Source organism: Vicugna pacos, chromosome 14 (assembly GCF_048564905.1).
Source record: "Vicugna pacos chromosome 14, VicPac4, whole genome shotgun sequence".
In the NCBI taxonomy this organism is placed as follows: Eukaryota; Metazoa; Chordata; class Mammalia; order Artiodactyla; family Camelidae; genus Vicugna; species Vicugna pacos.
In genome coordinates, this window is record NC_133000.1 from 61,140,328 (window position 1) to 61,409,204 (window position 268,877).

At 42.3% G+C, this 268,877-nt stretch overlaps 1 protein-coding gene and 1 non-coding gene across 2 annotated transcripts; one reads left to right on the top strand and one right to left on the bottom strand.

Moving 5' to 3' along the window:
• Positions 1-46,288: 46,288 nt before the first annotated feature.
• Positions 46,289-236,085, bottom strand: ABCC4 (ATP binding cassette subfamily C member 4 (PEL blood group)). Its single transcript, XM_006211005.4, has 31 exons — positions 235,343-236,085; positions 197,539-197,649; positions 196,890-197,010; positions 187,374-187,598; positions 168,793-168,882; positions 167,598-167,761; positions 166,299-166,424; positions 164,939-165,188; positions 161,573-161,674; positions 158,432-158,521; positions 157,453-157,644; positions 153,838-153,932; positions 153,518-153,604; positions 148,466-148,562; positions 145,128-145,337; positions 143,678-143,818; positions 142,838-142,875; positions 142,358-142,452; positions 140,528-140,674; positions 106,509-106,588; positions 89,917-90,067; positions 88,178-88,297; positions 86,856-86,966; positions 85,848-85,948; positions 84,591-84,782; positions 76,677-76,832; positions 67,364-67,453; positions 65,540-65,712; positions 65,053-65,158; positions 56,957-57,091; positions 46,289-48,019 (listed from the first exon to the last, which is right to left on the bottom strand). The coding sequence occupies exons 1-31, from the start codon at positions 235,414-235,416 to the stop codon at positions 47,912-47,914; spliced, it is 3,978 nt and encodes a 1,325-aa protein (XP_006211067.1). The 5' UTR covers positions 235,417-236,085; the 3' UTR covers positions 46,289-47,911.
• TRNAF-AAA (transfer RNA phenylalanine (anticodon AAA)) lies at positions 126,146-126,219 on the top strand. The gene has a single exon. It is a non-coding gene; the product is annotated as a tRNA-Phe (tRNA).
• Positions 236,086-268,877: the final 32,792 nt, after the last annotated feature.

Below are 268,877 nucleotides of genomic sequence, written 5' to 3' on the forward strand. Positions count from 1 at the left end.
TATTAATTTAGATTCCACAGTTTAGACTACTTAGACTCACATCTACTAAGGCAGGCAGAGAAGGTTCATTGAATACAAAAAGGATTCCTAAAGATAAGCAATTGGCACCACATGATGCTGAAGTAAAGCCCATGACACCTGTATTTTGATGCCTGGTCTTGTGTAACTAATTACACTAAAACTTAGCAGCTTAAAACAATGAGCATTTGATTCCACAATTTCAGTGGGCAGAATTCTGGGAGCAGCTTAGCTGGAAGATCCCAGCTCAAGAATCACTTCTGTTGGTACAAGCTATCAACCAGGGCAACTGTCTCATCTGAAGGCTTCACTGGGAGAAGATCCACTTCCAAGCTCACTCATGGACTTCTTGGTGGACCTCTAGTCCTCACCAGCTGTTACAAAGATTTTAGTTTTCCTCTTTGTGGGCGTCTCCAAAGGACAGCTTACAATATGTCAATTGGCTTCCCCCACAGTAAGTGAAAAGAGAGAAAGAAAGATTGAGAATGAGCCCAGCTCTGAAGCCACTGTCTTTCAAAACCTAATCCAGGAGATGACATGTCACCACTTCTCCATATCCTATTGGCCACACAGACAATTCTGGTACCGTGTGGGTGGAGATGACACAAAGAGCCCATCTTACTCAGGGGAGAAGGAGGAATAATGTGAAGGGTCATGTCAAGACAATAGGGGGAGTGAGGGGAGCCCAAGCATTTGGCTGGCAGCATTTTGAACTAACTGCGTCTAGAAGGTGATCTGTGGGCTAGGGGAGGGTATAGCTCAACTGGAAGGTGATCAGTTGTGGTTTATTGAGTATCTGAAGCTGAGTCTCAATAAGGCTGTTTCATTTCCTAGGCTATTGCTTCTGTCTTCCAAGCAATTTGCTAGAGTAATGAACTTGTAGATAGAGCATATTTAGGGCATGCTTTGAACCCTGAGAAGATTGGCCTTTCATAACTTAAACATTTGAGGTCTGGATTATTAAATGAAACTTGAAATCAAATCTGACTGTCCTCAAACTTTCGCTATATCTATATATTCACTCATTAGGAAGCTAATTAATACTGACCATGTGCCAGGCACTGTGCTAGAGGCTGCTGATGGCAAATAAATAAAGCAGATGTGTCCCCAAGCAGATTTTATGAAGCCCATAGTTAATTCCTCACCTCTACTCCACAAAAATTGTCTCTCCACTTTTTGCATCATTTGGTAACTTTATTTTCTGCTTCTTGCTATCAAGACTGTGCCTCAATGCTACAAGGAAGTATAGACTTCAAAAGTTAACCAAAAAACCCCTGTCTTCTAGACATGAAAGAAAACGCGTAATAGTATTTGGTGCTTTCATGCTGGGTCCAACAGAGCCACCATTCCTTGGAGAAACCCCTTTGGGTCTGTTTTCCTAATACACAACGTATAGGAGACATTAGTCAACCTGGCGATGCCTCAGAATGGACTTTCATTTCCAGAGTCTGTGATAAGTATGTTTTCTTTCCTCCCTGGTCACGAGAAACAGGCATTGGAAGGAAAATTTCGGTCACTGATAGGAAGTCATAGCTCCTGGCTTGTGGTATGGTTCACCAGAACATTTAGGTTTTCCCAGGACTGGCTTGTTAATGGTTGAATGGACGAAACGCCTGTCAGGAGAAAACCACTTTGTTTTCCATGAATACTTCCACTTTTGTGACCTAGAGCCCTCCCTCAAATCCTGTCTATTTAGGAAGAATTCGGGGACAATGGATTAATGGCATTAATATTTCCCTCTTCACCTCCTGGAGGGCTGGCATTTTTCAGGAGAAGGTGACATCAGTGTGAAACTCACCCTTCTTAAGCTTTCAGAAACATGTCTTCTTATTTAAAGATTAGATTATCCTTCTTCCATTGTTTTCCATTAGATTTTGTTTCCTTTCTCTTTTTTGGGGAAGGCCAGCTCACTATTTTTAAAAGGTGATGGACCATGTCAGGATTTAGAGAGTGAAAGGAAAGAGATTGGTTTGGATTTTCTCACTCTCTTTGTGTGCTCTCAAGCTCAATAAACTTCGAATGGTGACTGCAGGTATAGGGGCAAAGGAAAGCTTTTGTATCCTTAGAAAACCTAGGTTTCAGTTGGATTATGGAGGTAGTCAAGAGATAGGGGAAAAAGTTCAAATAGCATTTTGACTACTTTCCATGTCAATGACTATGTATCAACCATATTCCATGGCTATAAGGATCAGCATGTTTAAATATTGATATAAAAAATTTTAAGGACACAATCTAAGTTATCAAAAAATTGAATGAGTTTGTTGTAATGAGGACAGGACTGTATGTAGTTTATATTCAAGTTTATGAATTTTTCTGAATACTGAATAACTTGTCAGAATGGTACTAAAACTCCATGTGAAAGAATCAGTCCAAACTGTTAATCTGCCTGATACATCTTTTTGTGATTTTTTTTTTAAAGACTCTAAGCAAAAAATTTTAAGCTCATTTCAGCACAACTATTTAGATTCATTCAGACTTGGCTGTATTCATTTATTGTGTAGAGCTAATGTCACCTTTCTTTAGAGAAATTTACAAACTAACAGTGTATCTAAAGCAAGCGGTAAGAGACATGCAATTTTCATTGCAGGTTTGTATAACAAGAGGGAATTTCTTTGGTCTATGCTTAAAGTACAAAATTAAGTCACAGTCATCGGTCAGTATTTATCAGCATATATGCCTCCCCAGTTTCTTTCCCAATAAATACATGTTACAAGAGTAGAATTGCCTGTAGCCACTGGAGGGTTAAATATTCATTTACTAAAACTTTCTCATTTCAACCACTTGACTTTCAGAGAAGTGGAGGATTTTTGTGAGGGAGTCAAATCAGGGAATTAATAGCCTTGAATTCACAGCCAATCACGAAGCTGGTTCACCTTTTTCACAGTTATTTTGCATTCTTCACTTCCAAGTATTTAGCCTAGCACTCTCTTTCCTCTACCAGACAATGGAGCGTAACAGAAATGACTGAGAAAAAAATAGATATTCTGTGCTTTAGGAACTGAAGACAACACATCTAGCACAAATTAAGGAATGACTGGATGAGGTATGGTACTATCACCTTTTAGGTGTGATGACTCTCCAAGTTGGAGAAATAAATGCTGTGTAGTAATCTCTCAGCAGATAGCCAGCGCTACCCATCCCTCTTCCACTTCATGTCTTTTTGTTTGTGTCCACATATGGATAATGGGAGTATAAATAAATTAACTATGCATAATTACTGAATTCTCCAAACACACTGCGGACTTTACCCAGTGGAAGCAAAAGTAGGCTATACATTGCAGGTTGTCGGTGTAGATGGTAGATAGGCATCATCTATCGTAAATCTATTCCCACAGTAGGATTAAGTAAATTCAAATTCAAATGATGCATCTGTAATATGTCGTCTAATGTGAAGCATTGTAAATTTCTTCAGTGCAAAAATGGAACAATGCTTTAAATATAGGATATTTGTCAGAATTATACGAACCACAAGGTGCATGTAGGTATCAAAAGATAATGAATTTAGAGAATATGGGATTTATATAACTTTAAAATTTTGTGATTGGGTATTTTTGTTATTTGGATAGAGGTATTAATTTAATTAAAGGTACGAGAGGACTTTCTCCCAATACCCAGAGAGGACTGTTTGCACTTTAGAAAATTATCACAGCTTGTTATATAATTGCAGCCACTGGGGCTGGATGCCTTCAACAATGCCCTAAGTTTTCTTCTCTCTACTGCTTCTCTAATGGTAGTACACTTCCTTTCACAGCTTCCCAGCATATTGCTTCCTATAACTCACATCTTCCCATAAGAAGCAAGTCTGTGGACTCATTAATAGCAAACTTACAGAGAGAGTTCACTACATATTGATCTAATTAAATATTTTTGAGTCGGGACAACAATAATAATGGGATTAATTATTGTAATTTGTGCAGCTGAAGTATATACATAAATAGGTAATCTTTATTTTTCAAAATTGCCAGTGGAAAATGAATTTCAGACATTAGGACCTGGGAGAGCCAGAGCTACAGCTGCTGAGTGAGTGCCCCTCCCATGGTTCTGGCCAGCAGCCCTGACATCCTTGCACAAAGTAATCACAGATCACAGCATTTAATCACTGAAAACAAGCACTCCAGAGGACAGCAGTGTCAATATCCCACTCTCTCATTATCTGTTTGGATTGCACATCCACACTGTCAGATAAACAGAGTGGAAAATTAAGATTAAAAATATGGTAATTTCATTTCAGGCAGCAGGCACCACTCACTGCCCCTATTATGCTATTGATTACCTCTGAATTCAATTTTTCTTTCAATGCAAACTTTAATCTGTTTGCTACCCAGCAATTCAACTCCCCAAGGGCTATTTGAGAGTAAGTAACCATTTAATCTGATGCTAACTGAAAAATCACCGTCCTTAATGAATTGTGTAAATCATTCAGCTCTAAAGCACCTTTGACTTCTATTTCATTTTTTATTTTCTACTCAATATAGGAAAGGATCGGCGTGTGAATAATTACAAAGTAGCAAGTATTTTTACATAGAGCAAATATGATAAAAACCCTATTATAGTGGGGCATGTGTAATGAACAGTACTTTTTAATTTCAAAATAGCTATTCATTAAAAAAGAATGGAAGATTAAAAAGAGAGGCTCAAAGCTCAAGGTAAAAGTTGATAGACATTGTAATTACATGGTTAATTTCGAAGATTTATATGCTGTTATGATTTAAAAGGAATTTTTATGACCTGACATTTTCATTTGAGAAGATTTTTTATTTAAAATTAATCTTCGAGCTCCTATTCTTAATTATTTCTTGGCAAGCGATAAATGGGAATACCAAAAAATGCCCTATATCAAATTTTAAGCAGAATAAATGCATGCGAATTTTCGAACAGCAATAAAGTGGTTTTTACTTCTTTGAATTGCTTTACATTGAAATCCCCAGTCGGAGGAATTTGTGGGGGAGAGCTGGAAATTATTGGCCCATTTAAGGGCGCAGCAGTCTTAATTGCAATGCAGCGTTTATGACATTTCAAAATACCAAATTGGAGAGGGGTTTTTTTTTCTTGCTCCGGCGATTTGATTGTCTTTCAAGTCAGTGTTAGGAGTTTTCAACAGGTCTTTTTCCCTGATCGTCCCAGACCCCGAGGGCTCTCTCGGAGCGAGGGTGGGGGGGTTGAGAGAGAGCTCGGAGCGGGAGCGGGAGCGGGAGCCGGAGCCCGCAATCGCCCGCGCCTGGTGGCAGCTCCGCCGAGACCCGGGCGCCGGGGCGGCCCAGCGCTCTGTCATTTAGCCGCTCCCTGCAGACTGATGACACTGCGCTTCCCAATGGCGAGCCCCACAAAGTGCAGGGCCGCGGGGACAACGCGGTGGGGTCCTAATTACCCAGCCTAAGGGGCACCCGCGGAGGGTGGCGCCCGGGGCGGAGCGCGGGCTGGGGTCTCTGCAGCCCACTTCCCCACCCCTGCCTCCACGGGGTCCCAGCCAGGGCGCTCCTCACACCCGCGGCCTCGCTGAGGGCCATCCCGGCTGCCAGCTGGCCGCTCCGGAAGTTAGCGGGTGAGGGCATCCCCCTCTCCTTTCGGCGTTTCCACGTCCACCAGGGCAGGGGGACTTGTAGGCCCTGCTTCCCCATCGTCACCTTCACTCCCGTTCCTCCGCAGATGTGGGGAACGGTCCCTGGCTCCCCCTTCTGCCGTCGCCCCAGCACTGCGCGGTCTCTCTCGCGGGTGGGGGTCCCGGGCCCTTGAGGTGGTACCTTGAAGGAAAGCAGGGCAGGGTGCCTAGCGGGGGACCGCCGTTGGAGAGCAGAAGGAAGCTAGGAGCGGGCAGCGATTGCATCCTCGAGTCCCAAGACGAGCGAGGATGTCCCCTCCCCAGGCGAAAGGGGGACCCCGCGGGGACGCCGGTACGCGGACCCCGCAACTCCCCCGGGCGCGGGGAGAGGTAGGGGCGGCGCGGGGTGCGCGCAGCTCCCTCCGGTCCTAGCCCGCGGGCAGGGGCTGCGGTTATAATCCGCCTCTGCCGCCCCATTGGCCTTCCGCGCGGAGCTCGGGCTGCGGCGGCCGCCGTGCGCCCCAGGGCGGCTCTGTGGCCGGTCTCCGGACGCTGCCGAGGTTTCCCTCCCTGCGCTCCGCGGCCTGCAGGCAGGCGTCTTCCAGCCCCGGCTCTGCGGGTCTGCGTTCAGGGGCCCGCATCTTCACCGTGGCACTGCCTTCTCTGCATTTCACTTCCCCGGGGGAGGATGGGAGAGAGGGAGGAATGAAAGAGCAGAGCGAGCGCCTAAACCAGGAAGTCATTTCAGCTCAGGCTGAGATGCCCTTTGGCTCTGACGCCGGGTAACTTCAGACAAGCCTGCCCAAAGCTCGGGGCCCGGGAGGAGTGCTGGGGTGGAATGCACAAAAGTCAGTTGTGCCGGCCGAAAACGGAGGGTGAAACTCTATCCTGCGCCCTGCCCTTGCTCTGAAATCCTGAACTCGAGCTGGTGGGTGTTATTTCAGGTCAGCCAGGGTTCTGACAAGGCAGGAGGGTAAACTTCTCGCTTCGTGCGTCTCACGTCTTCAACCTTGAAGTACAAACCATTTTAGCCCACAGGATGGTCCGGGCCCCAGATCAAAACCCTGTCATTTGCTCCATGGATTTCCACTTGCTGGGAGGTGTAACAACTCTGTAGGCTTGGTTTTAATTTTATATTTTGAATCAACATTAGCAAAGACTTATTTCATTCATTAGGTATTTATTGCACATCAGACACCGTGCTAGGCAGAACCCAGTCACGGTTCAGGCAGTTTTAAAAAGCATTTTATTTTGTTGAAGGCAATGAGTAGCTGCATAACAATATTTAATGTATTTTAAATGCATGCATTACTTCTCCAACAGGCTATAATAGCTTCCTCAGAACTCATCTGAACTGAACTGTCAATGATGGTTTAAAGATTGTGGATCCTACGAATGATCAACTGCTAGGCACTGCCCTGAGGATGCGCTCAGCTTGGAACTTGGAGCTATGACCTTTTAACTGTGTTTAAAACTGTAACCCTTAATAGATCATAATGCTGGAAATTCTGAAAGGTTTTGCTGTAGAGTAATATATTTTGACTACACATTCATTCCTATCTTGCACACCTACATTTGAAGAAAAAGTTTTACTCGCTTTTTCCAAAATTTCCAAAGGCCAGAATGTTCTTTGGAAAAGCAGCACATTTTTTAATTTTGAAGTATTGAGTTATATGCAAACCTCAAAGGAAAAAGGAAAAGAAAATGCAACATTTGTTCTGCTCTTTGCTCTAAACATGCTTGAGCCAATTTATTTTTTAGCTGTTGACTTTTAAAGGAGCCCTTTCCCCCCCAGAGTGTCAAGGGGCTAGGCCCGGAGGTTTGAGTTTTCTCCATCTGAAAATACATGAAAGCAGCAACCTCTGTCAAATCAGCACTGTGACGGTATATGTAAATGGAATACTTAATAAAGGCAAACCCTCTTTAAAATAGTAACAGTCTGACATATGTCATTTCTGTCATATGACAGAAATGCAGGTTCATGTTTTCAGTCTCTGTCCTCTGACGTCAAGTGAACTGTAATGAAATCTTGTAATACTGAAGGTCCACTGTTAGCCCTGAAAAAGTGAAGATTTTCTACCATTACCCTAATTTTCTTGATTTTTTTGAAATTATATTTTGTTGTTTAAATGGTCATTTCTTCTGGTCTGCAGAGTGGGTGGCAGAAATCAGGGACCAGGTTGTTCAGAACACAGGCCTCCCTCGTTTTACTGTGCTTCACTGTACCGTGTTCCGCAGATACTGTTTTTTACAAATTGAAGGCTTGTGGCAACCCTGTGCCAAGCATTTTGGCAATTCTCCCAATATTTCAAAGTCTTCCATTACATTATATGTGTTATGGTGATCGGTGATTGGTGATCTTGGATGCTACTACTGTGACTCACTAAAGGCTTAGATGATGGTTAGTATTTTTTAGCAACAAGGTATTTTTTAATTAAGGCATGTAAATTGGCCTTCTAGACATAATGCTCTGTACACTCAACAGACTACAGTATGGGGTAGACATACCTTTTATATGCCCTGAGAAACCAAGACAGTCATGTGACTTTCTTTATTGCTGTATTTGCTTTATTTCAGGGTCTGGAACTGAACCCCCAATATCCCCAAAGTACACTTGTATTAAAACAGTCAGTAAATAGGTTGTTTCTCTCAGTGTAAGGCTTAGTTCCTTTACTAGTGGAGTTTTTTTCCTCCCCTGGCCCTCACATACATTTTTAAAACAGGCATGTGCATGATTATACTTGACATACAAATATCACGTTCCCTTGATTTTAAAAATCTAACATTGGGAAATAGGAAGTGGTGTGACAGGCGCTGTCACTCCCAGTATAACTGGGAGAGTTAATTCGGAAAACAGGCCCTGATGGTTCTCCTGATAAAACATTTCAGAATCATAAGCTGATCTGACCATCAACCGCCAGGAGCAGGAAGCACGTAGGGTCTCCAGCAGGGAAGGACTGTGTGAGTGACACTGACCAGAAAGGAAGGGAGGAGTCCATCCGGGGGGAGATGAGAATCATGCCAGAAACTCTGCAGAGGGAACCCCGCATATCAGTGCTCCCAAGGATGGGGGACCAGGCGGCTTCCTGAATACTCCTCCATAGAGAGTAGTTGTTCCACCCTGAGAACATCCACAGAAAATAAATGACAAACCTGTTCATTGTTAGTCTAGATGAGGGAGTTCTCTCAACCTTTTGCAAGGAGGTAGGAAAATCCATGAAAAAAATGTATTTTAAAGGTGTGGGTATAAATTATAGGAATGCTCAAAACAGGATGAACAAGGAAGGAAGAAAAAAATATCAGGGGTTGGGCGTCCTTTATTCATTCGTTCGTTCAATTACTGTTTATTGAGCACCTACTAGCTCCAGGTGCTGATCAAGGTTTGGGGATACCCGCCCTTCCTGAACGGAGCTTACATTGCATTCATTAAAAGCAATGCCTCTCATTGCTTGCTTTGTGCAGAGAGAGGAAAAGCAATTTATAAGTTATTGTTCGGTGCTGACTCTGTCTTTGTCCCTCAAGTCAACAGAACCAGAGAAATTCCAAATGGAGTTTTGCCTATCGACTCGTTCAAATTCAGTTCCCAAAGGCTGTCCGGAGTCATTGACTTTCATATAGAGAAAATTCTGCATTTCAAGCCCCTACTTGAGCATGAGAAGCATTAGCTCATTTAATCCACAAATGACACCCTGAGGCCGTTTTATTATCACCTTCTGGAAGCTGAGGAAACTAAGGCTCCAAGATGTTGAATTTCTTATTCAGGCTGTTTAGTGGGAGAAGTATACTTTGAATCTAAGTCAGAGTTCCCAAAGTCTGTCCTCCTCTAGGATGAGAATTCGTGGAGCTGTGTGGAGTCACCTTATAAACTGCAAGGTGTTGTAGAAATATAAGTAAGTTACTTCTGTTAGCCATTAACTCTGAGTTTACTTTTAAATATCAATTCTTCCAGTGATGAAGCAACAAGACCATCATTTTGTTATTGTTAGTGAAATGATTCCTAAGCATCTTCCTCTCGTGATTTTTTTCACTTGAATTTTTGATAAAGAAATGGATCAAAAATAATAACGTATCTTTTTATCCATAGGTAACTCTCATAGCGTGGTTCTTGTCCCAAGATGGCTCGTTCCAAGGAATTTGTGTTCTCAAGCTAATAGCTCTGATCTAAGCTCTGTGCATGTTATTCTACTATGTTAAAGACTGGATTTCTTCTAATTAAGGCACTCCTCCAAAACGAACTCAATTAAAATGAAAACATCAGAATCATTTCCAGCTACTTACTGATTGTAATTTTTATACAACCCCACAGCTACTAACTAAATTTTCTTTATAATCACCTTCTGTAATTCTCAGAATAATTAAGCATTATCTGAATGTCAAGGAGCATCCTTGGGACAGAAGGGATCTTTGCAATTTAATTACCATACTCTAGAAAAATACAAATGAATCTTTGAAACTTGGGCAAATGATACTGACGCGGCTAGTTACTCTGCGCATTGATTGATGGAGCAGGCAGTGATGCCACAGCCTCAATTGAATAAATGTTGAGCCCTGTAAAACTTATTCCATTGTTTCCTTTTACTGAGGAGGCTGGAATCAACCAAGTTGAAAAGATCAACAGTAGAGATTTTCAGTTATTTGGAAGGAACAGTTTGCTAAGGAGAATCCAGTACTTCATAGGTAACTTGAAAGTAAGGCAGATGCAATATTGAATGATTCACAGAAGTTTCTAAGGCTTTAAAGACATAAAAATAAATGTTAAAATGTATATTTTTCTTCTCTACAATTGTCTTGCCAGTTACACTTCCTCCCTGCGTACCTGCTGAAAGCTGTTGTGTCCGCAGTGAAAGTTACTTTGTAGGTTGGTTCTTTGTCACTGTGGCTGAGCTCCACTCTGTGCATGCTTTCAAAACCACTGTGTTTCTTTCTCACCATCCATCTGAAGCTGAGTTTACCTAATAGCTAATAACTAATTAGCTGAGATACCTAATAGCATCCTTTCATGAAAGCCCTTCATTGGTACAGTGTTTTGCAATTTACAAAGGGCTTCCACAAATGTTCTCTCGTTTTAGTCTTCATCACAAGATAGGAAAGGCTGCTGATGTTTCATTTGGTTTGCAAATGGAGACGGAAGTCACCTGAGATGCAGAGCGATGCCCTAACCATTCCACCACAAGACAGCCAGGAGTGCCCCCCGCCAGTGCCCCTCCTTCCAACACCTGTAATCTTTCCATGAACCACGCTACCTCTGCGGGAAACCAGTTTGGGTTCCCCCACTGAGCTGTCAAATTTCCTGTTTAAAAGTTCCAAGATCTACATGGACATATAAATGATAGCATTATCCAGCTTTATTAACAGGAAGAGAGAAAGTTCAACTCTCTGTTTCCCATGAGACCTTTTAAAGCGACCTTTAATTCTTCAAGTCATTTCTTATTTCTGACCGGATGGCATAATATACAATCTGCGCTTGACGGAACCATGCTTATTTTCAGTCAGCTTAAATTCCTGCTTCTACTCTGTAGGATATTTCAGGTTCATGTTCAAAAGCTGCTTAACTGTCCAGCTATTGGTCTCTTGGTCAGTGGGGGTGAATGAATTATGCTAAAATAGTGCCAACTTAGCTGAATTTTAAGGAGCTATTCACAGGAACAGAACGTTTGGAGCTTGCATTCTACCAAGCATGTGTATCTGATGCTAGGTGTGGATTTTTTTTTTTTTTGAAGTTACTTAAGGAGATTCTCTTTTTTTCTCCCCTGAAATATGCATCTTTAGCTGGTCTGTCTCCATCAATTTAACACTTTTGAAGGATATTGCACATCCCTGCCATAAGATGATGGACACTGCTGATCCTGTACCCAGCCGCATCTGTAGCATCTCGGCCTCCACCCGGGGTGTTAACCAGATTATTTTTCTATCATTCTCGCCCATACTGAATATGCTGGATACTGTATCTCTAAACTGGCCAGCCCACTCTCGCAGCCTGAGTCTCTATTATCGGCAGCCACAGCATGCATATTTTTATTTAGTTTCTAGTCCTTAGGGAATCCTCTCTCTGTACCCTTCCCTAAGTAACAAAATCTTTGGGTTTTCCCTTTTCTGTTACATCTCCTGAAATACTCATCTTTTAATGTGTATTCGGGCTGGTTACAGAAAGCTTTCCCACAAGAGTAACATGCCCCTGCCTGCTTCGAATTCTGGCACACGATGACAATATGATTATTTTATGCATGCCTGCCTTGTGTCTTCTGGCTGGTTTTAGTCCCGGTGCATCTCTTGCTGCAGTTTCCACAAGCACAGCAGCTCGCAAGCTGTTCTAAAATGTGCACCCTTCTTTATTCCAAATCCTTGCCTGTTTGCCCTGGATGTGCATTTCTGAACCAATCTCCTGGCCAAGGCACAAGTTAACTATTCCTAAACTGCCAATATCGGGACAGTTCTGTAAACCATCCCACACAAAGTAGCAGATTTATATGGGCAGGCTGAGCACTTTAGTACAGACAATAACAGAGGTGCTAAAATGCCATTGAGAACAATGGCTTGGGTGTTGCAGCTGTGCAGTAAACAGGCTGGTCTCCCTCTAAACAGCACTCTTCATTGCAGAGGCACATTCAGGATTTGGAAGGAAGGGCAGGAGTGGGGTGGGTCCCTGCTTTCAGCCCGAAATGCCCCAAGACTGGCACATCCTTTCTTTCTGATTGAAGCTGTGAGATGACAAAATTATTCCAGTGTTGTTCAAAACGAACTATTAATTATTCCTACTGATGTTTTTCACACTATTGTAAACTTGCTAAAGGAGTAGGTGTAATCCACTTTATCTACCCTGATGATTTTGATCCTTTGAAAGAGAGCAGTTGATGAGGTTGGGGTCTAAGAAACGATTTTGTTTACTTTCTAGATAAAGTTTTTGGGGAACAAATTAGCCTTTGCCAGCTATTTGTACCCCAGAGAAAGTGTAACTAAAAGCGTTTTAAGCGCAAGAAGCTTTCTCTGACAGAACAGGGGACAACGGCTCGCCTTTCTCCAGGGAGGGGGTGGGGGCAGTGCTCACTCGAGTGGCTCCGCTTATCATTACTCTTAATTAGGGGTGATTTGCACTTAGACTTGGTAAAGAAGGATGTCAAAGCCTTTGATGAATCACTATCAAGGTTCCCACTTTAGAGGCAGAGCAAAGGAGGCCCAAGAAGGTGAGTGATTGGTCCCCGGTCATGGGGGGTAGCATATTTTCCCATCAGAAGGTTTCCATGGTGCCTGGAGATGCAGGGACAAGGATGTGTTCCCACCCAGCTATGAGCAGAAGGAGAGGTACAAGGAAGAGGCAAGCCTTATGATACAGAGAAACAGCCAGGGCAGCTTGGGACCAGAAGAAAGAGGGCCAGGTAGAGCCTGCCTTTAAGTGGATGATGAAAATGACTGGTAACCAACTCTCCATGCTTACTCACAGAAAAGGAGTAACAGAAATACTCATCTAATTATCGAATACATTTTTACCAAGGAGCTGCTTTGCCAATGGCATTGTCCCAGACATCCTGTGGAAAAAGTATGAAGAAATATTAAATTGGTCTTCCAGGAGCTTTCCATAGACGCATATGGCTTGTATGCATATTACATATGACTGAATACGTGCATAGCACTCTACCAGGAAGTCCCAGTACCTAGTGTAAGCAATGGAGCTTAGTAGGTGCTCAATAAATGTTTGTCAAACTAACAGTTATTCACTCAATTCTAAGCCTGAATTTACACTTTGCCAAGGTGGTGGTATGTGTGATTTGGCTGCCTGCAGTTTATATAGCAGGTTTGGGGGAGGTGAGACTTAAATTGGTTTTGGAAGTAAGCTTTAACACAATTTTTAAACTTTAATTTTCAAACTGACTTTTTAAAAAAGTTGCAGATACAGTAAGAGAATTCCTGTATACCCCTCACACTCATCTTCTTCAAATGTTAACATCTTACATAACCACAGAACAATGATCAGATTAACATTGTTGCAGGACTATTAACTGGTCCATAGGCCTTATTCAGATGTCACCAGTGGTCCCACTAAGGGTCATGATCTGATCTAGGAGCCAGGAGCCCGTCCAGGGTCACACATCGCGTTCAGCTGTCAGGTTTCCTTACTCACTTCTAATCTGAAGCAGTTCCTTCCCCAGTCTTCTTCTGCCTTTCATGATCTTGACACTTTTGGAGAGACTTGGCCAGTTATTTTGCAGAATGTCCCTCCATGTGAATTTGGCTGATGTATCCTCTAGATTAATTTAGATGATGTCTTTTTGGCAAGAATGCCATGAATCACTGTTGTGTCCTCGTCAGGCACATGATGTCACTGTGTCTCGTTACGGGTGGTATGCACTTTGGCCATTTGGTTATGGTGGTATCTGACCAGTTTCTCCACCAAAAGGTTACTCTTTTCCCTTCATAATTAGCATGTTTCTTACAGGAAGATACTTTGAGACTGTGTGATACCCTGTTTCTCATTATAGTTTTGCCCACTAATTTTATTGTCCACCCACGATTCTTGCCTACAACAATAATTACTGTGCTGTTGGCCAAATGGTAATTTTCTATTTCTATCATTCCTCCTACATTTATTAATCAGGATTCTGCTGTAAAGAAGAGCTTTATCTTATCCCATTTATTTATTGAGCTGTTTTTTATTATACTTTTAAATTAAATTAATTTTTTTCCATTTTTTAATTGAAGCACAGTCAGTTTACAATGTTATGTCAATTTCTGGTGTACAGCATCATGTTTCAGTCATACATATATGTACATAGACTCCTTTTTGTATTCTTTTCCATTATAGATTACGACAAGATATTGAATATAGTTTCCTGTGCTATACAGTAGGTCCTTGTTGTTTATCTATTTTGTATAGTATCTGCAAATCCCAAGCTCCCAATTTATCCCTTCCTACCCCCTGCTCCTCGCTGGTAACCATAAGTTTGTTTTCTGTGTCTGTGAAATCTGTTTCTGTTTTGTAAATAAGTTCATTTGTATCTTATTTTTTTAGATTCCACATATAAGTGATATCATATGGTATTTTTCTTTCTCTTCCTAGTTTAATTCACTTAGAATGACGATCTCCAGGTCCATCCATGTTGCTGAAAATGTCATTATTTTAGTCTTTTTTATGGCTGAGTAGTATTCCATTATATATATACCACAATTTCTTTATCCAGTCATCTGTCAGTGAATATTTAGGTTGTTCCCATGTCTTGGATGATGTAAATAGAGTATTGAGCTATTTTTAAAGTAAAGAATAGGATTTCATGAAGGCAGGGTGCTAGGCACTAACTCACAGGGAGGAAAGAGTGGGGATTGGGTGAGAAATCATGACCAGGTTGAGTCAGACAAAGAACAGATGGTGGGCCCACAAATCAGAAGTGTCATTTGCTGAGAGCAGAAAATAAAATTCTTCTTACAGGTTCTGAGAAGGCAGAACCACAACCAAAGGGATAGTCAGAGGCACACACCGTGGGTATAACTGATGGCAGAAGGATGGGAATGAGGTTCACAGTATTTAAGGACAGATGGGAATGGCAAAGGATGAGTCAATTCCTAAAAGGAAAAAAAGATGATTCTGCAGATCTTAATGACAAATTGGTATAAGAAGAACAGTAAGCACTCCTGACGGTGCCTGAACAGGTGGGACGTGTGGAGGATTCTGTAGGAAAACACAAAGAACCCCTTTGAGTTAAGATTAGCCTCAACTCTAAAGCAACCATAACATGTCCTGGAATCTGAGAAATGAAGAAGTGAAAGCAACCAATTTCAGAGGGCCAGGCATTCCCAAAATCCACCAGAGGAGACACAGACGCTTTATTTCTTCATGCCACCTCAGCCAGAGTGAGTCTGGGCCTCTCAACCAGGTAGTGCTGGGCAGAGCCAAACCGCTCCTGAGAGTAATTAGGTATTTCCCTAACTTTCTGCATTTCTTTAAAAGAAAAGAAGTAACATCCAGGGTCTATGGTAACACCCCACCCCCGCCTCCACACCCCTAATGAGCCCAGCTCATGGGGATCTGCTTTGCCTTGCAACCCTCCCCAGCAGTGGGCAGAGAACTCAGTGAGTTCCAGGGAACCTGGAAGTTTCTTCTCATTCCATCTTCTCTGCCAGCCTCTCCCGAGAGAAATCTGATTTGAGTACCACCTCAGGCTTTGAGTCTCTCTCCTCGTATCTTGATAGTATCTAGTATCTGTCCTGGTCTCCCATGTAAACAGTTTTGAAATGTAGCTTTGGGGACAGTGGGAACCTGAGCAAACTAAAACTACTTTCGTTTCTTTCTTTGGCTGATGAGTGCGATGATCACTTCTCTAAACCCATCCCGAGCCTTGCAATGGCATCAAAATATTAGCCCATTTCCACCTTGAGCTCCTGGAGGGTGGCTCAGCCTGTCCGACAGGAAGTAGTGGCCCAAAGTGGCATCTCTCTCTCTTTCGCCTTAATTGAGAGTGGTCCCTAACCAAAGGTCAGAGGAAAACCCATCTTTGCAAGTTGGCATGGCAACAGCAGAGAGATACTCCAGGAAAAACTATGAGAAAACCTGCCAAATTCCCACGTGAGGACATGGAGCTTTGACTCACTGGCTGCACTTCTGTGTGGCAAGGAGGGTCAGGGCGTCGGCCTGAGACCTGCAGCAGAAGACAGAGAGAGCACCACCGCCACTGTGCGGCGTCCCCCGCGCGAGGTCCAGAGACGGAATCTCCATTTTCCTACTAAGGGAGGGGACAGTGCTGTTAGTTACCTGCAAAACTGTTGCAGACCTGTCTGTGCTCACAGCTCAGCTCCACCAATTACTGTGTGACCTCAGACATCACCCATCCTATACCTCTGTTTCTTCAATGACAACATGGCACTTGGGTAGCACTCAGTGAATGGCAGCCGTGATTAATATTCGTGGGAAAACTGGAGGTCCTGTGGCCATGTTCCTATGCCCCTTGGCTCATATTCCAGTCATCTCTTTTTCTTCTCATGGTTACTCAGACGGCTCTAATGCACCACTGCCACCCGCTTTAATTCTGTTGTTCTCAGGAAATTGGATAATGTCTATTAGCAAGAATGTTATGCATATGGGTTCAGATTATTAAGATACTATCTACTAAAATGTCATGATATTATTTTTAAGTATCAGCAAGTAAAAACCAAAGCAGGGGGTGGGTAGAGCTCAGTGGTAGAGCGCCCGCTTAGCATGCAGAAAGTCCTGGGTTCAATCCCCATTTTTTTTTTACTGCCATTTAAAAAAATGAAAAAAAAAAAAAGTCCAACAAAGCAAAACGACTTCTTGCACCAGGTGAGCGACTGGGAGCTGGAAGGACCGTCCAGCACGGCCAGCCTACCACATGCACCTTGTTCCTTTATTTTGACAAGTGTAGTTCAGTTTCAATTAGTTGTGATAATTCTTAACAGCCTATAGGATCCAAATAGTGATGACCTGGTATTATGAGACCTTACTGATCAGGGTTATTAAGTCTTGCTGAGAAGTGGGTCACGGCGGCCAAACGTTTTAGAGGGATTACAGGGTTACGGGGCTCAAAGCAAGGTACAGCAGGGCCCGGCAGTTCCAGACAGACACATCAGCCTGTGAGAGCCAGGGGAGGCCTGGGGCAGGTCTACGGAAGCTAGCAGACCGAAGGGATTGTTAAGAGGCCGGGTACCAAAAATCTCATAGAGTTTCTACAAAAGAAGCACTTGCATTAATTATGAACCATGATTCCCTTAAACTAAGGGCAAGAAGTGTTTGCCTAATCCAAATATTTGCCGAGACTGAATGAATGAATAAATGAGTCTGTGTGTGTGTGTGTGTGTGTGTGTGTGTGTGTGTGTTTCCTCTAATCACACACGGAAGGAGGGTTAGAACAAAGACAGAAGGTCCAAGCCATTGCGCCAGAGAACCTTCACCAACCAGTGGTACTTTTAAAAGCCCAACCATGTGTGGAGTTTGGAATCTTGCCCTGAATATTTTTCCAGATTCTGTGGAAATATCCTCCTTGTCAGTGAGTTTCTCTTACAGCCTCGAGAAGGAATTTAGAGGCATGGGTTTTAAGCCAGTTAATATCCAGAATGGCTAGGGGTGAAAAATGCCATGTGCTCATGTCTTTAGTTTCTCCCTAAAAAAGTAATTTGTGGTGTGCTCACGCCACGCTTCTGACCACGTGCCCACTGAGCCCTTGGAGAGTAATAGCTTATGTCAGGCAGGGCGAAGACAATAAAGGTTTCGTTATTTTATTATACATGAACCGCCTAGTGGCTGGCAGGGTGATTAAAACTTACGGTGGCCTAATTTATTTTTGTGCTGATTTTCCAGGCTGCCTTAGCATTGCCATATTACTTATAATTTGGGCATTTATTACATAGTTTACAAGGCCCTTGTGTAATATGATATCAAACTTAAAAGTGGTATTGTACACACAGAAACTCTATTAATAAGAATTACTAGGTAGCGTTATTTGTTTACAGTAAAAGGGGACTGGCTTATAAACAAGTTGGTATATTTCTCTACGCATAATGACTTAATTAGCAACCTGGAGGTTAGTCTTTCTTGTTTAGCTATCTAAGTGACTGATTTCTGCAAAACTTCTTGGACAAACTTATCTCAATTTTTAATTTGTCTCTCCCAAATCAAGGTGTTTTTGATTTGGAAACATGAAAGAGTCTCTGTGAATTTTACAAACTTGCATCCAGATGTGGTTTAAAATCATTGTCCTACAGAATGCTGACCAGGTCAGTGCAAGTGTTGTGTTGATTATGGAACCAGATTACAACTGTATCTCTCACCCCATTAATAAACCACATGGATTAAGCTGAGCCCCAATTCTCTCTAGCAGTGCACCCCTCCCAAAGCCTCCTGTTCCTTAAGAGTTTTTAACATCCCTCCCAGACCCCAAATTCCAAGAAATAACTGGAAACAAGTGATCTCCTCATTTGACTCTATCCACAAGCAATCCAAATTGCCACCCTTACCTTTACCCCTTTTGCACTGCAGAAATTAAATTAGCTAGAAATGCTGAGTGCGCCCGACTACAGCCAGTGGAGTGACCAGGAAGATGTACCACCTGGGTGTGACATCCAGAAACATTTATTCAGTGTACAGTTTCTCATTATCACCTTCATTAAGTCCTCTTTGCAAAGAAGGATCTAAAACACTGGTTCCCCCTCCTACATTGTTGGTGGGAATGTAGTTTGATGCAGCCATTATGGAAAACACTATGGAGATTCCTTAAAAAACTAAAAATAGACTTATCATATGATCTAGCAATACTCACTCCTGGGCATATATCTGAGGAATCTCCAATTTGAAAAGACACATGCACCCCAATGTTCATAGCAGCACTATTTACAATAGCTAAGACATGGAAACAACCTAAATGTCCATCAATAGATGACTGGATAAAGAAGCTGTGGTATATTTATATAATGGAATACTACTCAGCCATAAAAAGAATAAAATAATGCCATTTATAGCAACATGGATAGACCTGGAGAATGTCATTCTAAGTAAAGTAAGCCAGAAAGAGAAAGAAAAATACCATATGAGATCACTTATACGTGGAATTTAAGAAAAAGACACAAGTGTACTTATTTACAAAACAGAAACAGACTCACAGACATAGAAAATAAACTTATGGTTATGAGGGGGGGAAAGGAGGTGGGGGGGATAAATTGGGAGCTCGAGATTTGCAGATATTAGCTACTATATATAAAATAGGTAAACAACAAGGTCCTGCTGTGTAGCCCAGGGAACTATATTCAATATCTTGAAATAACCTCTAATGAAAAAGAATATGAAAAGGAATATATGTGTGTATATGCATGACTGAAACATTATGTTGTACACCAGAAATTAACACAACATAGTAAACTAACTATACTTCAATTAATTAATTAATTAATTAAAATAAAAGTCATTTGGAAAAATAAAAAAATAAAAATAAAACACTGGTTTCTGAAGTTTAGTCCTCAGAACAGCAGCATCAGCACCACGTGCTAGAAATGCAAGTTCTCAGGTCCCACGTCAGACCTACGGTGTCAGAATCCCTGTGGTTGGGAATTCGGATTCTCACTACAGTTGAAAACTGCTGACTAAGAGAAACACTCTCACATATGGTAGCCAGAAACAAGTCTATCAACTTGCTGCTCCTTTTCTGATGGCTTCTCTTTCTAGGGGATGTTTTTACCACCAAAATTTCTTTTTAACTGCATACAAACCCTGTGTCCAAAAGCTAAGATCCTATGATTTTTGAAAACTTCGTATGAGATTTTGCTCATTTGTACATACATTTTTTTGATACTTGGCTATTCATGTCTAATTCAAATCTGGAGGGAATTCAGCTTGGCCACTGCCTTTTTTTTTTTTCAGTTTAAATTCCAGAGAAATCATTACCTTTTATTCCTTCCCAATTAAACATCCACCAGACTAATCCAACTTATTTTCCATGCTCGAAGGAAATCAAAAACAATCAAAAACACAAGACACAGAATTTGAAAAACACAGGAAAACATCGAAGACCACACACACGCTGTACAGCACCTAGTCCCAGTTTCTGCTGCGTTTATCTGTGCTGCTCCATGAAGCTCTTTTCTTCCTGCCAGTTGTTTTACATGCTTAGGAATAACGTATTGTCAAAAGTTCAGGAAGAGCTGAAGTAAAACCAGTGAATCACCAAAGCAGTAATTAGTAAAAGTTTACTGTGCACACACCAGAAAGATAGTTTGCAAACCGGGAACATCCCATCCAAAACATGGAATGAGGCTCGGGGGTGTGTTGCTATAAAGCAGCTTACACAGTGAGAAATCAGTGACTTGTTTATTCTTCAATATGATTTGTTATAATATTAGAATTTTCAGCGATGACCTCATATCAACCTTGGGAAACGGTTCAAGTTTTGCTTATAATTTCCAGAGGCATAAGCAAGAAATGAGCCAGGTCAAGTTGTTAGTCTTGCAAAATAAGCTAAATTAAGCTTTATTTATATGACTAAACTGGTTTTGTCTGCTCAGGTAAATTTCAAGGCTAGTCCCGGTTTTGTTTTTCATTGTAATGGTCTAAAAATCAAGTATTTTGTCATGATATGGTTCAGCCTTGATAAAAGCATTAGGGTTATTTGAAGAAACAAAGAATCTGATAAAGAATTATCATAATCCCATTTCTCATCTGAGTTAATTGAGGCACCGAAAAGTTGATTGGCTATAAACATTAACCAATGTAGCTTCAAATGCAAATCCCTCTACATCATATTCTCAACTCAAATACATTTTAATCAAATAAACTATAGTAGAGAATCTACCTCTTGTATTTCTGAATATAATTCAGATGATTCATGTGTACAGTTTGAGATTTGAAGGTAACCTTTATTATCATCAGCATTTGTCAAGCAGCTGGATAGAGCACTTACCTTTACTCAGTGGTTGTGACAAAGGATGTAAGAGTTTTGATCTACAGCGTGGGAAAAGCTAGAGGAAATGTGGCCAAATGAAAGTTACACACACACACACACACACACACACACACAAGATATGCAAATAAACACAGACCTGAGTGGCAAGGGCGTGGTGCTCACCAAATACTCCACGTCCTTCCCCAAATGCCCAGCCTCCCTGGCAGGTAGATTGATTACATGATTAGTCCTCACTGACTGAGTGCAAGGCCAAGGCAGCGAAGACCCAGGGGACTCCTCCATCCCTTTCCTCCTTTGCTACAGCCACCGTGGAGCCTCTGAATTCCAAAAGGTGTAACAACAGAGTCGGGGGAGGATGGCCCAACCCACACAAGTGCTGACCTGGAGAAAATAAAACATCATCGTATTAAGCCTTTGAGATGCAAGGACTTTTCTACTGAAGCACCTTATGTCAATTATCTCGACTAACTCCACCTGGAAATGTCCCCTTTAGTCACACTTCCCTCGTCAGCAACGCCCCCACCTCCCCCCTCGTCCCTGGGACCAAATCCTAAGTGTTAATCATCTAAATCATATGCCAAGTTCATTCATTAGACAAATATTTTTGCGCACCTAGTATGTGTCAGGTACACATTCGTTCTTGAGGATTCAGCTAAGACGGACACAGCGGCCTTGCCCTCATTTCACAGAGCTTACACTGCAGCAGGAAAGAAAGAAAACCTAACAAGTAGTTATGATCCAGCCCCCAAACAGCAGTAATGACGTCTTCCTCCTCTGAGCTTTGGCAGGCCCTGTGCACACTTAGCTCTTCGACACCCAGGACTGTTGGCGGTAACCTTGGATGGTAGGGAATTTACCGTGTTTATCTCTGAATCGTCCACAGCTTTTTGTGCATCGGAGACTCCCTGTCAACAGTGATTGATGATATATATGGAGGGATATGTCACATGTGTGAAAGCAGTCACTGCACTTACTTCTAAGAATCCAAACTTTAGGATGTGGTGTGTCCGGGAAGGCTTTATGGTGATTTTCAGGAGCATCTGATTGTGAGCTAAGGCTTCAGAATTATAAGTGTATGTGTCACCACATAGGGAGCACTCCGCAGTGTGCTGGATGAATGAGCAGAACGGACGGAGTTCCCACTTCTTCACTGATCAATGGCTCTCCCGACTGAATGAATTTTGACACTAAGATACCTGCAGTAATTGAGTGAGACAGGTCATGCATTTTTGTGGCAAATAAAGACATCTGCAAATCCATGGAGCAGCAGGAAAATTTCATTTTTTTCTTAGCTTCTTGAAAAATCAATAGACATATTGTTTCTGGTCATTTCAATCAACTCAAATGGAATTTGTAAGTTAGAACTCAGTTGGCAAAATTAAGAAGGCTCTTGTTTAAAGTTTAGTGAACTTATATAAAATATGAATTGGTAATCATCATAAGATTCTGCTAACTTAAAAATTATTTTCCAGGCTGGAAAGAAAGTGTATAGACTTTCATAGCAATTTAAAGAGTTCAATTACCCAAAGCTTCTACCATTCATGAAAAACAAGCTGAAGACTAAAAGAAAATGAGGTGATTGTATTTTTATCCTAGTTTTAGGAAAACAGTTTGCTATGCTAAAGTGTTTTATTAAGAATTATAAGACATTTAGGGAAAATGTATTTTTACTTTGTTTCCCCCCTCTCTCATTTTTCCTGTTGAGGAACACCAAAGACACACCATCATTTTATACTTGTTATATTTTCTTATATTCTTCTCTGTTGTTATTGTTCTAGCCGTGATGTGACACTCTGGGTGAAGTTAAAAACCACTGCATGGAAAATCATTTGGGAGAATTGCTTAAATAGCCATTTGTATGTGCTGATTTTATATTTCTAGATACTAATGTTTTTGCTTTTGAAGCATTTACTATGCATCTTTAATTTCTCTAAGGAGTGGTTAAATTCTTAATGTTGGATTTGTTCTCATACAGAAATAGATTACCTTTACTCATGATAATACGATTTAGTAAACATAAAATAAAAACTGCTGGTTCAAAAAAGCAAGAAAAAGAAAGCTCAGAAAAAGCAGAGAGTTTAACCTGGCATAATGAAGCAAATGTAAATTACATTAAAGTATAGATTAATAGTAGTAACATATGCTAATGACTTGCACCTTTTAATTAATGGAGTTGTTTATCGGGCTCCAGACAGCCAGGCAGGAGTCTCTCCTATTATTTTTGGAGGCGTACAATCTTGCAAATTTAGAGTTGTTACGTATGGAACAAATCCAGTGATCTCCGTGTAATTCAGAGGAGCCTTTCCAAGCCTGAAGATTTATTTTAATTACAGATGTTAATAAGATGTGTACTTTGCCTATGTCCTTGTCCGCCTGGTCTCTTCTGTTGCCTGATTCCTGTGGCACTGTTGAAACTGAGACTTGTGTTGACTTTGGTCTTTCTCAACAATGTGACATGAAGTGAATTAGGACTATCCTGAGCGAATGAATGTACAGGAAACAAGTCAGATCTTTCCAAACACTCATTTCTGTAAATGAAGGAATTAAAGTAAATTGTTTCTCCTCCTACTGAGGTCTATTGAAGTAAGATCTATTGAAAGTTTATTGAATTCAAATCAATTCAATTCAATTCAATTCACTATAAAATATTCACTTCAGTTCAACTCAACATAAAATAACCCATCAGATGCCTTCTATCTTTCAGGTGTATGAAGAATGAATAGATTGGTAAGGAGTCTGGATGCCCAAAATCAGGCATTTTGGTTTAGTAGAGTAAATCATAGAATCCCAGAATCTTAAAACTGGAAGGAACCTTAAACAGCTACATGGACATGATTTGTGGATAAGCAAGTAAGAGGCCATAGTGAGGTAATGACACATGTTCAAGGTCACCAGCTAACTCAGTCTGAACCAAAGTCTGACACCTACTCCAGGCCAGGGATCATTCACCCCTCGGGCCTCCTCCTTTTACATCTTGAGTGAAATCTGACTGTCTTGTGTGAAATCACCATCTAACCGTCTGTCTCAAACTCTCTGCTAGAAGGGCCCTGGCTAACAATGGCATATCCACTCAATGAAATATCACGCAGCCATTAAAGATGATATCTATGAAGTCTGTGTAATAACACAGAAAAGTGGTCAGGAGGTAACGGTAAAGAAGCAGGAAGCAAAGCTCTGTGTGTAGTATAATGACAATTGCTTTTTTAAAAGCCTTTAAGTAGAAAAAAATGGGGGGAAAATGAAAGTTATTTGTGTGTCTATTTGAAAGGTGGGACTGGCAAGAAATGTTGCCCTTTATTCCCACTTTCCAATATTTTGCAACTTTCTTTATAAGCATTTTATCCCATTTTAAAGTGAAAACAACGCTTCCGCCATGTTCAAAGAGAGAGAAGGCTTTTTGCGATGCATCTAAAGATGCTTCTGCAGCGGAATACATCTCAGACACAGAGAGGAACAAGCCGTCCACTCAAGGAGTCAGAGTGGGGGTGCTAGTAGTTCTTCTGGGCACTTTCTTTCACTGGGAAGCCAGACCAGAGGGTCAGGCGAGCTCTGCCCGCCCTGCACTCAGCCTGAGCCTGGAGGAGAGGAGTAATCACCAGCAGGACTGGAGGGAACGTCTCCCTGATTACACAAGCTAACAACAAGGATCTTCTTCAGGCAGCAGGGAGTGGACTCGAGCAACACCCAGGAAGTCTCCTGCCCTCGAGAAAGGAGAGCCGAACTGAGATGGGGAAACCCTGTGTCTCACTGCATTGCTCACTCACCCACTTAAACCATTATTGCACAACTGCGAAAAGTGTCAACTTTCACTACTCCTCTGATTACACTGATCCAGAGCCTCTTCCCTTCCATCACTCCTTTCGGTTGGTTCTAAATGCTCTCAAGTTTTGGATTCCCAATGGCCCTCCAGTTGGCCTACATGCTCTTCTAGAGGTGGGGGCTGAAATTTCTTTTTTGACCACTTTCCTGAGGCATAATTTACAAGAAATGAACTGCACATTTTTTAAATATGAATTTTGAACCATTTCAACAGATTTATACACCCAGGAAATCACAACCACTAATGAGACACCACAGTCGCATCACTCCCAATGCTTCCCTGTGCCTCTTGGCCTGGGAGCCCTCCCGGCTCCCTTTGTACCCCGCCCCATATCCCCAGGCAACCGCCCATCTGATTTCTGTCATTAGAGACTAGTTTTCATTTTCTAAAAATTTATATAAGTGGAATAATACAGTGTAGACTCTTTTGTATCTGATCTGTTTAACCCAGCAAAATGGCTGTGATGTTCATTCAAGTTGTTAAGGCTATCAGTAGACGGTTCCTTTTTATTGATAATCAGGATTTCATTGTATGAATGCACAACAATTTTGTTGATCTTTCCACCTGTTGAGGGACATTGGGGCTGTTTCCATTTGAGGAGGATTACAATTAAGCTGCTATGAAAAATTAGCACAAATCTTTGTGTGAATATATATTTTCATTTCTTTGGGGTAAATGCCTGAGAGTGGAATAGCTGGGTAACATGTTGAGGTAAGTTTATCTTTTTAAGAAAGTACTTTTTTCCATTTTACACACCCACAGTAGTGCCAGGCATTCCACGTCCTTGCCACCCCTTGGCATAGTCCGTCTTCAGCCACTCCGATGGGTGTGTGTAGATATGTCACTATGGATCACGTCTGTAATCACATCCCAGTCTCCCTGTGAAAGAAAGCCTGGAGGGGGGACTTCTAGCGCCCTCTACTTGGACTTGTTGAGTGGATGGTCTGTTCTCTGTGTCTGTGTTCATTCTGCTCCAGAAGCATCTTTAGACCCACCATCAATGGGCTTGGCTTCTGCCTGAAGGTGAACACCACCACTGCCTCTCCAGAGCCTGCTGGTCCATGCTGGTCACGAAGTAACCCGGCATTTGCTGAATTCTTATTGCATTCGTTTGCTGGGGCTGCTGGAAAAAAAATTGGTGGCTTAAAATGACAGAAATGAATCCTCTCCTGCTTCAGGAGGTCAGAGTCCAGAAGGAAGGTGCTGGCAGGGTCGGCTGTTTCTGGAGGCTCTGGGGTGGGGAGCAGCTCCCTGCCACCTCTGGCTCCGGTGTTCCTGGGCCTGCAGCCGCGTCCTCCATCCCTGTCCCATCTTCATGTGGCCTCCTCCTCTGTGTGTCCCCTCTCAGTTCCCCTCTGCCTCTCTTATAAGGACACTTGTCATAGGAGTAAGGGCCCACCTGGCTAATCCAGGATCTTATCATCTCAAGACCCTGAATCACATCAGCAAAGACCCTTTTTCTAGATGAGGTAACATTCACAGATCCTAGGGATTTGACTTCATATATTTGGGGGGGGTCATTTTTCAACCTCCCCCATTGATGGGAACTCGGCACAATGCTAGACACCGTCTGACTATCTGATTTCCTTATAAAAGCCCTGTGACGTTTTGTTCCTATTTCGGGGGCAATACAGGCTTAAAGAAATATCTTGTCAGAGTCCGGTGCCAGTTAGAGGTGGAATCCGTGATCGGACGCAGCTCTTCCTGCCTCCCGTGCTGCCCTCTGCTTCTCTGTCACAGAGGTTTTGAAACCTGCAAAATGTTTCACCTGAAACATGTTTACTAAGCAGATTCTTAAAATTAGATCTACCAGTTTCTCTTCGTTATGGAATGTTCTCCATGGCCTTTGGGGCAGTGATTCTTAGCCCCGCCTACACATCAGATTTGCTTGGAGAGCTTTAAAAAATGACTGATGTCCAGTTCACCTCTGAACCTACAAGCAGGATTTGAGGGGTGGTGTCTAGCTTTTTTAAAAGCTTCTCAGGCAATCTTTCTGTCCAGCTGGGACTGGGGAACCCTGGGGTTCTCAGTGGAACCCCTAGCTTCTGTGCTGTATTCCACTTTCCTTGGAAGTCCTCTGAAGTAGGTTAATTCCGTTCAATGATCAGAAATGACCCTCAGTCTTCCACTGTGAAAGCCAGGTCCCATTTTATACTCCCCCACCAAGTCTCTGGAAACTGCAAGAGGGTGGCAGATCATTAGCTCATTTGCTCACCTATTAAGTGCTATATATGGGAACGGATGAATGAGTGAGTGAATGAATGCATAAGCTTAGTCCACAGCTCTGCCCGCCTTCTCTGGTTCTTTTGGTCAACCATCACCCAGGAGCTTACTGAAGAAAGAGATCTTCTAGACCTTTCCCTGTAGAAAGTTACATCTCAAAAATACATCACCGGGGCGGGGGGGGGAGGGTGTAGCTCAGTCGTAGAGTACTTGCCTTGGGTGAGTGAGGTCCTGGGTCCAATCCCCATTACCTCCATTTAAAAAAAATATATAAAAAAAAAACCTAATTACCTCCCCCCTAAAACAAAACAAAACACAGAACAAACAAAAACACATCACCAAAAATTTCACACACAGAGACAAAATGAAAGGCATCATGTTCATCAAAGGAACGTGAAGTCAGTTGTAATTTTTCTTCTTTGTATTAAGAAAGGCATATTATTTCCTTCCTTTGCATAATTAGACGTGGCTGGAAGGATTTCATCTGACTTTTTTCTCTCTGAAAACTGCCTAAGGATTAAAAGCGAGCATGCTGAGGTTCCTCCTTAAAGTAAATATTTGGGAGACAGTTATGGCACCTTCATATCTGCTCCTTTGAACACAGTAATTAAGGAATTTAGATATACATGCTGATATACTTCAAATATTCCTTTAGAATATCTCCTTTAGCGCTCTGTATTGGTCGGTGCCTTTCCCACAAGCCACGTGCTTCTGAATGTGAGTCTGTTGGCATTTCTTGTACTTGGATGTTTCACTGCGACCTCTCCCACCTGACACAATTTGACCGAGAAATTCCCGGTTTTCAGGTTTGTCTATGAAAACCATTTTGTGCAACATTTATTGTTTTGCTCTCTTGTATCCTATTAGAGTCTGTTTGCATATTTTCCAAAGAGGACTAGGGGCTACTCAAGCCTATTCTTGGATTTCCTTTTTTTCTGTATAATCTACACTTTTTAGGAAGATATAGGAAGAGAAATTTGGTGTGGTTGCCAAGGAATCTCTGAGTTTCTTCCAAACTCAAGTCTCTCTTGCTGATCATAAGTCATAATAAAATCAAAATGCCTGAGTTTGGGTCTGGCCAAATGGAAGAAAGGGTCCCTGAGAGGGTCCTTCTGTGGAATATAAAAAGTCCCCAAGTTAAGAATGTGTCGTGGAACTGTTCTCTGCCCAGATGCACGGGAAAAGGGGTGGCGGGACCCTGCATGGTATCATACAAACTCATTGCCTGGTGCAATTCAAGGGAATATGAGCAGGTTCCTGAAGATAACAGCTCCCTAGGGAACTATTTTATGAAAGAATTTTGCAACTTCATATTTTCCAGAAAGAACTCAGAAGGGAAATTTTTTAAATTTTCCTTTCTGGGTGTGCTGAGAGAGTAGTCCTCACCTGTCTGAATGGTTACAGAAATGAGCTCCAGGAAATTCGAATGGAGGTTTGATGAGAGAGCCTTCATTGCATCTCTGTCCTCAAATGCCCAGTGGGTAGAGTGTGTGGGGACTGGAACAGGAATCTGCATGGTAACCAGCCTCTTCCCCAGGAGACTATGACACCTGCTAAAGTTTGAATTCGACTTATCTAGAGCTTAAATAATTAGTATGAATCTGCCTGGTACAGAAATTCTCAGAATGGTCCATGACCTTAATAGGTAATTCTTAAAAAAAAAAATTCTATGCAAGAATGTATCTTCTTAAATAGACGTGTTAAATATATATAAGACCAATGTTAAATATATTTATACAGAGATTATTATTAAAATAGGACATCTCCCTTTTGCAATGGTACAACAACCTGGGGAGAGTAGGAAGCAGGGACACCTGGTGTGTCCATGTAAGATGCCCACGGACAGGTACGCAGCGTGCTGTCTGCTCAACAATTACCAGCCTGTTGTGAGTCCTATAATATCAGCACATATTTGTGAGAGTGTCAATATTCATTATGTATTAAAACATTTATTCTACTTGACTTCTCTCATGGATAGATCTGAAAGATGGCAGTTTTAAACAAAAAGCCAGTCTTGTGGCTCTGAACAAACAAAAAGTTGAACAATTCAGAATGAAGATGAAGAAGTTCAGTCTTCAGATCCTGAAAAACTGGAAGGTGAGCTATCCAAGATGAAATAATTAATGATTTTTGGAGCAGCCCATTGAAAAGATACCCAAATATTGCAAAACACACACTTTGTGTTCTCCTCCCCTTTGCCACAACACCCTCTGTGCTCCAACAAAAACAAAATAAATGAAGAGACTTGATGTTGAACCTGATATGAAGTTCTGACTCAGCCCCATTGTTCTAAATGATAGCACCTGACAAAGGGAGGGACATGAAATAGAGCTCGTTAAAAATCTACTCAGTATGTATCTGCTAATCCCAGACTCCTAATTTATCCCTCCCTACCACCCCTTTTGGTAGCTATAAGTTTGTTTTCTTTGTCTGTGAGTCTGTTTCTGTTTCATAAATAAATTCATTTGTATTATTTTTTAGATTTCAATCATAAGTGATATAATATTTGTCTTTCTCTGACTTACTTCACTTAGTATGATAACCTCCAGGACTATCCATGTTGCTGCAGATGGCAATATTTCATTCTTTTTATGGCTGAGTAGTATTCCATTGTATATATATAAAGTACACCTGAAACTAACACAATATTGTAACTCAACTCTATTTCAATTCAAAAAACCTATTTGGCATGTTGTGTTTTACAATATAAAGTGTAAACTGAAAGATGCTTTATTTTATACTTCATATAATTTACAGTTTGTCCTCAATAAAATATAGTTAAATTTGTATAAGTTATTGTCAGTTATAGTGTATGTTAAAAGCATCTACATTATCTATAACAAAAAGACAATTCAATGAAAACTGAGCAAAGTATTTGAACAAAGCTCTCACTAAAGAAAATCTACATGGGAAATAAACAGATGCAAAGATGTTCAACATCACTAGTCATTAAGGACATGCAAATTAAAACCAATTGAGATTCCACCACATACACATTAGAATGGCTAAAATTAAAAAGACTGACAATACCAAGTGTTGGTGAGGGTATGGAGAAGATGGAATTCTCATTTATTGCTTAATATAAAAGAAATATATTTTCTTACAGTTCTGGAGGACAGAAGTCCAAAATCAAGGTTCCAGCAGGGCCACACTCACTCTGGAGGCTCTAGTGGAGAATTCTTCCTCTTCCAGCTTCTGGTGGCTGATGGCATTCCTTGGCTCAGGGCTGCATCTCTCTCTGCTCCATCATCACATCACCTGTCCTCCACGTACCTATCTCTAAACTCTCTCAGCCTCTCTCTCATGAGAATACATGTGATGGTACTTAGGACCCACCTGGAGAATCCAGGATAAATCCCTCCTCTGGAGATCCTTAACTTAATCACATCTTTTGCCACATACTGTCATTTTCACAGGTTCCGGGGATTAGGAAGAAAATGTATCTTCAGTCCACTTCACAACCAAAATGTCCATCAACTAGTGAATGGATAAACAAATTGTGATACATCCATACAGTGGAATATAACACAGCCATAAGAAAGAACTAGCTACTGGTAAATCCAACAACATGGATGCATTTCAAAAGCACTTTGCTAAGTGAAAGAAGCCAGATTCAAAAGGCTACAAACCATATGATTATTTGTATGATATACTAGAAAAGGCAACACTATAGAAATAGAAACCTTATCAGTGGTGGCCAAGGGCTGGGGGTACAAGAAAGGGATTGAACTCAAAGGGACATAAGGGATTTGGATATGTTATATATATTGATTATGGGGTTGGTTACATGACTATATACAGTTCAAAACTCATCAAATTATACATTTAAAATTGGTGAATTTCCTTTTATATAAAATATACCTCAATAAACCCACCTTTAAACAAGCACATCAATCAAATTTTGACAATTTCATGCATTTAATCTGAGACATTTTTGAGCTCCTGATAATGTTATGCCAATACGGTATATTTTTTCATTATTCTGTGGTTTAAGAAAAGTTTGGAAACTTTCCTTCCCTCCTTCTGTCTCTCCTCCTTAGAATACCGTGAAGAAGATAAGACGAATTCTATACCAAGACCACATTCATCCGAGTGACATGGACGTCCTCTAAGTTTCCAGAATGTCTTGTAACTCCCCAGCTCTGTAGAATTTCCTCCCCAGCTCACTGCATCCACCTCCCAATCAGTGTCTGGCCTTCATCTCTCTCCATTTAGATCCATCCCTTCTCCACAGTGACACCAAAATTACCTTCCGAAAACCCAAATCTAATCATGTAAATTTTAAGTTTAAAAATTAATTTTTAACCCCCCCCCCGCCCTTTTAAGATAAAATTTATATGCTGTGCCTGTTAGCACTCATAATACACACTTAAACCTATCTTCCAGCCTCACCGTCAACCACCTTCCCTAACGTACACTGTGTTTCTGGGTTCAGAACGTGCTACTGCTTCTTACAGTCGGTGCATTTCATACTTGTGTGTTTTTTATTATATTCTGTCTGGTTTTCCCCTGTGCCCTCCCTGCCACTCACCCTATCATATGCGGATGGTTTAGGCCTCAGGTCACTGCTCATTTCTGAAAGAAGCACTGTGGCCAGAGGATGAGAGTCCTCGGATGGGCTGTCCACTGGATGGGAAGCCCCACATTCACACGCCAGCTGCCAGCTTTCCTCTCCCTCCAGTAGAGAGGGCAGCGGTCTGGATGGTCATGGTGGGTATGGGGCCATCCATGGAGGTGAAGGGTGCTGGGCACTCCTGCTTCCTTGAGGCGCCCAGAGTCTCACAAGTTTACGTGTGTGTGTGTGTGTGTGTGTGTGTGTGTGTGTGTGTGTGTGTGTGTGTGTGTGTGTGTGTGTGTGTGTGTGTGTGTGTGTGTGTTACCTGCAGGCTGCGTGCCTGCAGTTAATACACAAGGGAAGGCAGCTCAGGAGCCCACCTACAGCGCGCAGATGAGGATGGCGGCCAGGTGAGAGCTCGCTGGGCATCAGCACACGCACGTCTGTGGGCAGGATGGGATCGCTTCAAACTACATCCAAGCCGCCCTTGCCTATTCCCCGCGCACTTCATTTTCTCTTTTCTTGCGATCAGGGAACTAAGAGTGCAGGCTCCCTCAAAAAACATTCGAGAAATGCCCATCCTCAGCGCGCCCCCGATTAGGAGTCCACACTCGGTGGCTACCGCGTGGCCTCGACTGCGGTGTCTACACAGCCCCTCCGGGGGCCGCTTAGCAGGGGCCTCCGTTTGGCCCCAGCGCTGGCAAGCTCGCCGCCCTTGCCCGCGCCGCCTCCCCACCGGAGGAGGACACGCTGCGGGCAGGCGGGAGAGGCCGTCGCCCAGCCCTGGACGTCCCCGTGGGAAGGCGCCCGCGCTCGCCGTCCCCCGCGGCCCGCGCGCGCCGCTCCCCGCCCCCGGGGCCCGGAGGCCCGGCCTGTGATCGCGTTCCAGCGGGCGGGCAGGCGGGCTCCCGGGCCGGCCCGCGGAGGCCGGGCGCCTGTGATGTGCGGCCAGGGAGCGCGCGCGGCGCGTCCCGGGGCGGCCGCCTGTGATCGCCCGCCAAGCGCAGCTCCCGGCCCGCGCCCCTCGCTCCCGACGAGGGCGGCGGGGGCCGCGGGATGGGAAACAGGGCGTGGTCTGCTGCGGCCCCCGGAGGCTGGCGCGCCCCCCTGCACCGGCCACTGGCCAAATCCCGCGACGATCCCCCCGCGCCGCCGCAGGACGGAGCCCCTGGGCTGCTTGTCACGTGAGCCAGAAAAGAGGAAACGGCGGATTCCTACTTCCACCGTCCGCAGGGCCTCTGCCTTATGAGCACGTGTCCAGTTAGGGGAAGCCCTCTCTGGAAGGGTATTTTAGTTGCACGCAGGTGATTATCAGAACAGGTGTGAATAGTTTGGCAAGATAGAAACATCTCCCTCAAATGCCTCCCTAGGCAGTCTCAAAGCAGACAAAAGCCTCCCATGAACACCGTAGTGCAAAGCCACCTGTTCAAATAACTCAAGCAAACAGTGAAAAGCAGCCTTGGAAAGAAGAAAAGAACTCAAAACCAGTGCAAATACTTGAACACAAGTCGAAGGATTAAGCGTCCTTGCAGTAACAGGTAAGGAGCCTGGAGATGTGACTCCCGTCCCTAACACAGACTTGCAGGGATTATTTTTAGAAGCCTGTTTGATTCCACGAGATAGTGAGATAGCAGCTTTTTTTAGCCCTGTCAAAATAAAAAATACAGGAGAAAAATCTAGTCAGCTCTACTCCGGTGAACATTTATGTTTGGAAATCCTGATTTCAGGTAATGGGTGAGCAGATAGGATTCTGTTCATGAAAACAGCCAGGCACTGGACTGGGGAGGCTGTATCTCTGATTGTTGCGACTGCCTGCTTACATCCCAAGAAAACAAAAACCTGATTTCCTCAGCATTAATTTTCAGTACTTTTCAAGTATTATTTTTACATTTGTTTCCTGGAGGAAGAGAAAAGCAGGGGAGGAGCCAACAGAGAACCCAGCAGAGAAAGGAGCCAAGAGGAACTTGACTAGGGGGAGCAGGTGGGAGCTGAAAGGGCGGTGGCAGAGTTGGGAGGGGAGGACCCAGGTGGTAGTGTGCCCGGAACTGAGCCCGCTGATGCAAAGGGAATGTGAGCAAAGAAGCCAGACCAGAGCAAGAGGCCTGTGCCCTGAGCCTCACATTTCAGAGGACCCCAGTCTACCCGTCTGCCGACCCAGCCAGTCCCTATGGGGTGAAGCATCTGAGAGCCAAGGGGCCACGTCTACCCAGAGCCCATTCCTTCAGGGGTGCTCGTTTGGCCAAGTGTGGTCCTCAAATCAGCAGTATCAATTTCACCTGGATGCTGGTTAGCAATGCAGGCTCTCAGCCCTGCCCTCTGACCCTTAGCCCATTAACAAGAGTCTGCATTTTTAACAAGATCCCCAGCTGGATTATATGTACCGTAAAGATCCAGAAGCACTGACCTAGTGGATTATATGTACCGTAAAGATCCAGAAGCATTGACCTAGACCCCATAGGTACCCAGGATCCCGGAATGGGCTGTCCAAATGGCCCAGCCCACAGCAAGAACCCGCACGGGCCTGTTGCCTGAGTCTCTCCTGCCAAGGGTGATTGCACCAGGCCACACCGACACCACAGGCGTGAGTAGTCCTGGGCATGGGAGATCCCATTGCGAGTGTAGAGAGGTGGACGGAACGTGCCTGTGCCGTCTGGGGTGTCTTTACTTGTGTAAATGAGATCCTTTTAGGTGTGAGCTGGGGACATGGGCCCGCTCTCCCCACACCTCTGCGTTTCAGCAAGAACTCTGAGAATCCAAGAACTCTAAATTCAAATCAGGCCTTTCAGGTAGTTCAGAAGGATTATCAAGATGGGAGGATAACACCTATTTTATTGAACACTTCGTGAGTGTGATTTATAGCTTTTCATACTGAGACATGTGATCTGCAGGTCTCCATTTGTGCTCTTGCTCTGGGCCAGAAATACTAGGGATGAGCCCGGCTGCTGGTAGATACTGCCTGCACTGAAGCAGAGGAAAAGGAACAGAGACAGAATTGGTGTAACTCAGCACACTCAACACATGAATGCACTGCCTCCAATCAGCTGTCTAAAAGTTACAGCTACAACTGAATTTTTTGATGTTGAGATGTAGATGATAGTTTTTTGCCTGAAATAAGGATCAATCTGTTCAAAAAATACTCAGTATGAAAGCCATTCATTCTTTCCACCAACACTGATTATTCTTCTGCTGTGCCATGTCTGGAAGCCGTGTTTAGCCAGACCCGAGTGAGAGAGACCTGGCTGCCCTCAGAAACTGCCTTGGTCCCTGAAGTAGGGTGGCCGTCTCCTCCTCTTCAACTTCCTTCTCCCCAGAATGATGAACCAGTCTGGAAGATCCTTTAACCAGTTCTGATCCAGAGTGGATTTGAGTGTTAATTTGGCCTAATAGGTGAGACTGGCAGGTAGGTGGTACTCAGATTTGTCTATCTGGCTGCACAGATTGAAGCCAAGTTCAATTGCCTGTGTGTTATCCAGGACATTGGCAATTTTCTTACTGTGATTCAATATTATTGTGCAACCTGGTTGTTGAAATATCTTTACTGAAGTTTCTGTCATGTTTACTGAGGAGGAATTCTTCCCTTCCAGATGAGTCAAAACACCCACTCTCCCAAATTATGCGTGATATCTTCTATTAGAGAGAAAGCAAAATGGCAAACTCAGAGTTAAAGTGTTAGTGACTTAATGTTTTACACCTTCATAAGATTACAGGATCTTAGTTTTAAAAGGACCTCAAGGAAAGAGCACAAGTTGAATCACCAATGATGGCCTTTGAATCTTCAGTGAGGAACATTGTGTAGAGGATTTTCCCCTGGGCTCCTTAAAGCACAATACACGGTTGGCTACCTGGTCTACCTACTCCTAGCGCTGATGAAATCAATATACTGATATATTTGTCAGACAGGAATGACTACTGCTGACTCCAGTATAGAACTGATTCTCAAAAAGACTATCCATCTCCATCCTAAAGACTAATAGTCAGGAAATCCTTTAAGCTGGAGTCATGTTCTAACTAGGGGGAGAGGGTAGAAAGATGAGAAAGTAAAAACAGGAACTAAAAGCTACCTATCTACAGACAGCTAACCTGTTCTCCTCTGAGGACTGGACATGTGGACATCAGAGCTGGGCTGGCTTGTTGATACAGTCTACCCACCAGTCCTCACCTCCAGCTGCTTAAGAAAGACCTGAGAGTCCAAATTCCACCCAGACGAGTGATTGTCTCAGGTTCCCAATTGTCCTCGGCATTTTCACCCCCACACATGTAAATCAGAAGCTGGATCATTGTTACAATGTGGAAAAACACCAAGTTGCTCAGGGAAATTTGCCTAGCATTCCTCTTTGCCTTAAGACTGATTTTAGGTGCCTCCCCCAGAAGACATGTGGCAGCATATCTAGACTCATTGTGTAATTTCAAAGCCAAAATTTCAGTAAAAACTAGATCTGACATAGGGTAGAACATTATCGTAGCTCTTTGGGAAGTTGCATTGACAATGTAGGATGTCTTCATCACTGTTAACTTGGTTTTCTTAGCTCTTTCACAGTGATATTTATGTATTTATAACAAATTTTTTTCCAAAATTTGAGAAATGAATGATTATCTGTCCTAAAAGTGTCCTCACAGTGTGGGGAAGCTCGTCAATAATTATATAATAACTTTGTATGGTGACAGATGTTCATTAGATTTATGACGGTGATTTGGACTGTGTAGAAATATGGAATCACTATGTTGTGTAACAGGAGCTAACATAGTGCTGTAGGTCAGTTATACAAAAGCAAACAAACTCAGTCATTGAAAAAGAGATCAGATTTGTGGTTACCAGAAGCCAGGGGTGGAGGGGTGGGGCTGGAGACAGATGAAAGTAGTCAGTCAGTCACACAGTACAAACTTCCAGTTATAAATAAGTACTAGGGATGTAATGTACAACGTGGTAAGTGCAGTTAACACGGCTGTGTGCTATGTATGGAGGTTTTTAATAGTAAATCTTAAAAGTTCTCATCACAGGGAAAAATACATTTTTTTTATCTCTTTAATTTTGTATCTGTATGAGATGATGGATGTTTATGTAATGTATTGTAATCATTGCATGATGTACGTAAGTCAAATCATTATGGCGTACACCTTAAACTTATACAGTGCTGTATATAGCCTATAACTCTAAAACTGAAAGGAAAAAATAATTTTAAAAACAAGTACAGCAGGGAGGAGAGAGAAAATTATAAAAAGTGGACCCAAGGACTCAAAAAGTTATTAGATGATACAACATTATAAAATGATTATAAATCAATAAAAAAATATTTTTTAAAAAGTTATGAGAAAACTTTCAAGTGTGTCTGAAATAACTTGAGTATGTGAATTTACTTTTACAACTGTAAGTTTTAGGAGACTAAATACTGACCAAGTATTTCTGAGGAAAATCTGACATCTGAATTGACCTGCTCTAAGTGTAAAATACATACCGGAGTTTAAAGACATAGGATTTTTCTAAATGTAAAATATCCCATTAATAATTTTAATATCATTACATATTGAAATGATGATATTTGGTACATGTTGGGTTAAAGGAAATATAATATGAAAAAAATTTTTAAGTGTCATTCAAAATTATTTTTAAATGCAGTCTTAATAAGTCCAGTATTCATATGGCCTATATTTTTAATGGGAATACATGGGAATTTTCAAACTGGCCAGATATTGCTAAAGAAAAGGGACACTGGAAAGGCATGCAGACCATGACACAAAACTTTTCTGAAGAATCATGCAACTTAGGAGTTAATGGGAGTATCTGATGTAAAGATATTGAAGCTAGGAGCTTCTGTGTGGACAGGTGAGATATTGTTCATAACTAAAATACAAACTCCTCACTTTATCCTAACTGAAAGGAAGCACTGTGACTTCTCTTTACATATTTTCTGAACTTTAAGATTAACCCGGGTTCATTGTAGGTAATTTGGAGAATTCAGAAAACCTATGAAAATAAAAATCAGTGATACTCAAGCCAGTCAGAAATAACTATTGTTAACTTTTGATTATTTAATTTTAAAGTTATCAAAGATATAAGTGTGTTTTACAAAATGTTAAAAATTTAGATAATTTTTCTTACTTAATGTTATAAAATGAGTATTTACCCTGCATCATTAAAGTATCTTTGCCAAGAATATTTTATTGGCTGTTTAATATTTTATTGCATGAGTGTACCAAATGTGGACTCTTTTTGGAAGTTAGCTTATTTCCATTTTTGATATAAGTAAAATAGCAACAAATATCTTTGAATGTATTTTTTGTTGTTGCTGGAATTTATAAATATATCCTTTGGATAGTTTCCTAGAAGAGAAATTTTTGAGCCAAAATATTGAAACATTTCAAGGACCTTGACTTGTGTTACCATGTGACACTTTAGAAAGTGTGTACAATTCACATTTCTACCAGCTTGTCTGAAAGAGCTCAGTTGGCTGTTTCCGTGCCAACAGCGCACATTGCCTGTTTTAATCCCTGTGAATTGGAGAACACATTGTATCTTCATTACTTTCACTGTGTTCGCCATAAAACAAGAAGGGCAAAACTGGAATATTTAGTGTAAGATGTCTGCAAATTGCAGTATAACTTTAAAGTGACCAGAGGTATGAAATCAGACATCCCTGTTTCTCAGCATTATCTCACATTGCCAAGGTGAACTTTCTTGAAAATGGCTTCCCACTTGGAGGAAAGGGATTCTAGAATCATTAACCTTCTCACGTGTGCTTGCGTGTTGGCTCGGTCACTACATATACAAGTAGCATCAGAAGAGCAATGATGCTTCCTTGTAAAGTCCACTAGTGGCAGAGTCGCATCGGTTACACCAGGTCTTTAAGAAAACTAATGAAAAGGAGCTGGTTTATTGTCATCAAAAATAGGCATAGCGGAATAAACTTAGTCGGCACAACTCCAGGTAGAAATATCTATGTATCGTGGGAAAAAAGAGAGCCTTCTAGAGAAGATGAATTTACACTGGAACACACACTCTGGGGGAGTCTGCAGCGCTTCCGCTGAGCAGCAGTGAGCAGGGATTTGTTTCAACTTCCCGCAGGGGCCCCGGGCATCACTCCTCACTGCAGCTCTGCCGTTGGCAGACCCCCCAGCCCGCCCTGCTCAGAGCACAGGGCGCCCCGCAGGGGCCACTCCCTCTAACAACAGTGGAGTGAAAGGCACAGTCCTGGGAATGTGGCTCATAGGTGATTCTGCACTTGGCATTATTATAGCCTTAGAAAAAAATCCCCTAATGCTGTATCCTGCCTCTGTGAGCAGTAGTTTGTCAGCAGAAGCATCTCGACTCCACCTGCCCCCCGCAAGGCTGTGCACATTTCGGAGATTTCACCCCAGTCTAGACTCGGGGAGCTGTGCTAATGATATTCACAAAACCAGGCCTTGTCTGGTGACTTTTATGGGCCACATAGTCAACCCTTGCTCATCTGGCTGTCGATTCTTCTCTCTGTGGTTGAGCTGTGAGAAGTTTTTCTCTACTTTTTATCTTGAAAAAAATTTAAATGTACAGAAAAGTTGCAGTAATAGTACGTTGAATTGTGCAATCATTCCTCTAGGTTCGCTCACTTACCGTTTTTTCCCACATTTGCTCTCTCCTGATGAACAGATACACATGTGGTTTCGGATCCAGGATCACATATGTAATGAAAATTATTATGTGTATATGGTACATATTATACATGTTACAATGTACACATCTATCACATGTTATAACATTTAATACATTATATAACACATATACAATCATTTTTTTGCTGAACCTTTCAAGAGTAAGTGCAGACATAATTCTTTACCACTAAATACGTCAGCATTTACAGACGTTGTTACATAACCATGGTATAATGAGTAAATTCAGGAAATTTAACATCGGGACAACTCTATTATCTAACATACAGTCGTTATGTTTTACAATTGTCTCAGTCCTGTCCTTATTGCATTTTTTTACATCCAGGATCACACAATGAATTTCATTGTTACGTCTTTTCAGTTTCCATTTAATCTGAAACACTTTCTCAACCTTTGTTGCTGACATTTTTAAAGCATGCAGACCAGTTGTTTTATAGAAGTTTCTCAATTTGGGTTTGTCTGATTGTTGATTTGTTTTAGGCTTTGCTTTTTTTCTTCTTTTGGGGGGCAGGGCAAGAATACCATAGAAATAATTTTGTCATTACCTCACACACCAGGAGGAAAGGGTGTCAGCTGCTCCATTATTGGTAATGTTAAATCTGCTCACTTGGTTAGGGTGGTGTTTGCCAGATTTTTGCACTTTAAAGAAACAATTCTTCCCTTAAAAAGTAATCTGGGAGGATACTTCCAGCCTATAAAAATCCCCTATTTCCCCCAACCTTCCAGACATCCCCCCTATACTCATTTACCAGCCAATATTGAATTTTGTCTGAATTATTTATGACAGTGCTGCCATATGGTAATTTTTGCCAATCCTTCTACATTTGTTAGTCAACATTCTACTGCAGGAAAGAGCTTTCCTTTCCTTCTATCATATATCTTATTAGAATCAGTATAAACTCATGGATTTTTTAAAAAATTCATTGTTATAAAATGTAATATTTTAAAATCCTCAATCCTCTGTTGACTGTTCCTTTCTTACAACACTTCTAATGTGGGCAAAACTCTGTCTTGGAGACTCATTTTAATTTTTGTCTAGGTAGTCTGCAAAATTTAATTTTAAAAATGTTTTTCATGTAATGTCCTCCAAAATTGAATATGATTAGCTTTTGTATCAAACACTGTTTTGGAATACCCGAAGCTTCCACCTGTTGGGATGGATAATTGTGAGTTGGCTTGTTTTACGAGCAGGGGTGTGGAGTGAAAGGGTGAAACTAGTCAGAACTGCCCAGTTTAAGCTTTGTGTAAAACATCCTGAGTGTATCCGTCTTTTTTTTTTTTTAATGCAAGTCTTGATCTTAGTTCCTCTTGAAAAATCATACAACCCCAATGTTGACCCCCAAGGCAAGTCAGATGGGCCTGGAGTGTAGACGGAGGTCTCACAGAGCTGGGCATCTTATTCCTTCCATTAGTGTGATTTTTTTAGCTCTAAATTCAAAGAAACGTTTCTCTCAGATTTTCAACACATACACTGCTGTTTTGGTTTTTTAAAAAATGAGCTGAATTTCCTTAGAACATTAGATGTAAAAAGCAAAAGTTCAGTTAATCCATATTCTGTTATTTTTTTTAATCAATAGCTTACACATAAAACCTGGTGTCCTCAGAGGAGGTTTTAAAGTGGCCTGATGTGTTTCCAGGTAACTTCTTCAACATCAAGACCATGCTGTTGATTAAGAATCTAGTGTAAACATGTGCACAGTAGTTTTTAGACTTAAAAACTTCTACCATTGAGCAGAATTTAATTATTTTTAACTTTTTAATGCTATTAAAAATATTGCTAATGTATAATAGGGTCTTCTGAAAGCCTATATGGTCTAATTTTAAACATAAATATGGCAACAGTAAAGGGGACACTGTTGATTGAGAGCTAATCACATACCTGGCAGTGGTTCTCAGCTGTCTGCAATTAAGTATCAGTTTTATTTAATTATTTAAAATTTTCAGCCCACTGCAAGCTAACAAATGATTCTACTGTGCATGGATTGTGTGCAGCTCAACCACGTGCGCCTCACCATGAAAGTTCATGCTCAGACTGGTCTCTGGCCCGTTCGGGATTCCGCCCATCCTGAGTCTGGATGTCACAGCACTGTCAGATGGCTACACATTTCTAGCTTTCTTGAAATTTCTGTATTATATATATGTAAGGCTGAATCACTCTGCTGTACACCAAGAACACTGTAAATCAAATATACTTCAATAAAAATGTATTTTATAAAAAAAAAAGCAGAAATTCCTGTACTTATTTCAACCCAAGTTACGAACAGTTCACAAACTGGCACTAGCCCACAGCCCATACTGTGAGTGTCACTGTCATGTTTAATTTTTGCAACAGCCCTCTGAGAAATGTATTATCCCCGCCTCAGCTTTACAAAGGAACTGAAGCAGTGTGCTTCCAACCTTAAGAGCCCACGATTAGCAGGTGGCAGAACTCGAGTCCAAACCCAGCTGGCCGGGGCCCAGAGAAGCCAGTATTTGGCCCCAGAAGGCTGACCCCTGAGCTGGGGCTCCTCCCTCCCTGTGTGCTCGCTACATTTTCTCTCTCTGTGAAGGAAACAGTTTGGTTTAGGCCGCCAGGTGAGGACCTCCTCAAATACACCTTCCACAGTCTACAAACCTACCTTCATCCACAGCTGTCTTGCGCTCCTCTCCTGGGGATTAAGAATCACCAAGGTCGGTGCGTCCGTACTTTGTTTCATTGGATGCACTTTGTCCATCAGTCATTCCGACCAAAGCCAGTGTGCAAGGGCAGGAAATGTATTCATTTTCCAGATGAAGAAGCTGCGATTCAAAGAGGTTGAGACACCTACGCAAGCATGTGACTAAGGCTGTGTAGCTGTAGGGTGACCACAGCCCACTCTGTCGGGGTGGTGCCAGCTTATTGCCCTGGCTGGTTATCACTGTTCCTTCTCTTTCAAGTGTCTCACTTTGGATAACTCACTCTTTGGGCACCCACCTTGCTATCAAGCGGTAAAGAAAGAACTGGCATGCAGAGATGTGTGATGGACTCCAAAGCCAGGCCTATTATCCCCAGCTACCCCTTAACATTACAAAATTATAAAGTTTAGAAGGAAGGTTTGTTCTTAGTCATCACTTATTCATTCAGCAAACGTTTACTGAGCACCTCCTTTGTGACAGACACTGTGCTGGAAGATGCAATGCAAGAGTGAACAGTTCACAGTTCTTTAGACACTCCTGGTATAGCGAGAAAACAGACCAGCTGTAAATACTCATAGTCAGGGAAGGCTACATAATTTATAGGGCCCAGTGCAAAATGGAAAAAACAGGGTCTCTTGTTTAAAAATTAACTGTTTCAAGATGTGACATGTAAAAGGCTTAGAACAATGCCTGGTCATAGTAAGCACTACGGCTGTTTCCATAATTGCCATCTTGCAAATTAGGGGTTCAAGATATATATTTTTTAAGTGGGTGAAAAGAAATAGAACAAAGGTAACCAGCTGAAAAAACAAAACGAACGTAGGGAAGAGGAGGTGTTTAGTTTAAATGAGCAACAGCCTCCTTGTTCATGGACAGTCAGTAGAGATCTAGACTGGACTGTAGACTTGAAATCTGCTGAGAGCAGATCGCATCACACACACAGACAGTAACTGGTAACCGTGTGAGGTGATGGATGCTTATTGTGATAATCGCATACTAAATAATCGTGTTGTGTACTTTAAATCATATGAAACCTAAATATAATTTTTGTCAATCGTAACTTCAATAAAGCTGGAAAATTTTTGAAAATAAAATTGTTAAGTTGGAAGTTAAAAAAAAAAAGACATTAACCCAAATATGGTTCAGTTTAACAAATGACAGGTGGTTCAAGGTATTAACGGAAAAACTAAAAGAGGTGGAAACTAGGCTGACGCTAGAGAATGAGGGATCTGCCCACATGGACCTTCTCTATTTTTTAGACCACAGGTATTGAGGACACTCGCTTAATCAGACATTTTGAACTAAACACCAGTCACCAAGTTTCCCATCACGGTACATCCTAGTCATCCAGCTCTGGAGCTGTGACACACACCGTGGGGGGCATGGAGACGTGCTGCACAGACCTCCCTTCAAGGACCCGTTGCTCCAGCTGCTGGGAGTGGTGCCAGTGGGCAGTTTTAAGCCACCAGCCCCTCTGGGGGCCGCCTACATGCAATGACTGACCAAAGTGGAGGTACAGAGACCTGGCCATCAGACAGGTCAGGACACCCCTGAGGGGCCATCTTCACTCTGGAGCCCTGATGGAGTCACCTAAGGTTGTCTGGCCAGCGTTGGACCTTGACTTTTCCCTCTGCCTGTCCTATCTCTCCCCTCTTGGTTCCACAGGTGTTGATCCCAAGGGCACCCCTGGTAAAAATCCCAACGCTAAATTCCACCCAAGTTTGTATCTCAGAGACCCAAAAATGCAACATGTATCAAAAAGACTCCACTACTCGGGGAGGATATTTATTTGAAAATTGCTGGCTATACACATAATAAGTTTAAAACCCAAAAACAGAATACAAAATGATGGAAACAGGGATGTGTGTGAGTGGTTACCCTCCGGTTTAAAATCTTCAGTTTGATACGGATTTAAATGCATATGCCACAAATCTTGTGGCAATTAATCCATAAATGCTGCAATTCTTGAGGAAACCCGTATGTTATTTTTTAATCTATACTTGTGTGATGATGTACTCTGTACTTTTATTATGGAGAATTTCCTTTAGTGACAGATGCTTATTCAATTTTCAATAAATGAACTTCGGAGAATTAGGTCATTTGGCGACTAAATTGGGTTGATCATAAACACAGCTCTTAGGATTTTTTGTTTTTAATTTGAACTTTCTCAGTTTTTTTTATTCCAAGTGAAAGATATCTTTCTTTTTAATCAAATGTAAGTTCACCCATTCCCTGAACTACATAAGTGAAATTACAAGAAGCTTTTTCTTGAGATGTGGTGTCCTAAATGTCAGCTTTCTAAGTCGAGATGTGTCTTGAAAACACTCCAAAACAGAATCAGTTGTGGATAGTAACTTACACATTCAGGTGATAAATCTAACACACTTCAGGGTGTAAAGTTCTGAACAGCATTAAACTTTTCAGAATTAGATATCAAACAAGTACTCGGGTTTGAGCAGAAGGGCTTCTAATGTTTCTGGTCAAACTTTCGTTAAGAAAAACACCGATTTTCATCAGTCAAACTTAATCAACCAATTAACAGTTAAAACCAAATTGTCACAATACTTAGTCTAAATCACTGCCTCACGGAATTGACTTGTTTCTTTACAAGACACTAACCATTTGTGGTGTTATCAAAAGCATTTAGCACTAAACTGATTTATTTGTATCTCTTTCCTACTAATGAAGATTGAAAAGTTAAGAAGGTGGAAGGAAATGTTGGAGGTGATGAGTATTTTTATGGCATAGATTGTGGGGCTGATTTCATGAGTATATACTTATCTCCAAACTCATCTAGTTGTATTCCATGAAATATGTACAAGCTTTTGGTACATCAATCACAACTCAATAAAGGGATTTTTTAAAAAAATCAGAACCATTTGGAGAGAGGAAATAGGATTCATTTTATTCTAGAAAATACAGACATCAATGTCTCTTGTACCAAGAAATTCAAATGAGGCCACTCGCTGAGCTGTAAGACAGCCCTTGAACAGTACCAGATTTTTAAAACTTAGCAGAAGTAACTCCCTGCACGCAGATGATTCACTTTTGGATGACTGAGCCACTGAATGTGAATCCGATTCTAAAATAAAAGCAAGGCTGAGAATTTTTTTTTTCTTAGTTCACTCCATTGTGAAGTATGACATGCAACAAAGAAGTGTGGAAAATAACTGAAGAGCCCAACGAACCCCAGTCTAACCGCCACCCCAACAAGAGAACATTTCAAGCACCTCAGAAGCTACCTTTCTATTTCTCCCAATTACCAACACCTTCCACCTCCCCATGGTGTGAAGCACTCATTTGAACACTAAGGTTTGGCCTTAACCAAGTTTGAACTTCGTACAAATGAAATCATAAATACCCTTTAAGGCTCAGGCTTAAGTCTGTGATTCACCTGCACTGCTGGTGTTTAACTGCTTTCACTGCAGTGGGATGTTCTATTACATCACAGTCCGTTTTCCTTCCATGGTTTATGAGCATTTCGATTATGCCCACCTTGAGGCTATTAGGAATTAGGTTTCTAGAAACATCCTTGAACACATATATATGTTTGGAGCAGAATTAATAGACCACAGGGTGTGCAGCTTGAATACATGCTGTCAAACTGTTTTCCTAAGTTTATTTTCCAATATACACTTTTTCATGTGAACAGCAGTGCAGGAGTTTCCACTGCTCCATTGGCGCTCAATTTGTATTCTCAACCTTTTAAATGTTGCTGTTCCACTGGGCTTTTAGTGGTGTTTCATTGTAGTTTTAATTTGCATTCCCCTGGTAACTAATGAGACTGAGCACTTCTCCAGTTATTGGCCATTTGGATATTCGCTTTTGTGAAATGCCTATTTGAATCTCTCATCCATTTCTCTAATTGGGCTGAGTTTTTTTTTAATGAGTTTTAGGAGCTCTTTATGTTCTATGGTACTGCTGTTCAGACTTCCATCTGCATCAGGACCACCTTTAGGGCTTGTTAAGACACAGACTACTGGTCTCTACCACCAGTGTTTCCGATTCAGTAGATACTGGGTGAGACATAAGAATGTGCATTTCTAACAGGTTCCCAGGTAATGCTGATGCGCGTAGCCTTGTGACCACACCCTGAGAACCAATGTCCTATAGGTGTTTTAAATGCAGCAGCAATAGAGACTTCTTACAAGTTTAAGGCAAAGTCACTTTTCAAAAAAATAAAAACTTCAACAATTTTAATATTTGGTTCAAGCCTGGGGCATAAGCTAATACTTTCACTTCTTGGAAGAGGTACAACTGGGCTTACTTCAACAGCAACTGTGTAAATCTACCTGAAGCCCACCTCTCTGCTTAGAGCATCTGGTGCACCCACATGGCCAAGGGAACTGGCTGATAACAGAAGATATTTTTGGAACTCACTGGCTTTCAACAGCAAGGACATGAGTTAGTTACACCTCAAATAACAAAAATACAGATCTATGGAGATGTCATTTATTTCCATTGAACTTTGTTTTATTAAAAAATTCTATAATGACATTAAAACAGAAATAAAGCAGAAACATATTTAACTGCCTTTAACCACTAAAGACAAAATGAACACATTTTCATTTCAAATATTTCCAGTTTTAACAAACCTCATCATTATCCTTGTAGCCATTTCAGTCATCTGAAATAGGAACCATGACAACCACACAACTTTAAACATTAACCATATTATTTTTAACACAAAGGGTCAAACTGCTACTGCACCCAATGTATTTTGGTGGTTTGATGTGTGTGTGCATTTTAAGGCTTGATTCTATAAAACATCCTTTTCTCTGTTACAGACCAAAAACCCGCTATCAGAAGGCATATGTATTAACATATGCAATTTGAAGGCAGTTAAACCTCATTGTGAGACGTCACGAAGGTCCACTTAAAACCACGACGGTAAAACCTTGAGTAACTTGAACTCAACACAAAACAGCCATGACCATCGAGAAAAACTAAGGGGCCGTGGTTCAAATAAAGCACAGGAGGCGCGAGGAAGTCTTGTGGTTTGCTGAACTAGTGATTAGAAAGATCTAAACAGAGTCCTATTAGTGGTCAGAAGTAAACTGTCCTGGGCTCACGGAAGTGACTCTTCTTGACGCATCCTGAGAACACGCTGTGTAATCACAGCCACCGTCTGCAGTGATTTTCTCTCTTTCTCACCAAGTCAGGAGAGCCTGAGCATGTGATTTAGAAAGGATTTCAATGAATGCTAACCCAAAAGGCAGCAGAGGGTCAACCATCAGGGAAACAGAAATCCAAATAAAACCACCACGATACAGTCAGCAACTACAGTTAGTGGCTTGGCCTTTTTTGAAAATTATCCCCAAGCCGAGTCTGAAACTGTCAACGGTTAGCCTGTCAAAGCCATGAAATCTAGAAGACGGTCAATGATCACACGTTTGTTCTTCACGATCAAATCCCCTGGAAGGGCTCCTATGTTAAGAAAGCATTATTTTCTCATCCATCTCTTTTAAACATAATTAAATATTGTCCTCCTGTATTTTAACCGTTTATCTTTTCTGAGGGGGTGGGGAGGGGCGGCTCTCGCTACTATAATGCCACGTAAACTGCAGTGTATTTTTTGTTTTTTCTGTACTGTTTTAACCAGGCCTTTGGCAGGGAATAGTGTCCTAGTTATGTTCAAGAAAGTAGTGAGAGACAATGGCAGCTTCACACAGTCTTCAAGTAAATAGAATCCCTGATATAATTGGAAAGGAATATGTGACTTAAGGGGCAGTAAAAAACATCTTTGACAAAGCTGTCTTACACCTTAGAAAATAAACTTTGGCTCTAGAGTCTTTAAGGCACAAAACCTGGTAAGATTTTACTGGTGGCCTGCACCTGTGATGTAGATAACGGAAAAAAAAAAGTAGAACATATAAATAAAAGTAATAAATCATCTTGTTAGAGTATGAAATCATTGGGTGAAGTTGGAGGAAAAAAATTCAAATAACTGAACATCTTGTATGTGTAAATATTTGTTGCTTGTGTAAAAAAAAAAGTAAAATGCAGTTTACACAGTGCAAAAACTATTGGGAAAAAAATGCCTTTGGAACAGACTTGACATCATGGTAGAATCACAGTGCTGTCTCAAAAATTGTTAAGGCTGAGGGCTGTCCATTGGAGGTGTTCATAACCACAGGGCCATTGTGAGTAATATCCGGATAATTCCTTCTGAAGTACACCTGGGGGGGAAAAACACAGAGGTATAAAAACATGTTTAAAAGTTACAAAGTCCTCCTCCCTAAGGCAATGCACTTCTATGTCCACTTCTTCATGTGACGCGAATGATTATCACTAGGGGAGGCACAATTAAAAAACCAGGGATGTATTTGTTCCACGGAGGAGGGAGCCCCACTAAAACCCTCAGTGGGGCTGGGCTTCATGGCAAACAACCTGTAGCTCCACTTCAGTTCTGATCATCCTGATTCACAGATGTTTTATCACTACATTAAAATGATAAGCAAAATCATCTCACGGACTCAAAACCTGGAGATAAATTAAAAACAGGGTGACAAAGAGGCTGGGAAATCGGGCGTCTGCACGAAGGTTTCTCATTTTCACACACAAGATGAGCACAATGGATGTGGATGTTAATATCAGATTGTAACACCTGTATTTTATAAACTCTGACTGACAAGCATTCAAACGCTGGCGTATATGTATGAAATATCCTGGCGTTTAATTTGTGCGGCAGAGCAGTTACAGGGCCTATAGAAATGTGATCTGTGGATACTGGGTCACAAGAATGAAAAGAGAATCAAAAGCTTTAACAATGACTCAACCAAGCAACTTCTCTAAAATGTAAGATGATACCAAATAATAGGACAGTCCTTTGCCGAGCCTTTGAGTTCCTGAATTCTACCAATTTCTAGCTGAACTGGAAAAGATACAGGTTTTCTGATAAATGTATAATCAGAATATAAAGGAAATGAAATGCTGTCAAGTTTCTCTGTTCCACAATCGTCAGTTTTTAGTAGCTGTATCGTATCTCGGTTCCCTGACAGATACGCAGAACAAAATGAAATAATGTCAAGACTTGTGAGCTCTTATCTCTAAATGTGTTTGGGTGAAAAAGGACTTCAAATGTAAGTTTTTTTTTTCCCCAAAGAAAAATGTGAAAAGTTTTGTTTGAGTCTTTAAAACAGAAAATGTACCATCTATCTGAGGCTGACTGGTGTCACAAGCTGGGTCAATTAGTCATATGATTCTGGGTCTATTTTATAAAACCTGGCTCCAAATACATTCGGGGGTGCTGTCAACAAAGTTATCATGGGAGATGATGGACTTCACATATGAAACGGAAAAGCGCTGGGACACCTACTTTCATATTAAGTGAATTTTTTTTCTCTTGTTTGTATACTTGCTACCTCCAAAATAGCACTATATATGAAATGCTATATATAAAAATGTTAACTAAGGAGAAAAATAAATTCTCCAAGAATGCTTGGACCCCAATGTGAAATATGAGGCTATTTCCATTATAATGCAAGGATTTAAAAAAATAAGGTTTTTAGTTGGGAGGGAGGGTGGAGCGAATTGCATACCATCTCCTTCCTCCGTTTATTTAAGCTAGCCATACTTTGTATGGCTAAGTATTTAGGAACTCTCTTGGTGAAACTAAAAACTGCCGAAAGAACAAAAGTAAATATATTTCACTTTCTACTTCTTGACAGTCCTCGCAAAATTAGCTGGTTCCTTTCCTAACAGCCCTTCTCAATGTAATTTTTACGAAGAAAATGTTATATTATTAGCAACTTTTCATCAAAATGGTCTTTGCTTCATGGTCTGAAGTACCTGAAACTGAATAGTAAAAATGAGTTTTCTGTGTATAAAATCCTTGATTTGACCTGTCTCTTTCCCATATGTTGCCATGGTATAGACCACACTGGCTGACAGCGGAAGTCAGAGAAGGCATCCTTGTCACAGCACGGGTTATGAAGAGAGTTGTGACAACTGAACACTTGAGCAGAGTCCTCATGGATGGGCTGAGCCTGGGATGGAGAAGCCCAGTCTCACCTCTCTCTCCTGGGACCACTGCTGATCCTGTAAAAATCACTTAAGCTTTCTCCACAGGGGCTGCCTCATTTGTGAAAGGAGACAATGGCTGACCTCATAGGAACTAATTGACGGCTACAAACTGCAGGTTGAAAACACGCTGAGCTAAGTGCTGGGTGTGATTATGTTGCTGCTCAGAGACGTGGCCCCTTAGTCCACGGACAGTAGCAGCATCACCGGCTTGAAGGATGAAAACAAAACACTGCGAGGCCCTTCTGTGAATCTTCTGATTTTATCTTTACAGAAGCCCAGAGTCAAAGTCGAGAGTGAACGTGATTAACCCGGGAGGCAGAAAGGCAGTGAAAAGGTTATTAACACTTTCTAACCTCTGACTCTGAGGAGTTACTGTCTGTCCCTTCTGTCTCAGTTTCTCCATCTAAGGGATAATAATGCCAGCTCAGAATGGGTGTGAGGATTAAAAGAGACAGAACCAGAAAGGAGCCAACTCAGGGCAAGCGGTACATGAGAGCAGTGAGCGCGGGGCTTCGCGGCCCTCTCCCTGTCCTTCTCTTGGGTTTGGTTCATTGAGGTTCCTCCAATGTAGGTTGAAACTGAGCTGCGTACTTAAACTCCAGCTAGTAAATAAAGCCACCATCATGGAATTAGATCTTATTAAAAGCAAACAGAGAAATAAAAGCTGCATGGATAAAGGCCAGCAATAGATGGTTCAATATATGTAGAATTCAGGCTGAAGACTGTCAGTTCATTCTCACCGAACTGTGTGACCCTATTTCAACCCCAGTAACCCTCAAACTCCTCATCTCTAAAGCAGGTCGAACTTTGGTGTACATGCTGGCAGGTGTATTACCAAGGAGCCCTGGAGAGTTAGAGAGGATTTCTGCTTTTATGTTAGTGGAATAATGAATTTTCCTTCCCCTCAACCTCTCTGAAACCACCCTAAACAACAAGGACATTGGGAAATAAAAAAATAAGTCCCCCCAAATTATTTAAAAATAAGCCCAGTGTTTGTTGAAATCAGGAGTCTTTTGAAATCCCAAATGACAGAATACCTGAATGGGCTGCCTTATGCAACTGGATCCAATGGGCTGCGGCAGGACAGAGAGAGGTACCCAAGGGGAACAGATCTCAGCAATCACGGGAGAGCGCAGTTCCCCAACTAACTGACTTAGAGCAAAAATATAACACACTAGGTGAGAGGAAGGGTCACTCAAGAATTTTATAACCAGAAAACTCAAATTAGAAAGCAGGAGGAAAACACTTCATACACTTGACCTTGAGCAACAAAGGGGTTAGGGATGCTGACCCCCAACGTCGCTGAAACCCCGAGGATAACTTCACAGGCGGCCTCTCATATCCGCAGTTCCGCATCACGGATTCAACCAATGACAGATCATGTGGTACAGCAGCACGTATTTACTGAAAAATGCTCCCATAAGTGCACAACTGAAGTGCAAACCCCAGTTGTTCAAGGGTGAACTATGTAGTCAGTAAGCAGGGCGTTCTAACTCCAAAGGACCTTCCTTTAAGATGTTATAAAGCCTTGTTTTCACATTTCTTTTGTAAAGCCACCTACAATAGTAAGTACATTTAACTCTACATTGAGTCTTGGTATAGACTATCTATCTATATATACATTTATCTATCCTGAAAGGAGTCTCATGAAGTATTTACTATGACTATGAAAGACACATTTGCTACTTTTCTTCTATTCTGCTCTTTTCTATTTCTTAAAACATGCTGGTCGTAACTGACCAAAGGGATTTCACAGTCGCACTAATGAATAATCACAACCCAAAGCTTTAAAAACACTTTAACAGAGGACAAACCATAGCCAACTAAGAGATGGGAAAGTATCATTTAATACAAGTAACTCAAATAATAGAGGTTTAAGTGTTTTCAAAGATGTGAAGATAAACATCAGAAGAAAAACTATTTAAATTACTAAAATGTGGCATTAGAATGGAGAGAAGTATGTTGTCCTGTTTATAGTGGGAAGCCAATAATAAGAAACAAAGTATTCCTAGAGGAAATGAAAGGTACATAAAACGAGTAAAGAAATGCAAATTACAGGACAAAAAAAATCTTTTTTAAAACAACACTAAAAACTTGACAGTATAACATAATCAAACTAACATAAAACATACCTATAACTCAATGAATGTAAATGGACAAAACTCATCTATTAAAAAAGACTAAGATTAAATCTCAGTGCTAAACCTACCTACTCACTATTGCAAGAGACACATCTATAAATAACTCAATATTAAAAGACAATGAAAGACACAGCAGGCAAATGAAAACAAAATGAAAGCAGGGGACTCAATTTCAGTTTTGAACCACCTTGGATTCAGGGCCAGGAACATTAAATAATGAAAGAAGGAACTTTAAAAAAGTAGAAAATATAATTTATACTGATAAAACAAGTTATGAATACATGTGTGCATTGAAAAAAAATCATGGAAAGAAAAACAAACAAACCCAAACAAAACAAAAACCAACACTAAGAACTACAGTGAAACTTGGAACAATATGAGACTAATTCGCCTCTGTACATCCAAGTGACATCAAATGGACCAAAATAAATAAGGATAGAGAAAATCTAAATAATGCAATTAATTAAATAATCTAATTAAAAATTAAACTCTATAACTTAAAGACAATAGCTTATCTTTTTAAATGCCCAAAGAACATTCACAAAAACTGCATATATACTAGAACACATACAAAAAATTGACAAATACTGTTTCTTGGTGGAAAGAGTACAGACACTATTTTTTGATCACAAGATAATAAAGTCCACACCAAAAAGTAATAGAAAACAAATGAACATTAAAAAAAAATCCCACCCCCAGGAAGTTTTAAAGATCTTGGTCTCAAATAATTCTTGGACTAAAGAGGAACTAGGAACTGAAAACCAAAATTGCAGAATCTAGAAATAAAAGCAGTAAGTATGATGAAAGCCACACACCAGGACCTATAGGGTACAGCTCGAACAGTATTCAAAGTTCACAGCCTTAAAGTATTCATAAATAAACAAGAAAAGAATAAAAACAAATGCATTCAAGAAGAAGCAACAATAAAATAAATGAAAAGAAGGCATTAATAAAGATAAAAGCAGAAAGATAAAAGAGAACACAAGCAGTAAGTGAAATTGAGAGCTCCTCCTTTGGGAGGAAAAAAACATAAAGCTGTAAGAATTAATTGGAAGGAAAATGAGGATTAGCAGAAAGGAGGATATGGAGAAAGCAAAAGTACTATATAGCCATTAAGAAGAATGAGGTAATTATACACAGTGATATAATCTGAGATATAATATCAACTGAAAACAGCAAGAACAACTATCATTTGTGCTTAAAAACAGGAAGGCCACCTATGCACAGGTTCTTACTGATGCGCAGAACATAACAGAACAGTCAGAGATGGAGCCGGGCTCCACCCTGGGGAAGGAGTGACCGCAGGAGCGGCAAGAGTGACTGACTTCTTGTTTATAAAATTTTAAAACCTATTTTAAAAAGAAAAGGTTTAGGATTTTGTAGAGTTAGATGTATCATTTGTTTAAAAACTGATGATTAAAAATGCATTTTAATTACTTAGAATCTCTAGAGCTTCTTAGAAGAATTGAGGGGACACCTGGTTATTATTGGGAGATAAGGGTTCAAGCTATAGCCATTTTAAAAAAGGATCCAACTTTTATACTAAAAAATGCTCTGTTCTTCAAAGCACTTAATCAAATGCTCTCTCATCTGCTCCCTGTAATAACAGCGTGAAGACGTAGGGCAGGTGAAGATGCGGTGCAGGGCTGTGATCCCTGCACCACATACAGGTGAGGACCCTGAGGCTCAGAGACCTTGGGTGATGTAAGGCCACAAAGCTGCTGGGTACCCCTTCCACAGGTCCTACTTGGCCCAGGCTCCTAGTTCTAGGATACTGGGGTCCAATAACTTTTGGGTTGTATCTGGTTGATTTCAGAAACAGATAAAATGACATCACTGTTACACACTGCGAACAAACTTCCAAAAGCCTCAATCAGATCTGCTTCATCACAGAAGACAATGAATGACAGACATGAATCCTTCATTATGGGATGAAATATATCCCCTCAAATTGTGTATGTTGGAGCTTAAAACTCCCCAGTGCCTCGGAATGTGAGTGTATTTAGAGATAAGGTCTTTAAAGAGGCAGCTAAGTTCAAACAAAGTGATATGGGTGGGCCCTAATCCAACAGGACCAGTGTCAGTACAGGAGATTAGCGCACCGGCACACACAGGGAAGACCAGGTCAAGAGGCAGAGAGAAGACAGGATCCATAAGCCAAGGAGACAGGCCTGAGAGGAAACCAACCCCACCAACACCCTAACCTCAGGCTTCCAGCTTCCAAGGCGGCGATGAAACAAATTCCTGTTGTTGAAGCCGCCTCATCTGTGACATTCTGTATGGCAGCCCTAGCAAACGAACGCACCCTTCAGCTTTATGCATCTAAAAAGCACTTTCTCGACTATTTCACGGATCATGTAAAAGGGTCCATCAAACAGTGATTCATCTCGCCTGCACTAACATTTACAGAAAGGGAACTACACTGTCAAGAAATCGTGACTTTCCCCAGGTGTTGACTTTTCTTTTCAAATGCATGAATTCTAACCCACTGGAATAAAAAGCTCGTTGACTTAGGCTAATCCTCCCGGTGTCACAGTTCTTAATGACGCACTGATATCTGATGCTCACAGATTTGAAAAGTTGACACTCTGACAGCTTGTTCTCTTAAGAGGACTGAGTACATGCAGAAATAACATCAAGAAGATATTTCAGCAGGGATGAGAATCAGGATTATGTATTTCCTTATGTCTTTTTCCGTAGAGGTGACCTGAGCCAGAGGTAAGACAGAAATCCAAGAGTGATGTTCAGCCACCCTGTGAACTTGGAAAAGTAGGCCCTGCCCGGCTGCCACACACAAGGAGCAGTTCTCAGACTCGACACACAATTCATTACCTAATGGGGCACTCAGCCTCCCTGTGCAATCCGCCTCTGTGCTCCCTGGACCAGCTCTGTGACCTTGGGTAATCCCTTAACCCAATCTCCTCATCCAGGAGGTTTAATAAAAAAGGACCACCATGAGAAGTAAGTGAAATCACACATGTGAGAACTATAAAGCATAAATCACAAAGACCTACACAAGGCAACTTAGCATTGACATTGTTAAATCAGGTGCAAGATTATTAGGCCAGGAATCACAAGATTTCTCATTCTGTGACCTACGCCTGTTTTGTATGTGTGTTATCCATGATTTAAAACATTTACTGGAAGAGCAGATTTCTGATTTTGTGTCTCCTGCAAACTATCTAACTAGCACTGGATATATATATGGGGTCACATTCCTTCCAAGGAGCCCAGTTTCCTCACCTGTAAAATGAGGGTGCTGAATGCTATCATTGTAATCTACCTGGACCAATTTAGAATTCTATGATCAGTTTCTCACTGCTCAATGTTTGATGATATATAATGATAACACATTTCTTAAACAGAGACTTTGATTCACAGGTGAGGACACATGCCTTTGATGGGAAATGCCAAAGGTCAAAGAAAAAAGGATTCTGTTAGAGTCCTGGCTATTTGTAACTAGGTTACACAGGGAATCCCAGATAAATGATGGGGTCTTAGGAGTGAAGCTCTAACTGGGAGACACTCTAGTAGGTGAAACCACTCTGAATTTCAGGCTTAAAAAATATAGGGCTCCAAGTGCAGCTTCTGTACATTTGCATGAAAGAAAGAACTTATGAAAAGTTCAGAACAGTCTTCATTGTCCCTAAACCTATTTCAACTCCAACTCTGCTGGCTCTTCAGCCAACTCTGTGACCCTGGGCAACTCCCCACCCTATGAAGAGTGGAGGAGGGTCAGCTCTTCATTTCTAATGGGGAGGAATGAGATGAAACAGTGATGGAGGGAACTTAGGTACATTCTAGACAAATCTCTCATAGAAAGAGAAGCATTCAGATACTGGAACATGTCTTCTTCAAGGCATATTTTAAATATTACATAAGAAATTTTATTCAACTTACAAGTGAGGATCTGGGAAATGCAGAAAAGCATGAAGAAGGAAAAATGCACTTATAATTTAATGTCCAGAGACAAAGTTTTGATGGGAAGCCTCATCCCAGCCCAAGCCACGCATCTCAAGTGCCAAGAATACCAGACCTTCCTTCTCTCCCTCCCTCCTTCCATCAAACCCACTCCCACCTTATTTTAGAAAGAATTACACATGGCGGCACGACAGTGGCCAAGTCCCTTAAACCAGATCTCAGTTTTCACACCTGTAGAACGAGGTATCACCACCTCACTGTTGTGGGAATGATACCACGTGACCTGAATGCTGTTCCTCCAGCACCTTCTTCACGCCATACCCAGTGCTCAGTGCTTCCCCACACCTCCTCTCTGTGCAAATGCTTCGTGAACCTTCAAGCACCATTCAGACTACACTGTTAAGGTACTGGGAATTCCTGATTTGTCCTGATGACAACTTCATCTTCTAGAAAGTAGAGAAAGCACAGAGGGACACATGGACCTAATTCTAAAGAATAAAGAAGTAGGGAGAAAGTGACAGTATCATAAAGGAGTTCTCTTGACAAATGAGGAAACAGAAGTGACCTACACCTTTCCCTCGCAGATCTTTCTAGGCACAATTAATTACATCCCATATTCTTTTTCTCAGACTCTAAACATTTCCAGGATGTTCCTAGAAAGCATTTGCATCACAAATGTGCTGAGCACCAATGAGGATCAAACAAAAAGGATCGAAAAATGAGAATATTCTGTGCTCTGAGACTCTGAACCCAGAGCCCAAGCGTGTGACAAGTCCAATCCGAAATCTGTCTCGCAGGCACGCAAGCGTGCAAATGGCCTGCGTCCCCCCCACCCCACCCCCACTTCTGCAGACTCTCAGCAGACCCACCCTCCAGCTGCAACGTGTTAAGACCCAGTCACGAAGCTTTGTCTCTGGAGGCTTATAATTGAAAAGGGCACAGAGTGCTTGTTACCGGACCCCTGGTGCCAGATCGTGACGAGCGAATCTTGGAGACGAACTTTAATTACAACTCCCTGCGCGGACTCACCTGTTTTGCTGTTTCAGTGAGGGCAGCGGCCTCGGCCTTGCCCAGTTGTTGCACCATCTTGTAGAACAGCCCGTCTCTATTTTGCAGCAAAATATATGGCTCATCATATTCCTTCAGTCTCCCTGAATCCAAAACCTGTTAATCAGCAGAAAGAAACCCATTAGCACACAATGTTTTGCAGGAACATATCATAACTCAGACAATACTACGGAAAGGGCCAGGACGGGAAGAATAAGAGTCTGTTTGGGTGGGAAGCCTGGCTGGTGTTTAAATGGTGTGATTACCCTGTTCTACTGGGGAGACAAAGGCCTAACCCGACCTTTTATTATTATAATGTTATAGGAAAGGAAGAAAATGAAAGTTTTAGGCTATGATTACTGGCACTCAGCAGTCTGGCATTATATTATATTCTGCCAAGGGCATTCGGGGTTCTTAACCTTAGGGCTTTGAGCTCTCAGACTCTGAGCTTTGAGGGCTATTAATGCAGACATTCAGAGTTGGGAAATTTCTCAGTTCAAGAAAATCAAACTCAATTTCCCTAAAAAGTAGGGTGGTGTCATACAAATCAGATGGCAATGACCTGACAGCAAATTAATTGCTGAATTAGTCTGACACAATCTGAGCAACATTTAGAGAAGAAAAAGCAAATGCTTCTGGAATTTTTAGGGTCCTGGAATATGTCAGCTGCGAAGGGCAGACAGAATCCCTTGTCGGAGAGGTTAAGGTGATTTTTGAAGTTGGCTTTTGTTGGAGGGTATTTTTCTGAGAGTGAAAGTCTGGCAAAAGGAGCTGCTACCCAAGCAGCTTTAGCAGAATTGCTCTGCACAGAAGAAATCTCCAGAAATCCAATTTTCTCTCTGGATAAGACTAAAGAGGCAATTAAGAAACCGAGCTCCAAATTCCAGTGATCGCAGCCTGCACAGCACACGGGGCGCCCCAATCTGAATGCCTAGGATGTGAAACTCTGTTTTCACAAATTATCCTTCGTTGCTTCTTTTTCCCTTTTCCTTCAGCTGCCTGCCTTTTCAGCCCATTTATTGTGCATTAATATGTCCACTAATTGGTAACTGAAAGGGAGAGGTAGGGGCTCTTAACGCTGCCTTTCTACTTACTAGAGGCTTTGGTTAATGGTTTCAGAGGGAAGAAAGAGCCTAAAACAATTGGCCCAAATGATGTACCGAGGAAAACAGTTCTGATGTTAAGTGGTGCTTAGTTCTTCATTTAGGTCATATTTAGAGTAAATGCATCTTAAGAGAATACGGGGGACACAGGGGTTTTTTCCCCCACATCTAGGTATTGCAGGGAATTCCATCCCCCAGTATTTAATCGGAAATATTAAGTCTCATAAAGCCCATTCTCCTGTTTTTCTTTTATTTACTACTGTGAATCACTGCTAAGGACAGCTTTCTCAAGAGTTCAAGAACAAATGAATCCATCACGTCCACATAATTAGTAAAATCTCCTATAATTTGGCATGCCAATTTAGATCCCCTGAATGTGTAATTTTTCTTAAGCTAACATTATAGAGCGTAACCATTTCTTCTGATGTTGAAGAAGAAAGATATGCAACTTTAAAACATAGATCTCTCTCATGACAAAGACTAAGTAAATCAAGTTACTTCATACAATAAAGAACTTTACATTCTGCAAAAGCAACAACTTTTAAAAATCACCATTTCAGAGGTGGTGGAAATGAGTTCTCTGACCATAAAGACTCCATATATTTTTTAATGGAAGTATTACTAATAGTTTGTCCTTGTCCAACTTTCTACTTTTTTAATTCAAATTTGAATGAACAGTAAATCTTCCCATTTTCTCTCTTATTGTCTAAAACATACGAATGCCAGTGAGGAGTTCTCAGAATTGCCCAATATCTAAAAAGTCAAAGCCAGAAAACAATTAGTGCTCTTAGAAAGCAATGAGGATAACAATATAAATGGCAGAAATATCATTTTGGTCAAATTATTTTGAGCCTTACAGGTATTTGGCTGTGCATTGTATTTTATACGAGGAGTGTTCAGGTTTTATTTTTTTCGCAGGGTGACAGAATTGTGAAGCATTTCTTACAATGCTTAAATACTTTGAAAAGGTAACAGAAACATTTTATTTACCTTTTTCTGTTAACACTTTAATACCCTTTCAAAATACATTAAAACAAAAGACAGTATCTTAAAACAGACGGCTTTATTAATACAGCCCCAACTGGACAGATTCAGAAGGTTTGAACAGATGGGAAGCCCTGGCATGTAAATGAAATGTAACAAAGACTATGGCTACTGTAAGATCAATGAAATGACCCCGTAACTAAAATAGCAGCCTTTGAATTTGAAAAGGAAAATAAAAACAGCTGTGAGATGAGCATTCATAGTGTCACATGCTTTCTAGTCCTCACAAACTCTAGAAATCGAGTACACAAACAAAGTCCACATGAATTACCTCCAACCATCCATCCACCCATCCAACATTCCTTTCTTCTTTCCTTCCATCTTCCCTTCCATCCATCCATCCATCCAAAGATGAGCAAAAGCATATCAAGAAGCCCAGGGCCAGAGGTGACGACTGGGATGCAGCTAAGTCACTGGCTGAGACGGAAAAATCAGTGGACAGATGGAGAGTTGGAATTCAACCCTGGTCTGAACCTGTGTTCTTCCCTCCCCTTGTGAGTTACCAGTGAAAGACACTTTTAGATAATTTTTATCAGAAGTGAAATGAGGGAGATGAGAATTTAAACATTCAACTTTTGAAAATACCTTTCCATGTGCATAATCAACTTTGTATACAATTTAAGAAAATATGCTAGTAGACATCAATATTTCCCCTTTTTATTTCCCACTGCAAAATGTCAGGCTCAAATTATTTACTGTCTGCCTGGTGTGTACTCACAGAAAAAGAGAACCAATTTTACTGAACTTTTAGGACAAATAAAGAGCACGCAACACATAGCCAACAGACATTCAAGGTAAACTTAAGTAAATTTTCATTAATTTCCAAATTTACACAGCAAACATTTGTTGCATATTAAGCTACACTGATGGCATTCTGCGAGATGCTGTGGAAGAAGCAGGCAGACGTTAAGTCACAGGCCCCGCCCTTTATGGAGGCTATACTGAAAGAAGAGAAGAAAATCCTCAAGTGTCTAGAATATAAGAAAAGAAGCACCAAAAGGATGAGTTTAGTACCAGAAGAGATAACTTCTGGCCAGAGGCTGTGAGAACTAGCTTCAAGGAGGAGAGGGGACAGTGAACTGGGCCTTGGAATATGCAGAAACGGGGTGGGTGCACAGGTCATCCCAGACACAGGGAGCAACATGGGCCTACAGGGCTGAAGGCGAGCCTGGCAACTCCTTAAAGGGCAGGGTTGTGTGGATTCCCTTGTTCACTGTTGCATCTCGGGGCTGTGGCATTGACCACGACAGGTAGCAGGCACACAATGGATGCTGGCTGAAAGATAAATACGAAAGAAACTAAATTCAGGGCATGATTGTGTGACCGCCCAGTAGTGGAGTTTGGCAAGCCTGTAGGGTGAGACCAAGGCGGGAACGTGTCTCCTAGCACAGGAAACAGCTAAGGCAATAGGATACAGGCATTATAGGATGAGGGATGGAGGCTTGGAAGACCACATGGCTCAGGGTGATGACTACAGGCAAGACGGAGAGAGAGAGAGGGAAAATGACAAAGAGAAAAGCAGGCTTGATAACGGAGGCTCGAAACTATTTATATCAAATACTGGAAAAGAGAAAGAAGAAAAGGGGAGTCAGAGAGGATCAAGAGTTGAAAGGAGCAGGGATGCAGCACGGCCAAGGCTCACATCCGGGGCTGCAAGAGCTGCACTAGGACGCAGACTCAGAAAAGGCATGGAGTAGACTTGTACCCACTTAGCCTTTACATTGACTGGTTTGATCAAAGATTCTAGACATCTCAGAACAAATAAACAAAACAGAACTCCCAAGTTTTCTTTATGTACAGGAAAATAATTTTGAAATTTTCTTTTAATATCCTTTATTATACCCATAAGAAAAGGCTCCTATAATTATCTCCCACCATGTCCCTGGTCTTCCTATAACCGAAGTAAAACTATAAACTAAACCACAAGTTGGTGTGGGAACAATCCCTCAACCCCAGGATCCCTCCAGGAATGCCAGCCTCGAGCTGTGGGCCGCTCTCTAGGGGGTCAAGAAAAAATACATTATGTCGGATGAGTCAGCCAGTTACATAAACTCAGTGCAGATGTGTTTATCAGGCCTGTGAACCTGCAGCTATGCCAGGTAGCGGTCCTAGACATGAAAAGTAAGTGGACCCACTGCAAAATAACTGGACCTGATTTCACTGGGAGGATGCCGTCGGTGATAATGGGGTGTCTGCAGGGAGGGGTGGGGGGCAGGATAGGAGGAAAAGCCTGATGACAGACAGCAAGGAGATGCCAAGAACAGTTTTCAGTATGGTGACAGGCAATAAAGGGAGATCCCGCTTAGCGACAAGTAGAGTGGGGAGGGGACCATCTGAATTTCAGACCTCTGTTCTGGCTGCCAGGTGACACAGAGACACTTATCCAATCCTGGAAGTTGGGTCCCTCATTGGTAAAATGAGTGTCTGTGATTTATCTCAGTGACTAGACAATGCGACAAGTATTAACTCAAAATCCTTTCTGGGGTCTTGAAATAACTACCTCCCTCTTAGTTAATTTTCTCTCTGACAACGTGAATGACCTGTACTAGCATGTTCCGGAAGCGGCTTTCCTCTTCTGAAATACTCTAGCTGCAGCCATGGAGACAAATGAAAGAAAAGTCCCTTGAAGGTGAAAAATAGAATTGAAGTAAAATGCTAGTTAGGTATGAGCTGTTTTTATTCTTTTCTAGATGGGTATATTACAGCGGTTTCTGATTTTGATATCTCTGGGGAAAATTCTACTAGAAAGAAAGAAGTTTGAGTTGAGGAAGCCAAGGTCAAGAATATCAAACCATAAGACTGTCTATAGACGGAAGAGGGGAAATCTGAGTTTCTTGGCCCTGGTTCTGATCCTCCATCATTTGTTTTCCAAAGAATTCTCTAACTGCCGACAGTGAAGATGTTGAACACAGGCAACACTATTCTAGGAGCAACTGCAGTTTTCATACGCTTCCTTTACTCACCCTACTAGGGGGAATCCGGGGTGTTAGGGAAACTGGAGTGTGCAGGGTGGGAGGGAGAGCTGTGCTACTGGCTGAAGAGAAAACAGGTTGGAAGCAATCAGCCAATTCTAAAAACTCCAGAGAGAAGCCGTTAGTGTAGAGACAGTGGTGATTATTAGAAGAAAGAGGATTTCTAATTCGCCTGTCTTCCTCCACTGTTTTGTGGCAACGGAGCAAATAAGGAAGATTAAATTAGCTGTCATTATGACTACATCATGTTTAATAAAGTTAAAACTGAGAGAACGTCTTTGTAAAACAGAATTCTAAGCCTAACACATTAATGGTGCTTAATGAACCCAAACTGGGTAAATCCCTCTGGAGAGACAACACATAAACAAAGCTATTAATTAGGTCACAGTTGTTTCTCAACAAGCCTTTTGTTTGATTTACTCGCAGTAAACAAAACCATACCCGTCTCTGTGCAGAAGTATTCACCAGTGCAACAAAATGTAATTATTACACCCTAAGCGCTTGCAATTACACGACGTTATGGAGATGGCACTGAGGGTTCTGCCCTTCGTCTGCATCTGTCAGCATCCACCCCAGCCACTCCCCAAGGCTGGCCACCCGCCCTCTGGGGCCTTAGGCTCTGCAAAGGATTGACTTGTCTTTATGTCCTTCAAGCTTTCAGAACAGTCACCTGCCTTCTGGAAAGGAAACAGGTACAGGAATCCCGCGTGTATTTTGGGGGTTTAGTTTCAGAACACCACAAAGAAGCAAATACCGCAATTAAGTGAGTCACACGAATTTTCTGGTTTCCCAGGGTGTACAGAAGTTATGTTTACACTATACTGTAGCCCGGCAAGTGTGCAATAGCATCACGTCTAAAAAATAATGTACATATCTTAATTTAAAAATAAGTTATTGCTAACCATCATCTGAGCCTTCAGCAAGTGGGAGGAGTAACATCAAAGACCTCTGATCACAGATCACAATGATAGGGAAAAAATGTGAAATACTGCTGAGAATTACCAAAATGTGACAGAAACATGGAGTGAGCAAATGCTGTTGAAAAGATGCTGCTGAAAGACTTGCTCGACAAGGGTGGCAACAAACATTCAATTTGTAAAAAGCACATCTGCAAAGTGCAATAAAACAAGGTATGCCTGTATTTCTACAGCAAGCAATAAAAAAATGTTTCCAAAATCTAAAGTCTGAGAAAGAACATCGCTTATGTTGTTTTGCCAAACGGAAAGCCAGCTGGTAATCAGAAGCTCTAGAATCAAATATAAGGTTTACACCTGGAGTGGATGAAGCTCAGGGGCAGTTGTCTCTTGGGTCCCAAGGTCTAATCCTGGCCTTTCTACCAAAGGAGTCAACAACCACAGCCACCTCGGCCCAAGATGTAAATAAGAGGCCAAGCTTACATCTGGTGGGGCCTCCCTGCAACATCACTGATGAACTCTTGCCAGGGAGCCCTAAACTGAAGGTCTCCCAGCACAGGGGTGGGAAGGGCAGCTCCACGGTGAAGGACAAAGTCCACCAAAGAAAACAGGGTTGGTCATCATAAAGGTGACAGGCTCCAAAGAGAACCCTTATATTTCCCTTCCCCTTCAGTCTTACCCACTCACCACGGTGCTCAGGCTCCACCCCTAGAAACCAATGTGGACTCCTCTCTCTGCCCTCAGATCCCGCATGCAGTCCATCATGCTGTATGCTTGGCTGCACTTGGCTGTCTATCCCAAACCCAACCGTCTCACTACTCAAAGTCACCAACAGTCGAGAGAGGGGGCAGGGCTGCAAGAGAGTGAACACTGCATTTGGAGAACTGAAAGGCCATCAAAACAGCTCCTACTATAAAGCAAAGAGAGCAGAGAGAGAGAAAATCAGAAGTGAGGAGGGGTGGGCTGTAAAGACACTCACCAAGAGAGAAAAGTTTCAGGTTACAGAAATTTACCAGGAGATATTAGTAAGTTAAGTTCTAATGGGTACATTTTGATAAAGGCAACAAAGGTGATTGGTTAAGGGGACACTTGGGAACTGGACGTTCCTATCTGTGGATCAAGTACTGATGGATGAAGACTTAGGAGTGAGTCACTGGCGCACCTGCCAAATTCTGTCCTGCATCACTGTGTCCGCAAACATTCATACGTTCCAAGGTGACAGTATTTCAAAGACTTAGATAATGAAAGGAAGCTGCTACCATCAAAGTTGTAATACTAAAAACCAAAAAAAAAAAAATGTCTAGGGTAAATTTTGGAGCAAAGATTTTATGTGAACAGACCCCCAACTGAGCTGGAGATCAAGCCATCTTTCTGCCACTGCCTCTAAAGCCTGACAAAGGGCTTAAAACAGGTAACCTTCACAGCATCATTCACTTCCTATGGAAGAAGGATGCTTTTGGGGAGTTTGCAAAATACGATGCTGAGGGACGAGAGCAACAAAGCGCCAGGTAAAACGTAGGAATAAAAGGTCACTTTTGTTTTTCTCACTAGGACCTTTCTTCTCATAGATTTCCCCTGACAGCACATACTGTGAGTGTCCCCAAAGCTGGGAAATTCTGCAGCCTCACCCAGCAATCTCAGAGGAGTCTAAATGAAAGGATAATTTCTCAATTAAGGGAATCCAAAAATGCTGAAACAACCATGATGACGCAGGGAAAATGACTTGTGTTCTGACACTCTGAATTATGGAGATATATGTTGAATTTGTAACATTTTCATGGTTGACCATCTTAAAAAAAAAGGCCATTTAATTAAACCATTAAACTTTTAATATTAAAAGATGAAATTACTGGATGTATTACTTAACAGCCCGTTCTGAAAGTACAGTTAAATACTTGAGTTACTGTCAGGCACGAGAAGAAACATTAAGAGCAAATTCACTGATTAGAGGTTCCTATGAATGTTTACAAGGAAGGAAACATTGAAAAACTGAACGTAAGTGGAAACAACTGTAATTCCAATTCCACAGGGGAGGAGAGTCTTACCATTATCCTGTCACTGTCGATAATGGTGTTCAACCTGTGAGCGATGGTTAGCACAGTGCACTGGGCAAATTTCTCACGGATTGTCTTCTGGATTAACTCATCAGTTCTGGAATCAAAGATGATGATTGAATTCAGTAAAAACAAGGAAAGCAAACTTAAGACTTAAAAATATAGGATATTTTTATAATGCTTTTAAAAATCAGTACTTCAAGGCATAATCTTGTTTGTGGCAAACTGAGTTTAAAAAGTCTCCTTAGAAATTTACTGTTTTTCATAAAACAACGGAAGACAGACTTCCCTCAAAATTGCTTGAAACGAACAGGAACTGGAAATTGTTTTGATTTCTTCGTTTTCTGGAATTAATGTTCCAAGAGCTGTCTTTCGGGCAAAGAGAGCCCTTAGGAACACTTCTCAGCATCATTAAATGATTCCTATTTACAACATTGAAGATTCAGATTCCAGGTAACAAGGGACCTCAGCTCCATACCTTGGATCCACATTTGCTGTGGCTTCATCAATAATCAGTATCCGATTTTTCCTGAGAATAGCCCTGGCAAGGCACACCAGTTGTCTCTGTCCAACACTGAAGTTCGATCCTGATTCTGCTAATTCAGTATCCATTTTGCCAGGGAGATCTTCAATGGCTTCTTTAAGTTGTACCTGTGGATACATGAAGAATTTTCCTAGACAAACCTCTTAGTTATTGCAGTTTTGGGGTCCTCAGGACTTCTTACATATCTCACATGTTTACTCAGGTGATGGCTTAAATTTGTCCTGTGGTTTCAAGATCAGTGGATCATCCTCCTTGTTTTGTATTTGATAGTTAACTGCTCTCCCCATCTCTTCTCTTCTAGAAGTTCACTGTACAAAGACTCACAAACCTAAACGAAATCAGATGTCTACTGCTACTCAAGTAAGAGAAGGCAAAGCAATAGGCCTGAGGAAAATAAAATCCCCACCACTGCTGGGGAGCAGGGTGGGTGTGTAAAGACACAGTGCAGACGTGCACTCAGAAACCAGAATCACTGGCAGGAAACTGTCAAGCCTCCAAATCTGCTTGCTCCCAGTCAAAGCGCATCTATAAACGACAAACGTCAGCTGTCCCTGGAAGCGTGACACTAAATGACAAAGCGTGCCAATTCAAAACAGCAACGTGAGCAACTGGTCACTAGAATTTATGCCAAAAAACTTTTCTTTTTTTTTTTAAAGGAATAAACTGCACTAATCTGAAACGAAAAGATCAATCAAACATTCAGTACCTATTTATTAAGTGCTTACTTTTTAAAAGCAAAAGAGTGAGCTACGTCCTATGAGGAATTACCAAGCCTGTCTATGGTTTAGAAGTCTAGATAATGTTTCTGCCAGCCATAATTTAGAATCATCTTGCAGAAGTAGGGCAAATACACAAAATAATTGGTATTAAAATGTATACACCAGCAGCACTTTAAGAGTCAAAATCAAAAAGAGAGAGAGAGAGAGAGAATCAGGAGTGCCAACCTTCAAGCATTTTTGTACTTTTAAATTAACGTCAGTTACTATCCTTCCTCTAAGTCCCCTGTTCCTTTCAGGTCACCCAAGTGAATGCTCAGAATGTGGCTGGAAGTAATAAAATACTGACGTCACATCAAAAAAAAAAAGAAAAAAAAGTCTAAATCCCTGTCATGCAAGGGTGAGGAAATTCAAAGAAGTGGTCCAGAGGGAAACATGACACAAATAACAGAAAATCCTCCAGAAAGGATCCTGTCCATTTAAAAACTGAGCAAAAGCTCCAGGGTTCTGATACCTGCAATCACTGTGCTGCATTAAAATGACATGATTGGCAATAATTATCAGCATATTCGAACTATATAATTTACCTTTATAAATACTTTCTTATGAAACGTCACAGCATTTTATTGATATGAACCTCATTTATCTTTCAGTTAATAATGACCATCATAGCAGATGTTCCCCAAGACCAGAGGAATAAAATGAATGCTGCAGGGTAATTGGGGTAATTAATTGACTAGGTCACTGGTAGAATTTGAATCCATGATTAAAACTTCTAAGTGAAGTGCTCTGCTAAGGACAACATAATACAACTAGTTGCTCTGGTTTCTAGGAAAAAAGCTAAAATGAACCCATGAGGCACTATATTGCTAGTTTTCATCATCTCAACATACACAATTTAACTGCACCCATGTCATCAATGCTCTCCTAGAAGGTGAAGAAAGTTGGTTAAACCAATAAGCTCCCCTTCATTATCTGCAGTGCTACTTACGTACGTACACAGATATTTATGTTAACAAGTTAATCACGTTTTATAAATTACCTCTTTTAAAGCATTCCACAGCTCCTCATCCGTATGCTCATTAAAAGGATCCAGATTTTTCCTCATTGTTCCAGTGAATAAAACAGGTTCCTAAACAACCCAAAATACAGAATGTCATGGTAGCCTCTTTTCATTTAATTCTAATGCTTTAAAAACAGAAATACAAAAAAACTCAACACACAAAAAAATCACAGAATTCACTACAATCATTAATAATAAGGTGGTAAATGCCTGTTTACAAAATAGTATCACTATTAAATTTCCATGTTATCATTTTATGCTTCAAAATATCCTCCAGACCACTGATCACTACCAGAAGAAAGTCTGAAGTGTGTCATCTTAAGAAGAAACTGAAGAAAAGAAAGGAAAGTTTGATTTAAAAAAAAAAAGTCTTCCTGGTCATATCTGCTTAGATAGAAAAAAAAAGATATAATTATTGGAGGAATATTATATGAAGAGCTATATAAATTAATTGTCAATCCTGGTGTGCTACTGGAAAATGCCAACAGCATGATTATTTGAAATTTGTACCTCACAGCAAAATTGTTAAATATATGCACATTTGCAATGATGATTAAACTAGGATATTTTTTTCCGTTGCTCAGACAGTTTCTGGATGGGGAATCTCTCAAAATGTGTGACTGGAATCTACCCATATGTGCAAAGAGAACATCAAATACAGGGATCAATGGCTTCTCTGTTCGTGAAGAGACGGCCTCTGATGTTGCATCAGGCAACCCCATGTTATCTCACCTGTGCATCAAGGTCACCTCACGGAACCTCATGATTAACTGTCAGGGCTAGACACCCTGAAACCCATCATGACGTGCTCCAAAATGAGACTATTTTAAAATTTAAATAGCTCTTCCTAGTCATCTGCTCCAAGAGGAGCCACAAGTAAATTCCTGTGTTAAAATATATGCCTTCTTACGGGTTTCAAGCAAGTCTTGTACATAAGCTTATACAGGTCATTACGTATTCTGCTGGAAGGCTCTGTAACCAGGACACAAGAACACAGGCAGCAGAGACGAGCCCAACGGGCTACTTTCAGGGAAGGGGATTAAACAGTATGGAAGCACAGCAGTGGGACCTGGAGGAGATCTGACTCTTCGCCAAGTGCCCAGAAATGCCTGAGGGACCAGCAGCCTCAAATCCCGCCTGGCCTTGGGGATGGACTGTTTGTTCCTCCTCACTTCACAAAAGTCGGAAAAGAAAGATGAAGAAGACAGACATTTCTTTTCTCCACCCACGAAGAAGGACAAGAAGGAGTTTCCCATACCTTTTTCTACTGCTAAATTTAGATCAAAGAGGAAACAGCCATCAATGTAATGATAAGAGTTCACTGTCAGGGGAATAACCATCATTCTACTGCAGTTTTTGCAAACAAACGTCTAACTCCTTGTAATCGTCAACTCAAAGATTCCAACAAGCTAGGTCATTTTCTCCTCCTTTAGCTCCTTCCATGAGGTTCACAGAAAAATGAGGGGACGCTCATACTCAACGTTCTTCACTTTCCTCTAATTCTCCTCTAGCCTCCCACCTCCAAGGCTCTACACTGTAGGCAGGATTTTACTCTGAGGCCCAAAATGAGAGACTCTCCAAGGACTGGTGTTCAAGGCCAAAAGAGGCCAAGTTAAAACTTGGAACTGGTTTTAAGCCACTGGGAGAAATGAGACAGGGTCTCTGTTTATAGTAACAACAGGACCATGTTTTAGCCCACCAGGGCTAATACGACCTGAACATTTTTCCCTTCAGATCCTTCTCATAGAGCAGATTCACATCAGTAAGAAGTCCGAGGTTTGCTGAAGTGTCCACCAGGTTTTCAAAATATACTCTAGAGAGACGTTACTTTAAGCTAGTCTAAGAAAAAAATGGCTTCAATTTTAAAAGACAAACCTTTCCCCCCTTCTTAAGCATGAAAGGACTCACAGCATCAGCACGTTTGGGAACAGTGGCTTCACTGGTTCAGGACAACAGGCAGAGGGACACCCATTTAAAGCTCCGTCACCGATTTCATAATCAGGGCCTCTCTCTGTTGTCACTCCCCAAACCTTCCTCTCTTTATGAAACTCCTTGAAGTGGATGAGTCTCTCCAAAGACTACGGGACAAAAATGGGATTCTCGGCACAAGGAGGAGTCCCTCCCTTCTGAGCCCCTGTCCAATGCCTGCAGCAGCTTCATGCTGAGCTTTAAACAGACCTCAGACACTCCAGAGGCCTGGAGGAGGTTCTGCGAATGAATTATCACCAAATTACTGCTGACTCTAATAAAAAAAATTTTTTAATTAAGTTTAAGCATTTCCCATTGCAATAAGGGTGCAAACTTAAGTCTGCACTGTCAATCTATTTTTGTTATATATAGATGCATGCAATCACGTGTATCTTTTATTTTAGGAGGGGGATTAAGTTTGTTTGTTTTAAATGCAGTTACTGGGGATTGAACCCAGGGCCTCCTCCATGCTAATCATGCACTCTGCCACTGAGCTATACCCGCCTGCCTTCTACTGTCAATCTAAAAGGACGTTTTGGCAATTATGCTTGTTTATTTGGCAGCATTAGATGGAAGAAAATTGTTTAGAAATAAGAATGTTTCTCTTTGTTATGGCACGCCAATATATATATCAAAATCAGTAAAATTTTAATGAAAACTTGTTGAATGAAAAGAATGATTTATTAAAACATTAATTGAAGCTATTTTTTTTAAAAAGCCAACAGGCAATTTGTGAACGTCTGTTTTAATAAGTCAATGTGTTTTATGCGTGGTGTTCATTTTAGTTTCTACTCATTCCAAGTAAGAAACTATTATACAATTTTCAAATAAAAGCACTCATAATAGACACATACTGCAAGGGCAGATAAGGGTCAAATTAACGATCATTTCTGATAGATACTATGATTTACAGTACCCACCTCCAAACAATGAAGTTAATAAAACTCATCTTATAAATAAGTGTTGCAAAAATGTTTGCAGGCAGAACACTTCAGTGTAGAGATTTATGGTAGGACACACAACCTTTGTGTAAATATACACTAAATTTATTAGCCTAAGTATATATTTTTTCTGAGGGTGCACAATTAAACCTCATTTAATAAGGGCTAGCTGGCTCAGCACAATTGGAAAACAAACGCTCTTGTTCAATGCAGTATTTTGAACGAAGCATTAGTTTCAAACCTGTTTTTCATCATGGTTTAAAATTGATACTTTTTAAATTCAATCCTTTGTGCCATATTCAGTAGTAATTTTTTTCCTTTCTCACCAACATAACGCAAATTCATATTAGGCGTGTGACCCAAAAATGGCCACTCTGAATCAGAGCATTTAGTGTAGTAAATTGATAATTCCTCAACACAACTGCACACTGAAAACTGCAGTCTTATCAGACCTTTTGTATAAGCTGCTGGAAGAGAAGACTCTCATTATCTTACAAAGAAACCTGACCCACGAACCTTCTGACGTTTAAAATGATCCGGGAGCAAGACAAAAACTGAACAAGTGGTTACAAACAAGGCAGACAAAGCAGAACACTTTACCCTGATCATTTCAGTCCCAAACCAGGAAACTGCCCTCCAATGAAGTATATGAAGAGTGGCTACTGATGCTGCTTCCTGGAGTCCTGAGAGGTACATTTAGGTCTCCAATCTAAGGACATTTCTTACAGGGGCTGCTCATCTCCATATTTTAAGAGTAAGAGCATCACCTGAAATCACTTTAAATCTTGGTTTCCATTTTTTAAAAAAACCCTGTAGCCTCTGAATGAACTGATCGTCATCCATATTCAAAAGAAAAGAACATTGTTCGCCAACAAAGGAAAAAGAATTTAAGTCGTGTAAAGTCCTCTTTCAGGAGCTCCGGGGAGCAGTTCCACGGGATTTAATGAAGACTTCAGTGTCAGAAACAAAGGGCCGACTGCATTAGGCTAAAATCCAGTTGTATTTCTTTACCAGTAACAGCATATCCAACTCTTCTCTCTTGGAGTTTTGTTCTCAACAAGAGAAAAAGGGAAAGAAAACCAGGTAATCAAGAAGGAGACTTAAAGAGACAGCTTCTTCAGCCTACTGAAGAAAACTCGGAATGGAAATACCAAAAGCCCAGAGTGGACTGTTTAAAAAACACCTAGCTTTTGCCTTAATTAAAAAAAAAAAAAAAGCCTATTAAATATAAAAAATGAAACTGCTTAATCATGATGAAGATCACGGCTGTTGATGTTTGCCAACTGTTGGGCTGCAATCATAAATTCTGAATTTGCATGGAATCCCTCTTCAATTGAAAGCATTTTCATAGTGCCAATAGGATACGGAGCTTCAGGCATCATCCAAAGTAGAAGAATCATCCAAAGTAGTTAAGTAGTTTTGAAGTCTATTTTTTCAGACCCATTAAGATAAGCAAGCTACGCCCCGAATATAATCTCAATTAGTGTTTTTTTCTGGGGGACATATTTAACTACTTCAGATCTTGAGCAGAAAGGGTGCACACTTCACTTTCACAGAAATTAATTAGGAAGTGCTTTCATTTTTTGCTAATTTCTAACAAATTGAGGAGTACCTTCTTAAGAATACAGTATTTTTTGCTGCTATCACATCTCCCCCAGTTCTAACCTGCTCAAGGTGGGTCAAGAGTGTCAGGGGCGAGCCTGGGAGGGAGATCAGCCTGGAAGCTCGCTGCTGTGCCCAGCATCACAGGGAAGAGGGAGTCAGGGAAGACGATGGGGGCCCAGCTCACCTAAGCTCCGGGGCGACTCAAAGAAACAGCACTAGGCTCCCCCTTTGCAGAGTCTATGCTCAACTTCCTAAAAACCTGTAAATCAGGATGTTGAGACAGAAGCAACACTGCTTCCTACTTGTTTTGGGTGAAGACAGATGGAAGCTTTCTACGTTTAGACAAGCAACTTCAAGTAACCACGGCAGTAGACCTGCTCCACCTCTGCAGCCAGCCTGACATCATGGAGAGAAAGGGCTCTTGGCTGGGGAAGGGGTGATATTGAGTATCTTCCCCTGACACTTATTAGTCTGTGATGTATAAGCGAATAGACTCGTTTCTAAATTGATACTATAAGCAGTGTGGTAGGAAAAAATGTGGAAAACATCTTATGAGAACATCATTCAGTCCAACAAACATATAAGGAAAAACAGGTATGTGTGTGTGTGTATATAAAACACTGGAGTCAGAGATTCCTAAGTCCTGATTCTACTGCTTTTTAGCTCTTTGACTCAAGTTATTAATCTCCTCAAGCCTCAGTTCCCTTCCTGGAAAATGGGGTTAACCTTGTGAGGCTACAGCAAGAATCTGGAACAGCAATGATTCTCCCAGCAAGACCCTATCACGGACCAGGAGCCCAGCCAAGCCGGCAGACAATGAGGGCCGCTGCTGGTCAAACTGCAGGTGCAGCCAATGGGTCATGAAATCAATTTTGTGGCTCATGATAATCATTTTGTCCTTTCTATAAATCAGTAGAATGGATAGAATAGAAAATATCACAGTACAGAGCACGAGTAATACTGTTTTGTGAAATCTTTGTTCCCATGTGTGTGACTCTGTGTGTGTGTGTGTGTGTGTGTGTGTGTACATGTGTACACAGAAGTCATGACAGGAAGCAGTTCTACCAGGGACCGCAGTCAGCAGCGTGCTGAGTCACTAGCAGACCGGTTAGCTACTCTGGCTCTGGAGTTGAGACTTTCTCCAAATTAAATCTGAATCCTTCTCTGCTGCTTACTTGATAAGCTGGTTAAGCTCCCAGTGCTTCAGTTTTTAAATCTCTCAGATAAAGATATCAGGAGAATTGTTGTGAGGATTAAGTGGGAGATGGTAGGGAAAGAGGCTAAAACTTGCTACGGATTCCATCAACGTTAGGGATTACTACTGATATTTGTGTAATTGGTGAGGGACTGGAACAAGCACTACAGCAACAGAAAGGAGAGACTCAGGCCCTGTCATCCAGGAGAGGAAGGAAATAGTCAAGAACGTGAACGTGAGGAGGGCCGAGAAAAAGTCAGGGGTTGTGGTGGAGGACTGGAAAGTACCAGTGGGAACAGGGCAGTGGTCAGGAAAGAACCTCGTGGGAAGGGAGCCAGTGATATTCTCGACTCTTGTTCCTGAGAGAAAAGACCGTAAGATAAATTTCTCTCCTAAACTTTCCCCTAAAACTCCTAGTATGTTGATTTTCTTTTTTTTCTTTTGCTTCACTCTTTAAATTTATGTAAACTACCCGGTTTATGTGATAAGCCATAAATGTAAAGAAAACCACCAAGGATCACAAAAACATAAACAGAAATTAAGGACCAAAGCCATTCCAGAATGTGTTACCCTTTTTACTTAAGTAGAAATAATATCCTAAAGGCCAGCGCCCCGATCCCTAATAATAATAATCATTACTATGACTGAGCGATCCCAAGGGCCCGGCGTGGACTACAAATATTTTCTCACCCAGTTGCACCTTTACAACAAATCTGTACAGCAGTAATTCCCAGACCTGGTTACAGGGCGAGGACTATGAAGCTTGGGAGCCAAGCAACTCCATCAAAGGCCCACAGTCAGAGGAGACAGAGACAGAATAAAAACGTGGGTCAAGTTGACGCGGTCTCAGCTCTTCAGCATTCTATCCCTGGCTGCCTCCTGAATGATTTCCTGGGACTCCTCAGACTCTTCAGATTCTCTCTCTTTAATCAACCAACCTTTCTCCTTGGAGACAAAGGCATAGACAGTGAGAAACTATAGGTTCTAGGAGGACAATGGTTGCTGATCATTATCTGCATGGATACAAAGCTCAGCACTGTTTTGTAAGCACGCTCCAAGCAGTGTGTACACAGAGCATGCTAAAAAGTAGGGTGGAAACCTATGGAACAGAACCAAAACCTGGTGATGTCAAGGTATGTTCAGTCTTTGCTCAGATGTGCTTCCAAAACATTACTAGCAGAGCCAAGAATCATCTAACGTTATTTCTTCATTTATGGAGTTCTTTTATGTACACAGCATATGACTTTTTCTTATTAAGAAGCATTAAAAGTAATATAGGGCACATTTCTAAATCCATTCCTCCAAGGATAGGAAAGGACTTTACAGACACACCAATTATTTCTGCTAACTAATCTTATGTGGCCCATTTCAGAGAAGGGTACAATCAAAATCTAAAACTTGGGAATCTAAAATTATTTTTTACTGTAATCTCTAAGTCACCAGTATAAAAGCTAGAGAGAAACTTGAAATATAAGGACTGTATGTGCTGAAAATTTCATTTTTCCTGAAATGGACATATTTATAAAAAAATTTTAATTGTGGTAAAACACACATAACATTTCACACTTGCAGTATGTTTAAGTGTATAGTTCAGTGGTATTAAATGCATTCACTGTTGTAAAGCCATCACCACCATCCAACCATAGAACTGCCTTCATCTTGCAAAACTGAACCTCTGTACCCATTAAACAACAACTTCCTATTCTTCCCTCCTAGCAGCCCTGGCAACCACGATGCTACTTGCTCTCTCCATGAATTGACTCCACTATGTACTTCATGTAAGTAGAATCATATGCTATTTGTCTGTTGTGACTAGTTTATTTCACTTTGCATAACGTCATCAAGGTTCATCCATGTTGTAGCACATGTTAGACTTTCCTTTTTAACGGCTGTATAATATTCCATTGTGTATATATCACATCTGTTTTTCCATTTAACTGTCAAAACCCTTAGGTGCTTCTAACCTTTTGCTATTGCAAATAATGCTGCTATGAACATTCATATATAGGTATGTTCTCTTTACATTCATCTCTTTCAGATCCCATTTTCAATTCTTTTGGGTTTATACTCTAAATTGGAATTGTTGTAACATATAATAACTCTACTTCTAATATTTTTGAGGAACCCTCATCCCATTTTCCACAGTTGCTGTATTACTTTGCATTTCTACCAGCAATGAACAGTGATACCAATTCCTTCACTTGTGGGGTATTTTTGGATAATAGACAGACTAAGGGTGTAAGATGGCATCTCACTGTGATCTAAAAGGAACATCTTCACTTCAAAAGTACTGAGACTAAATTCCAGTTATTTTAGAGGCCAGGGGTCAGCAGCAACAGCTGCACCCAGTCACATACTCCTTCACTAGTCCACATACTCCTCCCTTTGGGTACCTTGTGCTGCATGCTTCCTGTTAAACAGGCATTTCAGAGCTCATTACACTCGCACTCCAGGAAGCACATTTTCCTGGCCCATTTTGCCTGGTTTCCTCTCTGTGTTTCTCATCTCAAGAGGGTGTTTTTTCTGAGCTTCCTTTGATGGCCACATGATGGTAGAGTATTTAAACAAATAATGAACAAACAAACAAACAAAAACAAAACAAAACAAAAAAGATCCAACCTGTCAAAGCAGAGGGCAGAATGGAAGATGTGTGGCCCAGGCCAATGTGAAAGGGGCCTATATTGCCCTTGGCTATATACCTGGAGGATAGTAATTGCTCAATAAATATTCACTGAACTATGTTGGGTGAATGAACCACAAGGAATGACAGGAGCCTCTACTGTGCATTTAATCCAGTCTCCAAAACACTCTCTCAAAGTCTTTAAAAAGCAGAACAGAAGAAAACAGAATCAGAGCCCAGGAAGAGATGATCAATTCAAAGCTCTGTCATCAGAGCAACCACGAACCGGATCTACGTGAAGCACTCCACACGCACTAACCTATTTAGACCTCACAGCAGCAGGAGGAGCTGGTACTGTTAGCTGCCTTGTAAGGGTCAGAATACTGAGGTGCACAGAGGTGGACTTCCATGCCCCGTGTCCCTCCTCACTAACCTGTACTGCCTCCCTGGTTAAAATCATCTACTCCTGGCTGAATCCTGAAAGTCTCCCAAAAGCATCGATACACCCTGTTAAGTCTCATAGCCCCCTAGTTTAACAGAAAGTCCTCCATGTTAATAATAACCTTTGAAAAGGTTATCTTTACTTCCTACCAGCAGAATTCCATCAAGACAAAATCCATGTTTCTCTGTAGAAACCTCTCCATTGTTTTTCCATTGAGAAACAAACTATCATTTTGTTCTCAGAATTATCTGGTTATCAGTGGCTAAAACTGTGGCACCTGGGGAAGGTTCAGTCTAGAAATCTGGGTAAGCTATTAAGTCACATGCATGTAAGACAAATAAATGAAAAGACAAACAAAACCTAGGATCTGATGAAAGTGTGTGTTGAAAATACCTGCTGTTAAAAATATTCTCTACTAGGGAGGGGAAAAGATCAACACTTTCATTCAATTAAAAAAAACAAATTAAAAGCAATTAAAGTTAGTTGCTTTAGAACACAAGAGAATGCCATGAAATGCATACCTGAGGTATGATTGACATCTTCTTCCTTAAATCGTGAAGTCCAATTTCAGTTGTCAAGATCTTATCAATCCAAATTTTACCTTCAGGTTCTGACAATCTAAAAAGGGCAGAGATGAGGGAACTTTTTCCAGCTCCTGTTCTTCCCACAATGCCGACCTGTAACCAGATCCAGGAGGGATTAAGAATTAACAATGGGCAACAAACCATGGAGAACCCCTGTTGTTGAATATGCATTTTGGAGGTTTTATACAGGGTGTAGTCTAAAAGCTTCTCAACCGTGTGGCGGTTGACATTTGGGGCCAGATAATTCATTGTTGGGGACACGCTCTCCCATGTACTGTAGGTTGTATAGCCGTATATGTGGACTCTACCCACTAGATTCCAGGAAAAAACCCCACATGTGGCAACTAGAAATGTCAGACCTTGACAAATGTCCTCTGGTTGAGATCCTCTGGTCCAAAGAAGAGTTACAAATAACAGAATCAATCTACTAGTAGTAAAAAGCCAGCAGTCTCCTAAGGGGCTCGTAAGAAGTCAGCTTTTAAATTAGCTTTATTCCTGCTGTCTGGGTATTTTGACCTTGAGAATTAGGTGGGTCATTTCACAGAGATGTCAACAAGTCTAGTCAGAAGTGTTATATACAAACAAGTATTCAGCTTGGCAGCGTTCTATCATTTAAGAGGAATTATTATGCTCTGGTAGAGAAACTAAATCATTTCCTGATAGTAGGCATCTTAAATATGCTCTGTCTTGACAGAAAATGACTTCCAGTTGCAAAACACAGGACTCGGCGTCTTAAAAGACAGTAGCAAGTACACAAAACACACATAATGAGATCAACAACACCAGCACCACAAACAACACTTGGTATTTACCTGGGACCTTTCATCTCAGCAGTTCAAACGGCGTTTTACAAACCAATTAATACCTAAAAACTGCCCCTTGGAATGATACATACTAAGTATCAGTCTAGTTATTAAAACCAAAGCAGAGGGAAATTAAGTGCATTAACAATAAGATCAAAGAATCAATATAATGCAGGTAAAATGCTGGTCAGAAATGAAACTGTAATGTAAAAACTTGCTTTTAGCTGTATGCATTCAAACAAGTATCCTGAAACTGGCTTTTGTTTTTTTAACCAATGAGGTTGGCCAACCGCAGATTCCCTAGTGGGAGTTTCCCAAGAGATGACTTAAGATATGCTTTCAATCTTTGCAAATTAATTCAGTAAAATTTAAAAACTCATGGCTTTAAAAAGAAAAGAACTAAACCTTTCTGGGCACTGATTATACACTGAAAACTACACACATTTTCTCACTTGAATACCTCCAAAGATTCAAAGCTTGGTGTGTGAAATCAATAAAGGCATTTCAAAAAAAATTATCTTTATACATATTAAATGTAATAAAAGTGGCTTTAGTGCATTTATCTTGTAGCCATTTGTACCTTATGGTAAATCATAATATATACAGTATAGATGGGCCATTCTCTGCATGCACAGGAAGGTCCCAGGGCATATTATATACACACACACACACACACACACACACACATATGTACACATAAATATACAAATATATATCTCATGTGTCCTGTATACAGACAAACCTTGAAGATATTGCGGATTTGTGAGAACTATGTCTGTGAAAACGTATGTTCCCATGCTATTAGCTCTCCTGGAACTGATCCATGTGTGCAAACTGGAACACTTGTAGACTTGGGGTAAATGGGCCATGATATGCAGACGGAAGGCAGGCTGCTCACGACGACAAGACTGGGAACTCCAAACTCCGGTGAGGAGTTTAAGGAGAAGGCAACTCAGAAAACTCAGCTGTGTATGTATATGTATGACTGGGACACTGTGCTGTACACCAGAGATTGATGCATTGTAAGTGGCTGTACTTAAATTTAAAAAAAATTAAAGTTAAAAAATTTAAAGTAGGAAGGAGGGAGTGAGGGAGGGAAGGAAGGAAGGAAGGAAGGAAGGAAGGAAGGAAGGAAGGAAGGAAGGAAGGGAAAGAAAGCCCAGCTGTGACTATATCTACTCTTCGGTCATCAAAATTACTGTCTGGGAATCTTTCCCAGTCACCAATGGGTTTTACCAATTGCAAGTGGAGAGTACCCTAGTATCACTAAGTTTACACTCCTGACACAAAGACACTTGAAGACAGTCTTCTTTTACCTGCTTTGAGACTTTCTGTTTATCCAGTCAGGCCAGGGCTGGTCTCTGAAGACCACACCAACTTGTTAGACATTTGCTCCTAGCTCTCTTCACGTGTCAAACATAACATGATTAGCACTGAACGCCCCACACAAGACAGCCGCTTCTTCTGACTTTCCCAGTTCAATCTCATTACTTCTCTCCCAGGCACAGGGGTCAACTGTCCAGCTTATTTCCAGGTCTCCCTGAGTCCAGCGTGCCAAGTCAAAGACTGAACTTCCATGACTCAGACTTTAAGGACCAGAATCATCACCTGAGTTCAAGGCTGCATTACCTTTCAAACTAGAAACCTTTTCCTTAATAATTGGTGCACATGAATTTGAAAAGTAAATAAATACTAGCCATCACCCCAGCACTATGATAAAACCATTCTTAAGATGTTGATGTATTTTCTTTCAAGCTTTGTGTGTCTGTGCGTTCTTACAGATATAAGCTCATATTCATAAAATAAACTGTGATTAATATGAACGTGTTGTGGTAATCTGTTCTCAGGATTCCCTAAAAATATTTACTTTAATGGGTACATATTACAGAATGTGTGATCACTTATGTAACAAACCCCCTGTGGGTATTTAGTCGGTTTTGAATACTTTGCTATTATAAATAACTCTGTGATAAATATCCCTGAAGCTGAATCTTTGCAAACAATCTTAATGATTTCCTTGAGATAAATTATCCAATGCAGAATTGTGAGAAACAGGTGCGAACATTTTCAAAGGAGGCTGTTAAGTACTGCCAACCTACCCCCCAGAAATATGATAGCATTTCCTATTCTCACCCATTTCCCTCCACATTCACAAACCTGGGTGTTATCACTTTGTTTTAATTGACATCAGTCCAATTCCAAAAAGTGGAATCACTTTCCCACGACGCCCTGCTGGGCTGCACAAGGGATACTGGCTCCCTGTTCCCTGCGTCTTCCCACTTCTCAGATTAAACTCGCAAAAAGGCTCTATGCCTATCACTTGACACCCAGGAAGTCGCTTCCACAAAACTGTCCCCACTAACTTCATTCTTCATCTCCACCAGTCAGCTTCCTAGGGATTACCACGTAGTTGTGAGGGTTGAATATGAAAATATGTGCTATACACTTGGTGGTCCTTTTCCCTGAATGCTCTGCAGGTGCTCAGTTCTTCATTCACTGAATCGGGGCATCTCGCTTTTGCTTATGCAGGTCCCACCTTCCAGAATTTCTTTTAGATGAATTTCCACCCGCTGAAATCCTGACAACACATCACAGTTTCACATGCCTAATTCCTCAGAATTGCTCTACCTAAGCCTTCATATGGACGTCACCCAACCCAAAAGGATGTTATGTCATCTTTTTCTAAACTTCTATAAAAATTTTGACAGTCTTCTGACTTTTGAAGCTAGTATATCCTTTTTGAATTTTTTCAACTGGACTGTATGTGCTGGTAACAGGATCTGTGATGGATTCAAGTTTGTATTATTCGTATTACCTGTGGTGTCCTTTGCAAAGAAGTATTCTGGAGAGAGCTAAGGCTTTTAACTCAGGCAGGAGAAATTTACAGGAATTCTATTACCACATTGTTTAGGTATAGGATTAGCTGGATGGAGAGACACAGCAGAGGGCTCCTAGAGCCATAAATATGATTACAAATGGCCCACTCCTCATTTTCATGGGTCAGACAACTATTTTCACAGTGTAAGTCGTTATGGTCATTTTACGACCTATGAAAATGACAGCTATCTGTGTCCAAGCATTTATTTACTTGTGCTGGTCTCCATACTGGGTGCTTTACATGTCTTTAGTCGTACAACAACCCTCGAGGTTAGGTCCTACCACTTCCATTTTGCAGAAGAGAAGATCGAGCTTCTAAGATTAATTAGTCTGCCTGAAAAAACAGAGCCCATAAGTCACAGAATGGGACTCAAATCCATTGGTCTGTTGGCCACTTTTACATTCTGCTGATGGCTTCAAACTTTACTATGTTCTTCTGTCTAGCTAGAAGAGAGATAGCGAGAAAAGGTGTAGTTGCAGTCAGAGGAACAGGCCTGCCATATAGATCCTATTGCATGACATAGATACGGGCGAGTAACAACATGGCGGTGGAACCAGAGGGCTAACGACTCTGAGCAAAGAGGGTACCAGATACCTGAGGTCAGGTGGGCTGTCAATAGAAAGAACTGGCACCCACAGCTGGGCTGGGAGAGAAACCTGCGGCTAAGTGGGGCACATGGTACCTGGGAAATAGGCCACAAGGACCTTCTGCCCTGCTTGGGGCAGCAAGACTCAATTTCTGATCCCACCAGCTGGTGAGAGAGCCTCACACACACCGCTATGCTCGGCTGCCTCGGACCCCGAGCCCAGCCAGGGCTGAGCCCGGGCTGGAACAGCTCTAGCCCCACAGGAGGCTGGCATGGGGAAGGCCAGCGAGCAGGGTGAAAGCTGCCTGTGATGAAGGCAGGCTGCACTGAAAAGATGCAAACAAATGCATTGGAGTCACACAGAATTAGATTATAATGTAAAGGCACACTTTGCAGAATACAAACATAAAAAAATCTGTAGGGTAAGTGGCACAGAACTTTCCAGAGCCTCATGCTCAGTCACAGAGGGTTTTGGGTGATTCAGGAGCTCAATTCCAAACTGTCAAGGGACGTTTCCTGGAAATCACAGGTTACCAGTCATTGAAAATCGCCCACCAGAGAGAAAGGCCTTCACTGGGGAGGTCAGGTTCAAATGCGACTGAGCCCAGAGGTCTGCGTGAACCTGAGAGTCTGCATTTTCTAAGAAGCTCCCAGGTGGTGCAGGAACTGCTGGCCCTGACAGCACATTCTGAGTCACAAGGAATGAGGAGGCCGGCAGGGGAGGTGGGACAATCTGGGAGTGAGGGGAGGGGCTTCTGACAAAATACTAGGTTAAAAAAAAAAAGGAGAAAGTGTAGGAAATGAACAATTTTACACATCATGGCAAGGTCCAGCAAGCATCTGTAAAAATCTATTATCCAAGTAATAGCTCTGAGTAAGGGGGAAAAAAAATAACAAACCAAAATCAATCTACCTCGAGAGCAGGAAAATGCTTTAAAATGGCCCAGTACTCTCTAAAATGATCCAATCAACCACAAAATCATCTAAATGAAAAAATGCAGCCAATGTTCAGAATCTCACCAGAAAGCCTAGCACACTATTCACCTCATTTTGGGTCTTTATTTTTACTTGCTATTTCTCCCGTACATTAGAAACCTGAGTAGTACCTATTACACTTCGCTGTTGACTCTGACTTCCAGGAATCAGGACAGCAGAGGACATGAGGGAAAGAGAATAAAGCCCACGTCCGCTGGGCCGGCACACTCCTCCAACCTCCCCCACAGCAGCTGCTCTCAGCCAAGTCCAACCCCAAAGGCACGTCCCGGGGTAACAGGGACGGGAACATGAGGGCAGGAGAGGAAATCGGGGATGTACGTGGGCAGTGACGTCACCTCGCGGCGCCGCTGCCCGGGGACAACCTCCAAACACAGAAATGAAGCGAATGGTGATGCTGTGTGTGGACCAAGACACAAATCAGAAGTTCAGTCACTGCAGTCATTGACGCAGGTTCCAAATTCAACGTGCCCCGACCATGTTGGAATCTCAGACGATCCTACAATTTGGGGGTTTTAAGATGGAAGAATACAAATCTGCTATGTTCCTAAGTTGTACTACTGAGTTTCTTAGATAATTTGCGCTTTATGGCTTTGGGGCAAATTGAAGATGAGTGCAAATTAATGAAATCAGGTTTACAACAGGAAATCTGATGGATGTATTGACTGCTAGGTAACACACATCACTTACAGTGCTCTCAGGCACAGGATTTCATCAAGAACTGCTGTTAATGTTTTCCCAAGTCAGGAGTCCTTACCTACTTCCAGACCTGCAATGAATCTGGAAACAATCAGGAGAGAGCTTTTGCCATGTGACTAACTGAAGCTGCTTCCTGGGTATCACTTGCGCATTTTCATGTCACAAGGGTATCATTCATTAAATGATGGCTACAGTCCACTAGATGGGTCTGTGGTGGAGTGAGTTTGTAAAGAGCAGTTCCTCAAGTATTTAACAAGTCTGGGTAATAGGTTGTTTATGAAGTTTTCTTGTGTGTATGTTTCAGTTACCGACTGCTCCTATCGTGTATTACGCACCCTCCCAGCCAGCACCCTTAGCACCCCCTCTATGCCCTGCAGAATTCCACGATTTGGGTACCAAAGGTAAAAATAAGACCTTAAGAAGACGCAGGGCACTGTGAGATACAGACTAAAATGACAAAGCATGCCACAGCTGCCATCTTTTACTTCAACTGTGGTAAAATACATGTAACATAAAATTCACAGTTTATTGTTAAGCACATACATATTGTTGTCCTGCCAAAATATTTTTTGCCTTGTCAAACAGAATCTCTGCAGCCATTTAACAACAACTCCCCATCACCCCTCGGCCAGTCCCTGGCAACCATTCTACTTTCTTCCTTTATGAATTTGACTACTCTAAGGATCTCATACAAGTGGAATCATACATTGTTGGTTCCTTTTGTGTGTAACTTATTTCATTTCATATTGTTTATCTATAGGTCGGAATTTCCTTTCTTTTTAAGGCTGAATAATATTTCGCTGTAAGGATACACCACATTTTGTTTACCCATTCATCGGTCATTTTCATCATAAACAAGTTCGTTGCTTCCAACTTTTGGCCGCTATGAACACAGGTGTTCCATGTACCCTATCTTAAAAGATTATGTAAGGGCTGAGTTACAATTGAGGGTATCACAGAAACAGATGCATTAGCATTGACTCTGAAAATGAGGAGGTATTCACCAGTCAGGTGACAGAAGGGAAAGGACTCTGGGGTAGAGGGGCAGGGGGCACAAGTTTAGAACAGCAAGGACACAGTGCTCTGGGTGAATCTACACACGACGCGGGTGCAGGGGTCACACAAACTCCAGGACTCTCGCTGGAGAGGTAGGTAGGGAAGGGCTTCCTACTGCCTTGTCTGTTCTGGTTTAGCCTCTTCTTCAAAACCCTTCTGCTCTCTGAGCCCTGCCTCCAGCTGGGGGACCTGGTTCCTCGCCCATGGCTGGGTATAGACTCTGGGCTGTTCCCAGGTGGCTACAAGCTGGCCACGCAGCCCCGGCTGGAGTGGACTTGAGGCTGAGCTATGGTCCAGCAGCACCTCTCCCAGGCCAGTACAGATCAGATCTGCACTTCAGCAAGAAGTAGGCTAAGGGAGGGAAAGCGGGGGAAGACAGCAGAGTGTGTGTTAGTCAAGACAACTCGAGGAAAAGGGCAAAAGGACAGAGGAGGAAGGTTGCAACCGAAGGGAACCAAGGGAGGAAGAGAAGATTTAAGAAATCCAAAAAGAAAGGATGGAAAGGAACGAGATACTGGCAAGTTAGCAACAGGCAGCCAGGGTTGACTTCCAAGACTTCAAATAAATAATCAGGTGTAAAAATATAGTATCCTGGGTCAGGTTAAGTTTTAACCCGGAGACCCAGGGCCCATCAACCACCATGAGGCAGGGCACAACACAGGGAAAGAAATGACCATTCCATGGTCAGTTTCCAAGAAAGATTCACCTGCAGGGTCGCTGATCTAATCTGGATCCATGAGGGACAAAGAGTCTCCCTGACACACTGACAAGCCAACAACAGATGCAGTGCTAAATCTATAGCTGGACTTTTAAATAGGCAAATGGCGGAAACAAACCTTTTCTCTAGATTTAATGAGCGCCGTCAGATGCTTCAGTACCAGGGGGCCGTCCAAGCTGTACGAGAAGTTAACATTGTCAAAGACAATCGCCCCTTCCTGGGGCCAGGACGGTGGCGGGCGTTTCTGGTTTTCCCAGGGCGCTTCCTTCTCAAGGTCTGTATATTCAATCACCCTTTCCACTGAAATCATCTGAAACACATATGACATCACATGGGTTAGGAACAGAGATTTTTGTTTCTGGATGTTCAGAGACTGTAAATGAGATCTTCTTGTTCATACCTTTATACCTGCTATTATATGGTTAGGAATATCTCAGGTCTTAGCATCCCCAAAGGACAGAGGTAGTGCTTTTACAAGGGCACTGATGATTTGTTAACTTGTTCGTTATCTTGACTCTTTTATCATGGCTACCTCCTTAAATATATTCAAACTAGAAGAACTAGAGGAACGAACACTAAGGTTTCATTGATCCACTTTTCATACCTATATTAAAAGACAAGTGAACTTTGTCAAAGGAAAGCCTACTTTTGGACCCCAACCAGTAGTGTTTTGCCACAGAAGGGTTACCTGTCATGGGAGACTAGAACTGGATGGTTATTAAACCTCATTTAATAATTAGTTACTTCTTGCTCTGTTACAGAGAAATGGAAACAGTTCATTTCATTTTTCTCCCTTTAGAAGTTGCAAATACTCAAAAACGGAGATAATTTACATATTGTCTAAGGCTTCCTAAACAACCATAATGTGACACCTTTGACAGCTCACTCTGAGAAGGGGCTAATCCAATCAGAATGGAGGGACACTAGCAAACTCAGGTGTTCAACTCATACAAGAATAAAAGCTGAAATGGGGGAGCGGGAATACTTAAACAAATACACAACCCCAAAATATCAAATTCTTCTTTTACCAAAAATGAGTCATTACCCTCTAGGAAACTAAAATAACCAAGGCTCTAAAAAAAAATCAGTTTATATCCTCTCCAGGATTTCAGAAACCCCCTCCTACAGAGACACTTACTACATCTGAAGACAGCCTGTGATGAATATAAAACCTGCTGACATGGCATACATGAGACTGAGAAAAAGATGTGTGTATTTTACTTTACATTAACTTTAAACAGATGGAGGAAGGATCTAACAAATTCTGTTAGCTATGATGTAAAAATTAGTTTTGGGATTTTACAAAAAAATTGCCTTTATGCCATTTAATGGCAAGGAGAGTTGAGAAGGCTAAAAATGTTAAGATAAACGTCACCATATTCTCAACTTCGGCGCTTTGCCGGACGCACCACTGGAACATCCCCATGAGCGTGAGGGCGTAGGACAGTGCCAGGCCAACCCGCCCGGCATCCAAAGCTAAATGAGGAAGGAACAAGGGAATAAAGTCAGTCCCATTCTTAACCCCGAGCCCAGCGCAATTTACCAAGAAGACCAATTTACAATGTTTAAATCACTTGCATATAACCACTCTACTGAAAGAGGAGATGATACAAAGAGGGGAAAAAGAAAAAAGAAAAAGGAAAAAGAGCACTAGAAATTCAGAAATCTCTTAAATAAGTTTACTAATCCCCAACATTATTACACAAGTGAGGAATCATGTCATTATTCAGATTTTCGTCACTATGGTTTCAAATACCCTTATGTAATTTCATGTTCTGCGTCCACTGCAGCCACAGTGAAAACCACAAAAAACAAGGCAATGGGTTCTAAGAGCCTGTACTTTTAAAGCAAAAATACTACTCTTAGGGTTCCACTATTAAAGATCATGATTCAGTGTTGTTACTATGGAATATATGGGGATGGTGATTTCAAGCTATGTGTGCCAACACCTGATCACCTGGTAATCACTCAGCGGTGAGGACAGTGTTCTTCCTTACAGAGAATCTTCCTCACCCCAGTGCACCAGGCACCTACAACCAAGGGAATCCAAGTAGCCCTAAAGCTATAAACTTAAAGCACAACACTGGGCAACAAGCTTAATGCGAAACTTGGTTCTCTGCTCCCAACTGCCAAACACTACCTGGAGTGTTCAGAGGGACAGCTTGCTATAGCTGGGTAGCCCTCAACCCACTCAAAGAAAGATAAAAGGATAAAAGCTCTCATCAAGAGCCAAATAGCTCTTCTACGTGGGTCACCCTATGGAAACACACGCTGAAAATGCTTTAATACAATTCATTAGAACGAAACAGTATATGACAGAGTTTAATCAGGATAAATGCAGCTATAAACTGTAATCCTGCAACTAATTCACATTTATACTTACTGTTTGCCAGGATCAGGGACCCAAAGGCAACGACGATGACAAAGAGGGCACAGATGGCATCCAGTCGCACAGCGAACCACCGGGACGTGGTCAAAAACAAGAACCAAGCCTCTGGATTTGTGCCCCGAAATAAGCATAACGAATAAGGAGGAAAAAAAAAAGGTTAGATGCTTTGATTGAGGGAAGGCATTTTGCTCAGTTGAGCTGCAAGAGATTTTTTACACAAGGTAGGGCAACAAAGTTACAAACCCAGGGAGCCTGAGGATTTCGGAAAGCTAGGTTATGACACAGAACACCACATGCTACACGAAGGAATCAGCCCGGGGGCCATGGGGGAAGCACGCATTGACAACTTCCACCCACAAAGGTCATAAAGAGAAATACGGAAACAAAGAAGAATGTGGGAAAATGGTCTCATTGGTGCATTTCTTGCACAGCTGGTCCTCCACATGGGAGTCATCCTCACACACAGTCGACTGTTTCGAGTGCTCACACAGCAGAGGGTGCAGTTAACACTCTGTCTCCAGCACCTTCTGCACCTCCTACAAGGCCCTGCCCAGTGCTTCTTCATAGGAGCCACCATCTGAATGACCATCAGCTAACAAGATCTGCATGTGGCTTTCAAAATGCCAATTTCATCTTCAAAATACAATAAAGACTGGAAATGTGGACCAGAATTTTAAAGACTTATGGGAAATTCTAAATTTTCTACCTAGAGAAAAACTTCACTGTTACAAAGAATACACATCAAGTGGGTGGCAAATCTGATAATCAGAAAATCCTCTTCCTCAATCACTTTTGTCAGTCACCCTGTAGGCTCTGAAAAGAGGATCAGCAAATAATAGCCTGTCTGGCAAGAATAGCACTACCTGCTTTTATAAATAAAGCTTTATTGGAACACAGCCACGGACACTGGCTGATGTATTATCTTTGCCTGCTTTGGTGCTACAACAGAAAAGTTCAGTAGTTACAACACAGACAGTATGGCACACAAAGCCTGAAATATTTAGTATCTGGCTCTTTGCAGTGGGGTGGAGGGGTGGGGAAGTTTGCTGCTGACCTCTGCCCTAAAGGGACAGAAAGCCACGAGGCACTGTGATGGAAACACAACGCAAGCCAGTCACGGGAGAAAAGCAGGGGGTGTGAAAGGGACGTGGGGGGCACACAGGGGATGCGGGGAGGAAGGGGTGGGGAAGAAAGGAGTGCAGAGGCGGATGTGGGACAGCATAGAGAGAGGTGCTGGCCAGCAAGGCCACCTGAGAGGGCGGTCAAACCTCAGAAGGTGACACACCCTTTGAAATCATTTCCAGAAACTTACAGACCTGAATGCAAATCCTGGTGTGCGTCGAACAGTTCCTGAAACCTCTGTTCGGCTTTGTATGCGCGAATGGTCCAGAGTCCTTGTAGAGAAGATGACAAGTGGGAAAAGACCGGGCTCCGTGCTGGGGAAGCAGAGACAGACAGAGAAAGTCAGGAAGCTGTATGCAAGGAAACCAGCAGCCTCTGAGGTCGCAAGATACAACAAACAGCACAACAAGGTCTTCCTGGAGGGCTCGCTGGGGAAGGAATGATTCTCCTTGCCAACTTTCAAAATCCTGTTCTTACTGAACTTCACTTTACTGACCTGGTAAGTTTATCTTTGAACCCAGCTTTGACCAAATTCAAATCGGACATAGATCTAGATAATGAAATTCTTTTTTCTTTTATCTTGATTTTTACTGAAGTATAGTTAGTTTCAGGTGTACAGCAAAGCAAATCAACTATATGTATAGATACATATTTTTTTCCCAGATTCCTTTCCATTATAAGTTATTACAAGAAATTGAATATAGTTCCCTGTACTACAGTAGGTCCTTGTGGTTTATCTGTTTTATATATGGTAATGTGTTCCTGTTAATCCCAAACCTAATTTATCCATCCCCCTCTCAAGAGTTTATTATTTAAAAATAAAAACAAAACCGCACACATATAAAAACGAAAACATGCAAAAACCACAACAAAAAACTCCTTTATGTTCATGAATTAAGATTTTTTCCACTTAGTAGACATGGAGAACCACGGGACTCAATATGCATCTCTTCTTGGCTTGGCTTCAAGAAAGTTAGGTTGGTATTAATTTGCAGTAACTATCCATGCTGAAGGTTTCTGATACAACCACATTCCTTCTATAGTGTTTGCCTACTTCCCTTGTAGCTTTTCAAAAAAGTGAATAAATAAATAACACTTCTACTTTCCTTATGATTTAATAACAATGAAATATGCACATTAATAATGCAATAAGCTCTAAATTATTTTATCCTCTCAGATTACATGTAGACTAGAATGATTATTCATAAAACATGTTCATTATTCTTAAACTAGGAAGTTGAATGGAGTAATAGATTAACAGGGTACTGAACAGACCCCCCCCCACCGTGTCCTCCAAAGGGGATTTTTTTTTCAGCATCCATTTATATGAATAGCCTTGGGGAGGGAGGACCACAAACAGTGTGGTTTTATACCAGATAGAGGTGATGATAAAAAGCAAATTGAAAACAACAGAACTTATCTTTTCAAGACACTTAACAACTGCAACTTTTTCTCCATCTTTTGAGTATGTCAATCTATTTTTCAAATGCATTACTTCTGACATATAAATATATTTCCTGAAATCTCCTTTCCTTTTCATAATCTTTTTCTTTCCTTGTCATTTCTAGTAACTTCAGGGGAAGAAAAATCCCCTTTTTCCTTCCACCTTAATTCCAACATGATGAAGTATTTTATTTTTTAGAAAAATGTTTACTGACTGGTTGTTCTGTTAGGAAGTATGTTACGAACAAGACAGAAACGGTCCCTGTCCTCATGGTGCTCCCACGTATCCTCCGTGTGCCAACAGACAAAGCTGTAGCTGACCCGCCACCAGCTCCATTTGCCTAAGGACCATGCTGACTCATGGTGGCCATAAGTCAGTACCCACTGACCTAATGTTAACTTAGAAATTTGGAAGACAGAGTCTGCATAATTTCAGGGTCTGGTTAATTGCAGCGTAGACGGAAGCCAGCCTGAGAGCCTTGGTACTCACTTGTGGATTCCAGGCGTTTGACATCTCTTGATGTCGCTAAGAAATATCGCCGAAGAACAAAGAAAATGATGCCAAGGGGAACCAGGGGTATCGCAATCCAAGGAATCACCGCCACCGCCACACTCACCACACCAATCACTTGTAGAAATGTCTGGAATAGTGAAAACACATACAGAGGCCTCTTTACCCCATTCTTTTCAAAAATAAACTTTAATGGGTTGTTTTCTTAGGATTAAAGTTTTTTCCTTGAGAGACATGTAGGAATGGCACGGAATGCTTTTCTATCCAAAGAAATAACAAGATCATGGGTGGTCCTCATGATATTTATGGCAGGCTTAATATGTGCCAAATCCTATGATAAGAACTCTCTAGGTATTAGCTCTTTTGATATACTCTGTAGCCCTCTGAGGCAGGCACTACTATTTTTAACAGATGAGAAAATCTGAGACTCAGAGAGAGTGGGAGTTGAATCCCAAATTATCATGAGCCAGTAGGTCTTACTAGAGAGTCGAGTGAGCTGGTATCACAGATGAGGTGTCCCGAAGGTATCCCTATACAAGGAGGGATAGAGAAGTGGTTAATTAGAAATTCAGAGTCCGGAAAAGCAGGAAGAATTCAAATGCTGACCTTTGGGAGTGGGAATTCCTCTTTCCTGGTTTTCACCCATATTTAACATTTCCCAAGTGCTGACTGTGCACGGGGCTGCGCGTTCAATACTTCACACGTATTAACTCCTTAGTAATACTGAGTAATAGTGTGATCTCATTTTACAGATGGAGACACTGAGGCACAGGGAGAGGAGAAGCAGCTTGATAGGGACTGCAGAGTGTAAGTCACACAGCCAGAGAACCAAGGTCAGGAGATATTACCACGAGTTAAAGTTTGTCCCCAACATAGAGTCAACTTTCTACTATTATGCTAAGTCCTCAAAATGTCCATTTCAAACAGTTCTTGGATGGTCTTTAACTTGAGAGTACTTGGTGATTTTTCACAATTCAGAGTAATTCTTTAGTTAGCAGCGAATGACACCCCACACCTGAAGTGGCAACCCCATTAGCTGGGTACTGCGCTGAGACAGGGTTAAGGCTAACCTCCTGAACATTAACAGGGAGGGTGAGACTTTCTTCCACTATTAATCACAGCAAATACTGGGATGAATCAGCAACGTAAATGGATGATGATGGGAAATAAATGAGATAATGTACATAAAGTGCTTACCCGTTCCTAATAAACAGAAACTCTAACTCCATTATTAACACCCTTGTGTGTGCCCTGTATACCTACCAGCGGCCAGGGGATGACGGATGGTGTATTAAAAGATTAATAGACACAAATAATCGTAAGATTCTCATGAAGTTGGACCCTGAGAGACAGCTCATTCCAACCAGTGGAACAGCCCAGTGCTGCCCAACGAGGTACCAGAGCAGCTGCTGTTTGTCCTACAGAGAATACTGTATCAGAAGGCTGGTTTTGTTTAAAGATGCATTTTTAAAATAATATGACCGATACACTTTACACCTACTACAATTTTTGTCCTCTCTGTATTTTCTTCCCAACTCCAGGACTTCCAAATTGATGACCTCAGGGAAATGGAGGCAAGTCAACATTTTTTGAGATGTTTCTTATCATATACCCGTTTTTTATTTCAAGCCTTGCTTCTTCTTAGTGAAGACTTACTGCTCTGAAATTGTTGAATATTTCTGGGAGACTAAGGGAAAAAACTAGTGGACCTATGAACCAACAAAAGCAAATTTGATTTTTCAACATATTCTAAAGAGAAGATCAACTTGGCATCTTCTATTTCATGCACCATGAATGGATGTATTGTTATCAACGGAAATACAAAACCAAGATTTTGTAAACAAGTGAATCCCAGGATTTTCAATTGTATCCACTTCAGGTTGGCCTTCTTGGTGCAAGGAAGCAACCTGGTTTGGATGACTAAGGTAGAGGACCCTGTCACCATCACTTATGGAAGGGAAGCCTAATGAGTACCTCTAATCCTCAGAAAGGATGCTATGGTCCTGTGAGCAGCTGTTTCTGACAAACCACACTGACATCTAAATGAACTGTTACTGAAATATATACATATAAAAGCAGGAAGGAAAAGGGGGAAAAATGCTTGTGAAAAATGTTAATGGCTTTGTTTAAAAACCTGCCCAATCAAAAAATTTTAAAACTAAGACACTATTTTATTGCTAGTGCCCATGGCAAATCTTCCCACAATGCTGAAGAAATCCCACTAGTCTCTAGATCTAGTTGTCAACCAAAGAAGTGACAGTTACCCCAAATTCTCAAAAACCAGTCCAGTAATGGATGGCGTTTCATGAGGCTTGCCATGTGTCCCAGACCTCACGTATTTTATGGGCATTATTTTATCTCATTTTCACATCAAATCTGAGAAAGGGAAATGACCTTCTCCATTTACAAAGCAGGAAAAGTAATCCTCAGAGAGGTTTAGACATTTGCCCAAAGTCACATGATTCAGTCATTATGGCCTCAAGTCTGATCTTTTCATTGCTCCCTGACAGAGTATCCCATATTCAGACAAAGTCATATTTTAAAGGTTAGCATCTAAATATACTCTCTTTAAATTATCTTTTCAATTTGTCTCCATTTTCTAGTTTTCCTGGGTTCCTTGGGGTTGTATATGGGCTCTCCCATGTGGGGACCAGTTGTAGATTCCAAGCTAATTAGACAATAACAGCTACTCAGCTCACAGATCTGGCTGATCATTAAAAGGTCTTAAAAATGCTAGGAATATACGTCTGTATATATATGACTGACACATGTTGTACACCAGAAATTGACACAACATTGTTAACTGATTATAATTCAATAAAAAGGTAAAAAAATTTTTTAAAAAGCTCACTAACGGAACACACTAACACATTTTAAGAATTATTCTTTAAATAAGAAAAAAAATTTCACAAGAAAGATGAGGTCTGAGCCCAAAAAAGCAAAATGACCTAGAGGAAGTGGGGGGGAATTTAATTTCAATAAATACATAAACCCCAAGGACACAAAATGAGTCTAAGGATTTTACATGTTCAATATGTACATTTGGATTAAGATTTCCCCAGGAAGTCTCTGCCTCTAGAATTAACACTGTATTCTAATATTGCAGGTTTTTTTTTTAAACATACTCCTTTCACAAGCTAAGTTTTAACTATGAAGGCCTAGTTGCCTGTTTGACATTTAACTTCTAAATTGCTTCCAGTCCTGTAGGAATTCCTAGGTATCTATCCACATCTTACTTTAAACTTAATTCCATGGGATTCTGTTCCTGCTAGTCTTTGTGAAGCCTGTGCCAAAGAACATGTTTTCTATAAACAGCAGTAAAAATTTATTCCTCTTATTTTATGCAAATAAATATGCCAGCCATACTTTTGGCTTACTCCATTCTTACTTCAACTCTCTCCTCGCTCTCATACATATATTCTAGGCACAATGTGAAACACGTATCTAATCACAAAGCCGCCTAATCAGTAGACAGTGCTTTTATTATTTGTTTGCAGTTTTGAAAAATAAAGTCAAGATCATTAAGATTGCTAACACCTCAAAAGAATATCAGAGCTTTTAATTCTACTATCTGTCAGACCCTTAAGAATTCTGTTCCAAGTTGTGATAAGTACAAATCATCCAGATTGCCTTAAACTATTACTGATTTTGCGGAAGATATGACTTAACTGCAATAAACAAAGCAAGATTCACTTCTTGGCAAGAACTCATAGTAAGACTTTCTTCTGACTGAGAGAGGGGAAAAATGAAGCCTAGTTTTGATCAGGAAGCTGTTTACTAATGTGGGTGGAGGGGAGAATTTCCTATTTATTCTGGAAACTTGAGATAAAAAAATAACTTTTAGATGAAACGGCTATCACAAAGACTGTGCTGATGGCTAACAGCAGATTCTTGTAGAGGAAGTAAAATCTTGAACAGGGTACACAAACTGTCTAAGTACTAAGAAATAAAATGCAATTCCTATCAAGCAATACTCATGACCCTTCAATTATAGGATAAAAAGAATAAAAGGGAAAAATAGGGAAGGCTCTTAAATGTAAGTTCCTAAAATTAATACCAACCTAGGATTAGTATTGAGTCTGGAGGTGTAAGCCGATAAGCTTGCAAGTCCTTGGAGTTCAGAGATCAACTCTGGTTCCCAGATCAGTCCTATATTACCTCTGTTTATTGTGACCTCACCCACTCAGCTGACACAGTTAAGTGAACATGGGTGTGTCTTATGTGTACGAGACAGTCCACAAACTCTATACAAACCCTAAGATTTTCTAAATGTGTTCTTTCCTTGGAATACACTAATTGTGCCTTTTGTGCTTCATTTGGCTACTTCAGATTTTTTCACATCCACACCATCTCTGGGACCTATGTATCCTTCAGTTGTATCATTCAACTCCACTGAAGAGTGAATGGTGGTTTTGGTTTACAATTTATTAACCAAGCATTAGGGAAATGTAGTGCACTACTTCCTTCCTTGGTGTTCCATGTTATCTCATTGTTCATTAGCTTTCTTTCTACCTTTTTTCAGTGTTCAAGGTCATTTTTAAATTCAAGACAGGGGTCCATCTGCTTGCTATGTTTAAATGACACCCGTTAAAAATAACAGCACATTAAAGTCTAAATGAAATGCTGAAAATGGTACCCCAGTGAAACATTAACCAAAAGAAAGCAGGATTATCTATCTACATAACTACAAACATGAAGTTAGGAAGGAGTCCTAGAACTAAAGGAAAATATTTTGTAAGAAAAAAGGGTCAATATATCCAGAAGACATTAAAGAAAATCTCAGTTTCTATAAACCCAGTAGTATCACTCCAAAACATATATATAAAGCACAATCTAACAGAATTCTGTAGAAACAGGCAATGCCATTACTCATGCTAGGAGATTTAAAGCCATGTACACCTCAATAACTGATAGGGCAGGCAGGTAAAAAAAACAGAGATATAAAAGATTTTAGAAGCATTGAGACACTTGGCCTAATTAAGAAATACACAATGCTGCAGTCAGTAATTAACGTAAGATGCCCTTTTTGACTGCATATATGCTATACTATAAAGCAAGTTATCAACAAACTTCAATCTGAAGAAATTATACAGAATGTGTTCTGACCTAAGCTGATTAAAAAGAAATCAACCACAAAAAGATAGCTGGAATATCACTGTGATTGAATGTTTAATATGACACCTCAAAATATCTAATACAAAATTACAATAAAATTAGAAAGCATTTTGACATAAAAGAAAATGAAAATTTACAAATACTAAAATTTGAGGGATGAAACTAAAGCTGTGCTTAGAGGTAAGTTTATAGCATTAAGAACTGTTTTTTAAGGCTACGGAGAATACGTGGGAAATCTCTGTACCTTCCTCTTGATTTTTTAGTGAACTAAAAACTACTCTAACAACAACAACAACAACAACAAAAAGCCTTATTTTTAAAAAAGGCTAAGCACCAAGGGTCTTAAAATCCAATGTAAAATAATTTTTAAAATATTACCAGTATATTAAACTAAACTATGGAGAAGAGTGAAAATTAAAAAGTAAACATTAATGAAATAGAAAACTAACATCCAAGGAGGAAAATGAACAAACCCAAAGCTTGGTTCTTTGAAAGTAACAATAAAGTGTTAAAAAAGAAAAAAAGAAGAAAAAAAAAGAGGGAAAAATTACAATTGGGAATTAAATGAGGATAACACAAGAGATACCACAGGCATTAAAAAGAAGATAAACATTGTGCTGAAACATTTAAGAATTTTAATGCAAAGGACAAATTTCTTGAAAAAGAACATACAAAGATCTGACATAATAAAAAAAATAGAAAATCTGAATAACTCCATAAATTTAAGAATTTGAATCCATAATTTTAATTTCCCAGAGAAAAGACTTCAAACCCAGAGGACTTCACAAGTAGATGGTACAAAAAAGTTTCACCAAATCCCTCCACAGAATTGAAGTCCAGCATTATTATGATATAAAAACAAGACAAAGACATTAAAAGAAAGAAAAACTACAAACTCTCTTAAGAACAATAAACATAACAACAAACTAAATCTAAGAACATAGAAAGGATAATATTTTACTATCAAACTTGGTTAGGCAAGTCCAAAATCCACAGGGCTGGCTGTTACAAAGGAAAGGCTATAATTCTTGGGCAGGAGCTGATGCTGCTATCCACAGGAAGAATTTCTTTTTCTTCAGGGACATCTTAGCTCTTAAAGCCTTTCAACTGACTGAATCAGGCCCACCTGGACTATCTAGGATAATCTTCCTTATTTAAAGTCAACTGATTATGCACTGTAATCACATCTACAAAACACTTACACAGCAACACGCAGATTCAATAACTAGAGAATGCAGTCTGGCCAAATTGACACATAACCTGATCACCAGAATGAAACTAAAAATATTGCCATTTGCAGCGTCATGGATGGATCTAGAGATTATCATATTTACAGTGAAGTAACTCAGAGAAAAACATCACTTATATGTGGAATCTAAAAAGAAATGCTACAAACCTTATTTTCAAACCAAAATTAGATTCACAGACATAGAAAACAAACTATGTTACCAAAGGGGAAAGAGAAGGGGAGGGATAAACTAGCAGTTGAAGATTAATAGATACACATTACCATATATATGATAGATAAGCAAAAAGTCCCTACTACATAGCACTGGGAAACATATTCAATTTCCTATAACAACATATAATTAAAAAGAATCAGAAAACAATATATATAAATGTATGTCTATTTAAAAACCGAATCTTTGTTTTTGTTGTACCCCTGAAACTAACACTGTAAATCAACTAAACTTTAATAAAAAACAAAATGTAAAAACTGACCACCACAAAATGGAAACATTCCCGATGTCTTTTTATGAGCCCTGCATAACTCAGATACCAAGAAATATATCCACACATAAAATAGCACCAGCAAGATTTTACTAAAACTGAAGCAAGTTTGCCAGCTCACACTTTGTTCTTAATCTTATCAAGAAAATTCACTGGGTAGATAAAATTGAACAAATGCAATAAAGAAGAGTTTATAGAAACAATAAATGCCCTCAACGAAAGCAAATATTTGGCCATTTTCCTCTGCCTAGTAACAACTGTCCATTTTATCATTCCTAAAGTGTACAAAACGGCAAGGAGACAAAGTACCCTGAATGGCCACTACTGTTTAGCAATGGACATCATCCAAAAGTGCGATAACAAAGTTCTACGCGCTACACAACACTGCCAGGCTTAACAAAAATGAGATCCTAATTTTTTTTTCTTTAGGTCTTAATTAACTTCATGTTAAACTATAAACATTATCATTGGAGCACACATGCTGGGACAGACAAATTGGAACACTGGTTGGCAGCCTGGGAAGGTCTCCGGTGATTAACTGTCACCAGGCTGATGTTGACTGTGCTGCTTCCTAAGTGTGCTAACTATCACGATGGAAAAAAACCGACTATCCCATCTTTCATTAAAAAAAGAAAGAAAAAGGTAAAAGGAGCCTATGAGGGGGCTTGTTTGACGCATATAACCCTGATCTCAAAGCCCCGAAGGTCAAGTGTTTGTAAATATTTCCATTTACTGGAAATATCATCAATTCTCCTTTCTATTAACAAGAAAACCCTCTTTAACTTGGCAGTGTGTATGAGTCTTGATCTCTGGGACTAGCATTTTCAAGGAATATTCCATCCTAGCAAATGCCCCGACTAAAACGCTTTTGTTGATTTTAAAGGCGTGAAAACGCTGTGCTTCAGTTAAAATGGATGAGTTTACTTTTAAAGATTCTGTAAAACAGAGATCTTTCAAACCAGGGCAATGCAGCCTGACTAACAATCTCTTTTGTCTACCAGGGATTCGAGGGCAGGGGTAGGGGAAGGGGTCAACACACCATAGAAATCTCAAAATGACAAAGTCATTGTTCAGTCAAAGAGGCTGGAATGCTTTCTACACACTTTCCCTGACATCTCTACACAATGAAATGCAAGGGTCAGTGGTACTGAGACAAGTAAAGGCAGTTCCACTCTTTTGCTTCTATGAAAGCAAGTGACCCAGCCTATTATGCCCCAGTCTCAGGCTTGCTTTGTTCTCAATATCCAGATGCAGCAGCTTTTTCTTTTGTGCTCCCCTCTCTAGAAAGAAATGACTGCGGACACCTCCTTCACATTTTCTTTTTCTTGGGCATTCTCACTTCATAAAGCTGCAGTCGATGTGTTTTGTGTGCGGTGAGGAGGGAATGACACGTTCCATGGTGGTCCCCACCACTGTCGGCATTGGTGGCTCGAGTAGCCTCAGGATTAGCCCTTTGTGTCCATGAAAGGATGTGAAAAGTCAGTTATTTAAGCTCAGTCAAGCCGTTGATTTTTGGGGGGGGGGATCGGGGTGTGTGGGGAAGGAAAGGTTTTGCTCAGTCTTCAATAAATTACAGCATTTTGCTGTGTGTAAGTCTGTATGCTCAGGGCAATCCCAATCTTTTTTTTAATTAATGAACCTAAATCTAAACTTCCACATTTTACCTTCATTTTCACTTGTTTTACTACTAGGAAGACTTCTCGGAAGCAATGGTTATAATTGCAAGAATTCTGGGATAATTGAGACTCCTTACTAAATGTTATCTGGGGCCTTGGCAAAATGTATGAACATTATATGAACGTGAAGTATTTAGTGCTCAATGGTTTCTTTTGAAAACAACTGTTTTTTTTTTCCTGTTGAGTCTACGTGGGCAAGTGTCTGGGAACATCTTCATGGATTACAAACCTAGAATCTCTGTGATACAAACTCATGTGGTAATGTTTATGAAAACTGTCTGTGACAATTACTTTAATGCAACACTATGCCATTATGAAACTCTTTCCTACTTAAAAATACACACGGTACTTTAAAATTAACTCGAAACTATTTAGTGTTTAACATGCAATTAGATTAGTTATGTAAAGAATCTTATTAAAATACGTTTGTCTTCCCAACAAACCTTGTAAAGTTCTCTATTTTACTGATACTGATAGTGTGGCTTGGTGGGGCAGAGGCAGTAAGAGGGAGACGGAGGATTCAAACTTGGAAAGGGAGACGACAGGACTCCCCAATTCACCACCATTCAAATCTCTTACATAGTAAATAATCATTTACAGGCGCACACTCAATCTTCACTAAACATGAAGTTTTTCCTAGAGAACCAAGAACACTGAGAAAAACTATTTTCAGGACTCTATCATCTGTAGGTGGACTTACACTAAATAGACTACATAAATTCACTTTGTTATATTCTGCCTTCCTTCTTCTGTTTGAACAGCAAACAGCTCCAGTGTGGCCAGCAACTCTAATGTGGACCGGCAACATACCTCGTAGCTGTTAAGAGCCTGTGTCCATGATGGGGTAGAAACTCGTGAGTGCCCCTCTATTGGAATATGGGCTTATGAATGACATCACCTGGGGGGATGGACTGTCCTGCAGTATGGACCACATTCAGAATCCAGGGTTTTCATCAGCAATACCTGGCCTCATGACTTGACTGTCCCAAATAAAACCTTGGCTAAACCAGTGCCTCTTCCTGTCTCTTCTACATTGGCAAAACCCGGTGCTGGTAATATCTTCTTCCTCCCTTCTACCTGGCACTCGAAATACAAATTCCTGTGCTTGAGACATAAAACATGATGTGATCTACCCCTCAGCCCTCTCTGCAACCCTGTCTACCTTTATCTCACCTGATATTTGATCTCAAACTTCACACTCCAGCTAACCTACACTATGTCCTCCCTGCCAACAACGTACACTCTCCTGGACTTCCCATCATTTGTGCCCCCTCCATCCCTGCATGAGATTCAGGAATCACCAGGAAGCCATCACCAGTCTCCCCTGGCTGGGTTCTGGAAGATGCCCCCTTAAAACTGCTACCATCTGAAATGGTTGACCAGCTCTAAAATAAATAAGTTTTGGTTTCAGGGAGGAATGTACAGCTCAGGGGTAGAATGCATGCCTAGCATGCACAAGGTCCTGGGTTCAATCCCCAGTACCTTCATTAATTAACTAATTAGTAGTAAAGTAATTCAGTACATAAATAAACCTAACCCACCCCCTTCACCACCCAAAAAAGTTTTGGTTTAATTTTAAAGCAGATACAAGTGTCAGAATTTTTCTTGTATAAATCACACCCATGATACATCATCTACAACCTCTAAGACTTGTGAAGCTCTCTGCACAGGACCCTCTATATTTTTCCAATTCATCCCTCACCCCTGCACATCTGTTGTCTCATCAACACCTAGTTTTTTTAAGTGAAGTTTTTTTTCTTTTTTTAAAGTCTTTCCAGAGCATTCAGCTTGCCAAACAACTCTTCCACCTGGCATTCATAGTTTATCAGTTCAGATGATAAGATTCAAGGACAAGTTTCCAGTTAACGCCTCAATGTTCAGCTTCACTCAAATGCGACCCAGCTATGATATTAGCAATGCCATTAGTATCACTGGCTTCACCAATAAATCTCCTGAAAATGGAAAGCTTCAGGGAGTGATTCAGGGTCATGAAACAAGATCAAGTTTCCAGTAAACCTGGGGCCCTGGCACTGCTGTCCAAGGAAGTGAAATGGGGGAAGCAGAGTCAAAAACCCCAGTGATACTCAGCGAAGCCCATCTCAGAACGAGGTGGCCTGTTGCCCCACCCTGAGATGCCACGGCAGATGCCGGCTGGGCCAGCAAGCAGCGAAGAGGAAGTCTTGCCACAAAGACTTGTTTAGGTGACCACAAAGAGGAGACAGAAATCTGAAAACAATTCGGGGGCAAGTCCCACGTGTGTACAACACACACCAGATTAGGGGCCTTACTGATTTTCAGGGAAATTCACCAACCAGGAAAGATAACATATCTAAAGAGAAACACCACACAGGTGATGGGTTTCCTGCTCAAAGGCCCTGGATGGGGCAAACTCTCTAAATGTTCAAATACAAATTCCTAGGCAAGTCCTCAAGGCTGTCTAAAATATAGATCTTGATTCACGTAGAGCCTTGCACAAACCATATGCACCAGCCACAAACATTATTTTCTTTGCTTTACAGTTTAAAGTAAGATGCGCATCAAGCTACTTGCTTTGAAAGGGTTACGTATCAACAAAGCGCTTGCTCCGTGAGGGGGTGTGTGTGTGTATTTGTGTCTACACATGTGCACATTAATACACACACACTAACAATAAAGCGCTGAGCTCTGCTGTCTGAAATCAAATATATCTGAATTCCTAACTTCAGTGAAAAGAACGTTATTGTCCACAGTACAAAGTCATGGAGTTGGGTGTTTAGATCCCTGGTTGATAGTTTATCAGCGAAGTCAAAATTTCAACTGCTACTTGGGTATTCAGTTCAATTAAGCCACAAAGGTTTTTCTTCCCCACAGGATGATAGATTACATGCAGTTTATATATTTTTAACAATAATATTTAATAATTTAACTTGTTAAAAGTATAAACATGCCATTTTCTCTATAAAGGGGACATTTACACTTACTAGTATTAGTTGAATGTTGAATCGCTTGTTCATAAAGTTTTAGTGTAAAGTTTCTAGTTTTAAACAAAACCCAAGTATTTGCGAATTTGCTCTCAACACAGCTAATTCTTCCTTGTTTACATAGTATTACCACAGAGCCATTTACGCCACAGTCCAAACAAATGTGCGTGAAAATTTGTGTAAACAGAGTGCCCTCTACTTCCTGACCTTTCTGATACTCACGCCTCAAAAACAATCACAACTTCTCTGATACTTGAGTTGAAGACCAGGCTTATCACAAAGTCAAGGAAGGTTCTTGAAAATAGTAGTTCCCAGACTAGGAGATTTTACAAATCAGCAAAAATTTCCAACAGAATTTTTGGAGAAGGTAAGTAAGGAGGTTTGTCTACTTTTAATTCAAAAGACAAAATAAAATAAATAAAAGTCCAGGACCACAATTTCAAAAAGGTTTAGATCACAAATACCATGGGATCATATTTATGAACACTTCTATGACTTGGGGATGAGGTACAGGCACCTGATGACAAATAATTTAAATATAAATATTACTAGAGACTCCACTTGGGGCTACCCTCATTAAGAATCCTCCGATCAAAACATGGGCAATCTTCATCTCCCTCAAGGGCATAAAGAATACAACTCAGAAATGTAACATAAAAATCTCCAACTAATCACTCACTAGCTGTGTGACCGCGGACAAATGACATAACTTCTCTGGGCCTCATTTCCCTCATCTCTGAAACCAGCACAACAACTGTATGTACCTCACGGGGTTGCCAGGGAAGATGAAATGAGAGATTATAAAAATTTAAAACGAGGCTTGGCACCCAAGAAGCGGTCACTATACGTTAGCTAGGATGTTAGCTAGGTAACCTGGACTACAGAGACGTTCACCTTATGTGCTGACTTTAAAATACCTGGGTAAGAGCCTCTTGAGTGTATTTACAAAACCAAGAAACAGAAAGACTGAGTAAATTCAGCCTCGCAAAAAAAAAAAAAAATCCTACATCATCCTTATTTCTTCACGTTAACTCAGCTGGATGCCAACTGGTGTCTGGAAGCCACTGCCCTAACATGTGGGAGGGGAAGGAGAAGACTGCAGAGAACCACTTCTGTCCGTGGACTAAGTACAGTTTCCAGGAGATCAATGATAGAAGACCTAAGTACTAATCTGCCTCAGTTTATGAAGCTGTGCTATGGGTGAGTGGATAACACAGAATTCAGCCCTGAGCCTTCCCTTTAACGGACTATGCAAATACTGGTGATTCAAAACAATTTTTTAATAACCCTATCAGAAGTGTCAAACATTACTTTCTTTTCAGCATTATGTCCCTCCTGTGCTTAAAATGCCGTGGTGGTCTCCCGTTTCATCCAAACTAGAACCCACTACCTGGCCAGCAAATTGGCTAACATTTCAAGCAGAATTTTCTTATTTCAGTCAACTTGTTACTGGAGTAATACAATCTGCCCCTGACTTCAGCCTGGTTTCCTCCGAGTGCCCCTGCTCTAGCCTGTGACACAGAAGGAGGGCCCTGTCCTCAGCTCCCTTTCCTCCATTCCTCAGCATCAGACTTAATTGGAAACAAAAGTAAGTTCTAACCCAATGGTCCATGATTCTGAACTCTTACAAAACCAACAAAACTATCACTGTCTCACAGAAAAAGTAATCAAACATGGAGGCTCTGGATTGAAAAGTTTACATGGATAAATATAATTATACTTTTTCTCTATCTATTTGACTATAAATTCTCCTGAAAAGTATGATCATATGCTTATCTTCAATGAGAAAAAAAATTTTAATGTCAATGTTAGTTTGAACATTCTGATAAGTGGAAATCTTAACTCCCTATTCATAAACATTCCTGAGCTTTGAATTTTGATGTGCATTCTTTTTGTTACTATACATCCTGCCAAGATATGTGGATCAGGATGGACCACAGTCTCCAGCAAGGGAAACTTCTTGACAGGGAAATTCCCAAACTTCCTAAACTCAAGTGTTAGATTTAGAAGGACCCAAGTTCCATCAACTTCCTTGAGTACAGCTGGTCATTAGATGCTTACCGGAAGAATCAGATGAGAGATATCAAAACCGAGGGTCTCCTAATGTCAGTAGCAGGTTTTGGTAAGAACACCAAAAACAAAGGCAGACAGGAAGCCTCAACCTAAACTCTGAAAGGGGCTAACAAAACTCTTTAGACAGTTGATGGGCGATACAAGAGACCGGAACGTCACTTCCATTTCAGATTCCCATGTACTTGAGACGGTGCTATTGTTTGCAAAGATAATATTCAGGATACCTATATGCTCTGACCCGACTTTTTAAGTTAGAGGATTAAGTCAAAGTGGATAAAATTTCCTACAAAGAACTAAACCACCTCATCAATCAATCAATGAATTGATCGATCGATCGATCAATATCTTAAACGAAACCATAAGGTGAGCCAAGCTAAGTGTCATTTTGACCTTGCTGCGCTTTAATTCAGGAGCCTATTTAGAAATGTAACAAGCAATCTACTTCATTCGGCTCAGCTAGCAGAGCTAATAGGCTTCTAATTAATTTCCAGAAGATTGCTGTTATAACTAACAGGTTTTAAACATTTGGTTGATTGGGGAAAATGAATTGAATATAATGTATTTGATTTGGAAAATTAGTTTTCATTCTATGTGCTTACCATAAGAGTGTTTATTTTAAGTTTACATGATTCCATTAAGAGTCCCAGATCACCACCAGGTTGTTTTCATCGTTACAGAATCCTATCCAACTTAAAAAAAAAAAAATCAATTTACATTTGGGTTTTTGTTGGCTTTTGAGGACAGGTTAAAATCATTTCTGCGGCTTTAATAAATATCTTCACTGGCTAATACAGCAACAGACCCCAATACTTCAAAATGGTCCCAGTGATACCTCTGCAAAAGCCCCCTCATCGAATGCAAATCCTCTGAAGAAAGGCCTCCGCGCACAAAGTAAGATGAACCAGTCACTGTATTGTTTATGAAGTTTCACTTGATTCCTCCTGACAACCATTTAAACAATGAATGTCGGGAAATGTCCCTCAAAGAATGAACAACAATGGCAGGGATCAGAGCCTTTATATTCAGCTAATACTATCTTTAAAAGGAGAAAATATTTCTTCCTGAAGGGATTAGGGAAGCTTTATTAAAGACACCTGCATACAAAACAAGTGACAATAGATCTTTATCATAATTGATAACTGAGTCATCCTTTATACAAAAACTCCTTTCTTGAAGACAATAACACCTAGATTTACTATTAGACTGGGGGTGGGGGGAATCAGCTAATTGGGACTACTGGTATTCAACAATGAAAAGTCTCATCAAGATTAAGTTAGCCCCTTGTCTCTGAGGACAAAGAGAAAAACAGCGAGACCAGAGTTCTCTTCTCACAGTACTGACAATGTTTTACACCGCAATCAGGTAGCATCTATCCCTGTCCCCCTGTGCGTCATGCAAAAATCTGTGACAGGTTCGAATTATGAGGACTAGACTAACCATGTGCGAAGCACACAGCGGGCCAGCCAGCTTTGGAAAAGCCAAACCTCGGCCGAGCTTGCAGGAGCAAAGAAACAGAACCACTCAGAAAACCTCAAAGAAATCAATAGTCACTGTCAAAACATGACACTGCTTTAGTGAAAGGTTGCTTCTGGGGATAAATTACGTAGCTACGCCCAGGAGGACCCATTTATAAAATAAGTCTGTAGAAGTGAAGGGAAAAAAAAAAAATCAGACATCTTAGTAGTAAGAGTCCTTTTCCTCTGAGACTCCGCTTACTGCACATTGGTAAACAGAGATGCCTTTGCCCATTGGCTATGCTGTTTGCAGTCAGATAGTCATTGGGACATTTGTGTGTGACTGACAGGAATGCCTGGAATCATTTCAGGCTTATTACTGATTTTTCTCACATAGCTAAGGTTCCAAAATAAATGTTTTGGGCTCCTTTTATAACAATGGCTTCATAAGTGACCCTAAGTTTTGACTTAAAGATCATTTGAGCACTAAAACAAAAAATTGGGGGCAGGTAGCTACAGGATGTAACCGGAAGTGGACACTCCAACTCCAGCCTTTCCTTTTCCTGGCCTTCAAACGAGTTCGTGATTAGACTGCTATAAACTGGCACCTATGGAAGGTGACAAAGGTTCAAACTCATGAAGCTTTAGCAACAGCAACTGGGACTTGAGAATATGTGCAGCTTTTCACAAATGCATTTCATTTCCAAAGTAAACGCTTGGAAATGAAGAAGAAAGTCCCCGCAGCCTAAATCACTGAAAAGTAGAATTCAACAAGGGAAAAAACATCCCACGTGAGCAAGGATCCTTCAAGAGGAGCTGAGAGACGGGGCACTCACATTTTTCAGAACCTCAAGTTCACAAAGAAAACAAAGGCTGGATAGAAGGTATTACTGTGGGGTTGTTGGTTTTCTTAAAAGACACCTTAAGACTTGGAGCATCAACGTGTGAAAAGAAAAGCTGCCTACAAAAACAAAACAATTTCTGAGATGACTTTGATCCCAAACTCAAATTATTGGCTTAAACGAACTTGCCTTTAAAGGCTTTTTATCCTCAATAACTGCTCTCTATTGTCCTTGTTCAAGTATTATTTTCACCTTATTATTACTAATCTTTTCTTTGTAAGTAACCACACCTGGCTTTATCCAAAAAAAAAAAAAAGGTGCAGTAAATATTTGTCCTTTGTGGTAATACAATGCATAATTTAGTTAATCTCGGCTATCTTTCCGTGAGAGGTGATTGTTTCTACAGTATGAAATGTGCTCACAGTGAAGGGAATCCAGGCCAGATACCTGGAAGGCAGAGGGAAAACCACTTACCAAGCATGTCCCTGCTTCGAACCAACCTTGACATGACTGAGTAGCCACGCCTCCACCAGGCATTACTCACGGGAACCCAGCCTCCCAACCACAACCGCACCTTTCTTTTACAAACACGGCCTTTTGCTTAAGATAACATGACACATCGCCAAGCTGCAAGGCCCACCCTCAGCCCCCGCGAAAAGGCCTTGAAAAATAGGCACTTTGCTCTTCCCTGTGAGAACCCTGACACGACGGTTACGTTACCTGGATGAAGTCTAGAAACGTCAGGGGCAGCAAGTCATCCATGTGCCCAATGTCTTTGGAGAAACGATTTAAAATTCTTCCTGCAACAACAGGATATGAGAAATTACTAACTTCCCCAGGTAGTCCCTTTAAGAGAAACAATTCATGAACAAATTAAAACAATATTTTACAGGCATATATATTTAATATATTACAATTCATATGAAATAAAATGATATCAGTGGTAAAGTAAGAGAAAATAGGATGATACTTAAAAAGAAACAAAAACACCACCAAATGGCAGTGGTAGGGGAGCTGAAACGTGGTACCGATCTTTAAATTTTAAAAAAAGGGGGGGTGTGGAATATTTTGTGGCAGTATCCAGGAGAATTGGTGAATTTTAGAATATTTCCTCCTTTCAGATCCATCCCATCTAAGACCTCAAAGTGCTAAACTGGTATATAAACTGCAAAATACATAAATACATCCTAACTGTACCCCCAATTTTGCATTTTTTATCTTGATAAATGATACTTTCAAAATAAATGTAATTATAACGTCTGTGCAATTTTTTAACCACAAGGATGGTGCACAGCACCTCACATTTCAGGAAACTTTGGATTCCTTCAATTTCCAAGTCGTGTGTTTACTACCAGAGTCATTAAGTTGTTATTACCAGAGGTGCACCGGGTGTGAACAACTCACGACTCATGCGTAAGCATCCAAGGCCAGAGGGATGTAGGCAGGAAAACAGAATTACAACTTAGTATCATTCATCATCATTGATTTTATTTCCCTTCTCAGAATCCATGAAGACAGTGTATATCCTAAAGGGTGCTGAACTGGAACATGAGGACTAATAGAAATTAAATCTCTTGAGTTCTATTATTTTTAAGTTCTATTAAGAATCTAGTCTTTTTAATGATTTAAGTCAAAGAAAGTATATGTACACAAACACCCACATACACACTCGTGAGAATGTGTTAGGGACCCTGAACTTCTTTTGTAACTGAGGCTTCAGGAAGGTGGTCTGCAGGTGAGATGTGGGACCTCTGCCTGCGCTTCCTGACTCTGTCTCAGGTGACTTTCTCTCTAGGCCCTTCATACTCAGCCACAACCAGACCCTGAGCGACCAGAGGCTGGGGCTGAGTTTGCACTGCCCGGAGGTGCTGGCTCTGAGGTCGTCCACAGGGCGCCTGGCTGGCTGGAAGCACAGGGTGTGTCCCAGCCAGGAGCTGGAGAGACTGAGGGCTTCCACTCTCGGCCACACCAGACCAGGCCATTACAGGCTGGGCCTCACTTCTCCCGGCCCAGGCTTAGGAAGTACAGACTCCAGAAACTGAGTTCTAGTGATGCCTTTGAAAGGCCCAGTGACAACTTCCATGAGCCTCTAAGCATGCCTGCTTTAGAGGGTGATTCTCAGGATTAAATGGGCTCATGCATGTGAAAGAACCCAGTCACAACCCAGGTGAGTTAACAGGTGCTCAAAGCACCAAGGTGAGAGGTAATGCAGCAGGTCACCTGGGAGAGTCGGCCAGGCCCTGCAGGACGGGCAATGTTAAAATTCGGATTCTGATTCAGTAAAGTTACAGGGGAGCTAGAGATTCTGCATTTCTTCCAAATTCCCATGTCATGCCTTTTCTGTTCTCTTCCAGACCGAGATTTGAGAGGAAAGAGGCTGGGTTTTACTTAACCAGTTGTGCATTGAGAACATTAAAATCAGTTGGGTGACTTTTCACACATTCTTGTGGATTCTGCGGCCCACCTTGTCATATCATAACTTCTCAAAAGTAGCAATGGCAAAATAAGGAAAATAATGGTGGGTTTGCAGAACATTGCAACTAGCTTTCGGATTGACTATGCTGCAACCAGAGCTGTGATTTCAAGTTCACAGCCCTGAAGTCTGAAAGTTTCCTCAAAGGTCTCCAGATGAACGCCTTATGAACAATTCCCTTCACACATGGCATGTCTCTTCATCCAAATAACACATGGCCCCTGCTGCGAATCTCCAGGGACACAGAGGGAAGGGGATTCATGGCGAACAGGGGGAACCCAATCCATTTTCAGACTGTTAGACAAGGCATTCTTACTTTAAACTGAATGGAACATCCAACTTCTGCTGTTTATTCTGCCCTTATAACCACACAAAGTATAACTAATTTCTCTTGACATGACAGGCTTCCAAATACTTGAAGAAAGTGAATCATATCCTTTCCAGCGACTACTCCTTGGTGCCTCAATGATCCCTCATAAGACACGGTGTCCTATCTTGGCCACTATCTCTTGCCCAGACTTAGATGGCCAGTCTTAGTTAATGCCTGGTGCCCAGGATTAATATTAATGCCCCAGGTAATGCTTGATTTCCTTGGGGCAAAGAGGTATCACCACCTACCCATCCTGCATAGCCAATCACAAAGCATAGCCAATCAAGGAATATTCTGTTGCCCAGATCACACTTTGGACATGGTTACAATGAAAATTGACGTTGCTCCCATCTGTACTGCTTAGCTAGATTTGGGGGAAGAACTGAGCAATATGTGTAAACAACTCGAAGAGTGCAACCCTTCTGACCCAGAAATTCCATTTCTAGGAATGTTTCCCCAGGAGTTAATGAGCACATCAAAGATGTTCAATGTGGCATATCTGTCAAGTCACAAGTAGAAAATAACCTGAACAAGCATGAATCAAGTCTGTAATGTATTATGCAGAGTCTACAGTTTTTGCGGTTTACTCGTGATGCAGCATGTCTCTTTGAGCCCCATCCTTTATCCCAGAAATGGTCTTTGGCACCAGCGGGGGAGGAAAAAAACAAATCCCTGGATCAGGCCACACAACAAGTGACCATGACAGTAAGAGCAGAGCAGATGTGTTTTGTGGATGATCTGATCTTCTGAATTTCTTTACATGTGTCTAAGGTGCTTCTAGAAATTAATCCTTTTGATAAGAATTGGCTATTGGTTTGACAGCCCTGCAGAGAATCAGAAGCCACACTGCAGAGTGCAGGGCCCAGGCCAGACTCTGAATCCAGTGGAGTGTGGAGGGGTGGGGAGGACTGTCCTGATGAGAAGTGGGATTTATGTCCCAGCAGCTTATTTAAAAAACAAAATAAAATAAAATAAAATAAAAAGAGCCTCCACTGATCCGCAAATCCCTTATCTGTGAAAGGAAGATGATCATGAGGATAAAAGAGATCATGCTTATACAGGCAGTTTCTAAATTGTAAAGGAGGACAAATGTGCAAGGTGTCAGTCACATGATCCTGGGATTTTAGAGCTTTAAGGGGCATGAAAGGTCACCAGGGCTAGTAGCTTCCAAACTTTGTCCTGTGAACCATCTGACATTCAAAAGAAGTGCCTTGGAGAATGGGGCAGAAGAGAAGTGGAGGACCAGACACTCCATCTGTCTCCCTTACACCCAACCCTCCCAAACAGAGCCCCTTACATGCATCTGGATGTTCACAGAGACAGCATTTCAAGAAAGGGTTTGGCAGCTAACAGAAATGTTCAAATCCCTTTGCAGACCAAGTTCCCGTGACAAAGGAGACAAGGTCGAACCTTGCTCGGGGTGATGTAATAGTATTTCATACTGGGGTGGGTGCTACTGCCAAGCCATCGTGGGATGTCCACACAGCAGAGGGAGAGGGCATGGAAACCCCACTTGTCAGGGCAGCTTCCTGCAATAAATATCTGTTGTGCCACTTAAGTTTTTTTTCCTAAGGACAGTGCCATTGACCATTCTTTCTTCTTCTGGTTCTCTTTCTAAACTCTGCTCACTGTTCATTACAAAGATTTCGTATTTGCTTATGCATCCCAAATCTCCTCTCTCTTCTATGCATGCACCAAAAAGTCCCTCAATCCTTGCCCCATGTACCCAAATCTCTGCCTTAGCCCTTTTTCCTCCTTGAGTCTCTTGCTGATAAATGTAGCTCCAGGAATCTGGCATGCCCTTGAACTTCCTTATCTTTATTGGACACACTTGGAATAACAGTGCTGCCCTCAGGAATCGTCTATAGCCCTGGCCGCAGCTAAGTGACCACAAGTTCCCAGGGGGAGCTAACCCACTGATTCTCCATCAAGCCATTCAATTTCCCTTCTTAAGAACATCGAGGGCACAAGAGATGAAGGGAAGTGGAGCAGACCCACCTCACCCGGCAGAGATGAGAGGCCAAGAGCCCTGGGGCAATGGCCCTGGGTACCACAAGGACCCAGTTCCCAGCAAAGTCAGCACTGCTCCAGCTCCACACGATGCCCACTTCCTTCCAATCCAGCCCTCCTCATCTGAACTGTTAACACGGATTCTACCTAACTAGATTCTGCCCCTGGCAACCCAACAATCACAAGAGACTTGTTTACTAAAACTAGTTGGGAAGTGGTAGAACTTGTAACAAAAAACTAACCTTTTTCGAATACTACTCAGCCATAAAAACCGACAACATATCGCCATTTGCAGCAACATGGATGTCCCTGGAGAATGTCATTCTAAGTGAAGTAAGCCAGAAAGAGAAAGAAAAATACCATACGAGATCGCTCATATGTGGAATCAGAAAAAAGAAAAAAAGAACATAAATACAAAACAGCAGCAGACTCATAGACATAGAATACAAACTTGTGGTTGCTAAGGGGGAGGTGGGTGGGAAGGGACAGACTGGGAGTTCAAAATTTGTAGAAACTGACAGGCATATGCAGAGTAGATAAACAAGATTATACTGTACAGCACAGGGAAATATATACAAGATCTTGTGGTAGCTCACAGCGAAAAAAGTGACAATGAATATACGTATGTTCATGTATAACTGAAAAATTGTGCTCTACACTGGAATTTGACACAACATTGTAAAATGACTATAACTCAATAAAAGAATGTTAAATAAAAAAAACTAACCATTTTCAAGAGGACTACATATTTTCTTGATGACCCATATAACTAATACTTAGAGTGTCACTGGTTGTTTTAAACTAATAGTTTACACGCCCAGAGCCTGCCTCCAACCTCCATCCTCATTTTAGTGCTGAGGACTAAGGACATCCGGCAAACAAGCAGGGTCTAAAACAGGACAATACACCCTCAGCAAAGACATGAGCAATTTTCATGTTTAAAGACACAGTTTTTCAGACACTTTCTATAAGAAAGATGGTTTCAGTGAGCTTCCAGATTACACCTGGAGTCTATATTCTCAGAACATATCACAATATAATCTATTTTGTGGTTTAACTACTTTCCATGTATATTAGCCAGACTTCACATCTAGATTATACACCCTGAGTAAGCAGGGACCACACTTCACACACTATCGATAACAAAACGCAAAGTACTGGGCGGGGCGGGGTTGTGCTCAAACGGATTTACTAATAAAACATTATAAACTTACTTGCTTTCCAACTTTTTAAATTTAAGATGGGAAACCTGTGCAGATGGACTCTTACACAAAAACATACAGCAAATCTATGAAATGAGCATTTTAAAAGTGGCTCTTAATGAAGAGAGACTGTAAGACATGGAACACACTGAGTGGCCATCTTGTTACATGACAATCGGGGACACGGCTGGAAAGATTAATTCTGGTCACTGCGGAGTCTGCCAACCCTCTTGTCTTCTGCAGGTTGTAAACGCAAGGGTGAAATTACCAGGATGTGAAGGGCTCCATCAGATAGAGTGAAGTTCAATCAGAAATAGCCCAACATGCACAAAACAGTGCTTCTAAACTATAATCTGAATGCAAATCTCAGAGAGATCTGGTTAAAATGTACACTCTCAAGAGCTCGGGTGCGGTCTCTGAAATTCTGGATTCCTAACAACCCTCGGGCGATGCAGATGCTAGCCGAGCAGCCACCCTCTGAGTAACAAGGAAGAAACTGAATGTTTCTGGTGATGTTCCTTCTGTCTCAAGAACCTTTAAGTTAACCTTGTCTTACTAGATGTGTAATTATTACCCTTTTGAATTCCATTCTTAGCTTCCAGGAGACAATGACCACTGGTCTCCTTTTTATTCACCCAAATTAAATCAGAATACTGACATTATTAGAGCAGGGGTTTTATCTGTTTCGCTCACGGCTGTTACCCCAGTGCCTGGACCACTGCCTCACACACAGGAGGCACTTGATACAATGTGAGTGAATCCACGAAACAAGCCCTTCTGCTGTAAATAAATGACCTGTTTCCAAATCTCAGTCCCTACTGACATTTCACTCAGTCATTTCTGGTTGGCTGTTGCTCTCCGACCTAGGGAAATTCTTGTTGTAACATGAACTGTCACACTGTCACCAGCATACCCCATTAACAATTCCTGGGAAATAACAATAGAATCTGGGTCATAAAATAAATTCTAACCTTTCCCTTTGTGCTTAGTCTAGTTTCACTTACTCACAAGTACCTCGTGCAGAGGCCTCGCACCCTTCAGCCCAGTCTCTACGTGAATCTGCTGCGCCTCAGCTCAGCGAGCCGCGTGTAGAGATACTGTACCGAGGTACTGAGGCCGGAGAGGGTGAGCTTGACCCCATCCTGAGGAAGAGGCCTACTGTCTCCTACAGACAGCTCTGAAAGGGCCCAGCTTCCCTGACGCAGTGTATGTGGGATAAACGCACATGAAGATGCTGGTTTCCTATGCCTACCACACCTGCCCGCTTACACGCCAACCAACACCAGAACTTGAACTTGGGGACAGGTCCCGGGTGTGTCTTCTGCTGGCTCTAGTGGCACCAGTTTAATGGCAGACAGAGCAGGGGGAAACCATAGGTGGACTAGCCTAAGGGATACACCGCTGGACAGCGGTGGCAGGTTTTCCCCCAGCAATGTGAGAGAAGGCCTTTCAGAATAATTACACCCTCTGTTCAAAGCCTAGCAGTCTCTTGCCTTTTCATATAATTAAGACGTATTGCAAACAGTGGTTCCAAGGTTTCACCACGTGACATGAGAGATCAGAGGAAATGTGTTTCAAAAGGATGTGTGTGCTCTTTCCTTGTCTGAAATCTTGAATGAGATTTTTCTCATTTTCCTTCCCCACCTAAAGATACCAGGGGACACTGTCCAAGCAAAGTGACTTGTAAAAACCCAAATGCCTTGAAGACAGACAGCGATCTCACCATCCACTGTCCACATTCAGCTTCAAGTCTTCCTTCCTCTGGGTCACAACATCCCCTTACTTGGCACCCTTTGCCCTGCTCGCCAATCAGGGGAAGTGTCTTTAACCCCTCGTCAGGGCTTGCGATCTGGACTTCACATTTGTTATTCGGTGTCTACGGGGGAATCCGTAATCTAATGTTGGTGCAGGTTAACAGGATACCCAGGAGGGAACACAGCAGATTCAGGGGCCAGAATGCCGGGAGCACACAGGAGGCAGGTGACAATGACAGAGCAATGGCAGCAGTGGGTGCCACCAGAAGGTGTGACTTCCAGGGTTACGCTGACGAGTTTTCATGGAGGAAATAGAGCCTGAGCACTTGGAAGGAGGGAAGAGGATGGAGTGATGGAGAGTGGAGTTTCTCTAAGCAGGAGGAACAACACACCTGTGAGGACTAAGAGGTGGGACAGGGCCATGGGAGGACAAATATTTGCCGAGCTGATGGAGAGGGCAGGGCCTAAGGAGAGACCAGGTGAGAACGGGAGTGGACAAGAGTGTGGCATGGAGGGGCCTCCGCTAAAAATTCCCTGTGGTCAGAACGACCACTTCTCTCTTCAAAGCCACGGTTGTGAGGAGGACGTCCTGAGGGGGGTGCTGGAAGGAGCGAGGATGAAGGGACATATCACACATCCTACACAGGCTAGAGAAAGGGGGGGAGCTCCCCAGAAAACAGCCAGTTCTGAGGACCAGTCTGGTCTCAGCGTCTGTGAGCGCAGACTGGCCAGCGGGCCAGTGCTACACACCAGACACCTGGGCGGGATCTTGCCCTGTGGTCCTTCTGCTTCACTCATTCTTGGTTTCTAGACCACCACCACTACCACCACCACCTTATGAGCCGTGAGGATGTGCCACACACTGCATGCACATCATAAGTGACATGTTGTCCCCATTGTACAGGAGAGGCAACTGAGGCTAAGAGCCAGGAAGAAATTAACTCAAGGAAACTTGAGTTACTTGTGAAGTAGCCAAGCTGGGACTTTGCATCCAGTGTTACAGAGACAAAGAAAATTTATGTCAACACATCTATGCCAAGTAATTATTTCACTGGACACATCATTGAATAGCTACTTATAAGGGTGAGCCAATAAAAATCCCAGGCAGGGCTGGTGTTAAGCTGGTATGAACAGTGATGGCCAAACCAGCCTGAGCCCCTTCTGATTGGCTAATGTCAGCTCCACTGGAGGCTGAGAACTTTGAATATTAAAAGAGTTCAAGGAGTTACAGGAATTCTCTCTTGGCTAATCATAAAGTATTTAAGATAACGCCACCTCAAAATTAAATTACGTAAGTTATTGAATGTTGAGTGAATAGATAAACAAGCAAACAAATGACTGAAAGAATGAATGAGGACGGATGGTCTAACAAAAGCATAAATGAGTGGGAAAGTCCAGGGGCTTGAGAGCCACCTCATGCCAGGCCTTCGCCTGTCCTGTGATCCAGGGCCATCGGCGTCACCCATTGTGATGGGAAAGGACTGACCTTGAAGGGGTGGATACAACTTCACAAACTGCGCCAGGAAACCACTCTGGGGCAGCCACCATCAATGCTTTGACACAGGAAGGGATCGCTATTCCTAAGCATTGGGGGAAAAGTAGGCAAACTAAACCAGGCTACTTCCTTTATCCCTGGATCTGTGGCACAGGCTGGCATGCAGGCTCATGGCTCTCGTAAGATCAGTTATGGACAGACCAGTGGTCAGCAATACAGAGAAATCTCTCAGTGCCTCCGCAACACCGTGGGGGTGATGAAAGCCATGGAGCGTGCCCACTGTGGGGTGGCCCCAGAGGGATGAGGGCCAGGGAAGAACTGCCGATTTGGAGAGTTCAGAACACCACCTACCAGCTGAGACCTCCTGCCAGGAGTGCACCACTCTGTCCCTGAGAAGGACTTTTCTCCTGACCCAGTGCACACAGCCTGCCCTCCAAGGTGAAACATCTCTCTCGTATCTCAGAACGAGCACTGGGGGCTGGGGGGTTAGAACACGGAGCGGTCTTGCCTGGGGAACGTGTTCCCTCAGAGAGGGCTGCAGCAACACCTGTTAATAAAGGTATGATCTGAGCAGAGAATTAACACCTCCACAAAGGCAAGGATCAGGAAGTCACCATTCAGCGAGCACAATCAGCCCCGCCCATCTCCAGTGCACACACAAGTGCACACAGTGCTCAGAAATAGGACCGCCAAACATCTGGGGTGAGAACGTGACCAGACTTGAAGACAATGGTCCTTCCCACAAGCCGCCCTATGTAAAGTGACTGAAGATGAGCGGGAGACAGAACAACCCACACCCAAATCTGCTCAGCAGTTTATCTCCAGCGCATCATTTTAGTATCTGGGAACTGCCAACGGATGTTTCACAAATCTGGCTGGGCTGTGTTAAGTGCATGGACCTCTGTTGGGGAAGAGCCCAGAAAAGACCACCACCATGAAAAAAGCCACTGTATTACTATATCCACCACTGTATTGCTTCTTACAAGATTCAGATATAAACTGTAAGAACTGGAAATACTGCTCTAAGAGGGACGATTCGACTTGTCTCATCAGTTTGGTTGTTTCTGTTTTGCTTTTTGGTAGGGGGCGGGGGGGTGGTTATTAGGTTTTCTTTTACTAGAATTGAACCCAGGACCTTGTGCATGATAAGCATGCACTCTACCACTGAGCAATACCCTCCCCCTTGTCTTGTCAGTCATAAAGGATAAGAAGACACATTACTTCTTAGCCAAACCATTGTCACTTCCTCACACGGAATCAGGACTCATTCAAATACCCCACACATCCCTTCCAGTCCAGCTTCTGTCTTTGTCACTTCCTGTCCTCGACTTTCTGAAACCAACAGCCAACCTTCCCTCCAACCTCATTCTTCTTGACTTTTTCTGGCACAGCTCACAATTCTAATGACCTTTTTGTTTTTGTTTTCTTTTGTTTTGAAATACTCCTCTCTGCTGGTTTCTGGGATGTAATTATTTTTCTTTTAATCTCTTCATTCCTGGTACCTGGCTCATTCTCTACAAGCAATGACTCCCCTTGTATTTGGAACTCTATCCCCCAGGGGCCATCTCCTCCCCTCTCCCACTGCTCCATTCTCAGAGATTGGTGACACCCAAACCAGAACCTGCACCCAGTCCTGTCTGTCCCTTGACTCTTCACTGTCAGTGTGTCCAGCTGGTGGACATCTGTCACACACGGGAACACAGGATGAATCGAGGAAGCCAAATATACTTGCAGAAAATGTTTAACATGGGCCAATAAATACCTTGAAAATAATTTCAACATAAAAGGAAACATTTACAGACTTATACAGTCCACCTGAGTTCCCCAAATACTTTAGTATATTAAAAAAAAAAAACTAAAATCCCAGTCTCTGTGGGTTTTGATACTTAGATGGTCTGAGAGCTCAGGTTGGCCTGTCGGCAGTTCAGGCAGGTACCGGACAGAGCTGACTTCCCCCAGCGCCAGGCGTGTTTCTACATCAAATAACTTAATCAGAACACAAACTGTTCTTAGATTTCTGTGGACGTAATTAAATAACAATTCAAAGCCAATTAATCACAGCCACATAAGAGCCTGTCAGAGAGAGAAGAACTCTATACACGAGGCCATTTAATGGTCAAATACCTGGCGGGATTGGTAGTTAAACAATGATTCATTAAGCCTCCTCTGCCACATAATGGCCAGGCTGAACTCCAAGTGAAAAGAATCGAAACTCTTTTGTTCTCTCATAAAAAGACATCAAACTCCTGTGTGTGATATTCCTTCCTTCCTCACTTAGCAGGCAGCTCAATTTGCATGATTCAGGATGCCCTGAGCCGCTCCGAAGGCTCCCAGGCACGCAGGGATGTGCCAGTCCTCCCTCGTCAGGTTCTTAATAGCCACTCTTTTCTTCCCAAACGAAAAGAGCTCAACAGTTGACCCCACCAGCTTAAAATGTTTATTCACACGGAGCAGGGAAAAGACGACCTTCCACCCCAAGGAAAGGCAAGCTCTGGCCATTTCTCCCACGGCAGGTGGTGCCCCTCCCGAAAAATCCTTGACCCACAGGACTGTCTGTCCAGCAAAAACCAATTCAACCTTTGTGCTTTCCCGCACCATGACTGGTGCCTTCAGAACACAGCGCCCCAGGAGAACCCAGAGGGCCACTGTAAGTCAGCTGATAGTTCCTAAAGACTGCTCACGTTTGCAGGACGTTTCCAAGACGTTTCCAAGAAGGACTCTATTGCATTCCTGCAAGTTCATTTCTTTCAAGGAAAAAGTATCCAGAAAAACGCCACCACTCTGTCTGAGCTGTTTCTTGCCTGTACGCACTTCCAGTTTCACCACTGCGGCCGCTTGTAAGATACATGATTTCTGCCCTTCATTGTTGATTCGAATACGAATTGGAGACCTGAGACTTGGCTGAAAACGGGCTTTATCATGCTTTAAATACAGGTGCTGCTGAAGATTCTACTCGCCTCCCTTTGGAGAGGGAGTCGTGGTCTGGCTTTATTGAATGCTGCCGCATTACTTCTTTTTATCATGCGTTCACGAATAAAAATTTTAGTGTAAATAAAATTATATCTTTTCAAATTTATTTTATGAACTTTTAAAATTTATTTTTTTATTGAAGTGTACTCGGTTTACAATGTTTCTTTTTATTTAATAACAAAATACTTACACTACGTAATATTTTTAGAAGGGGAAGTCATGTTTCATAAAAAATTATTTGAAGGATGGTAAATAATCTTCTCCCCCTACCAAGCCGAACTTCGTATAATCGATCAAAGTTAAATACATGTGACATGGTTTTTCATGAAAACGTTGAGAAACTTCATGGACAAATGATTAGCAAAATACATTTCGATTCTGCTTATAAACTGGGTGATACAAAATAAAGATTCATTCTAACTGGGTCTCATTGGATACAAAATATTAAATTCATATGCAGATCATAAGTGTACATGGTATATACAGCATATTTATTACTTCAAAAAAATATGAACTATGAATCCAAAACTGCAACATACTAACACAGTAGCAAGAGGGGAGAAAATGACTTTAATTATAAATATTAAATCTATTTTTGTGGTGCCTCAGCCATAAAACCCACCTTTTGTTTAACGCTGCTCTGACACTCTACAATGCTAACAGCCCTGCATGTGTCTGTTTCTCAGCTAAACTATGACATATGATGATTTTGAAAGGCGAGAAGTCACACTGCATCTGTACATAAAGACCACAGTAAAAAAAATCTTCCTGCAAATATAAGCAGTTCTACAGTCTATCAAAGTGGTGCCAAAAAGTAAATTTATTCACATTAAGTGCTGACAGGAGCGAAATGTTTCAGCAGTAAGTAAAGTACATTGTAACCCAATCGTCAAATCAATAAAGTCATTAAAAATAGGACTACCTTCTTAAAGGAAACGGCGAGGGGAAAGGGAAAAAAGAAAACATGAGGTCGAAATGGAGAATGTGTCTCCCACACAGCTGACAGTTACCGATCTGGACCCTGTCTTCTCCCCTGTGCCCACAAAACATCTTAGGGTTTCTTATCTTTCTTCGTGTGTATTTAGCCTCGTGAACTGCCAGATGGCACTTCCGGCTTCCCCTATAAATACAAGTAAAAATAGATGCCATTCTTCTTCTTCTAATCCACAAACTGACTAAATATGATCATTTTTGTAGACTCTCGCAAACCAGCACACTGGCATTGGGCAGAAAGGTGCTGAGATCATTAACATCCACTTATCTAAACTGCCAGCGTGTAACAAAATTCAGGTGGGGGGCTTGCCATCTACATTAACTTACTACTTTAAAGAGACTTCTTCTGCCAAGCCTGTCAAAAGGAAGTCAGGAAAGGCCTGAAGAAACTGTAAATAAAGCTAAACAGAGTTTGCATCTGATCTCGTTTGCAAGTGTAGGATTAAAAAAAGAGGAAGCATGCCAAGCAAAAGGCGACAGAAGGAGACTAGCAACAAGGAATCGTGCACTCCAAGGGCAAGACCCACACAGGCATCCTGTCTTCAGGGAAGTGTTCCCAGTTGTTCCAGGAGACCTAGTCCTTGCTGCCACGGAGGAGTGGCGCCCAAAGCCACCTCCTAGGATTTACTAGGAAATAAAGAATTTGACCACCTCACACCCATTAAGATAACTCCTATCAAAAACAAACACACGAATTAGAAATCACATGCTGGCAAGGATGTGGAGAAACTGGAACCCCAAACACAGTAGGTAGGTGAGAATGTAAAATGGTGCAGGGGCTATGGAAGACAGTATGGCTGTTTCTTAAAAAAAAATTTCAAAAAAAAAAAAAAAAAGAAAAAGAAACATAGAATTATATCATATGATCCAGTATTTCTACTTCTTGATCTACACTTGGAAGAGATGAAAGCAGGTTTGCAAAAGAGATCCATATATACCCGTGTTTACGGCAGCATTATTCACCATCTCCAAAAGCAGAAGCAACCCCGAGTGTCCATCGATGACTGAACAGAAAACAGAAATGTGGTGTACATATGTACGCAGCGGAGTATTATTCAGCCTAAAGGAAGGTAACTCTGACACGCCGCAACGCGGATGAACGCTGAGGAATGGTGTTCTGCTGTGTGAAATCAGCCCCAGTCATAAAAGGACAAAAACTGTATGATTCCACTTTCTATAAGTAGGAACATAGAATAGTGAGAATAGTACTCAAATTCACAGAGACAGAAGGTAGAGTGGGCGCTGGCAGGAAGCCAGGCATGGGGAATTATTATTTAGTGGCGTCAAAGTCTCAATCTAGGAAGACGAAAAAATTCTGAAGATTGGATGGTACTGATGGCTGCACAACAATGTGAATGTAACTAATGCCACTGAACTTAAAAATCATTAAGATGGTACATTTTATGGTACATGTATTTTACCATAACTTAAAAAAAATTTTTTTTAAAAGAAAAGAGTAGAAGGAAAGATTCAAGCTGATCCTCCTCTCAGAATCCATCCAAACTGTCACACCCACCTACTCCTGGTAACTTAGGTTAGAAATGTGCAGTGTGTCCGGGCCAAGGCGGAGGTGTCTGTTGGGGCAGGAAAGGAGGTCTCAAATTAAAAGGAAATCAAAAGAAGTTGGGTAACCATGGTTTGGGCAGGGAGCAGCATTTCTGATGGTATTTCTTGCATGAATTGGTGACAATGGGAGCCTATGTCAAGTTATATCCTTGAAGTCACTGGTGGCAAGGCTGGAATTCTCAAAGGAGATGAAGGAAAAAGGTTCCTCTCCAACTAGGCCATCCTGGAGGAGATGGAGAATTCCACAGCCCTTTGCAATAAGTTCCCCAAGCTTGAGAGCAACTCCTTTCAGCTCTCTCACTTAAGAAGGGGTAAATATGCTGGGGAAAAACGTGGGTGGAGAATCAAGCACCTTAAATTGTAAAGAGGCATGGGAAGGGTCCAGGAGAAAGACTGTCCAACTTGCCAGCACCTTAGCTGGTTAACACCAGCCAAGCTGTTGCTGCAAAAAGGTTCCTGGTTTAGTGCACAAAAGCACTGCGGACTTCCAGACAGGTGACACCTAGAGTTGGCCGGGGTGAAGGAAAGCAGGGTAAAGATTGTACCTGATGTGGTATTCTCTATGGAGAACACTGCGTGCATCATTCAGAATAGGAACCAAGGTGCTGAGATGCTTTCTTTTCACACACCTCCCTGCCCTGTCCTCCCCCTCCTCCCCCCTGACTCCCAGCCAGAGGACATCTGGGGTTAAGGAGCAGAGGCAAGAGAACATCTGCTGATCACTTGAATAACAATGATGGATGAGCCTATAAGTCCACAATCCTTAAAACATTCAGGGAAGAACTTATCAGGATGGCCTGTTGTGTCTGGGACTTTCTGACTCAGAAGGGAAGCAACTTCCACATCTCCTGACTCTGGCTGATTCTCTTTCCTCCTCAGCTTCTGAGGGTGCTGCCTTGTTCAGAGGTGTTGGTCACAGTGGCAGTAATCAGTTACTACGAAAAAGGCTTCCTGTTTTCCATTTAGAAGGTAGCTATTACATATTTTTAAAGTAACATAGAAAATGAAACCCACACTTCTAATGGGCAGTCTTTTAAAGTCTATGCGGTAGAACTACTAATATTCAAGGAGGTTGGAAAAATAATTAATCCTTTTTTTTTTTTAAAGAAGAAATAACAGAAACATCAACCATAAAATGTAGGAGATACAGGAGCCCAGAGACGTCCCAATGAGCTCACAGAAGTCCCTGGCCTGCAGGAGGGTTTCAGGTGAACGCCCCTCACTGGGCAGAGGAAGCGCCCCGGCAGGGATGGGTTCCTCACCAGGTGCCTGGTCCCCACAGGGAACACTGCTCGGCACGTGACGTGGACATTGAGAGCTCCTGCTTGGTTCCTGTCATATAAAGCATTCCAGGGACAGGCCTAGTGCTGCAAAGCATTCCTGGGACACGGCTCTTTGATCTTCGTGGCTTTGCCATGTATGTTTCTAAAATTTCTGGAATGCACCCAGGGAGGCAAACTGCCTGACAGAAAACACTATAAATATCGAAATAAATAAATACATACAAACATCTGGAACCCTGATTAAGCACCAGTTTCTTTTTTTTTTTTTCCCAAGGAAGGAGGGTTGGGGGTGGGAGAGGAGACATGCCCACTGAATAACATTTTTATTTTTATGGAAAAATGTCCTATGTTTTCCTTATGATAAATCTTCTGATAAACTTTTGGAAAGCTCACACCCGTAAGCCACAGGGAAGGGGGAGCGGCTGGTGTTCTGTAACTGCCCCCGACAAACAGGCAACCTCCATGCTCTTCCAGAACCGCGATGTGACTGCAATTCACTTTTTATATAACTAGCAACAGCTGAGTACCTACGAAATATCAGTCATTATTTAGAACTACAAAAATAAATCCAGGCAACACTCTGTCCTGAGTTTCAAATTGTGTGCACAGATTTTACAGACTCTAAATCATTATACAATAATATTCTGCGTTTAAGGTTCACAAAAATACGTTGCTTGCTTTCTCCCTGTGAGTCGCTTTGAACAGTCATAAGGACAGAATTTGCCTCGGTTACACCCGATACAATTAAATTAAAACTGAAGAATCAAATGGCCACAAGCCATGTGGCTAAGTGTGAACTAGGACTCAGATACAAAACTTGTTGAAATACTTTCAAGATTTAAAAAAGAAAACCCCCTCAAAATCCCAATCTACCCCATTATGAGGTTCCCGAGGAGATGGGACTTTGGGACGCACAGAAAGGTGTGGGATGAGGCGTCCCACCATGGAGATCCTGCCGCTCTAGGGATGGAGATGAAAACCGTTCCGTGTGCTGCACAGCCCACCCCGGCCTGGCCGGGCCCCCACCGCTCCTGTCCACACTCCCTCCACTCGGCCCGAGCGGCCTGGTTTCCCTGGTTTCCAGGCCAGGGTCACCACAACCAGCCATTCCCACCTCCTGGATAACCCAACTCATTCTCTGGTCGGTTCCGCCACAGCAGCCCCTCCCCAAGTATGCTTGTCACCTTGAAAGTAGAGACAGTGCTCTGGGCCTCTCCTTTCACAAGGCCGATCACAGCCACACTGCGATGGTTACAGATGTGCTGTCCAGCAGAACACACACAGGTTTGGATGAGAGCCCTCCTGCTAAGGGCTTGATAAGTATTTCTCACCACATGGATGAAAGATTAAGTGAATGTGTTTAGAAACTGTTGGGTTTTTTTTTTTTTTTTTGCTCTGTTTAGAAAAGTCATTATGGGAACCTCATTATGAGAATGGAGGCCAATGCGGAGACAGACTGGCACTGACCACCCAAGGGAGTGATGAAAGAGGGCACCAAAGGTCGGCATCAATTTAAAAAGGGGGTGGGGGTAGTCACTGGTCAAATTCAAATGCACAGGAATGTTCCACCTCAACTCAGAGACATGGCCCTGTGACAAAAGCAGGAGGGCCAGCTAGGGGGTGGGGGGGACATCCCCAGTTCCAAGACCACCCTTGTCTGGGCACCCACACTACACCACCCACACCCAGTGTGGACCTAAGCGGTTAGAAACAGCATGCACACGTATATGGTTCCAGTCCGCCTCCGCCTCAAGGCAGGAAGGACCTATGGAAATCGTTTAAACCTAACAAAGAAAAGATTTCATCCTGCGCTTCATTCTAATTCCGTTCTTTGCAGCTTCAAGGTATCTAAGGATCCCAGTGTCGTTATCGAATACTGCGTCTCCACTCAGATCGATCCTGTACCACTCCCCATCTCGGCAGCTGTTCCAGTAGGAAGAGACTTCGGTGCCAAATATCTGAGTGGCGATCACACCTTCATCAACAAGTGCTCCCGTGACTGCACAGCGTCCCCTGGCCTGAAGCCGGCAGCAACCCAGACGGAAAAGATGGTCCGCTCCAGCGCTCATTCTGGTATGTTCTACAGTCCACCGCCTGACCGGATTCTGTGCTGACTCAAATATTCCCCCTCCCTCCATCAGGGATGGTCCTGCTTCACCAGCCTTGCCTCAGCCTCTCCTTCTTCCAAAGGCTCCCCTCACCATGAAGTCACACCCACTCAAAATCTCCCACATCATCCCCAGCCCAGTGTGCGCCCACCATCCCCTCCCCGCATAAGGGATGCACCCACAGGCCCATCGTTTCCTCAGCTGTGGGCAGGGGGTGCGTCCCTTCTCCTGTCTCCCTCGGAGGGGAGGGCAGGCAGTCCACGGATCCTCCACAGCCTCTAGACGAGAGGCAACAAAGACGGTCTGATGACAAGCTACAGGCTGCCCCAGGAATGTGCAGGGGTGTGAAAACCTGATGTGGAACTGAAGCCTTTCTCCTTGCACAAGTAAACACGAACAGCAAGCCTTCTCAGCAATCCAGGCTACCAAGGACTGCACAGGGCACCGGCCCTGGGACTCAGTGTGCATTCCCTCTGGGAGAGTTAAGAAGACATCCACGGAATAATGGCCTCTCGCGCATCCTTCCACACAAAACTCTAGGAACTAAGAAGAGAGTAGAAATGTCTGTGTGAGGGGAAAGGGGCTTGAGGAGGGTTTGAAATCTGTACAGAAGACATGTAGCTAAACTTTGAAGGAAATTCTCTATTGGCAGAACCTGCAAGTGCCTGTCCATCATTCCTGGTAAAACCCAAACTGACGTGTTTGCAGGAGTACTCTTGGCCTGGTATTTATGGATTTGCCTGGCAAAGCTTTGCGTACTAGTTCTTCTTTTTCCTCCAAAGGCATATCCTGCCCGACCTTCCCATCACTCTCAGGGTATGTCTGCAGTTGTATCCTACACGAACAAATATTCATCTCCTGACAGCTACACCACACATGCGGTTCATGCATATTAGGGGGAAATCAGGCTTCTGCAGGACATCAAAGTCCTCTCAGACCAAGACCTTAACTGTGTTCCTTGCCAGCATTCCAAACTTGGTTGCATTAAATAAGGCCGGTGCGGGCTTGTAATGAAGTCAGTTCACTGCAGGATCCCAGCCTCTCGGGCAGTCAGGGGCTCACAGGCCTCAGACGAAAAGTCCATGTTGCCCATCGCTGAAAGCTTTACTCAGAGCTGAGTGGACTCACTAGTCACAAATCTGGAATGGCTAATATTTTCATCAGAAAGGAGTAACAGAGCTTTAAAGTGCCAGGAGGTTACAACATGCAGGCCAAAAAAACGTTCAAGGCTGAATGCGCTGCGCCTTCAAATGCTGTGAGAAGTCATCAAAACGGGTGTGGAGTAGAGTCCAACACTGTTTTCTTTCCTCAGATTTTTAGGTCAATTCACTTTGCACCTGGGTATCATTTTTTTCCCGTCTTGTCCAGACTCAGTCTTGATCACCCAGCCATTTTTGCCAGGCGGGTGGCCTCAGTCTCAGCAAAGGAAACAAAAAGGCCCAAAAGTCTAAAGTATAACGTAAGAGACAAAACACAGGAGAGATTCCGGGAACAGGAAGTGCCCCAGACAACCTCTCTCACTAAAGTGAATATTACACGGGGCAGGGGGCGATTAGCGATATTTTTGACAAGCAAACCTTAATGTGTTTCAGCCAATTATTTCAAAAGAACCACAGAAGTTAAGTGTGGGGATGGAGACCATAGCGCTGAGTTACTTCAGCCCAACAAAGGAGAACGTGATCCAACCATCTGGGGCCCCAAAAGCAAATGGGAAGCCTTACTCAGGAACCCAATTTTCCAAATTTCTATTTAAGACCATCAAAATACAAAGTACACTGGACACAAGTTTTCCCAGGATGTGAGGAAATAGTGATACATCCAGTTACAAACTTATTACAAAAAACTTATCACATGTTATAAATTGCATTAAAAATTGTTAAATTATGTTACAAAGTATGCTGCAACCTTATTAAATGTTACAAAAAAAGTTTACAACAGAGAACAAAATGATGGCTAAAATTGGGATTGGAGCCTTTCCCATCTGTGATAAGATGAATGAGCAAAAATAAAACTGTGTCACTATAAAACACTGAACCTTGTAGGGACTAAATTGTAAGATTTTTCTAGATACTATTTTCCTGCAAATTTCCAAATTTTTTTTTATTTCTATACCACACAGCTGGGGCAGGGGGAGAAGGAAATAGCTCAGTGGTAGAGCTGCATGCTTAAAATGCATGAGGTCCTGAGTTCAATCCTCATTTCCTTCATTTAAGAAAAAAGAAAAAGAAAAGAAATAAGCAGTAAAACAGACAATGGAAGAATCTCTTTGTCTTTCCATCACCAGAAACTTGTGACGGGCAGGAGATCCAAAAGTGGGGGGCAGGGGAGGCGCCCCGCGGCGCCTGGGCCCCCATGGCACGCCAATTGGGCAGGAAGAACAGAAAAGCAAACCTTCTTTCAAAGCCTGAGTAAGAAAGGAAAAAAGGTGTTTTTAAGTGGGAATTCATCTGGATTGATGCATCTAAGGCTCCAGGCTACCGTTCTCATAAGCTCTAAGCCCCTGCAGAGTTTAGAGCTGAGTCACCAGACGTTAGTAACACGATTTATCTAAACTACACCAACAGGAGAATTGACCCGATCTTCTATAGCCCCCATCTGTCTTGAGATCTACAGCAGAACTGAATGGGATTCTTCTAACATAAGAAGTCATTTTGCTGTGATTCGCCCAACAGAAACCTTCTCAGATCTCCATTCTGTCAATTCCAATTATTAAGTCCTCTAACCATATTATTCTCCATTTAAAAGTCCAATACGAGCCCTATTAAACATTAACTACATTTACACAATTGCCTACATAAAGATAACTCTGTCTTTATGCAAATGTTTAAAGACATCTCAGAATGCTTAACAGTATTTCTATTCTGAAAGGATTTGAGAGTAAACTCCCTTTCCCACTAACTTCTCCTCCCACTTTAAGTTATGTATTAAAAAAAAAAAAGGCTCATAACAAGTACTACGTTGTTTTCATGCCTAAGGGCTTGAATGACAAATAAGACCTCACTGTGATACCATGATCCCTCCCATTACAATTTAGAATAACAAATTTTAGAGCTAAGAACTTGCTAACTCATGACCAATTATAAAATTTAAAAACTTTATTTTCAAAGTCACAACAGAAATGGAACAGGGTATATAGAAGACAGCTGCACTGCCATATTTAGTGCAGCGTTATTGACAATAACCGGGATATGGAAGCAACCTAAATGCCTATCAACAGGTGAGTGAAAAAAGATGTGGTATGCATGGCTCTGTCTCTCTCTCACACACATAGTAAAATACTATTCAGCCATGAGAAAAAAGTAAATTCTGCCACTTGCAACAACATGGATGGACCTTGAAGACATTATGCTAAGAGAGATAAGTCAGATAAAGAAAGATAAATACTGTATAATAGCACTTATACGCAGAATCTTAAAAAATTAATAAACTCATAAAACCAGAGAGTAAAGTGGAAGTTACCAGGGGCAGGAGGGACAGGGGCAGCGAGAGAATAAGAGATGTTTAAACGTCTATATTTGCAACTGGCAGACAAATAACTCCTGGAGACCTAATGCACAGTACAGTGGTTATAGACAACAAAACAATATTACAAATATTAAATTTGGTAACAGACTAGATCTTCATCACTTCTACCATGAGAATAATTATGTGGTGTGATAGGTGTTGGCTGACATTACAACAGCGATCCTACTGCAGTATAAACGTATCAAATCAATGTCGTACACATTCCACTTATACACTGTTGTTTGACAAACATACCCTGTTAAAAAGTCGTAACAAGGCATCAGTGAAAATGTCTCAAAAATGTAGGGACATAACAACAGGCTAAGGTGATCATCTCGTTTTCAGAATCAGTAATCTTTCCTACAGATGAAAAAGACCCATGTCCCACCCCTATTCTAGGACTAATTCCTTTTCAAATGCCAAGTCCCTGTGAAAATTGATTAAAGAAGCTCATGTAAAAACTGGATAAACAGAATGCGGACAGTGAAGACCAAAGAATTAAAATATTTCTCACTCTTATACTTGTAACTCAAATTACAGTTTATGTATCAACACACATACACACATACATACCCAGATACACGTCACCAGCTGTCTCACACACACACACACACAATGAAACACGGGTTTTAGGTGGAGTGTCGAGGTCGGGCGAATTTCTAAAACTACTTCTGATTACGATGATGTCCTCATGAGAAAGGGTGACTTATCTTTAGAAAACGCTCAGGGAGAATTCAGAATACAGTCTCTACCTTGCGCAAAATTCCCAGCACACTGGCACGTGGAGATGCTTCCTTGATGTTCATGGATGTAATCTGTGTGCTGGTGAATGATTTGGGGCAACCTGGTTCTTTAATTTTCAATTACAGGCATCATATATCTGTGGTTCCCACATAAAAACCGACGGGGACAGTAACAAGAGCATTGGACGAGACGGCAGAGAAGGACACGGGTCTGCTGTGCACAAGGTCTGCAACCAGAGGAGATGGCAGCAGACTTCTTGTTACTCCGTTGCTATTACAGATGAAATGAGACAATGGAAGTGTCGGTAATGTAACGAGTTTTAAAATGTCAAATAAATTTACGATGTTGCTCTGAAATGACAAGATAAAGGGCAAGAGTCCAAATCATACTTCGGGCTGATGCTCAATTTGATAGGGAACTAGACTGTAGCTGCCAACAGACAAAACCTCTGTCATACAGCTCATCTCTGAAACATTAGGCAGTGTGTGGAAACGACTATCATAAAAATCCTCTGAAGTCCTTACCACCTATTTTTGGTTTTCTTTTACATCAAGTTGTTTTTAGCAAGTTCTGCAGGAAGATAGAATCACTGAATTTCAGAGAGAAAGGGTTCTCGGACGTAACTGAGGGTGCATGCCAAGACTTTGGACAGGTAGGTGCTCCCTGCCCAACCAACACAGCTACCTGGCAGGCAGGTTAATGGAGTAAGTGCTCTTTGTCTTCACTAAGCTCTCTCCACCCACAGATAAGCATTTTTTCATCTACCCGAATGCATCATACCAGCCAGTAAGTTGTGGAACTTAAATGGTTAGTTCATTAACACTATTTTGGCTATATGCATAGTAGAATTGTATCTGTTCTGTTGTATGTGTTATGCCTTTAACTGCATTAAAAATATCATCTACATGTTATGAGAACTGGGAATCTCATTTTCATCGTGGGCTGCTTCAACCCCATTTTGAGCAAGAGGAAGTTTTAAAGTATCAGAATGTCCATCTGATAGAAATGCAGAAGGACTGCCTGGAATTAACTGGAGTGAACAAACCACGAAATGTCTCTGAAAACATCCCATGAATAAAATTTGAAGCCTCCACAATCTAAAACTGCCTTAGGTCAACTTTAACTTTCACTTGTGAAATTTGTCATTTTTCATGCTTTTTGAAAAAGGTGAATACACAGAAGTTCTACATTTTGACCAGCATTTTCTAAAAAATGGTAAGTTCCTGCTACTCTTAAGAAACACATCCACTTTCCCTGGAATAATTTCAAGGTTCCATTGCAATGGAACTTATTTTATAAAATTTCCAACTGTCTTTCCTTAATTACAAAATAGACTTCTGTAATAAATTTCAGCCATATCATCTCCAAACAAAAAGTAAACCAGATGTCTTGTACTTATATACAAAACTGAGCTCTTGCTGCAAGCTGCAAAACCAAATTAAAATGAACTCAGGAATGAAGCTAAGCTCTGATGAAAACACAAACAAAAACAAAACACAAACAAACAAACAAACAAACAAACATGCTGTCAATTTTGTTTCGTGGCTTGTTAGTCTTGGTCATTTATCTGTTTTTCCTTGCATCAGGGAAAACAAGACACACACTTCACCATGCCCAACCATTTTATAAAAGTTAACATATTCATTTGGATTTTGTAGGGGGAAAAAAGACAAAAAGAAGAATCCCTAAGATTTCATCATGTCACTTAGTCAAAAATAAATTAGGGGGAGGGTACAGAATGGGTGCCTAGCAAGCACAAAGTCCTGGGTTCAATCCCCAGTACTGCTATTAAAAAAATAAACCTGACCCCCACTCCTGCCAAAAAATAAATAATAATAGTAATAAATCAATGGCAGCTATTTCCTAGACACTGCTTTAAATGCTTTATATATATACATATATTCTTTTAATTCTCACACACATGAAAACGACTGGGAGTATTTCCAGACTATCACCCTCACTGTACCTGAGTTGAGGCAGATAGAGGTTAAATAACTTGACAAAGGTATGTTGGCAGGGCTGGGATTAACGTTCAGGTGGGTTGATTCCAAAGACTGTTTTCATTACCACAGAGCACCAAGGATCCCATATAACATAGTGGTTCAAAACCATCATTAGAAATAAAGAAAATGCATTCACTTTGGTATTGGTCAAGTCACACATCACTTTACTCGCTGGTTAATTTTTCAACTTTAAATTTCACACTTCTTTAACAGAATCCAATAATATGAATCTGATCCTGGTGTGACATCCTAACTCAAAGGAAGTCACACGCACACACACCCAACCCAGTATCAATGCCACTTAGGGTTACTACGCTGCAATCGAGAGGATCTTCGTTGTGCCAGTGAAATGTTGGGCACGGCTCTCCCAAAGTTCCACCGTCAGCAGATCTGAGACATCGCAGCACCTCCACCTCCACCTCCACCTCAACTCCCTGTGCATGAATACATTTAAAACGTCTACTGATGACAACCAGAGGTCTCTCTTATCTCATCTAATTCTGACAAAAATGAATGTAAGAATCAAGGAGTGAGAAAAGAAAAGCTTCTATTATACTGAATGTTTACCTCCAAGTTACAAGGCACACATTTTCCTACCTAAAATTTCAAACCTTAATCTCATCTAGAAAAGTTGGCGACCTGGATATAGCAAGAATCAAAAGAAGACATACCTGAAGGCCAGGTCAATTAAGCGTGAAACTCCTGTAGGGTCTCCTTTGTTAAAGGCGTATTTAGAACATTTGGCATCAAGAGGAATGAAAGATTCTTCATGCAATTTTTAAAATTCTCTGATGTGTGTCTACAGACTTGACAATGTGTTAATAAATAGCACCTTATCTGATTGTACCATAAACCACCGACTGTCTGGATTACACAGGTGCTGCCTTTTATTACTCTATTTATGTCAACAAGTATTTATTTAATCTGGAAGTCAAGGAAGAACCATTTTCTAGTAACAATGATGACTCATCATTGTGAAATACATGTTTCTTTTCCTTCCATTTAGAGGATTATGTAAAAACTAATATTTAAAAGTTTGTACCAAGAGAAATACTTCAATCTGCAGTATCACCCGTTGGTGGAACTCATTAAGCCCTATTTGACTCCCTTTTCACTTTTATGCTGAGTAAAAAGGAAAATATAGAGAAGATTTATAGGAGGATGAGATATAATTTTAAGATGTTATTGCCATTTTATTCTCGAAAAAGGCAGAATAATAGATTTATAGTTCCCCCTAAAGGATATAAATTTTGTGAGCCCAAGCCAGTCTGACACCAACAGAAGAAAAAAGGAAAAAAAAAATCTAAAAATGACTACATACCAGAAAGCAACCATTTCCATCTTAATCTATCTTTAAATATTTGAAGGTAATGAAAAAAATTAATCCATGATTCTGCCTCAAAGCACTGCTAATCTTGATATATGGAATTATTTATGTGAAAAAAATATATTTAAGGGCAAATCCACATATACTACAGGGTCTGTTCAAATATCTCTGTAGGACAGAAAGAAGCAGGTGCACTGTTTTCCTTACCACACCCTCAAAAATCCTTCTACTTTTTGATTATACTCCTTGATCATGCAGAGGGTAAGATCAGTCACTGAACCAACAGGACACATAGAAATATCCACTTGAAGTACAGAGAGAAACCATTAACTAATTACTGACTTAAACATCCCCAGATTTTGGCTAAAAAAATCAACCAGAGCAGATACGCTGGTTTCTACTGACGTATCAACAACCCAAGCTCTACACACGGCTCTCTCCCCACAGCAGACCCCGAGGCAGGACTCTCCTACCATGAGGAGCATGACTGTATTTGGAATAATGTCTGGATAAAGACTCTTAAACACATCACAAGCCTAAAATAGACTTTCCAGGTGTTCAAGAGATTGAAACATTTCCCCATGTGATACAATCTATTAAAATGCAAATGCAGGAAAGAAATGAAAGTGTTTCCAGAACAGAGCACCTGATTTTATGATAGCTTTCCATTTAACCACAGGATTTTAATAAACTTCCATTCAAAGTGTACTTTTGAAGCTTGACGTCTTTTTTCTAGGTATTAAAGAGTTTCTCCCTAAGTAAGGGGGAAGTTTCTAACAGATTAATCCTGGTTGCCAAAAATGGAATGAAAAGAACACTCAACAGATCACAGTTGATTTCGTGATAACATAACTTAGGCAGAAACTGTCACTGCCCACGTTCTACTCACTGTCAAAGCATTGGTAACACTTCTAAAAATCCCAAAGAGACGTGTGTGGGGATACTTACAAAGGGCAACACTGGAAGCACTGGCGTCCCCCCTCTTTCCCTAACACACTTATCAAAGATGAGCTCTAGCGCCCAGTCCCTGGGGGGTCAGGAGAGCATGTGACAAGGGTCAAGGGCCTGGTCTGCAGTGAGATGAGAGATGATGATCTTTAGATAAAGAACCACTCACTTTTATTTCCTAAACTCCTCTCCACTCCCACTGGTGCAGTTTCATTTTGAAAATAACTTTTTAGTTGTTCGGTTTTTTTTAACTTTTGTGGGGGGGTTAAATTAGGTTTACTTATTTATTTTTTTTAAGAGGAGGTGCTGGGGATTAAACCAAGACCCCATGCATGAAAATAATTCATTTTAAAGTTCCAGGAGAACTGCTTTGGGAATTTTTTGAAATCAAGGGGAAACACGTAATTGACTATGAAGCAGAAATAGACCATGGGGTTATGTTTTGTTTAGACACGAACTGAGATCTCTAGTCTACAGCTGTATTAAATTCTCAATCTGTATCTTTTCTATATGCCAACATAGGATATTGCCTCTAGTTTTCTGTTTTTTTCTTAAGAAACAATTCACTGCCTGCAATTACTTAAGTTTCCAAATGCCTTGAAGACAGGAACTTTTTGTCCAAGCGTTTGGGGTCACAACTGACAACCAGGAGATGACCAATAAGTATCTGACTAGTGAAAAAGACCCCTCATCTTACTTGTTAGAAACCTGAGGCCAAGAGAAGTGAAGCAGCTGGCACAGCTCTTCCCAATCTATGTTCCAGCAGAACCGGGACATCACAACATCTCCACCTGTATCTCAAAACTCCCTATCCAATAATAGTTTTTAAATGCCTACCGATGTTTTAAAATGGATGAGTTCTCCCTCTTTATTTCTTAAGGGCCCGTAGTTTATAAGGTAAAACTACCAGCTATCAAACATTTAACCCACATAAGTGCCAAGATGCATTTTCAATGCACAAGAAAACACCAGGGGAAAAGTACTGGGTGTTTGACAGTTTCATTTCCTTGACTGACTGGCACTTGGAACCTTGCATAGTCAGGTTCCATGAACCACAGCCTCCAAAGAACCAATATGTTGGCTTTTCCTACATGCCATCACATACCAGAAACAAAGTCCACCATCAATAATCTACTACCAATTTTACTTTTAAAAATAAACTGTAAGGAAGAGGTCAATGTAATATAAACACAAGGAGTCAGAAAAAAATAGCTTTAAGTCTCTTTCAACACTGTGCAGTTCCATTATTCTTTGAAAACACGGCATGGAGAAATTAAAATACACTCCTGAAACCATCCCTTCTATCCAGCCAGCAAGTACTTACTAATCAGCTACAGGCTGCCCAATCCTGGATCTGGAGGCTTTCGCAGTAACACAATAGATACGCTCCAGGAGGGCAGAGAACAGAAGGCTAAGAGAAGAGACAGGCAGTCAATGCATAATTACCTAAATCATAACTCACCTGCAATTGGGACAAGCACTACAAAGATGTGATTAAACACACAACGGAATTTTAAACTCTATGTGAAATAAAATATCAAGGCTCAATGTCATAAATATCTGGATTTTTTTTTCCCTAGTATCTTCATGGCAGGAATAATAATGATGTTTAATATAAGGGGGGGGGGCATGCAGAGGACAGAGTAACAGAAGGTGAAGGCTCCAATTAGAAAATGGAAATCAAACTTTTGCCCCATGGTGTCAGAGGAGAGCTTCGCAATCAGATCTTTGAACGACTTGGCTGTAAAGCAAAACCATGTGGGATTTCAATCCAGCAAATTCCCATGGACTCCCACCTACTGTTGGAACGTTGTCCGGTTTTCAAATATACTTACCAACATTTATTCATGTTGAAACTGACCCAGAAGTACTCTTCTGGTTTCCCTTGAAACGGCTGTATAAAAGCAATGAACTATGTCATAAAGGTACTTCGATGTATTTTTCTGACCGTGACAAAAATCTATAAGGATGAAGTAATGGTATGTTTTTCTTGGGGGGTGGGGCACAGTATCTGAATTACACTTGGTCCTCCATATCCTTGTGTTCCACATCCCTGGATTCAACCAAGCATTCATCAAAAATATTTGGGGAAAAAAATTCCAAAAAGTTCCTATATATATCATTCAGGTATAAATAATCCAGGGGTGACCTAAAGTCAATGGGAGAGTGTGCAAAGGTTATCTAAAGGATGTCAAGCATTCTCAGATTCTGGTATCCTCAAGGGTCCTGGAACCAAAGACCCGAGGATACCAAGGGACGACTGTACTAAAATTCACACATCCCATAAGGTAATGCCAAATTACTGAGTATCCGAACACCAGGAGCTGGGAGTCCTGAGTGCCAAACACTGGCTCCAAGTCTGCTGAAGGCTGAGACAATATGGATATTAGAATGAAGTAGAGAACTTACATATATTATGGCATATCATATGACTTAATACATACACTGCTGGGAAATTTAAAAATACAATTAAGTAAAATCATCCTTATAATTTCCTAAGACTCTACAATTGCCACTTTGAACAAGGCACAGTCTTCCCCAACCTCATCGTTTCAACATTTGGACAACCACAGGTACAGTGCTTTCTCTGTTACTAAGCTGTCTATATTTCCATGTATGACTAGTACAGAGGAAAAAAAAATGAATAAGGAGTAATCAGAACATTTAAATAGATTAAAAATGTACACCAAAATGGTGTAATATTTACCAACTATAGACAAGGGCTGTAATAATCACCTTTATAGAGATTACTGACAAAATGACAAAAATAACCAAATACATGTAACTATGTAACTATTTAAACTCATAACAAAGGCTTTTACAATACTATTAGCAGTAAATGAGCAACTCCCATAAAATATGACTTAATAGCACCCTGATAAGAGCTTAAGTACATATAACCATTGTTATGTGAGAAACATTATTTTTAATATGTCACAACCTGACAGGATTTAATTACCACACCTACTTCAAACTATTAGCTGTTTCATTCAAACCTGGAAAAATAATATTTATGTGGCTATTGAGAATCATTATGATTGATGCCATCTTTTGTGTTATTGCCTTTACAGTCACTTGCATTTGTTATTTTTAACAAGGAAAAATGAAAGGGGAAATGGTGTGTTTTTGTTTTGCAACAAAGCTTTTCTGGTGATGACTAACTTCTTCCTTTGAACACAAAAAGCCTCTTTAACTAATGTACATATAAATATATTCTTTACAATGTGCACTAAGCAAAGAAAGGGAAGGGGAGGGCAGAGGGCTGTAGGACTTGAGCCAGAATTAAAAGCAACCTAGGCAAGATGAATACATGAAAGCTGTCAGGATAGTTGTTATTCTTACTCTCAATTTCTTAAGGCGCATCTGCTCTCAAGGAAGGAAAAAAAAATCATAGTTTCTTTTAACCATACCCACAACAGATCTCACTTGAAAGGAAACATAGCGAGTGATTTGGCATGAATGGGCATATTACCAATTTTCCAGCATCACTACTGAATATTTATGTCGGTGACGAATGATGACACTGGTGAAATATTTTAACATGAAGCCTTGCCTTGTAAATCGTCTCAATGATGCTGTGTCAAAACAACACCTACCATAAATCAGAGGCTTCAGGACCAGTATTTCTTGTTCTAACATGCTACCTGCTCAGCAGAATCACTTGTGTGAACAGGCACAGATTAACGTGTGTTAAGCAGAGCCCTCTTACCTCCTAACTTGTAGAGCTATAATTTCACAGGCCTATTATCGTCAAGGTAATTTTGACAGTGCTGAAATATTATACTTGTTAAAAGTACGCATTTAGCACTAACCCCAGTGGTCATTTGCACTGAATAGACAGACGGGCATCCCTGCAATCATTATTCTTCGCTACTGATGACTCTTCTTTTCCAGCAAGGCAGTGCTCTGTTGACAACTGATTTTATAAATAGTACAGAGCAAGATGGGCGTCCTGACAGTACAAAGAGCTCAGCGTGTTGCTTTCAATTAACTTTCTTCTTCCCCGTGACGTCATTACACACTTGCAGTGGAGGCTAAGAAGTCCCAGCCACGTGCAAGAGACAGAACCACAGTTCACACCCTTTCCACCCTCGTCCTCGCACCAGCGCTCAACTCCCACACATCGCACGGCCCAATTCGGGGTGTTTTACATGTGTGAAATCTCCAGAGCCTCACTTCCCACTCAGTCAAATTGAATCTTCATCCTTAGTGCAATTCTAGATTTTTCATTAGGGAGGACACAAGAATATGTTTTCCCTTAAAGTAGAGGTCCTACCCTTCCTATTCTGCACCCCAACAGGCATAAGCACCCTCCACCAGAAAAATTTAAATGACCCCAAACAGTACATTTCTTAGGGGGAGGGTATAGCTCAAGTGGTAGAGCGCATGCTTAGCATGCACGAGGCCATGGGTTTAATCCCCAAATACAAACAAACCAACATACTTACTCCCCATTAAAAAAAAAAGAAAAAAGTGCATTCCTTTTTCTCTTTTACAGTGCATTCTCTCTAACTTAACTTGATTTGTACAGGAAAATTAAGGATATAAATTTGTACCTTTTTTCCCCACTGGATGCATAAACAAGTGAACACACACACACTCTCAGCAGTGAAATCAGTCGTACGAACATGAACACACCGGCCCTGACCCAGTGAACTTTGCATTTCCCTGAAAGAATAAACACAGCAGGTCCTGGCACCCGGGGCTCGCTTTCTTAAGGCCAAATAAACAAATATTTATCTGAAATGCATTACAGTCCATGCCCCCAGCCAAGTGTTATGTCACCATAATTAGGCAAGAACAAACAGGACAACTACCCTCCCATCTTCTCACCAAAAACAAAGGGTGACATTCTAGGGACTGGATGAGAGTAAAAGGCTCCTGCTGACTCTGATGGTGTGCGAGAGAACGGAAGGCTGCGCTCACATTTCTCCCGAAACTCTCGTTGGACTCAGGCCCTACAAGTGACCATATTCAACCCTTCAGGAATTGAAAGGCATCCAGGCAAGACGTCAGGAGCAGCCTATTGCAGTCACACAGGGATAAAGGTGGCAATTAGCAAATCCAAATAACTTTGTTTAAGATGCTAGACATTCCAGGACAACACTTGGGAGTGATTCTTTAACAAAGAGGTTAATGGTTTAACGTAATAAACCAGGATAATGCTTTTAAAAGTCCCTATCAACACTACAAAATACAAAGTGATAAAAACAGAATTTCCAAGAAAGCGTTAAAATAAAAATCGGATGTTGGCAATAAGGTACATTATATCCTTACATTATATCCCTGAAATAATGTAGATCATGCTGCCCTCTTGTGCCAGATATAGTCAGTAAAACAACAACCTGGATTTACAATAGAATTCACCTGTGAATTTCTAAATGATTTACTGTTGACCTGGAATTTGTGTCACCCATGTATTAAGATCTGACAGAAGTGATCGGGGTTCCGGTGTTAGAAAACAAAGGTTGATCAGGAGCAGGTAGACACGGTCAGAAGAACACAGACTACTAAAACTGACCACCTTCAAAAAGGCAGACTCAACTCCTGCTGCAATCAAAACATGTAGGAAATGTCAGGGCTCCAGAAAATCTGCAATACACATGCACAATATCACTACCAAAATACATCCATCAAAGGGCAGAGCACAACAAAGATAAATCAATGAGAAAAAGGGAAGAAGGTAAGAAGGAGGAGAAAAGAAACCTTGCTTTTGCCATTCTAAGACCACACACTAGTTGATGAAAATTTTATCCAAAAAGTTTAAGATTTATCGGGTTATGAAACACCAGTAGGCAATATGGTATCACACTATATAAACAAACTAAGTAAACTCCATTTAACCATACATGGGTTCAAAATGAAGAGTAACTTAGCCACAGAGCTTGGAGAGACAGATCAGCTCTCCAGGAGGACTAAACTGCAAGCAGAGAAACTACCATTCAGGAGAAACACGCACTTTGCAACCTGACTCTGCCCTTCTGCTTCACACGCATGTAAGTGAACTTGGGACTTCGGTAGGGCAGCTGGCGTTTCAGGACCCTCCCCTGAAGGCCTGCTTCTCAGCATAAGTGTCAAGGGTCCCACAGTGATTAGGAAAATGCAGGAGGACCTGGGACGAAAGATGAGAAGGGAAAACAGCATGTCCACCTCTCTACTGTAGACAGGAATTTTTTGTAATTATATAACCATTCAAGTCTGCAGTCAATTAATACTGATGATGAGGAGTAATCATTCCTATGGCTTGTTTTTCCCACTGTAAAAAATACAAAAATTTCTATCCAAATGGAAATTTAACATCTCCCACATAAAGCCTGAAGTATACTTGATTTACAATGCTGTGACAGTTTCAGATGTACAGCACAGAGGTTCACTTATACATACATACGTGCATATATTTTCTTTTCAGATTCCCCCCCAGCCCCCAAAAAATGAATGTTTTAAATCTACCATTGAAAGAGTAAATAATTCATGACCCCTAAACGTTTTAGGCAAAGTGGACTTATCTTTGGAGTACTTATTTGGGCTTCTATTTTCTTGAAGAAATGAATTTCTGCTAATAGATCTAGGACAGGGGAGACAAGATAAACTCTGGTGTGCTTGCTGCTCAAACGTTAGTGACCTTGAAAATTTAAACTTTGCCCCAAATCCTTGAATAATAAATACATCAGCGTCTGGAGAAGCCTTGAGGTCTTGAATATGAAAAGCCTGGTTAACCGTGGTGACCAGCATTCAGAGGCTGTGATAACAGAAATTCAGGCCCACTTAATGCTCCCATCTTTAGGACTGCAGCTTTCAGATTACCAGCAAAATGCAGCAACCTCATAGTATGTAATAAGACGGACTGTGTGGGACTCTGCAGTCCACCATCCTGCACTCCGCACGGTGCCCAGACTAAACAACACGTGTTGAATAAATCCCCACAAGCCAGTCACATCTAATCTTCACAGAGGAATTAAGTAACCAGCACATGGGTATAAATGTAATTATAACCAGGCGTTACCATGAGTAACTAAGAGCAGGGTGAACCCAGACAGGTGGCTCTAGAGTCCCTACCTCTAGCCGTGACAGCACCCTGCCCTGAGATCTGCCAGCTCAGCACCACTTCGGTCACGGGGCGACTGAGGGCCAGGCCAAGGCCACCCCGAGCTCTCTCCAGCCCAGCGCCCTGTCTCAACAGGTCCTGTCAATCACCACCTGAAAGACAAGCCCACCCTGGGCCTCACCACAAGTCTAAACAACTGAACAGAGTGGGCATGTAGGCTGATGAACTAACTCTTCATAGAAACCCAGTCAGGAGGCTACCTTCCACGACAAGATATGTCAAAGGCCTCAAGGAGGAATCAACCACTGGAAAACCTTCAGGTGCACTCAGATCGAGAAACTTACTACTCAAGGTCCACCTGCTAAGTACCGCAAAGCCTCTTCTACGGAACCAAAAGTGCACAATATAACTTTATTCAAGAGGATGTTTACATTTCACCCAGCTTGGGTCTTTAGTAATTTTTTGTTACCATTTTACTTAAATCTTATAGTCAGGGCACATGCCAAGAATCTGTTTCCAGAAATGCATGAGCAATGAAAGAAACACAGTCCATCTTGAGTAGGGAGATTCCTTGCAAGAAGGTCCTTCCTAGAGGACAACCTAGCTTAATGCTATGTAACACAGCCCATGTTTTAGCAATGACATTTAACCACATTTGCATCAAATTCAGGATGTTTCATAAGCCACACAACTAATTAGTTCCTAAATCATTCTGCAACATTAACGTTCATTTATCTTCACACACACGTAACTTGGAATAAAAGCTTAAATGCTCCTGTATTCAGATTTTCTCTGGTAGGAGAAAAATATCAGTGAAGCTTTTGGTAGAAAATGAATCAACACAAACAGTGATTTCCTTCCAACCATCTCCTCCATTTTCAAATACCAAAAAGACTAAGTGTGTGTTAAGACATATTTACTGAGAAACTTTGTATCTGACTTACCTATTGGATTTCTATCAAAGAACAACACCGGAGCTCTCAGAATGGACTCGAACATTTTGTTGTGCAAAGTTTGTGAAGAACTAACTAGGACGTAGAAAACCAACAGAGATCTGGCCAGGCCAAAAAGGACGGTAGCGACAGTTAAACCTGAAACAAAGAAGTGTTACTCAGACAACACAAGATCTCTGACCTTTCTTTAGTGATGCTAAGACACGTCAGGTAGTTTATGCTGCTATTATACAGTTCATTCCATAAAGCAACCGGATTCTATCAGAATGCAATGCATTCACAAGATACATTTAAAAAGAAAAATATAAAATCACTTATCTTCAATTTCAAGTTCTACTAAAAACTCAGAAAAGGATAATTATAAAAAGTAAGTCTTCCCTTCGAATTTCGAATCTGGCTATTTACAACGTGTTTCATAATCTAAAAGTGAGGTGTGCTCTGTGAACAGCATGTGAATTAACGGGGAACAGGAGAAATGATTTACTACCATTTCTGCGTAGACAAAGCCCAAATCCCTTTAACGAATATGAAAATATCCCATTAATTTGCAAGCAGATAACCTAATCTTAACTGAATCGCAAGAAAACACAACTTACATTTTGACATAATTAATCTAAATGAGCAACTCACTTCTGTTTTATATGCACAAAACATTCCTAAATGAACATAATCATTAAAACTACATTTTGTTGATGACATAAATGAGTACCTACTGTATACATAAAACTTAAAATAACCCACTTAACGTTTCTTGAACTCACGCTGCTAAACAGTGGATATAACTTCTATAATAAATATTCCATCAGGTACTGCTCTCCTCCGCATCACTGTTAATTAAATTCAGAAAGTTGTTCAAATGCCTCAGTTCCATCAGCAGGCATTTCCCCTTACCCCGCCATCCTATACGAATGTGTTACAGAATCCCTTCCTTTTTCCTCTAAGTCCCGTTTGGTCCACCCATCAGAAGGGGCACAGCTAACGGATTTAGGTACTGTAGCAAGTAATCAACAAAATAAACACCAGATTTCAGTGAGTGAGTTCTTAAAATGATACAACTCACTTTGTCTTTAGGAAAGAGGAGAGTTCCTGTGGGAATATTTAAAATTTTAGATGAGGATTTCCTTTAAAAAGTATGTACCACTACATATACTCTAAGCACTCCTATGAAAACAGAGAGCCAGGTTAATATTAGCCTGGCAAGCCAGATGTTAATCACACCGATGGGGATGCAATGACATTGTGATCTCAAAATAAGAATCCCAATTCCCAGACACTGGGTTTCTCTCTGCTTAGCTTCTGTCCTAGGTAGGTAGTGAAGCCCAAGAGACGAGTAGTGTGGGACGGGGCGCTCTGCACACCTGCGAGGGAGAAATGCTTTTCATATGGGGCTCTTGCTGCCAGAGAATTTCAACCAAGTCCAATAAAAGCCAAGGTTTATTCAGACAGAATTGGAACAATCCGAAACACAGGGTGGGGATCCGTTTCTAATCCCCTTGCCCATCCATATAATGATAGAAGATTTAGCTAAAGCAACCTATTAGAATAGACAATAGCCACATATTTCCGGTGGCTGGTTTTCTGAACGCTCAATCCTGGTTTAACTTCCAAAATCCAGTACAGAGCAAATTAAGAGTCTTCACTCACCCTCTTTCTTCTAGTAGATTTTAAAAATAATTATTCTAATTAATTCACCAAGTAAATGCGACTAAGACTCTTACTCTGCTAAGACATCACTGAATTACCGGAAGCCCTAGTTGCTCACACAGGCTTGCTGTAAGCACCTCAGACTCGCATGTAAGAAACCAGATGATTCAACTGTACCTGAATAAATCCCCAAGTACCAGTTCAGATCAAGCTTCTCAGTTTCGTTTCCTTTTCCATTTACAGTGATGTTCAGGGCTCCTTGTTGATTCGCCCTACAGAACAGGAAAAGAAAATATGCTATAGATGGGAACCGAGATAAATACTTCTTAAAAATTTTAACCTCAATTTGGAAGACGTGTTTTATCCTGGAAAATGGTTCTCAGCTCACAGGGCTCTGTCCCTCTACCTTATAAAAATGCAAACTGATCATGACTTTCGGATCCCCAAATCATCTGTAAAGATGCTACAAAGGGTCAGACATGAGGAGGAGAGACCAGGGGAGGGTCACACTCCACGAGCAGAACTTGAATTTTTCTTCAGGAAAACTACGTGAGGATCAGAAGAGGAAGCTGAACAAGCCCCGCGTCTCCCCTAACTGCGAGGGAAAGTGATGCTTTCTGTAGGTTTCACACCACTTTGGGTCCAGGAATCACTCACCAGTATGAGAGCCACCAATCCTGAAGGACATAGGAAGCCTAGAACAGGGAAACAACAATCAATCGCTGACTGACATCCCCGACCCCCTCAAACTCCCACTCAAGAGCCTGGGGGATGCGAAGGCCCCTCCAGAAAACAGAGGCAGTCCCTCCGGCTCAGGTCTGCACCAAGCCCCACGTCCCAAATAAATGCAGGGAAGGGGAGTGCATATGACACTTTAAAATCTTTTTTAAAAGACATCCTTTTTTCCCTCGAAAATCTGTCCTGCTCATGAGACACCTGTACACTTCACTTCTTTTGCTCCCCACAGATCACGTGTTTCAGTGCAACTCAGGTGGGCTGCAAAATGCAATAGTAATATTATAAACATTGGGGTTTTTTCCCAAAGGAAAAAAAGCTTGAGGGGTACTATGATGGTCGGCTTTATGCGTCAGCTTGGCCAGGCCAGTCTCTAGATATTGAACCAAAAACCAAAATATTGCTGTGAACGTATTCTGTACATATGGTTCATGTCTGTTATCAGACTTAAGCACAGATTAGCCACAGTAATGTGGTGGGCCTCGCCCAGTCAGGCGAAGGCCCTAACAGCAAAATCTGAGGCTTCCGGGAGAAGGAAGAAATCTGGCCTCAGAACTACACTGTCAGCCCCTGCCTGAGATTCCAGACTACAGGACTGCCTTTTAGATTTCAAATTCACTCAGCGGGATCCTTCAATCTCATGAGCCAATTCTTTGAAATGTATCTCTTAATATTAAAAATAACAACAAAATTAAAACAGCATAAATAGTGCTATAAATGTCAACCTTAGCACACAAATCAAAAAACAAATGTCCTATTTACCTGTGCTGCAATGTTTAGAAGAATAAGGAAAATGATGATAAACCAGTGTGCCCCAGCTGTGAAGTAATTCTTATAGGCCTTAAAACCAACTTTTCCTTCCGAACGGCTCTCCTCTGGCAGTGTAACTTGTATATCCTCAGTCTAGGAAGGAAATTGCAGTGAGACCAAATATTAAACAATGAACCCCCGAATTTCAAAACTACAACAATGCCCTCTATTGCAAAGCTGTGGGAGAACAGACACATCTCATACACTGACAGGAGTGCAAAATGGTCCATCTCTGATGGAGACGGTGTGGAAATACCCAGCCACATCATATATGCATGTGCCCCTGGACCCAACAATTCTACTTTTAGGAATCTATCAGAAATAAGGAAACATTATTGCTGCGAGGTTATTCATCATTGCATGACTTTGCTTAAAACAGAACAATGTGATTTGCAGAACACATACAACATACCTGATATAAATTCTATATTAAGGCAGGAGCTTGTTCCAAAATAATATACAAAATGGAGCTAATATACCCCTGTAGATTATTTCTGTCACTCAGTGGTGGAAACTATTTAATACACAATAAGGGCTCAAAATATTAGTAGTGTATAGTAAACTGAGTTCAAACAGCAATTTCAGCTGTTTGAATAAAGAGTGTTTGGATGCCAAGGGAGAGCATAGGATCTGAATGTATTTGGCTCCTGAATTTCAGAGAGTGATTCTTGAGTTGGAATGTGAGGGACTAAATCTGAATACGTATCAAGAGTCACTCAGGCTCCTGGGTTTGGACAGTGAGGGTTTGGATAGCGAGGAATACCTGTGCATGTTCTTAGGGGCGACCGAGTGCATTTCTGCAATTCTGTCTGGAGGGCTTAGAATACATTATAGTCACATGAGCCAAAGATGTCCTGGGCTCTGTGCTGCCACTGGGGATTCAAGGTAGGTAAGATGGGGCTCTCAGACTAGAAGGGTAAGAACGGAAGCCCAGAACGAGCACCAAAGTGCCTGCTGTGTGTCAGAGGCTTTGCCATGCTACCTCTGGCCAATCACAAACCACATGACAACGAGGCAAAATCATACCCACCAGTCGCCCGCAGTGCCAGAACATTCCAACATACAGGAAAAATAGCTGACTGAATGAGGGCCACAGCTGGACTCAGTACGATGGGGTCTTCAAATTAAACCTCAGTTGGAGCCACAAACAGCCAGGAATTTATAAGGGTACACCGGCCACTGACCTCCTTGAGACCCTCCACCCCACACCCAGAGGAGAACCCTAGTCAGGCTGGCTCCCTTCACGCTCTTTCAATTCAACCAATTCCATCGAATAAGGAGGCCAAGTAATCCTAGAGTCTACTCTGGGACAAGCGAAGATGTCACGAGCGGAGCCGACCGAGGGTCCACGAGGCCATGAAGGGTGGGCAGGCCAGGGCACGCTGCAGGGGGAGAAACTCACATCCGGGCCCTCCGGAGCGCCATCTTTCAACGAGGGCCTGGAAGACTGCTGAGACCAAATCGAAGCCTCGGAAAACGTCCGATTCCTCAGAGTGGGAGTTCCGGGGGCTGTGGAGGCTTCAGCCTCTTCATTCTCCTTCTTCAAAATAGACCCGAAATCTACCCCGGATTTCAAGAACTCAGTGTAAGTTCCCTTTTGCACCATTTCGCCCTAAAATAAAAATAAAGAACTTGATAGGCGTGTATTTGCATTTGATAATATTAATCTAAATTAAATACTAACCAAGAGTAGGTATCTGGTCTTAAATTATGATTTTCATTAAAAAAAAAAAGTGATCCCCAGGTCTGGAATTCTAGTTGACAAATGTAGTTTGGTTCTACCTGACAAAGAACTGAGCATTCTGTTCTCTATCAAACCCTGCGGTGGGGCTGGGGGATATGAAAGAAATGTGGAACCCTGTGTTTAAAAGTGGGGGCCACTGACATAACTATCACAGGCATTTAGGGGAGCAAAAGGTACAGAGCTTGGTGGAAGGATCAGCAGTTTTAGACAACATGGAAACTGAGATAAGCCTCATGTGACAAGCAAAACTTTAAAAACAGTCAGTTGGGGAGGATATTCCAGGATACAAAGTTAAACTTGACACGGAAGTGGGAACAAGGTCACCTGCATAGGTAACAGTTACTCAACAAATATTCAATGAACACCATCACAGTATCACGCCCCCTGCAGGGACAGCACTAGCCCCGGCCAAGAGCGGAGTCTTGATGGTCTTCACAACTTCCCCACAAACTCAGGAAACTCCCAACCGAAAATTCAAAATTCCACCTGCTAAAGTAACTAAACAAGGAAGCCATGAGACGGGGGTGGCTCTCAAGTCCTGGCAGCCCACGCCAGCAAATCAGGAACTAAGCAGGAACCAGTGCCCTCAAATCCAAGAAAATGTGAAGAACAACGAATGACAAACACTCAACCAGGCTGCCCCCAAAGCAGCAAACCGCTTACGCTACAGCCAATCTAACCACGTTCTCCTAACACGTGTGACACGTCGCTACACAGCTTCCTCTCCTTAGAAAGTTGTACACAACAACGTGTGGATGTTTTCATGACCTTCTCATCCTACAAACAAGACTCAGCGGATAAACTCAGTGTCTAACAAAACATTAGGGAAAAAATCCCAGGATACAAAACTCTGGTGAAGACAGGTCAGGTGGAAGAAGGTGGCCCAGGGCCCTAGCTGGTGCCCCTGCTCATCCTGTTGCCCGAGAAGGTCCACGGGGAGAAAGCCAGTGAAGCCTGTGGGAACCGACTGACACTGCGGAATTGAACGGTATCCTGTCTGCTCCACTTGGGAGGCAAAATTCATCCACCTTATTAAATGAAATTACCACTTTCCACTTCGTATGTGTAAGATGCACAAGGACACGACAGAGACAGCCAAGCACTGACAATCCCAAGGGGACAAGGGGACAGCCATCCCCTCTCTGTTGTAAGAGAGGGACCAGACAACAGTAAGGATGGCATCCAACTCTTCCAGCAGTGCTCATGGCTGGAGAGATGGCTGTTTTGCTGGTACTAAAACAGGGGGTGATGTCCTCAAAAGAATAAGGGGCCCCCGACACACCTAGGGACTGGCTACACAGCTCACTCTCCCGCCTAGTGACGGTGAGCACTGCCGACGCTGGGGTTCACCACACTAGTATCACCCTCTGCACGGGAAATTCATTCTTCTCGATTCTGAAGAACCTGAGATCTCCAACCCCGAATGAGTGAAGGATCTGCATTTTAATAACTTTCCTTAGAGCAGAAATTAAGTTCATAAGTGAGGGATCTGACCAAGGGTCTACTGGAACAGACCAGGGCTGGATGTCAGGGTGCTGAGGCACAGAAGCAAACGTGGGGAATCAAACCAAGTCTGAAAAATTCTCACAAACCTCCAACCCACCCCAAACCATGCTCGGTGCTGGAGGTTGAATGGTGGTCCCACAAAGAGATCTTCAAGCCCTCAACATGTAGCTGTAAGTGTGATCTGATTCTGAAGCAGTGCCTTTGTGAATGTAGTCAAGCTAAGATGGGGTCACACCAGAGTACAGTGACCCCACATCCAAGAGGACAAACCCAGACAGACAGGGAGAGACCACAGCGCTGCAGCTGGAAGCCAAGGAGCGCCAGGCAGGCCGGAGGCCTCCAGAAGCTGGAAGGAAGGGCTCTCCCCTAGAGCCTTCAGTGACAGCACAGCCCGGCCAGCACCCTGGTTCAGACCCGCAGTCACAACGGTGAGACGATGACTTTCTGTTGTTTTCAGCCACCCAGTTTGCGGTACTTGTTAGAGAAGCTCTAGAAACCAATACACCAGCTTACGCCCATACTTCTGTCTTCTCAACTTTACTAAGACCTTGAACTGCTTCTGCTGTCGCCCCTCCAGTGAACCTCAGAGGAATCTTTCAAATCATGCATCAGATCACACTGTCCCTCTGGCTCTGAACCGTCCAGTGGCTTCCACCCCACTTCCAGGCCTGCTGCCCACGGCTCGGAGACCAGCCCCGGGCACGTTCTCCTGCTCACTCTGCCTCAGACACGCTGGCCTTCCTGCCCCTCCTCCAGCTCGCCAGGTCAGCTCCTTCCTTGGGCCCCTCTGCCTTCCACCCTCTCCCCCGGGGGATTGCATGGCCCGCACCTTCCAGTCACTCAGGCCCCACGAGGCAACACCTCCACAGGGAGGCCACCAGGATGCAAACCCCCAGCCCTGTCTCTCTCAGTGCATCTCTCCTGAGAAGTACAGAAGCCCCACGAAGGCAGGACCTTGTCCTACTGCTGCACCATGCCACACATATCGGGCTCATTAAAAGACCTGCACAGTGAGACCGGCAAACACCTGTACAAAGAGAGTAGGCGTCCCTGGCCAGAGCTGCCCGGCTACCCAGCCTCACCTCTAGTATTAATGGAAGATGCTCTTTGAGCAAGCTGTCTACGACAAGCACATGGCACAAACATATCTTGGTATCTCTAATTTCCAAATAACACACTTTGACTCAAGTCATGGACGAGAAAAACAAAAAGTTCTAGATAAAATAGCACCATTATCCTTAACAAATTTCACTAAACAGTGGTAGTTCAGTCAGTCTCTGGTAGCAGTTTTACATACTTTAGGGGTTTTATGGCATTGAGTGACATTTCCACATGTCTTTGAATTCATCTTCAAAGGCACAAGTACCAATACTGAGAAGAAGGGGACGTGAAACTAAGGAAGGAGGGTGGTGACCATGACCTGCAGGGAGGCCTGTCCTTAAACACACCTGAGTGCCGGCAAGTTCCACAGACTTCTAGAAATTACTTACATCTTTCAGTATCAGAATCTGGCTTGCAGCTTTTAGGTACTGCAACTGATGAGTCACTAAGATTGTGATCTTCCCATGCAGGGCTTGACAAATACACCTACAAACGTAAAAGGGACAGAAAGCAAAAGGACATCAGCGGGGCTGCGCCAAACTGAAAGCACGTACTTTGAAAACATAATGAGACAAAGACAACACGACAGTCAAAAACCGGTAGTTTAAATACCAGCTTGAATATAAGTACAAATACAGATCAATGAATGAATCCAACCAGGTTCTCGAATACATCCGCAGCAAACTCGCGTCTAGCTCCACTAAGAAAGTCTAAAAACAGTCCAGCGAGAGGGCCACCAACTGCTAAGTTTATTTTTCAAATACTCATCTTAACAGTTATTTGTATATTTCATGATGGAAAACGACTGAGCAATACTGAGACTTCAAGCCCAGACTGAACTAAAATGCTAACTGTTCCGTCACCCTGTGGGAGGGGAACAGGACAGGTCTATGTCATATAAAATGTGGGCATTTTTCTTAGCCAGTATCCAAGGTGATTATTTATGATGTACATAGTAGCTTCTCAGTAACCTTTGCCAGACTCTGTTTTCTAGACCTTTCTTCCCCAAAAATATTAGATAGAAAATGAATGGTAGCAGGACCTCAGTCAGTCTCTACATTCCCAGTCCCACTGGGTGACAAATGTTCTTTCATTAAAACTAAAAATCTTTGGAATATATGTATGTATATGCATGATTGTGTTGTACACCAGAAATTGACACACTGTAAATGACTGTACTTCAATTTAAAAAAAAAAAAACCTGAAAATCTTTGAGTATGAAAATAAGAAATGAAAACCCAAAAGGCTCAAGTCACAGTGGAAATCATCCAAAAGCTCAAAAGATACACCAAATTCTTTTGGCCAAGATCCCCTCAGTATTCAACCTTAAGTTTTTCTTTATACTAACCCCTCAAACTGCTCCTACATTTTAAATGTAGACACCCAGGAACTCAGCCCCAGTGCCATCCCACAAGGGTCTACAACCCCTCTGGGGAAGTCAGTAGCCGGGAACGGAGCCCAGGTGACCGCAGGCAGCGCTCCAGGCACCTGCTCTGGGTGCCCGAGTCCCTCACAGGGCAAATCTTAGGACGAAGAGCCACAGCCCAACCTGCTGAGTGAATCAGACAGGGGGATCCAGACACACAAGACTGCAGCTCAGATCCTTCTTACTAACCTGACAACGTCAGACCTCTCGGAGCCTCAGTTTCTTCATCTCAAGACAAGGCCAATGACAACTCATCCATGTGTTCTGAGAACTAAAAGCACTAACCTGCTCAATAAATGTTAGCTCCCTTCCCCACTCCTCCCAAACCCACAAGCGGTCGTGTGCTTTCAGCTCAGGACAGACAAGCCCTAAGGAGACATTTGGACATTGGGCCTGTGATCAGAAGCAAGGATGCAGACACATAACCATCAGGTATCACCTCACACCAGTCAGAATGGCCATCATTCAAAAGTCCACAAATGGTAAATGCTGGAGAGGGTGTGGAGAAAAGGGAACCCTCCTACACTGCTGGTGGGAATGCAGTTTGGTGCAGCCATTATGGAAGACAGTATGGAGAGTCCTCAAAGGGCTAAAAATAGACTTACCATATGACCCAGCAATCCCACTCACTATGTCTGAAAGTATTCATTCTTCCCTTTTGACATGTCTTAGCTCAGCTTTCAGAACTAAGGTTCTTGACTGAGAAAACCCTCCTTCAGACTTAGCACTAAAGCTTTTAATGCAGTTGTTTCTCCTAATTCAAAATTACCTGTCAATAATCCCTGAAGGTGGATGTTAATCAAATCTGATGTGTTGCTAAGTCCAAGATGGAACAACCCCAAACGTTTTATTTGCCAAAAATAGAGCCTCAGATGAAGAAAGCAGACAATACCCTGCATGGAGTCCAGGGAGAAACCCGGAAGGGGTATAGAAAATGCACTGTCGGCTCTGATGTGTGCTCAGAAGGAGGGGTACTGTCTTAGAGGGGGTGACACGGGTGCTGAGACTATCTGAGAGGAAGATCTTTGGAAGAAGAGCAGCAGGTGTAGGGGTCTGGGGACAGAACATGACCTCTTAAGGCAAGTTTGTGCATTCACCGCTTAGCGGGGGTGGGGAGACACATAAGTGGTCAAGTACCACCCAGTGGGGGCTGTGCGGTGACCGAAGGATCTAGTCTCCCCCTGCAAGAACACAACGGAAAGGCAGGGACACGACACTCTCCTTCCTTCTCTGCCCAGTCACACTATCCCCTGACTCAGGGACAGAGGAGGAGCACCTGCACTGGAAAGGCTAGTGGGGGAAGATGGCGAAGACACTTGTTCCCTTTGGAGGACTTGGAGCCACACCCTGAACATGAGGGGGAGTCTGTGAAGGGCTAAAGGGCTGGGGCAGGAAGGTGACCTGCAGAGGCAGTCGTGTGGCTCTGGTTAGGACAGACCTGAAGATCTGATGATGCAGGAGGTGGTGGTCGGTGTGGGGTGGGGGGGTGGGGTGCTCTCTGGAACACAAAGGGATCCACAGCTAGACAGAGAAAAGACTGACACCAGTTCACCTAAGTGCCTCTAACCTCCTGGAGGTGAAAGAACCCACTTACTGTTTGCAACACACACTTGTAAAACTCGAAAACCTCAGTAACTTTGGACATAGATTCATGACTGAAGGAAACTGTTAATGACAAGTTGAAATGTAATTCATTCACCTTTAATACAAACACTCCCCATTACTGAGCCTCGACACGACCGCCATCTTCCATCGCATGTTGTTCCATCCAATTTTCTAACTCGTTGAGAACCTTCTCCAGTTGCTGCTGAGTGATTTCCTAAATTGCATTCGTGCTCCCTGCCCTGAGTTTCCCCAGAGAATGCGGTTCTGATTAGCAAACAACAATCTTAGCAAGCTTGCATCTATCAGGTGTACATCCAAAGTCCTTACACCTAAAAGGTTGGAGAGGACTTTAAAAACACCTCCCATGTGAGGAAGAACTTGGGAGAGCCTGTGTGATAAGCACATTGGTACTTGGCAATCAGATCACCTTTCTCTTTCTCCTCCCTATGACAGGGAGACACATGGCCAGAAGGAACTGTTCTCAGAGTGATGGAGAACTTGGGCAGAGGCACACAAGACGGGGTGACTGACATTTGCGAGTTCACGGCGGGACGCTGGGAAGAGAGAGGCTGGGCTCCTTATGATGCCAGGAGCGTGCGTGGTGGCGAATCTCAGTCACAGCAGTAGCGACCTGTCGCTGAACGTAGTACAGGCCATAGGTACTTCTCTACGGGAAAACTCATCAAGTCACGATCAGGAGGAGGTGGGAAAGGGGGGTCAGATCAGAGAGCTGGAGGCCATGCCATGTGATAGCTGCCCTGCTCTCTCATGCTGCGAAGGAGTCAGCACTACCCCTCAATGTGATGGTGGTGGAGGTGGGGTGGATGGGAGGTGACTGCATCATGAGGGTAGAGCCTTCATAAATGGGAACAGTATCCTCACCAAAAAAAATGCCATGTGAGGATGTGGGAATCGGGCCCTCACCAAACACCAAATCCGCCAGCACCTTGAGCCTGGACTTGCCCAGCCTGCAGAATTGAGGGTTTATAAGCTGCCCAGTCTTGGTATCCTGTCAGAGCAGCCTGGACAGACACAGCCTAGCGAACTAACACAGGCCCTGCCAGCGAGAATCTCCAAATAGCTTCTCTGCCCTACAACCTGCAGCAAGGACCAGCCTCCTGCTCTCACAAGCCGGCTTCTTCCCACCTCTACACCTTCGCGAGATTCTACTCTTCCTTTAGCAAAAGGAACCGAATCCCGTTCTCGGCCTCCACAAGCCCTTCCCCGCCCACAGGCCCACAGGGCGCTTCCCGCCAAGCTCAATGCACAGGGACCTTTGCAATGCAAGCTAAAAGCCTACCACTGCCACTTCTCCCAGTTAGCACTTACTGCCCTGCAGCAAAACCCTCTAAGCCTTGAGGGTGCTCAACTTTTCCCATCTCAACAAGAGACAGACGCTTTAGAGGCGGGAATGAGAGCTGAACGTCTCAGTCATCCTTACTCTGCCCAGGGTAGGGCCTTCCCCGCTCTCGACTCACAGTCCTCTTTTGTGAAATTAGAGGTTTTGCACACCAACATCCGTAAGGGGAACGACCTTACTGCATACAGTAGGTCTCTACTAAGTGCACCTGAATGGCTCGTTGGCTTTAACAAGGTGAACTAACAGGGTGAACATCCTGATACACTGCTCTAGAAGATGGGTTAGACGTGCATGCTGCTTGAGCAAAAGCTAGGTCACGATGCTTTCAAAAAGGCCAGTCTAGACTCCGTAAGAGGCGTTAGTCAGCATGTGTTAGGGCACAGGATACACAGAAAAGCATCAGAGTTGTTCTAGTTCAGTGGTTTGGTGGCCAAAACAAGAGCCATTGTCAACGAATTCCAGGAACAAAAAATGAGATCAAGACGCAAGTCAGACTCTAGATCCCAAGTTTCAAATTCAAGTGAACACTGGGGGCCCAAGTATTAATCCTACTAAGTATTCATGAAACAACATTAAATGACTGAAACCCTACTATGATATGTGACAAGTGATAAACCTTATGTCAGTTCTGAAAACTTCGCTATTAACGTGTCTTGAACAAATGATGGAGAAAAAGAACTAACAGCCAAGTACCAGGTAACAGAGTTCCACTCTTTGAGTTTAAAACTATGTATCATCTTTCTTATCCTGGGGTGTGGATCCATCCACCGGGTCCCGGCTGTAAGCAGCAGGACGAAATCTGTCATCTATTTCTCGACTCCCCAAAGCACGGACCCCACTCTCCTCCACACGATGGAAGCACCTTCTGTGTTCTCCTATCTTTACCTCATCGTTATGCAGAATCTTGCCACAGTGGATCTTCTGTGGAGGGAAGGGAGGGGAGACAGGGACACCGGAGCAGAACGAGCTGAGTGCCCTGAAGCACAAGGCTCCCTGAGCTCTAGAGGGTTCCTGGAAGGAAGAAATGATAGAAAACAGGAGCAAACTCACAGTTCGAACAAGTGCCTGCTGACTTCCGCATCCACTGCGCTGAGCGGATCGTCCAGGAGGTAGATGTCTGCATCCTGATACACTGCTCTAGAAAACGGAAAGAGGTGTCAGGAGGAGAACGCTTCATGCTTTGTGGATCTCATCTCTGCATCATGTCGGCATCCAACAACCCAGTGCTCATTCCAAGAGGTGATGCAAAGGGAGGAGACACCACTTCCCAGGGCGCCCCACCCGGTGAGCCAGGCGAGCGGGGCGGGCGGGCTCAGCATCACTAGACACCGCGGAGGAGCCCGGCAGACAGCGGCTGAAAGCGGACTTACCTTGCGAGGTTGACGCGGGCTTTCTGGCCTCCACTTAGGGTGGTTCCCCGGTCTCCTATCACAGTGAGATCTCCATCCTCCAAGAGCTGTAAATCCTACATGGAGACAGAAAAGGGAAAAAAAAGACAAAGATTTAAAATGTGCTCTCCTGTGGTCCTAATCTTTTAGCATCAGTTCTTCATACAAGTATTTCATCAACAGCAATGGGTATATTTCAGTGACTCTATTGTAACCTTGAACAATTCAAAACAAACAAACAAAAGAACTCAGGGATTTTCATGTGTTTTCACTCTACAGTTTTTCACAGAACTTATGCATTTGACCATTTTAACAGATGTTTACTGAGAATCAACTATATGCCAGGCATTGTTCTGGACACAACGAATTCAGCTGCAAGGAAAACAGAGTTTCTTTCCAAGGTGGGAGAAGAACAATATGGAAAATTAACAAGAGTACAAATACCAAGAACTAGAAGAAAAGGAAGCCAGCTTAGGGGGACAGAGTGTGAAGCAGGGAACATGTGTCAATCTTGGGGTTGGGAAGGGCTCTGCTCAGAGGGGATCTGAGTAGACCCACCCAGACCTGGAGAGGGTGTTCCACACGGAGTAATGAGTGAGTGCAAAGGCCATGGGGCAGATGCCCAAGGGGTTCCAAGAGTAACAATGCGGCCAGGAGAGCTGGAGCCAAGAATGTGGGGAATGAGGGCAGAGACAGAGCAGGGGGGGCTGGTTTCACTCCCAGTAAAATGGGGAGGGAGGTGGGGAGGACTGACATGGTCTGAGGTTTTTTAAGGGCCTGTTTGTAGAAAACAGGTGTTGGGGGAGCGCACCCAAGGGTGAGGGTGGCTACAAGTTAGGAGGGTGGCTACAAGGGTGTAGGTGGCTACAAGTGGCTCGCCTGCAATAATCCAGGCGAGAGATGATGGTGGTGAGAATCGGAGTGGGAGCAGTGGGGGTGGAGGGAAGGGGGCCCCATTCCAGGCACATTTCCAAGGTGGAGTCTGATCTGATCCCAGGGGTGCTGACAGGCTGGGTGGGGGTGTATGAGAAGATGGAAGATGAAGACAGTTGTTCTGGGCGGGAGGAAGAGGAAGAACAGGGTCTCCACTGACAGAGTGGGGGAAGATGGCAGGTGCAGGTCTAGGACACTCTGGGTGTGGACAAGCTGAGATGACCTCTCCGTGCCGTCACGTTGCAGCTGGATATGCAAGTGTGAAGGTCAGTGCTAGAGCTCCAAGTGTGACAGCTGGCGGCACAGGCTGGGGAAGGCACAGGACTCGTTTCTCCCAGGAGTAAGTGTGTCTTAAACGGACCGTTTGGCTGCTCTCGGCCTCAGCATCCCACTTTCAGAGAAGGGATAACACCTGAGCCGGGTCTTCACAGTGTTACTTAGGACAATTGAGAGAGTGACAGACAAGATCTGTATAGGAAATGAGAGGAGAAAGAGCAGTCTGGGCAGGAAAAGCCAAAGCGAAAGAAACAGCTTGCTCAAGGGACTCAGAGCAGATCACCTAGACTAAGCACATGCTTGTCGGGGGAAGCAGGGAAACGCAAAGCAAAAAAGGACAGGAAATTTTGACCTGAGGATCTGTAAATTATTCAATAGTTACACTTGTGATTGTTTTTCTTTTTTGGAGGGGGGGATTATATAGATTTATTTACTCATTCATTTATTCATTCATTTAACAGAGGTGCTGGGGGTTGAACCCAGGACCATGAGCACGCTAAGCCTGAACTCTACCACTGAGCTACACCCTCCCCAACAAAAGTCACATTTGAGTATTACTTTTTTAAAAATATGGACAAATCAGATTACCTGAGGGAAAAAAGATGACAAGAACATCCCCAAAAGGACAGAAAATGGTCGGGTTTAAGTTCCACAGTGTTGTATTGGAAAGCTTTATACTAAGATAGCTCAGAATCCTCACACGCCAGATCCTGGCACAGACGCGCACATTTCGGGGGTCGGGGGCGGTTGCTGTAAATGGTCTATGTTTATAAACACGTACAGAAGAATCACTGTGCAGCCTGATCCTGCAGGGGCCCCTTCCCACCAGAGTCCACATGCCACACAGACACCCAAGGGTGGGTGAAGCCCAGAACACAGCTGTGTTCCCGGTCTAATCACCCCACAAGGCTGCAATCACCCGTCCCCAGGGGGAAATGCTGAATGGTGCCCAGTGTCCCCCACACCTGCTCTCCTCCAGGGATGCTCAGGTGTGGGGAGGAAGACAGGGCTCAGCCTTACCACAGAGGCAAGGGTGTGCCAAGAAACACACACACCCTGGCCTGGGCAGCAGGAGCTGAACTAAAGGCGAAGGGAAATGCCTGAGACCTGTGTACTCCACCTCCCAACTTTATCAATCATCAATTTTTTAAAAAGTTCTTCTTTAATAACTTAAAAAATAGAAGCTCATTAAACAGGAGATTCTGTTTTGTCCACATGACCATAAAACACTGCTTAGCGGATACCATCTGCGATGCTCATGCAAATTACTATTTCCTCACAAAGCGGGTCTGAAGCCTTTAACACCAAATCTCTGCAAGTCTGCCCTAGGCTCTCCTCGCAGTGTAACAGAACAGTGGGACATCCAGACTGCACTGCACAGACCCGGGGAGACCCCTTTAACGCTATTATTCTCTGATCTTTATAACCCAAGAGAGTGACATGGTATTTATCGTGTTATTTTTATTTCTTTCTTTCTGGCAAATTATATCGTCCTATCAGGTAAGTTCAGTTTTCCCCATTGATTCACTAGTTTTGTTTAATGTTTAATTTATGTTTCATCTCGCCAGTTCTACAAAACTCAGTGCCATTTCTGAAAATAATCTCTCCCCAAGTCAAACAATGCAGTAATACACAGAAATGTGAAAGCATTCTGTTTTCTTTAAATAATAAACCACAAGTCAAAAGCCAAGTGGAGAGGCAATCTAGAGACTGAAAGGGATGGAGGACACACCAACCAAGTGCAGGGGGCAGACCTCAGGTGGAGTCAGATTCAAACCAAGGGCGAATGAGACTCCTCAGCGAGATGATAACCAACGTGTAATCACTGACCAGATCGCTGATGACAGTTGAGAATTTGGATTGTATTCAGGTGTCATAATGTGGTGATTTTTTTTTCCCTCAAAGGCATTCTTCCTTTAGAGAAAAACTAATCAGATATTTACAGCTGGACTAATCTGAGTTCTAGGATCTGCTTCAGAATAATTTGGGGTGGGGTTGGTGGGACAGGCTGAGGGCCGTGGTTTGAGACGCAGCACCACTGGTTACCACTTCACCCTGGGGGACTGGGTACCTGAGGGTTCACTACAGGACGCTCTCTAGTTTTGCAGATTTTTTTTAACTGTCCGTTTAAAAGTTAAAAGTGAATAAAACTTCACAAAATGAAACCCGTCCACACCAAAAAACACATTCTGTGTTCACCACTGAATTAAACCAGTAGCATGTGCACGCATACTTACCCAGAAGACCAACTTGAGGTATGGAACAACACTGAAAGATCTTTCATAATTATTAAAAAAAAAAAAAAAAAACGAAAGCAAAAACCTTGTAGTTTAAACCAACACTATTATTTAAAATCTGAGTATATGCAACTCACAAGTCACTACTCACCTTTTTCAAAGCACAAGCCTTTATTACTTTTTCATATCGTTCCTTTTCATACTTCTTCCCAAATAAAATATTGCTCCTCACAGTTCCCGAAAACACCCAGGGCTGCTGAGAAACATATGCGATCCTTCCGTGCACGCTGACCAGCCCCTGGCTCGGGGGCAGCTCCCCCAGCACCGCACTCAACAGTGAGGACTGAAACAGACAGCAAACACACACACGTACACAGGAAACGTCAGGATGGAACAAGCCTTCCCCAGTCCTGGGGGCTTAGTAAATGGCAAAGCCCTTTCATTGAGAATAGGGTACAGTACAACCCCGGCAGTTGCAGCAACAGAAAAAAAATACATAAATAAACTAAAAATAACTACTGGTCAATGCAAAATAACGGTCTGCCCTGCCCAAGAGTTTCCCCCAAATGAAGTGCTATATCCAGCAAAGACTGAGTAAGAATGTTTAACATTCTAACTAACAGGACAGCCCAGCACGCTGGGTCTCCTTCACTTGACAAATACTTGTTCTTAAAGTTATGTATGAAGAATACATCCAAAGATTACTATTTAAAGAATTCTGAAGTGAGTTACGTCCGAAGAGTGAAACTTCTTCATTAAGGAAACCATCTCCCTGTCACATACACATCTGACATTCAGACTTCTGAATTTTGTTGCGCAGAACACACAATACTAATTGCACGTGCAGATTTCCTTTAGAGCTTTTACCGAGTAATGATTGTGGCATGTCTGTGTTCCCAGCTGTGCAACTTGAAGCACCAAGAAGGAATACATAATGTGTGCATTTAACCAGATTTATTTGGCCATGCAACCTTCTTGCAAAACTAATGTTCCATGGAACACGCTTAGAGGAATGTTGTTCTAGATACGCCCAGTTCAGTGCTGTGTTACGCACAACTTTGGGCTCAACTCTGAGAATTTAATAGGGGCTGCAGCACTGCACCAAGCAGCCAGGAGACATTATAACTTACCTTTCCTGCTCCCACAGGTCCGACCACAGCTAACAGTTCACCGGGTCTGACGGTAAAGGAAAGGCCTCGTAGGGTTGGGGTTTCTGATGCCTACAAATTAAAGATTACAAAACTGTGCCCATTTCAACAAAGTAACACAAACCGCTGCAAAAAGTGGAGAAAATGACAGTCAATGATACATGAACATAAGCCGTATCTTTCTCTTTCCTGTTTCAAGATATTCTTTCCTGATGGCCTCTTCCTCCAATCACTTCTCTCTAAGGGTTTGAAGCAGCTTTACTTGGCTTTAAGAAGACTCCTTTTATCAGATCTCCATATGGACATGGCTCCAGACACCAACATTATTTAAGTAGTTGTAAATAACAAGGCACTTGCTTGAATTGAAAACTTCTTGATGCACACGAACTTATTAAAATAACATACTTAACAGAATGTTCAGTATGGGAGGTTTTTACTCACTAAATAAGTTTTCATTATGACCTTTGGTTTTAAATGCCTATTTCACTAATCTTCACAAGGTGGCAGCACCAGAACGTGGCATACCTGGCCCTCTATAATTTAAAATCTCCATTAAACTCTCCATTTTCAATTGATAAAGGATAAATCTCAGTAATGCTCAGCAAGCAAAGAGGCACTTTATATGACAAAGTCATTCATGGTAAATAAACACCTATAAATGACAGTCAAGGCTCCAAAAAATTAAGTATGACATTGTGGGTCAGAGTTATAAAGCCTAAATTTTGTACCTGTTGCATGCATTTACCTGTCCTGGCTAAACAGGGGCAACCAAGTACATCTACTCTTTAAAAAAGGGGAGAGGGGTGCGGGGGAGGTATGTGCAACAACACACAATCCAACTCAAGGGAGAAGGACCAAGTACTCATCATCTCCAGCACAAGTCCTATTGCTGAACAAGCTGTAACTTCTAAGGTAAAGAGACTCAAGGGTATGAGATTCTCTTCACATATACTGAGCATTAAGAAGATTCTCAATCACTGCTAATGTTTTTTTTTTTGAAAACAGAATGCTTACATACGATTAGTAAAATGCCCAGACGACTAAAAGTGTAGGGTCTGGATGAAAAGTCTGAATAATTTTCTAAATGAAATATTTTTCTGGAAATAACTGAACATACGAAATACTAAAACAACAACAATTACTTTTAATCATCAAAGAAAACTAGCCCCAGATTTTATAGAAATTATAAACCTTATCGAGAAGACCATTTTATTATATGAGAAATATTTTTTTAAGCCTCTCCACTCCTTTTCATCAGCTTCCTATCTGGGGCACCTTACTTTGCAAGGAACTGTTCAGGCTTCAGATTAGGTATTGCTGAGCCATGACCAAAAGGGGGCAGCACTCGACAGCTCAGACTTGCTGGAGTGCATTCCCTCCTGGTTACCCAGGCTCAGCCACACTGAGTCAGAAAGGATGATCAGCTGACTCTGTGCCAGACACATTGTGAAATCCCTGCCCGGTGTAAATCTGGAGCCCCTTCGTTTCATGAATGAGACCTGGCTCCCAGAGACCTCCACTTGCCCCTTGGCTGTCTATAGGAAGTTAGGGAGCTCATGTCTATCTCCTGCACCTCAACCAGCATGTGCTTCGCTCAGACTCAGCTTCTCTCCAAAACTCCCAATGTCTGTGTTCCTCCCCCTTCCCTAGGGCTCCCCCATCCACGACCTAACCTGACAGGTCCCAGTTACTAAAGACCCCGGCATGGGGGAGAAGCCTTCCACAGACAAGGCCAGGACAACAGAGTAGGATATTCTGAACTACAGTGCAAGTTGCATAGGAGTCTGAGAACAGATGAACAGAATAGCTCATTTTACAACACTGCATTGTTTGCTACAAAAGAACTTTGGTAATGGCCCATACATAGTAAGTGTTAAAGGCATTCACTGAATCCGCCCTTATAATGGAATTTAATGGTGGTTTCTATAAATGCTTCAAGTGCATTATGAAACATGAAATAGGAGGTAAATCTATCCTGTTAAGGTAAGAGAAACTGTCAGGTTAGGTAAGAGACCTCGTGTAAGTCTCCAAGCACAGAAGGTACAGGGATGTGGTTTTACACATCTGGGAACATACTGTTGTTCTCTCGGTGGGGATGACAGGCACTGAATCAGAAGCAGGTGAACACAATGCAGGTGGCACAACACTGGGTCACAGGCATGAAAACACAGAACGAGTCTACAGAGTCTGGATACTCGCACTGTGGTCCGCACTCCACTGGCAGCCGGGTCCTGGGCTCTGCTCCGGATAGTGGACCCTTGGATAGAGATACCTCGTCCCTGAGTCCCTCCAGCCCTGAGGGATGGGAGCAGCTTCCTGCCTTTGCTAATCCCAGGGTTGCCTCGCCCACCACTGTTTTGCCCTTTTTGCTCTTTCATCACCTGAGTGACTAATTCCCTGCATGGAATTCCATCTCCCGTGGTGTGGGTTGTTTTCCTGATTAACCTACTGACAATGGGAGGATCTGCACCGAGAACCAGGAACCTGGGGTTGCGGGGAGGCTGGGGGTTTCTGCTATCCCTAAAGGGGGCTACACTGGGTGTGCAATTTTGAGAACTTCTTGAGAGTGCTCCTTTTGTTTTATTCTGTTTTGTCTGAACGTCAGAAATGAACCAAGTGTTGGAAAATCTCCAGTTCCACCTGTCTGATGGCTACACAGTGAAACACTTCAATTGGAAACCACTGGTGTGTATGACACCCACCTGCTGCCTCCTCCCTGCCCCTGGCTGCCACCAAAGCACCAGCACCAGCACCATCCAGAAGCTTAGGATCGGGGAGCCCCCACCCCACGCCACAGCAAAGAACCAAACCATGGCCTCGCTCAGCACGTAGTAAGATGGCCTTAGACCATCAAGGCAAAAAATGTACACTGACTCCCCAAGATGTCTTCGTTAGTTAACCTGCTCCATACCACAGCATTTTAACCAACCCTGTCAGTTCTAAATTACAAAAGGAACTTTAACTTCAAAACGTGCTAATACTTTAAAACTTCTCTTCAAAATGAGATAAACACCACCACAAAGACCTTAGCCTGATTAGACACACAATCTCCATGAGGTGCAAAACGTACTCCTGGCTTCACAATGGTCCTCAGTCACAACTGGGGAATGGAAAATTTTTTACCTTTTCCCAAAAAGCAGTGAAATCTTGCACGTGCACAATCGTTTTACCATCTGACAGCAGCGGAGGGTTGCACTGTGAGATCTCATCAAGTAACAGAAAGTTCTACAGAAAAAGGAAACAAAGAGAAGGTTTAAGCTACAGGAACAAAGCACAAACAAACGAATTGCTTCCTTGGAATTTGCAATAAAAACCTTTATACAGCCTAAACATCATTTACAACTATTTCCTGTTGGTACACACCAAAAATACTAATATACAGGATAGAATACACTATTAGAGCATGCAGAATATATAAGCATACAACAGAGTATATCTAGTCCTAATATGTATTGGGTGTGTGTTTATATAGAAGAGTTCCAGGCCATAAGGCTCAGTGCAACTTTCTCACCAACTGTACTAGTTCTTCCCCTAAAGAGAAAACATGGCTCCAAACTTGAACACGTTTAGAACCTGGACATTTCTATTGTTTTACTTTTGGTTTACTAACAATAAACAGGGGAGTAGATGGGAAATGATTCCATAAATATTTACTGAATCCCACCACGTGTGAAGCACCATGCAGCAGACCAGGAACACAGAGGAAGGCCGTCCCCGGCCGTCAGGAATCAGGGGAGCACAGGACATCCTGGGAATACAAAACCTACAGCACAGACGCCAACTCAAAGCCCCACACGCTCTCTGCTTCAGTCCCCGTGCGCAGCAAATCCGCATCACTGCCAGTCACTAGCTAGCACTTAGGTCATCCTTCTTTAAAGAACGAGTTTCTACTTCAAAAAATATTTTACCAGCATCTTTTTGTAAAGTATATTTTTATTTAAGTATAGTCAGTATACAGAGCTGTGTCAGTCTCTGGTGCACAGCACAATACTTCAGTCATATAGGAACACACATATGTTTGTTTCCATGCTCTTTTTCACCGTAAGTTACTACAAGATGTTGAATATGGGTCCCTGTGCTGCACAGTGTGAATTTGTTTACAAGTATCTTTTTACTTGGGTCTTCTCCGTAGTCAGCGCCTCTCTCCTGGACCGCAGGAAGGGCCACAACTTCCGCTCCCTGCTTTTCACACTACTTAGCAGCTACTCAGTGCAATTCAGCTGCATAAAACCAAGTCCTGAGAACCAACACAAAGCTAAGGGTCATCAACAGGGAAACTCCCTCTTACCCCGCACGTGCTGGACACAACTTTGCAAAGGAAAGACACAGGCTACAGACGTGGAGTAAACAACTGAGCGCCCTCACTGCTCCCCCCCCGCTCTCCACCCAAGAGCTGTGAGCGTCCTCAAAGCCTGCTCTCATTCTCCTGGAACAAAACCCTGGTTCTGAGTTGGCGCCTGGCAGCCTAGAAGGAGCCCCCCTCTCTCCAGCCTCCTGTGCAGATAGTTGTAGCCATGTGACTAAATCCAGGCCAGCAGAAAGGGACCACAGCCAGGAACCTTGCCCCTTCCCAAGGCCAGGCCTTGGAGGCTGCCGGCTTGGTCAAGGCTGCATGCAGAGGAGTAAGGAGAGGAAGAGTCTAGGTCCCTCTCACCTCAGGGGATCACACGAGCCATGGGATTTGTTATGGGGGGCACTGTATCCCCGCCATCAAAGGATATGTTGAAGTTGTAACACCAGGTACCTCAAAATGTGGTCATAGCACAAGTATTCAATTAAGATGAGATCATACTGCATAGGGTGGGCCCTGAATCCAACAGGACTGGTGTTCTTACAGGGAAAAAAAAAGAGATGCTAAGGGAGCCACACAGGTAGACACACAGGTAGAGGTTGGAGTGATTGTAGCTTCGAGGGAAGGCAGGCCAAGGATTGCCCGCAACCACCAAAAGCTACAAGAGGGAAGGGAGGATTCCCCCTTATACGATTCAGAAGGATCATGACCGTGCAGACACCGGGATTTCAAACATCCAGCCCCCAGGACTGGGAAATAATTCCTATGATTCGGAGCTACTGGTTTGTGTACTTTGCTACGGCAGCCCCAGAGAACCCACACAAAGCCTTACAAGGATTCTTGTGTAACAGAAACAAGCTACCTGTGTAAGCAGACGTAACGTGGGTAACTCTAGGACCCACAGGCAAACCGAAACCCCACGAATACGGCGTGGGGGAAGGGGAAAGGGATGAAACAGGCACCTGAGGATGTTTGAGAAAAAACACACGAATAGTAACCCACTGCCTAAAACTCACAAACACCCTTCGAGTCCTTGACACGCTAGACGATCATGCCCCAAAGCTACAAATTTGATAGCAAAGTTCTACTTCAGAAGAACAACTGGTAAAAACCGAGCAGGCAAAATGACTTCCATGCAGGAAAAGGAAAATATGATTCTTGCATTTCTCTGAAAGTCCAGCTGGCACGAGACAAGATCCGCTCCCTCACGCCTCCTTTCGTCCAGGCTCCGAAGAACCTTGAGACCAGGCACCACTACTCCAACCTGCCCCCAGCCCGTGTCCAGCAGGGCGACGGGATGGACAGGCGGTGCTGAGGACGCGTCTGCAGGCTTTCAACCACCACAGCCCGATCTCTCCCTCCACACCACCTCTCCCCTCACCAGCCAGGTACGAGCCTGCTGCAATTCATCTCTCTCCCAATTCTCCTTTCTCCTTGAAACGTAATTTCAGAATCTCACTTACTATTGATCATTGCAAATACTGACACAGTGTTCTTTCACTGGTTCCTTCCCCAGCACTCCCCTACACCACCGAACCTGTCCCAACACCACTCCATCCTGACCCCTCTCCAGCACCCCTGAGAATGTCCACCGGGCTGAAAACCCTCCAGCGACCCAGCAGCACCTAAGTCCACAGCCCCCAAGTGGCCTCCGCCTGGATCCCTGAGTACGGATCCCACCCATCGTTCCGGGAACCAGCTCAGGATGTCCTGGGCTGGCACTGCCCTCCCTACCTCTGATCCCCACTGTGATGTTGCGTCACAGAGAAGGGAGACACTACGTCATTCACCTACTTACAGACACAGTCCCAACCCCAACTGAGACCAAGCCTTGCACAGAGTTGGGCCATCGAGGGTGTCTGCCAAAGGAGGACAGACTGTATCACTAGCTCAAATCAGTCCAACCACTGACTGCATGGCTACAGCCTTACCCGGTCTGAGCTGATACAGCAACAAGCAAAAGGTGTATGTATGTTACACATCTTGTCTAGACAGAATCAAAGTCCAACTTCAGCTTACGCATACCACGGCATAAAAACTCAGTGCTCAGTGTGTGCATATTGAAAGAGAAACTCCCAGCTTTCAAATGGCTCCAAGAGAGTTAAATCTCACCTAATTGGAACACAGTGACACCGTATAAAAGGAAGCATTTTACATAAAGTCCACCTACAACAAAGAAAACCTATTTGTCATCAAACCTTGATTCTTCGGATGCTGACGACGGCCTCTGACACCTTCTCAATGGCCGAAGGGAAGAAGAGGGTGACCGTCAACCGCACAGCCCCGTACAGCGTCACCGCCACAAACACGCGGCTGGCTGTGATCATGTTACCAAGGAGCACATAGGCAGTGAAGGTAACAAAAACGATGATTTTGCTTGCAGTGAAAAATGACGCCAAATTCATTCCTCTAAGGTACGAACTTCTCAGAATCTTAGAAATTTCCTTCCTGGAAGAGAAGGGTAGGGGTTTTATAGGAAGCGTCGACATCCATGTCATGAATTCAAATGCCCCATGCGAGTGGCCCATTTTAAGGGAGTGGGCACAGATCAACATAAACCTCCCCCCACATCATGGAGATAAGACAGTGCACACTGGGGGTTCCGCCCCGACACAGGGACTACAGACTTCATCACCACTTCACTCATCCAACTACAAGGAGACAATGTTGCACTTTCAAACATTTTGGGTCAATCAGACTGGTTCTGACCCACTCAACAGTATTTGTCAGCCTAAGTTTTGCGCCAGGCACAGAAAGACACAGCCCGACCCTTCCAGGAGCTCATGAACTAGTAAGAAGAGAATAAGCAACCCTAAATTATGAGGCCCAGAGACGTCAGACAGAGGCAGCCAGCACAGCCCCCGTGGGAGCACAGGGCAGTGGAGTCAGGGCAAGTCTCCAGCACGTGGAACCTGAGAGCATGACCTGAAGGCAGTCAGGCTGGGCAGAGTCCAGGGAATAATGAGGAAGAGAGTGTATTCCAAGCAGAGGGAGGTGCACCCGCAAAGGGGAAAGTGGGAGAGGTGGCAGGTGCTACCAGAACATTCCAAGTACCCTGTGCTGGAGGATAAAAACTCACTGGATACTTAAACAGAAGATGGGAAAAAAATTCTACAAACATACAGAAAAGCAAAAAGGAAGAGTATCCTCATGACTGTTTAGAATGAAGAATACTCACTCATAAAGTCTGGCCCGATGCTGGTACCCGGATCTCTGTAATCTCCTCATTTGTGCTACATTAGCATAAATTAGTTTTAGTTTAAAAGCCATCACCTCAAATACTAACCAGTGCTTGTTCAGGATCTGTAGTATTAAGCATTTGAAAGTTTATTTCTATACAAGGAAGAAGCATGTACACTTACTCCTTTAAGAAGCAGATTAAAATGACATCTCCACTATTCCACGTAACCCTACTGTCATATGCAATGGGTAGATGGATGGTATTTAAATTCACCTGAATGTGAAAACTTAGTAAGACTTCTAAGTCACTCAGTAAACACAGGAAATTTAAAAAGCACGAAACTAGCGCGCGATATACACAGAAACACATAAACATACCTTCTCAAATTGGTGATGAGGTCTGCAAAAGACTTTTCCCAAGCATACATTTTTATTATCCTGATGCCAGTTATCACCTCATTCATGGTCCTGATCCTGACGTCTGTGAAAGCTGCGGTCTTACTCCTGAAAGGGACACACGTGAGAGGTGAGCCTCAGTGACCACGGTCCAATTCCCTTAGTAGCAGCAGCAGCAGACACAGGCAGGGACCGGGGCTCGCACGATCCCCTACAGCTCTTGCGCTGACAACACAGGCAGGCCCTACTCAAAGTACAAATGCAGAGAAGGACTTCGATTAGGCAGCCAACAGTTCAGTCCAATTCAAGAAGTCATCTGGAGAAATTGTGGTCTCGGCTAAGGAGGGCCTGAAATGAGTCAGATACCAACTGTCCGCGTCAGGAGGTCACGGCTGGGGAGGGAAGGCGGAAAGGCACCCAAATGTAACAGGACAGTGGCTGTGTGTCATAAAACAGGAGTCAAGTGATGGGGAACAGGAAAGATGGGGCTGTTCATGCCACCAGGAAACAAGAGCAAGAAATCCCCCCCATTCCCAGTAGGAATAGGGCCCCGAAGGATTGGAACATCTCTGCATGGCAAATCTGCATGGCGAAGAGAGGAAAGGAAACCCCACGTCGAGAAAAATGCTATGCATAAAGGCACCGGAAATAAATACATACACACATACACAAAAAAGGCCCCCCCCTCCAAAAGAAAAAAAGTCTCAGTGCACTTCAAACAGCACAACATCTCCATGACCTGAACTCCAACCCTCTGGACCTGCCTCATCACCGTCAGGCTCTTCCTCACCAGCCATTTCTCTATCACACGTGCTGCTGGGACCAGGGGCCTTTATAAAGACATAGTTACGGTCGATCTTGCCCTTGGGCGCTGATAACTTACTGAAAACATTGAATTAAAAAACAACAGGTAAACATGTAACACCTGAAGATGGCCCTCACACAAAGTTTAACAAAAACATATGCAGCTAGAAATGGGCCTGTAAGGTTATTATTTTTAATAACGTTTAAATCACTTCAACATCGGTAAATCCTGCCTAAGGACACAACATGCATTGAGGTCTGGTGCCGGGGGAGCCAGCGCATGCCTTCCCGTTTCTCGCCTCGAGATCAGCCACTGGCATGAGGCTGGAGCCGCCCCCGGCTAAGCCGGAAGGGTCTACAGAGTGCACAGCAGGCATCACTGAAGGCATTTGTTTTAGATTTGAACAGAAGCGTTAAGAAGACTGTGCCTGTGACCAAATACACACCACCTATTTTTTAAACCAGTGTTTCTCTTACCGGAGTGATGAAAACAACTTCCCGATGCAGCTTTGCAAAGGCAGAAGAATAATTAGGATTGCCATCCCGGCAAGACATGAAATTCCTACTTCCATCCAGAGCAGGACGGTCACTAGCACAGCCTGCAGTGGCCCTGCCCACAGAAAGTGCAAGAAGATCGTTACCTTAAAAGAAAAAGACAAAGCCTTCTCAGAACTGTGTCAAAACAAATTCATTAAGGACACAGGATAGAAGCAACCGGCTCTGAAGGAACAGAAAGGAGCCTGAACAGAAATGACCACTGCGGGTTTCAAAGCCACTGAAGCAGAAATCCGAGCACCCACCACAGACGAAGCTGTTCCGGGAGCACAGGGTCAGCTTCAGGGACGTCCACGGAGAACCAGTCCCACGACATTGGTCTTGATTTTGTCTAGATGAACTCAGGGCTCCCCCAAGTTCTCTCTGCCCCAACATTCAGCACCCCCCTCCCCTGGGGCTACCCAGCACGCTAGGAAAGCCTGTATTACGGTACACACCACACTGTCCAGTAATTACTTCTGTATGTATCTCCCGGACAAGCTGTGGCTTCTCCAGGGCAGAAACTAAGCCTATTCATCCCCGAAGCTGAGCAGGGGCTTGATCTCATGTTTGATGAATAAGTAACTGAGACAGAAGTGTCTACAGCAATACTGATCGGACCAACAGCTACAATCTTCTGGATAATGTGATCTATTCATGAGTTAAGAGTGTGAGACAGCAGAGTAAGTTGCTCCTGGCTAGGGACCACCCATTGGCACCACTGATCGAAGGCTGCCTGTGCAGCAGGCACTGTGCAGGGCTCAGGGAGAAGGATGGTCCATGCCCACCAGGTGCCCATCATCTAGAGAAGTAAGACAGTTCAGGCAGCAACACTGACACCGCGAGCCAAGAGGACCACCCAGGAGGACCCTCGGGTACACTAACCAAGCTGGGCAAGAACACTGCTGCCTATTTATTACTGAAGTTATGTCACAGGCAACATTAGAAAAACAGAACTCTCGTGCACAGACCAACACACATTATTGCATTTAATCTGAACACAAAAGCAATGTGCATTGGATAAAAAGAACCCTTGCCTTCTGTCCTCCACGGAAGGACACTGGCACCTGGCATCTCAACGAGCTAAACCAAGGAAGAAGGGTGGTAAAAGAAAGAGGATCCCTTAGGGGCAGCTTACCTGATCAAACTTGTTCACATCGTTGGACAGCAGATTGACTATCTGGCCTGTGGTGGTCTTCCCCATGGCCACATTACTCAGGCGAAGTGCCTGGAATGAGAAAGGGAAACAGAATATTGGATTCCTACGGTACCACCAAGTCATTCTTAGAACGGAGCAAAATGGTACAGTTTTCACAGGGTCTTGAGTGGTGTCAGGACAAGCAGGATGACCCCTGACAGTGGAGACCCACATTCAGCCTTCAACTCCTCCAGTGTGGCCGCAGCCACGCCCCACAAGAGCAGCAAAGGGAGGATAGAAGGTAGAAGCAAAATCCCCCCATTTTTTGATGAATTCAGACATGCCCAGAGTATAAAGGGCGGGAGGATTATACATAGGAGCCAACTAACATATTTGGAGTTAAATTCAATGAGAGATGCAAGGCTGCCTTGCAGAAAGAAATTAGGGGATTTACACTATCAATCTGTAAATCAATCATTAATTCTGGGTGTGATGTCACTGAAGCACTCTGGTCTCAATTCTCTCATTCTTTGAATGGAAATCACCCCTCACTGTGCATAAGACCATGATTCCTATAAGAACGAACTGCCAAATATTTATTATCCATTATGTGGAGAACACCAGGTGCTCCAGGAGACAAAATGGCTGGTGAGTCACGTCTTTCTGTCTTTGGAGATGGGATAAGACATGTACCAACACCTGTAATTCAAGTGTGAACTGAACAGTAGTAGATACACCAGCGCAGGGAACTGGGGAAGGTTTCAGCTGAGCTGTGACACTGCGGGAAGGACCGAGTGTGGATGATGAAGAAGAGAAAATTTATGGAGAGAAAGGAAGGGCACTGTGGGTGAGAGGAACCCACGCAGGGAATAGGAGAGGGAAAATGTGGAGGCAGCTGGGTAAACACCCAAAATCTGGCTAGAAAGGTGGGCTGGGAAACAGCCAAAGACTTCGGAAGGCAACACGGAACAGTGGCTGTTTTTTCATGTCAGAGTAACATATGAGATGTGAGCCCTGGGACTGGCCTGGCTTTCTCCCTGGGGGCATCGTCTACCTGAAGACAACTGCGATTTGACTGAACTGAAGAGGAAGAGACGGCTGCTCCAAGTTGCATTAACGTCTGGAATTTGTGGGCAGGAGTAACAGAAGGTAGGACCTCTGACAGAGGTAGAAGTTTTTATGGGGATTTCCCAAGGGTGCTTTGCAAGAGCTTCACTGCCCGTGAGCAACGGGGACCCCGTGAGGCCTCGGAGATGTCATGCAGCACCCATAGACACTGTAGCTTCTGTCCAACTAGAAAAAGGAGATCTTTATAAGCTCCTCAGACGTTCATTCAGCTGAAGTGCCAGGAAGGCCACAGTAAGATCACACTCCAGAGTAAGAGCCATACGCTTGGACTAAGTTCACAATGGAAATAACTGCCCAAGACACACAGACAGACAGAGAACAAATGAACCAATTCTGCCAGGATCAATCTACTGGGAATTGCCCATAAGGACCAGACTCAACGCCTTTTCATCCAGACTCCCTATAATGTATCCTTCACAACATCCAACATAATCAGACAATTATTAGACATGCAAAGAAGAAAGCTGTACCCATAATCAAGAGGGAAAAATACAAGTGGACCCTAAGATGATCCAGATTCGGAACTAGTAGACAAGACTATAAACAACTATGTTTTTAGAGTGTAGGTGGCTTTCTTGATTAGCTTTGTTTCTGGGTGTTTTGTTGCTTTTGATGCAATGGGAATGTTTGTGCCAGTTGTAGAGTTCTGGATTTTGAAGTGAAGAAAGAGGAGGGTGAGTGAGGGGCCGCAAATGGCAGAATATCCTTCTTTCTTGTGGGTGAGTTGTGTTCCATTACATACAAATGCTGCATCTTCTTTACCCATTCATGTATTGATGTGCACTTGGGATGCTTCCATATCTTGGTAATTATAAATAGTGTTGCTATTAATAGTGGGGTGTATGTGTCTTTTTTAATTGATTCTTATTTTGTGGTTGGTTTTACTCCTCTGATAACTATGCAAGTTTGGAAAGCTGAAGCTCTGCACATTCTTGGAAACAATGAGCAGTACATATATGTAAACTGAAAAAAAGTATGTGGGGTGTATTGTGTATATGTGCTTGTATGCAGTATATTGTATATGTGCAGTCAAATTGTGACAATTCTACCTAATAAAACTGAAAAATGAAACAAAATATGGTTGTAACAGTGAATGAATGGGCAATTTCAGGACAGAGATGGTATCATCAAAAAGAACCAAATGGGAATAACAGAAGTAAAAAAGTACAACCTCAAAAATTCACTAGATGACTTTAATAGCAGATAATCCCATTTATCTGTGCCCAGACTCATAAAGCTTTCTTTTAGCTTACAATCTAATGAACAAACAGAAAACAGAGACTGCGTGCAAGATGGATTGAAAAAAGACTAAGGGTTCAATGGACAACACAAGCCCTGAAGCACCCGTAATTGGATGACAAAATACGGAAGAAAAAAATATATATTTGAAGGAATAATGGTTCAAAGTGTTCCAAGTTTGGTAGAAAATATTAACACGCATACCTAAGAATGACAGCAACCCCCAAGGATGTGCCTATGGCACGTTACCTACAGAGGAACAACACAACTGCAAGCTGACTTACCAGAATCCATGGAGACAAGAAACACAGCATTTACCAAAGGAAAACAACATTCTGTAACCATGTGTGCTGATGGGTGTTCACTATATTTTCTGTGGTGATCATTTTGCAGTATGCACAAATACTGAATCATTATGCTGCATGCCTGTAACTAACATGCTATATGTCAATTTTACCTCAATTTTAAAAAAGGAGAAAAGGAGACAGTGAAGAAAAGAAGTGCTGAGAGTGCTGAAAAGAAAACAGCAGAATTCTATAACCAACAAAAATGTCCTTCAGATGATGAGGGTGATATTATGACATTCTCAGGTAAACAAAGTCTCAGAGACTTTCAGCGGATAAGAAAGTATAAAAGATGTTCTTCTTAAGCTAAAGGGAAACAGCACCAGGTAGAAAGGCATAGATGTACAAAAATAACGAAAAACCAAGCTGGCAAATAAGTAAGTAAACACAAATTCTACCTTTCTTTTTAATTTATTTGAAAAACGGCTGCTTAAAGCAAAAAAAAAAAAGGTTAACACTGCATTGTGTATGTGGATGTAAAAACGTGTAAACAACAATAGCACAAGGGACTGGGAACAGCAATAGAATGTTACTACTATGTTTCTTATATTTTACGTAAAGTGTCCCAATATTAACTTACAATAAAAAACTGTAATAAGATGCCTATTTTAATCCCTAAAGCAACATTAAAAATACAGGAGATAATGCTAAAAAGCAAAGGAATCAAAATGGAGTACTAAAATATAGCTAACTGACTGAAATAAGTCCGAGTAGAAAAAAAGAACAAAAGCAGGTGAAACAAAATAGAAAGTAGTAAAGTGAAAGGCTTAAACCCAATCACATCAGTATTTACACTTAATGCAGAGACTAACACTCCAATTAAAAGCCAGAGACTGTCACACAGGATTAACAAAAGAAAGACCCAGCCTGCTGTACAAGTGAGATTCAATTTAAATAAAGTAAAAGGAAGGGAAAAGATATGCCAGGCAAACAGTAGGCACAAGAAGCCAGGTGTGGCTATATTATCATCAGATAATGTTGATTTTGAGACAAGGAATTAAATTACCAGAGATTAAGAGGTACATTCCATAATAATATGGTAGTCAATTCACCACTCCTAAGTGTGTATGGATCTAACTACAGAGCTTCAACATATATAGGACAAAAAAAGACAGAACTATGGAGAAAAATCAGAAAACCCCTCAATCATAACAGGAGATTTCAACATCCTTCTTCTCAGTAATTATTACAAGTAGACCAAAAGTAAATCAATAAGGATACAGAAGATTTAGATAGTAAGTAACCACTTTAATCTAACTGACAGTGATGGACCACCACATACAATTGTAGGACAATTTTTTCAAGTACACATTGTAAGTTCACCAACATAGACCATACGCTGGGGCCATAAAATAAATCTCAGTAAGTTTCTAAATGTAAAAATGTTACACAGAACGTTCTCTGTTGACAAAAGAATTAAATTAGAAATCAGTAAGATATCTCTTAAAAGCCAACTATTTGGAAATTAACCATACATTTCTAAATAACTACGGGCCACAAAAAAATATCACAAGGGAAATAAGAAATATGAGTAATCAATTACATCTCTGTTGCCCTCAGGAGCTATCAGCTAGCTGAGTGCACAGAACTGTTGCATTCATTCATGTCATCATGATCATAAAATTAGCTACCATTTAGTGAGCAGATACTGCATATCAGACGCTGAATAGGAAACAACCCTACAAAGTAAAAATTATTCCTATTTTGCAGATAAGAAAATAAGCTGAAACTCTTCACGCCTGACAGAGAATAGGCACTCTTTTTTTTTTAATAAAGCAAAGTTACCACTGTTCCTCATTAATGCAGAGAACTAAAATTTGCTCTAATAACATGTATGTGTTACAGTCAAAAACTATTCACATCCAGTATAGAGATAAACAACATACAAATTAATGCTAATGTTTTGGTTTTCTATTTGCTTAAGTTGACATGCTATAAAGGGATATTATTTGGTTAAATTTTCCTTGTGAAAACAAAATAGTTCCACCATTAGAACAATAAAAGGCAAACAAAACAAACTAGAAACAATATTTGCACCATATATGACAGACCCAAAATTAATCTCTTTAATAAATCAAGAGCATGTAAATACCAAAAGAATTACAAAAGCGTACTATTTTTTTTTTAAAGGGCAAAGAATATGTGCAGGAAAGCCACTTTGGAAAAACACAAACGGCTAATGAAAATCTGCAAATACTCAAATCCAAAAATCCTCAAAACATCCATGCTTGGCAAGGGTGTGGGGACATCTTGTTTTAATAGAATTTAAACAGTTAACTCTAGAAGGAAATCTGGTACACTAAAAGGCTTCAAATGTATACACCCTGAGAAATAAAGGATGTCCCCAAAGGTGCAGTTTCAATCAGGTTCATCACACTGCTGTTTGTTAATATATACAAACCAGAAAACAATCTAAATATCAACTTACTAAAAATTATAAAACAAAATAAATATCTAATTACTGATTACAATAGAATCCACATGGCCATTAAGAACAGTATTAATGAATTATGGAATGCAAATTCCATTTAAGTAGGGATCCACTTATGGTTGGTTCCTACTCTGGGAAAGGGGGGCTGGGTGCTGAAAATACACACGGGGTTATAAGGGAACTCTACAGCCTAGGCCAAAACCTTAATTTGTTCAATTTTTTAAAAACAATAAATGCAAGAGATATTTGTCCACACACCAGAAACTGACACAACATTGTAAAATGACTATACTTCAATTTTAAAAAGGTTTTTAAAAAAAGAATATTTGTCATTCACTTGAAGAACAAACTGTTTCTCGTTTCTCATTTATTTTAAATCAGCAGACATGAAACACCAAACCTTAGTGTGCACACGTAAATACCAAAATACCACTATGAAAGGAACAGAGAGAAAGAACGTTCTTTCCACAGAATTGAGTTTTCAGGACTGGTGAGAAGTACTATCGCTTTAAGACTCTAATCTCCATTTGAGTGGAAACTCCCCAAACCCTTTTTCAGCAGCCCTGTAACACAGAGGGTGCAAGCTGTAGTGCACCATCCTCAGGGTGCAGATTTTCTCATCACCGACGTGATTCTCAGCCAATGTCAGTGCCCCTCAGTGTATGTGGAGGCTCCTCTCCAGCACAGAGCGCCCCAGCGGCCATGCTTTTGGGGTTTTCCGTATGTTATAATTCTATCCTGCCCCTTGCCATCAGGCCATCCCTTCAATAGACTATCTCACCATTGCATACTGCTGTTTCTACACTAAGATACAGCTTCATGCTATTTTGAGCCCAAGTAAGCAGGCTCTAAAAGGCCTTCAGAACAGAAGACAAGCACGTGTCACTTGTTTTGCGTTTCTGACTTACTTCCTGGTCTGTGGCCCTTCCCCCAGAGTTGAGCCTGTGGGATGATGCAGTTTCTAGGTACACTGGGTATGACTCCAACAGGCAACTATGGTTAGCTCACCCGAAGCAGAAAATTGCTGTATTTTTCCCATATCGTTGCCCAGAGTTGCTTAGCAATGCTGTCACACCTACTTTCATGACTGCACAATCTAAAGCGATTAATCTCCGCTTCTGAGGGGAGGACCCACAAGCTGCCTATTTATTACCTTCCGTCCCCATGAGCGTGATGGGTGACCTCTGCAAAACTAACTGGATTTCCTCTATGGTTCTGTAGGAAAAAAACAGATTCAGGGAAATGAAACACAGTGCATACAAGGTCAACAACCTGTCGTTCTCTGATCTTCTGAACTTCTTTTTTTTTAATTTTTAATTTTATTTTTGGGGGGAGGTAACTAGGTTTGTTTGTTTGTTTGTTTGTTTGTTTATTTTTAGAGGAGGTACAGGGGATTGAACCCAGGAACTAGAGCATGCCACGGCATGTGCTCTACCACTTGAGCTATATCTTCCCCCTGCCATTCTCTGATCTGACAATTCCATTGGCTTTTTTTTTTTTTTTTTTTTGGTGGGGCAGTGGAGGCATCGTGGGCCTGATTTTCCATGGCTGACACCAAACCTAGGACATCTATTCTAAAGCGCTATGCATTTATCTCCTGGAAGTACCATTAACTTTCATTTAAATTCTGATAGCCACCTTTTACCTTTACACCGCTGTTGACCCACTAGAGCCCAGAAAGCCATGCACAGAAATGACAAGGATGCCTCCGAGTGGGAGGACCCCAGGGCCACGCTGTGGACCCGAGAACCACAGTGGCTTCCTCAGGAGGAGTTTCTCCACATTCCCTGACCTGATCCCCTCTCGGCCAAGTCCCTGAGTCTGGCCTCTCTGATGCCCTAGTAACTACCCCCGCCCAGGCCCTAGCACTCCAGCAAGGTGACAAGCAGAACATGGCCAGGCCCCCATCTGACAACCGCCACACAGAATGCCCAGCTGTTTGCTGCTGGACCACACAACATGCAAAACACCACTCCTCACCATGGGGGGCAGAAAGTGCCCCAGGTCCTTGGAAACATTCCAGAAAATGTGAATCAAGGAACTAAAAATAGGTGTTTCCATGGGGCAGGGGTAGTCAACATACATTGTTCTAGGAAACTTAACTCCAGCTTAACGAAGTCCATGGTATCAATGCAAAGAACACGTAAGGAAATTTCATGGTCGGATCTTCAAAGGGAGGTCACATCCCCAGATAATGACTGCAAAACCCAACTCCTCACCCCCAGACCCTCTCACTACCAACTGCTTCGTTTGAAAGAGAAGCCCTGTCTTACTGGTTTGCTGATCAAGAGAGGGAAAGATAAATGAGCACCGGAGAATAGCTGCGGCAAAGGTGAGCGGGCGGGCAGGCAACAGGAAGAAGGAAAAGCAGGCAGGGAGTGAAAAGCCCACGGCGGGGAGAAGGCGACCCAGAACATACACAAATACAAATTTTAGAAGATAATCTTAATGAGAATACAAATGAACTTCACCCCCCCAAAGAAAGGAGGAAAAATGGCTTCTATCAACATCTTTTAAAATGTTTCATTTTTCCCAATTTCGAAAATATACATTTCTATAAATCTATCTTCTCAAAACTGACATGCTCAGTCATAAAACTTCATATAGGAGGCTGTATGTTAAGTCTTTTATAGCAACTATACTAAGAATCATTTTTGTCTGTAATGAAGTTTCCAATTATTTTTAATTTTTTTTACTGAGGTATAGTCAGTATACACAACAATGTTGTGTCAATTTCTGGTGTACAGCACAATGCTTCAGTCATACATGAATATGCATATATTCATTTTCATACTCTTTTTCACCGTGAGCTACAAGATGTTGAATATATTTCCCCGTGCGTTACAGAATAAACCTGTTCATCTATTTTATATATACCAGTCAGTGTCTGCAATCCAATTATTTTATCACGTGCCTTCTTTCAGACCAAAAGAGGACAAGAGGGAATATGCCCGCGACAAACTCCCCCAGGGTATGTAATTGTACTGAGAAGTTGTTAAAAGGAGCGTATTTTACAAGGTGTGAATTTTCCTTTTTCCTAGTGGTGTATGTTTATCAAAGTACTGAACTCGCGGAGCCTGGATAAGCCACAAACCTGAAGTAACCAACAGTGTGTACTTATGCGATATTGCAAAACTAGTCGCATTACTCCTCCCCTCAAACACCAGCTTGGATGCTTTCAGGAAATGAAGACATCTGTGTAGCAGAATGGGGAGGGAGGGGATTAAAAGACAACACTTAAAGAGGCTGCCTAAAGAATGATTTATTCACAACCTACACTTTTATAACCAAACGGATCAAGAGCAGTGAGTGATGCCTTAATTCTTCTCATTGATGCTTATGAAGGAATTAGGAGAAAAATACGAAGAACCATGAGGAAAAGCTCCTCTCTCACACTTTTTCCAAATTCCATCTTCCCAAATCCCACGTTTTCCTACATACTGGAGTAGAGCAAACCAAACAGCAGCCGGGTGCCCACAGCTGTAAAGTCCCAGAGATACTGAGCAAAGACAATGACCAGGGTAGTTCAGGTAATGAGTCCCGGAGGGAGGAGAGAGGAGGAGATGGGGACTTCAAAACAGGGCCAAGGCAGAGCCAAGGGCTCAGAGAGGCAGCCAGAGGGTGTGCCTTCCCTTCCCTCCACAGCTAAATTCATCACCAGAGCTAAGTTCATCACCACAGCTGAGGATCAGGGTGAATGGTTAATTTTTTCCAATGAACGCTGAGAATGTATGACCTCTCTCTTCTCAAAGAATTAGGTGAGCCTTGAGGACATTATGCAAACTGAAATAAGCCGGTCACCCCAGGACAGCTCCTGTAGGATCCCACAGAGAGAGAAAGTAGAATGGGAAGCCTTTTGACGGGTGCAAAATTCCAGTTTTACAAGATGGAAAGTGTTCTGGAGATGAGGGGTGATGGTTGCACAACATAAATGTACTTACAAATCACTGAATTGTACACTCAGAAATGGTAAGCATAGTCAATTCTGTGGTTTGATTACCATAGTTAGAAAAAAAACTGTTTTGGTAATTTAAAGAACAATTATGGAGGGGAAGGTATAGCTCAGTGGTGGAGCACATGCCTAGCATGCACGAGGTCCTGGGTTCAATCCTCAGTACTGCCATTAAAACAAAAAATAAATAAACTTAATTAAAAAACAATTACCTTTGAAGACCTGAAAGCGAATAACCACCAACCCAAAATTCTAAACCTAGAGAAATATTTTAAAAGGGAAAAATAAGAATATATTCAAACAAATAAGAAAACTGCTTAACTAATTCAAGGTTTTAAAAATAAATATGACTCAAGATTTTGGCACAAATCCCAGGGAAAGGAGGTGTTCACACTGCCCCTGCCCTTCCCAAGGAGGCACCGGCCTCCCCCTGCTCCAGCTCATGCTCCCTTCACCATTCGCTAGTCCAGTGTTTCCTAAGCTTTCATGATGCTAAGAATCCTTGAGGCACAGGTTAAGTGCACAGATTTTCCTTAAAAAAATCCAAGGGAGTAGGTCTGGGATTAGACTGAGGTTCTGGGTTTTACCAAGCACAAGTGACTCGTGCCAGAATTTGATGAACCGGAGCCCAGCATACACCCTCATCCTTCATCTGTTAAGCGAGATGTTTGTACTGCAGCTCAAACAACCACGCCCTGTACTGTACACAGAGCTCCCAGCTGCCAGACTCATAAATACCCAGCTATTAAAAGCAGCGACGAGACATCTGCTCTGCAAAGTGGCTGAGCAACTGACAGTGGGACAGCCCTGCCTCCAGCTCTGCCATAGGAACCACTTGACTGGACTCTGGATGGCATGCAGGGCACGGCTCATCCTCGGGAGAAGGGACACGCACAAGATGAACACCACTACTGCCCCGGCTCTTGGCTGGGGGACCAAGCCTCGGGGAAGGTCGGGGGTGCTGCTGCAAGGGCTTAGCAAATAGGAGGGTTGCAAAGGCCCAGGTCCAGGCGGCCCAGGGGTGACCAGCGAGCTGGTGCTGCAGCGTCACAAGCACAACATAGACCCCGAAGCCTGAGCACAGCAGGATCGCTGGAGTTCTTGCCCAGTGGAGGGGAGAAACCTCATTACTATATCATTAACAAGCTTGGTATACAGCAAAGTGCTGCTGGCATCTGATGGGTGGAGGAGGCTGATAAAAACCTATTCTATATATGAGTAGGGACATCTATCTACCCTGCGCACTGTAGCACAGTGAACAGCATCTGAGGCCACCTCCACCCATCAGATGCCAGTGGCACCTTACTAGTTGTAACAACCAGTAATGTCTCCAGAAGATATGAAATGTCCCTGGGGCAGTGAGAATCACGGCTCCAGAGAGTGGTCTTTAGTTGGACAGTGTGGTCTCTCTGGTGTCTCTGCTTTATATACATAGTTTGGGAATTTTTGAAAGGAAGCAAGTATTGCCAGTTTGCTTTGAAACTAGCTAGCTAGCAAACAAACACCTATTACCCCAGGTCACACACAACCCACCTCCAGGGGGCACTACTCACAATGCCACTACGAGACTGCAGAGCTCGGTGGAACAGTGCGCTGCCATACTTAGCCACCCACAGGAGATTAAACAAAACCTCCGTCTGAAGGTAACTTTGGCACATGCAGCCCAACACACGGACCAAAGAAACATTCCAAGTAAGGCCAGAGACATAGACAGCTTTTACCCTGAGACAAGCACACACAAGCAGTCTTTTAGATGGATTATCAACGCAGCCAGAGACGCGGTTAAGAGTGAAGTCAGCATGGTGATAAAGCTGGACAAAGCTCTATACATACTAAGACTGACACTGTGTGAATATGTGCGGCTAGATAAAGATTGGGAAAGAAGCTGCAAAAACGATACCACCCATTATTTGGGGTACTGCCCCCGCCCAAGTTTCTGGAGTAATAGTAAGGAAATGCAGCAATGCTTAAGAAACTGCCTGAGTTTCAAGACTGACTGGCTTTGCGGGTTCTTATTAGAACTATGATTTCCTAACCACCACTCCTCCCCTTCAACTAATCCCTCAGAGCAAACTCCTTTCTAATGTTCTCTTCCCCGTCTCTCATGAATATTACAAGGCATTAAAAGGCCTACATATCAATTCATTTTGCTATTTTATCTAACATTTATTTCTGCCCATTATTGTACCAGATCAGTTCATCAATGAGATGAAATAAGACAACTGTTACTGTCTCACAATGGCTCACAACTCTCATTTGTTGGATTATCAGCAGCAGTTCCTGAGAACTAAATGCCTCACCAAATGGGCAAATTATTAAAGACTGAATGAATGAATGAATGAGTGAATGAATGGCCTGGAAGACACTAAGCCTGCACCTCCCAGAGCTGACCTCCTTTCCACTCATTATCTCCATCTGGGCCCCAGGCCGCTTCACATGTAGCCCCACGTGGTAGGCCTCAGACACATCATCCTACATCACCGCTGTGGTCCTTTACTACCTGCCTAAACAATTTTCAGGGCTCCCTTCTGCCAAGTAAATAAATCCAAGGACCTGAACTTCTTATCTAGGTCCTCCATCCCCTAGTGCCAATATTCCCTTCTGGATTTACTCAGGACCGAGTGCTCTCCAAAATTCTTATGCCAACTGTGCTCCTACCATTTTCCACAAAAACTGTTTTAGCTTTTCCATCTCAACATTGTTCAATGCACGAATGCCCCCTGCACACCCACACACCCCTCACCAATCAGTGGGATCCGTCCCTAAACCATTAAGAACGTACACAAGTGCAGCACTTAGCACCCAAGCTGCTATTTCATCTAATGACACGTACTCGAGCGTCCTGTGACTGAGTGCCAATAATGAACTTGGCGGGAGAGTCTGAACACTAAGTGCCAGGCACTGTGTTAAATGCTTTGCACAGATTGACTCATTTAATCCTCACCACAACCAGAAGAATTGGGTAAAATTGCAAATGAGGAAATTTAAGCTCAGAGCAGTTTGCCTAAGGCAAATATCTACAAAGATGGAAAAACCTAGGATTCATACAAAAGCAGTCACAGTAGAGTCTTGCTATGTCTCTACTCTCCTAAATTTAATGTCTCTGTCCCAGGTGCTCGGCAGAGTCCATGCTCACAGTCTCTACCCTAACCGACCTGCCACGGGGTCCTCTACAATGTAACTGTGCACCTGACTCAAAACCTGAGCATTCGGTGCACACCAGATTTCCAGCCCAGAATCTGAGACAGAAGCATTGATGAAGGGCAACCATCCCTGAGGTTTTACAACTACCATTTCAAAGGGTATTTGCCACTGAGAGAGGTGAAACTTGCAACCTTCATGCTACCCCTATGTACTGAAAGATCTTGGTTATAAGGCATAAAAAAAATCGTTAACTCCCCCTATACCAATTAAAATGGGATGTCTGGGGAATGGGCCCAGGGAATCAGTGTTATTTTAAAATTTTCTCCACATGAACCCAACTTACAGCAGTTTGGGAACCACTGAGCTAAGCGTACCCTTCTAGTTTGCACTGCAGCCCCACAGAGCAGACCGTTATCAGCTGGTAGCATGACACTGACACATGTAACTCCAGCAGCAGGAATGCCCCCTTTGAAGAAATCTAAACCACAACAGCGCGCCTTCCTTAACCTGCTTTGTTAGCTCAAACTCCTACCCACAGAAAATTAAACCTGTACCTACCAGCTCCTCTTAACTCTTCCCCAGAAAACTAGAATGTTGACCAATTATCCCTTAATGGGATTAACTTCTTATAAAATGCACAGGTCCAACTCAAGTTTATATCAGAAATAAAAGAGAAATGGAGGAAAAAAGTGTGTTTAACAGTGTTAAACAGTGTGAGAAGCATTACTAGTTTCATTCGGATTTTATCAGAGAGTTAGAATATATCAGAACAGTCCAACAAAGTATCATATGCTTCTAGGGAGTCACTGTTTCTATAAATACCATAGTGCTACTTTCACTTTACCAGTACCCTCAAGACACTAGTCCCTTGATACTTTCAGAAGGGAAGTATAACCAGAGACTAGCATGATGTTAGATTGAATCATATGAACTTGCCGGTTCTGTAAGCCCACATCAACTGAACAGCTGCCAATTCATATTGTCCAGTGTAAACATAAAGCAATATTGCATCTAGACCAAAACAGAATTAGCTTTAAATAAAAACAGAAGTTCTGAGAACTATGAACATGACATCCACTGGCTGAAACACCAACAAAGTTTTCCATCAACTGCCTTTGCACGATCCAAGGAGTAAATTCAGAGGGATGGGATGGGGGGCTTGGGGAAGACAGGCCCCCATAGTGGGGAGGGGGGTGTGCTGCAGGGGGCAACCCCTTCCTTTCTCACCCTGGGCACATGGCATGCCCACTGCATAGATTTTTGTTTAACATCAGGCTCCGTTTCCTGCAGAGGACTGCAGACATAGATCTGGAGAACTCAGTAAGCTTGGCCCCTCCCTGCACCCTGGAAGGGCTACCCCTATGTCCTGCTGAGACTCTGGGAGAAAGCATGTCTGCTGCCCTGACCCCAGGACACTCACAATTAACGTATTCTCTAGAAAGGAGAAGTAAAATGGTTGCAAGGAGAGGGGAGGGTATGACATAAGTGGTAGAGCACATGCTTAGCATGTACAAGGTCCTGGGTTCAATTCCTACTACCTCCATCAAAAAACATAAGTAAACCTAATTACCACCACCACCACCCCTCCAAAAAAAATAAACAAAATGGTTACGAGAGGATGTCGGAGGGTCAGGGTGTTAAGAGAAAGGATTAAAGGAAAGAGGAAGAGTCCACGATTCATAAAGATGAAGATTATTACCTACAACCATATAATCTAAATGGTGTGGATACAAGGAACATGCATTACCCCTAAATTACAGAATTCTACAAATACACCTGCATCACATAGATGATTAAAAATAGATGTAAGGTACACAAAAATATTTCTCTAAACAGAATACTGATCTATAGAAGCCACCACCTTAAGATGTACTGTATGAGCATCAGCAGCCGATCCTCATTACCAGCAGCGGGTGTGTGGATTCTAACTGCTCCTCAGGCAAATATAGGGTTAGGGTTCCGCCACTCTTTGGTAACAACAGCTTCATCAACTGATCAATACTTACATAACCTTGTTTTCTGTATGTCTCTGTTTAACGACACTTTATTTAGTATCTATTGTTGATTCATTAACACTGGATTCCTGAACAACGACACTGTAGCTCATACCTGAACGAAGCTTACCACCACGTGTTTTCTCCACCAGGCACAGCACAGTCTTCTGTTTACGAGCACGACAGAACTTTAGCCCTTTGTTCAAGGGGCCATTTTAAACAACAAAATCACCCAAAATAGCACACAAGTGCAGAAAGCATGGGCACTAAGTAGACCAGAAAAGGGACATTTGTTCCACAATTCAAGAGCTGAAATATCTTGTTTAGCCCCAGTGAATGTATGTCTTAGGTGATACAAACCTTGACAGACCATGTACACACCAACGAAAGACCATGAAAGAGCCTCAAATATTGATTTTTGGAATTACGAATAAATTTTAGCAAGTAGGCAAATACACAAATATACAACCAGCGAGTAAGGAGGACTGACTGTACATAAATACTTGTAAGACAGCTCTACAATAAGAGATAAAGGAAAACTAGGATGTTTATTTCAAAGATGAGTGGACTCCCTGCAAAGAACAAATATCTTCCTGCAAACTATCCTCTGGGTATAAAGAGAGTAAAGACGAGACTCTTAAGTAGAGTAAGAAATCAGGCCAAACTGATCTGATTCGTAGGAAAGCCTGCACCAGGTAACAAGGAAGCACCAGAGAACAACCAGGGATCTCAAGGACTATCTGGTCCCACTGTAGGCATTCAGAGCAAACCCATCGATCCTCAGAATCCAGTAGGGGAACCACCACAATTCTACGAGCTGGACACAAAGTCAGGAAACCGAGAGCCCATTAGGATAAAGATCTTAAGGAAAAGTCTCCCTGCATTATGTATTTTGTAATCCATAAAATCAAATGTGACAAGACCGTCCTGATTAGTAAGCCTGTCATCCTGCCTGACCCAGGTCTGGACCTGTAACATTCAGCCCCAAAGACAAGGTGCAGACTGGCAAATGGCAGGTGCATGCCCACTAGTGACTGTGGCTGGAAATCATTAGCCATCCTCCACCAGGGTCACCTAGCCCGAGGTCACCATCTAACCCCACACTGGGCCACCTCCCCTGCTCTAACCTGGGGGTGTTACCCTTTGAGGTCTGAACCAGTCCTCCTTCTGTGTCTCAACCAAGAAGAAACTAGGAAGTAAGACACCGCTCCCACTGCAGATAGGAAAGCAGCGCATGCTGGAAATCTCAGTAGGGACTGGAGGAGACTTTCTAAAATGAGAGAATACAAGGCTCAAGACACTATCCTTTTGAGAAACCTGTGTTCTTAACGAAAACCTGCTGACGTAACAAAAACAAAAAACAAAAAACAAAAACCCACAGCCTATATTGTGCAGTCCCTTTATTTGGTAAAACGTTCTGGAAAATGCCCCAGAGATTTGAAGAATGTGAAAAGACCACCATGAGCTGTTTCAAGAGACCGTCAACTGGAGCCACTGATCCAAACAAAAATATCATGGTTCACAGTAACTTTTAATTTAGGTCTCAAGTTAAACATAAAATTTAACGATCAAGTGGGAATGTAACTGATGTAGCCACGAAGGAAGAGAGTACACCAGTTCTTCAAAAAAAATTAGCATATAGTTACAGCAACTCCACTTCTGGGGATGCACTAAAAAGAACTGAAACCATGGACTTGAACAGCTATTTGTAAAACTTAGTTCACAGCAGCATTATTCACAATAGCCAAAAGGTGGAGACAACGCAAATGTCCACTGACAGATGAATGGATGGATACACAGAATGCTGAATGCACCTGTACTGGAGTATTATTCAGCCTTAAAAAGGAATTAAATTCTGACGCCTGCTACAACATGGATGGACCTTGAAGACATTGTGCTAATGACATAAGCCAAACACACAAAAATGACAAACACTGTATGATTCCAATTATATGAGTTGCCTAGAGTAGTCAAATTCATAGAGAAGAAGCAGAAGGGTGATGGCTGTGGGGGTGAGGGGGCTGGAGGGTTAGTGTTTAATGGGATGTTCAGACTGGTTAAGACAAAAAGTTCTGGAGACAAATAGTGGTGATGGCCGTACATCAATATGGATGTACTTAATGTCACTAAATGATATATTGGAAAAGAGTTAAATGGTAAATTTTATGTTGTGTATAATTTATCACAGTGTTTTAAAAAGGTAAATAAATAACAGGTGATTTTTACATATGACACATCCCACAAGATCATTCAAAATTGCACACTACTGACTATGAGCTTAGCAGCCATTCCATTTACAACACTCAACCTGATTTTTTCCCAGGACCAGAGATTAGGAGGTGGGGCCTGAACATAAAACCACCAATGTTTGGAAGGGCCTTTCACAGCCAGTCTCTTGCCAGCTTTTGCCCTAAGGAAACACCGCACCTGAAACCTTCAAAGAAGTGTCTTGTTTCTGCACCTCAGCAGGATTCTAGATGCAAGGCTGTGCAGGAGGAAATTTTCATTCCCAGGTTTCTGGAATTTCAGATAACGTTTACGGTTTAACCCCAACAATTCTTGACTTCATAAAGGGACTATTCTCTCAGGTTAATCACGATGGCAAGTTAGTACCTTTGGGAGATGTTTACATTCACATAAGCAAACATGCCAGGTCAGATCAGATTTCCCAAAGGCACCGTTACAGAATGTTAGCAGGAAGACAAAGAAAAACAGGTGGACAATGGCTCACCTGTGCAGCAAAGAGCAAGCTTTGTTTGACTGAACCATCACCTCAAACCTAACTTAAGGTTTTTGGTGGAATTCTAGTGAAATTTCCTATTTATTTACTGGAGCTAAGCATGATCTGCCAAGACAAACATCTGGCTAATTTGTGGGGAAATCTGAGTATCTATCTCCTAAATGGTAGAAGGTGCAACAAAATAACAAAGAGGATGATGAAGGACAATGAAGACCCCTGGATGGGCCCTGTAGTCATGTCCACGTCACCCAAGAGGAAAACTGCTCACGTGCTGTCACCAGTCACGACAGTGAGATGCCAGGGTCCAGGTTCACACAGCCTAGAGATTAACAAGACTCTGCTCAAGGAAAGATGAGGAGGTAACATCTTGCATTTGGCAGAGAAAAGGACTCCCAAGAGACAGAAGTCCTAGAGAAGCAGCAACTAGGTACAGAAGCAGTACTTTTAATTTACATTGTTTGGTTTTAGCCTTCAATTAGGATTTTATTTTTTTTAATGAAAATTGTGTATATATATTAAGATGTATAACATGATGTTTTCATACAAATACACACTGGGTAACGATTACTGTAGTTAAACCAGTTAACCATCTCCATCACCTCATGTAGCTAGCCTTTTCTGTGTCTTCTACTGCAGGCAAATTTCAAGTATACAACACAGCTAAATGAGAATTACAAAAAAAAGAAGCCCTTAAGATCTTGACACTGGTGTATCTGTGGCAACTCCTTTGTAAAGACACCTGAAATCCTTCCTTGTCTTACCGCTAAGACCGGAGTAAACTATGGAATGATTTCATGGTATTTTCTCAATACAAAAACACAAACACATCAAATCAGATCTTATTAAAACTGCTATCATGTATACTAAAGAAAAAAAATTATACTAGAAAAATAACTTGAATAAAGAGCAACCAAAATTCTCTCCAAAATCAATTAAATCAATGTAAAATTTCAAGTTTAACCCCAAATACCCAACTATTTTCTCTAATACTCTAAGACTAATCACAACTATAGAATATAGTGAATGAGTCTGTATGTGGGGTGGATTCCATCTATATTTTTTCTTTCTTTAAATTTTTATTTTTACTTAAGTATAGTCAGCTTACAATGCTGTGTCAGTTTCTGGTGCACAGCACAATGCATCAGTCATATAGGAACATACATATATTCGTTTCCATATTCTTTTTCACCAATAAGTTACTAAAGATAAAGAATATAGTTCCCGGCACTTACACAGTATGAATCTGTTATCTGTTTTATATATATTAGTTATTATCTGCATATATTTTTCTTTCATTAACACAATTACATCGAATGATTAAATTGGTCATTTCAAAATATAATCATTCCCTTTCTCAAATACAGTCTCCTCACAGATACAAAATTCAATCCATGAAATCTTTTCTAGATCTACTTTGTATTTATAAATTTTATAGATCTTTTCTCATAGATTAACTGTATTGAAGTACAATTGATATTATATAACCTTCGGGTGTAGAATATAGTGATTCACAATTTTTACTAGTTAACGAAATTTTTAATTTACTGAAATCTTTACCGACATGCTTCCAGTGCTTCATGTACACACTTTGGTCCAGAATGACACTTACCTTGCGGTAAATCATATGGCACATGGCTACTCGTAACCGCATCCCCGCACACTGAACGTGGTAGAAGTATAAATGGTGCAGGATGGCCAAGATGAGCACGCAGGTACTCAGCACTGCGGCGTGGCCATAGGCTTCATGCAAAGCCACAGTATCGCTGGGATCATAGTTTTCAAAATAATTAATGATTTTCCCCAAAAATAAGGGCTGAACTACTTTGGTGCCTTCCTAAAAGTAAAGAAAAAAAATCCCTAATTAGAAATATAAGCCATACCAGTTTTTGATTAACACAACTTTTACATTTATTATTTGCAAATTAAAAATGTATTTTGACAAAATGCTACTTTCATAGCTAATCTAAAAGAAAACTAGGTAGATCCACTCTCTTCTCTAAGACAAGCAGGCAACAGTTTTCACCTTAAGCCAAAATTTTACAGAGACAATCAAGCTTTAGTACAGCACACTTGGTACACTGTGGATCTTCAATAAATATTAAAACCAGTGCTTCAGAACGCATCTGGCAAAATTCTGAGTCTTGGCCTAAGACAAATAAGGGAAAAGGTGGCAGCAGAAGGGTAAGGAATTGGCTTACATGTGAACAAGCCCCCTGTTCTCTCAACATCCCAGCCCAACAAAAAGTCAAGATGGCTCATGTATGGAAGGCATGATCTTAACCATCTCCTTCTGCTCTGAGAACCTTTATGCATTGAGACATTGGCACCAACACAGGTCCCATCTTTCCCAGCCCAAACTCAGTGGGTCTGTAGATCAAGAGAATAGAGCGCAGCTTCTGTTGGAATATGTGTCACAAAGAAACCGGACTTGGGGGGTCTCCAGGCTCTCAGCCCCAGGAGGCACTGTGTCAGTATGGCTCCACCTTCCTAGAAGCTGGGATGTTTCTTGGAGTTAAATACTAAACACAGCAGAAGCCAAACCAAAAAAATGATCTTATCTGTGGTTCTCTATCTGACATACACCGCAGGCACTGGTGTGGAAGAAAAATTACCAATCATCTATTCCCTAAGGCAAAAAATTAAAACACTAAACTCAAGAGCTAGGGGACATAGGGGCTTATCTCCTGAGAAAGAGTTAGGGAAAGCAATTTTCTTTCCCAAAACTAAAGGTAAAGAAACAGCAACACTTGCCCATCCAGCCAAACGGCCACTGCACCCCACGACCTAGTTTCTCCCCCTAGTCACCCCTTATGAGGTGCCTTTCTGCCTCATCAAGGAACATCAAACACTCAACACAAATCCAAGTCACCAACAGTAAACACCTAGGCCCTCAGCATCACTTCCTCCTCGGACTTCTCAAAACACAAATGCCACAAGTTCAGAAATCTTTCGGGAACTTGACTTTGGAAAGGAAGGGAAGGAAAATCCAAAACGTCAAACATGAAACAAACTAGCATGTCTTTTCTGCTCAACTAACTAGAGTCCGGATCAGCATATTTACATAAAGCTGTCCTCACCCCTCAAACAGGAGTGACGTGAAACCTCAACATTCCTGTCTTGCTCCACACACATGAACACACACGTTCACAGCCTGAGCCAACTGCCTCGCCTTTCCTGAGGTCACAGAAGTTTTCCCCTACTGTAGAGAAGGGGGTACGGTTTAGTTGAAGAATTGTAAGTAAGATAATCGGCTCTCAAGAACACAAAAGCTCACTGTGGCAGCTCTAGCATGTCCAATCACTCATCCCAGGAAACACTAAGAGCTCATGGAGGAGCCCCTCCTACAGTAGATTGTAAAGCCCACTGTTTATAGAAACTGAGATGGAAAGCTGGAGGCTTACACATAGAAGAATGTCAAACTGTATACATGGGCATCACAGCTCAGGTATAGCCAAGGGCAGCCCAGTCTGCAAACCTGGGGCTCTCCAGAAGCCCAGCGGTAACACCTGCCATCCCACTCTCCTAAAATCTGTCATTGTCTTTGGGAATCTGTTGCCTGTTACTCAGCTACTCTCCATTTCAGCCTATCATCAGTGTAATTATAAGAGAAAGTAAGATTAATACCATCCACCAAGGGAAAAAAAAAAATACCACCCACCCAGGGCAATGCTGAAAGATGCAATAAATGCAGCAAAAAGTACAAAATGAAGGCAGGTCACTACTGCCTAAGCATCTGGATTTTTCCATTGAGAGACTTGTACTTAATAACCCAGTTGAGTAAACAGCCTCATTAAGGAGTAAAGCCAGTTCATGGCCCATAGCTTCCACTCCTCTGTCCGGTCATGATCCTAACCCTCAACTAGTAAGAAATAAAACAAGTAAGAAAATACTTATCAAACTTGAAATCAAATTAACCAAGTTAAAACTTTCTAGGGGACAAGGTATAGCTAAAATGGTGGAGCACATGCCTAGCATGCATGGGGCCCTGGGTTCAATCCCCAGTACCTCCATTTTAAAAAACTAATCAAAAAACAAATGACTTCCTCACAACAAAAAAATAAAAGTTAAAAAAAGAAAAAAACACTTTCTGGACAAGCAGGAACAAGGTCAGAAATGGTTCTCATGAACCCTTCATCACTGACACCACCCAGTAAGACTCTTGCCACAAACCGACTGAGAATATAGTTCTTATTTCTTCACAAGAAGTCTTCACAATTGTGAAATCACAGGGGACTTTTAAAACAGCCCAATATAATACCACAATGCCCCAACATTGAAGGTTCTAGGAGAGTCTGAGTCTCTGAAGCAGACATTTCTTGGTGGAGTCCTGGGTATTCAGCCTTCTGAAAGCACCAGACATTTGGGCTCCACTTCTTGCTTCTTAGGTTAACTTCTTATGCAGTTCTGTGCTTGAACTTCCCCAGTGAGTACAGCTCCTCCTTTTTCCCTATATACTTGAAACACTCCTTGCCCAATTCTACCTTCTCTGATTTATGAGGGGGGAAAAAAAAAGGAAATAGAAACCACCTACCAGACACCGAAAAAATGTTTGAGTAAAACATATAAATAGAAAAGAATGAGACTATGGGAAAAATGAAAAGGCAGTTAATTTTCAAAAACAAAGGAAAAGTGACAAAGGTAAAGCTGAGAAAGATCCAGAGATAAGAAGGAAGAGCAGTGAACACGGGGAAACAGTAACCATCAGGACTCCAGACAGGAGCACATCCCATCACTCATAAAACCAAACCAAATTAACAACAAAAACAAACAAACAAAACTCACTGGACCCAAGAGAACTGAATCACTTTGGAAATTAGTTTTTAAAAGTTGAAAATGAAGAAATTCCCCTGCCCTTCCTGTAAACACCATAGCTCAGGGTGACCAAGAGTTGAAAATGACAAAGCTTCCCTTTATGAAAATAATTCCACCAATAAATAAAAGAATTAGAATTAAAACATCAACATTTTGCAATCCCTAACGAATTAATGGACCTTGAGCAATGATCGTGAATAGCTCCTAACATCACACACACACAAAAAGACAAGACATGTAACTCATAAGGCAGATACACAAGCCTACAACCCTACAAAGTGGGGGAGAGGAGGTGCTGAGGTGTGTATGCGATCTGAGAGTCAGACCTACCTTCTAGATCTAACCACCAATCCACGGTGCCAGGAGAACATGTTAAATGACTCACGGGGAGAAGCCATCAGCCAAATCGAGACTATTTGAATCTCTACAGGGCAAACAACTTGGTTTCCCACATTTAAAAAAAATAATAAAACAAATAGCTGAGAGGGAAAGAAAACAAGAGGGGGAGGCAGAAAAGGAGCCCATACAAGTTGTATCAACCAAATGTACCTTATTCGATATAAAGGGGAAGAAAAGACAACTGTGAGCACTTGCTGGATATCATCAATATCATTAATATCAAAGTTAATGTTTATGAACAATAATGGGTTTAGGATTATGCGTGAGGAAGATTCCACATTCTGTAAAGACACATAGTAAAATAGTTACAGATAAAAATGATTTGATATCTAAGAACCACTTCAAAATAATCTTTGAATAAAGGGGGTGGGAAGAGATAAATTGGGACTTCCAAATTTGCACCTTTTGGGGAGTGATGGAAATGTTAGCTATTTCGATTGTGATGGTGGTTTCACAGGTGTATATGTCTATCAAAATTCATCAAATTGTATATCTGAAATATGTGTACAGGAATTATACCACAATAAAGGTGTTTCAAAAATAATAATCTTGAGAGGTAAGAGTAGGGGGTTCAGATAAGTCAAGACTGCTCATGAGTTGGTAATTATTGAAGCTGGCTTAGTGTTAACACAGGGTCTGTTTTCCCTCTACACTTCTAAGCTCTTGATTGAGATGCCTCATAATAAAAGACAGACTAACAAGAGAAAAAATAAGTTTATTAAAATGTATACCTCCTGTATAGATTGAAGACACACAGAAGAAGTGAGTAACAACCTGAGATTACCCAAGCCATCACCTTAAATACCATCTCCAGCTAAAGACAAAATATGGGAGAAAGGGGAGGCTTAGGAGAATTTCAAACAAAAAGCAGAGTAAGCAAGGGAACAATGGTAGGGTTGGGTTTATTCTGCAAACTTAAGTCTTCTGAAGAACTTCTCCATGGACAGGATTCTTTTGTTATTTACAGCCATCCTTCTCTTCCCAGTACAGAAAGGGAGACACCCTTACAAATGGAGATTTCCTTTATCAATGTAAATGTCTTTGTGTCTATTTCTCAAAAAATATTCAGCTCAAAATAATCTTTATGCCAAAGAAGTATATTCTAGGGTGTTGCATTCTCTACCTACCATGCCTATTCTATTTTTACATTTTTGAAATGTTCTCTAAAACCTACAAGAAAAAAAAATAATAATGCAGGAAGCAGTTGACAGAGAATAGAGCTGTTGCCAGAAAAAAAATACCTTCTCTTGGCTCTGACCCATCAGCGGGGGCTGTGCCAGGAGAGGAACATCAGGACAGAACGCAAACAGCACTGGCCTAGGAATCAGAATCTTTTGCTTCGGAAACCAGGTCAGCCACCAGCAAGCCACATGACCCTAAGTAAGTCCATCATGCACCCTCCTACACCTCCAAGTCCTTATCTGCAGAAACACTTGCCTTGTCTATCCTGGGACAGCTAAATGAGACACCACAGCTCAAAGTGCTCTGAAACCAACATAAACATAAGCGTAAGCTGCGATCAATTTTATTAAACACAAGTTGTGGGAAGAGACCTATTCTTAATAGCAGAGGCAGGGTTCACAAAGGACTTGGAAAACTCATTACTGCTTTCAGGTGATCATGGTACAAAAAGAAATTGAGAGAAGTCATTCATAAAAGCCTGTTTTCCTAGACAGTAATTAACAGTTTCACTTGTAAGCAGGCCTTAAAAATTTAACCATTTTGAATGCAAACTTTAAAAAATTATCACCTACTTCCCTAACTTCAAGACAATGGACTGAGGTGGGTGGGAGGACCAGTGAAATAGGTGAGGGAAATTAAGAAGTACAAACTTCCAGTTATAAAATAAGTCATGGGGATGCAATGTACATACAGCATAGGGAATATAGTCAATGATGCCGGGGTAACTCTGTATGGTGACAGAGGATAACTAGACTTATGATGGTCATCATTTTACAATGTATAAAAATATTGAATCACTATTTTGTACACCTGAAATTAATAAGTCAATTATATTTCAATTAAAAATTTTAATACAACAATTAAAACTTTGGGGAAAAAACCAAAATGGATTCAAAAGCACAACCCTCATTTACGACTCAGGTCATCACTGTAGATATTTGAATATCTAATGGCTAACGCTATGCACTCAAGACCCATCAGGGTGTACACAGCAGGTCTGCTCTGCCTGGCCCCTGTCCACTTCTCTCAATGCCCCCTCTACCTCTTCTTTGCAGTGTGGTACTCAGTGTTTGCTCTCTGTCCACAGTATCTTTGCCACCAGTGGCCATGTCTCAGCCTCCTGAGCTGAATGGAGGTGAGGAACACTTGGAAGAAAAGGGGTGGGAAATAATTGCAAAGGCCCAGAACAGCTCTTGGGACCAGCCCTGAGTCGAGGCATCAATCCCACTGTGGAACTCAGAGGATTCTGTTTACTTCCAGCCCATCAGCTGAGTTCCAAAGTGAAGATTTACATGAGTGTGTGCCTTCCTACAGGCTCCACTTGGACCAGAGACGATCAGCAGAGTGGCCTTGGACAAAGGCTAAGTGACCAGACAAGGCCGAGCCATTTCTAAGGGTCCCAGGATGAGGACATAACCCTGGCTACTCCTCCTCTCTCAGGGGAAGGGTCTGGGTGAACCCACACTTGCTCTGAGGTCACCCCACTTACACACCAGCAGGTAGAGACCTCATCTCTCACAGAGAAGGCTTCAGATGCCATGGGGAGGTGGCCTCTGTGTGGCCCATACAGAGGCATCAGGCTCCTCCTTTCCACCCTGAGGGCCCTGGGCAGATAGAGACCTGTCCTCCCCACCCAAAGTCCCCCATGGAGGTACACACAGGGGCCAGGAGTGCTGGCAACTCACTGGCTGTTCTAATTAGCCATGGCCCACAAGAGCTCGGCGTTAAACAGCAGCCTGGTCCTTGTTTCTCTGTTACCATCATTCCTCAATTCTCATAGGACAGAGGTTTTCATACTTCAAAGTCCTAACCCCAGAAGCCTCGCCCCGCTGGTGCTGTCAGCAGTGCCGGGGGCGGCCTGGCCTGCGCTGTGGGTGGTAACAGCACGCTGTTGGAGAATCACGGGTGCTCTACGAGGCATTCTGTGCACCAAAGGAATTAAGAGGGCTGGAGGCCACACAGGACATGTGTTTACATTTTAGAGAATCCTGGCCTGAGTTTAGATCTTCTACTATCTAAAATGCAAAGACCAACAAGCAGCGTAGATAGGCTACAAGATGGAAAACTACTTCATAAAATCAATTATGTAACATTCAATCCAAGTAGCTCAGTAATTAGTTTCAATCACCAAAAACTCAAAGCGGCACCTCAAAATGATTTTTGGAATGTAACAGATCCTTACTACCTTCCTCATAAGGAATCATCTCTCTAATTTCTTCAAAGGAACAGCATGTCAACAGGAAGCCTAGGAAAAGGGGAGTATTTGTGTTGGATTTCAGGCTTCTTTGGCTGCCAGGAAAAAATTCAAGATTTACTTCTCATTCAGCTTTAATGGCCTGGAGCTCCCTGAACTTGACTGTGTTAGAAGATTTCTGCCACTTACTATTCTAACTACAGTTTTAGAAATAGATCACACGGCAGTCACCAGGCTCACCTAGGGAATCTAGGCCACTGTCCAACTTGATCCCATAAACCACCGAGACTGGCCTGAGCACAGCAATCAGCCTCCTGGGAGAAAGCCCAGCTCCACCTGACGGCTGATTTACCTGCCACCCTCCCTGGGACTGTCTGGTCCCACCCAGCTGTCATCCAGGACCTCAGCCTGCGGCACACCTGCACATGAGAAAGAGGATTCAGACAACAGAACAGGACAACTGCTCCACAGGCCAGGAACTGACTTGGGTTCTCATTCCCACCGAGCAAATGCACCCCCAGATTCACAGACACCAGCTGTCAGCAAGCAACCAGGCACTCTCACTAAGTAACAACACACGGGACTTGGCCTGTGCCCGGATCATCGCAATCAACACAGTCACCATCCAAGACCCACTACCTTCCCAGTGGTCCATCTAAAGGAGCTGATCTGGAATGGTGTCTTAAGAGTCTGGATGGATGTTTATAACTTAGCTCACCAGGGTAGGCACAACCTCATATACTCCAGGACGGTGTCCAGTGGAAGATGCCTTCCTAAAGGGCTCCTGGTGCACTGAACACAGCACGACCTGCTGCTAGTGTGAACGCCTTAGTCACTTCCAGCGCCCGGAGGAAGTGGTCACCTGGGCTCTGCCCTCACTTACGTTCCCCAATGTGACTTCCTGCTCCAGGGCCTTCTTAGCATCTTACTTACTATCCTCATGTCAAGTCCAAGTTGCATGTGTCTGAGACCCTGAAGACAAAACTCTCAAGATGAGCTTTCCTGATACTGGACAAGCTATCAGTCATTGAAATGGTCTGGATCCTAAATCAGATGGAACCTCAGCCTGTCCTTTGTGCTTTGTGTGACCACAGACACACTATGTAACTACCCGGCACTCAGTGTCCTCCTTCCTAAAACGGGGGTAATATGATATCTACGACTTCACCGAGTTGGCCCAGGGAATAAAACTGATACCACACAAGTGTTCATAGCAGCTCCCGATACACAATATTTTTTCACTACTTACTACTGTATTACTAGACTACCAACTGTACTACAGCCGCCCCCACCACCACTACTGCTGGCCCCCATACTGCCTCCAGGGCTACTGAGGACAAGCCTGCTGGTTTGTAACAAGCTCATTTGTAATATAATACCTACTTCTTCACTGAGGAATCAAAGAGATACTACAGAGTGCTCCTGGCAGTTCCCAAAACATAGTATTTTAGAAGTACTCACTTCTGTTATTGAAGGAATATAAAGCAAACTAACAAACTGACTTCCCTGATGCGAAACTGTTTGCTGACTCATTCTTTACTGAGAAGAACTTTAACCCAGAGGCTACACTCCAGGAAGGAGATAACAGGCTGATAATCTCAGAAGAATGGACAGACCCTCTGGAGTTCCTCCTGAAGATACACAGAGGTTAAGAGGAATGTAGCACCCTGTAAAACACCCTGATTGTTATCACCCTTCCTGTCCCATCCAGTTTTTCTATAAAACCTCAAGACCCCAACCCCAGGATGGGCTCACAGCCTTTAAGGCATGAGCCTGCTGTGATCCCTTTGCAGGCAAAGCAATAAAGCTGCTCTTCTCTTTGCTCCCAAAACTCTGCCTCTGAATTTGAATTCACTTTCCCGGGTGCAAAGGCTGATTTTTTCAGCAAGTGACATTATTACTACAGTAAGAGTAGTGCCACCAACACTACTACTGAGTGTGAGCCCCCCCCCTTACTGCTATGAGTACTTCTAGCACTGCTACAGGGTGAGCCCCCACGTTTGCCAGGTCCTCTACTCCCCACATTTCTGCCCTGACCACCCAATAGCCAGCCTCCTGAAAGAGAGGCCAGAGCTCTATCAGTTGCAGCCTTTAGAAAAGCATTTAGCTGATGCGACCTGCTCAGGTTAACAATTAGTTTCTGAGTACTCATAAAATGCCTCATGTTCTTCTGGGCTGGGGTCCAAATTTACTTCCAAATCACATATTCCTTGAGGACGTAGGGTCTTCTTTTGGATAAGGATAACTCTTAGCGCTTAGATCATTTAGTAGCACCAAGAACATTCTAACATGGTTTAAAATGTCTTTTCAGTGTCATCAGCCATGACACTGCGTTTTAATGGATTAAAAGAAAAACGGTAATCGCTCAGAAGTCCAGTCCTTTAAGTGTTTTCCCATCCTAAAGATAAAGACAACTGCTGAGCTACATCACGATTCCTCAGACCTTAAACTACTGGCCTCTCTCCCCACAGGTCCCATCCATCGCAGCACTGATCTGCTTACACTGAAAACCAATGCACTGTATGGAAAAGCTTTTACCTCAATTAATGTAAAAATTCCCAAAACTAAATAGGATTTCCAGTAACACTTTATGATTGCTTTCGTTAAAGAAGGCTCCCGTGCGTCTTTCTCGGCTTTTAAAACTTCTTGATCCCAGTACCTGCAGTGGAAAACAAAGCACAGTGGAGAACAGGGAGCCCATCTCAGGTAAAACGGGCCCAGGGGGTGGGAGGCGGAGAGGGAAGAGAAGCATTTACTGCAGGGCGCATCGTGGCTCTTCCTACAAATGCTGGCTAACAGCTTGCAGGGCTCCTGAAAGATAAGCAGGGCCAACTCCAAAGCACCAGAAAAACCTTGAGGGAAGGAGTCCTGGGAGACAAGATGCTGCCAAGCTTTGCTGGATTCACAGGGCCATGAGCCGCCCCAGAGGGCAGATGACCTCCTCTGGCCACACCGCCTCCAGGGACCGAGCTCTGCATCCAGGCCCTTTGCTGCCAGCTCCCTCCCATTCCACAAAATGCACTGGAAACACAGTGTAGGCCGCCCGGGGCCAGCCTGAGAGGGTGACCTGGCAGTGTTAGGGGAAGAAGGACCCAGAGGAAAGCAAACCCAGTTGAAACCATTCACTAGCCACATGGAGAATCTCGTTCTTCCTTCCCCTTCTCCTGACTGCTGGCCGGCTGCTTACCCTTGTAACTCTTCTCCAAGGTGCTTAGAGCGATCTTCTGGAAGCACTGAGTACATGTCATCTTCTTCTAGTCTCCGTTTGTGACCAATTTTAAACAAGGGGTTTAGCCACCTGTTAAAAGTAAAAGAAAAGTAAAGTGACACATATCCAAATTACACATCTCTAATTAGAATCCTATATTCATGGGCTTTGTGTAAAAAAAAAAAAGGTCTACCTTTTAAATATGTACAGATATGAGGGGGAATTAGACGGGTTTACACACACACACACACACACACACACACACACACAAGTATTTAATATACTCCCTGACTCTATTAACTGAGATGTCCTGGAAGCAATGACACACCAGGAGCAAAGAATTCCAGCTCCCAGATCTTATTTTTGTTTTTACTATACACAATTTTTCTTTTGATGAGAGCTTTTAAGGTCTACTCTCTCAACAGTTTTCAAAATGCAATACAGAGGGAGGGTATAGCTCAGTGGTAGAGTGCATGCCCGGCCAGACAAGGTCCTGGGTTCAATTCCCAGTACCTCTGTTTAAAAAAACAAATAAACCTAAAATTACCTCCCCTGTCATTAAAAAAAAGAATGCAATACAGTACGATTAGCTATAGTCACCACGCTGGACATCACATCCCCATGACTTACTTATTTAATAACTGGAAGTTTGTGCCTTTCGGCCCCCTTCACCCAGATCTTGACTTTTTAATATCCTTCTTCCCCAAAAGGAAGCATGGCTGTTGAAGCAATGGCTGATTCCATGGTTGGGGCAGTGTGTGTAAGCACCTGACAATTAGCTTATTTGATTGTAAGTGCCTGACATTAAGCTTCTGAGACATCCACTTCAAAGACATCCATCCAGAATAAATACAGGCCAGCTACACAGCTAGATAAAGAGTCCGCAACATGGATGGACTTGGAGGGCACTGTGCTAAATGAGATAAGTCAGAGAAAGGCAAGTACTGTGCAATGTCACTTATATGTGGAATCTCAAAAATACAACAAACTAGTGTACAGATATGACATAACAACATACAACATAACAACAACATAACAAAAACAACAACAACAAAAAAGCAGATTCACAGACATAGAACAAACTAGTGGTTACCAGTGGGTGGGGACAGGAGGGAAGTGAGGGCAGTCCAGGGGGTGAGGAGTGGGAGGTACAAACTACTGCGTGTAGGACAGGCTCGAGGATGTGTTATACAACATGGGGGAGGTAGCCAATATTTTGTATTGACTGCAAATGGAGAATAACATTTTAAAACTGTACTAAATTTTTTTTAATTCTGAGTACACGTACACACACACAAACACACACACACAAGCAGATGTGCTTTTTACCCACTGTCCCTCAGGAGACTAACAGAAAAGATGGGCAATTAGGTCTTCTGACAACAAAGTCTTTTAGTGAATTACTAACAGAAAATAATCATATTAAAAAAAAATAAATGAGTCAGGCCACCCCACCCATGAAGTTCCCTTTTAGGAAGCTCCGGTAGACCTGATAAGTGACCATCTCACTGAACGCTTGCTTCTCCTATCCTGCACTTTAATTCCTGCTCTTATGTGTTAAGTTAACCAAAAGAGAGTGAACCTGGGAAACTCCAGAAACCCCACCCACAACCCCAAAAAGATACAATCCCCAGCACTCTTTCTCCTTCTGCCCAGGACCTCGCTGTGTGGCCCCAGGGGTGCCCTCTACCCTCCAGAGAGGCATCTCACAATCATAACCAACACAAGGGCCGGTCCAGCCACAACACTGGCTCCAACGGGAATGGGGGACAGGGGGAGCTGTATAGCTCAAGTGGTAGAGCATGTGCTTAGCATGCACAAGGTCCTGGGTTCACTCCCCAGTACCTCCTTTAAAAATAAATAAACCTAGATACCTCCCCCACCAAAGAATAAAAAATTTTTAAAAAGTTAATACAAAGGGGAAGATCACTGGGGGCTGCTATAACTGACAGAATTTAGTGCGTTACCCTGAGGCTCTCACAGATTGCTTGAAGTTTATCAGTCCATGGGAAATAAACATCGGTGCATTTTGGTTAACTTAGAAGATATGTCATCTCATGCAGCTTGCAAAGCCGAGCTTTGTGCCCCAGTACAAGCATCACTGATGTGAGTACCTACATATCTGCAGTAGCCCCAACCTGATTTTCCAGTCACTTATCCCTCTATCCCCCTTTTTCACAGCCATCCTATGGCACAGTGAACACACATTGACACTACTACCTTTATCCCCCAGCACTATCTCCCCAGAAGGTCTTCATCCTTTTTAATACTTTGTTTTTTTAGTGCCATAATAGGTTCGCAGCAACACTGCACAGAAAGTCAAGAGTTCCCACGTACCCCTTCCCCCCAAATACACACAGCCTTCCCCCTTACCACCATCCCCCAGAGTGGTACATTTGCTGCAACTGATAAATCCACCCTGACACATTATTATCACCAAAGTTCACAGTTTACATTAGGCTTCACTCCTGGGACTGTACATCCATGGGTTTTGACAGATATCCATCATTATTGCATCACAGAGTCGTTTCACCACCATGAAAATCCTCCATGTTCCACCTGCTCATCCTTCCCTCCCTCTAATCCCTGTCAACCACTGATCTTTTCACTGTCTCCATAGTTCCACCTTTCCAGGATGTCATATAATTGGAATCACATACTATGTAGCCTCTTCAGACTGGCTCCTTTCACTGAATAATATGCATTTAAGGTCCCTCCGTGTCTTTTCATAGCTTGATAGCTCATTTTTTTTCCTTTTTAGTATTGAACAATATTCCATTGTATGGACGGACCACAGTTCATTTATTCATCCACGAATGAAAAAACATCTTTGTTGCTTCCAAGCTTTGGTAATTACGAATAAAGCTGCTATAAGCATCCGCGTGGAGGGTATTGTGTGGACGTCAAGTTTTCTGCTCCTTTGGGTAAATGCCAAGGAGAGGAACTGCTGGAATCAGATAATAAGAGTATGTTCAGTTTCGTGAGAAACTGCCAGACTGTCTCTCGAAGTAGCTGGGCCATTTTGCACTCCCACCAGCAATAAGTGTTCCTGTTGCCCCTATTTTTAAATTTGACTTAATCAATACCTGCTTCAGTTCTAGCCCCTTCATAGAGTCCTCTCTGACCTCTCTCCAGCAAACCTCTCCTTCCCTGGACCCATGGGCAGCTTCTGCAGCACTTATCAAAAATCCTTGGTACATATCCTCTCATACCAGAAGTCACTCACTGGACGCCCACACACAAGATCCCTACAACAAACATGTAATAATAACGGTGCACATTATCTTAAAAAATAATACCTGTGTTAAAAAAATAAAAATTAAAAATAATCGCTAAAAGAAGGAAATTTCCCATAAAAATCCAGATTCCCAAATGCTCTTGAACACTCAGAAGGTCCACCCACACTACATACACGTTTCCCCTGGTATTTTCTATTCTACTCTGATATTTGCTGTTCTATCCTACTCCATTAAAAAAAAAAATGCAGGTCATGGTATACCATGATGATAGCATTATTCACAGCAGCCAAAAAGTGGAAGCGGCCCAAGTAACCAATGAATGGATAAACGAAGTGTGGTATCCGTGTACAATGAAGTATTATTCAGCCTTAAAAAGGAAATTCTGACACCTGCTACAACATGGATGAACCCTGAGGATAGACAAATACCATATGATTCAACTTATGTGATGTATCCAGAAGAGTCAAAAACCTAGAGACAGAAAGTAAAATGGTGACCACCAGAGGATGGGGAAATGGGGGGACAGGGAATTGTAGTAATGGGTACAGAGTTTCAGTTTCCCCAAGAATTCTGTGCGTGGTATTGATGGTTGCCCAGGGGTATAATGCCACTCAAGCCACTTGACTGTACACTTAAAAATGGTTAAGATGGTAAACGTTGTGTTACATGTAATTTACCACATTTCTTAAAATAATTTTTAAAGAATTATTTTAAATTATTTTTAAAAAGAAACACCTGTTGTAATGACCCACTAATGGGCTGAGGTCTTATGTTTTAAAAGCACTGGTGTAGCTTAGCACTTAGCACTATTATCACAGACCAGGCTCACGCGACGGCAGGACGGTGTCCCATAGAGTTTGCACCCTCCTTGAGCAGCTCGGTTCCCAGGACACTGTGAAGGTGAGGGAACACCTGAGGTCTCTTCTGAGGAAGGCTTCCTCCTTCCACAGCTCACACTTGGCCGCCACTCCTGAGTCTCTTGTTTCCCATAAAGTGAGAAGGAAGTGACATGTCAAACATCCAGTACAATCTGTTCCCTCTGCTGTAAAGGCCAAATGCCCCGCAGAGCCGTGTGCCTGAGTGAGGGTGCCCACACTGCAGGGAGGACTCAAAGGGGCCCTGGGAGCACACAGAGCCACAGAAACAGCGGCACATCGTCCTGCAAGTTTTAGTAAACTGTACAGCTTTTTAAAAAAAAACAAAAACAAGTCAACACTGAACAAACAGAAAAATTGGCAAAGACCTGTGGTGCTTGCAGGCAGTTGCTTCAGCTGACACTTCTACACTCCCTAGGGGCCCCCTTCACCCCTCTCACTCAAGGGCCTCGGGGAACAGAGCTGGAGAAGCAGTGGCGTCACAGCTATACTTTCTCAATATCAAGTGGGCACAGTTTTCCAATAACAGTGCCCCGTGAAGGGTTTGTTATTTTGACCCCCCTCCAACCCTCCGCCCAAAGGCGTGTTCTCCATGCAGCCTCTGGACCCACTGCGGGCCACCCAGGCCCCACTCCCCACTCCTGCACCTCCACCAAAACCAGGCCACTAGCATCCCTCTACACCCCCAATATGGCCCCTTTCCCCAGCCTCCCATCAAACTCCCTGGAACTCTCTCTGTGACTAGCAGACACCCCCCTACCCTCAGCTCCCTGCTCTCAGCAGAGGCCTGGCTGGCCCCTGGGGACATGACCTCCCTGTAGCCTCTGGGTGGCCCTCCCGTTTCCAATTCCATTTTCTGGCCCCATGCCTCACCTACCTCTGACACCTATGAAGGCCAGGGCCCAGGCTACCTTCCAGAAAATTCTGTCACTGCCTATTATTCTTCAGCAACTTTAGCTGCTGGGTCTGGCTTCCCCTTGACCCCAACTCCCAGCATCAGTCCAAGTCACTTCCACACCCGACAGAAACCCCAGCTGCTCACTCTCTTGTTTTCATCTCTTCTGGGACCTATTTCTATCTTCCATTAAACATATAAGGATGGGCTTTCAGACCCCCTACAATGCCCACTGATGGTGTGACCTTGCACCTGAGACCCTCTGATTTACTCTGCAGGCCACTGACTTGAGCGGAGCCCCCCCACCTTTCCCAGGGGGATACCTCTCCATCTCCTGTGCCCTCAAATACCACCTAAACTCTACAGCCAGGCTACTCCTCCAAACTCCAGACACCTACAGTTATGTTTCTTTTTTTTTTTTTTCAGTTATGTTTCTTCTTGTCATTTCCTCCCAAATGTCTAAGAGGCATCTCCATTCTAATGTCCAAAAGGGACCACCTGCTTTCCCGCCAAAACTGCTTGTCCCCATCTCTGTGAAGGTGAACCTCACAGAGCCCACTGCTCAGACCAGAAACCTGTCACCCTTGATGCCTCCCTTCCCCTTACCCACCCAGCCAACCCATCACCCAGGCCCCCAGCTGCTACCCCCAAAACGCAGCCTGACCCCAACCTCTTCTTGGCAGCTCTGCTCCCCCTAGTGAGGCCGAAGTCACCAGCGGTTCTCAGAGCTGCAGGAGCCTGCTGACTGACCTGCCCGCCTCCACTGGGCTTCCCCGTGATCTTTTATGAGAAGCCAGAAATGATGTCTTCAAAGTACAAGACCGTGCTGTTCTGCACTAGAATTACACCTACACACCTGATGGAGTGTCGTGCGTGCCGGGGGCCCCCTGCTCCCCAACCCATCTCCAGCCCCGCTGTCCTGCTGTGGTCCCGAGAGCTTGCCCCGCTCCTGACTGCTGTCCCTTTGCCAGGAACAGAACCTCCGGCTCATTCTCCCCCATGATTGGACCTTTTCTCTTCCAGGTCTCAAGCTAATCATCGCCTCCCAAGGTCTAGACTGCTTTGTCCAGAATAAAGCAAATCCCGATTCTCTCATTCCTTCTTCCAACTTTTCTTCACCCATTTACGACAATCTGTTTGTTGAGAGAAAAGAATAAATCACTGATTTCTTTTCTCCCTCTCCTCTCGAACAAGAGCTCCATGAGGGCAGGACCCAGTCCTTCCGTGGTGGTTCACTGGGCTTGGCACATAGCATGTCACTCAAAACTCTGCTGATGAGGTAAACGTGTGACTCGCTGGTGGAGAAGCAGCAGCAGAGAACGCTCACTTTCACAACCCTCCCTACGTGTCTCTATGAGGAGAAGGGAATGTGTGGGTCAGCCAGGGTCAGTCAATCATTCAACAAGTGCCCTCATGCACTCAAGTCACTCATTTATTGTTGAAAGAATAACGCATTTTAAAAGCACTTTCAAGGCGGCAAATTATTAATCATCGGTTAGTTTTTCCTGGAGATTCTGCCAGCCCTGATGACAAGAGGCTCCTGGAGCCAAGCCTGGGCAAGGTTCATGGGGCAGGCACATAGGGGATTAGGGTGATCTGGGTCAGGGAGTCCAGGAGCAGGGACTGGGGTGAAGGACTAGTGAGAGGCATGCAGACAGATCTCACAGAGAGACCTACCCTAAGGCAGAACCTCGCAGGCTCAGCACGTTTCAGGCTGTGTGCTTCTTGGTTAGAGGGAGATCTCCCCTGCTTTGTAACAGAGTGACCAGCACCCCTGGATTCTCTCCTCAGGATACCAGGAGCATCTCCCCATCCGAAGCTGTGACACCCAAAAATGTCTTCAGACATTGCCTGGGGAGCAAAATCTCCTGAATCAAAACCACTGCCCCACTCTTTTCTTTCTGGAAAAGCTTTACCTCAAAGATTGCTCAGAGAGTAGCCACGGGGCAGTGGCAGCAGTCCCTTAGCCACCAAAGTAAGGCGAAGGGATCAATTGCCCAGTCCACCCATCTTCAGCACATCACAGGTTCTCAAACTGTGGTCCCCAGAGCAGCAAAATTTGCATCCCCTAACTCGTCAGAAATGCAAATCCTCAGGCCCTACCCGACCTATGAACCAAACTCTGAGAGTGGGTCCCAGCAATCAGTCTGGAACCAGGTCTTCCAGGTGATGCTGATGGCAGCGCAGGTTTGAGAACCTACCATAGAGTGTACCTTGGCATGCCTGGTCTGGTATTTACACCCATGGTCCCAACCCTGGGTAAGTCAAAATCCCCAGCTCAGAATGGGGAGTTTTAAAATAAAGACCGACAGGTATCTGGAGTCCCATCCCAAATGAATGCATCTGACTGAGTCAAGATGGAACCCAGCTGGTGGCCTTTTTAACACCCCCTGCACAACTCTGGTCATCAGCCAGGCCTGGGAACCATTAGCCTTGAGGGAGGCTAGGGAGGATTTCCAGGAAGAGACAAAGCTTGAGTCAAGTCCAGGAGAGTCACTTTGTTCACGGAGAAGACAAGGAGGAAGAGGAGAGAAACCTTCCAGAAAAATTAAACCAGACTGCAAAGACATACTGCCTGGGGACAGCAGGTTCAAAACTGCAGGGGTTTCTGTGCTAAGGAGGGAACCAAAGGGCCTATATTCCAAACTTAAGAATTTGGACTTTATCCTGAAGGTGAAAGGGAACTAGTGCAAGTTTTTAAGCCACTCTGTAGGTGACAGACTGAAGAAGGCAAGGAAACCAGTCAGGAATTGGTTGAAAGACACAATAAGAAGGTATGACCAATACAATTAACCATGTTCCTACATTTCAAGTACACTAGATCCAATTCAATCTCCAGCCTTACTCCCCCCTCCAGTAACACTCATCTCACCTCCCTCTGCTTGGTCCTAACCCTGGAACTCCTCCACTCTACCATAAAGATAACTGAAGTGAATCAGAAATCAGAGTTTAAAATTCAACTTCCTATTACTAATTTACTCTAGAAAGCCAAAACAAGAAAAAACATTGCAACTTAAAGTCTTCCTTTAAAAAATTTTTAATTGCTATTTAATATGAACTGAATTTGTAACTCTATATCAGATTTATTCTTAAATTCCTTTATTAGCATAAGCGTTATATTAAAAATTCCATAATTTACATTTTCTACACTAAATATATTAAAAACTATATCCATGAGCAATTTTGCTTACCAGCAAAACATATCAAAAATACCAAAAGTAATACTACCAACTAAGAATTGTAAGATGTAAAATATACAAACCAAAAAAAAAAGAAAAATCAACTGCATCACTATATCCTAATGACACTGTAAGTTTTCAGTTGAAAACTTACTTAAGCTATTACGTTCAAAGAATGTGAGGTTAAAAAGGTGTTTTGTTTTGTTTTGTTTAATTCAGTAATTAACTTTAGAATGGACAAACCTGGCAAACACCATCCTAACCAAGTGATAAAAGTTACCATCGTGAGTAACGAGACAAGTGGTCATTGGGTGATTCACTGAATTCCTGCTATGATGAAACATAGAGTAATGATGCACATATTCTTCAAAACTATCCAGGACATGAGACACTGTGGAGCCATTCTATATTAAAGGACATTGAAGAGATACGACAACTAAATACAACACATGATCCTGGGCCTAAAACAGCAATGCAGGAAAACTGGTTACACAGTCTGAGGATTAGATAGAAGTGTGTTAATGATAATTTATGATTTTTGATGGGTATACAATGATTATGCAGGTAAGTGTCCTTGTTTTTAGGAAATATATGCTGAAATGTCTAGGGGTAATGGAGCATGTCTACAAGCCTCAAACTTCCAAATACTTCAGATAAAAAAGGAATAATATGCATGAATAGAGAAAATGGCAAATATGGTAGGATCGAATATTAGGGAATCTGAGTGAAGGGCATAGAGGAGTTCTGTGACTGTTACAACACTTATGTCAATTTGAAATTATTTCAAATAAAAAGTTAAAAGAAATGACCAGATTTTGAAAACATTTCAAAGACAATCAAAACTCTACAGTATTGGTTTAAAAGTAGTATCTACACACACACACACACACACACACACGCACGCACACACAAGGAAAATCGCATAAACAGAGACAAAGTATAAAAATAAAATCTTATCAAGGTAAAATACAAAAATAAAGACAAGGAGAGAATCTTAACAGCAACAGGAGAAAAGCCACTTGTTACATAAGAGGGAAACTCCATAAGGCTATCCGCAGTTCTTTCAGCAGAACTTTGCAGGTTAGAAGAGACTGGCATGATATATTCAAAGTGCTGAAAGGAAAAACCAAGAATGCTCTACCTGCATAAGTCCTTCAGAAGTGAAGGAGACAAAGAGTTTTTCAAACACACAAAAGCCAAAAGATTTCATCACTACTGTACCAGCCTTACAAAGAAACGATGAAGGGAGTTCTTCAGGCTGAAATGGATGCTAATTAGTAACAGGAAAACATGAAAGTATAAAACCCACTGGAAAAGGTAAATATATAGTTAAATTCAGAACACTCAACTTTATAATGCTGATGGGTAAATCATATAATTACGGTATGAAGGTTGAAAGACAAAAGTACTAAAAATAACTAACAACAAAAACTTACTAAAACTTGCTAATATATACAATGTAAAATGATGTAAATTGTGATATCAGAAACATAAAATGTGAGAGTGTAAAAAGATAGAGCTTCTCTAAGTGTTTGGAGTTAAGTTATCAGCTTAAAATAGACTGTTTTAAATATGTATGATGTAAGGTTCAAGACCTTTTGTTTATTGACCACAACACAAAAGCTTGTGGTAGATAAAAGGTAAAGGAATCAAAGCATGCTACTACAGAAAAGAATCAAATCACAAAGAAAGCAAAAGAAAGGAACAAAGCAGAAACAACCAAAAAACAATTAACAAAATGGCAAAATTCCATATTTATAATTACTTTAAATGTATATAGAACAAATTCTCCAATCAAAAGACACAGAGTGGTTGGATGGATAAAAAACAAGACCAACCCATATGTTGTCCGTAAGAGATTCACACCAGTTTTATAAGGACACACACAAACTGAAAGTGAAGGTATGGAAAAAAGATACTCCATGCCTACGGAAACCAAAAGAATGCAGCGGGAGCAATACTTACATCAAAAATCAAACAGACAAATAAACAAAAGCACTTCCAGCCAGACTATAATAAGAGACAAAGGAAGTCATTATATAATGATAAAGGGGTCAATTCATCAAAAGAATATAACTAAGTATTTATGCACAACCAATCTACAGAAATCAGTGTCAATTCTATACACTTATAATGAACTATGAGAAAGAAATATTAAGAAAACAATCCCATTTACAATTGCATCAAAAAAACAAACTACTTAGGAATACATTTAACCCAAGGAAATCAATGACCTGTACACTGTTAGACACCAAAGAAGGAAATTGAAGACACAAATAAATGGAAAATTTTCCATCCTCATGGATACAAAGAATTAATATTTTTTAAATATCCATACTACTCAAAGCAATCTACAGATTCAGTTCAATGCAATCCTTATCAAAATTCCAACTGCATATTTCAGAGAACTAGAATAAATGTTTCTAAAATGTGTATGTAACCACAAAAGGTCCCAAATAGCCACAGCAATCCTGAGAAAGAACAACAAAGCTGGAGGCATCACATTCTCTGATTTTAAACTATACTACAAGGCTATAGTAATTAAGACAGTACGGCACTGGCATTAAAAACACAGAGATCAACCTAACAGAACTAAGAGCCCAGAAATAGACCCACACATATAGAGACAGTTAATTTACGACAAAGGAGCCAAGAACATACAATGAAGAAAGGACAGTCTCTTCAATAGTGATGGGAAAACTGCAGTCATATGCAAAAGAATGAAATTAGAGCATTATCTTACACCAGGGACAAAAGTTAACTCAAAATGGAATAAAGATTTCAATTTAAGACCTGAAACCATGAAACTCCTAGAAAATGTAGCTAGTAACCTCCTTGACATCAATCTTAGCAATATTCTTGTTGCTAAGATCCAAAGGCAAGAGAAACAAAAGCAAAAATGAACAGGTGCGACTAAAAAGCTTCTGCACAGCAAAGCAATCCATCGCCAAAATGAAAAGGAAACCTACTGAATATGAGAAGGTATTTGCAAATCACATATCCAACAAGGGGTTAATATGTAATGTAAAGAAATCACACAACTTAACCAGAAAAAAAACTTGATTAAAAAGTAGGCAGTGGACATCATTCAAAAATCAACAAATGACAAGTGCTGGAGAGGCTGTAGAGAAAAGGGAACCCTCCTACATTGCTGGTGGGAATGCAGTTTGGTACAGCCACTGTGGAAAACAGTATGGAGATTCCTCAGAAGATGAGGAATAGACTTACCATATGACCCAGGAATCCCGCTCCTGGGCATGTACCAGAAGGAACCCTATTTCAAAATGACACCTGCACCCCCATGTTCATAGCAGCACTATTTACAATAGCCAAGACATGGAAACAGCCTAAATGTCCATTAACAGAGGACTGGATAAAGATGTAGTATATTTATACAATGGAATACTATTCAGCCATAAAAACCGACAACATAACGCCATTTGCAGCAACATGGATGTTCCTGGAGAATGTCATTCTAAGTGAAGTAAGCCAGAAAGAGAAAGAAAAATACCATATGAGATCACTTATATGTGGAATCTTAAAAAAAAAAAAAAGCATAAATACAAAACAGAAATAGTCATAGACATAGAATACAAACTTGTGGTTGCCAAGGGGGCGGGGGGGTGGGAAGGGACAGATTGGAATTCAAAATGCAGACTAGATAAACAAGAGTATACTGTATAGCACAAGAAAATATATACAAGATCGTATGGTAGGTCACAGAGAAAAAAATGTGACAATGAATATATATATGTTCATGTATAACTGAAAAATTGTGCTCTACACTGGAATTTGACACAACATTGTAAAATGATTATAACTCAATAGAAAATGTTAAAAAAAAAAAAGTAGGCAGTGGATCTGAATAGATACTTTTCCAAAGGAGACATAAAGATGGCCAATAGACACATGAAAAGGTGTTCAACATCACCAGTCATTAGGGAAATACAAACCAAAACCACACTGAGTTACCATCTCACACTGGTTAGAATGGCTATCATCAAAGACAGGAAACAAATGGAGAGGGGGTGGAGAAAAGGGAACCCTCACACACTGTTGATGGGAATGTAAATTGGTACAGCCACTGTGGAAAACAATATGAAGATTACTCAAAAAGTTAAAAACAGAACTACCATACAGTGGTCCAGCAATTGTACTTCTGGTAGTAGTTTCATTTCAAAGGACATGAAATCTGTATCTCAGAGAGATACTTGTACTCCCATGTTCACTGCACAATAGTCAAGGTAAAGAAACAACCTACATGTTCATCAACAAATACATGGATAAAGAGAATGTGATATGTATATGTACACACACACACACACACATACATATACACAAAATGGAATATTCTATAGTCTTAAAAGAGAAGGAAAACCTGTCATTTGTGACAACATGGATGAACCTGGAGAGCATTATGCTTTTTTTGTGAAATAAGATAAACACTGCATGGTATCATTTACATATAAAATCTTTTAAAAAAAAAAAAAGGCAAACTTATAGAAACAGAAGAAAAGTGGTTGTGGTGGAGGGAGGGGGGACAGAGGCACGGATGAAAAGAGAGAGGTTGGTTAGAGGGTAGGTACATACTTTCAGCTCTAAGATGAGTAAGGTCTGAGAATCTAATATAAATCAGGGTGACTATAGTTGATAAAACTATATTGTTTAATTGGTATTTACTAAAATAGACCTTAAATGTTTTCATACACACACACACACCCCCCAAAAAAGGATGACCATGAAGTGATGGATGTATTAATTAACTCAATGGGAGGAATCTTTCCACAATGTACACACAAATTCATTACATTCCATTACACTGTGAACTTAAAAATATCTTACAATTTTGTCAATATACCTCAAAGCTGGAAAGGTAGGGGAAAAAAACTTTGGCTGGTACTTGTCCTCATTCCTCTAAATCACGGAATTTCCCAAGTTACCTAAGTGTGGGCCCTGACTGTTTATGCTAACATGGTGACTCATGGTTGGGCCCTAGAAAGGTTATGCTAACAAATGACTCAGGATGGGGACTAGACACAGGAGAAAGATCAAACTTTGAATTAAAAGGTTGGGCCTTTTGAGTCACATGCTATCAGCCTGACCACCATAGAGGGATCTGGAGGTGAGATCAGTCACATGGCCAATGGTCAAACTGATGATGCCTATATAATGAAACCCCAGTACAAACTCTGGACACCAAAGCTTGGGGAAGATTTCCTGGTTGGCATACTCTTGAGTATTATCACACACTGATGTGCTATGAGGGTGAAATGTCCTGCCTCCTCAGGGACAAGAGAAAGAAGCTTAGAGTTTTGAGATCCTCCCAGAACTCACCCTGTGTGACTCTCTCCCTTTGGTTCCACTTTGTATCTGTCATAATAAAACAGCAATTGTGTTCTAACAAGTAATTAAACTGGAAGGGGTGGTGGGAACCCCTGAATTTACTGCAGCCAGTTGGTCAGAAGTGAGGGTGGCCATTAGGACCGCTGGTTGGAGCTAGTGTCTGAAGGGGAGGGCAGCCTTGTGGAGGACCATGCCCTTCACTCGCTTGTGAGGTCTGGGTCAACTCCAGGGAGTTGGTGCAAGGGGGACTCTTCCCTAGAGCTTAAGACCCCACATCATCAGCTCTTATCTCAGGACACCACCTGCTTAGCTTCTGCTGGCCGTGAGGTCCCACACCAACTGGCGCCTCTGCTTTAAACACCTGTTTCTCCCACAACCTCAGTTAACAGAGTCCTAGACCTGGCGCCCACCAGCCCACTGCTGTCACTATGAAGAACCCCTCTGCCAGCACTGAAGGAAGACACTAGGGATGTTTTAAGAGCTCCCTCCTCTTGCCTTGTGGCCACACACTCTAATTCGGAGATGAACTTCTCACAATTTTAATCTGCAATGAAGTCACCCGAGAAGCTCATTAAAAACAGACTCCACTCACTAAGGTTCTGAGTCTGCAAATCTAGGGTGGAGACTGAGAATCTACATTTTATTTTATTTTTAACGGAGGTACTGGGGATTGAACCCAGGACCCTGCTCTTGCTAAGAATGAGCTCTACCACTGAGCTGAACCCCACCCCTCAAAATCTTCATTTTAAACAAGCATTCCTCATGGATTTGGTCTGGAACCGCATAGAGAATTACCTCTCCAGGAAAGATAGTGGGTGGTAAATGATTGTTGGATCATAGTGGGTGAGAGTTAGAACACATCTTGGAAAAGCTAGTACAGCCCATGAACCCCAGAGAGGAACACTGGCCCAAGACGTCAAGGTCAGCTAAATGATTGAACTAGAACCAAAATTTCACGCTCCAGGTTACCTGGCCTGAGGGAGTTTGCAAAGGGCAGGTCAAAGATCCCTCCCTGCCCCTAGAATCTAGCTGTGGTAGACGCCTGAGGGAAGGACGGGGACGAAAGGATTTAGGATGATGCCTAGGACACCAGCCACTGAATGGGGACCATGGGCCCCGTCACCAGTGGCCCCTCACGCCCACCAGTCCTGCCATCCCTGACCACTGGCTCAGAAGAAGTGAAACGGGTCTAAGGCTCCGAACAGCTGTGGAAACTGACAGCAGCAACTGGCATGAGGTAGGAGAAGGGCTCTTGATGGACGAGCATGAGCACCTGCAGCCACGCCAGCAAGAAGAGGGTTGGATTCAAGTCAGGGACACCAATGAGGAGAGAGCTTGGCCCTATCTCACTGGTAAGGGACCATTAGAGATAGAGAGTTGACCTGTTCAGAAAACCCAGCAGGAAATGGTGCTGCAAAACCATCAGCCTTACTGGGAATCAGACTGACTCGAAGGTACCACGCCAGACCCAGTTTTATTTTCCCTTCCAATGTTGGCCGGGCTCTGAGTCAACACAGACACGTTTACAAGACTGCCATATTTCAAACTGATCCAATTTTTTTTAAATGACCCCATTCTGTTGAATTAAACCTACAAAGCCAGTGTATGCTTTGCCTCAGATTTAACTTTTAGAAATGGACTCTACAGAGCTAAACTTTAATGCTTATGGGAAAAGGCCAGCACTTTCTTTCCTCAATGCCTGCTCCCAGTTCCTGTGGCAGACAAGGTACTGGATGTGTGTTTTCAGGATGAATGGTTATATGGTGCAGAATTAAAGAATCAGTCCAGAGGTGATGATTATACTCAAAATTCTACTTTAAAAAGTAGCCAAATTGCAAATGCCCCCGAACAGATAAATGGCTAAAATATGAGCATGTCAGACTATTTTAGAGTTGTTTTAAAAGATAAATAAATATAGGACCTGGGTTATCAAAAGGCATTGCTTGAATTAAATAACACCACATTTTTAAAAAGTAGAATGTGAACCCAAGTATGCAAGCTAATGAAAACTCTGGAAAAAGAAATACACTACAGGTATACTGAGGAAGATATAAAAGAAACACAGACCATGAAGAGTTTGATGTTGACTTTTGTTTGGAGAAAAGGGAAGGGCTTGTGATTGGGACACTTAAGTGGGGGGGGAGGGGGAGCTAGCAGATCCTTATTTCATGACCTAGGTGGTGGTTACAAGGGTGTTAACTTTATAATAATTCTCTAAAGCTATCCCTCTGCTTTATATAGTATTTTGTGCCTGTTGTCTGACATAAAAACTAAAAAAATTGTGACTTGAGAAGAGGTACAATGTGATTTCAACGATTTATTAAGTGTTTATGTGTATACATAATCATATTGACCCTTTCCTACAAAGACTTGTGAAAATTACCTAACAAATGTGTTAATGACTTAGTCACAAAAGTGGGTTTTGGTGCTCTTCCTTTAAAAAAAAAAAAAACAGCAATGATACACACTTTGTATTAGTTTGCTAGAGCTGCCACAACAAAATGCCACAGACTGAGTGGCTGAAACCGCAGCGACGTACTTTCTCACAGTTCTGGAGGCTAGAAGTCCGGGATGAAGGTGAAGGCAGGGATGCTTTCCTCTGAGGCCTCTCTCCTTGGCTTGCAGACGGCCACCCCTTTCTCCATGCATGTGCCTGTGTGTCCAAATTTTCTCTCCTTACAAGGACACTAGCTGTATTGGATTAGGACCCACCCTGATCTTATTTTTTTAACTCAGTCACCTCGTTAAAGGTCCTATGTCCAAACAGTCACTTCTGCGGTACTGGGCTCTGGGGTTTCAACACAGGAGTTTTGCAAGGACAAAATTTAGCCCATAACACCACTCTTTACTCATCAAACTTGCGCACACCACACACACACACACACACACACACACACACACACCCCACACACACCACACACACACACAGACACTTCACATCCAGGACAGGAAGTGAGTCGGCGGAGGGTTGAGGCAAGAGTAGCCATGAGTGGATGTACATGTTGACAGTCACAGTCGGGTGCTCAGGGGTTCATTCCACCACTCCCTCTGCTTTTGTGTACGCTGGTCACTTTCCATCATGAGAGGAGAGGAAGAAGACAGACTAGGGGGAAACCCACACCTGCATAGTCTTAGACGTTGGGTATTTTCTCGATCAAAGTGAGTCACTCAACAGTTAATATTGGTGTTATCCATGGTTAGAAGTAAAATGAATATCTTTTTCTCTCATCAGCAATGAGTAGACTTAAAAGTATAATGATTTAAGAAAAACAAACAGTAAAGGAGTAACAAAAGGAGTAATGTCGACAGCTGAACTCCATCCTCAGCGGGGCTCACCCAATCCATCACCTGGCCCATTTGTGAGTCTGTCCTTCCTCTTCTCATTTCTGGCACATGGTCTGACTCAATTTCCTGGCCCTTTTGTAGTTAGGTGGGACCACGATGCACAGGAGAGGAAGGGCTGGGTGCCACTCACATGCAGGACCCAGACCTTAAAACCATGAGCACCTTCCCTACACTCTCCAAACCCAGATGAGGAAGTAACTCAGCTTCAACCAAGCAGACGACCGGAGACTGGCCTAGGCCCATTGTATGTGGGTCACCTGGAGCCCCAGGTCAAATACAAACTCTGACTCCCTAAGTCTGTGGCAAGACGCTTCTCCCAAGCTTCAGGTGATGGCAACACTGCTGGTCTGCGGACAAGCTCAGAGCAGCGAGGCTCCAGGCGGAGCTCCCCACCAATGAAGTTCTCATTTCCGATGCCTCAAGAGAAGGCAGTCAAATGAGCAGTGGAAGACACACCAAAAACGTCCCAACCAGAAATAGCCAGCTGGCCTTTCTCTTGACCCATGACAAAGTTTAACTCAGACCTATGATTAACTCGGGTCTTAAAGAGCAGCAAGCAAATGAATCCAGAAGCAGCTGCAGACAGATTACATCACTGTGTGCAACAGGATACGAGTTGGCTGGGTTCTATCAAAAACAGCGTCTGCCACCCTGAGTCAGAGGACAGGGCTGTCAACAGCGAGATCTCCCAGGCAGTCACTGCCGCAGCACGGAACAGTGACCGCTGGCATAGGAGCAGAGGACCAGAGGTCACACATGGGCCTTGGGTTCACACACAGGCCCCACCAGCCATGCCGTTCTTACAACAGAAGCCCATGTGGAAGCTGTTTACTCTGAGACCACAGCTATGATTAACAGACCATTTGTCTATAAAAACTTTGGCAAATATTTGCGTCACCTCAGCCCTGGACATCCTAGGAGTCCGGTGTTTACAAAACCTGCATACAAATATCCCCATCTGTCCAAAACTTGCAGGAAGCAGATGAGAACTTGGCAATAACCACCACGTATACTTGGAGATGCTCTGGCTTGCAGTGGAACTTTCTTGGATTTAGGGTTAGCTTTACTTAACTTTATGTTCTTTTGCTATTTACATAACAGACTCTGAGCCCAAGAGAAACAGGGCACACAGCACGACATGGCTTTGCATGAAACCAGAAGAGAACAGAATTCCCTCAGCCTATAATCACCGTTAGACCGAAGCTTGGGAAGCAGGCTGGACACCCAGGAAGCTCCGACCCTCTCCCTGCCAAGAACTCCCATCACAAGCCTCTGCCACTAACTCTAAGAAAAAGCCATTTGAATAGGAAATCTTGAGAAATCTAAATTATTGGATGTACGCTAAGAGGTGCAAGCTAATTAATCCCAGGTACCTGAGACAAGTTCCTTGGGGAAAACATTTTAGAGTGCAGGGCTTCTCATTTATCCTGTTCGTATACTTTGGAAAAACCTTTCACGGGCAGGGAAGAAAGCACCTTCTTCTGCCGGCCCAGCCGCTGCTGAAATCACCAGAAATCTCAGTCAAACACGCAATCTAACTCAACCCCTCCCCTGGAAGTTATAACCCCCAGGAGGCCACAGGCTGTCTTTGCTGTTTTCATCTCCCAAAGCACCTGATTTATAATGCAAAGTGTGTTCTGGGCAAACCTAAATACTTGCTACTTAACACAAAAATAAACACCTATCCCCAATAAGTGACCCCATTTATTTTACATCCTCAAAAAAGACAAGAAAGAAAAACAGGTATTGCCACAAAAAAAATCAAGACGATGCATCTATCACAATCAATTATTTCTCCTAATTCAAGAACAACGTATTCAGAACAAGGTCCCTACTTATTTGGAACCTCCCCAAAACTTCAAAACCTTTTTTCCCAAATTCTACACACAGCACAGTTCTAATCTTTAGACATTTTCTTTTCCTGATGATTCTTTCAGCGTGGACGATCTTGGGCCCCCTTCAACGTCGGAGTGAATTTCAGGGTGCGATTCCATCTTGCCCAGGCTCCCCGGAGCTCGGTCAGCTTGGCTCAGGTGCGAAGCCCTGAATAACATCCTGTTACTGCTTGCTGTCTTTCGTTCCTGGTACCTCCCCTTGGGGTCATGACTCTTCAGGTCCACCTATCAGACTCAAGTTGTGCCTGCAGTTCCCCCAGAGGAGTAAGTCTTCCAAAACACAGAAAGTTAAAATTAAAGGCACCGTGTTCACTAAGGCAGCATTTGGTGTATTTCCTTCTGTGCTACTGAGAGTGGAGGAAGGTGAGGCCTTGCTGGAGCGCCCTGGATCCCCTGTTCTCGTCAGTGCCTCTTCCACCAGCTCCAGGTTTTGCTTAACAGCCTGCTCGCAGCTCTGTGTGTTCCTCCCCAAGCCTCTTTCTCCTCAGGCCTGGCCATGGGACTTTCCTATGTCATCATACAGAGAAGCAATCATTTTTTAAAATTTAAGGTCCCACAGAAACACTCTGACACAGACTTCGGCCCCCTGGCCCACGCTGTCCTACAATCTAAAATTATTTCTTGGCAAATGGAATGAGGTTTGAAGAGGAAAGGCAGCTGATTACACAGCTATGATTTTAGTCCAAGTCAATCAACAGAACAGCTAATGAAATAGTTGAGCCTACTTTTTCATTAAGTTTTCATAATGTCACCACCCAACATGACTAGGAGAAAAGGCAAAGGGTTAAATGAATAAGCACCGATTGGAGTTCATATTTCTGGTAATTATCCACAAGCTAATAACTGAGAGACCGCTTAAGCTCCATGAACAAAACATACAAGGCCCTTACACCCTGAGGCACCAGGTGTGATGGGAAAATCCCCAGTGCCCGCACTGGCTTTGAACATGAAACCACTCCTCCACACCAGGTGAGTCCTTTATGACTCTCCTGTCCATCTTTCTTCTAGGCAACTGTTTAGAGCTCTCAGCACTGGCTCCAGACCTGGAAATGTGGAATTTGCCAGCCATATTCTGACAAGCAAAAATAATTATACCCAAATACAAGACCAGGTACTCTATTTTATACACGGTATTGAGAAGAGCTGTCCAAAATAACACCAATTTAAAATGTAACAGCCTTTCTGCCTGTTATTCAGAGTCAACGGGGAAAAGCTAATTATAAATCATACACTTTTCTATTTGGGCAATACTAAGTCAATAGGACAGACTTGAGGAAAATTCTAGCTAAACCAGTTCATTCTTTGAAGCATTAGGTCAATTATGAACATACCCACTCTCAGCTTGAATTGCTGTGTATTCAGAAAGAACAAAAACATTCTTTGAAAAGCCTCTGTACATGGTCTATTAAAGGGTGTATTTGGTAGAAAGTAAATTGAGAGAGAGAACCCCAGAGTGAATCCTAGGACAGGCTAAAACAGCTTCCTTAATAATTTTGGGACCTTCTCCCATTCACTTTAAAAAAGAAAAAAGAAAAAAAAGATTCTATAGGAACCACAAAAGCTTGCAGAGGTGGGAAAAGAAAAAAAACAATTGAAAATAATACCAACACATTTTGTGAGGGAAGCGAATGCTATGTGGGAGATACTTTACAGATGGCCTGTCACTTGGGCTTCAGGCTGTCCTTGGTCTCCCACAGCCTTAAACCAGCCCCGTGATCTGAATGCCATTTTTAAGGGAATCTGATTCTCCATCACAAGGCTCCCTGCTCCCCTCTCCTGGAGGTCACCTGTACCTCATCAGAAGGAAGAGGTGGGACAGAGGCAAGGCAGACCACCCTCCCACATATGAATGATTAAGAACAGTGAAAAGGCAACCCCCCAGCACCCAGCTGTGTGACCCCAGAGCAAAGGAAGTGCCACCCCCTCTTCCTCCCTCCAAAGAGGCCAGAGTCAAATGGATTCTTCCTCATCCCCAGGGAAGCTGCCCTCAAACCACAGCATATGCACAACCCCTTTATTAATAAAAAAGGATGCCACCCACATCTCACTTTTTTTCACCATGAATCTCAACAGGACTGTAGGGAATCCAGAATTCTAACAGTCATTAGTTTAAATTAACTAAAGTACCCACCATGTAATAGGCACTTTTCTAGGTTCCAGACCTCAGACAAGGTCTTTTTTTACAGAGCTCACATTCAGGAAGGGAAGAGGGGCTATAACAAAATTAACAAGATAAGCTCAGAACAACAATAATGACCAGAGAGAGACTAAGGCAGGGAGACACGGCGGCTATTTTAGATGGGTGACCAAGCAGAGCTCACAGAGGAGGCCAGGACCCAGACCTGAAGGACAAGAGCGGGGTCTTCGTGTTCCAAGCAAAGAGAACACCAAGTGCAGAAGTTCAAATGCATAAAGCACTTAAAGGAAAATCCTCCAGTACTAAGTGTTTGCCTCCAATTTAGGAGCAATCATAAAAGAATGTCCTGGAAAAGGGAGTGAATCAGGGAACCTAGGAGAAGGAGCTGGGCTTCAGGTCCCGGAAGAAAAAGCAGCAAACGGGGCTAACGTCTTCATCACTCCAGAGTTAACACTAATATGAGCTATTGGCTCAGGGGATGGGTATAGATCAGTGGTAGAGCACATGCTTAGCATGCATGAGGTCCCATGTTCAATCCCCAGCATCTCCATTAAAAAGAAAAAAAGAAAGAAACTGGCTCGGATGGTAGCTGCACGGAGGTCACACAGATGGAAGCAGCCAGGACAGACACCACAAACAGAGTTTGAACTAGCTTACTGAGCCCTGCTGCAGACCCAAGATTCTTCCATCAGCCTCTGCAGACCCCAACAGCACAAGGGAGCCGCCCAGCCCCTCGGAGCTCTTGGCCACTCTTCCTCCCAGCCCACTGTAAAAGCACAGCAATCAGCGTATCGTCCAAGCTGGCTAAGACAGCGAAGGTCCAGTCATCTGGGGGCCTGCCAGCCTCTCCAGCTAACCAGGACTTCCCTTGTGCCCGGCTGGCTCACAGTCCCCTCACCTCGGCTTCCTGTTCAGCTGGCTTCACTGGCTGGACTCGCACACATCTTCAGGAGATCCATGGACCAGACCCACGAGGTAAGAGATTTCCCAGTGACCATCCACATTCCCCCAGCTCGGCCAATCAACCCAGACACCCACCCACCTGGCCTGCCAAGTGCCACCTTTTGAGGATGACACGCTCTCCCTGTAGCTTTCACAGCCATCGCTCTTGCAATCAACCACAGGTCAGGGGTTATCTTTGGAGGATACCGCTCAAGTGTGGCTAGTAACAGGTGTTCACTAGTCGTTACCCTTGGTAAAAGTTCAGCAAACGTTGGCATCACCCTGTCCACAGTTTCAGCCCATCCTCCATGGCATGGGGGAGGGGCACACTTTATGGAATATGAACTTCAGCTCCATTAGAGCCATCATATTATTTATCATTCAACCTAAGATACTCTTAGGAGTAAAACAAGGTGCTGTTAATAATTGCAGTGTGATAAGGGGTGTAAACCAGGATAGTCCTGCCCAAACAAATAGCCAAGGCACTTGGTACAGGTAAAAAGAAAAACACTTTTTAAAAACAGAGACTGACAATATCTCTACAACCTCAGACAATCAAAAATTACTATTAATCTGACTTTGTATCAAGTCAAGGTATATTTTTTTTTCCTTTTGGGGGAGAGGGGCAGGAGGGAGGCTGCTACACCAAATCATTTCCTTCCAAAATATAGATGCAACACAAGATCACAGCCTGTCAAAAGACCTGGGTGTAAAGATCACAAACCCTTTTCTCTACAGTCAAGCCAAGGGCTAAAATCTGTCAGGAACCAGGGCACACCTTAGAAATAAAGACTGGGCCTGAAAATGAACACCAGGTTGCTAAGCCTAGCTAAGAAGTCATCATCTGTGGTGTGATATGCTTTGGGAGGTGCATTTCTCAAGGGATTTAAGGAAAGAGAATTTCTGTACAAACTAAGATACAATGTAGTTTCACAAGCACCACCTGTCCTGTTCCTGGATCATGGCCAGCTCCTCAAGCAAACACAAGTTTCAATGTAAGTCTCCCTCCTCTGCCTTCCAAGGACCTCAGCTTGGGATTTTCAACATCTGAAGCTGAGAGAGCTACTACCCTCGCCCCATTTACTAAGTTGTGTTGCTTTAGGCACGAAATTTTTTGACCTCTCTGCACCTCAGTCTCCTCAGTTGGAGGCAAAGCATATGGTTGCACTTGGCCAAGCTTTACAAACCTGCATCATGGTTACGGCAGCATTCCACCTGGTACCGTAGGAATGTGCGTAAGGTAGAAAAGTGATCCTGAAAGACTCAGCGGGTGCCGGTGTGGTCAGAGTGACCGTGCCTATGAGGAGGGGAGACACTGCCTCTTACTTCGGAGAGGGAGGGGAGCTGTGGGGAGAGGGGCAAGGCCTTCCCCTGATAATCCTCAACCCGAATCTTCTGAGATCATCAAACTTCACTGCGCGTGGGGTTTCATGGACACCAATAAATGGAGGAGGGTGTGGAGCAGAAACAGTTCCAGAGAACACAGGAGAAGGCAGGGGCAGGAGGCAGACAGAGGCCTGAGGAAGGGAGCACAGAGCGGCAGGAAGTGTGCAGTGAGACCGCAGGCCCTGCTCTGCTTCCTGTCCTGCCAGGGACAGCCACCCTGAAGGACAGCCCAGCCACACTCAGGTCCCTGCTCTCCACACGCCTGGCACTGTGGGTCCTTCCACCCACAGGGCGCTGCCTCAGTGCTCGTGTCCACTTGTTCCTGCCTTGAAATTCTTGCCAGGAATCCAACCTCAGCACGAGACAGAGGACACCGCACAGTGACTCCGGACCAGACTCTCTGCCTGAGTGACCCTGGGCTCCTCGACTTCAACCTGTCTGGACCTCCCCTGCTCGCCTGTCACCAACTTCTCAGCTCTAAGACTTTCCAAGAGAACTACCCTGAGGTGACAGGCAGTCAGAGTGACTAAGCCAGCCTCCGGTTCATCGGAGGTTTGTGAGCTCATCTCGACCCCACGGAACGCCGTTTCCACAGCCCGATACACACGGGCAGCGGGAGCTGCTGTTCCGCCCTCCCTAAAAAGGCCAGTTCCCAGAAGCCAAAGGCCACTAACTCCCTTTTCTGTGTTTGTGAGCCGCTGCCCTGTGGGACTCCTTCCTGCTGCTCCTCATCCTTCCTGAAGAGTTTCTTAGAAAATGTGTCTCCCCCTTCCAGGAAAGGAATCCCTCCCGAGGAACAGGGCTGATGAGGCAGCCCTGTGGAATTTCCCTTCAGAAGACTTCCATTTACTGTCCAAGTGGCTCCGAGCAGGGATGACCAAAATCCACTCAAGAGACGCAGGGAGAGAGGAGCGGAGTCCTAATCTGGCTTACTCAAAGGGACTAGTTTTCTCTTTAAAATATTTGTTTTGAGGAAAAACTAGGACTACATCATATTCTAAGGGGCGAGAAGAAAGAGGACTTTGAGCTTGCCTGAGAACAGAGCCATCTCTTCTGTCAGCCATTAATGCCAGATTCTCTAAGGACTTGCATGGGGTTTTCCCAAAAGCAAAACAATTTGGTAAATTTGCATGTAGATGAAAAAGAGAAGGTTCAGAGCATGAGTCTGAGTTACCTCATAGCCTGAAAGAACAGAAGCACTTACACTGGACGCCTTACCCCAAAGACCTACCCACCTGGTGCTGGGGGATTAATGGCAACAATGAGGAATCTCACTTCAAGAGCAGTAAATTACACTCAGAACGCCAGGCCTGCCTGTCCAGGGACAGAATGCGCTCTCCTCCCCAGTAAAGCACTCTGACGGGCTTATGAGGATCGGCTCCATGTCTGAAGAGTTTCAGGGATTATACCTGAATTCAACTTGAAAAATATGTGGGAGCAGTGCTATAATGAGCAGATAGAGGGTGAGGCTGTGGGGTCAGAATCCTTGGCGAATCCAGTCTCACAGGACAACTACCACAATACAAGGCTGGTCAATGACCAGGGGAACTAGCCCAACCACGACCTTCATGGGGCCCCTGGGGCGTTTCATGTGCTCAGGCTACCTAGCAAAGCACCACAGAGCGACTTGGACAACAGAAATAGATTCTCTCACAGCTTTGGAGGTTAGAAGGCCAAGATCAAAGTGTTGACACCATTAAGGGAAAGCATGACACTGTCAGAAGTTGACTTGTGCAGTTTCGGCCACATTGCTCTGGGGCGAGACTGCTTTCCAGAAGTCTTCCAGCAGATGTAATACCACCACCTTACAATTTTCCCAGTGCTCCCACAGACAGTGGTCTGGCTCGAAGTGTAAATTATACATTTTCCTCTGCTGCTTTTTCTAATAGATCTTAATTTCTGTGGGGCAGTTACTAAGGGGTCACTTTTCCATTCACCAGAGAGATACTACACCCTGTGCCACTTCCCATGTTACCTCCCCACTGCCTTGCCCTGCGGGATTGGAAGTAGGGGAGAAAAACAAGTGTATATAGCTTTAATTATTTACTGTACTAAATCCAAAATCTAATTTTTGGAACACATTATGAGGTTTCATTTTCCAAAGTTCCAGGAGAAGGTACCAAAGCCCAGAGTGGTTAAGCGTCTTGCCTAAGGTCACACAGATAATAAGATCATGGACTAGGACCCGGGTCCCCTGGCTCCAGTATGACACTCTCTCCTTATACTCAGCTTGCTCCCATCTAAGGTAGAGGTGTCAGCAATTCCAAATTAGAAAAGACTAAAGTAATTTACAATCAATGAGTAAGCCTATTAAGGGCAAGATGATCAGCGAGGCACCGAGAGATGTAGGACACTAGTTTCTGCCCTCAGAGTTAACAATGTTTTTTTTTTAAGTCACAAATGAATTTATGTCTTTACTTAAATAACACTCAATCATTTAAAGCAATAAAAAAAAGACATGATAGAAAGCTGAGTTTTGCAAAATTCCCCACAGTCCCCATTTATTGAGGGCCTAGCACGCAGCAGGCACTTACGTGTACTATACCAGGCAAATCCGGTATATCCAGGTCTATTAAAAAGCCATCTCTTTCACAGGTAAACAAACTGTGCTGTTCAGTGAACACTCAGAACTCCTATAAATGCCACATTTGGATTCTACAACACTGAGACCCCAATCCCTCCGGGCCCAGTTTGAAGTTTGAAGCCATTGATAAATCTCCCTTCTACTGAAACCAGACAGACACCTTTTGTACGACAGAGAGAGAGAGAGAGAACACGAGAACGAACTGCCTACTTGGTGAACCCTTCAGCAGGAGACGTTTAGAGAAGTAGCCAGTTGGGTTTATCAAATAATCTCAGCCACATCCTGACCAACTTAACACACCAATAAGGGTCTATAAATAAAAGCAATTTATTAGGTGAACAATTTTATGCTCACCAGCTTTTATTTGACAAGTGTGAGATTTCCACTCAATTATCCTCATAAGCTCAATGAATCCAGGCACCCTTGTCTCCCCAGGGAGAGGAAATAAACTCAGCAACACAAGAGGCCATAGCTCATGCTTTGGAATTTGTCACCCTGACTCAATTCCAAGCTCCACAATGTCCCACTTCGGTAAAGGGAGGACTAAATCAGGTTCAACAAGGGGTTACTAGAAGGATCCAAGGACCAAGCATGTCTAAGATCCCTGCACAGAGCAAGCCCCCTTCCTCCCCAGCCCCTTGCTGCGTCTCTACAGAGATGAACAAGCCAAGCCCTATTGGGCCAGTTGTTCTCATGCTTCGAGAGGAAACTGAAAAGTGGATGTAGATGAGGTCAGAACAGAACCCCCGGCCAGAGAAATGAAAATTTGCACAGGAATGTGTTTGACCTTTGGAAACTGTTAATGAAGTGGTTCTTGGTCTTTGTTGCCCATCAAACCCGTAGGGAATCTTTTAAAAATATTGATGCCCGAGTTCCAGGCCCGGAGATGATGATTCAAATTGGCCTAACTGAGGAAGCAGGCATTCAAATTTTATGGCTGCCCAGGTGCTCCAATCATATCGAGGGCTGAGAAACTGCTGTGTATTCACTAGAAAGAACTTAAACAAGATAGAGCCAGCAAGCTTAATAGAAAGTATACACATCAACTGTCTGAAGGGAATTTACAAGTATATTCAGGACAGACAACACCAAGAGCCAGCCTGTGTTCATTAAGGGGAAATCATGTTGGGGGAGGGTATAGCTCAAGTGGTAGAGCGCATGCTTAGCATGCAGGAGGTCCTGGGATTCAACCCCCAGTATCTCTATATTAAAAAAAGAATTAAATAGACTTAATTACCATCCCCCCAAAACGAGGAAATCATGTCTAACCTCAAGTCTTTGTAGGGTTTCAGAACAACTGCCCAGCAGATAAGATACCAACGGACTCCTGACCTCTCCCGATACCTGTAGCCAAATTCATCCACTGCCCACAGTGTTCATTAGCGGATCAGCCACAACCCTGGAGGACAGTCACAGGACCTGTCCTTTCTGACATAAAAACTACAAAAGGTTTCAAAGAACTTTCTACAGGTAACAGTGAGATGCTGAACTTTGACATCAACAAAATGAACTTAAGAAGGAATAAAACACAAGTCTGCAGAGGGATAAACTGTGACGTCAGTTACTGTGGGTCCATCTCAACCGTACGCATTGCTTATGACACCCAAATTTTATCCCAGCTCAACTTCTCTGAGCCCTTGACTTGTAACCAGTTGCCTGGCTCAACTTCTCCCATGGGTAGCAGGCATCTCAAACTTAACACAGTCAAGACCAAACTCCTGACATTCTCCAACCCATTCCTCTTGCAGGCTTCAGCATTTTATTTAATGGGGATTTCATCCTTGCAGGTGCTTAGGCCAAATCCACAGAGGCAACTTGACACCCTCTTCCTCTCAAGTTCCACTGTCTACCTAGCAACCAAAGCCACGTCCCTCCAACCAGCTCCACCTTTAAATAAGCTCTTCCCTGAATTCAGCTACTCACCACTGCTGTTCCTCCCATTCTGGTTAAAGCCACCAGCATCTCTGGCCTGAACTACTGCTGGCCTCCCCGTTTCTGCCCCTTTCTTTAGTCTATTTCCAGTACAACAACCAGAGCGCTCTCATTAAATCCTAAGGTGGTATCATACCTCTTCTCAAAACTTCTGAGTGGGCTCCATTCACTCCCTGTAAGGCCCAAGTCCTCCAAGGGCCAACAGAATCCCCAACCTCTCTTCTCCTACACTTGTCCCTCCCCCTGAACGTGCACGACTCACTCCCTCACCTCCTCCAGGTCATCACTCTGCTGTGTGGTCTTCTCTGGGAAGCTCTCTGTGGCCCCCCTCAAACTGTCATCTCTCTTCCCCACCACACACACTCCTGACCCCTTTCCCAACCTTGTTTTCTCTCCTCAGCACTTAAAACTATCTAACATACTATATGTTACTTATTTATCTTATTTAGAGTTTAAGTCCCATGAAGGCACATACTGTCATTTCTTTTTCTCACTGCTATATCCCAAACATCTAGAACAGGGTGGCAAACATTTTCTATAAAGAGCTAGATCATAAATATTTTAGCCTTTGCAGGTCAGTCTCAGTTGCAACCAGTCGTCTCTGCTGTTGTAACCCACAGACAATATATACATGAATGAGCCTGGTCGTGTTCCAATAAAACTTCACTTACAAAAAAAAAGACAGTGGGCTGGATTTGATCTATGGGTCATAGTTCAACAACTCCTGGTCTAGAACATAACCTGGAACACAGAAAGCACACAAATTACTTGTTAAATTGCCTACGTAATCAGTTAAAACACTACCCCTGGCCAGATCAAGCCTGCCCAGTTCCAGATGCCGCATAAGAATAAACACATCGATAAACTAAACAGCATTCAGTTCAACCAGACAGAAAAGGGTCTGAAAATCCTGCCACTTAAAGGAAGCATGGGAACTGAAGTCTGTTCTCTGAAAAGATAAGACCTAGTGGGTCCCTGACAGTTGTCCTTAAATATCAAAGGAGGCCATCATATGAAGTTGGGGAGGTGGTCAACGTCCTGTGTGTTGACAAAAAATTAAAAAGCAGATAGATGGGTAGAAATTGCCAAAAAGAAAACTGGATCAATAGACCACACTCTGGAACTCTAATATGAAGACATAAGAGCAGTAAATTTTTCCATTGCACAATGTCTGGAAGAGATTCCTGTATTGAATACGGAATAGAAGCTCTCTCCCTTCCAACCCTATGATCCCATAACACTGCAAGTAGGGCAGACAGGAGCTGAGCTGCGGGAAAGACCTGACAAAGACTAGCCCAATGATGAGGCCAGTACAGAAGTACCCAAGGAACCAGGAAATGGAATAAGGAGATAGGCCAGAAATCACAGAAGGACTGCAGGTGTTCACTGAGTACAGGACTAGGGGACGGGTTAAGTCAAGCCTGAAAGCTGGCAAGGATGAAATAGGGGCAGAGTGTGACCTTGAATGACTGCATCAAACACCACCAGCTGGGAGGGAGGGGCATCCACACACTTCTGGTTGTTTCAGGACACACTACCCTCTGCACAACTGTCTTTGTACATCCTTGTCACCTGCCTGGAATGACTCCCTCCTCCTCCATCCAACCCCTCCTCGAACCTTCCCATGGGTGCACACCTTACTCAAGCCCTTACTACACGCCCCGAAGTTTGGTGATTAACTCTTGCAGCAGACAGCTGGACACTCAGAGTTTCTGGCCCCCACTTATTGTCAGAGGCGACCACCTAAGACCTGGCTGACAGGATTTGAGTATAAATAATGTGAGTCACTGCCAACCCTGGAACACAAAAACCAGCCACATGCAACCTCTTTGCAGCTAAGCAAAGTGAACTCAATAGAGAGGACCCAAGGACCGACAAGATGTAAAAAGTCCAGTTACTGCATAAATGGGTGTAGTCCCCTGCCCCAGCCAACCCAAAATGGATGATATAGACTATACAAAATGAGGGTGAATGGTTTTGCTTTGGGTTTTGTTTTTTTTTTTCAACTAAGCCACTAAGATCTGGGGCTTGTTTTCTCAGCAGCTAGCATTATTTACAGAACTAATACCATGACTATCTCCCCAACTAGGCCGTGTAAGCTCTTTGAAAAAAGAAATGTTCTTTTATCTTTACGGATCTGAACACAGCAACGAGGAAGGCACGCAAGACTTTGCTGAATGAGTAATTCAAACCACAGAGAATCAGCACCGGATCAGTACCTTGGCCTCCCTCCTGCTCAAATAGAAATGGACTTTGAAGGTTGAGAAAGACCTGAGAAGTGGTTCGCAAACCTTAGCATCTGAATCACCCAGGAAGCATGTTTCAAAATTGAGATTTCAGGATGCTACCTTCCTCCCCAGCCCCAACCCCAACCCCAGGAGATTACGATCTTATGGGTAAGGAATGAGACTCAGAAAATCGTATTTTTAACCTATCTGGGAAACAACCATGGCAATTTACAAACAAAAAATGTTAGCTTACAATTCCTAAGTATGAAGAAGGTGGCACGGTTACCTTTCAATATTCGTTTACTGCTTCCTATTCTAACCATTTCACCACTGTTTGTGTCACTTAATACTCTTCCCAATTTTATGAGGTAGGTATAATGGTCAGGTAAGGAGCAGAGCTCAGATTTACACTGAGGACCAGAAATAAAATGCACAACCTCAAAGCTGAGAATTTTGTTTCATTCAGCGGACTTTCTGAGGACTTCAAGCCGGGAAGACAGCCTCCCAGATAGCTCTAACGGATTGCTCCGAAGAGGTAAGGGAGGAGCCAGGATACATAGGAGTTTTGTAGCAAAACTAGTTAGTGGGATCAAAAGATTACTGGTAAAGAAATCCAGATGTCTCAAGGTAATGAATTTAGCTCTTCTCTATGGATGGGAAGATGCAAAAGCCTGGGCTCACTGAAATTATTCCTTCATGTGCACCTGAGCCTTCTAAGCCAGTATCCCGTCCCTTCCATCCTGAGTTCACTCAGGGCTCACCATAGGGGATGGCTGCATTGTGATGGCTTGATGGCTGCAATATCCTTTCTATGGTGATACTGTAGGCAATATTTTTCATTCAAAATACCCAAGCAATCAGGCTTCAGATGGGGTGTCACTCACTGCACCCAACCTGGATGAGGGCTCAGGGTTGTATAAATGTGCTTCTGGCAATGGTGCTGGGAAACCAACATGGGCATCACCCTGCTTTCCTGCATTTACTCCCATGGCCCAGGGTAACCCTACTCACTCAAAAGTGCCTGCCTTTCATCAGGCAGGAGCCCAGTCCTGGCTCTGATGGCCCTGCAAAGGCAGAACAGCTACAAGATCTGCCTGACCTCATCAGCCCAGAGTGTGACAAATGATGGGACACGAGGCTCAGGAAGCAGATTCTGAAGAATCCTTGAAGGCCACACTAAAGAATTACTCCTGAGAGCAGTGGGGAGGCAGGAGAGGTTTTTAAGCAGAAGGATGGCAGGGACTTGGTTTAGGGGAAAGGCTGGTAGCAGGAAGACCTGAAACAGCAGGATCCTATGGGGTAACCCCTGGTACAAATCCTCTCCATGTCCCCCATTTCTCTTTTGTAGGAAATGGGCTTCAGTCAGCCTCCTTGACCTTTCCTGACTTCCAAAGGGTAGATTCAGTGAGTTGCTAATCAGGGAAAGGAGGGAATGCAGAAACAAGGGATAAACAGCCAACAATACTGCAGCCTTAAGGCGGAGTCTTGGTTCCTCTGAAGGAATATACGTAACAACATCTGTGAGTTCTCCTGCAGGAACTAAGGCCCCCACCCAGGTGGAGGAGGCCTCAGGTGGAGCACAAGATTCCTGAACACCGCCCTGTTACCTTAGCACCAACCCATCAGAGGAAAGTCACACACCCTGCAGCCCTCACCCCAAATTTTGCCTAGAAAAACTTCCCCAAAAACCATCGGGGAGTTCAGGGGTTTTCAAGCAGCAGCCACCCTGTTCTCCTTGCTCAACCCTGCAATAAACCTTTCTGTGCTACAAACTCTGACACTGAGGTTTGTTTTGGCCTCACTGTGCGACAGGCACGTTTCGTAACAGACCCGTTGGGAGGAAGAGAAGCCAAGAATGTTAGGTGAGGCTGGAGAAGGGATGGGGTGGGACACAAGCTCCAGGGAGGCGAGCATCTTTGTGGTTCCCTTCCCTGTGGACCCCACACAGCCACATCCAGGAAACAGTTGCTGAAAGAAGGAATGAATGACACCAATGGCAAGTTTAAAGTTGAATCAATAGGATCTGATGTCAGCAGATGAGGGTGAAGAAGTCAAGGGAAACTGACAGGTTGATGCCTTAAGAAACAGATGGATAAGGATGTGGACAACCCACACAGCAATTCAGGAGGCAGTAGAATAAAGAGAAGGTAGGAAAACATGCCCCAGATATATGTGGACGGAAAGAGCATACTCAGTCACTAATTTTTTTTTAATATTTTTATTTTCTTTATTTGGGGGGTGGGATTAGGTTTGTTTATTTATTTTTAGAGGAGGTACTGGACATTGAACCCAGGACCTTTGTGCATGCTAAGCATGCGCTCTAGTGCTTGAGGTATACCCTCCCCTCAACTAATATGACTTTTAACACTGCTAGATAGAGTCAGCATTTTCTTTATAATTGGCTCAGCCTGTGGGATCTAAAGCTGAAGCCTGAGCTAGCCTCCCCAGGTGCTGAGGATGTGGGTGGAGTCCCACCTGGGGCACAGAGACCTTCCAGCTACTGCGCTCCTCGGTAGACCTGGATTTCCTCATTTGTGAAGTATGCACAAGATGCCTGCCTCATAGGAATCTGAGGATGAAAAGAGATAATAAATGTAAAAACAGTAAGCAAAATTCTGAGCCCATGGGAGGCATTCGATAGGTGTTAGTGATTATCAGTATCGTTGTCTACATGATCCCATCTCTGAGGACAGACTGGCGCAGGTGCCCTAAAGTAACAAATGCAGGTCACACACCTACCCGAACCAGAACATCCGGGGGCAAAGCGGGAAAGGGCCTTGTATCTGCATTTTTAACAGCATCTCAAAAAATACTGCTGAAAATGGATAAACAAGAGTTAACATCTTAAAAAAAAAAGTTAACATCTAAAGAATATTAAAAGGGTAACTCTGCTCTTTTCAGTTACCTTTAGGTATGTATCTCTAATTTAAAGAGATCTTAAAAGGATTCATCTTTAAATGGATCTGAAGCTTATCTTCTAGTCTTCAGGCATCCCCTGACCATAACCACCTGAGGCCTTAACTCTCAACACTGGGTGAGTTGCATTAGGACCATCTCCAGCCTCCCAATTTTAAGCCGGCAGAGGCTGAGATCCATGCACACGTGTAGCCACACAGAATTTGCAGGGCCGACAATACCTGAATCTATACAATTCCAAAGCCCAGACCTTCCCACTGCACTGCAGGCATCCACCTTTACCCTATCCAGGACACAGAAACACAGAAAATATCTACATGAGCTTATTCGACACAAAGTGGAAGAAACCCATGGAGACATCCTCATGATAAGAGGGACAGGGTCCCCTGGGCCGACTGAAGTCACAGGCAGGCAAGATTTAGGATAAAGGTGCTCCATATGCCACAGAGCAGACATAGCCTAGGAGACAGAGAGGTACAAAAAAAATTAATGAACACAAACCCCAGTTAAATAGTCAGGAGACCAGAAGGGGGAGCTCTCACACCTGCAACAATAGCAGAGCCCGATAGCAAAAACACACTCTTCTTTCCCAGTGAGGACTCAGCCAATGAAAAGCCATGGACTCTGTTCACTACAGCCCCACCAACTCTCCTGTCCCCTCTATAAAAGAGTTCTCCTTCCCCTGCCCTTCAGGGACTTGCAAGTGGTTCTCTATGGTTTCAGACCCTGAACTGTAATTCTCTGCTGATCCCAAATAAACCCATCTTGGCTGGAGAAATATGACAGTCTATTTGTTTCAGGTCAACAGAGGGAAGGGAGTCAACACAATTACGGGACCCTGGGACGACTCAGAAAGACAAATCATCCACCTGACTCATCTGAATGGACACTAATTGACACCTCTCAGGCCAACCAGACTCAGGACTATAAAGACAAAATTAAAAAATCAAGAATAAATGACAGGAGATAAGCTTAATATGTTACACTGTTTATTTCATTCTAAGGACTTAGTAGTAAATTTTAATACACCTTTGCAGTGTTCTGCATCTTGTTTGGGGCTGGATTTGTATAAAATTACCAAAACTTATCAAATAAACACTTAAGAAAGGGGAACAGGCTGAGGCCACAGAAAGAGCCCTGGGAAACTCACCCAGCCTCCACCCACAACATTGGATTTCTGACTGTTAATAAACAAGATTAATACAAGGCTGTTCTGAAAACGGTGCAAAGAAGCCAAGTTTGAAATGAAACATTTCTATGCATTCACGGTCACAGTGACTGAGGGCCTAACACAACCAACCTCTCTAAAACATTAGGGCAGTCAGTCAGTTCAAATCCCCCCATGTCATCATCTTTCTCTGAGAGTCTGTCTTGACACTAGTGGCAGCTTCCACAACCGCCCTCCCTTTGCAAGGTGACAGTTCACTGACTGAGACATGGCCAGTGCCGGGGCAATGAGGATTTAACCACTCTCTGATGGGCCAAGTGCATCTGGCCTGAGTCTAACCAATCAACTCTCATTGCTGGGGACAAGTCTTGCGCAAACCCAACATGCTGGCCTCTGGGACAAGGATGGCCAGAGAAATGCAGAGCACACCCCAGAGGCCTGCAGCGCAGGAGAGCAGGGACATTGCCAGGAGAGTCTCAGCAGACTGGATCATCTAGTACCCAGCTGGACGGTTCGTAAACTATGCCACTTATTTCCAATAATGGGGATAAGTAAGAATTATTCAATAAATCATGAGGGGGAAATAGACTGTTTCAGGAAAAAATGGGGCCTAATATATCAAACATTAAAAAAAACTCTAGCTACCTTTACTGTTAAAAATGAAACAAGAGTTAAAATGAAATGCTTATGGAGACTTAGATGGTGCTGGGATTTAAAAAAGACATTACAAAAGCAATAGAAACCAAAAAGAAAAGCTCAATATAAATAATGATCTAATTTAAAACCTCTAAACTAAATTAAGAGACAAATGAAAATCTGGAAAAATACTATACACACTATTACAAGTTATTTTGAAAATATAAATGCCTAATGGGAAAATATCTATTAATAGACAGTTCAAAAAAATACAAATAAATGGTCAATGGACACAAAGGTTCCATTACCAGAATTCAAATAAATTCAAAACTGTTTGATATTATTTTTAGCCTTTTGATCTAGAAAAATGTAATTCAGGTACTCAATGTTGACAATGAAATAAGCACACAACCAACCACTAAGAGGGCAAATTGGTTTGAACCTGATAGAAAACAATTTGGTCTTCCACCGGATATTCTACACTATTCTACTAGAAAAAGGAAAGATGCACCAAAATATATGGTCATGGGTATGAATGACATCATAATTAGAAATAAACTGTGGACACTGCATAAATTGGAATTAAATACCAAGTTTTAAAGATTATTTAATGCCACAAATAAATCTTTACCATACAAAATTAAGAAGGATTGAGAATTCAAAAGTATTTCATTTTATAGAAAAAAAAATGTGCCCATGCACGTGTGCAGAGTTCTAGAGGAAAGACAACCAAAATATCAGCAAGTGTACTTGGCTAATAAAAATAAATCCTTATTCCTTTTTCCCTATAGTTTTAGATTTCTTACAGAAAAAAATAATCTTTTCTAAAAAACCCCAGCAATAACCAATAGTCATAACGTGTAACTCTTCTTAGGCCCTCACTCCAAACTGCGCTGTGAAAACACTAAAGCCCAGAGGAAATGTAAGAAGGATAGTAAATACCCAATGACAAGATGAAAACTCTACAAGACTTTTCTCTACAAGGTGGCCCTTGTCTCTGGGCAGCACTCCTGGCTGGGCTCAATTTAGCTTTCAGTGGCAGCGTGTGGGGTACACAAGGAAATCACTAAGGTACCTCAAAATTTAACCACAGAATGGCAATCATGGTCATCAACTAAATTCACAAAGTCTGGATCCTTTTTTTTTTTCAAAGTTAACACTGAACTAACAATGCTAATGGGAAGAGTGGCTTAAAGAAGTAGTCAGGCCCAACCTTCCATCAGAATCACCTGGAAGGCTTGCTGGAAACCCCATCCCCAGAGTTTCTAACTTTACAAAATAGGTATAGAAATGAACGTGGGGGACTGCATTTCTAACAAGCTCCCAGGTGCTGAGGATGCTGCAGTCACTCTGACAACAGTCCCCCTAAAGTTTGGAGATAGATATGTTTCACATGCATCACCTCCAACAGCAAGAACTTTAAGAACTTCCCTTAAAAACACTCCTGCCTACAACAACAAAGGTGTGTTTGGCATCGCCTCCATGCATTTAAGAATAACTATCTCAACAGAAGCAGCTCGGTAGAGCAGTCACCTACAGGATGAACACTGGCTCCGGAGCCAGACTGCCTGGTTTGGGACCCTGCTCCGCCGCTTACTACCTGTAATGACACCCCACTAACTCAACCTATCTGCTTCAGTGCCTTCAGGTTTGTGAAATAAGATTGTTACAGCTCCTTTCCCTCCAGCAGGACAACTGGAAATGGGTGCCTAATAAAATCAGTTAAGTCCTCACCTTCCCATTTGAATGCACATGCATTTGGAAAATCTACCAACAGCAAGTGCTTGGAGAGTTCCCTGCCCTGCCTAAAGTTAAGGAGAAAGTTGCCTACTGCATTATTATTTACAGTAACCACAGGCATATTCCTCCTTCAAGGCCCCTTTCCTTAAGGGCCACCAAACTGCCAAGAGATGTAGCTACAGGCACTGAATACACCAGTCAAAACAAGTATAGGAGCTCCCATCCCCTGGGGATCACCTAAGCTGTCCCATTTAAAAAAAAAAAAAATGAAATATCAGAGTTTGTGGGAAAGATGACTGGGTTATGGTCCAGAAACAAAACATCTAATAATCAACCAAGTGTGATTAAAGCCCAAAGGTTGAGGCCCACCTACTTAGTGCCAGCTACTAGATGGGAAACTTTAAAGAGCTTCACCTCTCTGAGCTGTTCTCCATCTGTGTTTCTTCCCAGCTCAGAGGCCCTTTAGTGGTTTCAGGACCAAAGGACTCCTGCGCAGACCTTTCCTAAAGGCTAGAGATCCGGATAAGACGTCCAAAGGATTCAGGAACCCCATCCCCACAGTGGTCCTCAAAGGTGGGGGTGGAAATGGTCCCAACAAGAAAAGAGGCTGGTCAAATACATACTCCAGTCGAGACTGTCTCAACCAAAATCAAAACATGTTCAAGAATAGTGTCCCCACATTCATTAAATAAAAATCATTAGTCTTTTTAACCACATGGAATTTGCCACAACTAGATACCACAACATACGGAGAGAGGGAGAGTCACGGTCACGGACACACGGTAAGAGGGAGACCAGTGGCGCTGGAACACAGCTGTTACCTAAGGAACACAGGAAAAGGCGAGGACTTTATTGGAAGATGGCAACGGTCTAGGGTTTATTTAAAGGAAGCTGTTTCTAAGTTGCTAGCTTACGGAAAAAAAGGGGGAAGCTTTAGTTCAGAACTGTGAGTTCCTGAGCGGTACGGGTGAAGCCGGCTAAGGGTGGAGCATGCGGTGTCCAGTCCGTTCTCCCACCGGGCGGCGACTGCCCCCGGGCTGACTCCGTTCTCTATCTCCCCGCCTGCTGCTCCCGAGCACGGGGGCTGGCGCGGCGGCAAGGCAAGGTGACTCGGCGCGACCGTCCCCAGGTCCCCCTCCGTGGCCCTGGTCCCCCCGCCCCCGCGCCCATGGACGCAGGCGAGGACCACGCGGCCGGCGTTGGGTGTCTCCACCGCAGCAAGAAGCCAGGCGGCCCGGACGCCAGCGGAAAGCGCTCCCTCGCCCCAACCCTCCGGCCCCGAAAGGCGGCGGCGGCGTCAACGCAGCCCAAAGCGGGAGTCGCAGGTCGGGCGGGGTGCTCACCAGAAGAACACGCGCGAGCAGACGTTCGCGTCCTGCAGCGGGTTGGGCTTCACCTCCGGATACACGGGCTGCATCTTGCCAGCCGCGGCGGCGCGGGCCGAGGTCGCGCTGTTCCGGCGCCGGTGCCGCTCCCGCTGCTCCTGAAAGAGCCGCCGGGGATGCTGGACCTCACGCTGCCGCGCGGATCCGCGCCGCGGAGCCGGAGAACCACACGTTTCCGGGAGTGGAGCGCCTGCGGCCCGCCCGGTCCCCGCCTCCCGGGCCGCGCCTCCTCCCCGGGCCTTCTCGGGGGCGCCGATTACGCGAGGCTGACGGATCCCGCCGGGAGCAGCGGGCCAGGTCTGGGGGCGGTGAGACAAAGGGGCCGACGGGTGGACGCTGCTCGGAGCCAAGCGCGGGTGCGAGGCCGGCGCCGTTGGATGAAGGTGGGTAGGCGGGCCGCGCAGCACACCCGGCCGGCGCCTTAGGCGCCCACGTGCTCGCACCTGGATGCAAAGTCGGCCTCAGTTTGTGCTTTCAACCCAAGCACCCACCCGGAAGGTGGAGAGGGGAGGCGCCGGCTCTGCCCGCCCCTGCCGCTCAGAAACGCCCCCTCAGCCGGGGCTTTCTGAAGACCCAGAGAAATCTGGCAGAAAGTGTTTGCAGCCTGCCCTCTGGGCACCCTGCCCTCATCAGGACCAAACTAGGGTGCTGTGGGAGGTTCTCCAACTTGCGGCCAAACATTTGACCTCGAACAACAGCAGGGCTTAGCACAGATTATGTTTATAGAGCTGCAAGACCCAAAGAAAAATAACAGGATTAGAAAAAAATGATTTTGAAAGATGAATGCATGCTGTCATTGGGGACAGGCTTTTGGCATCTCACAGGTTGCACTATTCGGAGAACTTCTGTGAGCTTTTTGCTGCCCTCATAAATTGGAAAAGGGGAATATGAGGGGAGAGAGACTGCCTTATGATTTCTTTCATCATGTGCTCAGATCCTAGTGGAATAAAGATATGTTACAAAACACCCATTTATGCTCATTTCTGGAGACCTTATCTCACTTTAATTCCAACAATGCCCTATTCAAGAAGATATTAATGTCCCTATTTTACAGACAAGAACAATGAGGCTCAACAACAGAACTTGTCCAAGGCATTCAAATTAATAAAGTCCTCATTTGAACTCAAGTGAGAGTCCAGCATGGTCTTGTCTCACTGGTGAATGGACAGTGTGTGTGACAAGTGCCTAGAATATGCTGTTTGAATGAATGAATGACTATAGGGCCGAATGAACAAATCTTGGTCTCCCACTTAAGTATTTAATTATGTGTGTAGCCGTCTTAACCAGCTCAGCAGCTACTCTTCCCTTCCAGCTTAAATGAAGACCAAACTTCTTGGTGCTGATAACAAGACCACTTTATTATTATTGATAATTTCCCATATGCCTTGGCTAAAATAGTATTATTAATAATGGCTTCTAGCTTCAGTTCTACTTCCAAAATGAGGAATTTGCATGCCAAAGTTAGAAGTCTAGTAACTTCCCTTGTCAGTTGCCCCAGACCACTCTACCGAGTCCCCACAATTATCTCAGAACCGTAGTTAGCAGTTTTCAAACTGTCAAAACCACTTCAGCCTCATTTCTTTGAAACTTTTGAGATTTTTTGAAACTTCTTAGAGTTCTATTCTGAACACTGACTAATATGCTATTTAGAAGAGTTACTGAGAGAACCAGTGTTGGATTGTACAGGGAAGATTGGATCTGGAGTCGGGACCAGAGATTTAAGATGCTTCACTTACTACCCAACCTTTCTCAGGTGTAAAATGAGAATCAAAATCCCCACCCTTCCTACTTCCTACAGGGTTACTGTGACCCTCACAACTTGTGAATGTACTTTGTAAAACCTAAGGCAACATATAAATAAAAGAAGCTCTTTTTTTTTTTCACTGAACAGATGTCTAGTGAATGCCTTCTAGGTGCATGGCCACTAGGCCGGACATGGAGCTTACAAACATGGGGCAGGTGTCGTAAGACCTCTGTCTGCACTTCCTGATCTTAAATGGTTCAATACTAAAACTAGAAAGAAAATAACAAGTATTGAGAGAGATGTGGCAAAACTGAAGCTGTCACAGGTTGCTGGTGGGAATGTAAAACGGTAGAGCTGCAATGGTACATGTAACCCAGCAATTCTGCTCTTAGGTATCCACCCCAGATAAATGAAAACACATGTCTACATGAAACCTTACACACAAATGACATAGCAGCGCTATTCATAAAAATCCAAAAGTGAGTTGAGGGTGGGAGGAACCAAGTGTCCATCAACTGATAAATGGATAAATTACAACATGGTATTACAGGCAATGAAATATTATTTGGCATTTTATTAAAATGGTAGATATACTGATGCATGCTACAATGTGGATGAACATTGAAAACACTATGCTGAGTTAATGAGGCCAGCCATTGACTCCAGTGAGGAGGATAAGGCACCTTCTAAGGAGATATTCAATCTTGATGGACTTGATGATTCATTCTCAAACCTCAGGGACACATGATGTAAATGTGTACCTGTGCCAACTATAAATTATTAAATGGTCTACAATATCTTGTCAGATAGTCAAAGCGTCAAGTGTTAAATCTGCAGTGGCTATAAGAGCAGTACTAAAGTGGTTCAGCTAAGACAGTTCTGGTCCTCAAGCATGTTTCTGCCAAAACATGTAGGATGAATGGCATTCACAATTTCAGCATAACCCCTGTGGCTATCCACAATTCTGAATATGGTGACAATTTCTCTGTCACTCCACCTTCTAGTAATAGATCTACCTCTGTAACCTCAGGAGTTGGCACCCAACTTAAATCTATCCAACATAATATGCCATGTCCATGTCCGAAGTGTTTGGCCCAGAGAAAACCTCAAGGTCCACGCCAGGCCAACTGGCTTTCTTCCTTGAGGTTTGTTTTGTTTTGTTTTGTTTTGTTTTCCTGGAGCTAGAAAAGGAAAAGCCTCTCTTTCCTTTCTGGTGACGAAGTTATAAAGATATGACCCATAACTGCTGGTGGCCATGTCCCCCATTTATATGAAGAGGCCTGAAAGAATAAAGCAGGTACCCAAAGGAAAGTCACATAGTCAATAGCTATTTATTAAACACCTGCTGTGTGCCGAGACTGTTCCAGGAGCTAGGGATACGTAAGTGAACAGGATGAGTGGTATAAAGGAGAGTCCTGGTGGCATCAAGTCTCTGGGATCCTGAGGATAATAGGATCTCTACTTGGATTGTGTGACCTGCTGTAGCAGAAGCTTCACTTCTGGACACTTCTCCAGGACTAAGGCAGCTCACTGCTTATCTGCAACTCTCTGCTCAAGGGCTGTCTTCTGCCAAAGGAAGCACATTGGGGCCATAGGCAAGGCAAGCCAAAACCCTTGAATTCAACCATTGATGAATGCGGAGTTGGTAGATAATTTCCCCAGTCTCTTTGCCTGTCAGATGGAATAACTCTGTCTCCCAGGGTTACCCAGCAGGAAGGAGCCCAGTTGCCTCAGTAATAACTTGCTTGCTAACACACTTTTATTGGCTTCCTTCTCTTCTCTGTCTCAATTCTCTACTCCCTACAAGTGCCTTCCTGGGATCATTTACAAAATAAACTACTTCCACTCAAATCCTTATCTTAGGGTCTGCTACTGAGGAACCCAAACTAAGACACCTACCAGGTACATCCTTCCAATTACTGAAAAATACACTCATTCCCTTGTACCCATACAAGTCCTAACTAATACTATAAACCCTGAGTTGTCAAGTACAGTAGCACTATTCACATGGATTGTGAGCACTTGGTTCAAAATGAAATGTTTTAATTGTAAAATATATGATAGATTTTAAAGACAGTATAAAACTTTTTTTTGGTCTTATGAACCATTTTTACGTTGATTACATGTTGATAGTATTTTGGACACATTGGTTGAAAGATATCTTACTAATATTACTTGCACTTACCTTACTTTTTAACGTGGCTACTACAAATTTAAAATTACAGATGTGGTTTACTTTATATTTCTATGGATAGCACGGCTATAACCAATGGACAGGCTCTAGCACCACAAATTTCTCTCCCACTCAAGAAAGCAAATGAATAAGGTTCATGTTATTATACAGATAACTTTGAATATGATCTCATTCATGAAAAGAAGTTATCCTCAGATTTCAGAACTTTGCTATTAGTAATGATAATTTGTGTCACTTCCCACTGAACTTCAGTCATGTTTGCATTATGTCACTTTTGTAGAGAGCCACTGGCATAAATAATTAAGTAAAACAGCTCACAAAAGCCAATTTGGGTCAATATGTTCTATTTGGTCTTCTTTTGGGGTGTGATAATAATACTGGAAGCTTGAGTTATTTTGTTTTCAGTCTTTTGGAAAACTAATCCATTATTGAGATAAGTTGTTCAGAAACCGCTGAGTTGATAACGATGTGCTAAGAAAAGGATATACCTGAAAAGAAGAAATCCCTGCTTTCGTTAGGGACTCACACTCTAGGAAACGAATAGGTAAAAAGAAAATTACAGCGAAATCATACAAATAATAAAATAAATGTACAAACATATTCATTTGCACTTATTAAATTAGCAATACTTTTTAAAAAACAATACCACATGCTAATGAAGGCACAGGGTGATGGGCTCTGTAATATATTCTTTGTAAAATGAAAATTAGAATAGACTTTTCAGAAAACAATTTGGTAATATTTATGAAGAGTCTTAAAAATGTTCATCCTCTTTGATTCAATTTGACATAGGATTTCCATTTATAAGACTATTAAGGCAAAAAGTCAGTATAGACAATTATTTATGTAAAATTTGTTTTTCAGAGCAGTACTTATAATATTATAATAGAATTAAGAAACATCCTAACTTCTAAGTTCAGCAATGGCAGAATGATTAAATGTCATGAATCATTTTTAAACAAGTGCTTTTTGAATACCTACCATACATCAGTCACCCTTCAAAGCACTGGGGATCACTGGTAAACAAGGGATAAAAGATTTATCTTCTCACGGTGGGTGTTTACATTCAAGTAGTGGGAGATAGACAGTAAACAAATAAATGAATGAACAAGATAATATCAGGTTTGATGAGGGCTATGAAGAAAATAAACAGAAGTGAAAGAGAATGGTGGGGGATGGCTGACCAGCCCTGATTTAAACTGAATAGTCAAGAGGGCTGCTGTATTTTGATACATTTATCAAAATTCATCAAACTGTACATCTAAAATATGTGTAGATTACTGTACTGAAATTATACCACAATAAATGTGTTAAAAAAAAAAAAAAGGCTGCTTAGACAAGAGACTTGAGCTGAAAGAGGAAAACCAAGAAGGAGCCAGGCCTGTACAAATCTGGGAGCAAAAACAAAAAAAACAAAAAACAAAGAATAAAAACAAAAAGTCCATGGTATTGGATAAGATAATGTGAGTGACTATAGATTAAAAAGTTAAGAAGAAGGAACTCTTCTTGCATCTATAAGAAAGGAGAGGACACTAGGCAAACTGCCACCCTCGAGACTAGGGAGGCAGACAGGGAAATAGAGGACATCCAGGCTTCCTGGAACAGAGACTCACAATGAAAACCACCAGGGGAACTGTGCCGGGGGAAGAGGACCGGAACCCTAACTGACAAATTGCTGGAGGCTCAGTGTGGACAAGTCTGAGAGTTAAAAACTCCAGGGGGACCCAGTCATGGGGGTCCAACAATGTTGGGACCTCCAGGAGCTCCACCAGCATCCAGAGTGAATAGAATTCCCTGAGCCTTCCTGCTAGGGGAGGGGAAAGGGAGCCAATCTGAAATAGACCAGAACACTCAATCTTCTTCACAAACCTCAGGGGAAACTAGTTAACCAGAGCCTAATCTGCAGGGGTATTAAGTGAGACTAACTCACCTGGGGGAAGGGACATATCCAACTCCAGCTGGCTGTAACTCCGTCCCACATAAAAGAAGGAGTGAAGGGAGAATAAAATGAGAAATACTTGTAAAGTTCACAGTCTAGAGGCACAGACTTACTGACAGACCGAAACCTAACTATGGGAACTGCCTGCCCTTACACCTTCCACCTCGTTACTAAGGCCTTGTTGCAGCAGCTCCTTTAACCCAGGATATCAGGAAAAAGTTACAAGGCATACCAAAAGCAAAAAGAATTTTTTTTAACAGAGTATGCATCAGAACCAGACATGGTGGAGATGTTGGAATTATCAGACCAAGAATTTAAAGCAAATATGATTAATATACAAGCAATCTAATGGATAAAGTAGACAGCATGAAAAAACAGATGGGCAATGTACACAGAGAAATGGAAATCCTAAGAAAGAACCAAAATGAAATGCTAGAGATGAAAATCACTGTGAAGGAAATGAAGAATGCCACTGATGGGCTTATTAGTAGACTGGACACAGCTGAAGGAGGAATCTCTGAGCTAGAGGATATATCAAGACGGTGGAGGGATAAATTGAGAGTTCGGGATTTGCAGGATATATACTACTATATATAAAATAGATGGGGGAGGGTATAGCTCAGTGGTAGAGCACGTGTTTAGCATGCATGAGGTCCTAGTTTCAACCCCCGTACCTCCATTAAAAGGAAATAAATAAGTAAACCTATTTACCTACCCTCCTCAAAAAGAAGAGTGAAAAAAAAAAAAAAAGATGAACAGCAAAGTCCTAGTGTATAGTACAGGAACTATATTCAATATCTTGTAATAATCTATAATAGAAAAGAATATGTATATATATGTATAACTGAAATCACTATGCTGTACACCAGAAATTAACATTGTAAATCAACTATACTTCAATTAAAAATAATAATAAAAATAATAAACAGAGGATATATCAATAGAATCCACAAAAGCCAAAAAGCAAAGAGAACAAAAATGTAATATCCAGAACCCAGAATATCCAAAGACTGAGGAACAAATACAAAAGATGCCACATCTGTACAGTGAGAATTCCAGAAGAAAGAGAAATGAACAAAAGAGATGTTAGAAAAAATGATGACTGAGGATTTCCCGCAACTAATGTCAAACACCAAACAACAGGTCCAGGATGCTTAGAGAACACCAAGCAGAATATATGTCCAGAAAAGCCCCTGAACCTAGGCAGATTATTTTCCCTTTTTTAGGGGGGATTCAATTTATTTGTTTATTTATTACTGCGACTTAAGCTATGCCCTCCCCCATTATTTCTAAACTACAGGAAAACATGTTGGCTATGGAGGAACAAAGATAAGGATTACATCCAACTCAGAAACCACACAAACAAGAAGAGAGTGGAGTGAAAATTTTTGTGTTGAGAGAAAGCACCACCAACCTAGAATGCTCTACCTTGTGAAATGATCTTTCAAATGCAAAGGAAAGGGACTTAGAGGGTACTATGCTTAGTGAAATAAGTCAGAAATAGAAAGACAAATACAGGGTGATATTACTTACATGTGGAATCTAAAAAATACAACAAACTAGTGAATATAATAAAAAAGAAGCAGATTCACAGATACAGAGAGGACCCCCTTTGAGTTACTCATCAACGCATTCCTCCTACATGTGCGCTTGCTACACATGACAATAGACTTTTTCTCTTGTTCATCTGTCTCGTATCAGTTGAACTTCCAGGGCCCCAGGCAGAGGACCTAGAAAGGTAGAGGAAAAAGGAATTTTCCCCTCCACTACATGGTAAAACATACATAACATAAAATTTAACTTTTTAACCATTTTTTAAGTTTACTGTTCCGTGGCATTAAGTACATTTACACTGTTGTACAACTGTCACCACCATCCATCTCCAGAACTTTTACATCTTCACCAACTGAAACTCTGTGTTCATTAAACAACTCCCCACCCACCCCACCCACTTCATCCCCTGGCAGACACCATTCCACTTTCTTTCTCTAAGACTTTGACTAGTCTAGGTACATCATATAAGTGGAATCGTAGTATTTGTCTTTTAGTGGCTCTCAATACTTCTGGCCACCAAATGTGTGGATTTTTTTTCCCCACACTTACCAATTCTCTAGCTCTCCAGACACCAGTACATCCTACAACTTAACTCAGTTCTGACACTATTTACCTGTGTTATCAGACCTCGTAGGTTAGGGCTCAGTCCCACAAGACTGCGCCCCCTACCCAAATTCAGAAGTCAGTCCTAAATCCAGGTTGTCACCTGTACGTCGTACAAACTGGTTATAAATCAGGGTTCCCACAACCCTTCCACGGGTTTGGTAATTTTCTAGAGTGACTTGCAATTCAGGAACTGGTTTACTTACTAGATTACTAGTTTATATTATAAGTGGATTCAACTAAGGAACAGCCAAATGGAAGAGATGCATGGAGCTAGGTATGGGGGAGGGGACAGGAGATCCCAAGCCCTCTCCAGGCAAGTCACCCTCCCAGCACCTCCACACGTTCACCAACCTGGAAGCTCTCTGAATACTATAATTTTGGGGTTGTTATAGAGGCTTCATTACCTAGGCACAGTTGATTAAAGGATTGGCCATTAAGGATTGAACTCAGTTTCCAACCATTCTCCCTTCCTGGGAGGTGGGGGATGAAGCTGAAAGTTTCACCCTTTTAAACAGGTGTGTGGTTTCCCGATGAGCAGACTTATTCACAAAAACTCAGGTGTGGTTGAAAGGGGCTTATTCTAAATAACAAAAGAAACCTTGTCACTCTAGTTGTAGGGCTCCTAAGGGTTTTAAGAGGTCGGTGCCAGGAACAGTGTGAAGATCAAATATATTTCTAATTAAAAATCACAATATCACAGTCTTCAAGGTTCATCAATGCTGCAGCATGTTTAAAAATTTCCTTTGTTTTTAAGGATGAATGATATGCTATTGTATGTTTATACCACTCTTTCATTATTCGTTCCAGAAATAACTTTTGAATGCACTTTCTTCAGATAAAACTTGACATATATATTCAGATCGGTTTCATATATGGGTACGAAGTCTGAAGTTATTTATTTCCCTCTTATGCTGATATCCACTTACTAGCTCATTTTTTTTAAGCTGAAAATGGAACTAACAGGATTCTTTCTCCCTTGTCTCCTAAAGATTAGACTACATTTTACCTGTAAGTAAATACTGCTGGTAGGTAGGTAAGTAAGAGCTGTTCTCATGTAAAGCGTGATTAAAGAATCTAATTCTGACCAAACATTTATTCTACAACAGGTAATTAAGTAATAATCTGTGCCATTTTTAACCCTTTAAGCTCTGATATACTTTAAAATTGTGTTTTCTTGGCCTGGGCAATTTTTAAAAATCCATGTCTCTGCTGTACAAGTTGATTTCTCTGCTACTGTGATCATACTGTCCCTGGTTCCAGGGTTTAGAGAGCATAGCGTTCCAATCGTTCTACTCAGCAAGGCTCTGGTTCTAAATTACATCAAGCATATCGGAAATGTTGATGCTATTCTTATGTTTTTTTTTTTTAATTGGGGGAGGTAGTTAGATTTGTTTGTTTATTTTCATGGAGGTACTGGGAATTGAACCCAGGACTTCCTGCATGCTAACCACACACTCAGTCACTGAAATATACCCTCCCGCACTGATGCAATATTTATGAAACAGAGCAGGATCTGTGGGACCCTCCAGGGCACAAAAGCCTTTCCAAGCCCTCCATTTCTCATTTGTGGGATAAAGACTTCAGCCTCCTAGACCTTCCTGAATACCAAAAAGCAGATTCAAACAGTTATAATCAGGGAAGTGAGGAAATGCAGAAACAAAGGAGGAGCAATCAAGAAAGGACAGTGCAGCTGTTACAGCAGGAGCCTAGTTCCTGCTGAAGGGATATACATAACAATATCCTTGAGTCCTCCTCTCGGAACCCCCCACCCAGGTGGTGGATGGCAGCTTCCGGCTGAGCACCAGATTCCTGGAGCACTGCCCCACTCCTGGACCACCAACCAGTCAGAAGAAACTCACACACCCTGCAGCCCTCATCCCAAATGTTGCTTATTAAAAACTGCTTGAAAACTATCTGGGTGACACAACATTGTAAACTGACTATACCTCAATTTAAAAAAAACCTATCAGGGAGTTCAGGAGGTTTTTTTTGTTTGTTTGTTTTGGGTTTTTTTTAGGTTTTCAAATTGGTTTAATTTTTCTCATATTTATTTATTGACTCAACTGTGGGCTCTTTCTGGATTCTGAACAGTTGACTATGCTACCTAAGGATATTATTCCTTTTCACTTTGCAGTAGGTTTTGCTGGATTCTGCCTGGGGATGGTATCGTACTTCTGATCATAGTCTACCACACAGAGGACCCAAGATAAGGTAGTAGATTTGCATAAGAAGTAAGCAGGAAATGGCAGCTGGCATTTGCCCCAAAGCTGGTAGTTTTGGTCAGAAAGTCTGAGGTGCCACTTTTCCAAATGAACTAGTCTGTAAGTGTACATTTAACCCCGTGTCACAGATCCATGCAAAGTTCAGAATCACACTGTGTGGTACAGCTGCTAGTATCCCGTCAGAGATGTCCCATCCTCCCAGCGGAGAGGTTATAGTTCAAGTGGTAGAGCACATGCTTAGCATGCACAAGGTCCTGGGTTCAATACCCAGGATCTCCTCTAAAAATAAATAAATAAATAAATCTAATTACCTCCCCCCTACCAAAAAAGTAAGAAAGAAAATACTCTATATGATATACCATAATGATGGAAATGTCATTATACATTTGTCCAAACCCACAGAATGCACACCACCAAGAGTGGACTTTGGGTGACTATGATGTGTCAATATAGATTCATCAATTGTAGTGAATGTAACACTCTGGTGGAGGATGTGGGTAGTGAAATGAAATTTATGTTTCACACTTTCACAAAGTTTATAACTTATACTGCAGTTCCCATCCTTAGAGTCACACATCTGGGTTAAGGCTTTTATTATAATGTAGACAACGGAAATAAAGTCCATTACATTTCAATATCAAGACAAAAACTGTTAACTTTTTTGCCAGGCATTTTTCTAAAATGCAATGCTGATCTCCCTCCATTCTTAGAGTATGCAGAACATAATGACAAACGTTATTAATTATTTGGTATCACTACCAGCATCTAATATCGTGCCACTTTGTACAATACTCTTAAGGGCCTAATGAAACACAGGTATAGGGTTTTATAGACTTACTTATATATATTGAATAATTACAACTTAACTTTTTAAAATTTCACATCTATTTTCTTCTATATTTTTACTACTTCTCTCTTTTCTAATGCTTTTTCTTTTTTACTATTTTTACTACTTTGGTATCCGCCCAAATAATCCAGTCATATTCTATAGTTGAGCCATATTTGGCAAATCTGTCCGTGCATGTAAATCTTTCACTCAGCATTCTAAAGTAAAACTCTTAATTATGAGTAGGCAGCCAGAAGTCACTAGACATTTGAGAAACATGAAATTTAGACCCAAACAAACAAAAATAATAATTTGAAAGAAACAGTAACTTATTAAAGAAAACTGTCATAATATAAATGCTAAATACCAGTGTAGCCAAAATTATGCTAGAATTCTATTGGGAGGATGTATGCACTGGTTGCATGTTTGCAGTGAGTGTATGCATTGAGTATATGTGGTGCATGCAAGTGTGTAGTGGGTGGGGAGGGTGTTATGAAATGATCTAAATTTGTATGTTCCATTGCAAAAATACATAATGCTCTCCCCCTACCAAAGAAAAAAACATACACAATGCTCAATGCTTAAAACTGAAAAATACAAACCAAGAATCTTGGTATCTGATTGAATGATAGGGATGATAAGAGAAAGAAACAGCAAATAGTTGAAAGTGGCTGCCTCTGGGAGAATAAAATAGTACAGTGTAGAAAGAGTTGCTTTTTGGTGAGAGTCTTTGTAAAATTATGTAACCTCTGAAACTGTTATAGATTGGGATTCATATTAATCAAATATCTCATTTATCCCTTAGAGAATTTCATAGCTTATATATCATCTGATAGACGTACAGCTTTTGTTGATTCAATCAAGAAAATAAGACCAGACAGCTTTTCTCATGTCAATTAAAAAATTTTTATATAACACTGCCAAAGTTATCATCATAACCTCCTTTCCATCCCTTGCAAATTAACATTAATGGGTCCATTTTTTCTTCATTAAAATTTTAAAACTCGAGGTAAGAAAGAAACAAAATTAATTTGCATTACATATTATTAATGTTTAATCTCTGTTTTGGATACTCATGGGTATATTATATTACATTTAGGACTTAAAAAGCTGAAGTACTCTTTCTAAACACAAAGAACTGTAGAATTCCTTTTGGTTTTCTGGAAAGAGTCTTCATTACTTCTAGATATGTATTTTCAATGGCACTCAGGAGAGCTATAGGTATAAAAGTAGCAAATTACTGTTTCTTTCAAATTATTATTTTTGTTTGTTTGGGTCTAAATTTCATGTTTCTCAAATGTCTAGTGACTTCTGGCTGCCTACTCATAATTAAGAGTTTTACTTTAGAATGCTGAGTGAAAGATTTACATGCACGGACAGATTTGCCAAATATGGCTCAACTATAGAATATGACTGGATTATTTGGGCGGATACCAAAGTAGTAAAAATAGTAAAAAAGAAAAAGCATTAGAAAAGAGAGAAGTAGTAAAAATATAGAAGAAAATAGATGTGAAATTTTAAAAAGTTAAGTTGTAATTATTCAATATATATAAGTAAGTCTATAAAACCCTATACCTGTGTTTCATTAGGCCCTTAAGAGTATTGTACAAAGTGGCACGATATTAGATGCTGGTAGTGATACCAAATAATTAATAACGTTTGTCATTATGTTCTGCATACTCTAAGAATGGAGGGAGATCAGCATTGCATTTTAGAAAAATGCCTGGCAAAAAAGTTAACAGTTTTTGTCTTGATATTGAAATGTAATGGACTTTATTTCCGTTGTCTACATTATAATAAAAGCCTTAACCCAGATGTGTGACTCTAAGGATGGGAACTGCAGTATAAGTTATAAACTTTGTGAAAGTGTGAAACATAAATTTCATTTCACTACCCACATCCTCCACCAGAGTGTTACATTCACTACAATTGATGAATCTATATTGACACATCATAGTCACCCAAAGTCCACTCTTGGTGGTGTGCATTCTGTGGGTTTGGACAAATGTATAATGACATTTCCATCATTATGGTATATCATATAGAGTATTTTCTTTCTTACTTTTTTGGTAGGGGGGAGGTAATTAGATTTATTTATTTATTTATTTTTAGAGGAGATCCTGGGTATTGAACCCAGGACCTTGTGCATGCTAAGCATGTGCTCTACCACTTGAACTATAACCTCTCCGCTGGGAGGATGGGACATCTCTGACGGGATACTAGCAGCTGTACCACACAGTGTGATTCTGAACTTTGCATGGATCTGTGACACGGGGTTAAATGTACACTTACAGACTAGTTCATTTGGAAAAGTGGCACCTCAGACTTTCTGACCAAAACTACCAGCTTTGGGGCAAATGCCAGCTGCCATTTCCTGCTTACTTCTTATGCAAATCTACTACCTTATCTTGGGTCCTCTGTGTGGTAGACTATGATCAGAAGTACGATACCATCCCCAGGCAGAATCCAGCAAAACCTACTGCAAAGTGAAAAGGAATAATATCCTTAGGTAGCATAGTCAACTGTTCAGAATCCAGAAAGAGCCCACAGTTGAGTCAATAAAAGATATTAGCCATCAGTGCTGTAAACATGGGTCAATATACAAAGAAGGGAGCCGGTTGACCCTGAGTCCACAGGTGAGGTGACAGACAACATGTGGTTGCCATAAAAGAGAAATGAAGGAACAGGAATGGCAGGCAGAGGCTAAGGCCCTCCTTACTAGAACATCACAACTTCTCAGTTGCTTGCATCACTATACTCTTGTTATTGAACAGAAGTCCGTGTGCCTGCTGCACTATGAGTCCAAACAAATCTCAACCGTTGGCGTTTGGAGCAGAGAAGGGTTTTCAGCAGGGCCAAGCAAGGAGGATGGGAGACTCATGCTAGAAAACCCTAAGCCTCCAGATGGTTTGGGGGGGGAAAGGTTTACAGGCAAAACTTGGTGTGGGGCAGCAGGGTGTGTGAGTTTCTTCTGTTTGGGTGGTGGTGAGGTAACAGGGTGGTGCTCCAGGAGTCTTGTGCTCAGGTTGAAGTTGCCATCTTCCACCTGGGTGGGGACCTTAGTTTCCACAGAAGAACTCACAGACATAGTATTTTTATGTATATTCCTTGAGAGGAGCCAGGACCCTGCCCCAAGGCTGCACTGATTCTAGACTGAACCTCCCTTGTCTCTGCTCCCTTCCCTAAGGGAACTATTTGAAGCTGCCCTTTGGAACTTAGGGAAGGTCAAGTACACTGAATGAAGCCTCTGTCCTACTAAAAGGAAATGGAGGACATCAAAAGGACTTGTCCCAGGGAGGACGCCACAGGGTCCTGATTCAATCTCAGGATACAGTTTCCTAAATTCTTCTTTCGTTTTGGCCACTGTTCAAAGCTGTCAATACCATTTTACCTCTTCCTCTTGCACAAATGTCCCTTCACTTAATTCTCCGATGCTCTTCCTTACTTTAGGTACATCTGAATTTCTGACTTACTTTCTTTTCTTACAATGAACTTCTTTTAACATTTTTTGCAAGACAGTTCTGCTGGCAATGAAGTCCCTCAATTTGTGAAGTCTGAAAAAGTCTTTATTTCTCCTTTACTTTTGGTTGTTGTTGTTGAGATACAGCTGATGTACACTGTTATGAGTTACAGGTTCACAATTTTTAAAGATTATACTCCATTTATAGTTATTTTAAACTATTGGCTATACTCTGTGTGCTGTACAATATACCCTTGTAGCTTATTTATTTTATACACATAGTTTGTACCTCTTAATCCTGTATCACTGTCTGGCCCCTCCCCTCTCCCCTTGTGAAGGAAAAGCCGGGCTGGGCTAACTCGTAAATCTAAGTTAGTAAGTGTCGGTTTGCTGATTCCCTGCTCATGTTTGTTTTTTTTTTTTTTTTTCGCTAGCCAGCTGGATTTTCAGAGAGACATATCTGGCCTTGAAATGTTGGTTTGCTGCCTCCCTGCCTCTACTTTTGTGATAATGATGCTGCTAAAGCTGTTCCATGCCTATTGGCCAAATACGCCAAGCCTGTAATTAACCCTGTAAAACCTCATGCGCACGTCTTGGAGGTGCTCAGAGCCTCAGAACAGAAGCCCCTCTGAGCCCGCAGGCGTCATAAATCTGAGTACTCCAACCCTCCAAGTGGTGCTTGTTTCTTGGCTGGCCTGTCATTTCTGTAACACCCTCTCCCCACTGGAAACTCCTAGTTTGTTTTGTATACCTGTCAGTCTGTTTCTTTTTTGTTACATTCACTAGTTATATTTTTTAGACTCCACATTAAAAGATATTATGTGATATTTGTCTTCCTCTGTCTGACTTATTTCACTAAGCGTAATACCCTCCAAGTTCCTCCATGTTGTTGTCCATCAGTTTCTTAGGGTCCAATGCCAAAGCTGTTTACACACCCTCAGTGTGTACTCGTTAATGGGGCAGTGAAGGTGTTTCTCTTTGATTTGGGGCGTAGTGCGTCCCAGTCATCCCCAGAGCGCTTTGAGGGAAGACATCCAGGTTCTCCCCTGCCAGCCTCCTCCCCTTCGTTCACCAGGGATCCTCCAGGAAGGATCAGGGGAACCTTTAGTTTGAGGTCCCTGGAAGGAGGACCTTTCCTCTCAGTCCTCCGTTTCAGCTTGGGCTGGCCAAGTAGTTTTCTGGCTGTTGAGGGGCAGCTGGAGCTGGCCAGCCTATCTAAAAAGTGGAGAAGTACAGAGACTTTGGCAGTAGGGATTCGGTGTCACGGAGTCCCCCAAAACAGAGTCTGCTCTGAGAATAATGGAGAAGGCATGATCCTCTGCTTCCAGGGCTACAGCTGCTGCTGGGCGGAGCCACTGCATAGAGACTGTATGAAGGCTTTCCTTCAGGTCAAGTTGGCCTCACATCCAAACAGGCTAGGCACACGGCAGAGCATAAATCGACTTTATGGGTCCCTCCCTAGTACAAATCCTTTCTGTGTCCCCCGTTTCTCTTTTGTAGGAAATAGACTTCATTCAGCTTCTTTGACCTTCCCTGAGCTCCAAGGGGCAGATTCAAAGAGTTGCTAATCTGGGAAAGGAAGGAACGCAGAAACAAGGGAGAAACAATCAAGAAACATAGTATAGCCTTCAGGCAGGGTCCTGGTTCCTCCTCAAGGAATACACATAACTCTATCTTTTGAGTTCTTTGAGATGGCAGCTTCAGGTTGAGCACAAGATTGCTGGAGCACCACCCTGTTACCTCACCACCACCCAATCAGAAGTCACACATCTGGCAACCCTCAACCCAAGTTCTGCCTATAAAAACTTTCCCCCTCAAACCACTGGGGAGTTCAGGTTTCTTGAGCATGAGCCGCTCGTTCTCCTTGCTTGGTCCTGCAACAAAGCTTTCTCTGCTCTAAACTCTGACGTTTTGGTTTGTTTGACCTCACTGTGGATCCAGCACAAAAAATTTTGTTCACTAACAGCATCTGTCCTACCTCACAAACCAAATCACTGTCTAAAGTATAGTCCAGCTTCTGAAGGGCTTGGTCTGGAATGTCCTAGTCAGTTGACTCAGGCAGACCCACCTTCCCCCACTTCCTTCTTAACAGATAAAGCTGTTACTGATGCACAGTGAGTCCAAACAAACTGAAATGTTAGAGTTTGGAGTGGAGGAAGGTTTACTGCAGGACCAGTCAAGGAGAACCCGTGGCTCATGCTGGAAAAACCTAAACTCCCTGATGATTTGGGAGGAAGTTTTTATAGGCAAAATTTCGGGTGAGGACTGGAAGGTGCGTGATTTTCTTCTGATTGTATGATGGTGAGGTAACAGTGGTGTTCAGGAATCTTGTGTTCAGCCTGAAGTTGCCATCCTTCACCTGTGTGGGGGCCTTAGTTACTGCAGAAGAACTCAAAGATATGTATATTCCTTGAGGAGGAACCAGGACCCTGCCCTAAGGCTGTACTGAATTCTCTCTTCTTTCTGCATTCCCTCCCTTCCCTTGTTAACAATTCTTTGAATCTGCCCTTTGGAACTCAGGGAAAGTCAAGGAGGATGAATGAAGCCTATTTCCTACAAAAAAGAAATGGGGACACAGAAAGGATTTGTATCAGGGAAGACCCACAGGGTCCTGCTCTGTTTCAAAGACACTTAAAAGAGAAAGCCTAGTTAAACTTTACTCCCTGACATGATACTAGTCACCTTACATAGCAACTTAAACGTAGTTCTAAGCTAATCAGTCAAAGTTATAGCAAGATAAACCACAGTACTGGAGGCCTACTTACCATACACTTGTATAAGTGAGACTCCAGTCAAGTGACTCATCCCTGCACAATGGAGATAATTCCAAGATAAACACTCTTTCTCCCAGGACTATGGAGCCTACCTATTTACCTAAGGAGCAGTCTTGCCCTGCAGAGCTAAACCTTCATCAGAAATCAGCAGATGTCAAGAATATGGAGTGAAATTTAGGGGAAACTCGAATCCATTAAATCAAATATAGCTTTCTGAAACAAAAGCTCCAAGAAGAAATCTAAAGATAAGACAAAATAGAAATGGACTAGAAGTGTGTTGACGCCTCAGAGAAGCAATGCAAAAGACCGACACAAGTTTAGCATCCACAGAGTAATAAAATATGGCAGATTCCAGTTTTGGACAACTATCCATGAAGGAATTTAGTGTTTGATAAAAAGCAGCAAGTCAAAGTAGAATGGATACCTTCTTCAATAAACAGTGTTGAAGTAATAGGCTATTTGGAAAAGATAAAATTTGATACATATGTCATCTTACACCAATCTATCCATCTATCTATCTATGAATCAAAGATTTAAATATTTAAAAAACGAATCTATAAAGGTCCTAGAAATTAACATAGGTGACTTCTTTCTAATAATCCTGCCTTTGAGAAGACTTTCTTTAAAAGACATAAACACAGACACCATGGGGAACAAGACCGCTAAAATGGATTTACTAAAAATTGAAGTTTGTTGCAAGGCAAAAATCATATAAAGAAAAATCAAAATATAAATGACATGGAAGGAAAAAAATAACTGCAGGCTATACTGCAGATAGAAGGAGTTGTTCCTCTCATTTACAGTGATTTTGGATAAGTCAGTAAGAAAAATACTAACCACCCAACTGAAAATTGAACAAAAGATCCAGAAGGTCTATCATAGGGGGAGAAAAGCAAAATGCTTACTAATTGGAGAAAAGGTACTCAATATCTTGCTCATAATTGGGGAAACGCAAATTAAAATAATGAGATACAATTTTTTTAACCTTACAAAGTGCAAAATATCAAAAAACGTAGTGTTGGCTAGGATATGGAAACAGACATCTTTATAAGACTTGCTGACATTTTATGAAAAAATAAATCTATAAAAATTTTGATGGACATGTGTTTCAACACAATAGGGACACATTCTAAAGATATAGCCATGCCTGTGGGTTGACATCTCTGAAGAAAGATGTTATTTTAAGAAGTGGCTGTGAAAGTAAGGATTGCAAATGCTGTATGTGCTCAGCCATGGAGGATAGGTTAAATTATTATGTGGCATTGATACAGTGGAATACCAGGGAGACAAAAAGTATGAGGTAGAACTCTATGTGCTGATATACAAGGCTATCCAAAATATATCACGAAATCAAAAAATGCAAGAGAGAAAATAGTACTTATATATATATATCCCCTTTGTGAAAAAACAGAAACAGGAGCATCATTCCTGCATGTGTGTGGACGAAGGACTTTACAACACTTAACAGTTGCTGCCTCTGGAGACGGTGATCAGGGGGCTAGGATGGGAGGGAAACTTACCTTTCCTTCACTAATTTCCTTCAATGCATTCAAAAGGTCTAAAGTGAATAACCTCTTTAATTTAGAAAAAATTGAAAAAATTTTAAAAATTTTTCTAAAAAAATTTAGAAAAAATTTTCTGTAACCATCTTGTAGCAACTATCAAAACAAGGTTACTTTGATCCTGTCCATATCAAAAATGTGTGTGTGGAAAGGGCTGGGGCCAGAGAGATGGGACGCAGTGAGAACATATGCCAAATTATGCTAAGTGAAATAAGTCAGACAGAGAAAGACAAATACTGTATGCTATCACTTACATGTGGAATCTAAAAAATACAGCAAACTAGTGAATATAACAAAAAAGAAGCAGATTCACACAGAACAAAGTAGTGGTTACCCGTGGAAAGAGGGAAGCAGGGGCAATAGAGGTGTAGGGGATTAAGAGGTATAAACTATTAGGTATAAAATAAGCTACAAAGATATAATGTACAACATGGTGAATATAGCCAATATTTTATAATAACTTTAAATGGAGTATAATCTTTAAAAATTGTGAATCAATATCTTGTACACCTGTAACTTACATATTACTGTACATAATTCAATACAACATTTTTTTAATTTAAAAATGGCAAAATAAAAACTTCCCCCATGTGCCAAGAATACAAAGGAGTTTGGAACAACTATGTAGTTGCAAGAGAGATACCGATAACCAAATACCAGGTACAGATACTGCAGAGACAGATACCAGGTAACTCCTGGTAAGTACAGTTCATCTACAGTCTATAAGATTTGATGGGCAATATTTTCATTTTTTAAGATATTATTTTAAGGATTAAATATATTTTGCATGATGTGATTATGGCTACTGCTTTCTTTTAGCTGTTATTACCTAATATGTCATTAATGTTCCTTTTTTCTCTTTCTCTCTCTCAACTTGATGGATCCTTATGGTTTAGTTTAGTCTCTTGCAAACAGCATGTCTGGCTTTTGCTATTCATCCAATATGACAATTTATTTCTCTTATTTTGAAAAACTAGTCAGTATTAACTCATTATAAAAGCTGGTATATTTGGACTTATTTCAACCATTTTATTTTTTATTTATCCTGATTATGTTGTGCCATTTAAGAGGAAAAGGAAATAAAATTATGTATGTACAATATGGACATATATTTTACACAATCTTTATAAATATAAACATTATTGTGGAAAAGAGACTAGAAGGAAAGATATTTAAGTATTAATAATGTTTGGTTTTTCTTAAAGAAGTGAAATTATGGGTAGTTTCTTCTAGTTTTTCCCCTGTATTTTCTTCTTTTTTCTTTTGTTTTTTTGGGGGGTAGGCAATTAGGTTTTTATTTATTTATTTTAATGGAAGTCCTGGGGACTGAACCCAGGACCTTGTGCATACTAGGTATGTACAATACCACTGAACTATTTTTTACCACTCTAGCCTATTTTTTTTTAGAAAATATTTTTAAGTGTTCCATGATGAACAGATACCATTATTAGGATAAAAAAAAATGGCCAGCAAATTAAAATAAATTTTATTTAAAGAATAAAACAGATGAGGATGATGCTGACCAACCCCGTGCCCACTGGCAATCCTTCCCTTCACCCTGTCCAAAGAGCACTGGAGACTCCTAGGGTGTGTGTGCCTCCGCTCACCAGTCTCCAGACTGAGTTTCCCTTTTATGTCTACAAATGGCAGTGTCCTCACCTGGCCCTTGACTCCTCAGGGCGTGGGAGGAAAGGGGAGGGTTAAGTGAACACTCAGGGCCTTATCCTGCCATTGAGTCTCCTAGGATATCAGCAGGATGTGGCCCCGAGGTTTTTCCTCCCCTGGTTTCCCCAAACAGAAAATGCAGCCCTTTGTCTAGACAGTACTTTGATGGATTGTGGATATAACAGTATTAAAAATTTCTCTGAACTAGATGAAAAAGTCCTGCAGCCACTTAAAATTTAATTTGTGGAGGTAAATGTTTGTTCACTCTTGCTTCCCAGTCTACATCTACATGCAATTTGGCCTCCAATGCCTTATGCAGTGCTTAGCCTGAATTTAATTCTGAAGTACCCTTTATTTTTTGTAAATTCTTGGTACTGTTTGTAATGCCTTCTGACGTTGGTGTGTCTTTAGTTAATGGGACTTTTGTCTTTTCATATAGTTTAGTGATTCCCCAACATTTAAAATCTAGGCTACAATGTAAGAATTATAAAATCTCATTCATTTTTCAAATGAACTAAACACAGGCCTAAGAAGAAGCCAAAGCAAAGGAAGCAACAGCTTCATTGTTTTAGAATGCTGCATAGCTCCACCCAGGGCTATTTAAAAATCTTATTAAGTTCTGGACAGGACCGGCTACACAGTTTGAAGGCCCAGTGAAAAATGAAAACATGGGGGTGATTTTTCGAAAATTATTATGACTCCTGGGGGTGAGGAGTATAGCTCAGTGGTAGAGTGCATGCTTGGTGTGCACAAGGTCCTGGGTTCAATCTCCAGTGTCTCCATAAAGGGAAAAGAAAATATTAAAAAAAAAAAAAGAATTTATAAAAAATATATATATTATGACTTCCAAGACGATGACAGCAGATCATCAGACCAATCCCAGGAGGCTTCTAAACAGTGGGCCCTGCACTAATACACAGTGTTGACTGAAATAAATGCGTAGCCTAAAAGTGGAGAGTTATGTTTTATTTGGCTAGAGGACTCGAGCTGGGATGACAGCCTCTCAGATCACTCTGAGGAACTGCTCCGAAGAGGTAGAGGAGGAGCTAGAATATATATGAGCTTTACGACAAAGACCAGGTAGTTGGAACAATAAAAGATTACTTGTTATCTAAAGAAAACCAGGCATCTTAAGTTAAAGAATTTAAGTGCTTTTCTATGTATAGGAGGAAGCAAACATTTGGGCTCATTGAATTCATTCTTTTGACAAGAATCTAGCTATCTACGGCCATTATTTTGTTCTTTCTTATCCTGAGTCCGCTCAGAGTGCACCATTGTGAGTGGCTGCAGAAGCTGGGCTGCAGGTCTGTCCTCACTGAGGGGTGGCTGCAGCCGCTGACAACTTGGTTTCAGCATTCTTTGTTTACTGATATGGTTGCAGTATTTTCGTTCACAACAGGTTGCAAGTTCACAAAGCTGGCCTTCACTCTGGACACTTCTAATGTGATCCCACCCCACATTTGATCCCACGTCAAGATGCACTCACATTCTACAGAAAATATGTTTTACGTTGGAATCATTTCTGAAAGGATTTTGCTTTGAAATTATGTGGCTACAAGTCATTCATTTATTTTATGATTAGCTCTGCTAGTTCTAAACCTAGATATCCCTACAAATAGTGTATATGTTTAGAAATCCCTGTGCAGTGAGAAAAATCAGAACTTTCAAATCACTTTCAATAGCAAAACTTTTATAAATATTAAAATTTACAATGAATAGGATCATTACTGAGTGTGTTGTATGAATAATTAAATAACTATAAATCTCAGTATTGTAGTTTTTCTTTTGATATTTTGAAGCTGATAATTGTTTTTTGGACCCAAATATCGGCATAGGTTCCTGAAACACTCGAGACTCTATGTGCTATGACTGGAGCATTCAATGGGGGAAAAGGTGGTGCTGAGCACCCCCAACCCCCATTCTGACATGTCCCTTTATGGGAGCAGGCCAGCTGTCTCCCCATACCTCACACATACACATGCGCACATATACATGCACAAGCACATACACAGAGTAAAGGTCATTGATAAAACACATGAGACTACAAATCTCTGGTACAGAGAATACTTAGGGCCCTGTTTTCTCTTGTTTTGTTCAGCTAAAATTAGAAGTGAGTGTCTTGCTTTTTGTACCTCCTGAAACAGATTTATCCTTACATCTCATTTGTTAAAATTGGATCGCATGTCTACTGGCAAGGGCCTAGATTCACCTCCTGAGGTTCTTGGATCCACTGACACCAGAACAAAATTGGGGCTAGGCCAGCAGGGAAGAAGGGTAATACCCAGCAGTGTTCTTTCACTTTCCCACTTGGCCAGATACCTGCCCAACCTCTGTCAACTGGACTTCATCACACAAGATTTTGACCTGAGAACTACTGATGCCAAGAGACAGTCCTGGGTGGAATCCATTCTGGCTCGGGTAATGCTACAACCACCAGTTTGCAGAGCTGTGGAGGTCATGGTTCTAATAGCAGGGTCGACGGTCCAGAAACAGTGTGAGAGGTCAGTGGCAGTAGCAAGGGCATCTTCACGAGCCTAGTTGGGTGGTACAATGTTGGACATATTTTTCCTGTGGACAGCCTCCAATCCTACTTATCCCCCCTACTGGACATTCTGTGAATTATGCAAGAGCCATAATAACTTGTTTCCTGATTTAGTAAGTTGGATTCCGTTTCTTGTAAGTCTGAGTCTGATTTTCCTTCCCTTTCTGAGGGGCTAAGTCAGATTACCACACATGAAAAAAACCATCAGAACTCAGACGTGCAAGTGGAGAACTTCATTTCACTGGTTCTATTTTACAGCTCAGGAAATCCTCAGTGTGAGCTTAAACTTTCTTGCTTGAATGACCCAAGCTGAGCTCAGAAACTTCAGTTTTGCTTTCCTGGGAGTTCTGACTTAAACCCTGCAAAGGAAGGAGTGGCCTTGTAAACTGAGCAAGACAACTCCATTGTGGTCTATCACCTTCCTTTCTCTGTCTCATTGTGGGTGGCCTCAGGGGACCTCTCAGGAAGGCAGGAGGGGGAGGTTCTATACTAAAAGAGAAAGTCCTACAATGGCCAAAGACAAGCTTTTCCTATTTCATGATAAAGCCGAGTTCCGTTATCACATTTACCCATTCAGCGAAGAGGGGGTTGAACTGTCCTAACATACGGGTTCCTGGGGACCATCTCAGGAAATGATGAATCTGTGGATTTGTCAGTGTTTGGATGCTGTTGAGAAACATGTTACAGAATATGCAGACTGAAGATAATGTCCTCAGAACAGGACAGAGGTCTCTACTGGCCACTGGTATTCCCCTGAGTATTATGGGCAGCAGTCTTGACTTGGCCTCCTCAGATGATCTTGAATGAACTTCATAAGAGTATGAGACAACCATACAAGAAGAAATACCCATGTGGAACCACATGAACCTTTAGAAGGCTTGTGGCATCTGAAAGCCTTCAGACATCTGGAGACAATTGTGAGACGGACTATGGTTAAAGGGCAAGGATGCCCTCATCTGCTACACGAGCAGAGTCATGGGTCTGCACATCCCTCCTGCAACTCCTTCCTGAGCTCGGGCCCTTATCCATGCTGCAGAGACATAGGCTTTCCACTGAAGTTACCTTCAGATAGAGCTCAAACCCATCAACTCCATCATCTCTTTCTATCTTGGCTGATCCTGGTGATCATAGCAGAGTGTCTCCTTGTTGCAGTTCTCCTTCTGTTCCAGAGGGACCATGTGGTAAAGCATAGTTCCAAAAATTGTAGAAGTCACAAGATCACTCCTTGAATAAACTGTTTAGAGTTGCTGTCAGGCATGGACACCTGGTAAAGATTCATTTGGAACTCTGAGTGATAGAAGTGTCCTCATTCTTCATGTAACTGATTCAGAAGCCTCAACTCAAGAAGAATCATACAATACCATTGTGAAATTATAGTCAGGCAAACCATATAAACAGCTCTAATGTATCACTGCACACACTGAGTTAGTTTCCCAATATTGCTATGTTTGTTCCCTTTGCCAATAGCATGATCGAAATGTTTGGAGCTCCACATTCACGTCTTCCATCTTTTACAACTCTTCTACCTCTGGTTGAATGACACATATTCTCTAAACTACAGTTTCTCATCTGTAAACTGGGCACTAAAAAGTAGTATCTACTTCACAGAGTTATTGTTTATGTGACAGTGCTTATTACAGTTCCTGAAACATAGGAGATATTCAATAAGGGGAAGCTATTATGGCAAGATATTTCATCAGAATATGAAATTGGCTTGTCCCTAGCTTTGGTCTGAATGTTTGTGTCCCCGCTCCACCCCAAATAAATATTTTGAAATACTAACCCCTAAGGTGATGGTGTTATGAGGTAGGGCCTTTGGGAGGTGACTGAGTCCTAAGGGCTCGTGAAGGAGTCAGTGTCCTTGTAAAAGAAGCTTCAGAGAGCTTACGTGTCCTTCCACCACGTGAGGATACAATGAGGAGTCTGCAACCTGAGAGAGGGCCCTCATCCAACCATGCAGGCACCTTCTTCTCAGACTTCCAGCCTCCAGGAACTGTGAGAAATTTCTGTTGTTAATAAGGTACTCATTCTACAGAATTTTGTTGTAGCAGCCGAAATGAACTAAGACAGTCCCTGTACCTTCCCTCTACCAATTCCCCAATCCCCCCAAAAGGAAATAGACAGCTGGGTTGCAATTTCTTGACTACAGAATTCTGGCATCAGGGAGAATTGTGTGAGAATCAGAACATACCCCAACTTTCATAACACATTCCAAACTTCTTGGGCCATGGTTCTCAACTCGGGGAGATTTGGCCCCCTAGGGGACATCTGGCAATGCCTGGAGACATTTTATGGTGTCACTACAGTTGGGAGGGTGCTGCTAGTGTCTAGTGGGCAGAAGCCAAGGATGCTGTAGAACATTCAACAATGCATGCCTGGGAAAGCCCTCCCAAATGTCAACAGAGCTGAGATAGGGAGACCCAGATATAGGGCCCAGGGTCTAAGGAGCTTGATGGGTAGGTGAGGAGAAGAGCTTGAGTAGAGTGTAAAACTGAAGTTGTAATTGAACAGGGCTGAGTCTTATGAACTCAAACTATGTAACATTAGTCAGATTTCATTAAAGGAAAGACGACTACAGAGACTAGCTGAGCCAGTTTTTTGGAAGAAAGAAAAAAATCAGAAGTCACTTCATGCATTTACCTCAATAAGTAGACTTATTGTTGTAGCTATTGATAGTATTTTATTAGTGCTACTGTCTTTTTTAACCTCAATTTTTCTGTAAGAGCTCTGTATAAGCTCCTTGTTGCTTTTTTTTTTTTCTCCTTTTCTTTTCTCCTCAGCTCTATTCAGTTGCTGCATTTCTATGAGACATAAAAGAAGATACTGGTGGCCATGCTTGAGCCAGAATGTGATGGTGGCAGTCACACTCATTAAGGGAACGTGGCCCTTCTCTTCCCATTGTCATCATTGGAAGTTCTGAGTTATAATTTACTGTGACCTACCTAAGGCAACAGGCCTCTGTGGAAAAAAGGATTCTCATGGCTGCTGTCTGGGACTGGGACTGCCCAATGGTGGGCCCAAAGCCCCAGGATCAAGTCCCAATTGGAATCTTCTCAGTTTGTCAAGTGCATCCATTGACCATTCCAATTCAATGAACAGAGTGGGATGACAATGGACTCTTGAAAACAGAGTGTTAATGTTCTGTTTTATCGTACTTGTTCAGTCTCAAATCTCCCTCAAATATTTTTAAAACAGAAAATCAATAGCTATATTCTTTGAAGCAAGTTTAATTCCTGATATCTAAATACCTTATGTTTTTCCCTTTTGGAATTTTTGTTCATAACTAACTCTAATAACATCTTTTTTAAATAGAGAAATTCTTATTTAATCTTTGGACTATTTTCACAGTTTTGAAGTGTTTTTGGTTATATGTGTGTGTGTATTTTTTTTTTGATGGATTGAACCCAGGACCTCATGCATGCTACACATGTGCTCTACCACTGAGCTACACCCATCCTCCTTGAAATGTTTTTCCAATGTTAACCTTTCCATGCCACAATCACTTAAGCAAGAAAATAGTTGAATTTTAATTAAAATGTTACATCTGTATCACTGTGCCTTGTTTTTTTGCATTGTCTTTAAGAGTACAGCAGGTTGCAATCATTTGGCACTTATGTTAAATTTACAAGGTTCTCTGCTAAACTAAGAGAGCACTGATCTAGTAGACAGTCAAAAGGCCTGAGATCTAATCCTGGTATCACTAAGAACATGTCTGGGGCACGTCATCAAATGCATCCAAGCTTCAATTTCTTCCCTGTAAAATAAGGTCATCATTCCTATTCTGTTCATATGAAGGAAGCTTCATGTGCTGAGCCTTGAAGGATGAGACAACTCCTAACTGTAATGGTAGAGAAGTGGCATTCTAGGGAGAGAACAACATGTGCAAAAAGGAGATACTGTAAAGGAACACTGAGTGAGTACACATCTAACTGAAATGTAGAGGTTGGGTTTTTACGGCCATTTTACAAAAATGTCATTTTTTATTTCAAATGACAACCAAAAAAATCTATTACCAAAGGGAGACGATATTTAAATAAAGGTTGCACAAAATCAGAGGGCAAATGCAACATATGCCATATCAGAAATTTAAGATTAAGTTCAGAGGGGTGGATATAGCTCAGTGGTAAAGAGTATGCACAAGTTCCTGGGTTTAATCCCCAGTACTTCCATTAAAAAAAAAAAAAACTTTCTTAGAAAAAGATTAAGTTCAAAGAATCTTTGGACCCTAGAAACCTTAAAGTTCTTTTTTCTACTCAGGTTTACCCTGTTTTTAAGTCCCTGAGTCTACATATCCATCCATCCATCCATCCTCCTACCCTACAAATTACTCATTGCATATAGACCATGTGCCACAGGAATTTGTGATACATTAGTGAATAAAACAGAGTCCCTGTACTCAAAGGGCTGAAAGGTTTTCCAAACTGTGCTCTGTGACTCTTGTATATCAGAATCACCAGATTCCTTGCTCTTTGAAATGTAGGATATTAATGAAAGAGAAATAATGAGAAAGGTTAGAAAAGTAGATTGAAATTAGATTTTTAAGGCAGTTGAATGATAGACTAAGGTTGTTTACATTGACAGGTCAAGCTCCCTTATTCAAAGCCTCAAAGCACCTATAATGCCAACAGCACCATCTGAATGGTTCTTTGCACATGAGTACCCATGTTTGGTCCCAAATGGACTACCATTTTGCCAGACCATGAGGGTGCCTAACTCATCATCCTTTACAAGCTGGCCAGTAACCAATGGGTGAAGTGACCTAAAGTTCTTCCCCATAAACTCCTTGCGCTAAATGATTACTGGCTGGATTATCAGTTCTCTCTCAGTGGACATATATTAAGTCCTTTAGCAGAAACATTAAAAACAAAAAGCAGCTGAGTGTCCAAAAAACAGTAGGTCCCTACAGATGTGATGCAACAGATAAACTGGTGGTTCAAACTGTGCTACCACCTGAATGATCATCCACTATCCTGATTAACAAGAGGACTGCTTCTGTGTTTAGAGACACTCTTTTTCTTGCTATGTCTCTTGTATCCTAATGATAAACTCCACAGGGAAGATAACCTGTCCATGTTTTTTGCCTGGCAAACAGAGTTTGATTTTTATTCTTTATTTGATGGTGAAATATACTAGAGACATTCCAAAAGCGGTTGCAAATACAATGAATTACCACAAGTCAATAGACATCACTTATGAATAATCTCGAAGCCATTTGCCATAATAAATGATTACAGATAATGTAACGGAGAGAATTTGGGAGGCAGAGAGGTTTTTCAAGGAAGAAAGCAGACAAACTGACATAGTTGTGATTTATCCTGGTAGTTCAGGCTCCCAAGTCACATGGAGAGCCCTTGAAAAAGCTAGGGCTTCTTTCACTTAAGACTTTTCAACCATCTCTCAAAGCAATAACATACAAACACAGAATATGGGGATTCAAACTATGAAATGAGATACTCTAGAGAACTGGTTCTCAAAGTGTTCGGTTACAGAACCCCTTCATTCTCTTAAATATTATTGAGAATCCTCATTTCCTTCTTATGGTTAAATCTGTTGATATTTATCATATTAGACAGTAACACTAAGAAATGTTTAAAATATTTATTAAGTCACTTAAGAATAACAATGATAAACCTATTCAGATTGGCATGTAAGTTTTCCATACTTAAAAATCTCTTTAATATCCATTATTATAACAGACAACAGCTGGACTCTCATACTTGTTTTTGTATTCAGTCCATCATTACATGTTGTTTCTGTTGAAGGAAATGCAGAAAATCTGGCCTCACCCTGATATGTAGCTGGAAAAGGGAGGACCCTGAAGACCTTGTGAAAGGGTCTTGGGTACCCTAGGAGTCCTCAGAGCATACTTTGAAACTTGCTGCTACAGCCTTAAAAAACAAACTGTAAATACACATAGTGGAGATTCTGATATTAATATTTTGTTCTTTAATAAGGAAACTGGGGACATTCTCAGGCAGATATGGACCATTGTTCTTGTTGTATCTGGGGTCTGTTGATTGTACTCTGGGGTTCTTGTGCTGATCCCCAGGGTATTTACTTCCTTCTTTCAGAGTCATTCATATTCATGGCAGAATGATTTCTTGGTTTCTGTGTACACTTGCTCAAGGGTCTTACTGAGAACAGATTTTTACTCAGTGGGATTTTAGGGAGAGTTTGCTTTCATCTAATACTCTGCTAAGAAGCCTGCCTTTCTATTTTATATATCACCAAGGGGTGGACTGGGCAAGCCTCATGGTCAAGCAGACTCTTTGCCTCACTGCTCATAGTCTGCTGCCCTTCTGCCCAGTGTCACAATGGAACTGGGTATGAAATACTGTTTAGTTCTCAGGAAGAGTAATTTCCAAAAACAGGTTTCAGCTTAAGACAAATGCTATCTGTGTCACCCTCTGAACATGTCTTCCACCGGAAGTAGGAAGTATTTTAAGGATTCACAGTTTAACCACACCATGCCCTCTGCTGGGTGGGTGTGGATTCAAGACAGTGAATAAAACTAAAGCATTGCCCACTGGCATAAGGATGACGTGTCATATTTGGTAGTGCTTTTTAAATTTGTGGTAACAACCATGTCTTCTTGTGGGAAATGACATACATAGTGAAAGAGGCAGCCAGGACCATGAGACCAGTTATTCTGTCCAGACGTGCCTGGCTCTCAGATAGAGTAAGCCTAATGTCTTCATAGTCAGAATCCTCTTCTCCCTAGCTTAAGCTCAATATCTAGTTTACAACCTTTATCATATCCTCTTACCCTTGAGTCGCGGTTGGAGTTACATTTCAAGACCCTAACGATCACCAAGAAGAGAAAGAAAGAAAAATAACATATGATATCATTTAAATGTGGAATCTTTAAAAAAGACAAACAAAATTATTTACAAAACAGAAACAGACTCACAGACATAGAAGACAAACTTATGGTTACCAGGGTGGGAAGGGATAAATTGGGAGTGCAAGATTTGCAGATAGTAACAAGTATATATACAATAGATAAACAACAAGTTCATACTGTATAGCACAGCACAGGGAACTATATTCAGTATCTTGTAGTAACCTATGGTGAAAAAGAATATGAAAACAAATATATGTAAGTTCATGTATGTTCATGTGTAACTGAAGCATTACGCTGTACACCAGAAATTGACACAACATTGTAAACTGACTATACGTCAATAAAAAAAGTATATACAAAAAAAAAGACCTTAATGATCCTTGGTTTTACTCTCAATTAAAAAAAAGCATTTACATTTTTCTTCAAATTGAAGATTCTAGTGAAGGAGGGTATAGCTCAAGTTGTACAGTGCATGTACAAGGTCCCAGGTTCAATCCCCAATACCTCCATCAAAAAAATTATTAAATACACCTAATTACCTACCCCCCCAAAAAAAACTAAAAAAAAAAAAGAAAAGAAATTGAAGATCTGAAAATTCAAAGTGACTCAGCTTTGCTAATTTTCCCAACACATAAATGATTCGAAACTAAAAGTAAATGTGTATTTCTAAAATCTGTTATGCAAGATTTAAAAACAATTATAATAATGAATAATACCAGTTGGATTTATATGAAATAAATATTATTTTAACATATTAACTGCATTGTTCCAAAGACTTCAATATGCTGTTATGAACAGATATGTGCCTTTATTGTTTATAATACTTTTAAAGTTGCATAGTGTTTCACAAGATTTAATGTTTGCAAAAATCACCTGGGAATCTTGTTAAAATGTTGATTCTGATTCAGTAGGTTTGGGTTGCGGCCTGAGAATTTCTATTTCTTACCCTCTCCCAGGTGCTGCTGCCGCTGACCGACGGGCCACACAGGGTGTCGAGCCTTCCATCTATCTTTAATCATTATTTCCACTGAATTTTTTGAATTGCTCCAAAAAGTAAAAATAGTGGCTTAATGTTTTCTTCTTGTTACTAGGATGTCTTATTTTGTTCAGAATATATCAAATTCATAGTTTTGTCTCTATGTAGTCATCAGTCTCTTACTTAGATCAATAGTACTTAAAAGCACAGAGAACTGGGAACTTTACCTGATGAAGAAAACTTTTGTTTACTTGAACTCCAGAAATCAGGTCAGGAGCCAGCATTTGGAAAGCTGATTTAGGTTCCCATGGCAATTTCAGAGCTTTGCCACTTTTGCTGCTACAGAGGCTAGGAAAACTCAGGGGTTGGACTTTAAAGTTCTTTGTGAGCTAAATCCTGTTTGGCAGCTTCCTAACTCTTTCCTATTATGTGCCTGTTGTATCAGAGGATTCCTCTTCCCTTTCAACAGTTTCTATGGGAGCTTCTGCCTCCTTGAACAGCTTCTGAAGTTCTTAGGGCCCGTTATCTGATTCTGTGTGTCACATACTCATCTTTATAATCCCTGTTGTCTTCCTGAGCAACAACGGGAATGACCTGATGTCAAAAGCTTTCTTATTACTGAAAGAAAGGCCCTCTCACATACTTGTGCGATGTCATTTTTGCATACCTGTAATGCCTTTGTCACTATGTGGCCCTTCCTTCTTTACCACTTGGCATGGAAGAAATAGGAGTTCACACAAAGTGCAAAAGGAATGAAAGAATGGAATTCTTGAGTTTTCCGTGTGAAAGGCACTGGTGCTGGCAGTGTAGTTTGCAAGAAAACTTAACCAATCAAGTTTTCCTCCACAGAATAGCGATTAAAACCCAAGTCAGAGGAGAGCAAAGCTTTGAGAACAAGAGGCAGAGAGCTGGAGATCCTTGTCCCCAGCTATCACCATCCCCGAACTCCTGGGCAACATCAAGGTAGAGTGGGTATACAGAGTAAGAGAGAACCCCCTTCAAGCACAGCTCGTGCCTTACCTCTTGACCTCTGCCAGGCAAGTTGGTAGCTTTGTAGAGGAGACTCCCATGCCATCAGCCTGTGTTACGAGTAAAGTAGAAAAGCCCTGATTTCCCACTTGGGGTCTGGAAAACTGTCAACTGGAAAAAAAACCACAACCGAAAAGCTGAGAGTTACGTTTTATTTGGTGGATTTTCTGAGGACTTCAAGCCCTCTCAGATGGCTCTAAGATATAGAAGATGTGTCATATCTAAGATATGTCAGCCTCCTAGATGGCTACAAGGTACTACTCCCAAGAAGTAAGGGAGGAGCCAGGATATACAGGAATTTTGCAACAATAAACCACACAGTCAGAACACCAAAAGATTAATTAAAGAAAACCAGAAATCTCAAGTTAAAGAATTTAATGCTTTTCTGTGTAAGGGAAGGAGCAAGAGACTGGGCTTGCTGAAATCATTCCTTTGCTATGCACCTCAGCCATCTATGGCAGCATACGGTGCTTTCTCATCCTGAGTCCCCTTAGGGTGCACTGTTGGCGGTGGCTGCAGTGGCTGACTACTTGATGCTGGGCGTCCTGTTTCCAACCTGTGTTCTTTCAGAGCTCACCCTTGGGGAGGGGAGGTGGCAGCAAAGTGATGGCTTAATGGCTGCAATGTCCTCTGTTTACTGCTCTGGCAGGCAATATTTTTAATTCACAAAATTCAGAAAGGGGGAAGCAGCAGGCTTACAGAGATCTGTGAGCCAGGACAACAGAAGGCCACAGAAGAAGATGAATCACATACCCTCCAGCTGAGGAGTAGATGGGGACTCACTTACATCCTTCCTTTAAAATCCCGTGGCAGATTTGATTTTAAAAAGAAATTTTAAAAACATCTGCCCAGGAAAGTGGCTAAGGTTTAAGAGTCAACAATAAGAAGATAAATAAAACATCTTAAATCTAGATAATCTGACTTGTAATCAGGTTAGATCTACAATCTGTATTCTTTATCCTTCACATGACCAGGCTAGAGAAACTGTTTCCATATTGACAAAATAATCTTAGCCTGCCACCCATGAGCCCAGGTTTGGTTCCCCATGCATGCACCCCTGAGACAGGAGGGAAGAGGGTAGGGCATAATCATTAAAAAAGTGACATAGCCATTGAGGATATGACAAAAACTGGTTAGAAGCTACTAAGTAGGCCCAAGGTGGCAGAAGATTCAACTTCTGGTAGACCTTGAGCCTCATTGTACTCTCTCTGTAATACATTAGCATGCTAAATGACACACCCATAGGTTACATGACAGTTTCGAGGCTGGCCATAAAAGGCCAAAAATAGGCAGGTGTGTGTCGGGGGGCATCCAATTCCAGAGAATCCCTGCCCCTTCCCCAAAATAGTTGGAATAATCCTCCCACTTGGCAGCCTATGAAATTACCCACTCCTAAAAACCAACAATCTCATATTCTGGGGCCTCTCACCTTCTGAGACACATGCACTCTGTGGAGTGTGTATCTCCCTGAATAAATTCACTTTCACTTTACTATGGCTTGTTCTTGAATTCTTCCCTGGGTAACTTAAAGTTAAGTGCATTTGAGCTCATGTATG

Bases quoted from the DNA above. Each gene is read 5' to 3' on its own strand.
- ABCC4 (XM_006211005.4), bottom strand. From the start codon at position 235,416: ATGCAGCCCGTGTATCCGGAGGTGAAGCCCAACCCGCTGCAGGACGCG. The intron at 86,967-88,177 runs GTCTGTAAGTTT...GCACAAATCCAG, and splicing joins ACACCAGGATTTGCATTCAG to AGGCTTGGTTCTTGTTTTTG. The intron at 48,020-56,956 runs GTGAGTCCGCGC...TTTCCCCCCCAG, and splicing joins TCACTGAAACAGCAAAACAG to GTGTACTTCAGAAGGAATTA.